Here is a 251050-nt window from a genome sequence, read left to right as displayed (position 1 = left end):
CAGTGTTCCAGTATTTGAGGGTCTGCCACAAAGAAGAGGGGGGTCAAATTATTTTCCAAAGCAGAAAGCAGGACAAGAAACAATAGTTGGAAACTAATGAAAGAGAGAAATAACCTGGAATTTAGGAGAAGCTTCCTAACAGTGAAGACAATTAACCAGTGGAACAGCTTGCCTTCAGAAATCTCCATCAATGGAGATTTGTAAGAAGAGGCTATACAGTCACTTTTCTGAAATGTGTAAGTTCTCCTGCTTGAGCAGGGGGCTCTGTTCTCCAGCTCTATTCTATTCCACCCCTTAAAGTGAAGTAAAGGACAACCATTTAAATATGAGCCAGCGGTGTGCAGCAGCTGCCAAAAAAGCCAACACAGTTCTAGGCTACATAAACAGAGGGATAGAATCAAGATCACGTGAAGTGTTAATACCACTTTATAATGCCTTGGTAAGGCCACACTTGGAATACTACATTCAGTTTTGGTCGTCGCGATGTAGATGTGGAGACTCTAGAAAGAGTGCAGAGAAGAGCAACAAAGATGATTAGGGGACTGGAGGCTAAAACATGAACGATTGCAGGAACTGGGTATGTCTAGTTTAATGAAAAGAAGGACTAGGGGAGACATGATGGCAGTGTTCTGATATCTCAGGGGTTGCCACAAAGAAGAGAGAGTCAAACTATTATCCAAAGCACCTGAGGGTAGAACAAGAAGCAATGGGTGGAAACTAATCAAGAAGAGAAGCAATTTAGAACTGAGGAGAAATTTCCCAACAGTTAGAACAATTAACCACCCTTCCGGCCTTCCGCAAAGCGACCAAGACCTGGCTGTTCCGGCAGGCCTGGGGCTGTTGAATCGTCCAGCCCCACCCTCAGTAGTGAATGTTGTGTTTTTTAATGTTGTCTTGTTTTTGTATGTCCCTCCCTCCCCCTTTTTTATTGTAAGCCGCCCTGAGTCTCTTTGAGAGTGGGCGGCATACAAATTAAATCAATCAATCAATCAAATCAATCAATAATCAGTGGAACAGTTTGCCTACAGAAGTTGTGAATGCTCCAACACTGGAAGTTTTTAAGAAGATGTTGGATAACCATTTGTCTGAAGTGGTGTAGGGTTTCCTGCCTAGGCAAGTGTTGGACTAGAAGACCTTCAAGGTCCCTTCCAACTCTGTTATTCTATTCTAAATTACAGCTCAAAAATTGTTTTCTCAGTAGTTTGACAAAGGAATCAATAAAGTGTTATGGAGGATAAAGGTTTTGCTATAATGGAGGATAAAGGTTTTGTTATAAGAATAACAAATAATTAAAGAGTTCAAAACTCAGGATGCTGGCAGAGTCTACATTTATGTTTCTACTCAGCCTTCAGTTGGGAATAATAGAATTACAGAGTTGAAAGGGACCATGTAGGTCATCTAGTCCAACTGCCTACCCAAGCAGAAGGCCCTACACCATTTCTGACAGATGGCAGTCCAATCTCTTATTGAAAGCTTCCAGTGATGAAGTTCCAGAACTTCTAAAGGCAAGTGTTCCATTGGTTGATTGTTCTCAATGTCAAAAAATTTCTCCTTATTTCTAGGTTGAATTTTTGAAAGTCGAATGAAACTTTGGTTTCATTGCCCTACAACATAGCATAAAGGAATAGAGTCGTCTGTATTACTTTCTTAAAAGAAGAGAGTCAAGTAAGAGAAGTATAATTTTTAATACAAATAACTTGAAAATACCTGTATATATACCTATGATATAATACAGTAACTTCCTCCATCCAGATGCCCTCCAAATATGCTGAGGTTTTAGTTCCCAGATTCCAAGCCAGCAGTTCCCATAAACTGTACTATATGGAAATTCTGAGCAAAGCAATTGTAACACATCAGTAGGGTGCCAGTTTGGGAAAGCTTTGAGTACAGCTACAAACCTGGTATTCCTAATTGCAGTTCTAGTTGCTGAAAGGAATGTAGCTAAAGGACTCATCAATTTGTCTATCTGCCTTTCACAAATACCAGCCACTAAGAGCTCTGAACCTGATTTAGTATCTTAGTACTATTGATATGTTGATACAAGCTGTGTGTTTTCCTACCAATTTAAAAGCAGCAAAATCCCTCTAAGTGAGAACTGGTTTGATATAGTGGTTAAAGCAGCAGGCTAAAAACTGGGACTTCTCGTCCCACATTAAACACAAAGATAGCTGGGTTACTTGACCCAGACTCTATCAATCCTAGGAAGAAAGTGGTGGCTAATCATGTCTGAAACTTTACTTGAAAACTGCAGGAATGTTTCCAGATATTCACCAGGAGTCAGTACTCATTTAAAGACACACATATAAGTATAGAACACCTCCAGGGGTGAAATTCAGCAGGTTCTAACAGGTTATGTAGGACGGGTAGTGGAAATTTTGAGTAGTTCAGGGATCCAGCAAATGCCACCTATGGCTGGCCCCAGAGTGGGGTGGGAATGGAGATTTTATAGTATCATTCCCCTGGAGTGGGGTGGGAATGGAGATTTTGCGGAAACTCTAAAGTCTTAGAACTCTAAAGCTTTCTCAAGAATAATTACTCTTGAGTAATCTAGGGAGATTTTCAAAGGAGTATTAAGGGAGGGACAAGATCTGAAAACAGTCTTTGTGAGAGGATGTGTTTTACAGGAGTGCTGGTTGCAAGGAAGGTGGCTGTGGAATTTGATAGTAGTTGCAAAGATGAAAAAGTAAAGTTAAGGGCTTCTGATCAATATTATTTCATTTTCTGAAGCTGATGACTGCTCTGTTATATCAGTTCTCAATATAAAAGGGAGTTGGTGTGTTCTTCCAGTAGCTGCCTATTGCTCCAGGGCAGGGGTTCTTTGTAAGAGAATAAAGTTTTTAATTGCAAAAGCTGTTTATTGTTCTAGTTGAAGTCATTTCTGAGGTAGGGTTTTATTTTCTTATCAATAAATGTGATCGCTGCCTTGTGTTCAAATAAGATTCCAAACAAAAACACAATGCAACTAATTTTTGTTTTCTTACTTTGTGCAGAAGCCAGGGGCTTGTAAAAACCACCCAGAAAAAAAACAACATGTATTTTTCACAGTTTCATTATGATATCAATGTACACTTACACACAAGTGACAATCTTTGCAAAAAACATATGCTGTATAGTTGGGAGACCTAGTTCTTCGGAAAAAACTCTTCAAATAATTCAAAATGCCACTTGAGTACCTATTAATCAATTGTTCTAAGAGGTCTATGCTCTCGAACTGAGCAAATTTCAGATGCAATAACTGAACTCCCAAAATTCCCAACTAGCATAACCGTAGTTATTGCTGAAAATTCTGGAAGTTGGTCCAAATATCTAGATGTTGTTCAGTTGGAAAATTCTGCGTTTATATTTCACAGACAGAAGGGCTGCCAATGCATGGGTAGAAGAATAAAAACCAATAAAAGTTTATGTGTAAACCATGTTCCTATTTCTAATCCTAACACACTCTCAGCTTTCATATTACCCAAAATATCCTGTAATGAAACAGGAATTGCCCTACCAAGGGGGGGAAAGTGGAAGCCAATTCTTCCACCATCCTCAAGTTTGTTATAAAATACATGTGCATTTATTTATTTCATAGTGTTTAAAATCCATTTCTGCATATTGCACTGTAGAAAGTCAGCACCCACCCTCCTAGAAGAATGAAATATTTTGAGACATATTTTTTAAAAAGGCAGCGTATTATATTTCCCCAAAGGGAGAAATAGAGAAATGCGTTTTTTTAGAGGCAGGAAGTAGACTCAGTCTTTCTTAATAGCCCCATGAGATAAGTGGTGGGTTCTGGATCCCGAAACGGGCCTGGTGTCATCCACATGGATGTGTGCAGCACACACATGCATCTTAGCACCTCTGCATGCCTCCACGATGCTCCAGCTACTCAGAAGAGCATCACACAGGCGCTGTACACAGCGTGCGTGGAAGCACCGAAGACTTAATAGCAATAGCAGTAGACTTATATACCGCTTCATAGGCCTTTCAGGCCTCTCTAAGCGGTTTACAAAGAGTCAGCATATTGCCCCCAACAATCTGGGTCCTCATTTTACCCACCTCGGAAGGATGGAAGGCTCAGTCAACCCTGAGCCGGTGAGATTTGAACCGCTGACCTGCTGATCTAGCAGTAGCCTGCAGTGCTGCATTTAACCACTGCGCCACCTTGGTAGACTGGTAAGGAGCTTGGGCGGGCTGGTGGGCCCTCTGGAGCACCACACCAGAACAGTATCCAGTGCTCCAGGCAGGCTCATGTATGCCCTTACTGGGGCATACCACCTGAAACCCACCACTGCACCAGATACTGGGGCAGTTTTTAGAAATGCAGATTTGGTAACTCATTCAAGACAGGATATTTTGAAACAAAGGCAGAATGGTAGGATTAGAAGCACCCATCACCCAAGATCCAACACAGGAAAAAGCCATTCAGCCACAATAGGAATTGCCCAATGCCCTTTCAGAACACAAGCCCCTTTGTTGCATCACCAGAAACTTCAACCAAACATAGCTCAAACATCTAGGACTTGTACTTTGCCTATAGAGCTAGTTACAGTGGTGTGTTCCTACCAGTTCGGACCAGTTTGGGGGAACTGGTAATGGTTTGGCAGCCTGGGTTGCTGGACCCAACAGCAACCCAGGCCTGCCATGTCCCCGAACCATTTCTCTGGGCAGCACCGTAGGTGTCGCTATCTTGTTTTTCACTTCTGCGCATACGCAGAACAATTTTTATTGCACTGTTTATGTGCATGCAGTGTGCACACATGCACAGCATGCATCAAATGCGTACACACACCTATGAGCAAACCCACAGTAGTGTCTGCTGGAACCCACCCTTAGCCAGTTATGACCCCTACATAATTCCTACATGGCCCATGGGAGTCTGATAAACAACCAATACAATACATGTTCTTGCATAGAAACAGGAAGCTCAAATACAAAACCCAGAGAAGGTATAAAAACCCACTGTTAGGTATATAATCTAACGGTTGGGTTGGCAATATATAAACCATGTAACAACGCTGTACCTGTTTCTTTAAATCATGCTGAAAATGTGATTGGTTGCTGTTTCCTCAATCGGCCATAAGATGGAGCCAGAATCACTGTTAGATGCTGATCTGATCTGATCTGATCTGGAAGCTGGCTGTTAGAAGTGCCGTATTGTGATCAGCGTGAGCTATTGTAAGTTTCACAACTGCTAGCAAACTTTGTGTACCAGACTGTTTGTATGATTCTGGACTATGTTATTTGGATTATCCCTTAACTGAAAGACGTTGATGACTGACTGTCTTGGACTTGACTTGGACTGTTTGATGGGCTACGATACCTCTATCTCCACGAAAGTAAAAGCCTATTGAAACTGCAGTGTCTCTGTATACTGGTTTGTGTGTTCTCCAACAACACTCTCACAACGCTTCTCTTAACGTACTCGCTCTCCCAATGGGGAGCTTACCTAACACCAACTCTCAACTCCATTTTGTCAGCTGCCCAGAATCACATGTGGTTCTGCTTTATCTATAAACCATCTTTTCAATCACTATCCATGTTTCCAGTGACTTTTTCCTTGCGTGGAATTGATCCAGGTGGATATTTCTTTCCCACAGCACTAAGATGCAATGTGGTTTATTTTTGACTTAGCAGCATAGGAACCCATCAACTATAGCTGAGCAGTTTGTGTGGATCATCCTCCTACGCCTGTTCAGAAAACCACAGCTTAATAGATGACTGTAGTGTGTGAATGCACCAATATATTCACTTGCCTTTCAGCTGCCTTCTCTTTTTCCCAGAGGAAAAGTTATCATTCCAAACACTTTTATTTGCTTTTTAATATAATCTCAGAATGTCTTTAAGATGTTGGCTATAAGGAAGACTATTTGTGAGAAGGATTTTCCATGCAGCACTCATCCTTCAAGGTAAATATCATTCAAGGTACCTTTCATTTTATTTTATTTTAAAATAAGAAATAGACTTCATATCACTGAAAAGTACATTGTTCACTCTTAACGCAAGGCTGTTCGTTCTGTACAATCTTGTTTCCTCTGCTTTCTGCAATTTTCCCTATGAAGGAACATCTCTTTATGAAGACGAAAACAGTGCTAGCTGTATCTGTTTGTTTTCATGAACAGATTCTGGTCTGAACAAAGGTCTACTTAACTCATTTATTTTGTGTCTGGTAATTACTTGGCTGGATGCATGGAAGCAGCTGGATACTTTTTCACTCAGCAAGTAATGTGCCCACTATATGCAAAAATAATCAATATAGGCTTAAGCATGAGAATTGCATTCTTGGGTAATCTGGAACAAGCCACAATAGAAGACATCTGGAGAATATTTAGACAGTAGGCCAAAGCAAAGCTTTAGAGTCTGCTTCGCATCAAATCTGTTAGCATACAAAATGTACAAATAAATGTATTTTCTTTGGCTGAAATCTATAGTTCACATTTTACATTATAACGAACATTATCCTGGGCTAATGGTTTTTTGTTTGTTTGTTTCAGCTTCCTTCCCATGTTCTGTATCACATTTTAGACTATAAAATTATTTGGGACAGGAGGATAGTTCTTGTTGTAATCATAATCTTCTTTATCATCATCATCATGATCATCATCCTTGTGTCACTGTAAATGGGAAAGCTTGGCAACTTTCCATGTAGAGTTGTCCCCTTTCACTCCAGCTTCTGAACATGCCCTGCAAAAAATAGCAATGCAATCTGATAGGATGTACGCCGTGTGAAAGAAAAGGTTTTGTTTAAAGCTCTCTGTTTATATCTTTGCTAAACACCTTGAGTTTGAGAATGAAAGGCGTGAATAAAAACCCTATGAATTGTAGCAGCAATAACTACATTCTTTCATACCAAACAATACTAACAGACAGCTTTTCCAGAACATTTCCGCAGTCAAAAGAAACCCAGAGAAATTTATGCTGCAGTTCGCTGCCCAGTTGCTGAGATGCAATCATATTAAATGAGACCTATCTTAGTTGACATGGGTAAGAGTTTAGAAATAAATTTCTATGATACCATTCCCCCCACCACAGAAATTCAAAACATCAAATTTTAAACTGCACATCCTTAATATCTCCATCCAATTATAACTGAGGCTCAGGCTAGTTGTTAGATTGTTTTCCACGCTCCATATATTCCCCTTCCCCACCTATCTTCTCTGTTCCCTGCAGCAGTGGTGGGATTCAATTTTTTTTACCTCTGGTTCTGTGAATGTGGCTTGGTGGGCGTGGTATAGCTTGGTGGGTGTGGCTTGGTTGACATGGAAAGGGAAGGATACTGCAAAATCCCCATTCCCTCCCTACTCCACAAACCTGCTTTCCAGCTCTGTTCTCCTGTGCAGGGCAACAAAAGAAGACTCAGCCGATCAGCTGGGACTCGGGAGGCAGCGAATAGATCAGGGGTGGGACCAATACCAGAGGTATTTGCTGGTTCTCTGAACTACTCAAAATTTCCACTATCAGTTCGTCATAACTAGTCAGAACCGGCTGAATACCACATCTAATCTGCACTTTTCTTACTGTATCAGGAAGCAGACTTCTAGATGTCCCACTATTCCATCCAACAAGAAGGTAAAATGACCCAACCAAAGAAAAACAAGACTGCTCATTCAATGGCAAGCACATGTCTTGCCTCATCTTAAAATCTAAGCAGTGTGAGGGGAGTATCCATCTGGATCATCTAGGACGCTAGATTAGATTGTGCAGTTGAAGAAGAATTCCAGGATAAAATAATGGCAAGCCACTTTCATATTACAGTATACTCAACGAAATCTCAGCGATGGTGTCTTTCAGGGGGAAAAAGTAATCTTAACAGGAGAATAACCATGAAAGGTTCAGGAGAACGTTTTAAACATTTCTTTTTATAGTGATTTCATAGCACCTTATTCAAAGGTAAGAGGAAAAAACTGGGTTTAGGCACAAAGAGAAACATCTAAAGATATAAAGATATACATTTCCTGGTAAAGCAATATCCTAATTTCTCTATAATTTTGCTTATATATTTTTTATTCATAATCCAATAGAAAAATTCTTCTGCAGCTTCTTTTGATATGATCTTAAGAAACATTTAAAGTGTTGGTGCAACCCAATGTTGGAATCTCCCAGTGCTTAATGTTATTTTTATTGTTTGCAAACTTCCTAGATGACCTCAACATATTCAAGTAACTTCCTAGTACATTATTCCAATTATTACAATAGCAGAGTTGGAAGGGACCTTGGAGGTCTTCTAGTCCAACCCTTGCCTAGGCAGGAAACCCTACACCACCTCAGACAAATGGCTATCCAACATCTTCTTAAAGACTTCCAGTGTTGGGGCATTCACAACTTCTGGAGGCAAGTTGTTCCACTGATTCATTGTTCTAACTGTCAGAAAATTTCTCCTCAGTTCTAAGTTGCTTCCCTCCTTGATTAGTTTCCACTCATTGCTTCTTGGAAATAAAATCTATAGGATTATTTATCACCACACATCAATTATTAAGTCCCAGAGTCAGTTTTGATTGTTGAGGACAAATAGATTCTGATCTATTTTCAGCTTGGATTTTCAAGTCTTTCCATGATATGTTCATTGCTTTTGTATTCAAATTGACCCATTTTGCTTCTGAGTGTTTTCTTTCCTGCCAATTTTCCTAGCATTATAGGAAAAGTAATCTATGAAACTATAAAAACTCTAGGTTCATGCCCAGACATGGAGATTGATTGATTGATTGATTCATTCATTCATTCATTCATTTCCCATTTTCTATTAAGTTTGAATACCAATAACCTAATAAAAATCTCTGAATCCTCTGAAAATGTCTACCTTTGCAGTAGGAAATATGTTTATAAGGTTATTTCAGATCTTTCCTTTTTATTCCTTGGTAACAAACTCTGAGGGATGTGCTGGCTCAGTGGCTAAGTCACTGAGCTTGTTGATCAGAAGGTTGGCAGTTCAGTGGTTCCAATCCCTAGCACTGGGTAATGAAGTGAGCTCCCGTTACTTGTCCCAGCTTCTGCCAACTTAGCAGTTTGAAAGCATGTAAAAATGCAAGTAGAAAAATAGGGACCATCTTTAGTGGGAAGGTAACAGTGGTCCGTGCACCTTCGGTGTTTAGTCATGCTGGCCACATGACCATGGAGACATCTTCGGATAGCGCTGGTTCTTTGGCTTAGAAACAGAGATGAACACCGCCCCCTAGAGTCGGGAACAAATAGCACGCATGTGCCAGGAAACCTTTACCTTTACCTTTAACAATCTCTGATCTGAATTGTGAAGTTAGGTTGTTTTGGAATCTGAATTGACTAAAGTATTCATGGTTCCCTTTTGGGAATTATAGTAACAAATTTATTGCAAAAAAGACAAATTTACAGTCAAAACAATAGCTTTGTAACTTTATGAAAGTAACTTTGTAAATTCACAGTTAATTATTCCCCTGATTCTGATAAGGATCCTGCAGGATAAGTATATATATCACAAAGTATATATCAATTTAGAATTTGATTATCTGATTGTCTGCTATTCCTCTCCTTCTTCCTGGGTAGTAGGACTCTGGATTTGTGCTTTAAGATCCAGGCCCTACCCCACTCCAGCCACCATTTTTTACATAATTGCAATCATATTTTATTATACTATTTGTATTACTGAAAACTTTGTATGCTGTTTTTTTTTCTTTCATAAGTGCATTTAGCAAAAGAAGAAAGACTTGAAATTCAGCTGAAATCCATTCGGTGGAGTTGTGCCATAACTTTTAAGTATTTTATCCTTTCTAGGTCTTGAAGTTGGCAAAATCCATTTTTTGTTTCTATGTTCAAAATCAAAATAATATGTTCAAAATCCCCGTGCAGTTTCAGAGACTATTTCTTACTAAGCTTACAACAGAAAAACTATGTTAACCAATCATGTACACAAACACAAAGAAGAGCAACAAAGATGATTAGGGAACTGGAGGTTAAAATATATGAAGAATGGTTGCAGGAATTGGGTACGACTCATTTAATGAAAAGAAGGACTAGGAATGACATAATAGCAGTGTTCCAATATTTAAGGGGCTGCCCCAAAGAAGAGGGGCTCAACCTCTTCTCCAAAACACCTTAATGCATAACTATAAGCAATGGATGAGAACTAATTTTATTCAAAGAGGAGAAAAAAAATCTTCATTTTTCACTTGGATATCACTTCTGGATTTTGTCCCTTTGATGGGGAAAAAAATGAAATTTTGACTTTGGTTTTGTTGATTAAGTAGATTTATCATTATAGAAATGGATATATACAAATGTGTAAAAGCAAAGTTGAGGCTGAAGTGTTTTTATCTTGTACTGTGCTAAAAAAGAGTCAAAAGTCAGCCCCTGTTTCCCCCCTTGTAACTCACATTTTCTTTTTCCCCCTTTCTTTTTCCTTTCCCTAATTTCTTATTTCTATTTTTCTTTGCATTTTATATATCAAATGAATCTATACAATTTAAAAAGGAACTACTTAAGAAGAGAAGCAATCTAGAACTAAGGAGAAGTTTCCTGACAGATAGAAACATTAATAAGTGGAACAACTTATTTCCAAAAGTTGTGGTGCTCCAACACAAGTGGTTTTGAAGAAGAGATTAGACAACCACTTGTCTGGAATGGTATAGGGTCTCCTGTTTGAGCAGGAAACCTCCAAGGTCCCTTCCAATTCTATTATTCTGTTATCTAGTAGTAGGTGAATCCATGCACATGACCAACCTTATTTGAATTGAGAAGCACATTAACATTGTTAATACTTTATGGAAGACCATCAGAAAACAACCGGGTTCAAGTCAGAAAACACATTGGAAGAAGATAATAGTATAATTAACCACTTGCCTGCTGTAAGCAAACATGCTGTAAGAATCAGAGGTGGTATTCAGCCAGTTCTGGCAGGTTCTGGAGAACCGGTAGCGGAAATTTTGAGTAGTCCAGAGAACCAGCAAATAGGTCGGTCCCACCCCCGCTGCCTCCTAGCCTCCCATCTGATCTTCTTTTGTTGCTCTGAACAGGAGAACAGAGCTGGAAAGCAAGTTAGTGGAGTGGGGAGGGAATGGGGATTTTGCAGTAACTTTCCCCCAGGAGTGAGGAGGGAATGGGGATTTTGCAGTATCCTTCCCCTGCCACGCCCACACAGCCATGCCACACCCAGCAAGCCATGCCCTCACAACCGGTAGTAAAAAAAAATTGAATCCTACCACTAATACGGATGTATTGCTGTGGTCATCGAAAACAGGGTTCATCTCACAGATGTTTTTTCTCATTTTATTCTAGTAAGATAAAGGGTTGGCTGTTATATAAAACTAGATAATATTTGTGTAGGCGACCATGAGAAAATACAAAGGTTGCAGACTGGTTTTTTTTCTTTTCAATTTTCCCTATCTTCCTGTCAACAGCCTCAACTTTTAAGATTTTTTTAAAAATTAATAAACTTGGGTGTCCTGAAAAAATGCCCCTTGAAGCCTATCAAAGATTTTGATAACTATGATTGTCTTTTAATGATCTCAGAAGGGAGCCAATGCAACATGACAGTAATGTGTTTATAATAGGAGTTGGGTTGGTTTGCATGAGGATTTTCATCCCTCAGGGGAACTGATTAGGGTAGACTGATTACTTTAGTTAGATTGTGCTGTGAGGAGAGGTAATGCTTCTGTTCTTTTTAAGAAAACCCATGATGATGAAAATTAGCAGATGAGATGGGAACAGGACACCATTGAAATGTTGTTAATCCTGCAAATTTCTCATTCTATAGGCTTCATAGGGTTTCTAGATATGCATAAACAATCATTGCGCCATAGGAATGTTATCGGTCTTCATGAAATTCCTTCCAAATTTTTGCATTTGATTGAAAACAGTCTTCTCCAGCATCATAGTTCAAAGACTCAATTCTTTGGTGCTCAGTCCTTCTTATGGTCCATCTTTCACAGGCATACATTGCAACTGGTAAAACCATAGCCTTCACTGTATGCACTTTTGTGGGTAGGGTGATGTCTCTGCTTTTTAGTATGCTGTCTAAATTTGCCCTAAGAGCAAGCATCTTTTAATTTCTTGGCTGCAGTCCCCAGCTGTGGTGATCTTGTAGCCCAGGAAAATAAAATCTGTCACTACCTCCATTTCTTCCCCATGACTAGCATACAGTGGCTTTTCTAAGTTTCGTCTTCTTAGTTGACCTGAATTTGATTGAAGCTTCCTACAATGGATTTAGCATCCATGGTTTGGACCACAATGCTGCCTTCCCCTATCTCACTCATGAGCACAGTTGTTAGAGTGCAGTACTGAGGATACCTCTGGTGACTGCCAGCTGACTGCAATTTAGCAGTTCAAATCTCACCAGGCTCAAGGTTGACTCAGCCTTCCATTCTTCCAAGGTTGGTAAAATGAGGACCCAAATTGTTGGGGGCAATAGGCTGACTCTGTAAACTTCTTAGAGAGGACTGTAAGGCACTGTGAAGCAGTATATAAGTCTAAGTGTTATTGCTATTGTTATTTTGGCTCTTCTCACCTCCCACACATACCCAGATGTTGCTGAAATCATTTCATTATACAGACAACTCATTACAAACAGTTGCTTGCCCTCTGACAGATATGGTTAAGTCTTCTTCTGGTATCTTCTTAAATTTAACCTTGGTTTTTTGCACCCTTTCCACCCAACAGAAAACCTTGCTTTGTGCTTCTCATACTTAGTTCTATGGGGTTAAGTACTTATTTACATTTTTGCCATTCCTATTCTGGGAAACAGTATCTCTCAACATTTCTTGCACCGCCTTCTCAGACAACACTGGAATAAGCATAAACAAGCCACAGCATCAGAGTTTATTCACAATCCAAAGTCAAATTAATGATATCATGGTTTAGCAGGAAATAAAAACCTGTCACAGCTGTTTGTAAATCATGGTTGAGGAACCCAGCCTATTATATTTTATTCAATTTGCTGAAATCAATGCATTGAAAAAGAAGGCGGCTTCCCATCATTGTTCTCAAGGATACAGGATAATCACCAGGTCCTTCATTTTCCCAGTTACTTCATTAGGGACCCCCCCCCCCCCCCACACACACAGTTACAGGCTTTGCAATGAAATGAATCACATTTTATTGTAGTCAGGAAAGGAAAATGTTCAGCTACTGAAATAATGGAGAGCTATGGACATGAATGCTGGCAGACAGCTATTTGGAAAATTATATGTTCAAGCACTGATGGATGTCAGACTTTGAAAGCTGTTCTGGCAGAGAGTAGTTAAGTCATCAAGCTTGCAAATGGAAGTATCGCTGCACCTCGTACTTACTGACCTGCTTGCAACCAGCAAACAGATGGCTGGCTCATATAACCATTTCACGCTGTCTGAAGGCAACACAAATGATCTCCATAATAGGGATCTGCATCCTATATTGAACCAACATGATGAAAAGCCATTTCGTTGTTGTTGTTTTTCAGTCAGGGGGAAGCCTCCTACAAGGGCATCCTTTCCTAAGTTGTCCTTGAAACTTCCTGCCTGACAGTTTATCTGCTTGTGGGATGTCATGTTTCATATTTGCTTTCTGCTGGCTTATCAATTGGGAACATTATGGGTGGTGGTGGTGGGGAGATTTCTGTTCATTGTAACAGCGGGACTTGGAGCAGTATCCCTTATCATATTCCTTGATATGGAACACAAAGTTCTATATACCAAACAAAGAACTATTTCAGAGATTATATATTAGATGATATACCTTAGCATTGATTGATTAGGGTTAGGGTTGTGCCCTCCTCTTGGTGTCATCTTTCAGCAACCACATAGATTTTGTTTGGGGTAATCTTTCACACCAAGATGGTCTTTCAGGTCTTTTCTATCCTACCTATGGACATGTTACGGGATGCAGTGGCTTAGTGGCTAAGACGCCCAGCTTGTCAATCAAAAAATACAGCAGTTCGGCAGTTCGAATCCCTAAATGGAGTGAACTCCCATTACTTGTCCCAGCTTCAGTCAACCTAGCAGTTTGAAAGCTTGTAAAAACGCAAGTAGAAAAATAGGAACCACCTTTGGAGAGAAGATAACAGTGATCCGTGTGCCTTCAGCATTTAGTCATGGCAGCCACATGACCATGGAGACGTCTTCGGACAGGGCTGGCTCTTTGGCTTTGAAACAGAGATGAGCACCGCCCCCTAGAGTCCAAAAAACTAGCACATATGTGCGAGGGGAAACTTTACCTTTATCTTATGGACATATTGTCATTAACAAATACTGATCCAAAGAACATAAAGATAGAAGATAGAAGCCACATAAAAGAGAAGTCTTACTCATCCACTTGGAATGGTCTATTCTAGAGGAGCTTAGTATTCTCAAGTTTATAGTCAAGTTTCTATAGATAGCTATGATCAATGCTACTGGTACTTAGGTGGAAGTACACATTTCCAGCACATGAGCTTCCTCTTAGCATTTACATGCTGAAACAATTTCTAGGTTAATTTGGGTTTTATCTAACAACTTCTGCAGCAGTCTATTTTTTATCTTCTCTTGTTTCATTCTAAGCGTTGTCCGATCTCCTGGAATCTATGACTCCTGATTGGATCTGACAACAAAACACCTAGCTTTCAACCTCAACTGTCAGTAAAGAAAGGTCTTGAGTTCTGGACTAGATAATTACAGCACATGTGCATAACCATTTTTTCATGAGGGTCTTGTAACATTGACACGGTGTTTCTCATTCTTGGCATCTTTATGATGGATGGACTTCAACTCCAAAATTTCCCCAGGCATCTCGATTGCAGAATTCTGGGAACTAAAGTCTGAAATCTCTATGAAAATAACTTTGACTTTGTGCAATTGTACCTAATACCCAAGTATTCTTTGTACTTTGTATCAAAGTGCATAATATATAAGGTCATCCTAACTATTTTACTGCAAAATATCTTACAATAGTTCCTTCTCCCCCTATATAATTACATTTTTGTTTCAAGTTTAACTCTTGCTGCCTTACAAGGACATAACTATGCAATTTTTAAAACTACAGATATGGTTTGCCAGTGTCTTCTTTCAATATTTTCTTCCCAGTTTATACCACGAGCCCAGATTTTTCTAACTGTCTCTTATCCACAGAGGGATCAAGGCTGACCCTGCTTAATGTTTTAGATTAGCCAAGGTTACCTTAATTTTTAAATATATGGTTGATATTTATTGTTGCAATGTTTTATATGTTAATTGCATAACTGTAAGCCGCCTAGTTGCCTCAGCCATGTGGGTGGCATAGAATTCTAATAAATATGGTTAGTTAGAGGCTGCCACTTACCAATAAAAAAGTATAACTAGAAAAAAAATATTTGTTTTTTTTTTCATTACAACTTACATCTAATGCTTGAGTCATATGCTTCCTACTCCTTGATAAGTCTTATTTTGCCTTATCTTTCAGTGAACATTTATACAGAATATCAATATCACTTATTTATAAAATTCTTAAAATACTTTCTTAGACTATCTCTGTTTGGCCTTCAACAATTCAGATGACCCTAGAGGGCAGCAAAGTGGTACAGAAAAATGTAGTGCTTCAATGATGTTTAGTGGTTGTCTGAATGTTACTTAAATCACTTATACATATGAGCTAACAGTGTGTGGCAGAAGCCAAAAAGCTAATGCATTCCTAGGCTGCATTAATAGAGGGATAGAATCAAGAGCATGTGAAGTTCTAGTACCACTTTGCAAAGCTTTAGTAAGGCCACACTTGGCCTTACTACATCCAGTGCTGGTCACCACAATATAAAAATATGTTGAGACTCTGGAAAGATGAAGAGAAGAGCAGCAAGAATAATTAAGGGGCTGGAGGCTAAAACAAATGAAGAACAGTTACAAGAATTGGGAGTGTCTACTCTAATGAAAAGAAAGACTAAGAGAGACATGATAGCAGTATTCCAATATTTGAGGGGCTCCTATAAGATGAGGGGGTTCAAACTATTTTCTAAAGCACCTAAAAGCAAGAAGAGAAACAATGGATAGAAATTAACCAAGGAAAGAAGCAATTTAGAATGAAGGAGAAATTTTCTAATGGTGAGAGCAATCAACAAATGAAATGGCTTACCTTCAGAAATTGTGAGTGCTCCATCACTGTATGCTTTCAAAAAAAAAAGGACTGGATAACCATTTATCTGAAATAATATAGGGTCTTCTCTTCAAGCAGGGAGTTGGACTAGAAGATCTCCAAGGTCCCTTCCAACTCTATTATTCTATGTTTTGAATTCACTCAAATTAAGTTTGTATTATGTAATCAAGTCAGAAACCTATGGAAAATGCTTAACAAGGTATTTTATATCATGACACTGGAGAAAGGAAAGAAATTTATGTGGTTTTTTTTACACAGAATTCTGGGGTTCCTAAGTACTTTTAAGATTTTCCAGCTTGGTTTGCAAACACAGATTTGAAAGAGCAAAATGATTATCTCCTGAAGCAAGATTATAACTCAAACACCCTGAAAGAGCTGCATTCACAGCAGTTGGTCATAAAATATTTCCTGTGCTGCAAGAGCTAAGATATTATATCTGCTCCTAAACATATCTTCCTTTTTTAAGAGTTATCCTTGCTTGGCATATACATGTGATAACTATCTATATTTTTGTACAGTTCTGTCTTATCTGAAAGAATTAAACATAAGGCTATCTGGAAATCAATTGGAGAAGAGGTGGCCTAATCAACATACAATGTTAAGTAACATTTCCTTTATGGCTTCCTATAAATTTCCCCTGCTGGGGTAGTTTAATTGTGTTTCATGATAAGGATTATAAAGTGTAGAAATAGAGCATTTGCTCAAAGCATTCACTTTTAACTGTAGATCCTTTGTTTAAAAAAAACCTCCTGCATTAAAACCAATGCTTCAAAAAATCCCACCACCTTCTTTTAATCTTCATTCATTATAAATGAACCTGTAAGTTATCTAGTATTCCTTTATTGGGGGGGAAAAATAAGGCAACCAAAATATTAAAGGGTGGAGAGTTATGTATCAAATAAATTCAACTAGGAAGGTTAAGAACTGAACTATTATAGCACATCCAACTTTAAGTACTAAAGATAAAACTTCTTAAGTGGATCTAGAAGTTTGTTGACTTCAATAATTTGTCAATGTAATTTTTATAGCAACAATATGGAGCTATTTTCCCTTGACCTCCTTTCAAGGTGTTTTTTTGACTTCCAAGTGAAGCTCTAAATCTGATTCATCCCTGCTAAAGATAAGTATATCCCTGCCAAACTTTTGAAAATCAATCAAGGTTAATTAGGTGCTGCCATCAACTTCCAGTGGAAGGGAATATATGCAGCATAGGGTTGAAATGTGGGGTCCTTGGTGCTCTCTGAGCCTGGTGGTTTTCTTGCAGTCATTTCATTACAAACAAGGTAACATCATCAGTGAATCACCTAGCACTGATGATGTTACGTAATTTGGTAATGAAATGTCTGCAGGAGAACCACCAAGCTCAGAGAGCACCAAGGACCCCACACCAACTTGATAGTTTAAGTTTTATTAAAATCTATAAAGAAAGGTGAACATAATACTTTTTAAAAAATCAAATCTTCCACAATATACATGTGGGCTCCTCACAGAAATAATCCACATCTATGTTTCACCCCCATTGCTTTTGCAATTATTTTTATCCCATGGAAATTATATCCTGGAATCCATATTACAGGAATTCAGGAGAAAAATATCTGAGTACTGTCTTTAAGAATCCCCCATTGTTCCTCACTTGAAAACCCAGCTGCTTCTTGCTTGTCGTTCTATTTAATTGCTTAGTTATGATTTATTGAAGAAACCACAATAACTGAATTCTCACACCAAGCCAAACTAAAAGCAAGCTAATCAGTCTAAGGACTTAGCCAATGATATTTCAAACCACAACAAGCCTTTGCACAACCCAGTGTCTTCCTTCCTGTACTGAACTCTTAAAGGTAAAGGTTCCCCTCGCACATACGTGCTAGTCATTCCTGACTGTAGGGAGTGGTGCTCATCTCAGTTTCTAAGCCAAAGAGCCAGCACTGTCCAAAGATGTCTCTGCAGTCATGTGGCTGGCATGACTAAATGCCAAAGGTGCATGAAGCGCTTCCCACCAACAGTGGTCCCTATTTTTCTACTTGCATTTTTACATGCTTTCAAACTGCTAGGTTGGCAGAAGCTGGGATAAGTAATGGGAGCTCACTCCGTTATGTAGCACTAGGGATTCGAACCACCGAACTGCCAACCTTTCTGATCGACAAGCTCAGCATCTTAGCCACTGAACCACTGCATCCCTGCAACTGAACCCTTGGTGATAAACAATTGTGGGAGTTAAATATCTCGATGGCTTCAGATTGGGAAAGGCCAAATTAATTTAGAGAAATTTGTTGATGATCTAATGTCGATGCATAAATAGGCTATTTATAGTAGGCTCTGTCGCAAGGCGAGTGAAACCAGAGAAACAATAATTCAAAGACAAAAAGAACAATTATATTAGAAAACAAAAATGTTCTTTACTGTCCCTCAAAGTTAGATGAATGATGTAACCTTCTTCACTGCTATAATCCCCCCCCCACTCCAAATTGGCCTCATAGTGCAACTTGCATTGGTCCAGCAGTAGACCTCTTTCCCCAGTCTTTCTCTGGAAGAAACTAGTGTTTTCTTCATCATATCCCAAATAACAGTGTTACATTCTCCTTTTGAAATATGCCCACTTTCTAATGTTAAGACTTTGTTTGTTTTGTTTTGTTTTGCCTTTATTTGTATGCCGCCCTTTTCCCTAAGGGGACTCAGGGAGGCTCACAATTCAAAAAGGGAGGGGGGAAAGACAGTTCACGTTTTCAAGCCTTCCAAGAGCAGCAAAAGAGACTAGGGCATCATGTTGTTATGTTATGGCTAGGGAATACACTCAAAATGGTAGAAATGGTAGATTTTAGGAGAAACCCTCCTATACTATCACCTATTGCAATACTAGACAACACAGTATCAACAGTAGAGATCTTCAAGTTTCTAGGTTTTATCATATCTAAAGACTTAAAATGGACACCTAAAATCGAAAATGGAAGGAAGGAGAGAAGAAAGGAGGGAAGGAAGGAGGGAAGGAAGGAGGGAATGTAGGACAGAAGGAAGGGGGGAAGGAAGGAGGAAAGGAAGGGGGAAAGGAAGGAGGAAAGGAGAAAAGAAAGGAGGGAAGGAAGGAAGGAGGGAAGGAAGGAGAGAAGGAGGGAAGGGGAAGGAGGGAGGGAAGGAAGGAGAGAAGGAGAGAAGAAAGGAGGGAATGAAAGAGGGAGGGAGGGAAGAAGAAGTAGGACCGTTGTAAGATAAGATGGATCTATGGGATGTTAAAAAAGCAATCTTCAAGTATATTGTCAACTGTAGGGAAAAATTGTTATAAATACATATTATTAATAACAGTTATGAGATCATATAATTGTGAATGTATATATGAAATTGATAAAATAAAAAAATTATAAAAAAATAAAATAAAATCGAAAATGTCATCAAAAAAGCACAATAAAGAATTTTCTTTCTGCGCACCAACTCAGAAAGTTCAAACTGCCCAAAGAGCTGCTGATTCTGTTCTACGGAGGAATTATTGAGTTTGTCATTTGCACCTCTATAATTGTCTGGTTTGGCTTTGTAATCAACAAGACAGACACAGACTTCAATGGATAATTAGAACTGCAGAAAAAACAATTGCTACCAACCTGCCTTCCATTGAAGACTTGTATACTGCATGAGTCAAAAAAGGGCTGTGAAAATAACTACAGACCCCTCACATCCTGGACATAAATTGTTTCAACTTCTACCCTCAAAATAATGCTATAAGCCACTGCACACCAGAACAACTAGACATGAGGACAGTTTTTTCCTTAATGCCATCACTCTGCTAAACAACTAATTGTCACAACACTGTAATATTACCTACTAAGATTGTATTACTATTATTCTTCTCTTCCTTCCTAATACCTATCTCTTCCCACTTATGACTATAACCATGTTGCTTGTATCTTTACAATTTATATTGTTTTGTTTCCTAGTATTATTTGATTGCTTATTAGCAATCTATGATTATCACTAAGAGTTGTTTCTTATGATTCTTGATGAATGTATTCTATTTTATTTTTCTTTATGTACAATGAGAGCATATGCACCAAAGACAAATTCTGTCTATGTCCAAACACACTTGGCCAATAAAGAATTCTACTCTATTCTATTCTGTTCTGTTCTGTTGTGAAAAGAAGAATTAATCAGTTCTTCCTTTTTTTAATGGAAGGTGTAGTTTTGAGCAGAGAACATGCTTTGGTTGCCTTGCACGATTTTTGTTATTTTACTTTTTAAAAAATAAAGTTTAAATTGCACTGGGAATCAAAGGCAATGATTAGTTTTGACACAGATCTTCCAGTTAGTGGAGCATGTACAAGGAATCTTTTTTGTTCTCTTCCTTTTGAAAAGAAAGAATTCTTACCTCCAGCCCAGGTACCGGTTAAGTGATGAACGCTGTCATGGAAAATAAAAAAGGAACTGTTTTATTTTTCCAATATCGGAAGAAATAACTCGATGTGACTTACATGTAACAAGCAGAATGGCAGATAGATATCATCCCTTGGTCTTGTGTTGCTAAGCTCCATCCAATGGGGATTTATTAGGTCACACATGGCTTTGAGTGGGTTTTCAAAGATTGCTTTTGGAAATGGAGACAAATGTGTCCAAGGTTATGAAGATAATCAGTGCAGTGAGCTATTAAGGAACACAATGTGCTTGATGAAAGCACTTGCATAATGTGCATCATATTATAGCACTGTGTATCAAAGAGAGATCAAGGGAGAGTTTAAGGGAATCGGTTCATCTTGAAAACGAAATGCAAATATTATTTGGACTTAGGAAAGAAGGAATATTTGAATGTCCATTTAAATTCACGGTGCTTCAAACAAAGTGTGGGCTATCCAGCATCAAATGCTAGGCTTGTCAAACAGCTATATACACTATAGCTGTTTTTTTCTAATGGACTCTGGGAAATAGGCAACTTTCTTTGGTCACCCTCACCAGCCCTGAGATGAAATAGGTGCAAAAATGGGCAACCATGCTGATTAGGATAAGCAATCCCCCATGGAGAAAGACTAAAAATGAGGACAGCAAAATAAATAAATAGATGGGATGATGTGATAGAGATACATGGGATAATAATAAACAATAAATAATCAAAAAGAAAGAATCTCTTTCTTTCTTTCTCTCTCTCTCTCTCTCTCTCTCTCTCTCTCTCTCTCTCTCTCTCTCTCTCTCTCTCTCTCACACACACACACACACACACACACACACACACACACACACGGAGGGAGGGAGGGAGGGAGGGAGGGAGGGATACAGAAAAGAGAGAGAGAGAGAAGAGAGAGAGAGAGAATATTAGAACTCAATATTCATTTAAACTAATGCAGGAAAATTCTGAGCCAATAAAAGGAAGTGCTTAGTTTTACAACGCATAATTAAAAACGTCAAATTTAATGGCTTTAAAGCAAGCAGTAGCTACCAGTTCAATCAATGATGAAAGGAGACTGGGTAAATTTCTGGAGGATAAAGCGATGAAGTCATCATACCTTCCAAAATGTAGGCATCATATATTAAATTGCAGGTTTTGGAAAGCAACAACAAAAGAGGGGCTATTGATCTCCTGTTCTTGTTTATGATCTTTCTGAATGCTTCTGGTTTGTCTTTGTGGAACACAATACCATTAAGTAGATTCAGCAGGGCTCTTTTAATCTTCTTATCCCACTTTCCCGGCTTCCTATGTTTCTTCTTCTTCTTTCTTCTTCAGCTGTCCACTGCTAATAAAAAAATATTAGTCCTCTTTCAGCTTTCAGAAGGAATATTCTTAGGGATTCCTCTCCAACATCGTTTTGTTACTTATATCTGAGTGTAATGGTACCTCATTCTTATCGCCCAGTAGACTATTTCTGGATCCACTGTACTTCTTCTTGTGGTTTTCTTTTGAGTTTCCTAGTACATGTAAAGAAAGACTTATTTGGAGAATGTGTTCTCGGAATAGTGACTGAAATGACAAGTCTTTCTGATATCAAACCCAAAAGAATTCATCCAATCACATCAGGGGTGGGATTCTACCAGTTCGGACTGGTTAAGGCAAATTGGTAGCTCCAACTATCAGCTGGGAGCGAACTGGTTCACTCTGACTTTCAGCTGGGCCCCCGCCCACCCGCCCCTGCGCTATACTGATCTATATTCCTTTCTCTGAAGCCCAGCTGATAGGCACAGAAGAGTGGATTGCTGCGCCTCAGCTGTTTTCCTCCCCAGCATAATGCAGAAGGTGATTTCTCCCTAAACTGTGCATGCGTGCACAGCACGCATCAGGCACACAACAGGCACCCATCAAACCAGTTGTTAAACCAGTAGGATCCCACCCCTGAATCATATATGCTATATGTTCCTAATGTGCATACACATTGTACAATAAATCATTTTTACATATATGGGTACTAATAAAACATAAGTTATTTTTCCTTTCCCAACTCAGTCCACTGAACTAACTAAAAACTGCTAAAATCATGTAGAGAAATAAAAATAAATCATAGTTAAAATAGTGCCAGACTAAAAGCAACATCGGGAGCCAAAAAAAAAAACAAAAAAAAAACCAGACTTCAAAATCTACAGAATCAAAACCTAAAAATAAATGAGATAAATTAAGCCATAACAGAACTAAAAGCACATTATAAAAATAAATGCTTCTGTCACTGGCAGAATGCAAATAGAGAACAAAACGATGGTATTTTCTTGGGGCAAGGAGTTCCATGTGCCAGCTGCATGAACAAAACTTTACATTTGTGTATATTTCCAGAACCTTTGGGGTCTCTATGCCTATGGATATTCTCAGTCATTCAGGTCATGGTTGCCCCAGCTGGACTTTCTTGTTGTTCTTCTTGTTTTTGGTTGTTCTTGTTGTTCTTGTTTTGCAGATGTTTTGCTTCTCATCCAAGAAACTTTTTTAGCTCTGACTGAGTAGTGAGGAAAGGAAGGATTTATATTCCTTGCAGACAGCTCAGGGGTGGGTTCCTGCCAGTTCTAACCTCTTCCATAGTCTGAGCTGGTAGCATTTCACCCCTGGTTGAGATACATGGTGTGGTCATGGGTTTGGGTTGCTTTTATTATTGTGAGTCTCATGTATTAGATAGGCAGTCATATACGTCTTTGAGTAGATAAATGAATAACCTTCACTTCCCCCTAAAAAGTTGTCAACTCTTTGTACAGAAGGAATGAATAATACCACTGCCTACACCATCTGCTAAGAATCACATAAATGATTGAGAGAACAAGTACTATATGTAGGTCAATATTAGGGTCCCAGGTTAGTGTATTTTTTTGTATCTTGGTGCTGTATCATTTGAAATGTTCTTCGATTTGGATTCACACTGTAACTTTCCTGAAAACTCTTTGGATGTCACTAGTAAATAGGTTATTTTGTGTGTGTGTGTTTTTTTTCAACTAACAGAATTATTGAATTGAAGTGGAAGAATCATTGACTCTGTCAAGTTTAATCCTGCTGAGTTCAGGGATCCAGTTTGAAGCGTTCCTAAAACTGTCTGTCCAACCTTTATATCAATATATCTTTTGAATTCATTCAGTTCCCTTGATGGTATGATTACTGTCAAACTGTCATTACCATTAAGAAAGGTATTCTGATGTTCAACTGAACATTGCATTTCTGAAATTAAAGACTACTATTTTGCATTTCACACTATTCAGTTATTGGTAAACATTGCCTCTTCTATGTGACAACCATTAACATTGAGGATAATTAACATTATCCTACTTTATACTAATTTTCTCAAGGATAACATGTGTATTTCTTTAAACGCTTATTGAAGGTCCTAATTATACGAAACAGAGACAGACTAGGGCTGAATAGTATAGCATTTGATAATCATGTTGTTTGGAAAATGTAGTCCTATTGAGAATTATATTTACCAATTTTTTCAGTCCAAATATATACTCCTAATCAGTTCAGAGATTCTTTTCTGATGAACTGTAGCAAGTTATTTTAACTGCTGCCAATTATTTTCCATTCCAGACTTGTGTGTTTCAGTTCCTTTCCAAAAAATATTTGCCATGAAACTTTCTTTTGTTATTCTCTCTTCTGACTGTATCAAGATGATTCTTAATTTTGTTTCCCGCAACTAAGATGTTATCTATTCTGTCAAATCTTATGACAACTTTCAAGTTAACAATTCCGCAGTTCACTTCCAAAACAACAACCTTGGGTGTTGTTGACCCAACCTTGCAAGAAAGAAGGAAGACATGCCAATAATACCATATTGATAATAAATATACCGAGAAAATGGGTAAACAACAAAAAAATGCATTGCAAATTCTTAGACGGCTTCTAACACATGCTGCCAGTCCATTTTTTCATGAAGTATCTTGTAATATATGAATCCAGAGATGCGAGAATGTGTTTACCAGCAGCAGATTATGAAGAAATATGTATAAATAGTAAGGTAATACATTGCTTAATGGTAATGATTATTTGGCAGATTAATGACAGACTTATTGAGCAAGTCACAGCCTGTAAATACTTACTGGTAGGCATCCACTTTCAATCATCTACTCACTGGCTCAATCAAGCAAAGGATCTTTTTATAAGTGGTCTCAAAGCATCCTTTGAAAATGTCAACATGGTAACAACTATGTGCCAACAGCTGTGAAATTATTCAAGGTTGAAGTATTCAAGGCTAAAGTACTAGTCTCAGTGCTACACGGTGTCCACATATATATATGTGTGTGTGTGTGTGTGTGTGTGTTTGTGTGTGTGTGTGTGTGTGTATGTGTGTGTGTGTGTGTATGTATGTATGTATGTATGTATGTTTGTTTACTTCATATAGAAGGTTGTTCACTTTGGTTTGAATTGGTGAAGTGTATATAGGGCAACAATTGATACATACAGCAGCATCCCCTATGAAAACCTTGCATATGTTTCAATAAAGTAAGGAAAATTTTTTTTACAGTGACGACAATCAGTGGAATGGCTTGCTTCTGGAAGTTGTAGCTACTCTGTCACTGGAGGTCTTCAAAAATAGACCAGACAACCATTTGACCAAGGTGGCATAAAGTCTTCTATATGGGCAGGTGCATTGGACTAGAAGACCTATGAGGTCCTTTCCAACCCTATCATTGTATGTTCTATGTGTTTCACTGCAACAGTGCCATCTATACAATAATTGAGGGAAAAAGTCATAAATAAATGCATGCACACACATCCATCCATCCATCCATCCATCCATCCATCCATCCATCTATCTATCTATCTGTCTATCTATCTATCTATCTCTATCATACAGAGAGCGGGGGAGAGAAAGGGAGAGAGAGAGAGAGAGAGAGGAGGCTGTTCATTTCCCCCCAGGTGTTGAAACTTGAGCTATTTCTAATCAAATATTTTTTTTAAATTACTAGTCTTGAAAAATATGTGCAAGCATACAGATGTATATACATATATCTTTGTTCCTCATCTTCCAGCTCAGGGATCAGTAGTCCATGGGCAGCACTAAAGAACTGTCTTTCTTTTTATCACAGCAACTTCAGGAACATATGATATTTCTTGTGTAAACTACTAACGTAGTGATATCATCTGATTCTTGAAACAGATAACACCATTACTAGTTATGCATTAGGATGAGAAAAGAGCTACTCTCCTTTCTATTGTATGGTTTCCTCCCAACCAAACGTCTTCTTCCTGCCAAATGTAATTAATTGCTTTCTTTTCATGCACATTCCTGCAAAACACTATTTAAGGACCTACATTATAACTAGATTTATTCATTCAGGAAAAAAAAGCCTATGTGATCACTTAAAAAGCCATCCATTCATTCATCATATGAATATGGGTTGCTCATCTTACAAAATGTGACTCTGGATAACATACAATAACAGCTATAAAACACTAATTTAAAAAACAAAAAAATATATTTAAAATTATGATTAAAAGGCAAAGAAAGAGCAATAGATATTAACAACCGTGGGACCATCTGAAAAACTTGCCATTCCCTTGAGATTACTAGGCTTGATGATATAACCAACTTTTGAAAGACTTACAAAAAGTTAACAAGGATAGAACCAACCTCACCTCAGGTCGCTGAACTGGTAGGCTGGCCACGCCCCTGAACTGGTTCCCCTGTCCCTGGTGCTATTGCCATCTTGTTTTTTAATCATTTTTTCATGTTCTGCACATGCACAGAACAATTTGCATTCAACTGTGCGTGCACGTTCATGAAGCGAACCGACAGCAATGCTGGCAGCAACCCACCCCTAGCTGGATGATATTTCATAAGGCCACTAACACAGCAAAAAAGGCCTTTCTTCAGGGTCTGGCTAGATCTAACTCCTAAGCAGACAGGACCGGCAACATATGTCTACCGTCAGATCTGATTGGATGGATGGATGGATGGATGGATGGATGGATGGGTGTAGTCAGGAAGAGGCAGTCCCTCAAATAACCCACCCCTATTCTCTGAAGGGCTTACAGGGCAAAATGGCACCTTGAATTGGATCCATAAACAAACTGGTAATCAATGCAGCTTGCAGGGCAGAGTTCATGTAATGTGCCATTCCAGGGGCATACTAAGTACCTGATTTTTGCACCTACTGAAGCTTTAATAGGAAGTACCCTGCAAAGAATTTCCCTTCACCAATGTACATTTCAAATTCTACGTATTGTAGAAGGCGTCTTCAAGGGCTTGCCGATTTACAGTGCATTACAGTAGTCCACCCAGAAGGTGACCAGGACATGAATCACTGTGAACAGAGCCTCCTGATCCAGGAAAGGACACAACTGGGGCATAACATGAAGGCTCTCCTGGCCACAAGTACTACTGTTCTTCAAGCAGGAGTTGCAAGTCTAGAAGAGCCCCTATGTTGTTCAATGAATCTTTTGGGGGACTTCTAGTCCAACCCTCTGCCCAAGGCAAGAGACCTTATACTATTTCAGACAAATGGTTGTTCAATCTGTTCTTGACAACTTCAAGCAATGGCCCACTCACAATTCAGGCAAGTTGTTCCACTGATTAAGTTGTTCTCATGCTCAGGAAATTTCTCCTTGGTTCCATGTTGGTTCTCTCTTTAACAAGCTTCCACTTATTAAGGTCTAGAAAGGACATTTAATATACTATCATTATTATTTTCCAAGGCATGAAAAGATTTTTTTGGATAGGATATTTCTATTTCTTATGCCAAATTAACTTGGCTGGGTAATGGTACTATGATTTTTGCTTTTGGTGAATTATTATTTTCTCACTTAATTCAAAGTGAATCCAGAGAACTTTCCTACTTAAGGTAAATATGGGGACTGTAAGCAAGTTTTATTACACCTTCCTAGACCTGGAAAGGATTACTTTTGAGCTTAGTACTATGTCCAGGCTAAAGAATAAGTAATATTTATGCAAACATAAGAGATTGGAAGGTGGAGGTGCACAAACTTCAAAGCATGCTAACCAAACTTAGCAGGGCACCTTTGAACTTTTAAATTTTTAAAATATTCAGCTGCTGTGATAAATAAGTGCAAGAGACTGCAGTTCAGTTGAAATGGGGCTAAGGGAGCATTAGAATGCCACGTTATATAATCTGTAACAGCAGTGCAATTTTTGTGTGTATGTGCCAACTCATCTGCTAAATAGTAGGTACCTTGCAAAGAATTTCTTTTTACCAGTGAACATGTCAATAGTAGAAAATACCATTTATATTAAATAGGGCCTTTAAATTAAAAAAGAAAGAAATATAAGCATGGATCTCTTATTAATGTACTCCAAAGAATTAGACTTTTTGTAACAACACACACACACACACACATGTTTGTGTGTGTTGCATTTGTGCTGATAAATAAATAAGGGAGACTAGTATAGATCTATTTCAAGCTATTTAGCTCTCATCAGCTAGCCATACCCTTACTGGGAATCAAACCTGGGCTGTATTACATATCAGGCAGTTATATTAGCCACAAAGCCACAGGCTCTCTTCCTTTATCAGCTAGGCCAGGGAAATAGGTATGTATTATGTCACAACCCCTGGTATGCCCAAATACTATATATAAAGCAAAATGTATATATATAAAGCAAAATGCATGCTACATCACAAAATCTCCAAAACCATGAAGTCTACAAACTTGAAATTTGGCATGTATGTTCCTCTTGGCTTCTAGGTGCTTGCTAAGAAAGGATTTTTTTGAAATGACCATCAGATCTTTAGTATTTCTTATATTATTATTAACACACTGTGATAGCTAGATGTTCTACTCCCCCGCCCAACCTGAAAATAACTCTGTTCCAACTGCTACTTGGGTGTGGCCAGCGCAGGACTCATATGGCCTGCAGGCTGGGAGTTTGGAAAGGAGCTTGAGGAAGAGAAGGGACCAGGACAGGAGAGGCTTCTGTGAGGCAAACCTGAGGGAGAGAAGGGGAGAGGAAAGGCTGATCATATCTACTCATTAATTTTCAAGCTGTAAGTGTCGATTTATCAAGCCCTATCACATAGTTTTGTAGCGGAGCATGGGTATTCAGCTAGTATTTAATAACAGGAAGCCTAAGTGAAGATTATTTTCTCTCATTATAGCTTGTTTAGTGTACAGGTTATCAGAGAAACGTCATTGTGTCTCCAAGATTTTTGGATTTTATATATATTTATAATCATTAGGAAAGTACACGGAACTGCAGATGGTGCTCGTTTGCTTGTCTTTATTCGGTTGAGCAAATGGCCGTTTAGCAGATTATGTGCAAAAATGCTGATCGCTGCAACTTGCTTGCCGGTTCAAAAAATAAATAAAAGTCTTCTCTTGTTTAGCCACTGCCATGACATGCCAAAAAGAGACGCGGCAGAATAGTATAGCACAGCCCTTTAAGAAGTCAGTCCCCAAGCAGTAGGACAGATTTCTTTAGACCTATGATGACCTGAACTCTTTGGAGAGCAATTTGTACAGCTTGGGCACATTTCTGCTTCTAACTTGGCTCAGTTAACAAACAATCAGCTACCAGACCAAGCGATATCAACATTGGGTTGCTTGTTGTAAAATAAAGGCTGTTTCTTCAGTCAAGCATTCCATGTAATGGTTGAAAGAGGGATGGTAAGTGCATTTTGGTTCATTAAGACCAACATCCTAAAAATGTGGAATTTAGAAAACTACTGTATATAATTCTCACTCCAACCAATGAATCCCAATGTCTTAGATGCAATCCTTTATAGCAGGGGTGATGGGCTGGATGCTAAAGCAAGGTCATGGCACACACTTGAAAGTAAATCAGGAAGACTGTAATTGGGATGTGTCTGTTTGTCCGGTAACAACAAAGAATGCTTATCAACAGGAAATAGGCATGTGTAAAACTTGTAGCAATTATGGGTAGTTAGAAAGTTGATAAAAGCAACAAGAATTAGACAACTTGCAGACCTCAGCTAAAAGTTAGGAATAGAGATGGCCAGCGGCAAATGAAATGTCTATTAGATAACTCCTGGAGCATTCATTAGCCAAGGCTTAGGAATGGGACAGCTATAGACCAATAGAGAAAATTGTAGAATTATTGCTATAATGTTTATTAGAGGATATTTCTAATTATTTCACCTTGACCTGACTTCTCCTTTAGTGAAAATGTATAAAGCTTTCTTAATCCTTTGTTCTTGGCTCTTGGTCTTTTGACCAGGAACCCCTTTCCTTGGAGTACTCCAATAAAAAGCAATCAGAAAACCTGCACCTCGTGTCTGGCGTCCATCATTGGCTTCGGCACCAGGGTCAGACCCAAATTGTGGACAACAGGGGTGTCAAACTCAAGGCCCGGGGACTGGATCTGGCCCATGGGGTGCTTAGATCTGGCCTTATGAGCTGACCTGGAAACAATGAAGGACCAGCCCATGGTGCCTCTGCCAGTGAAAACGGAGCTGCGTGTTGCCCTCCCAAGCTCCATTTTCACTGGCAGAGGGTTGCAAGAGACCATCACAGCTGAAAAAGGAGTTCAGGAGCCTGTTTTCACCTGGCAGAATGGTCAGGCCACCAAAGGTGCCCCCAACACAAGTGACATCAAGCGTGGCTTTCTGGACATGTGACTGGGTGGGCGTGGCCATTTTGTAAAATGTGGTGAAACTCACTTAACAATGCTCTTGCTTAGCAACCAAAATTTTGGCTCAGGAACTTTGGCATTGAAGTGTGCAAGTCTTAAAGCTGTCAAGTTACAAGACCCTTGCACCCCTAACCCTTTAGAAAAAAAAACCCAGGGGTGTTCTATCTTGACAGCTTTAAGACTTGTGGACTTCAACTCCCAGAATTCCTCCTCTTGCTCTTCATCTTGATGATGTGTGGATGGGCGGGGGAGGGAGCTGGAACCAGTTCTAAACAGCACTATAGATTTGTGGAACCTCTTTGATAGAAGAGGTTAGAACTGGCAGGAACCTACCCCTGGATCTGATGCTAGCAAGGCTTTCATTGATTATTACTATGTGTTCTGTCGTCATGAAATGTTAATCTGTGTGCAGCTCAACATGTAGCTAAAACCACATATCCTCCAATAAAACAGACTTTGTGCATAAATTTGAAAGAGGCTGATGCACAAAGAAGAATCCATCTTAATCTGTGGCACATGTTCATCCAAGGACATGTTTTATTGAAAGAACAGGATATGGTGAAACTGGGGAAAATAGGAATACATGCAATGAGAACCAAATACAAGATAGGCAGTGTTGAGTTCCTGCTGAAAATAACAGTTAATAAATACAAGTAATCTAAATCTCATCAGTGATGCTCTGTATGTGGGATGTGGGTTTGTCCTTGGATGAACATGTGCCACAGATTAAGATGGATTCTTCTTTGTGCTTCTGCTTCTTCCAAATGCTAAAGGAAAATGCAGTCTGGCTTCCCAGTGTGCACTTGTTTTGAGAGTGCAGGCTGATGGGTAAAGGGGTTGGATTCAAAACAATCCAAGCTTTGAATCCAAAGCTTCAAAACAATATAATTGGTATTTGTCCCTCTGGCCACTAGCTGGGGCTAGAGAGTAACAACAGTATATATAAAAATTTTATGCTGAGGCATGACCCTATGCTTTTGTGAAGACTATGATTACTGCTATTTTCATTTTCTGGAAAGGAGACCAAAGACCTGCAACAACTCCTACCCCCTCACCCCGCTTGTTTTTGGTTTTGCAAGAATGCAGGGATATAATGTGGATTATCACTAGTGACATCACCATCCAACAGATATGATGATTTTTATGGGTGAAACAACATGCATTAGGTTGTCGTCTTCTCTATTGCAGCTCTGGGGAAACAGCTGCAGTACATTGAAGCCCAGAGTCATAAAGACAGTGGTCCATCTGTTGCTTTTCCTTCCAATCCTGAGACGAATGCCACTGACATCAAATCCCGACTGCACGCCCTTCTCTACAATTATCCCTCTGTATTATTTTTTTAAACCGATTCCTGGATGCTCACCCGGAATAAAGAAACCTTCGAAACATTGGCCCCTGGAAACCCTTTTCAGAACTCTCCATCTGGGATGAAGGCTGAAGTGATCTCAAGCAAAGTTTCAAATTATCTTCCCATGTTTTGGAGGATGGGTAGGTGGCTAAAATATGAACGATACAGACTTTTATTATTATTTTTAAAAATCCTCAGAATATATGGATCAGGGTTCAATTGCTGCCGATTTTACTACTGGTTCGCAACCCCTGCGTGCCAGGCGCGTGCATGCACTGTTCAATGTAAATTGTTCTTACCACATTAGCAGAACAATTTATAGTGAAGTGCGCACATGCAGTCACTAAAAACCAAAATGGCAGTGGCGAGGGAGCTGGTTCAGGGATGTGACAGGCCTGGGTCGCTGCCGGTTCTGCAACCCAAGCCTGAATTACACTACCGGTTCGGCTGGTACCTCTGATATGGATGATTACTTTTTTTTAATCCGCTTGCAAGCAAACTGTAGTAACACATCGGCAGAAACAATCAATATTAAAGTATAATTGAAGTGAAAAGCACATAGCCCAAAAATGCCCATGACATTTGTTACTTTACATGTTTCAGGGACACTGGGTTATCTTGTAAGTCTTAATATGTTGTCTTTCTTTTCATGCATCCATTTTAGCGACTTCTTTAGGAAGCCTGGGGGGGATGGAGGCCCTTCAAAACGCAGAGAATGTTTTGTTTTTTTAATGTTAAGGCATGAAGAATAAGTGTATTCCAATTGCTTATTCTATTCTTTCATGTCTTTGAATACTAGAACAGGGGAAATGACTGGCAGCAGTATTACCAGAAAGCAGACTTCATTCTTTTATTCTGAAGCATATTTGCATTGCTTTTTTGACTGGATAGCAAGACTGGCCAATTTCAATTAAGTTGCATAAGTGCATTTGGCGCAGTACACAAAGAAGAAAACGTGAAAGTAGTTTTTATGGTTAATTAAGCTTTCTGCTGCATTTTTCTTATGGAGTCAGAGCTTTGTGTAGTCATTCTTTTACCAATTATTCTACCAAAACTGAAGGATCCATGTGCTATCCAGTTATCCTTGAGCTGGCAGTACCCATATACGTATGTGTTGTGTGTGTGTGTGTGTGTGTGTGTGTGTGTGTGTGTGTGTGTATGTATGTATGTATGTATGTATGTATGTATGTATGTATGTATATATAATCTAGAAAAAAATACTGTCGGGGTAAGTCACCCCTAACAGCCCTTGGGGTGTGTGTTCTATTAAGATACAGTCTGTTGTGCCTTAAATAGCTTCTACTGTACTGCTGTAAAATGGTTCTACTGTACAGTGCAGTGGACTTGCCAAGGTAACGGCTTCACAGTACTCCCCACAAGGGCTCCCTCTGGTAAGGGGGAAAATCCAACATTAGACATTACATTTGGTCTGGACATTTCCCCCCTTTAAATAAATACTTGGGCAATGCCGGGTTATCAATTAGTAAAAAATAAATAAACAAACTATGTTTTCATCTTGCCAATCAAATCTTGCATCTATTGTCTTTGTTTTGGCATGCCACTACATGATGGTGTCTTGATTTCAAGTAGACATGAAAAGCAGTTGGTCAAATCTTTTGTCGTTGCTGGCCTCCTCTTTTCTGTTACCAGTAGGTAAAGAATGAATCAGCTACTACTAGAGGATGGGGATTGGGGAGTTAGCAAGTTTTTAAAGCTGTCTAGACTAGTGTATGGAGTTGCCAGAGAGTGGGGGGAATACCGTGATCTGAACAGTTGTTGACTTGTTTTCAAAACAGGCCCAAACTCCCCTCAGTGCTAAAGCTGGCCGGACAGTTGACATAAAGGTAAAGGTAAAGATTCCTCTGCACACGAGTACTAGTTGTTTCCGGCTTTAGGGCGGTGCTCAAAGCCGAAGAGCCAGTTCTGTCCGAATACATCTCCGTGGTCATGTGGCCGGCATGACTAAACATTGAAGGCACACAGAGCACTGTTACCTTCCCACCAAGGTGGTCCCTAATTTTTTACTTGCATTTTTTTACCTGCTTTCGAACTGCTAGGTTGGCAGAAGCTGGGACAAGTAGTGGGAGCTCACTCCATTACACAGCACTAGGGATTCAAACCACTGAACTACCAACTTCTGATCGACAAGCTCAGCATCTTAGCCACTGAACCACCGTGTCCCTCAGATGGTTGATGTAGTGTTTCTCAAATCTGACAACTTGGACTTTGGCTGGGGAATTTTGGGAGTTGAAGTCAATGTGTTTTAAAGTTCCTAAATTTGAGAAACACCAGTCTAGACTTTCACTGACAGGAGAGCGGTCTTTCAAAATTCAGCACTGAACTTCTCTGGAGAGACATGGAGTTTTGAAAATGGATAAACCCACCGCTGGTGAAGCAGAAGAATATGTCTCTTTCAAAATCTGATTGTTCGGAGTTGAGTTACTTTACAAAGAAGACAGGTGTTACCCCCATCCTTTCAGGGGTTCAACTCATACTTTCCTGGCTTATCACAAGAAAGCAGTGTGCATCTCTTTCAAAACTTTGTCCCTTGGTAGTCCACATAAAAAAATAGGTTTGCAACTGTATCAAGTTCTATAGCAAAGAGAAAAAAAGAAAAAACTGTAGTGGTAGCTCACAGCCTTGATAATGCTTAGCCAGGATAATAAAAATTGTAGACTGACATCTCTGGAGTGGGTCGGCTTGGGGAATATTGATATACATGTGAACAATAAAGTGAACTAGCAAAGAGAGTTATAATGTTTTGTTTTGTTTTTCTGTAGTAAATTCTGCTCATCCTCAAGAGCCATTATTCCATTAGGCTGGCTTGTAACAGGGTGTTTTTTTTTATCAACACCTCTTAAAAACTGAGCTTTGGATAATCCTTGACTTATTCTTTTGATTTACATCTGAGAATATATTATAGGTCTGTAAGGTTTTTGAGTGAAGCTTGGAATCTGATAAATCCAATAAAACTCTGAACGTGAGGCAACTGATAATCAGTTTTATTTTTTTTCTGATCAGAAAGCAAAACTGGGCGACCTTTTTATCTCCCACCTTAAACAGAGCAGGCAGAGAGAGAAAAAGCAAGTACGTGCACTAACTAAAACATTTTTTTCTTTTTGTAGTCTATACATATTGCTTGAATAGATCGTCATTAGTTCATATCCAGGGTTCATGCAAACCTCATGATTTTCTCAGCGCTCTGAAAACAAAGGGCCTTAGAAGGGTAAAGGAATCAATATATCAACTTGCTTCCAGAAGTTGTGAATGCTCCAACACTGGATGTTTTTAAGAAGATGTTGGATATCCATTTGTCTGAAGTGATGTAGGGTTTACTGCCTAAGCAGGGGGTTGACCTTCAAGATCCCTTCCAACTCCGTTATTCTAAATACATTTTCTGGCATATATCCTTGAGCTTTGTTAGCATTATTATCTCTCATTACGTTACAGCAAACAGGCAGAATTCACATTTTGCATTTACACCAAGTTACTTTAGGAAGGCTACTTGGCTAAGTTTGGCAATTATCAGACCTGGAGGCTTTATCTTTGCAGTTGGCACATTAGGTTACAATGGAGCTCAGGTCAGCAGGGAATCAAAAGTTCAGTTAGATACACTCTGTGTATGCTCTAATCCTTTCAGGTCTATCAGTCTGCAATAAGCTTTCCTCTCATAGATTAACCATCGTCCTCCTGGACTAGAATTTCAGAACCTGAAAGCTGCATTATTGTTGTATTTCAATTGAGACACATTTTTTATTTCTTATATTTGGCTAAAGTGAGGAAATCCTTAATCTATGGTAGGTCTGCCATATTTTTGACATGAAGAATAATGTGTTGATAGAGGGGGTAGGTTTGGGGGCTACACATGAATTCTCAAACCAGTTCCAGAGTCACCTCAAAAGGATGTCCACAAATTTTATTTGTAAAGCATTAAAATCAAAATCCCAAGTTTAGATTTTCTAGCATTCTTCAGAGGAACCATCTTTAAGACAAGTCTTTGACTATGCTTAATACCTATACACCCCAAAATAAATCCATAGCTCTGAAATCTCTGATACAAAATTACCAGGTTTGGCTTATGGCTGCTTGCTCCATTCATGAATATAGCAATAGCAATAGCAGTTAGACTTATATACCTCTTCATACGGCTTTCAGCCCTCTCTAAGTGGTTTACAGAGTCAGCATATTGCCCCCCACAGTCTGGGTCCTCATTTCACCCACCTCGGAAGGATGGAAGGCTGAGTCAACCTTGAGCCGATGAGATTTGAACTGCCGAACTGCAGATAGCAGTCAGCTGAAGTGGCCTGCAGTACTTCACTCTAACCACTGCACCACCTTGGCTCTTATTCAATGAAGCCCATTGGGGAAGTTAATACAACAATACAATACAATACAATACAATACAATAGCAGAGTTGGAAGGAACCTTGGAGGTCTTCTAGTCCAACCCCCCCCCCCCGCCTAGGCAGGAAACCCTATACCATTTCAGACAAATGGCTATGCAACATCTTCTTAAAGACTTCCAGTGTTGGGGCATTCACAACTTCTGGAGGAAAGCTGTTCCACTGATTAATTGTTCTAAGTTCAGTCCTCCTTGTTCCTTCAGTCCTTGTTCCTTCAGTTCTTTCAGTCCTCCTTGTTCCCTATCCAGGGGTCCAGATACGTGCATCTAGGACATACAGAACACACAGCCGTGATTAATAATGGAGAAACACTTACGAATATGTGCAAATCAGTGCCAGGATTCCAAGTAACACCCCCAATGAAAGAAGACTCAGAGGCTTGAAGTTCCTCAAAGTTCCATTTTATTAGAGAAGTCATATTCGCACATCTGGGAAAACCTGAATCTGAAAGCTTCCAGGTTTTACCCACCCAAAAGAAAGTTCAAGTACCTATCAGCACTTACATATCCACCACATGCTTGAAACAAAGCACCATCCCAACTGGAGATGCCTCCAAGTCACATCCCTCCAGGTGCAGGGCAGAACATCCTTGACTCTTGGAGAAAGGAATATTATGATTATATATCTCCCCAGCTCCATAAAATCCCCCCCTCCAGTTTCCCACAAACTAAATATGGCCAGCCTGAAGATCCAATGCCCAAGATGGCTTCCAGGCCTGACAATCAGTTTCAATGGAACATTGAGACAATCGAGGTTCTGATTGAAAGTATAGAGACCTGCCAAATCTAAAGCTACAGCAAATTAAACTAGAAGTAGTCCTTGACTTACAAGTCACTTAAAGAGTATTTGAAGTTACAACAGACCTCCTTGGTGATACTTATGAACTCCTTGGTGATACCTATGAACTCCTTGGTGATACCTATGAACTCCTTGGTGATACTTACCAGTTCCAAAGTGCCAACATCTGAACACCCACCCTGAGGTCACATGAATGCATTGCAGATGCTCACCAAGTGGGCAAATTTATGGCTGTTTGCAGCACTTAGAGGTCTCTTGATCACTGGTTTGCTTATGGACCACTGCAAAAAAAGTCATAACTCATTTATGACCATCATAATTTAACAACTATGATAGGCGTTTTCCATTGTAGTTAGCCTTCAAGAACTACCGGTGTGAAATCGCTTCCTGTTCACATGCACACCCTAATTATCCAATCCTGCTGAGTGGGATAACCCGGCACTATCTACAGGAATGGAAACTGCCAAGTCTAGACCTCAAGAGTAGGTGGGCTTCAATACCCCTCTTTCCTTACCCATATTCTTGATCTGAAATCTGGTAGCGGTTAATGACATAAAGCAGTGGTTTTAACCCTTTGGGGGGTCGAACAATGTTTTCACAGGGGTCGCCTAAGACCATCGGAAAACACATATTTTTGAAAAAATACAGAAAACATAAAATAATTTTATGATTGGGGTCCACCACAACATGAGGAACTGTATTAAAGGGTCGCGGCATTAAGAAGGTTGAGACCCACCAAGATAAAGGATTCCTTGTGTCTTAATGACTTGATTCTTTTTCATCTATTTTCCAACATGATTTTTTACAATATTTATTTATTTATTAAATAAATTTGTATGGCCACCCAAATCATATTTGGTAACTGTAGGTGGCTTATAGCTTTAAAAACCCACAACATAAAATCCATAAACCTTGCGTCCCTTACAAGATTGCACCACATTGTCCTTTCAGGGTATGTGCTGAGTTTATTTTTTAGGATACAGCCACAAATGTCAATTTCAGCTTAGTCTTACATTTTATTACAGTATAAATAAATGTCAGAGAAATCCTGGGTCTTGAAAATGTTACCTGGCTTCTGTGTCTTTCATCATCAAATTTATCTAAGTGAGACTTTTAGTCACCAAAAGTTTCATCACTCTTCCTTACGGACATAACAAGATTGTTATGACATATATTTTCAAGGCTAAAATTCACTTGTGTAATCACAAATCCATAAACACACTGTTACAGAGCAAAAGTTAAATTTGCATATATGCATTTGTCAGGATAAAAGGATTTTTTCCTCCAGAAATATGCTACATAAAAGTAGATTGATACTCTTTGTCTCAGTGTAATGGAGAGTGATGAGCTTTTAAACCACAAAGTTCAGCATGAAGCTAGGGCTATCAAGGCTAAGGATAAAATAAATAGATGTGGATCTATTTTGAGGAGACAAGGAAATGGAAAATAAAAGGATATCATTAGCACGATTTAGCTAGGTTTTAATTAGATACTTGATATTTTGTAGACTTCTGCACAGTTTCTTTGAAGTCTGACAGCCTTGATAAATGTAATGAATAAATAGATAAAGCTTGATTGCTAGAAAAGAGGATAGAGACCTCAGTGTCAAATTGTTCACAAATATCTGGAAAAATACACTTGGGAGAGGTTTCTAGTTTCTTAGTTTGAGTTATTCAATCAAAGAGAAGGAAAGTACCTCAGGTGTTCAAGCATAATTGAACATCCCCAAAATTATTTGGATCTTGGGTCATTTATGTGAAGCATTTGTGCTGCTTCTAGATTAGTTCTATATCTTTATGACCCCATCCTATCCATCTTTGCCTGGCAGGAAATTAACTTCCATTCCAGGTACAATGCAAGAGGAACCAGGATGAAGTGGGTTGTCAGAAAAAAATGCTAGTGCACTGCGGAGATTTGAAGCTATTTATTTCGCCATTGTCTGAATGTTTGCCACATCCCAGCTTCTGAATTTTAACTGCCCCAGAGGTTCCACAAGGGGATACTAGCCGGACAACCTTGCATTTCCCTTTTGATGACCCAAGCAAAATGGGGAGAACATCTTCTTCCCATTTCCTGACTACAAAGCACCAGCTTACTTGAATGTTGTTTTAAGTTTATTTGTCTTTGCTATGTAGACAACATGAAAAGAGTGTTGTTATAAGACTTGAAGCAGCTTTGGGCAGATAATAATGTTTGGTTTTTGATCATAGCATTCAGAATTTGCAGAAGACAGTCATGAAGATTTCAAACCAGGAGCATCCACAGCAACCTGTATTGGCTTCAAAATTATTTCATATGTTTTATTCATCTTTATTATTTTTATAATAACCCAAGGCATCAAACATACCTAATGCTCCTGCCTCCCACAACAACGATCCTGTGAGATGAGTTGGATTGAGACAGAGTGACTTACTTAAGTTCACCCAGCTGGCTTTCATCCCTAAGGCAGCACTAGAACTCACAATCTCATGGCGACTGTCTACAATTACTCGTGCAGCTTTCATACCCAAAATGAGACATGAACTCTCCTAGTTATTGACCCAAAGTCACCCAGCTGGATTTCATACCTAAGGTGGGAGTAGAACTCTGCTTGGTGATTGACCCAAAGTCACCCAGATGGCTTTCATGCTTAAGGTGCAAATAGAATCTTCCTTGTTTCTAGCCTGCTATCTTCAACACTTAGTAAAACTGGTTCAGCACTTAGTAGAACTGGTTCTTATAAAACTGGTCAAACCCAACTGGGTGAGTGAAGCCATATTGGTAAAACCCAGAGGTGGTATTCAGCCGGTTTGCACCAGTTCACATGAATCGGTAGCTGAAATTTTCCTACCTTTTTCTGTGGGTGTGGCTTGGGAGGGTTCATGTGACTGAGTGGGCATGAGTGACATCAACCTAGCCCCCAGCCATGCTCACCAAACCAATAGCAAAAAATTTTGAAACCTACCACTGGTGAAACCATCCCTTTATACATCCATGCTATGTATATGGTGCATATTAAAAAGAGGCAGGGCTTTGATCATCCAATTATGCCTGCCATTTTGAAGCCAACAATTTTGTTGCAGCTGCCCCTGTTTCAAACTGCTTTTGAGAAATCAAGAAAGGGTAAAGGCTATGGGGTTTTTTTGTTTTCATGATGAAGAGAATCATATAGCTGAAACGGCTATTTAAAATGATATACAGATTCTGTTTTCTCCATTGCCACATTTCGCACTTCTACCTTGCTTGCATTCAGAGCAGAATGCTAATTTACTCTATTAAAATGTTATGCAAACATGGCTTTCTAACATTGTCTAGATTTTAAAAGGCAGATCTCGCCTTTGTCTCCTGGACCAGAATCTATGGAAAGTTACCATTTTATATGTACAAATATGAACTATTTCAGTCTTGAAGACTTCGTCCTTGTTGCTATAGTTTCTCCTTCCTAAACAACAACAAAAAAACTGAGGTTCCATACATGCTAGATAGTAAAATATATTTAAGGATTGTCAACAGTTAGAATCACTGTCTATGTATATGTACAAAGTAGAGCACAAAGCACGTAGTGCATATTGGCACGTAATTCTCCTCTCTGCAGTGTTACTGGAGGGTAATTGAAATAAAACTAGGAAAACTGAATCCACTATTATTAAACCACAGTTCCCAGCATCTTAGTCAGAATGGCTGGAGGTTGTAGGTCCCAATATTAGAGGTACCCCATTAAAATCTGTAGGGAGTCTCACAGAATAATTCATACATGGCCTGGACGTTGAGTTGTCTCAGTTACAGATATGCCATTCCATACTTGTCCTTATGTACCCACTGTATCACCATAAGAACTGTGGTGGCACAGTGCTTAGAATGCAGCACTGCTCACTCCAGGAGTTCAATTCTGAGCGGCTCAAGGTTGACTCAGCCATCCATCCTTCCGAAGCCAGTACAATGAGTACAATGAAGACTCAGATTGCTGGGGGCAATATGCTGACTCTGTAAACCAATTAGAGAGGGCTGTAAAGTACTGTGAAGCGGTAAATAAGTCTAAGTGTTATTGCTATTGCTACTGTACATGAATTAATACCTTCACATAAAGTGTCCAACACGTAATGAAATCATGATTGCACTAGGATTCTTATTTGCTCCACAATCTTGAATCATGATGCCTATTGGTTGAGTTGACATATCCTTCCCCTATTTATTGAATTAACCTTTAAAAACATTGCTCACCATATTATGATAAACTGACCTAACATGCCAAAACATGCACAACATGCCAAAACACACAAGAGACTAGTATAGATCTATTTCAAGCTATTTAGCTCTCATCAGCTAGCCATACCCTTACTGGGATTCGAACATATTAACATTAATCACACTGACCATTTTATGCAAATACAGATTCTTAGGTCTTTATCAACCTGGATAACTACATTGTGCTAACATTCATTGAGATATATTTATATAATAATTGTACATTGTAGTATCTTGACCATTAATTACTTAATCACAAAATGAGTAAAGATCCCACTTCTACCACATTGTATTCTGGTTCCTATGTTATTTAATTTCTGTAAATTTTAATATTGATATTTTAATGTTTCTTTCTCTGTTTTGATGGTATTGTAAATTGCCTACCCACCTAACCATGAGATTGGTAGTATGTCAATTTAATTAATAAATAATAAGAAAAAATTGACTGCATTTAAAAAGCTAAACTTACAAAGTTAGGGGGGGATATTGAAGAAGGATAGTTGAAAACTACTTTCATATTATTGTCATAAAAATATATATGCATGTATCAATGAAGTCATCAGAAGTTGAATTCAAAATGAAGGAGATTCTACTTTTTGGTTTTATTCTTCCTATTACTATATTAGCATGAGTGACTACTTAGAGATTCAGGCAGGGCAAAAAAGCCACAGAGAAGGAAGATAGGAAGGTGCTAGTATTGTACAGAGAAATCCTAACTTATCCCCTTTAGTGATACCACCCTCAACATTTCCCCTAATTTCTAAATGTGTCCACTGATCCCAAAAGATTGCCTGCTGTCAGATCCAGCCCAAGAATGACATAGAACAATCCAGCTAAAGTTCAGCTCTTCATTTTGCTCATACCAATAGACAGAATCTTGCCAGACTAAATATTCACTACTCTCACCCTAACAGATATATCCTGGAAGATTCTAGCGGGTGGCTATCGTAACTTTCTCCCTTTGCCTTCAATCAGTTCTGGGTTGTGTTGACTTTTGTCTCAGCCTCTTTCCTTCTTGAGAAATTTCTGATTCACTGTAATTCATCACATCATCTCTTCTTCTGTAGACATCATCCCTCATGCCTGACTTTGATTTAAGACAAATAAAGAAAAATGATTGAGCAATGATAAACAGTATAAGAATATAGAGCTGTGGTGGCACAGTGATTAGATTGCAGTATTTCAGCCTACTTCTGCTCACTGCCAGCTGCCAGCAGTTTGGCAATTCAAGTCCCACTGGCTCAAGTTTGACTCAGCCTTCTATCCTTCTGAGATCAGTAAAATGAGGACCTAGATTGTTGGGGCAATACACTGACATTGTAAACTGCTTAGTGAAGGCTGTAAACCACTGTGAAGTGATACATGTCTAAGTACTATTGCTATATATCTATATCTATATCTATATCATTTATCTATATCTATAGCATCTATCTATAGCATCTATAACTATTCATATCACTATATCACCTATATATCTATATATTAACTTTATCCTGTCTGTCTGTCTGTCTATCTATCTATCTATCTATCATCTATCATCTATCTATCTATCATCTATCAATATATCTATCATGCATCTATCATCTATCTATCTATCTATCTATCTATCTATCTATCTATCTATCTATCATCTATCTATCTATCTATCTATCTATCTATCTATCTATCTATCGTCTATCGTCTGTCTGTCTGTCTGTCTGTCTGTCTGTCTGTCTGTCTGTCTGTCTGTATGTATGTATGTATGTATGTATGTATGTATGTATGTATGTATGTATGTCTATCTGTGCTTATGTGTCTTTCCAATGCAACTGGACTCTGGCTTATATTCCAATTCTTTGCAATTGTCTTGTATCTGGGACTCCCAAAACCTGGTTCTAGGTAGCGTTATGCTATCCATTCTGGCTAGACTTCATATACCCATTCTTGTAAACTGATAAGTTGAAGGGAAGAATTCCACAGAAATTCCATTTCATGTTTTCATTTGAAAAGATGACACAAACATAGTCTTAATCCCTAGGCTCCAATTAAGGTTATCCAAAAACTTGGATAAAGTGCCCCTTCCATTATGTTATATTAACAGTAATTCAAGTGGAAATTTCTGAAAAGAAAAAAAAAGTACTGATCATGTAATTGGTAAAAAATCACAGTAATTTCCTCTCTTTATTGCTGTCACCATTATTTTCTTAAAATGAGCTGTCACTCATCTCTCATTCACAGTTTAATAAAGCAGCAGGGTACTTCAGATTGTTTGATGTTAACAGCTAGCATAAAGCAGCAAAGCAGATTTTTCTCCCTTAAGTTGAAGTTTTTAAATGTGATAGAGCTAATTTTTTTAAAAAAAAGGAATGGCAACCATATGGCTGCAACGTATGTTTATAGACCTTTAGCCCATCTTCTGTCTTTCTCTTCTCTTTCTTCATCTGGCATTTGTGGAAATTGTAAGTCTTCCTAAAAAGCCCTCCCTCAACACAGGGAGAAGAATACGACACCACCTATCTCTTGTTATGGGACATGGTGGCTCAGTGGCTAAGACGCTGAGCTTGTCGATCAGAAAGGTCAGCAGTTCAGCAGTTAGAATCCCTAGCACTGCATAACAGAGTGAGCTCCATTACTTGCCCCAGCTTCTGTCAACCTAGCAGTTTGCAAATGCAGGTGGAAAAATAGGAACCGCCTTTGGTGGGAAGGTATTCCGTGTGCCTTTGGCATTTAGTCATGCCGGCCACATGATCATGGAGATGTCTTCGGACAGCGCTGGCTCTTCAGCTCTTCAGACAGCGCTGGCTCTTCAGCTTTGAAATGGAGATGAGCACCACCCCCTAAAGTCAGGAATGACTAGCACATATGTGCAAGGGAAACCTTTATCTCTTGTTTACAATGCAGTCCTTTCAGCAGTCCGAGAAAATTCCACACCCGTTTGCCCTCTGATTCAGGTGACCCTGAGGGCACAGATAAACCCCCAAGTAGCCTCAATGTATCTCAGAAAATGCTAATGACCAGATGACTGCAAAGAAATATGTTTCTTCCATTCCCTGCTCCACCATCCTGTCACAACTAATCCTTCCATTCTTCCACCATCCAGTCAGAATTGATAAAGCTTCTTGGATGAGAAGTAAAATGTCTTCTTCCTCAAGGGGAAAAAAAACCCCACAGTCTGGTTGATTTTGAAAAAAGTACCTTTGAGTCTTCCCCAAAAGGAATACATTGAGAGCTCGTGCCTCAATACAGCTTTTCTAAAACACATGTATTCGTCAGAAGTGGTTTTAATATATTTGCTCAGATGCATAGGAAATAAATAGGAGAGTTTTGGAGGCTTGGTTAGAGGTTAAAAAACTGGGAAGTGCCAAAACACAGCAGAATTACTCAGCAGAAGAATAGCAATCTTGATTAGAATAGAATGGAATGGAATGGAATAAGAATAGAATAGAATAGAATAGAATAGAATAGAATAGAATAGAATAGAATAGAATAGAATAGAATTCTTCATTGGCCAAGTGTGATTGGGCACACAAGGAATTTGTCCTTCATGCATATGCTCTCAGTGTACATAAAAAGACAAGATACATTCATCAAGAATCATAAGGTACAACATTTAATGATAGTCATAGGGTACAAATAAGCAATCAGGAAATAATCAATATCAAAATAAATCATAAGGATGCAGGCAACAAAGTTACAGCCCTGCAGTCATAAGTGGGAGGAGATGGGTGTTAGAAACGATAAGAGGACTAATAGTAATAGTAATGCAGCCTTAGTGTATAGTTTGACAGTGGTGAGGGAATTATTTGTTTAGCAGAGTGATGGCATTCAGAAAAAAAAATTGTTCTTGTGTCTAGTTGTCTTGGTGTGCAGTGCTCTGTAGCATCGTTTTGAAGGTAGGAGCTGAAACAATTTATGTCCAGGATGTGAGGGGTCTTTAAATATTTCCATGGCCCTCTTTTTGACTCATGCAGTGTACAGGTCCTGAATGAAAAGCAGGTTGGTAGTCATTGTTTTTTCTGCAGTTCTAATTATCTGTTGAAATCTGCATTTGTCTGTCTTGTTGGGTTGCTGAGCCAAACCAGACAGTTATGGAGGTGCAGATGACAGACTCAATAATTCCTCTGTAGAATAGAGTAGGTTTTCTGACGGGGAGAAAATATATCACATAAAGAAAAGCAGTTTATTACACCATACGTTATTGGAAAGAAAAGATATGTATATGGCGTAATGCCATTCATTATAGGAGAGTGATATGAAGTTAACAGTAGTCTGTTACTTGACACTCACCTATTCAATTGACTTTTCTGATAAAGTACATACCGGTAATTGCAATACAGTATTAGCCAAAAAGGAATATGCAGACAAAGAAGGGCTAAGGGGAGCCAGTTTGGTCTCTTGGTTAAGGCACCAGATTAGCAACCAGGAGATCAAGAGTTCTAGTCCTGCCTTAGTCATGAAAGCCAGCTAGTCATTCACTCTCAGCCCAACTCACTTTCACAGGGTTGTTGTTATGGGGAAAATGGCAGGAGGAAGGTGTGTTGGGTATGTTCACCACCTTGAGTTATTTGCAAAAATAATAAAGGCAAGATATAAATAAAAATAAACAAGGTAGTACTAAGACCCTACTTAAAAAGGATAAGAGAGACCCAGCAGCTGCATAAAAGTTACTTAAATTCTTTGCAGCGTTTTTTTCCATCCCATCAACTTACTAAATAGTCTAATAACAAAATCTTTCATAATCTACTTTATTCAGCCAAAGCTCTACATCATTTTCATGGCCAAAAGGGACAGATAGTAAGACAAATGAACTTGTTACAGGGAAGCAATACTCCTTCCTCATAGATTTCCATAACTTAGATCAAATCAACATGTGTCATCAGTTCACCATAATGGATCGGATGCAGAAGAGAAACAGATGTTAAATGTCTCTTATTTTTCAGATCACCTGCAGTTCTAAACAAGCTCTTTAGCAAGTGGAAAATGATTTACAGCAGCCTTTTCCCATCCTTTGGTTACAATTCGTCAGAAGGCAACTGAATCATTTCTAGGAAATTCCTATTCATCACACTATTGTATTATAATAAAGCATTTTCTTTCAGGATTTAGCCAAAGCTATCAGAGATAATAACCTAGCAGAGATTGAGCTGAGATTGATGCACTGAACTGGAAAAGCTAAAATCACCATCTCCATTTTCAAACTTATTTGAAGGACATGTTTGTTGCATCATTTACTTCTAAGTATAGTTATTACCTTCCCTGCAGGCATTTGTGGAATCAGAACTTTTAAAATGGGGCATGCAATTGCAAAATATATTTAACAAGAATTACTTAACCCTGGAAATACAACTGTTTTTTTTAAAGTGTGATATTAGTGGGTTGTACCCTTAAAAGAACAGAAAATCAGGCTATCCATATTTCTATTAATAGGTTTGTATATTTATAATGTGATGCTACAAATTCCACTAAACATGATATATTGGTACATAACTATAGTGACATAAATGTCTTATGACAGGGTTTTGTTTTCTTTTGACCCCTGAAATAAGTACCTGGCCTTATTTTCAGGGTGTCTTATTATTTTTAAGGTGCAGGAGGTGGAAAACATGGTCACCTCATGGTTGCTGCTGTGTTGTAATGTTTTTGGGGAGGGCTTATTTTAGCACATGCGTTCAAAAGCCCAATTGGGCTTATTATCCGTGGGGGTCTTATTTTCAGGGAAACAGGGTATTTGTTCTTATTCTCTCAAGAAACATTATGCTCAGAGGAAAAAAGCCAGAACCAAAGTACATTCAGTTTTAGCGCTGGTTTGCTGATACATGCACATTTGAACCAAATCAAGTTATCCGTAGAAAAATGACACAGCAGGGGGATGTGGGGGGCATTGCAATGTCCCTGTGGTCACTTATATTTTATTCCAATTCCATTTTAAAGCATATTTTATTCCAATGTCATTTTAAATTGTATTTTATCAAATTCCATTTCAAATTGCTTTTATCAAATTTTAGTAACAATTTGTTTCTGAAACGTTGCACTTTGATATGGCCCCAGGGCTCATCAATAAAGACTCGATGTCAATGTCAACATAAGGGTCAATGACCGGCAACTGTAGCTGTCGTAACTTTGGGAGCAGGTTGTAAGTATAGTAGCTTTGGGAGCATCCTCCATAACATCATATGGCTATTAAGTGAATGGTCATTAAGCAAGGACACTCCCCTAGTGGTCAACAGATCTTGAGGTGTTGAAGATGAATGCTATTGGGACTAGACATCCAATATAACTTGCCAACTACTTTGTAATAGAAAAAAATCACTTCCAAAACATGCAGATGAAATTCTACACAGAAATGCACAGTCCAAAATGTTCAAGTTTTTTTGTGAAATTTATAAAAAGAAATTCTCAAAAAGATGCATAATGAAAAAAATGAGACCCTGAAAGAAGCTGAAATTGACCAATTAAGAGACCTTCTCTGCAGCCTAGGTGGCAGGATCAACTTTTAATTACAGAAACATTCTTCATTTTGTTTCTGAACCCACAGGCAAACTATTGAGTATGATTGCCCTTTTGTTCTGCTCTTAAAGTTCCCCAAAACTCCTATTAGACAGGAAATGAGATATTAGACAACACAAGAATTCTTGATTCAGACCAATGACCCATCTGTGTATTTTGGTAGCCAATCAGATGCATTCAGATAGTTCACAAATGTTGACAGTCCTCTTCAATTCTTACCAGTGTTTGAAGTACATTACCTTCAATTCAGAAATAGTAAACACCCTTTAGATACCCATTGGTATCCTCATCATCCATGAGTTTGTTCAGGGCATTTTAAGACTATCCAAACTCATAATCTATGGCAATGAAGTCAAACATTGAAATGTGTCCTGTTTTTTTTTTTTAAAAAAAACTTTTATTGGCAGCTTAATAGTTTCAGAGAGGAAACACATATTTTTCTATGCACATTTTTCATAACATTTTATATACCTCTATTATGTCTCCTTCTGCCAGCCTTTTTTGCAAGATAAAACCACCCAAAGCTGGACTCTTCCTGCATAGGAAAATAATAATAGTCACTGTACCATTTGGCATACTGTATACTAAACCTTGTAATACCCTTATTTTACAAACTATATATCTGGTATGGGCCATACAAGATGCCATTCAAGTGATGGGTTACCATTTTTTAACTACTGGCTTGATGTGTGATGCTTCTGCATATGTACACAAGTGGGATGTCGGGGTGGGGGTGGGACGGAGCCTCCTTCCACTGCCATTACTGGTTCGTCTGATCCGGGCTGAACCAAGAATAACCCATCTCTGGCCCATTCCTTATGTTAACACAATGAGTTAGGATATGTAACTATCTACGGTTATTCTACCAGTGTCCAATATCTTCTGGCAGCTGATCTTGACTTGGAGAACAGAGGCAACACGAATTTTTTAGCTTGGTAATTTATGAGAGCCAAAATATGGCTAGGCTCATGCTTTGGCTTGTATATTTTCCAATGAAACAGACTGAGACAGGAAGATCATTTTATTACTATTTCTTCAAAATGCTTTGATTAAAAAGCATTCCTCTTGGAGACCCATCTTACATTCCCTTTTAGAGTTAAGACATCAAAGAAAATTACAAGAGAAAAGTTGATTGGATAGAAAAGAATAGAATAGAATAGAATAGAATAGAATAGAATAGAATAGAATAGAATAGAATAACAGAGTTGGAAGGGACCCTGGAGGTCTTCTAGTTCAACCCCCTGCTTAGGCAGGAAATCCTACACCACTTCAGAAAAATGGTTATCCAACATTCCCTTAAAAACTTCAAGTGTTGGAGCATTCACAACTTCTGGAAGCAAGTTGTTCCATTGATTAATTGTTCTAACTGTCAGGAAATGTCACCTTAGTTCTAAGTTGCTTCTCTCCTTGATTAGTTTCCACCCATTGCTTCTTGTCCTGCCCTCAGGTGCTTTGGAGAATAGCTTGACTCCCTCTTTTTGGTGGCAGGATAGATGAGAAGTAACCTCCCCTTTTCCTAAGAAATCAGTTACACCTGTGTCCATTTAAATGAGGTCTGATGAAAGCAGGGACGTGAAATTTAAGAAGTTAATGAGGGGGGAAAGTTGTAAGGTTGTTTGGAGTTCAAAGACAAACCATGTATCAATATGCACCAATAAGCTTTCGCTCTCTTATCAGAAGACAAACTCCAGACATCCTATCAAAGCAAACATGGTCTCATCCTATCCGGGCCTGGAGAACAAAAACTGTTCTTATCTTTTCAGTTTAGGACTGTTAGAAGCTATTAATCAATCCATTGTACATTCCAGCCTGCAATAGTTTGATAAACGGTTAACATCATTTAAAAGAGGGAAAAATAAATCAAATTAAAATACAAAATAACTCTGTTAGTCAGCAAGTACAGCAACACTGAAAAGTCCACGTTGTTGGTTCTGCAAAGTCCATCTAGTGTGGCCATCATTTATTAACTTGGGAAGGAGACAATGAGCTGTTTGGAAGGAGCAGGACTCAGCCAGCAGAAATAGGGGCTCAACCAGCCTCTTGTTCCTTTTCTTCCATCTAAGCCCAGAGTCAATAGGCCTGTTTATCATCCTGGTGCACCCAAAGAAATAATCAGCTTTCATGCTATTTTATTCAGAGCATATAAAATACTGGCTTCTGCATATCATAAATAAATCGGCCAGCAACAGCTCAATATATCTTTGGGTGCCCTGATGCAGCTCCGGTTCATTTAAACTGGAAGGCAATAGATTGTGATATACTTCGAAGAAGAAAAAAAAAAGATGCTTCAATAAAACAAATTGAAAATTCAGCAAAATGGAACATTTCAGAAAAAAATCCTGTTCCTGTTTCCCTTTATAGTATTTTCTATATAAAGGTAGGCCTTGACTTATTATGACCAGTCATTAAGCAAGTATTCAAAGTTACAATGGCATTGAAAAAAGTCACTTATGACTGGCCCTCACATTTACAGCTATTACAATGTCCCCATGGTCATGTGATTAAAATCCAGTGGGGCCCAAGACCCTGGACAGCACCCCGGAGTTCGGGGAAGCCATGAGAGTTTTTAAAGAGGATTTGTCAGGGTTAATGTCAGGGTTTCCAAGGAACACCTCCAATGAAAGAAGACTCCAACGCTTGAAGTTCCTCAAAGTGCCACTTTATTACAGATGTCATTTGGCACATCTGGGAAAACCCGAATTTGAAAGTTTCCAGGTTTTCCCCACCCAATTGAAAGTTCAAGTCCCTGCCCAGCACTCACATATCCATTACATAGTCCAATCAGGCACCATCCCAACTGAAGATGCCTCCCAGTTAAATCACTCCAGGTGCATGGCAAGATGACCTTGACTCTCTGAGAAAGGAATCTTATTTTGACTATATCTCCATATAATCTCCCCCACCCATTTTTCCACAGTAGGAAAAGTGCCAGGTCTGAAGGCCCAATGTTAAAGATGACTTCCAGTCCTGACATTCAGACTGTTAGCAACCAGGATGTATTTATCCAGTATGCATTTTGGATAAAACTCCGCAGCACTTTTTTGTTGTGGCTGTTGATAAAAACAGGATCACCAACAGGATCTTTATCATCTGATGATAGATATGGCAGAAGAAGCAGGAGGAGGAGATGGTGGAGGAGGAGGAGAAGGATGAGAAGGAGGAGGAGGAGGAGAAGGAAGAGGAGGAGGAGAAGAGAGGAGGAGGAGAAAGAAGAAGAGGAGGAGGAGTAAGAAGAAGAAGGTATTTATAATGGCTGCAGCATCCTAGGGTCACATGCTTACCGTTGTGACTTCCCAAGGGCTTTCTGACAAGCAAACTCAATGGCTGAAGCTAAATTCACTTAACAACCATGCCAAAAAAAGACTGTAAAATTGGATGTGGCTTACTTAACCACTGCATTGCTTAACAACAACAGTACCAATCCCAATTATAGACAAGGACTTCCTGTATTCAGTTTTTTCCTACCCTGCACAAACAGTCCTGTACTTTTTTTGCCCAGTAAATATACTTTATATTGTTTGTATTTATGAGCACTTTGATTTCTGCTGGTAACTTCTTTTGTGTATATATGGATATGTCAGCTTTATCTATAAAAGGACCAGCAGGCAAACAACCACTAAGTATGTACTGTATATATACACACTATAAGATTTCTGCACAGTGTAAAAACCTGCTTCTACATACTGTATGTTTACTTTAAGAATAAAATTCACTACAATGACTGGGAATTACTTCAAGGGGAAGGTGAATTGGATTACAGCCTTAAGATGACATATTTTATATTGCTGGAGACTGTTGAGAAACATTAAATGTATTCCAATATGTCTGGATGAGAATAAGCCATTAATTATCGGAGTCATCAACTACTTAAAATCCTCTGGGCTTTAATTTTTAGAATCTCACACCTTGGAACAATGTGCTCTGCCTAAATAATCAATTGGCCAAGGACAAATGGAGGCTAAAGAAATAACCCAAAAAGAAGATCTCATCCTAACTGAAAACATGTCTTAAATTACATGGTGAGTTTCTCCCCCTTAAAATGGTACAAAATCCATTTTCCAAATATGCCCCAAAGTGATGACAAATTAATTATATTCAGATGGGGTAAAGGGAATAAATGATCTGTCTCTTGATCATTGGATTGTCATCCAAAGATATGAAAAAGTGAAACCAAAATTTGTAAAAAAAAAAAGTGCACATAGATTATTAATAGATTGTCAATAGCTTTGCATAATCAGACTCTCCAATAGTACATACTATCAAAAGATTACCATAGATTATACTGCATTTAGACTTTGTGGAGAATCCACGATTATAACAAGAACCATAATTTTCAGCAGTGATAGCAATTTTGAAGATAGTCTTTATATGCACAAACTATGATAGCCAATTGTAACCATCTAAAGTCATTGGGAGATTTATCATTAATTCCATAGATTGAATAAATACTTGGCTGTATTCTTCTTTGTAAATCTTGCAGCTTCATTTTCATCTTTGTAGATGGCAATGAAGACTTTTAAAATAGATTTAGAAATGTGCACATTAGATCTAAAATCATGAATAAAGAGTTGCCACATGACACTTTAGAAATATTAATGTATATTACTACCAGAGAATGAAATTCAAGATGGGTAACAATAAGATTACCTTCCTAAAACAAAAGATTAAATACATTAAAATATTACTTTAAAAAAAACAGCATCTACTCAGTTCAGTAGCTAAATCAGATGATAAGCCAGAATGGGAACCAAAGAATTAAAATATAATGATTTTTACCTTCACAGTTGTCATCTAAATATACATTTCCATTTCTTCCTATACACCTGCCCAATAAAGCCAATCTGTTGGGTTTAACTAAGATGTTGGGATGATCCCCCCCCCCCCAAGGCAGTGGTGTGATACGACCACTACGTCCCGGTATGGACATACCGGTGCCTGCTGGGAGCACCAGGTACCGTTCCAGTATGGTGCTCCGAAGGCCCCATCTTCCCGCCTGCTCTCCTTACCTCTATTTGAGCTGACCAGGGGATTTATGCATACGCACGGGACATACAGCGCCTGCATGACACTCCACCAAACACCTGGAGCATCACGGGCGGTGGGTATGCCTGTGCATGCTGCACACATGCACATGATGGACGCCGGCCCCGTTGCAGTGTACCAATTGCAATGGGAGCCGGAACCCACCACTGCCCCCAGGGCATGAGAGAATATCCGTAGTTCTCGACTTATAACCACAACTGGGACCAGAATTTTCATTGCTAAACAAGGTGGTTGTTAACTGAATCACATCTGATGTTATGAGTTTTTTTTGCCAAGGTTGTTAAGTGAATCAGGTGGTAGTTAAGCAAATCTTGCTTCTCCCATTATTCTGCTTGTCAGAAGCCCATTGGAAAAATTAGAAATGGAGGTCACATGTACCCAGGATGCGACAACCATCATAAATGTGTGCCTGTTGCCAAGTGCCTGAATTTAGATCACGCAACTGTTGGGATGCTGCAAACAGTTGTAAGTACAAGGACTGATTGTAAGTTACTATTTTTGGCGCCATTGTAACTTCGAACGGTTGCTTAACAGATGGTTGTAAGTTGAAGACAACCTTTATATATCCTGGGTCTTTTTTTCCGTGTGTTGGAAGCACCAAAGTGCTTCTGTGGTGAAACAATTTGCTGGTGACATCACTATTTCTTGGGGGACACCCAGTTGGAGGCTTCTTTTCCTGTCCCCATGAACTTGCCTGCCAACTTATCTACTCATGCTCACCCACTTTCAAACTGCTGGATGTGCAGGAGATGGACCATGTGATGGCAGCTTACCCTGCCCTGTGGCAGAAAAGGGTCTCAAACATGAGCCTGCTGACCATCAGCCCAGCATTCTAACCTTGTGAGCCACCGTGGTCATATTCTGATTCTGATAAAGCATATATTCTTGCTGTACACTCCCAACATTCTTTGCTCATTCCTCCCCGGAATACTTCCACAATAAGGTAACACAGCAGAACTGGAAAGACATATAAAAGGACTTAATTAAAATGTTGGAAAGCTAGCAGACTGCCAAATACTAGAAACATGGCTATACAATGAAAGATTCATTATTCACAGAGAGAGAGAGAGAGAGAGAGGGGGGGGGGAGGGAGGGAGGGAGGGAGGGAGGAATTTTGGCCATCCTGTAGCAAAGTAGGACTCCATTCCATTTCCTCAAAATGCCCCTGAAAAACATCTTTGACTTTCAAATAATTCTTAAAGCACATTTTCTTTCCCTGGTGCTAAGCTGGACTGCTATTTTAAGGCTATGCTCTGCGCTAATGAAATGTGAAGTATCTTCACTAGCCTTAGAGATGCTATTTTTACTTTTTGTTATTCCACAAAATCCTTCTGGATATTAATAGCATGTATGAGAAAGGACCTTTTTTTATTTGTCCTGGGTAGAGAATGTAAGAGTTAAATCCTCAGAATTTTTAAATCTTTTGCTTGTTTCTTTTTTTGTTTGTGTGTATGAGAGGGTGGCATGAAGAAAGTGTCTAGACTCAAGCAGTTTTGTTAGACCTCCAATAGATTTAATGGATCTATTGGATATTTTATTTTAATTAGCAAGAACTTTTCATAATTTGTCTGGCCATTTGTTACCAAGAATTAAAGTCTTGGGGATTAAAAACCCTGGTGGCACACCAGTTAAAGTGTAATATTGCAGATATATTGCAGTAATGGTGGGACATGGTGGCTCAATGACTAAGACACTGAGCTTGTAAATCAAAAAGGTCGGCAGTTCGGCAGTTTGAATACCTAGCACCAGATAATGGAGTGAGCTCCCATTACTTGTCCCAGCTTCTGCCAACCTAGCAGTTTGAAAGCATGTAAAAATACAAGTAAAAAAATAAGGACCACCTTTGGTGGGAAGGTAGCAGTGTTCCGTGTGTCTTCGGCATTTAGTCATGTTGGCCACATAACCACAGAGATGTCTTCAGACAACGCTGGCTCTTCCACTTTAAAACGGAGATGAGCACCGCCCTCTAGAGTTGGGGATAGCTAGTTTAGTTTAGTTTTAGTTTTATTATTATTTATAGGCCGCCCTTTTCCCTGAGGGGACTTAGGGCGGCTTACAAAATATAGGGAGGGGGGTACAAAACAGTAAACATAAAACAATACATAATTAAAAATAGTACACAACATTCATTCATCATTCGGGTGGGGACAGATTACGATCTTTATCCCCAGGCCTGACGGGATAGCCAGGTCTTGAGGGCTGTGCGGAAGGTCTGGACAGTGGTGAGGGTACGAATCTCCATGGGGAGATCGTTCCAAAGGGTCGGAGCTACTACTGAAAAGGCTCTCCTCCGTGTGGTTGCCAGTCGACACTGACTGGCGGATGGAACTCGGAGGAGGCCTAATCTATGCAATCTAATAGGTCGCAAGGAGGTAACTAGCACATATGTGTGAAGGAACCGTTACCTTTACCTTATTTCAGGAAAATTCTGCCCACAATTTGGAGTTTGATCTTGATGGGATTCAAGGTTGATTTAGCCTTCCATCCTTCTGAGGTCAGTAAAATGAGGATTCGGATTGTTGGGGGCAATATGTAAATAATGCTTACATTGTAAACTGTCCAGAGATTACTATAAGGTGTTACGGGGAGGTGTATAAGCCTAAATGTTATTTTTATTGCTATTATGGGGCTATGTGACTCATTCAGCTATAATTTGCCCAATTCTGATATAAGAGATTAGAACAATGTCTGCATGAAGACTATAGTAATTACATTAATTTAATATACTTTCATTAATATTTTCTCCATTGAATCATTTTGATTTCCACAAAGATTTCTCCAATCTTTCTCTTGAAGAAAATATCTTTATTGGATATGAAATTATATAGGAATGAAATATAATAAAGTTTAGACTCTGATTTTTTCCAGGAAGTATAACTGCTTCCTTGAAGTGCATTTCAAAATACTGAATTTCAGCTGATTATCCCCCCCTAACTGAATTTCACTTGAAGTCAAACCTGTTTGACTGTTTTGTTTTGAATGCAGTTCTTTGTTACGTATAGTACAGTTTGAATACAATAATGTTTGAGTATAGTGAAGAAGAACCTGAAGAATATACTTTTAAATATTTTAAAAATCAGGGTTTTTCTTTGTCCTTGAACAAATACCAGAACATTTCTCATTAAACGTACATTATTATAGCAGATGAAGAGGACTGAAAATAAACATTTTCACAATAGCAATAACAACATAATAAATCAAGCATCTGTTGTTCCCGAAAGGTCACATCCACTATTAAATATTTCAGTAACACTGAGCATCTGAAAAACATTTTTCAACTCTGCCATTTGCTCTGTTGTAAATCTGGAGAAACTGAATATAAGAATGAAAGTGAGAATCTTTTGCTATCAGGGTCTATATTTTTTCTGACTAATGTGGAGAATTGTATTTCAGTGATTATTGGCTTTATCCTTAAAATACCTTTTTTCTTCATTTCCGCCATTCATTATTGTTATTCTTCCCTCTCCTCCTCCTCCTCCTCCTCCTCCTCCTCCTCCTCCTCCTCCTCCTCCTCCTCCTCCTCCTCCTTCCTCCCTCCCTCCCTCCCTCCCTCTCTCTCTCTTTCCCCCATTCCCACTCTCTCCCTCCCTTTACTTATTACACATGTAAATCCATCATTTACAACCTTCTTAAATTAATCCAAAAACCTCAGGTTGTTCACTCCTGATATAAAATATGTACCCTACCAAAAAAAAAAAAAAAAAAAAAAAAAACCATGGGAAACAACCAAGTGAAACTTTTTTATTCCAGTGGAAAGGTTTTTCCCAGCTTGCTTTATATTTTCCTGTCAAAGATATACGTGCATTTCTATGACAAATGACATGAATCTGATCTAGTGTCACCAGGATAGAACTAAGGAGACTGAGAATTCCAGTCTTAGTTTAGAATGAAAGTTGGTTAGATGACTTTGGGTCTGTCACTTTCTGTCAGCCCAATCTATCCAGTCCTACTGATTTTTTTTTGCCCACCCATAGTCATTTTGCAAGAAAATATCTCTGAAACAGTGACCTAACAGGTTGCTTAATAATTATCGAATACTAAGCAAGTAGAATCTGGTCCACTCAATTCCTGGCAAATAGATGAGGAAGAAATGGAGGTAGTGACATATTTTATTTTCCTGGGCTCCAAGATTACCGCAGATGGGGACTGCAGCCAAGAAATTAAAAGATGCTTGCTCTTGGGGAGGAGACCAATGGCAAATCTAGACACCATACTAAAAAGCAGAGATATCACACTGCCAATAAAAGTTCATATAGTCAAAGTTATGGTTTTCCCAGATGCAATGGATGGCTGTGAAAGTTGGACCATAAGAAAGGCTGAGCGCCAAAGAATTGAGGCCTTTGAACTATGGTGCTGGAGAAGACTCCTTGGAGTCCCTTGTACTGTAAGATGATCAAACTGGTCAGTCCTAGAGGAAGTCAATCTCTTTAGAAGGCCAGATCCTGAAGCTGAAGCTCAAATATTTTGGCCACTTAATGAGAAGGACTCACTGGAGAAGAGCCTAATGCTGGGAAAGATTGAGGGCAAAAGAAGAAAGGGACAACAGAGAATGAGGTGGCTGGATGGAGTCACCGAAGCAGTAGGCATGAGCTTAAATGGACTCCGGGGGATGGTAGAGGACAGGAAGACCTGGAGGAACATTGTCCATGGGGTCGTGATGGGTCAGACATGACCCATGCACTCAATCCCGACAAGACTGATTGGCTATTGATGCTCCCTCCCAAGGAAGGGCCAGCTATTCCATCTCTTAGCCTGGGGGGGTGAAACTATATGCCCCTCAGAGAGGGTTTGCAATTTGGGAGTCCTCCTGGATCGGCAGCTAACGTTAGAACATCACTTGTCGGCTGTGACCAGGGGGGCCTTTGCCCAGGTTCGCCTGGTGCACCAGTTGCGACCCTATCTGGACCTGGAGGCCCTTCGGATCGTCACTCACGCCCTCATCACCTCAAGACTGGATTACTGTAACGCGCTCTACATGGGGCTGGATTACTGTAACACGCTCTACATGGGGCTGCCCTTGAAGAGTGTTCGAAGACTTCAGTTAGTCCAGAATGCAGCCGCGCGAGCGATAGTACACCCACGTTACACCTATCCTAGGTACACCCACATTACACCTATCCTCTGCAAGCTGCACTGGCTTCCCATTGGTCTCCGGACACGTTTCAAGGTGCTAGTCATTACTTTTAAAGCCCTACATGGTTTAGGACCTGGCTACTTGAGAGACCGTCTCCTGCCATTTACCTCCCAGAGACCTATAAGATCACACAGACTAGGCCTCCTCCGGATTCCATCTGCCAGTCAATGTTGGCTGGCGACTCCCCAGGGGAGGGCCTTCTCTGTAGCTGCTCCGGCCCTATGGAATGATCTCCCCGTGGAGATCCGGACCCTTACTACTCTTCCGGCCTTCCGCAAAGCGATTAAGACCTGGATGTTCTGGCAGGCCTGGGGCTGTTGATTTATCCAGCCCCACTCTAAGCTATATGAATGTTGTGAAATTTTAATGTCTGTTCTTTTTAATTTTATATGTTCCCCCTTCCTGGTTTTATCTTTAAGCCGCTCTGAGTCTCTCGAGAGTGGGCGGCATACAAATCCTAATAAACAGTAAACGGTAAACCATAAACTGACTTCGCAACTAACAACAATAAGAAGAAGCAAGTAAAATATTATTTTTGTGAAAGTCAAATTCCAGGCTTCTTTTTTGGGTCTATATGATTCCACTTCCTCCAACATGCACCACCTGCATTTGTTATTAGGTGCAATGACGATAACTTGAACTCAGTTTTCTCTGAGCGGCATGCTTGAGTCATACAGAGGGAAATAATCCAATATTCCTGAATGTTGTGCTTAAGGCATAGCTGCTAAAAGCAAGCGACAAAGGAAGAGGAAATGATTGGAATTACCATATTTTTCAGAGTATGAGACACACCAGAGTATAAGACGCACCCAAATTTTGAAGAGGTAAATTAAAGAAAAAAGTTTTTGCACTCTGCAGACCTCCCAAACTGTCTACATGTCTCATTTTTTTGAGAAAAACATGGCATACAGAGAGTTTGAGAGACCTGCAAAGTGCTCCTGGGGGCTGGGGGGATGCAAAAATGAGCAAAAAGGCTCATTTTTCATGAAATCTGGCCCAATTTTTGCCCTCAAAAAAGGCCATGCATAGCCTTTAGGAGGCTTGTAGAGTGCTCCTGGGGACTGCGGGGGAGAGCTGGGGGGGGTAAAAACAAGCAAAAAAACGGCCTATTTTTCACTTGTTTTTGTCCTCCTCAGTTCCCAGGAGCACTTTGCAGGCCTCCCAAACCCTCTGCATGTCTATTTTTGTGAAGGGGATGGCTTTCGTGAGGCCAAAAATGCTGTATTCAGTGCATAAGATGGACCCAGATTTTTCTTATACTCTGAAAAATATGTTAAATAAATTCTGACAATCACAGGGATAACAAACCACTGCTCACAGTAACCAGAATGTTCCAAAATATCTCTCTTGGGGCCTAAGATCTTGATTTTTGAAAAGTTTGATAAATAAATTATGAAACACGAAGTTGGTATATGACAAAAGGAGCAAAGAAGGTGACCAATGGACTCAACTAACATTGTGGCTTCCCCTCAGTTAGTGGTCCAAGTTATGTACATTTTTGCATTTGGGCAGTAAAAGTTTTAGGTTTTTATATCTAATTAATGTAATTAATGAATAATTAAACCAGGCTTTTATTAGTACACCTGCAATGAATGTTTCTACTTCTTCAATAGCCACATCTTCTGTGAGAAGTATCGGAACAAAAATGAATTCTTCTCCTTTTTATGGCAACTCTGAAACCTGGCAAGTCACATTATGATCAGGGGGAGAAATAAGGTCAGAAATAATTAATTCATTAACTAAGCAAAAATGGAAAGGAGAAGAACAAAAAGATTTAGCAGTCAAGGAGAAAAAGACAGTTTAGGATATGAACTGAAGTTACTGTCTTAGCTGTGATAACTATAGGTTCTTAATCCATAATGTGAATTGTCAAACCTAAGTGTATATATTCATTTTCCTAGCTTCTTATTATTTCAAGTTACAGAGAATTCTGCAGTAGTTACAATGCCTGATTAGGACTGAAAAAACATTGATTTATATCTCTACTCAGTCTTGCATCTCCATGAGGGGTGAAAGCTGCCAGCTCACACTTTTTTAAAATTCTAATTGTATCATAAATATGTGGATGAAAAGCTGGGATATTGGCGTAATAAAAAAAAGAGTTATTTTTCACCTGAAATCTTCTTAAAAGTGCTGAAAATACTGGAAAACCTTGCAGGTTCTATGTTTTACAGCAAGAAAATAAAACCCAGCATATCAGTGGTGTTCTGGTGTTATGCTTATACTATCCAATACATCCCATTAATGATACGTTTCTCTGATTCTTAATTTGTAAAAACCTTTTTCACCAAGCTGCCTCATAATCTTCCTTAATCACTAAATCAATATGTATGGGGTAAATCAATAAATGGAGTAGACAAAGGAATTGTACCAATCTTGGGAATTTTATACCACCAAGTAGCAATAGCAATAGCACTTCGACTTATATACTGTTTCACAGTGCTTTACAGCCCTCTCTAAGCAGTTTACAGAGTCAGCATATTGTCCCCCAACAATCTGGGTCCTGATTTTACCGACCTAGGAAGGATGGAAGGTTGAGTCAACCTTAAGCCTGGTGAGATTTGAACTACCAAACTACAGACAGCCGGTGAAGTAGCCTGCAGTACTGCACTCTAACTACTGCACCACCATGCCACTAGGACCTTACTGGTTCTAAATGTCATTTAATTTAACTGCATTGCTACACCATGAGCTTCTACAACCACATAAAAATGGATAAAGACAATGTCACCAGTTGCTTGACTGTACAAATTAGACATTGTTGGAGAAATTTAAGGCACACAGGATTCTTCTTACAGTTTTGCAAGAACTTCAGAAGACTGAGAGCCTTCTTAGCTAAACTAACAGTCCTATCTAAGAGACCATCTCACCAATTATGAAACTGCCTGGTCTTCCAAAGGTGCTTTTTTTCAAAAGGCAACTGGAGTTCCTTGTTTTGTTAGGAGATGTTTCATTTCTCATCCAGGAAGCTTCTTCAGTTCTGACTGAATGGTGGAGATGTATAGGATTTACATTCCCTCCATCTCCATCATTCAGTCAGAACAGAAGCTTCTTGAATGAGAAATGAAACATCTTCTAGCAAAACAAGAAATTGCAGTTGCCTTTTGAAAGAAAGCACCTTTGGGCAACCCTGAACTACATGACTGAGAACCTCCATAGACAAATTATCTGATGGTTAAGATTGGCAGGAGAAGATGTCCTTGCTATTAGATGATGTGGGAAGACGGCCATGTTAATTTATGGTAGCAAAAAAACTAGAAGAATTCTGGTAGGAACATTTCCTCCTGACACATTTTATTAAAGTCATAAGCTTTCATGAATTACTTCCTTCTGTCAGAGACACATCAGTCATCATAGAGGAGATGGCCTGCCCCTTTAAAATTTAGAAAATCCATAGAGATACAGCATTTAACTCATGCCTAAAGTTTGGTTACCCACCCTAACTGCTTGCCCAGCCATAAAGGAAGGTTATAAATCAAGTCAAATATGAACAAAATACATGATTTGGTACTTTTATTTTGCTAAGGAAAAGACATTGGTATGCTTTGAGTGTGATTAATTTAATATATCAGGTTAGATTCAGAGAAAGAAGAGAGAACAAACAAGCTGTGATTCTGACAATTGGAAATTATTTATTGTGTACTGGAACAGATAGTTTAATTGGAATGCTGTCATTCTGACTTACTATTTTGACAAAGGCGTCATTGATGCATTTTGCCACTTCTGTTTAAAACTATCTATATTTTAAAGAGAAAAAAACCACTCAAAGAAAAATGGATTTTAAATGTTACATTATCCAAAGGCTTCCATTCATTCTGGGAATTCACAGTTGGGAATAAATTGCTCTCAGAAGATTTAAAGAAATTGAATGGAAACCAGGAATTAGAAGAAAACATTTGTACAAGAAAATATGAGTCATTTGTCACAGGAATATATATTAAATGTCTAAGAACTTTTTTGGGGGGTGGGTCTTGGCAGATAAGTAAAACAAAATGCATCTCATGTTCACTATTGAAGAGTCAGTAAATATAACAAGGAGTATAACAGAAGAAAAAATGGGACACAAAGTTTGTATATGTGTCTGCTTTCAAGTCATATTGACTCCTGGCAAATCCCATTTTTGGCAAGCATTTTTGGAAGTAGTTTGCCATTGCCACCTTCCCAGGGCTGAGAGGGAGTGACTGGCGCAAGGTCACCCAGCTGGCTTTGTCCCTAAGGTGGGACTGGTGCTCACAATCCCCCAATTTCTAGTTCCAGATTTAATTATTATATCAATTGACTCTAAACAAAGAAATAAACTGCCTATAAACAAACAAAGCTATAACATGTAGTAATTGATTAGTATGCAAAAAATTAATTAATTAAATTAAATGTACTGGAAACTTTCCTTGTTATAAAGGAGCTGGTTATGCAATCCTACCAAATATAGACTGCAAAAACAAGAATTCGATAATCTTTTGCTACTGTTAATGAGCTTCCTGGATTTTTGCAGCCAAAATCTCATAGACTTAACGCTATGGAGAGGTTCTATATATGGATCCATATTATAGTGTCCGAGGTCAGATATGTAAAATAATATATGTACCTTTGATGGATTTTTAATCTATCTATACAATTCTAGATCATATATCAAGTAATGTACTATAACCTTTTATAGTCCAACTTGAAATGATGAGTGAGTATCAATAGTAGGATTATTTGAAAACAAAATTGCGATAGTATATTTGGTTAGTATATTTGTCCAGGCCAACACCAGGAGTCAAAATTGAGCTGAAGGTGCACGTGGAGAGGGGGGGGGATGTTTTCAACAATGTTCTCTCTATTATTTAATTGTCCCCTTTTGGGAAACTTGGTTCTTTTAACTGAGCATCTTCAGCTCCATTATTTGAATAAATGTCTCTAAAATGTGCCATGAGAATTTGATGATAAAGCACAATAATTTTGTTGAGTCACAGAATCAATAAACCAATACCAATCTGTATAAATATTGTCAGCTTGATCATTTTGTAGACTGCCTGAACTTAATTTCTTAGTTAATTTTCAGGCAATGCAGAAGTTCACATCTATTAATATCATAAATCTAATGTAAACTTTGAGACTGTTGTCCATTTTCTGTACTGTAACTTCTCTGACTGCTTTAAAGAGAAATGTTACCTATACCTTGTGCCTCGTTGCTCTAGCAATATTCCAAAAATCAATAACAAATATCAATTAATTTTGCCCATCCCATAAAATCTGACAGGGTGGGCATCTTTCCAGTCCTTTCAGTTAAAGATTTCCATCTTGTGGGACTTCAGATGTGTTCCTTCTCTGCCGCCACTCCTATCTTCTGGAACACCAATCTCCCAGAGGTTCTTCCAGATCCATTTTCTTCAATAGTTTAGAAAATCTAATTTTTCAACTAAGCCATGGATGTTGTGTGAGGTGTGCTGAATAATGAGACAGAACCAAACTAGAACTAAGGAGAAATTTCCTGACAGTGAGAACAATTAATCATTGGAAGAGCTTGCCTCCAGAAGTTGTGGGTGCCCCATCATTGGAGGTTTTCAAGAAGAGATTGGACAACCACTTGACTAAAATGTTATTGGGTCCCCTTACTTGAGCAACAGGGTTGAACTAGAAGACCTCGAAGATTCCTTCTACCTCTGCTCTTGTTATTCTATTTTGTTGTTCTGAGACTATTTTTATGTACTATTTAAGAAATAGTTTTCTATTTCTTAACTGTATATTCAATTGCATAAGCATAGGTACAAAGGATAAAAATAGCCATTTTAATGACAATTGCCTAAAGGCTTAGATAGTGCATTCAGGAAAAGCATTTTCTCAAAAGGTTGTCCTCTTTAAATATATGTCTCATATATATATATATATATATATATATATATATATATATATATATATATATATATATATATATATATATATATATATATATATATATATATATATATATATATATATATATATGTCTCTAGTTGTTCGGGTTTTCTCCCGCGTAGAATTGGATATGTCTTTGCGACGTTTCGACGAAGTCACATTCGTCATCTTCAGGCTGCTGCTGACTACTTCAGGTTTGGTGTTCCAGGAGTAGTGTTCACTACTCCTGGAACACCAAACCTGAAGTAGTCAGCAGCAGCCTGAAGATGACGAATGTGACTTCGTCGAAACGTCGCAAAGACATATCCAATTCTACGCGGGAGAAAACCCGAACAACTAGAGACCTACATAGTAACACCCGCGAAAACCTCAGAAAACATATATATATATATATATATATATATATATATATATATATATATATATATATATATATATATATATATATATATATATATATATATATATATATATATATATATGTTATATTTATGCTGATAAATAAATAAAGGGAGACTAGTATAGATCTATTTCAAGCTATTTAGCTCTCATCAGCTATATATATATTTGTTGTACAAGAATTAGAAGAATATTATTATGTGTGTGATTTCACGTAACAGGAAGAATAGAATAGAATAACACAGTTGGAAGGGGCCTTGGAAGTATTCTAGTCCACCCCTTGATTAGGCGGGAAACCCTACACCATTTCAGACAAATGGTTATCCAACATCTTCTTAAAAACTTCCAGTGTTGGAGCATTCATAACTTCTGGAGACAAGTTGTTCCACTGATTAATTGTTCTAACTGTCAGGAAATTTCTCCTCAGTTCTAAGTTGCTTCTCTCCTTGATTAGTTTCCATCCAAAGCTTCTTGTGCTACCCTCAGGTGCTTTGGAGAATAGTTTGACTCCCTCTTCTTTGTGGCAACCCCTGAGATATTGGAACACTGCTAGATATTGGAAGAAGAATATTGCCTAACATAGCAATAGCAATAGAACTTAAGACTTATATACTGCTTCTAAATGGTTTTCAGAGTCAACCTATTGCCCTCAACAATCTGGGTTCTCAATTTACTGACCTCAGAAGGATGGAAGGTTGAGCCAACCTTGAGCCAGTGAGAATTGAACTGCTGGCAGTCAGCAGAATTAGCCTACAAGTACTGCATTCTAACCACTGTGCCACCATGACTCTTCACTCTTTGCTGGTGAAATACATTCACCAGCAAAAATCTACTGTAGTGTGAGGCCAAGACCATTCTTTGTCCAAGATTTCTTATTTCATAATTCTATATAGAGCAAAATGGATAGGAAGACTTTAGGGGTTTTTTCTGAATTGCCAAGCATTGCTTGGTTCATAGAAGTTATCATTTTTTTTTAGAAATCTGTGCAGCATTAGAACAATAACATGGATAACATTGCTCATCAAGACCAAAGAGTTATAGCAAGCAGACTTAGGCATTATAGTCAAAATGTCATAGAAACTGATAGCAGCAAGGCAACCTCCCATAATTTCCTACTATGTGAAAATCAATTATTGCTGTGAGGATCCTGAATATCCTGCCTTCTCCTCCATAATGGCAAATCATCAGGAGTGCCTTGTCTAGACATCCCCAGCAAGCATTTTCAGGTTGCAGCAAACTGTAGGATCTTCAGAGTAAAGCACTGCACAATCATTCTGAAGAATCCTGGTAGTTAATTTCTGTTATGGCTGAAATAAAATGAAAGTAGTTGACAAAGGTAGGTGACAGAGCCAGAAGCATTTGAGGCTAGCTGTGGAAATATGGCTGATCCTGGGCTTCAACATACGGATACGAATAAATATGTGTTCCACCTATTGTTTCTGAGATCCGCAAGGCCAAAATATCATCCTTTATCTTAGAAGAATTTTCACTATCTTTGTTCTCAGACATTGGCATTTCCCTTGTTCACTTAAGACTACCCACAGCCATTTTTTGCCAATACAGAGTACGATGTCAGCACATTACACTGATATATGTGTAGTTGAGAAACAATGAAACATTCTAGGATTGGGGCATTTAGAAGGCGGATTGAAAAAAGCTTTAAAAAAAGCCAGAGGTGTGCTAAATTCCTGATTTATCTCAGCACAGGTTCCCCTTCATTCTCAAACTCTTGAATCACATTCTAGCTTAAACTTGACCCTGAACATTCCTAGATATAAAATAAAACTCCCTAATGGGTAGGGTTAGACAGCTTACATATATTTTCATCTTCTCTTTCAAACTACAATTCCAAAACATTGATGTCTTTACAACTTATAGGCATATTCATGTATGATAGGAGGTTTTGGGGGGGCAACAACATGAAGAATATGCAATTGGCTTCTTTCAGGACTATTTTTTTAACCTTCCAGTCTAGCCCTCAGTCCTAGGATTCCCAAAGGTCTCGCATTCAAGTATTAACTAGCCAATTATATTTAACTTCCAGCGTGCTGGCTGGGGAATTTTGAGAGTTGAAGTCCACATATTTTAAAATTGCTAAGATTAAGAAACACCTGGACAAGATGAATGTCTGCTTCCTTAATTGTTATTGTTTTCTTCTGAAGTATTCTAAAATGAAAATTCAAATGTGTATGGCCTATATATTTATTTCCATCTTGCAGAGAGGGAAAAGGGCCCTTAACCTTGTTTGGCTGAAACAATATGAATGACTGGCATTGTTAGGGATAAGAATGTGAACAAATTCTGGCAAGAATCTTGCTGGAAGTAGATTTTGGAAGTTGGTTCTGGAAGATCCCTGATAGAACAAATGATAACAGGAAGAAAGTCTAATAACTATTCACCATTATTTCAACATCTTGCATGTAATTTATCTTTTCAAAGTTTTGTTTTATCTCAAGGAGTTCAGGTAGAGCTCCTATTTACACCCCAGAAAGGTAAGGGAGTTAAGAAGTAATTCACCCAAATTCACTCACTCAGCTTCCATGGCTGAGGGTCAGGGGTGGGTTCCTGCCAGTTCTAACCTCTTCTATAGAAGAGGTTCTACAAATCTACAGTGCTATTTAGAACCAGTTCCATCTCCCTCCCCCCACCCATCCGCACATCATCAAGATGAAGAGCGAGAGGAGGAATCTGGGAGTTGAAGTCCACAAATCTTAAAGCTGTCAAGTTTGAACATCCCTGGGGTTTTTTTTCCAAAGGGTTAGGGGTGCAAGGGTCTTGTAACTTGACAGCTTTAAGACTTGCACACTTCAATGCCAGAGTTCCTGAACCAACATGACTGGAGGAGGAATTCTGGGAGTTGAAGTCCACAAGTCTTAAAGCTGTCAAGTTTGAACATCCCTGGGTTTTTTTTTCCAAAGGGTTAGGGGTGCAAGGGTCTTGTAACTTGACAGTTTTAAAAATTGCACACTTCAATGCCAGAGTTCCTGAGCCAACATGACTGGAGGAGGAATTCTGGGAGTTGAAGTCCACAAGTTTTAAAGCTATCAAGTTTGAACAGCCCTGGGGACTTTTTTAAAGGGTTAGGGGTGCAAGGGTCATGTAACTTGACAGATTTAAGACTTCAAATGCCAGAGTTTCTGAGCCAACATTTTGGTTGCTAAGCAAGAGCGTTGTTAAGTGAGTTTCACCACATTTTACAAGTTGACCATGCCCATCCAGTTACATGGCTGGCAAGCCACTCCCACCCAGTCACATGGCCGGCAAGTCACTCCCACCCAGTCACATGGCCGAGAGGTTCTAAAAAAATTTGAAACCCACCACTGCTAAGGGTGGACTTGAATCTGGGTACCTCCTCGGCCCTGTACCTTAACCATTATACCACACTGGATCTCAAAAGTCTGAAATTTTAGTTAGTTCCCATTTATTTTAGAAATTATTTCAAGGCATAAGAGAATTTTGAAAACTTTTCCATAAGGGGAATGGGAGGGCTTTATGATCTTCCACTAAGTTAATGATGATATTGACAAGAGAAATATGTGGGTGTTCTTTTGATGTTTCCTTCTGCCAGTTTCCCCAGATTGTTAAATCTAAAGGAAGACATTATGATGGAATGGTACTTGTTGAAGCACGAATACTCCCTGTTTCTTCAAATATGAGAACAATTTCTCTTTTCTCAGGAAGCGGTTAAAAACATCCTACATTTAATTACTATCCTCAGTTCTGAATATTGGTCATTTTCACTAGCTCTAATGGAACCTATCTCAAAAAATATGAGAGGCATATCATGTTTGTTTCCTTGCTGTCAAGTATCTCTTGAAAAATTCCAATTTAACATAGCAAAACAACAGAATATATAATTGTTAAACTGCCCCTCAGTCCTAAGATTTTCTTGTAAATAAGTCCTGTTAAAATTATTGTAGTTTCATTTCTTCAGTTTCAAATTACTGTAACTTCATTCTTCCCCCCTTCCCCTCTTCATTTTATTTTTGTTTTCTTGTGCTTTCTTTTGAGTTAGTGTAACCTTCTCAGACTTGTGATAGATTGGAGCAGCTTCTACATTTTATAAATAATAAACATATTTAGCACTTATATTTAAGTCCCAATTATAAGAGAGGGGGATTATATATCATAAGGTTGCAAGGGTGACTGAAATGAGAATTAAATGGGGTGAATTCCAGTTTATGCATTTTTGAGCAACCAGTCTGCTACTAAAACAAATATTTTTAAATCTTTCTGCAAGATAAAAGAGCTAGTATAATATTGGATGAAGAATGGATTTTATTCCTATTTTTACCTTGTATGTACTTGTATCTCTGTCACAACAATTTATTCTTTCATTAATGCATTTAAAAACCCCTTTTAATCTCCTGTTTCCATTGTTAACAACAGTTTGAAAACAGATCTCAAAATGCATGTGAGCCTATCTTTACCATGGAGATAAATGTTATCTGCTAATTCCTGAAGATCAGGCTACCCAAAGAGAAATTGAAACGTTGATGGTAAGTTAGCAAACTGCAGAATTAAATCATAGTCCTCACTATGCCAGGTAGGATAGAAAGAAAGCACGTCCAGGGCAATGTGCCTTACATCTGGATCTGTGGAAATGAAACTGATCTGAAATTACAACTCACTGATTCCGCTATTCCCCAAAAGAGCTTGAATACATGTTTCTATCTCAACTGGCATCACTGACCTTTCTTGAAGTTCTTTATTTTTAAGTTTGCAGGGGTATCACATTTCTTGACACACTTCCCAACTTCATCTTGCAATGCTGCTGTGGTTTAATGACATGCATAGCCAAACAAATGAACTCATCTTTTTAATGAATTTTAGTAGTGATTTATGCAGCTTTGGGAAATGGAGCATTTGCTTTTACCAGATTAAGCCTTTCCCTCTGTTATAGTCAGAATGAACAGATCTCTGGAAACATATTTTCTGGTACTCAAAGTATTTTTTTTTAAAAAAAACAACCTGAAATTTCTGAGAAACAAGACGAAAAAAATGTGTTTATCGATAAAAAACAGGCATACTTGTAGGTAGCCCTCACACCTTTAACAAGTGCACAAGAGAAAGAAAGAAAATCAATAGCTGAAGCTTTCCTCAGGTGCTTCCAGCCAATAATGAAAATGCCATTTTCTATCTGGTTAATGCTGTCATAGCACTAGCTCTCAAGGATGATTGCTCATTAGCTTGACCCCACACAATGCAGAAGACAGCCTTCTGAAAGGCAACCTGCATTCTCTAACATTTACTTAATTTCTTGTTACTGTGCAAGAAAAAGAGAGAGAGAGAGCAGTCTCCTTCTCCTTTGAAAAGCCACATGTCTAGCGAAGTGTCAGACCAGCTTCATTCTATAGGGAGGTGATAAGTTCATTAGATTTTTGACTGCATCTGCTTGAAAAGGGTAGAAAAACAAGGTGGAATTGACAGGTCTTCATCCGCCTTGTCAGATTTGTCAGGTTTACAGTTATTGGTCCTTTGTTTTGCCTTTAGCAGGAGCAGCAGCTGGATCAGTCTGGAAAGGCTGGGAGGATGAAGCCTTTCCAGCTACAGATCTTTCTGAAGGCATCCACTGGGATGGACAGAAGTCACCTGCCATTTCATATTTTTAATAGTTTCCCAGAACAATATTTTTTTGTAGCATCTTGGAAAATGTTAAGTAGTGAATGGCATTCAGTTTATTTGCCATTTATGTTCCAAATTATATTACTGGCAACATCCATTTCCAATCCTGCTTAGGAAAAGACCAACTTCGGTGGTATACAGAATCAGCTGAAGATATTTTCCTGTCCTCATAGACTCCCGTCTCATAAATAACAGAATAACAGAGTTGGAAGGGACCTTGGAAGAGCCAAGCTATAGTTCATTTGCATTTGAAAACATTGCTCTTCAATTACAAGGAATTTGGAAATTAAAATTGAAGCCATTTTTAAAACATCAATAGTTGTCTATCAACCATTCAACAGAGGCCAGGACATGAAATAGACACTGCAGAGATTCCTGGAATGCTATTTTACTGTTATAGGGCATAATAACAGAATCTTGAAAGCATGTCCAAGTTCTCTCTTTCCCTGTCTGCTGAAATTAAAGAAAATCAAGGCTGAAGAGGATTTGATTAATGTGAAATCATTGAGAGCATTTAAACTTTTTAGACTAAAATATTTTTATAGCAATAGCGAACCTCTTAGAAAGAAGAAATATAGCAAAAAACAGATGATAAGTTACCATGGCTTCTTTGGTATCAACTCAAATTTATTTTGGGACAACATAAATATTAGAGCTTCCCCAATATAATTTTACACTAATTTTGAGAATCTATTAGTTCATTGTTTAGAACAACCAAAAGGAACAGTCTCAAAAACATATAGGTATACTTCAGATAAGTATGTATGGAAGTTGAGTCATGGCAATTTGACTTCTTTTCTTATCATAGCTGTTAGGGTTCCGATGGATGCCGTAATTAAATCATGAGCCTTGAGCCAAGCTTTGAAAGAAATCCATTCATTTATTAGGAGCAATATGTTGGCATGCACCCAAGTGAAGCCAGCTCTGATCCCATGTAATTTATGGTCCCATTATGACCTGTTTTCCCCCATTCTCCAACAGAGCACTTTTGCAGGCTGTAGAGATTACGCCCATCTGGCTGTTGCAGGTAACCTGGGATACAGCCTTGAGAAAGGTATGCATGAAATGTGCTTCTGGTTATGGTTGCCATGCTGCTCCATCAGTTTCCCCCCACCCTCCTGCTTATGACAATTCAAAAGCAGGCCAGGGATGATTTGTGAGTTGACAATATCCCTGTATCCAAGGAAGAAGAGTTAGCACATACTCTTTTAATTTTAATTTTTAATTTTTCCCCTCTCAATTATTTTTTTGTTCTATCCACCTGTCCCAGCAACATCTTAATCCTCAGTATATCTGATAAATGAAAAAAAAAATGATGAATTTTATTTCCTCAAAAGCAATGTTAGATGATAGGAAGGCTGTGGAGAATTGCCTCAAAAATGGGAAGTTTGCAGGAACCAATGTAGCAATAATTGACTTTTTTTTCTGACCAATTCTCCCTTAGCTTGATGAAATTAAATTTGTCACTGTTTATTCCAAAGAACAAGAGAAGTTGTACTGGGTGTTATAGAAAGTTCCCATGATTTTCACTCTCTTTATGTAAATATACATTTAGCTGCCAAACTTGTGTTTTGAAGAAAACAAATTTAACTAGCAATTCCTATGAAGCAACCAAAAAGTAAAGAAGCTGAAGAGAGGGTGGATTGTTTTTAAAACCATCTGTTTTGTTTTTCTTCCCAAGTACTTATGGCCTTTGCAGAAGCTTTAGCGTGTTGGAAATTCACCAGCTTTCCAGCCGCCTGAAATAATTCCTGGTTGCTATGGAGATACTATTCTTTCATTATGAATCTTTCTTGAAGGTGGAGGGCATTGGCAAGATTAAATATAACTGCTTTTCTTTCTGAGTTGCAGAGAACAGGGTCCAGAGCTTCAAGAACACTTCACCTGAAGAAAATTAGCATTGAGAATTACCCATCTTCATTTGAGGAACCCAAACATGTAATAAAGTTCCTATGTGAGAGACATGTTTTCTTTTTTTCCAAATTGCCTGAAATTTCATCTTTTCCTATAAGCAAACTCTACCTATAAACGAGAATGTGGCATTGGTCTCTGAGCCATGACACAAATGTGGCTCATTTGGAAAAAAAATGAGGGATGTGCAAGGAAATGGTGAACTTTCTTCTCAGGAGGTTGACCTTGTTCTTACACATGAAAAGCCAAATGACGTTGGCTATAGCTTTGATAAACTGGATTATCTCATGTTTTAGATCTCTTAGTAAAATTCATTCTGAAGGCCAACCTTGTGAAATAAATAACTCTACTTAGATAGAGTTTGTAAGACAAGAAGTATTTGGTGGGACAGAAATGTCTGTTCCGGAAACTACCTTTGCAACCCTTATATTAACCTGTTGCTTTTCTGAGCAATGGAAGATGATGCCCCATTGTCAGTGTTGAATATCATTCTGTGGGTACAACATCATCTGGATTCCCAAGAGGGAGGGATTTCCTTCCAGAGGATAAAGAGACAGAGAAACTTAGCTAGTTTGGTCAGCAGGAAGAGGGTTAAAAGGCTCCTCCCTAGCAGTTCACAGAGCTACGGTTCTGCAGATAGTTGCTTTAGTCTGGCATGATTCTGTCTGTAGGTGAAGAACAATAAAGAAAACTACTTAGAAGTAACTCCTCATGTCATTTTTGGTTCTTGGGACTTGACAGTTTCATTTATTTCACCGGTCATTCTTTTTTATATGGAAGGGTTATGCTCTATCAGGAAAAAAAAATGTCTTGAGCTGATCTGTGTTACTATTGACTGATATCTCCTAAAAGAGATAGTGTATTACATTGCAAGGGACAAGCTAAGAGAATTTCCTGAAAAAAAAAGATGGAAAAAGACAATGCCAAAGGATCCAGCCTTCAAACAAGCTGTATAGGCATGTAATTGAGCTGAAGAATGTAACTAGGAAGGCCTTGCCTGTCTCAGGGACTGCAGAATTTACGTATCATTAAAAAAATAAAGAATGAAGGCATTAGAAAGAATGCATTCTTGGGAAAGAGGACTAAGCTAAGTCAAATTTGCATGTGCTAATATATATCATGTGAGCCAAACTAGTGCAATGATTAAGGCATCAGGATAGAAACCAAGAGACCATGCATTTTAATCTCAACTTAGTCACAAAGCCAGCTGGGTGACCCAAAGCCAGTCCTTCTCTCTTAGCTCTAAGGAGGCAATGGCAAACCACTTTTGAAACTTTGCTAAATACAGTAGAACCTCGGATCACGAATGCTTCTGACCACAACCAAATCAGGTGCCGACCAAACTTTTCGCAAATATTTTTGCATCTGGTCATGAATAAATACTCAGATGGCGACCAAACAAACACAGCCACAGTGATTTCCTCTGTTGCAGCAATTTCTTCTTCTGCACCATTTTTTTGTATGCGCATGCGCAATCGGTCTCGCTTCCAATCACGACCAAATTGGGTTGCGACCAAAGTCCTGGAATGGATTACGGTCATGACTGGAGGTTCCACTGTCATCTGCAGGGACTCATCAGATATTAACACTGACTTGAAGGCAAATAAGCAAACAAATACAAATAAATAAATATTAAATAATAGTATACTTATAATTAAAATGCACTCTACAATTACTGTAGGAAAGACCAAGTGGTTTCTGGTGTTTATTCAATCTGCTTCCATGTGGTCATTACCGATGGTCTGCTTCAGTGATACCAGTAGTAGTGACCATTAACAGGGCAGAAATGATACCAGTACCAAATTCTACCTTTCAAAACTGAGAATGTGCTGCACCTATTGGATGTTGATTACTAGTTAGTTTTGATGGATGATCAGTATTAGCCTTTAAACTCGGCAAGTTTAATATATCACAACTAACTAATGTGATTTGTTTGCTTTTATTGCCTAAATGGTGGTTTATGGATTAATGTTAATTACATAAACCATGGGTTATGCAAACTCTGAAAGTCTTCATTCCACATGGCATCTTCATCTAAAGTACCCGCATTAGGAACTATTGCCCGGGGTACATAGTTAAATGAAAGCTCTTAACATCACATTTCTATTGATAGGTAGAAAGGCAAAGCACACACAGATGCAAGAAATGAAAATACATTCATAAACAGATTATGTTGTTCAGTAAATATGCCTACAGATTGCCTTCCATATCACAGAGTATTAAATAGATAATAATTAGGAAATAGTGCTTTCATGTTTTCAGGGACTGAAGGAAATTGGGAAATCATCTATAAGTAGGATATGACTTTATGAGATTTCGAAAACACAGAAACATTTGCAAATTCGATTGCCACACTTAGAGTGCTTGATTAGATCCTATGTTTATCCTATTAGAGAAAGAACTAGGTTTGAATATTTAGGACCGGCCCTTACTATAATGTATGTTGTTAGTTGTGAAGTTGTGTCCAACAACTTGACCCCATGGACAACGTTCCTCCAGGCCTTCCTGTCCTCTACGATCCACGGAATCCATTTAAGCTCATGCCATCTGCTTCGGTGACTCCATCCAGCCACCTCATTCTCTGCCGTCCCCCTTCTTCTTTTGCCCTCAATCTTTCCCAGCATTAGGCTCTTTTCCAGTGAGTCCTTCCTTCTCATTAGGTGGCCAAAGTATTTGAGTTTCATCTTCAGGATCTGGCCTTTGAAAGAGCATTCAGGGTTGATCTCCTCTTGGACTGACCAATTTGATCACCTTGCAGTCCAAGAGACTCGCAGGAATCTTTCCAGCACCAGAGTTCAAATGCTTCTATTCTATAATATATATTCCTCTTCTAATATGCTTTTCATTTGCCACATTTAAGCATTGGGAAAAAGTTTCTGTTTAAGGTATTATAAAATTAAAAAATCAAATGTGTAAAAGGTTCTGAACACTTTCAATGAAGCCATTCAAATGCAGAACAGCGAGAGGAATGAATTCTGGTTAACTCTCACATGTTTAGGAAGAATACAAGAGCAATTCTATGTATGCTTTTGAGCTGAAAGTCTAATTGCATTCACTGGAGCAGATTACTAAATAAATATACATAGGTCTGCAGCCTAAGAGTTCTTTCATATCTCTATCAGAAATCCAAGTTGCAAAACTGAGAAAATGTTGGAAAGACATGCTTGAAGTTGGACATAGCTGTATCATTTTAGAAAAGTATCTTTAGCTACTGCAAACAAAATAATAATCTAGTAACAGAACATCCCACCCCTCAAAAAGACTGACCATCTTCTTATAAAAGAAAGACAAAATTATCAGGCCTTTCACCCAGATGCAAAACCTACATTCTCCAGATAACTCATCCATCATTCCCTACCAATTGGTTTTGCTGTCTAGTAATTAAATGGTTTGTAGGTCAACGCAGCTGGAAGGCACCGATTAGCACAAGCTACTGATAATTGCTTTTATAATTAAGAATCATTAACAATTTTAGCATAACATTCAAAAAATACCTCCCTTCATCTGAGTTAATTCATTATATCTAGTCCCACTCTTCTGGGCAGTGGAGAAAAATGAATATATGCACTCTTTCAGGAAATTCAACATTTATTTCCTCTTCCTTTTTGTATTCTGGTCTCCAAGATGAACACTCAACATTCTTCTACCCAACTCATATCCTATTCTTTTATCTTACCTATGTGTTGCTCAAAATTAGGCCCAAATTCCAAGGATATATGTAAAATCATGAAGCTATTTGGAACCCCTGGATCTATTAATCTGATCTATGCGTCAGGGCTCCGACCATGACCTAATTAGTTGATATACTACCCTCTTGGCTCTCCATACAGAAGTGAGCAGAAGTCCTTTACTTCTCTTATATGCGTTTTGGATTAGCGATGTGCTGGAAAATCAATGCTACCACTGAATGATATAGAGATAAGGAAAGGGTATAAAACCCACAGATTTGCATAAAGGGGTCAATAATAATGAACATTGTATTCGAATAAAATTGAAGAATGTCACCCTCTGGTGAATGGAAGTGAGAAATTTCATAGTAGGGAACAGATTTTTTCTGCCTAAGGAATTGAGCAAAATAATTATATGATACTGCACAGAAGAATGTAGGTGAAGCTTGTAGTAAGACTTAAAAATATCCAAGTTGGTAAATTCTCTATTTTAAATAGAGAATGGCAATTCTTTTTTTTTTACCATCTTATCAATGTTTTTTTGGAGCATATTCTTCCTATTACAAAGATTACAATTGAAAGCCCAGAAACCAAAGAACCTTTCCATGTGTCCATGTGTCCATGTGTCCATGTGTCCATGTGTCCATGTGTCCATGCACCCACACACCCATGCGCCCATGCATCCTTGTGCTCATGCGCTCATGTGCCCATGCACGGGCATGCGCCCATGCACCCATGCACCCATATGGTAAATTCTCTATTTTAAATAGAGAATGGCAATTCTTTTTTTTACCATCTTATCAATGTTTTTGGAGCATATTCTTCCTATTACAAAGATTATAATTGAAAGCCCAGAAACCAAAGAACCTTTCCATGTGTCCATGTGTCCATGTGTCCATGTGTCCATGCGCTCATGCGCCCATGCGCCCATGCGCTCATGTGCCCATGCACGGGCATGCGTCAATGCGCCAATGTGCCAATGCGCCCATGCGGGTATGCAGGCGTGTGCGCATGCGCCCATATGGGCATGCGTCCATGCGCCCATATGGGCATGCGCGCATGCGCACATACATTCTTATCATTTATAGACCTACCCATCTCAATGTTGTAGCCCACTAGTGGCCAGCGAGCTGGCAGCAGATTTGGACATGAGGAGGTTGGGGAGGAACATGGGCCAGTCCTGGAGTCTGGGAAGCCTCTGATGAGAGATTCATGTCGGAGGCAGTGAGTGGGGACAGAGTCATATGCCAGTTACCTGAGTTGCCAGACGAAGAGAATAGCTAAAGAACAGTGGTCAACTTGGGAGTAAGGCCACAGATGGATGATGAATAGCCCCTCCCAGAGGAAATAAAAGAGGAGCAAAAGGGGAATGGAATTTTCAGGAGACAATTAGTCCACTTAATTGGTTCATGACTCTCCAAACCTCCTTGCCAAGTTTTGCAGATATCAACCTGTCAGCACTCCAATCCAGATAAGGTCTGTGACTGTAAATCCTCCCTTGAAAGACTTTGCTGGATGTGAATGAGCAGAATTTACAGTAAATTAATAAAAGGTTTTTTTTGTTGGGACAAGGAGTTTGCTTCACGCTCTCGGAAAGCCTCGTTACAATACTTATATGTAAAATTGTGGATGCATATGGTACCTGAAATCACCTGTGAAAAATTGGTAGTGCAGGCTACTCATCACTATCACCCACCTTGCCATTTGATGCAGGAAACATATAAACACAAAACATAAACAGTTACATCATTGTAAAATAAAGAGAAATAATTTATACTGCAAAAACTATAGGAATATAGGAAACATCTTATTCACTCCTATGTATACCAAGATCCTGCTACTTTTTATTACAGCATATACTGTTCTAAGCCATAACACAGTTTCTTTGACTCTAGGTTAGTATGGCGAATCAACATAACTGGTTGTAACTTCTTTAACAAATCCCAGTTAAATAAGTCATGGAATAAAACAATGTTTGAAGTTGGCCTATATATCTAAGCAGGGATGTCATGAAGCTCATACAGAGATGAACATGGGTTAAGCTGTTCACCAAACAAAGCAAAAGGAATATAATTAATTCATTTCCATGAATAATAGACTAGACTGCTGGCTAAAATAGCATTATCTCTTAAGATAGACTTCAGCTAAAGGAAAACTTTGACCATGCTTAAATGGCTGACCTTGTCAATCATCCTCTCCTACAGCTGATTCATTCTCTTGTATGTGCCAGCAACGCAGGATCCAGAAGAACTGGATCAATCATCTCTCAGACATTTTCGAGTTCTCCAAGCTATGAAGTATGCTGTCACTTCCTTTCTTGTTCCTGGGATTCAGGAGCTTCTGCCAGAAAGTAAAATAAAAGAAATCTGTGCTATCCAAATTAGGTGGGTGAAATTGCTGCAGACAAAAGAAGGGAGTTATCCCTCCTCCTTTTTTGCCCTTTTTAATTTTGCTATAGGGTGACAGGTGATGAAAGGACTAAGGAGACAGTCTTTGGCTGAGACAGAATGGAAAATCTAAGCTGTTTGAATAATAGTATACTGAGCTGGGAAGGCTATTTTTCTCCTCAAAAGCCTTTGGCTTTTTAGGGATAAAAGTAACACCTCAGCATTATTGACTCAATTACTTGATTTATTAGGAAGTAATATATTGTATTAACCCCGTAATCTAGTTAACCTAGCCTATTATCATTAGGGGCTTTATCATCTGAATGCATCGTGATTATGTTCACATAAGCATACTTAATGAGGCATTTGAAAAGTGAAGGAAAAGCACTTGTATTTTACATTGCTAAGTTTGCTTAGTGTTGAACATAATTAGTGTGTGTGTGTGTGTGTGTGTGTGTGCGCGCGCGCGCTTTGTATGTTCTGCAGACACAGCCTGTGTGGTTGATTCAGTAGATTCTATGAATCCAGAAAATGTAGTAGTCAAACTAACTATGTTGTATAAATGGTTCACCGACAAATGCGCGCTCGACAAAAGCGCGCCAAAAAAACCGCGGGGGAGAAAACTGCAAATTTGAAATTGCGCTGACGAATGAGCACAGAAGCGCGCCAACAACAGCGCTCCGGCAGAAGTGTGCTCTAACCCTAACCCTAACCCTAACCCTAATCCTTACCTTAACCATAATCGTGCTTCTGTTGGCGCTCTTTTCTCGGCGCGCCTTTGTGGGCGCGCTGTCGACATTGCGGTTTTATCGTCACGGTTTTGGCGGTGCGCTGTTGTCGGGCGCACATTTGTTGGGTCACGGTATAAATTCAACCTAGGAAAGCGTCCTATTTTTAAGTATGCTACTTTATTATATTCCTTCAAGCTCTGCTATAAAATGGATTTATTGACTTGGCCATAAAAGCTATTGACCACAATTTCTGGAATGACTTCATTATGAGTGGACATCAAAATTTTCCCACCTTAAGAGTAAGCAAAGTAATCTTTTTATTGCAGAATGTTGCTTTTTAACAAGAAAGCCTTAAATCTCACCCTATTAATAGATCATAAATATCCTTTAAAAATTCTTGTTCCTTGAACTTGATCATTCCTGGTTGCAAATGATTTTGGAAATGTCAGGAAAGCAGATCCAAAGTAGAAATATAGATTGCCACGATGGGCATCTGCAGTGTGCAGGCAAATAACAACAGGTGCACAGGGACATCAAGTCTTTCATCACCAGATTGAAGGACATAATGGTAGGATTTATGTGATGACATCATAGTCCACGTATTGCCATTTTGACAATAAGTGGCTCGCCCTGTCGGTGTTAATAGGAGTTCTTGGTTGTTTGATTAGGCTGTTGTTTAACGTTTATTTTTTAAAAAATTGGTAGTTCCTTGATTAGGGTATTGTTTGAATTGAATTGAATTGAATTTATTAAATTTCTATGCCGCCCAATCCTGAAGGACTCCGGGCGGCTTACAGAAATGAAAAGGAAATTAAAGGAACTTAAAAACAATAGGACACACGAAGTTAAAAAAGGAACGCAACAAACACCCAATCAGAAGGCCTGCCGGAAAAGCCAGGTTTTAATGGCTTTGCGAAAGGCCATGAGAGTGGGGAGAGCCCGGATCTCTGGGGGCAGCTCATTCCATATGGCCAGAGCGGCAACAGAGAAGGCCCTACTCCTAGGCACCGCCAGCCGGCATTGTCCCGCTGAAGGCACCCGGAGAAGGCCCATCCTGTGCGATCTTATTGGTCTAAGGGAGGTATGTGGCAGAAGACGGTCTCGTAGGTATAGATTAACACCAGACCAACAATCAAGCAGTAAACAATACCCCAGTCAAAAATTTAACTACTTTATATAAACCACTTGTACACAAACAGACAGCAAACCCCACTCTCTTCTGATTATCTAGTTGGGTAATAAAATAACTGTAAGAAAGCAAGCCCAAAGTTCAATGAGAAATTGCTTAGACATGCATCTCACTGGGTTTCATGGGAATATCCATGGAAGTGTACCATAGTCATATCTTCATGACAGTTCATTCACTAAAATAGTATTTTTTCATAGAAAGCTAATTTGGCTAATAGGTAAAGGTAAGGGTAAAGGTTCCCCTCACACATATGTGCTAGTAGTTCTTGACTCTAGGGGACAGTGCTTATCTCCATTTCAAAGCCGAAGAGCCAGCGCTGTCCGAAGATGTCTCAGTGATCATGTGGCTGGCATGACTAAATGCTGAAGGGGAACAGAACACTGTTACCTTCCCACCAAAGGTGGTCCTTAGTTTTTTACTTGTATTTTTACATGCTTTCAAACTGCTAGGTTGGCAGAAGCTGGGATAAGTAAGGGGAGCTCACACCATTACATGGTGCTAGGGATTCAAACCGTTGAACTGCTGACCTTTCTGATTGACAGAGCTTAGACACTGAGCCACCGCATCCCTAATTTTGGTAATTGATAATAATTGTCTGGTTTTAAAAATAAATCTTACTATTTTGCTTATATGACAGCCAGGCGAGAAATAGCTAATCTCTGTTTAAAGCTGTTTCTTTGGAAGTTGTGGAAGAGAATATGAGGCCAAGAAGAGAAATTAACCTCCTCAGCACAATGACAAAAAATAGTGTGGGAAGAATTTATAAATTTAGATAACTGTGTTAGAAATATTGTATAGGGAATCATATGTTAACTAACTCGGGTCTAACAAGTTACTGATTAACAGCCTCCAAAATTTGTCAAACTTATACAAACATAAGAATTAAATTAAACACTTATTTCAGATAGTAAATGCATAAGAATAAACATACAAAACTCAATTAACACAATGTAAACATAATTATAACACTCACAGTTCAAACACAGACAGCCAAACCACATTACTCGATTTAATCAAGCCCCTCTGTAGGGTCAACACGTACACATACTGTATTTTTTGGAATATAAGATGCACCTTTTTCCCTCAAAAAAGAGGCTGAAAATCTGGGTGTGTCTTATACACTGAATACATATTTTTTTTGCCTCCTAAAACCCTGCCTCCTTCACCAAAATGGCCATGCATAGCCTTATGAAGGCTTTCAGAGAGCTCCTGAGGGCTGGGGAAGGCAGAAATGAGTGAAAAACGGGCCGTTTTTGGCTCAATTTTGCTCCCCCAGCCTCCAGGAGCAGTCTATAAGCCTCCATAAAGCTACCCATGCCCTCTTTTTTGACAAAAATGGGCCTGTTTTTGCAAAAAAAATGGGCTTTTATTGCTCATTTGGGGGAGCACCCCCAAAAGCACTCTGTAAGCCCCCTAAAGGCTATTCATGCCCTTTGTGGGGGAAAAAGAGGCCCGTTTTTGCCATTTTGGGGAGGTTTGCAGAGTGCAAATACTTTTTTTTTAATTTGCCTCTTCAAAACCTTGGTGCGTCTTATACTCCGGTGCATTTTATACTCTGAAAAATACGGTACTCTAGAATCAGCACCTAGACACTTCCACACCCAGGACAAGCTCCCCTATAAAACAATCTCTCTGTGCCCTATTTTCTCTGCAGCTGTCTCTGTAATCAAACCTCTTTGCTTTTGAGATTAAATAATTCTCCTTTCTTCACAGCTCTCTGGATTTCATTTTTATTTATTCTTGTGCAATCCCCAGTTTGAGTTGGAACCCCAAATTATTCTTATGACAAAAGAATTAAGTCAAATTTGTTCACAAAGTAGACCTGGCCCTATCTGTAATTTAGGACCCAATTATCAGAAGGATCATCTCTTTGTCAGGCCTGCAGCCGGTTTCTTTTGGGATCTTTGGCCTGCCACACTAATATTGTATTCTACTGTGCTGTTTCATTAGTGCAGAATTGGGAGGGGGAATAGTAAGGACTAGAATGTGATGTTTCCAAAATAAAATTCCTTCCTAGAATCCAAGGTCATAATTTGTCTCTACACCTTTGCATCTGACCGGAACTGGATGGGTCTAACTGCCAGCATGGCAATGGATGATTGGACCATGTGATGGACTTGTGAGTGTGGGGGCAAGATCATGAACTCTCAACTGGGTGGGGGAAACCCAGGAAGCTCAGATTCAGCCAACATGACTTTTAATAAATTGGAACTTAGAGCAATATTTTGCCTTGGACTCCGATTTAATTTTGGATGTTATTTGGAACCCTGACACTCTTCTTGTAAGTATTCGTTATTATGTGATAGCCATCAAGAGGAGGGTGAAAAATGTATGCAAAAAATGTGGGAGCACCTGTCAGTAATAGACTAAATTATTATTGCGCAGGTGTGCTGCATCTATAATGCAATGCACGACCCCCCCAGCACTCCCCCCACTTATGGCACGGGAGCCAAAAAAGGTCTGCCATCACTGGTATAGACTCTTGAAAAGGAAGAGTCTTTCAAAAGGAACCTTTTATTGAAAGCAAGTCAAAATTCAAAGTAGTAGAAATCTGCTGTCCTACTTAGGCATGTTTTTGAGGCAGGGCACATGCGTGAAGTGAGCTGGTGCACGCGGGGCAAACCGGTGGTAGCAAAATGTGAAACTCACTGCTGTTCGGGATGTCTACAACAGACTTTTTCAGCTACAGAATCTGTTCCTTAAAAAAATAATTCCTTGCACCCTTGCCCAAGAGGTGAAATTCTGGTAATCGAATATTGACTGTGTTCAAGTGAAACCTTTAATTTTTCACGGAATCCTATAAAATCCTATCAAATTTTCTGGAACCTTAGTTTGAAAAATCCTATCTATAACACTGGGCACCAGGTAAATCAACTGTTGGAATTATCAATTTTTCTGTGGTCCTCTGAAACTCTGTGTTTTTCATCTTTAAAGCAGAATTTTAGTAACAAAAGAGGAATGAATCATCCCATCAATCAAGATTTGCACTTAATATGCAGGGCTGCTTTGTTCAACATCCAGCAATCTCTTGCCCTTGTTTTTCTTTAAATCTATAGGAGTGACATTCTTTTTAATAGAAAAACTGCAACAGCATCGAGCCAATTACGACATCATCACTAGAGCCCGTAATTACACGCACTACACAGATATCTGAAAAGCTTCCTTTATGTCTATGACTGACAGCAAGACATCTGGTGAAATTTAGAGGCAAGAGAGTCTCTCCTCAAATGAATTTGCTAAAGCGGAGGGCAAAAATTGAACCGCGCTGAAATAGTAGGCAATCATCTCCTTGAATGAGTAGATTTACATCATTTTCAAAAGCTCTAAAAAATGCACTGTAAATATCTTCATCTGTCTTTTGGATTTGTTCTTGCTGCTTGGAAGTGAAAGGGCTTTGGGTTTTTGGTTTTGGTTTTGAAAAAGCAAATATTTCAATATAGCAGTCTATACAGTAAGTGATGTCAAATGTATTCTCTGCACACTTGGCTTGATTTGTAAATTGCATTTTGTTCAGCTTGCGTGTGAAAAACAATCAATTATATCAATTTAATACATTTTCTTAGAGCTGTTGAAAGCAGCCTTCAATTATCACCTGTTTTAGCTGCATAGAAGGCCACATTAATTTTCTTTGCCTTATTTTTCTGATGCTTTTTCTCAAATGAAACCAAGCAATCATGTTTCCAACCAACCAAAAATAATGGGCTGGATTCCTTATTATGCATATTGTTCTTAGGTGATTGTTGTTGTTGTTGTTTTAAAAAAACCCTATAAACTTGTGTTAACTAAAAGATTCTTGCAGAATCATTGGCATTTGAAATAACTAATACAAAGGTGAAAGGAAGTTCAGTGGTTGGATTTGCCCATTCTGACCTATGGTGCAATTCAAAGGTGAGTTGCTGGGGGTTTGGATGGGTTTGGGCGATCCTCTATCTAGGATTCTTCCAGTTTGGCGAATCCCCAAATGCCACCCCTGAATGGCCATGTCCACCCCACCATACCCTGTCCCTCCCAGGAGCCCATTCATCATGCCAGGTAAGTGCACGCCTGTGTGGAGGCTCAGGGAGAATGGGCCTACTGGAGGTTTCAGAAGTCTGGAAATGGGCCTGTTTCTGGCCTCCAGAGGGCCTTGAAGCCTGAGGGAAGCAGTTTTTCCTCTCCTGGAGGCTCATGGAAACCCTCCAGAGCCTGGGGAGGGTGAAAAACATCCCCTTGTGATGCAGGAGGCCGGCTAGGTCATGTCCACCATGCCCATGCCCACCCAGCAATAAGACAGCAAACCCATTGCTGCAATTTTTGAAGTCCACCCCTGGTACAATTCCTTCAGTTCCGGCCCATTACCGTTAGTAAACTCAACCAACGTAATTTTTAAAGCATATTTTATATCAGTGTGATATGCAAATTCAGTCTCTAAATATTTCTTCAAGTGGAACCATTAAAAAGGTGAGAAAATCTCAGCATTTTCAGCAATAAAAGAGCAAACCTTAGAGGAAAATCCGAAGGGTAGGATCAGAGGTGGGTTTCTACCAGTTCGCACCAGTTCGGTAGAACCAGTTTGTCAAATCTACCGAACCGGTTAGAAGAGGTTCCATCAGTGGACCCGGAAAGCAGGCCACACCTACAGAAGAGGTTCTAAAAAAATTTGAAACCCACCACTGACACATACACACACACACACACACACACACACAGAGAGAGAGAGAGAGAGAGAGAGAGAGAGAGAGAGAGAGAGAGAGAGAGAGAAAGGAAGAAATAAATAAATAAAGAAAAAAAAGAAAAAAGAAAGAAAAAGTGAGAGAGAGATGAAAGAAAAAAAGGAAAAAGGGACAGAGAGACAAAAGAAAGGAGAGAGAGAGAGAGAGAGAGAGAGAGAGAGAGAACACATGGCTGGCAAGCCACTCCCACACCAAGTCACATGGCCTGCAAGCCACTCCCACAAAGGAGGCCACACCCACAGAGTAGGTTCGAAAAATTTTTGAAACCCACCACTGGGTAGGATCCAGAAAGCAACCAAGGATTACACATATTGGTGAAGACAATGCTGTCTGACTGTGATAGGACTACCAGATCTGAAAGTTCAAAGACCAGAATCCAGCAAGGGGTTGGTTTATTCTGTTTGTCCTAGCTGCTCTCTAATGATTGTTTGGATTGTTACTGATGAAATTTGGTAGCTTCAAACTGAGGGAAGAGAAGATAGAATGAAATAAACATGTAAGAAAATTGAACAAAAAAATATACTATAACATTTTGTTGGAGGTCACACACATATATATGTAGGTATTCCTCACCATGAAACCAATTTTATATGCTTCTTTGTTTTAAGACAGTTTTAAAGAGTCATCATTTTTTTAAAGATTTGAAGACTGTTTATCAGAACAATTGTTGAGCTTTCTATCCACAAAATTGAATATATAAGCATTCTATTTAAGATCTCCAACTTGATTTCACCACATTTTGAAAATAAGAGGACAGATTTTTCTGTGATCTCAACTAAATTATGGCCTTTTGTCTTTTCTTTTCTCATAGTAGTTAGATTTCCAAAGGTAGCTTTTAATTAATCCCCAGTGTCTTCCTTGGGATATATTCCTGGATTAGAATGCATTGAATTACATCTGAAGAGTGCTAGTGAATAATTATTGTGCAATCCTATGCAAAATTCATCAGAAAAGCACTCAACAGTATTTACTTTGGAGACTGCATTGCTATATATCATTCTTCCTCCGCATGTGTTGAAATAGCAATTTCCAGAATTCACAGCAGGATTTAACCTTCAGAGTGAACATCATTAAAGTAATTGGGATTATTCATTGAACTGCACTATTAGATATTACTTTCAATGCTATTTTTGTGTATTTTAATTCTTGTTCCAATTTTCCCAAACCCTTTTAAATTATTTGTGGCTTCAATATTATTGTGGAACTCTTTGCATGACATGATATTTAAAAATATACTAGGAATATCAATATTTTAAATTAGCAGCTAACAATAAAGTCCAAGAATATTCACTGTCATTTCCATGAAAATCCAAACTTTCTCAGATCCTACGTTATGCTTTCCATTTGCTCCTAGATATAGCAAGAACCAATGAAACTCCAAGAGCTGAAAGATAACATTTTCACATTTTTTAAGGTATGGAAACAACTTGAAACAAATCTACTGTAAAGTATGTGATATCAAAAGCTGTTGGGTTGAAGTATGCCTTCTTAATAGATAAATTCCAAAAATGGTAATGAAAAACACTAGGCAATAAAACCGTCTTCATGATGTCTTAATGACAATTATTCAGCAGATACTTGGCACTGTTGCATTATAAAGTGACCTTTCCAATAATTCATCATCATACTGCATAAAAGTTCAATTGCATTAATTCTCTGAATAGCAATTATTTCTACCCAAAGAGTTTTGAAATACTTGCTGAATTAATGTCCCAAAGAATCTTACCTCATTGTCACTCATAGATCATTATAGTTGCTTTAGATGCAACTCACTGCATTACTTATAGAGGACATATTCTTCTTCATTTTTGGCTTGATTCTATATCTATAGATGTCTCATCTTTCTTCTTTAACACTAATATGGTGAATAACTATAACACCTTATGAGTTGTCCTTGTTTCTTTCTTAATAAATCTTTTAATGTCATTTTTGTTGTTATTATTGTTGTTTTTCTTGTTTTTTCTTTCTTGTTTCTTTTTTTATTTCTAAAACTTACCAAGATATAATATGTGCAGTGTTGAATTTATGAAACTACCAGGGAAAGTGGCATCAGTTCTAACATTTCCAACACAGTATTCATCTTCTGCCTAATTATTTTTATTTCAGATTCTGTTGTACTCTTTTAGCAATGGCAGATCACATGCCTCCAAATTAATTAGAATTTTTAAAGAAAAATCTAACTAAGAACATATATTGATGCCAATTTAGATGGTAGCATCTAACCAACCTTGGTCAATTTCCAAAAGTTAAGAAGTGTTTACATCAGCAGAAATCTCAGACCTTCAAGCAGAATGAGGAAGTCATAAAAGTTTCCTGGAAGAAGGTAATGGCCTTCTATGTGGTACCCTGTTTTCCCGAAAATAAGACAGGGTCTTATTTTCTTTTGACCCCTGAAATAAGCGCTTGATCTTATTTTCAGGCAGGTTTTATTATTTTTGAGGTTCAGGGGTGGCGAGCATGGTCACCTCATGGCTGCTGATGTGTTGCAATATTTTCAGGCAGGGCTTATTTTCGGAGGAGGACTTGTTTTAGAAGCAGGTTACCAAGAACTCAAAGTAGACATATTTATAAAGTCATTTAGAGTCAAGGTTGACTCAAAGAGATTTCATTATATATCCAGCTGGCAAGACTGAATAGAAAAGCAATGCTATGGTCATGGCATATGGAGCAATAAAAATATTGATTTAGAATGCAATGACTGTATTAAAAAAGACAAATTCAGTGTTAAACACCATTAGAAAAGAAATGGACAAAATAATAGAACAATGCCTTTGAACAAATCTATAAAGCAATCGAACATGGAATAAATATAGGTTTGCAGCACCTAAAATTCTAGTTTCTGTTTAAAAAAAGTCTTAGGAAAAGTGCAATAAAGGGCAAGCAGAATTCTCAGGGACTGGGGTGGGGGATTCCTGTTTAGACAAAAAGGCAAAAAAAGGTTTTCTAGCTAAGTAAAAAGATAAATATGAAAGGACATGATGAAGGTCTACAAATTTATGCACAATGAGGATTTATTTTTCGGTGTGGTGCTGAATCACAAGCCAAACAGTTTCCAGTAAACCAACAATAACTTTTCACCATCTAATGTTTGGATCTGGACATGTATTTCTTTATTCAGTATCCCCAGTTAGGACATTAATGACCATTACATTGATGTTAAAATTGTTCTTAATTGTTTCATGACTGTACTCAATTGCAATAACTAGGCAAAACAGCAGAAGTAATGATTTATATACTTCATAAGTTTCTTAGAAACATTTATAGAAACTTCTTTATTGTTCTTCTACTTGTTTCCTAGTTTTATCTAATTCTTGTTAATTTTAATGCATTTATATTGGTGTTTTTATTGCATAGTTTCTTGACTCTAGTCAATACTTACTTCCAATAAACCCATATCTTTTTTGCACCCATAAATTAGTGACCTCCTCAAAAGGACAAATTTATAACTTCTAGGCAGTGTTAATATTGACTTAATCATGTCCTAATATATGCAATCAAGACCATCAATGATATTTATTTTGTTTAATACACCCTCAACCTATTTTAATTTCCCACATTCGAAATAAGTTTCAGTAATTATACCAATTGAGGCCTTCTATTTATAGAACAATTTAATTAAAATATGATCTCCAAAGTTACTTTGGTGCTTTGGATTTTCCTACATATTTAAATTTATCAGCAACTGACTTTAATGGATAAAAAAATTGAAGAAAAATATTACATGACATGATAGATGACAAATATGAGGTTCCGTTCAAATTATTAAAAAGTCTCTAGGTCAGCATCTCTAGCATACCAAACTAGGAACATTAATTTATATATTGAAGTTATTTATTCAATCTTTAAGAATTGCCGATATTTGAGTCCCGTTATTTTTATTTTTTTATTTATTAAATTTGTTTGGCTGCCCATCTTGCTGCGATGAACATGGGATATTTGAAAACAATTTGTCAGTTATTTAGAAACTGACTCTTGTAAACTCTTCAGAATTAGTATGACTTTTCTTGTACACCAAATATAAAAAACATTTTTTTAAAAAAAAACCTATGAATATGCAGACTGGAAAGTCAATACTTTTGGATTAAAAGCTAGTTTGTTGCTATATTTTTTCCATTAACTTTGATTGATTGATTTTTTTAAAAACACAAATAATACAAACAGTACATATACAACTGAATACAAAAAAGACAAAAGAAAGACAAAAGAAAAAATAAAAGGGGAAAACACATCATTTACAGTGCACCTGAATCCCCTGGAGACCTTCACCCCCACTTATGTTTCTTAGATATACAATATATTCCAATGGTGCCCTTATACTAGAGGTGGGTTCCTACCAGTTCGCACCGATTCAGTAGAACCAGTTCGTCAAATCTACCGAACCGGTTAGAAGAGATTCCACCAGTGGATCTGGAAAGCAGGCCACACCTACAGAAGAGGTTCCAAAATTTTTTGGAATATCATGCTCATATTTATAAAACTCAGTGCCTCTGTGAAAGGTAAGGATGACTACTGCGTTTGTGGTGCAATCAGAACATTGCGTGTGTTGAAGTTGTTTTAACGCAAACCAAAGATGCCTTTTAAAAAACAAGTTTGCCTCATATTCTTATGCATGCCAGTGCTGTTGTGAGGTAATTTAAGGTGGTTCTGACAAGTGTCGTCGGCATCTTCATATCCGGTCACATGGGCAGCAAGCCACTCCCACAAAGGAGGCCACACTCACAGAGTAGGTTCGAACAATTTTTGAAACCCACCACTGCCTTATACCCTCCAGAACAAAATATATTCTTGAGTAGGTTGTTTCTCTTTGCCTTCCACAAACATTGATTTTCTAAAATCCCCCCATATTTCATTATAATTATCTACTTTAATCATCCCTTTTTAAAGTTTAATTTCTGTTGTTTATCATTTTTGCCATATTCCAAATTTCAGTATACCTCTCATTTCTTTGAATGGTATAATAATAGTATAGTATATAAATTGAGTGATTGATTGATTATGTGACATCAGGTAATTGTCAACTCCTAATAATTTCATGAATAGACATTCCCCATTATGATCTATCTCCAACCAGACAATTAAAGACTTCCAATGATACATTATCATTACTGTAACTAAGTTCATTCATCTTGTGATGGCATTTCCTTCATCTTTCCCTCTTTCCATCATCATTATGGAATACTCAAGGGAGCTGCAATTTTGAAAACTGTGTCTCAAATATGATAACTTTGAGTCTCTCCATTTGTTTGTTTTTTAATTGTCCTTGATATTCTCAAGATATTTTTCCTATTTCAAGTTCAAAGCATTAATAGTCAACATTAATTCACCTTTTTCAAAATCCAACTTTCATTTCCATAGGTAAAAGTAATGGTACCCCTTGCACATATGTGCTAGTTGTTCCTGACTCTAGGGGTCAGTGCTCATCTCCATTTCAAAGCTGAAGAGCCAGCCCTGTCCAAAAATGTCCTTGTGGTCATTCGTGGGCATGACTAAATACTGAACGTACATGGAATGCTTCCCACCAAAGGTGATTCCTAATTTTCTACTTGCATTTTTTGAATGTGCTTTCGAACTGCTGGCAGAAGCTGGGACAAGTAATGGGAGCTCACTCTGTTATGCAGCACTAGGGATTCGAACTGACAAACTGCTGACCTTTCCGTTTGACAAGCTCAGCATTTTAGCCACTGAGCCACTGTGTCCCCCATATAAAAAAAATCATTGCCTGTATCATTCTAAGCTGTATAGGTATAGACACCTCATGGTATCTGAATATTTTCCCCAAAATTTCATTGCTACTTTACCACATGCTAGTCTTGTGCATTTCTTGACTGCTAGATCCTTTCAGTTGAGAATTGATCCTAAAAGGTAGAAGCTATCCACAACTTCCAATACCATCATTGTCAATTCTAAAGCTTGTTGCTTTACTTGTGATCATTAATTCTTTCTATTTAACCTTAATTCTGTGCTTCTTGACTTTCATTAGTAGAGCTTCCAAACTTTCATTTATCAGAGTAATGTCATCAGCACAGCACAAGTAAGACCTTAAAAAGACACACACACACACACACACACACACACACACACACAGAGTCCTTTGTTCAGTCAGTCTGTGCATCCAACACATATTATTGTGGAATGAAGAGGACCAGTAGAAAGTCAAGGGTATTTGAAAAGCAACATTTATCACAGAAAACCGGTTGATTAATGAAGCAGATACAGAACAGGTGGCTATCTGAAAAACTGCATTGTTTTAAGTGTGGCCCTGATAGATAAACCATGTTGTCTTTAGTAATCGGAGGCTCTATTGGTAGGTCACTCTAAGATTTTAGTTGGATGTAAAGGATTATAAATTGCAAGACTTGAGCTATAAAGTATTTTCTAATTTGTTATTATTAATTCGGGATGTTTATTGAAATATGAATGCCACTCAAAGTGGATATTGGGATGGTAAGTAACTGACTTTGTTGTTTAAAATGCTACTAGTGGTTAACACTGAATGCCTTTAGCAGCAGAGCAAACTATAATAGCCAGAAACAAGGACAGGTTATTAGGAATCTAGTTACTGTATCAGCTAGAGCAGGAGTGTCAAATTCGATTTCATTGAGGGCCACATCAGGATTGTGTTTAGCCTCAGGTGGGTGTGACTGGGGTGGGCGTGGCCAACATGACATCACTTGTGATGTCAGGGGGTGCCAGGGGTGGTTTCTGGCAGGCACTACTGCCAGTTCACTTGTGTGCGCACTACACACACAATTAAAATTGTTCTGTGCATGTGCAGAACTGAAAAACAAGATGGTGGCCCCTATGGCACCACCCAGAAAACTAGTTCAGGAATGTGGCAGGCTTGGGTCGCTGCTGGTTCCAGCGACTCAAGCCGACAAACCACTACTGATTTGACCAAACCGGTCCAAACCGGTAGGAACCCACCACTGGGGGGTGGGTACCTGTGGCCCTAGTGCTCACCAGTGAAAATAGGCTCCTGAGCTCCATTTTCGGCTGCAAAGGCCTCCTGCAATCTTCTGCCAGCAAAATCAGAGTTTGAGAGAGCTGCGTGCGACCCTTGCAAGCTCCGTTTTCACTGGAGGCACTGTGGGCTGGTCCTTTGCTGTTTCCAGGACAGCCTCACAGGCCAGATCTAAGAACCCCCCAGGCCTTGAGTTTGACACCCCTGAGCTAGAGCCTTCAGAACTTTCTTGAACTAAATTTTAGCCCTAGTAACTATTTTTACTAAGAGATTGATTGAGTCATTTCGATCAATTCATTTTCAGCACAAGGTGCTCTAGGTTAATCCAAACAAAATCAGAAAATGGTAAAAAGATGATAAATAGTGGTCCCTTGACCACAAGGATGTTGCAACCGGTTGTAAATGCAAACTAGTTGCCAAGCATCCAAAATGTGATCGTGAGACCACAGGAATGGTGATGTTGCAGCTGCTGTAGCTTCAAGGATGGGTTAAAGCTTTTTTGAAGTCCATCGTAACTTTGGTTATAAGTCGAGGACTGCTTGCATTGGAGGAGTCCTGAATCCATGGCATATATTCCCATTCTTGTCCATGGAGAGATCTGATCTGTGTGCATTTTATAAGGGCATTTTATACACAGGTGAACCCATCAAATTATGTGATTGTTTGTTTGTAACTGGGGTAGGAGAGAAAGTGGGAGAACAAAGTACCAGCTTTTAGAAAATTAAGTACAGAGAGATCTGGAAAAAATATTGCAAGTGCTGATAGAGATAAAATCATCTCTTGCTTTATATTCCAGGTGCTGGTCATTACTCATCTAACCTAATCTAACCTAATCTCAGTATATTATGGCCTAATCATAGGAAACCTCCATTAAGTCTTTACATTTCCATAGCAAGATCAAGATAGATTTTGTCCCTAAACATAGGAAATTTGGAAATCACACACTAGACAGTACTTTCCCTCTCATAAGGAATAAATTGTGTCTGCAACTCAGGGCATTTAGAATCCTAGAAGTGTCTCTGAAAATGCCTTAGGTGAAAAAATATGAATTCAGTCATATATAAGTAGTAGTCAAGCATTTGGCAAAGTTCATAATCATGCGGGTTCTGTGAGGTTATATACACACTTCTGATTTTAGTGTGTTTAGCAAAAATAGGTAATCATGGTTAAATTTCACCAGAATGTATGAAATTAAGAATAGAAGGAATTCCTGGTAGAATTCAGTAGTATAATTTGTGGCTTTTGTGTGCATAATCTTGCAATCCTCTATACAGTTGTGCATCTTTGCATTCAGATACAGTATCTAGTTAAGATTGCAGAGAAAGTTTGCAATTTTTATCCCTTATATTTCCAGACTAGTTAAATATTTATTACTTGGGAGAAGTGCATAATATTTTTATAGGATTTTTTTTTTAATAAAGACAAGTTGTTCAGTTTTAGTAAAAGGGCTTATGCATGTTTTCTCAATACATAAACAAGACACAAGTATATGGCAGATTAACATAATTATATGTATGTAAACCTGCTGTGTTGACATCCTTCCTATTAACCTGCTGGTGGATCAAATGTTCAGCATAATTTTCATTTTACAGCAAAGGAATCTTTAATCTATAATAAATTTAAAGGATTGAAGTTATATTCTATTATAAGACAAAATGTGCACTTGCCAACTTTTCTAATTCAGTTTTGAAAGCTCCCCATGTTCTTTGCCTATGCTGGTTGATTAAAATATTATTTTTAATTGGTTGGTTGCTTTTATCACCACTCTGCAAAATCTCACTGTAGAAAATCAAATGAAGTTATATAGATAATTGATTTATGATAGATATGAGTAACCATTGTTCTCTGAGTGCAGACAAAATGGCTGTATTCACAAAACAAATTTAACCGCACCAAATAAAAACTTGGCAGATTAATTTGCACAAGATGGTATGCTTGGTGTTAAGCTTGGTTAATAGGTGTGTCATCTCAACCTGTTTGGTTAATTTGTGGTCTAACGTATGATATGAACACGGAAAAATGAATTAATGTAATAACCTGATTAAGTGTGTTGCCTGAAGGGAGCAAGGAACTATTGCAATTAATTAGAATAAAGGTTTGATTTCAGGTGTAGCTTGCAGACATGCCAATGGCATGTAATGACATGTAAAATGGTAGTATGTAAATGCCTAAGGCTCTCAACTGCTTGTTCCTATTATGGTAAAATAAATTTTTATCATGGGTTACATTTATAAAATATTCTTCATCTAATAATAAAAATAACTCTTATTTTGGGTACACAGAATGCATTAAACCCCAAACTCACTATTTGCACAAATGTCTTAGCTACCCACCAAAAAAACACCAACCCCAAACAAACAAGGTTAGGATGAACCAGTTTGATCATGTTACAATATGTAGATAAATCTAGTGTGTCCTAAGTATGTTCTAGAAATACATATTTACAGAAGGTTTAAGGGGCTTAAACTAGACATCAACAATCACTTATGAAGAAATCAATGATTATGAATTCATTTATCTCAGCAACTTCTTAGAAATGATGGAGACCCATCTAATATGAAGGTAACTTCAAACCTTGATGAAACCTATCTTGAGGTGAAGCAAAATGTGTTCTGCAGAGGCATGCCAAAACTATATAAATTCACATAGAAGAAAACAAATCAGAAAGGATTCAAAAATTAATTCCAAGATCCATCTATCGTTAATACTTTATTTAGTTTGCTTAAAAAAAATAGTCAAGAAAGCTGGAAAATCTGGGTCAGCAATCTTCTTCCATTTGCGAGACAGATACAAAGATATTGTAAAAACAATTGCAAGATATTATAACAGGATGTAGTATCAACGCATTCGAATTTAGATTATATACAATATATTATTTATTAGATACAGCAGACAAAGTTCTTTTAAAGAGAGAACAAAATACCCAAGTGAATACCCCAAAAACAACCAATAGTCTCCTAGGAAGGGGCCATATATTGTATATACTAGTTAATGTAAGATGGCTGGAGTCCATCTGAATCATCATCAGGTGGGGATAGAGTTATTGTCAAGTAACATAGTTTGCCAAAATATTAACATAAATGTTTCACCTCTCACTAAATATCCTATTTCAGGCAGACTTTCCCTGCTTCAAGAGGAAACACCATGAGATAAATCTTCCTTCCTTTTTTTTCCCTTTCAGTTCCCACACTATCCTCATTATTAATAATGAATTCTTCTTCCTGAAAAAGTCAGAGACACTCTCTGTTTAATTTTCCTGTCTATAAATATGGTAGAGAATTTTGAGAAACCATTTGGGTCCAGCTCTAGTAAAATGTTTTGGAATAAATATAATCCCAATTAAAATAAAGGTGGTGGGTTCTTAAATCCCCCTAATCTTTGTTTTAGAATCACAAACAAATGGGTTGAGCAAAAACCCTCTTGACTACATGGAAACATTTATTCTTTCTTAACAATATGGAAAAATGCAAGAAGTTTTTTTATGCAAAAATATGCAAGATTTTTTTAAAAAACCTTCCCAGTCTAGTCTATACACTTTGGAGTCTCTGGAGATTTCCCATTCAAATACTAATCAGGCTGAGCCATACTTAGCTTCTGAGCAAAGGCAAGATCAGCCAGATGTGACAGCTAAAAATAAAAGAGCAAGCAATTCACACTCAACTAGAGCTAAATGCATGGTGATTGCTTTTGTACAATAACTCAAAAAATGTTGGAAAGCCCAAGAGCATTTTATCACAAACGGTGTTTTGTGTTGTTGTCAAAGGATGAAGAGAGCCCACGAGGTATTCTGAATCTGGTGCAGATTTCTTTTTTTAAAAAAAATACCACAACCAAGCTGTATATTTTGTTTTGTTTTGTTATCAAAGAGCAGGGCATAAAATGTTATGCCTTGGAGTAAATCAGATTCCGTACACAAAGGGTTTTTAATAGTCCCTAGATGAGTCATTCAAAAGAAATATGAATAAAATGCTAGCCCATTATATGTACTAAGTGATTTTGAATGGAGAAACAGAAAAAGCACAAATGCTAATTTACATACCACATAGTTAAAAAAGAAAAAAAAGGTGGGGGGTTATTCGCTTCAGAGTCTGCCCTCAAAAATATACATGTGCCAAGATATAACTTTGTGTGCAAATGTGTGTGTAGCCAAATCTGGTCTTTTAACCAGGGTTCCTACATGAAACCCAGACTTGTTAACAACCTTATACTTTGTATCTTCAGGTGCATATTTAATACATCTTCAACATACGTTCTGCCAAAAAAATTGATGGGCAAATATGAACTTATTAGATACATTTCCTAATTTATTACATCCAAGAATGAATTCAGAGGACAAAGCTGATAACAATTAGCACTATTCTGGGTCCCAAGAGAATTTTTTTCACCATGATGACTGTAAATGTCAAAGGGAATGAAATAGAACCAGAGGCAAAGAAACTGAGATACTTAGGTGTCAGGCTACCTATCTCAGGCCATCTTTACATTGGCCTTTAAATTTACATTGGCCTTTACATTGGAGGCCATCTTTACATTGGCCTTTAAAACCTGTCACATTTTCTATTGTGGGAAAATGGGAGGGGGGATTGTATGGAGCATGGGAGTTTCGTAGTAAAAAAGCATACTTTCTCAGAGAGTCAAGGTCATCTTCCCCGACACCTTGAGAGGTGTTAATCAGAGAAATGTTCTTTTGGGACAGTGACTTTGGACCATGTGATGGACATATGGGTACTGGGGCAGAGTCTTGAAATTTTAACTGAGTGGGGAAAACCTGGAAGCTTTCAGATTTGGATTTTCCCAGATGTGCCAACATGGCTGTTCTAATAAATTGAAGTTTTGAGGAATCTCTAGCCTTGGACTCTTATTTCATGGAAAAAGCTATTTGGAACCTTGATAATAGGATTTCTCCAAGTTTGGGAACTTTCTTAGTTGAACATAAACATATTGTCCTAATCCTGCAATTTTACCATGTAGATTCCAAAAATTCTTATATGAGTACTGCTATAACAATAAAGGAGAATATTTATAGTTCAGGTTTGAAATGAAGGGGTCCTTGGTGCTTTCTGCGGTTGGTTGTTTTCTTGCTGATTGATGATGAGCTGATGAACACTGATGATGCTATGTAGTTGGGTAATGATCTCTCACTTCTTTAAAAGCAATGAGAATTTATTGACAAAACTTTACTATTTCTTTTTTAATTAGCAGAATCTCACATATCAGCTCTCAGGTTATTTTAGCAGAAAGCTGTGCCTACTTCTTCATCTTATGGAGATCAATAGTCCAGCTGAGCTCTAAAGTTGTCTGATGTTTTATTTTCTCTAAATTGATTTATGCTTTACTTGGTTTCCTGGGAGAATTTTCTAGAGGAAAAACAAAGTTGTGTTTCTAAAACTCTTTTTTTTTTAAAAAAAAGATATTCATGGAAAAAGGCATACCGAAAGATTGCCCTCTGAACCAATGAACTGGGCAAGGAAGGATCCAAATTTTAAGTCTGTTGAACCTTGGATGCAGGGCAAATAAACTTTGTAAGGTTTCTCCTTTTTTATGTCAACTCTCATACACTCATCACAAAATAAGTTTACTTGGAAAAGAATAGACTCAAAATAAGCTTTATATTTATGTTAACTATTTGGTGGACATCTAGAGCAGAGGTGGGTTCCTACCAGTTCGCACCTATTCGGTAGAACCGGTTCGTCAAATCTACCGAACCGGTTAGAAGAGGTTCCACCAATGGACCCGGAAAGCAGGCCACACCTACAGAAGAGTTTCCAAAAAATTTTGAAACCCACCACTGGTCCTTGGATATGATTATTCTACACTATCATGCTCATATTTATAAAACTCAGTGCCTCTGTGAAAGGTAAGGATGACTACTGCGTTTGTGGTGCAATCAGAACATTGCGTGTGTTGAAGTTGTTTTAACGCAAACCAAAGATGCCTTTTAAAGAACAAATTTACATCATATTCTTATGCATGCCAGTGCTGTGTGTGAGGTAATTTAAGGTGGTTCTGACAAGTGTCGTCGGCATCTTCATATCCAGTCACATGGGCGGCAAGCCACTCCCATCCGGTCACATGGGCAGCAAGCCACTCCCACAAAGGAGGCCACACCCACAGAGTAGGTTCGAACAATTTTTGAAAGCCACCACTGATCTAGAGGCATAAATTATGCACAAATGCTCACTTATTTCCTCTTTCCTTGTGATGAATATTTCCTCTGGTAATGACATATGAATTGCCAACTCATGTATGAATTGATTATGTGCCCTCAAGCTTCGATTAGTGACCACATACATTGATTATCTCCCAGCCTGCTCTTTCAGGTATTCCAACAATGCATTCATTATCAATGTAAATTCATCCACTTCACTGCTGGTTGTCCACTTCTTCTCTTCCCTTCCATTTCCCCCAAAATTAGAACTTTCTCCAGAGGACTAGACCTTTGCATAACATGTCCAAACTAGAATAATTTGATCTTGGTTATTTGTGCTTTGAGTAAGACTTTGGCTTGAGTTGTACAATGGTCCATTTGTTAATTTTCTGCATCCCTTTTTAATTCCTCGTAATCTTCCCCAAACCAAAATTCAAAAGTGTCAATTCTGTTTCTATCTTGGTTCTTCAAAATCCAACTTTTATTTCCATAAAATCTCATAGGAAATATCATTGTGTATACAATACTGATCTTTGTAGGTATAAATACAACACAGCGTGCAAGTATCTTTTCCAAGGCCTTCATAACTACTCTATCGTGCTTTTGTGGTGTATTTCTTAACTGCATGTTTCTTTATTCTAGTCAGTTGATCCTAAATGGCAGAAACTACCTACACCTTAGTATCTTCATTGTCAGCTCCAAGGCTGGCTCATGCATCTGTTGCCATTAGCTTGATCTTCTTTACATTTAATCTTAGCCCCATTTTTTTTCATTGTGCTCTCTGATTTTTATTACTAAAACTTGCAAATCCTCTGCATTTTCAGCTCTCAGAACAGTGTTATCAATGTAGCAGAGTTATTTATCTTTCTTCCTCTAATTTTAAAACTGCACTCATCACCATGTCCCTACACATAAATCTCCTAGCCTACACAATGCCTTCAGACAAAATTCAAGAAGTATATTTCACAATCTTCTTTTCTAGGATGTCTTTATTTAATCATTTATTAAATTTGCCATCTCATTTTAAAAAGTCACTCTGTGAGGCTTACAGTGAATTTCAATGCCTCTAAAATGTATTCTGGTCTTCATTTAAAGTTGCACTGACTTTTTAAGCTCTTGTTTTACTTTGTTTTATGGCTATTACAATACAATTACAATACATTTTCCCTTTATATGTATTTCAAGCAACAATATTTTTTTAGTGTTGAAATGTAATGGATACTTCAAATTCGTTTATGACTTCCTTTCTTCTCAGTTATATTTAATAAAAGTTGACATATATGAGGTGCAAAGACTTAATGGTTGATCACTAAATAGCAATAAAAAATACAGAAAACGTTACACCATTAGACCTTAAAAACCAGACAAGGTAGTTCCAATAATAATAATAAACATAAATGTTCTGGCAAATAGTTGTAATTTTCTTAGAATTTTTAAAATGCATTGTTTATTTTGGACTTTATGAGATTTATTCACTGGTTTAATATGTATAGCTCTGAACTCTTACAGCTCTGAATATCCATATATATAAATAAATGTCATACTTAACATTAAAAAAAAATCTTGTTTTCATTCTTGAATACTTCTAAAGACATAAGGATCTCTTTGGATTTCCAATAACCTACAATGTAACACTAATATTAGCAATGCTAGAACATCATCTGAGCATCCACAAAACCTAAAATTATATGAGTACACAAAGGTACATTAAATAGTTCTTAAAATTTACTTGAACTTCTTCCAAATTCGGTTCCAGGGAAAATAAGGTTCCTTTGAAGCTTATTAGTGTTTCTACATATACATATTAATATCGATGAACAAAGGAACAAGAGTCCTAGTTTGCATATTACGGTGTTAATGATGTAATTATTAGTATCATTATAGATCAGTAAAATAGGAAACTATTTTATATTGAGTCAAATTAGTGGCCCATGTTCAGGGATAAAATTCAGCAGGTTCTGACATGTTCTGGAGAACCGGCAGCAGAAATTTTGAGTAGTTTGGAGAAACAGCAAATACCACCTCTGACTAGCCCCAGAGTGGGGTGGGAATGGAGATTTTGCAGTAGCCTTGCCCCTGCCATGCCCACCAAGCCATGCCCACAGGACCAGTAGGGAAAAAAATGAAATTCACCACGGCCCATGTTACTGTTCTCTGCATTATTATGAGAAATATATGTTCTGTGGATTCAATCTAACCCATTTTTCTGCCAGTTTTAAAACCATAAAGTTGGAAAGAGATGTTTTGTTCACTCTGCCTGGTGCAGGATACCAAATTAAGGATCTCTTGACAGATGTCTGTCTGACTTCTGTTTGAAGATATCCAGTGAGGAGAAGACCAAAGCAGAATGAAGTGGATTTTTTACTTCCTAGAAGTTAGAAACTCTTTCCTTTCAACCTTTTTCTGTAAGTTTTCATTTCTAATTTTTAGTTCCGTTTTACAGGATATCATCTTCTAAAATAGATATTCTATTGACTACGCAGTCACTTCACTGTTTCAATCAAGTCATAAATAAAAACATTGATGAGTAGAAAGCCCAAGACGGAAGCTGGAGGCATCCAATTAAACACCTAACTCCATTTTGATGAAAAACTATTGATGACATTCTTTGAGTGTGGTATTTCATGCCAAGTATATATATCCACTTGTCATGCCACCAGCACACATTTAATTACCTTCCTAATCAAAACGTCATGCAATCTATTTTTGTTAAACCTAGATGCAACATTTTATCAATCAATGAAGCTATCTTACCAAAGACACTGAGATAAGATTAAGTGGATATCAGGTGTCACTCAACAGGCAGGAATGAACCATTTAGGCAAGTTCACCAATGCCCAGCACTACAGATAAGGAAGATTTGTTGAAAACATTAGGAAGTCTTGCCAAATAATCACAGGTGCTGTAATCAGTACCAGACTGATTTGAAGTGTTAGTACCACTTTATAAGGTCTAAGTAAGACCACACTTGAAATATTGCAAGCAGTTTTGGTCACCACTCTATCAAAAAGATGTTGAGATTCTGGAAAGAGTGCAGAAAAGAGCAACAAAGATGCTTAAGGACTGGAGCTAAAATATATGAAGAACAGTTGCTTGAATTGGGTAGGTCTACCCTAGTGAAAAGAAGGACCAGCAGTGATATACCAGTGTTCCAATATTTGAGGGGTTATCACAAAGATGAAGGGGTCAATCTATTTTCCAAAGCACCAGAAAGCAGGACAAAAAGCAATGGATGAAAATTAATCGAGAGAAGCAAACTGGAAATAAGGAGAACTTTCTTGATAATTAGAACAATAAACCAGTGGAAAGGTTGCCTTTAGAAGTTGTGGATACTCTTATTACTGGATGCTTTTAAAAAGAGACGGGAAAGGTGATTCATCTGAAACGGTATAGGGTCTGCTGCAGTGCTGGGTTTCAAAAATTGTTCGAACCTACTCTGTGGGTGTGGCCTCCTTTGTGGGAGTGGCTTGCCACCCATGTGACTGGATGGGAGTGGCTTGCCACCCATGTGACTGGATATGAAATTATGAATTAGTACTTAGGTAGGTCCAAGTAGCTATTCAGAAAGGCATTTCTGGCATTGAAGCATGCAAGTCTTAAAGCTGTCAAGTTACAAGATCCTTGCACCCCTAACCCTTTAGAAAAAAAACTAGGGGTCTTCAAACCTGACAGTTTTAAGACTTGTGGACTTCAACTCCCAGAATTCCTCCTCCAGTCACGTTGGCTCAGGAACTCTGGCATTGAAGCATGCAAGTCTTAAAGCTGTCAAGTTACAAGATTCTTGCACCCCTAACCCTTTAGCAGTGGTGGGTTTGGAACCTCTTCTGTAAGTGTGGCCTGCTTTCTGGGTCCACTGGTGGAACCTCTTCTAACCGGTCCGGTAGATTTGATTTGAACCAGTTCTACTGAATAGGTGCAAACTGGTAGGAACCCACCTCTGGTCTGCTGCTTGGGCAGGGGGTTGGAATAGAAGACCTCCAAGGTCCCTTCCAACTCTGTTACTGACTGGTCTGCAGTTCCATGGATCGTCTTTATGATTACAATACATTTTTTTAATTCATCCAGTCATCCAGTTTGTTGACAGTTCTGTTGGATAAAAGTTCAGCCATTTCCCTCAGAACACTACAGTGAAATCCATCTGATCTTGGAAAGTTAAATGTATTCAAAGAAGAATTATTCTCTGATCCTTCTAATTTAAACTTCTTCAATCCCATTCTTCAACATTTCTTGGTGGAGCATATCCTTTTTTGTTGAAAAAGACAACATTGTCTATCCAGTGGCATCTGTAGCGGGGTTGGGGGGGGGGTAGAGGCAGGAGAGAAGGGAAAGATTGAAACTTATCTGCTGGCAATCACAGCAACACAATTAAAGCTCTGTCTCTTTTTTCTACATGTTTCACTGTTACACATACCTACAAAGAGGCAGCACGTTTTTGTGACACTAATTGCCATTTTCACTGTTTTTGTCTCCGCTTTTAAAAACCAGATAAAGAAAGCAAAGATAATTATAATGCAAGTACATAGTAACACTATGCATTGAAAGTATTCAAAGATGAGAAAAGATAGCAGGAAAAAAGAAAAGAAACAGGGCATAAATATATCATTACAGCAATTTACAGTTACAATTCTGTGCATACTTATCTATAGGTAGTCCTAAACTTAATGTCAAAATTGAGCCCAAAATTTAAAGTTACTGAGTGAGTTGTTAAGTGAGTTTTGCCCCATTTTATGACCTTTCTTGACACAGTTGTTAAGTGAATCAGGCTTTCCCATTGAATTGCTTGTCAGAAGGTTGCAAAAGGTGATCACATGCAACCATCATAAATAAGAAGCAATTGCCAAGCACCTAAATTTTGTTCACATGACCCTGGATATGTGGCAACGGTCATAAGTGTGAAAAATGGTCATAAGTCAATTATTTCAGTGTTGAATGGTCACTAAATGAACCAGAAGTTGAAGGTCATCTGCATATATAAATATTATTCATAGATAGATAGATAGATAGATAGATAGATAGATAGATAGATAGATAGATAGATAGATAGATAGATAGATAGATAGAGATAGATAGATAGATAGATAGATAGATAGATAGATAGATAGATAGATAGATAGATACATAGATAGATAGATAGATAGATAGATAGATAGATAGATAGATAGATAGATAGATAGATAGATATAGATATAGATATAGATATAGATATAGATATAGATATAGATATAGATATAGATATAGATATAGATATAGATATAGATATAGATATAGATGATATAGATATAGATATAGATATAGATATAGATAGATATATAGATATATAGATATATAGATATATAGATATATAGATATATAGATATATAGATATATAGATATATAGATATATAGATATATAATATATATAATACATTTTCTAGCTACAGTTCTTTTTAACCTACTGTATTTTATATTTTAAAAAATTATATAAGAAGGGACACGGTGGCTCAGTGGCTAAGACGCTGAGCTTGTTGGAGTGAGCTCCAGTTACTGTCCCTGCTTCTACCAACCTAGCAGTTTGAAAGCATGTACAAATGCAAGTAAAAAAATAGGTACCATCTTTGGTGGGAAGAGGTGGTATTCAGCAGGTTCTGACCAGTTCTGGAGAACTGGTAGCAGGAATTTTGAGTAGTTCAGAGAACCAGTAAATACCAGCTGGCCCCATCCCCATCTATTCTCTGCCTCCTGAGTCCAGGCTGATCAGGAGGAATTGGGGATTTTGCAGTATCCTTCCCCTGAAGTGGGGTGGGAATTTTACAGTATCCTTCCCCTGCCACGCCCACCAAGCCAATCCCACCACTGATGGGGAAGTAACAGCATTCCGTGCGCCTTCAGCATTTAGTCATGCCGGGCACATGGTCACGGAGACATCTTCGGACAGTGCTGGCTCTTCGGCTTTGAACATCGCCCCCTAGAGTTGGGAATTACTAGCACATAGGTGCAAGGAGAACCTTTACCTTATTTTATGTAATGATTCCATGTTTTATTATACTTTTCTGTTCTGACCTCCCTCTTCATACACCAAAGCATGCCGAGACAAAGATACTTCAAGGATTTATTAACATACAGAATAGACCTTGGCAGCAATCCAGCACAGACTGACTTTGGCAGCAATCCAGCCTGCCACGATAGCTTCTCCAGCTCTAGTAAATACGTTGATTCCTGCGACGAGCTTGTGGAAAGCCATTCCTTTTATAGTCTTGAGAGGAGCCTAATTACCACCAGCTGAGTCCAATTATCTCCTGTAACTGCGTAACTGTTCTTTACGCCTATTAGCCCTCCATTACCGAGCATCCAGGATCAACTCCCTTGTGTCCTCCCCACTGCTCCAAGGCTTGACTTCGGGAGCACGCTCCCTTTGGCTCTCACCGCTACTCCTGGCCTCAGGTGCCACCTGGTGGCCAACCAGCCTCTCTGCACCCTGCTTGGAGTCGGAACCCTGTCCAGGGTCCTCCACATCTTCCAGAGCCAACTCATAGGGCTCCTCGCTGTTGGAGTCTGGTGGCAGCTCCAACAGCTCCTGCTAGGCCACTACACTTTTCCATATAAAAAATTACATTTATAGACATTTGGTTCATAGGTGTCAAGTATAGTCAGGTTTGTATTCCCTTGCAGATGGCACTGTTTCCATCTTCATTGACTGTTTTTCTCTTCCTTTTAATTTGTATCTAGAGAAACTCTTTTCGTATTCATCAACACCTTTCACCAACCTTACTAAGCATTCTGAGCTTTCGTTTTTCTGACACTATATCGACATTTTTTTTCCTCTTCTCATTAGTTTCTCATTTAATGTTATCCTATTTATCAGGAGTACACTGGAGTTCTCTATGCTGTCCTACTTCTCCTCCTGTGCTATCTGACTTATCATGAACAGATGCTGGAGTTCATTAATACCTTCTTTTTTGAAGTCCAAGATACGCATTTGACTGCATGCTGCTTTAGTTTTCATTATAATTAAACAAGTCAGCATTGCGCTATCATTTTCCCACCAATCTACTTGTTACTTCTCATTCCTCATCTTAATTTCCGTATTGGGAACACTCAAGAATAGAAGGTCTTCTAAACCTTCCTTGCCCTTTAATAAGACATCTGTCAGCAAGGCAAGTCAGGACTTTCCTAGAAAGATTTGGCAGAGTTCATTTCTCAATATCAATATTTACAAGTGAGGGGAAAATTTTTTCTCAAAGAATTTTTTATTTTTTTACTCTCTTAACATTTTAAGTATACATTCACATGAATGTTATTCTTCTTTACATTTATCATTTTTATACATTTATTGTTTCATTTAATAAGTTAAAATGTACATTTTGGGTTGCTTTATTTACCATCCCTTCCTCCTTTTGCAACACCTCCTTGTTTTCCCTTTCTTTTCTCCCTTCTCTACTTTCTTCCTTCCTCCTCTCCTTCCCCTTCCTTCTTCCCTTACCTTTTTCCTACTCCTGCTCTTCTTCTTCCTACCCTCTCTCCTCCTTTTTCTCTCTCTTTCATCCTCCTCTCCAGTGTGGGATTCAAATAATTTAACAACTGGTTCTCCGTCCTAATGACCAAGTGGGTAGGCAGGGCTTAGTGGTCATGTGACTGTGTGGGTGTGGCCAACTCAACATTACTCAGGTCAATGAGCACTTTGCCTTAGCTGTTACAGTGTAATAAGGGTTAACCAGAGAGGCAGTTTCTGTAAGCAGGGCAATAAAGATTAAGCTAGAAACAACACCAGAATGTTTCCTTCCTGCCTTCCTTACAGGATTAGCCCTGTAAAGCGGAAAAAAACCAAAAGAACATTTCTTCCAACAACCAGTTCTCTGGACCTCTTAGAAAGTTAAGAACCGGTTCTCCCGAATAGGTGCGGACTGGCTGAATCCCACCACTGCTCCTCTCCTTACCAAGTGAGGAAAATTTTATAGCTCTACTATTTCATGCATATTTGAAAGATCCAGTTTTCCTTCAGAATGCATCATTCACAGCTTCTCCTTGGATAATGGGGGAAAAAATAGACATGGAGAAGTGTATTGGTTTTATTTGTTTGTCTGCTTATTTTAATCCACTGTTTTGCCAATTTCTTTATTTGGGTTTCTGAGAAGGAATGGATATTATGCAATCTATTCCCCCATCTATTGCTTCTGTTCCTTCTGAACTAATTGTATGAGTCAACTATTGTATTTCAATCCAGAGTCTCATCTCACCAAATATCTATCATACTTCTTAAATGATATTTTCCTCACTGTACTGACTTGTTTACTTCTCATGCTCTGAGAATTAATGTATATAGAATTAAGGTCATTCATGCTAAACCATTTCCTTTCTGATTTTCATCGAGTGGTTTAATAAATTTCATTTTAGCGATACTCCTGCTTTTTCTATACTGAAGAAATGGTTTTCAATGGTAACGAACTATAATGAAAGGCACTAGATTATAGATATTAAAGTTTGTGATTCAAACCCACCATACTTCTATCGCATATAACATTATTAGTTTTCTTTTTAAATGCTGCAAACCATCTCATGTAAATAATGTAAAAAGAGTGCAGAGAAGAGCAACAAAGATGATTAGGGGACTGGAGACTAAAATATATGAAGAACGGTTGCAGGAACTGGGTATGTCTAGTTTAATAGAAAGAAGGACTAGGGGAGACATGATAGCAGTGTTCCAATATCTCAGGGGTTACCACAAAGAAGAGGGAGTCAAACGATTTTCCAAGGCACCTGAGGGTAGAACAAGAAACAATGGGTGGAAACTAATCAAGGAGAGAAGCAACTTAGAACTGAGGAGAAATTTCCTAACAGCTAGAACAATTAATCAGTGGAACATCTTGCCTCCAGGAGTTGTAAATGCTCCAACACTGGAAGTTTTTAAGATGTTGGATAACCATTTGTCTGAAATGGTATAGGGTTTCCTGCCTAGGCAGGGGGTTGGACTAGAAGACCTCCAAGGTCCCTTCCAACTCTGCTATTGTATTGTATCATTCCAAGAGAACATCTTCTAGATAACTCAGATTATGATCCTCTAAACCAGGGGTGTCAAACTCAAGGCCCAGGAGCTGGTGCTGGCCTGTGGGGTTTGCCAGCAAAAATGGAACTTGGGAGAGGGCCATATGCGGCTCTTCTGGGCTTCTTTTTTCCTGGCAAAGGGTTTCAGGAAGTTATCTCAGCCGGAGATAATGGAGCTTGGAAGCCTGTTTTTGCTGGCAGAGCACTAGGGCCACCAAAGACACCCAGACCCGAGTGACATTAAGCTGACCATTCCCACCCTGGCCACGCCCACCCGGCCTCTCAACATCAAACACAACCCTGATGCGGCCTTCAATCAAATTGAGTTTGACACCCTTGCTCTCCATCAGCATAATTTGAACTTTAAATGACTGATTTTTGGTATTTCTCTTTCCCTTTCCATGAATTCCGTGAGAGCACCACCTCTTTGAAATGGTCAAAGTCTGTGGTAATATAGTTATCCTGTACTGTACAATTCTATTTCTCCATACATGCATTAGCAGGTAGAGGTAATTATCAACCTGTGTTATTTGTGAGGGCTTGAAAACTGTTTCAGAGTTCTAATAGTTCAGAATAGCTCATCCACTGGACTTGCTTGTATGTTTGATTGTCTTTTTATGGAGAATTTTTCCACTGTCAGATTCGTTTGTATTGCCTTCTTCCTTCGAACTGAAATCTTTAACCTCTCTTTCATCAGTTGAAATGGGACCATTTGCAACATCCCTCCTTTGACTTTTCCCTTCGAGGACTGCTACAAGCTTGCATTTCCCAACAGATTGGAAGAGACTCCATAGAACATACAAACTATTACACAATGTCCTTAATATTACAAGCTAAGAAAATCATGCATAGGACTCTGCGAGGCAGATAGGAGCCCGGTATGGAACAAAAGATGCTAGATGCTCAAGATGGCTTTAGAAAAGCCAGAGGAACTTGAGACATTATTTCTGATGCATGCTGAATAATTAGGAAAGTTAAAAAATACCAAAAAGAAGTCAGTATGTGCTTCATTGGTTATAGAAAGGCCTTGAATTGTGACAATATTAAACTCTAGAACAGTGATGGTGAACCTTTTTGTAAAAGCGTGCCAAAATTGTGCGTGTGTGCATGATAGTGGGCACGTGCGTGGCCCACATCCACAATTCAATGCGCACCACCAACCTGTGCATGCACACACACAACACCACGCATGCACGCATGACCCTTTCCATGCGGCTCATGCGTTAATTTCCTCCTGTTGGCCTGTTGAGCCCATTTTTCACCCTCCCCAGGTTTTCCTGAAGCCTGGGGAGAGTGGAAATGACCTCCTCTGGCCCTTGGGAGACCCTCCGGAAGCTGGAAATGGATCATTTCCAAACTTCCAGTTGGCCATCGGGCCCTTTTTTGCCCTCCCCGGGTTCTGGTGGCTTTTCTGGAGTCTGGGGAGGGCAAAAACGACCTCCCCCCGGCCTCCGGAAGGCCAAAAAATTAGCTGGCAAGCATGCACATGCGCACTGGAGCAGATGGCAGGCTGGCAGATATGGCTCCGCATGCCACCAGTGGCACACGTGCCATAGGTTTGCCATCACGGCTCTAGAATATGTTTAGAAAAGAGGAATACCCCCCCCATCTTATTGTCCTCAAAGAGAAAAAAAACCTACACCCAAGTTGGGAACTACATAATGAAAAAGACTGGCTCCAAGTTGGCAAAGGATTGAGACAAGGCTGTATTTTATCCTCTTATTTATTCAAGCTGTATGTTGAATATTTATTAAGGAAAGCTGGTTTGGAAGAAAATAAGCATAGTTTTAAAACTGGAGGAAAGGACTGCAATAATTTGTGGAATGTTGATGACACTAACAGCTGAAAATGCCAAGGATCTGCAAACTCAAGTAACAAAAGTCAAGGAGCATAATGAAAAAAAATTGGGGATAAGTATAAGGAAGGTTACTTAATGACAACAGATCCAATAACCTGCCCTAGAATTGATAATGAAGACATTAAAATGGGTAGGATCAACCTTCATCAATAAATGAATAAAGGGACAAACAAGCAAGTGAACAAGCAAGCCATCCACTACAGATTAGCACTTGGTAGAGCTGCCATGAAGGCCTTGGAAAAGATATTCATATGTCATGATCGGTGATGGGATTCAAAAATTTTTACTACCAGTTCTGTGGACGTGGTTTGGTGGACATGGCAGGGGAAAGATACTGTAAAATCTCCATTTCCTCCCCACTCCAGGGAAAGGTTACTGGAAAATCCACATTTCCTCCTGATCATCTGGAACTTGGGAGGCAGAGAATAGATGGAGGCAGGGCCAGGTCAGAAGTGGTGTTTACCGGTTCTCCAGAACTGGTCAGAATCTGCTGAATACCACCTCTGGTTGTGATGCATCTAACACAAGCAATGATATTCATTGCAACAATCTATGGAAGCAAATAATGGAGTTTGAAAAGGTGGGATTGAAAAAGTATTGACACTTTTGAACGTTGGTATTGGAGAAGACTTCTGAGAATGCCATGGACAGCCAAGAAAACGAAGCAAAACAAAAAAAATGCATCAGCAATCAACACAGTAAAGGGATAAAGGAATGGCTTGAATTACTCTACTATGTTAGAGTATGTCTAGATATCTTATGTGGAAATCAAGATTCCTGGAGAAGGATCTTCTAATACTGGGGAAGGGGGAAGGAAGGAAAACAGAATGACCAGCAGGAAACTGTATAGATTTTGTTACAGTGGCAATAGAAGAGTGAAAAACCAGGTTAGGGTCAGATTGTCCTTAAGAGATTCTATATACGTGGCACTAAGAGTTTAAATTATTTGATGACACTTTATTAAGATACACAGTCAGGGGTGGGCTTCAAAAATGTTAGCAACGGGTTCTCTGCCCAGTTGCTGGGTGGGTGTGGTCATGATGGATGTGGCCTACTCGGGCTCCTGTACCACAGAGGGGAGACTGTTTTCGCCTTTCCCAGTCTTTCTTCGAGCCTCTGGGAGGGTGAAAACTATCTTCCCTGGGCTTGGAGGCTGTCTGAAAACAGGCCCATTTCCAGCCTTCCAGAACTTCCAGGAGGCCTGTTTTTCCCCCTCCTTGAACCTCCGCATGGTCCCTGCACTTACCTCACATCCAAAATGGGCCACATGGAGACGCCTGGGAGGAGTGGGAGAGAGGAGTGGGGTGGGCAGGGACAGCCAGGGGTGGGATTGGGAGATTCTCTGAACTGGCCATATGGGTTCTCCCAAACCTGGTGAACCCATAGCAGCCCACCTCCATACATAGTGTGATCTTCTTAGTGTCCAATTTCAGTCTTTTCCAACTGGCTGATGCCTAAGATGTCAATTTTTTGTTGATTCATTTCATCGTTCACCAAGTTGAGCTTCCCTGTGTTCAGGTTTATTTTGTTCCACATTTCAACTGTTATTCTGTCTTTGCAGCTCTGGATTTATTTTCCTCCATGGCAACATCAGCAACTACGTAAATGGGCTGAAGGCTTTAATCTAGCTATATCATAAACACCATTAGTATTATATTTAAAAAAAATTCCTCAGTTCATCCTCAAGGGAAAAGGCACAGTTATTCTTTCTTAATACCTTTTAAGCATGATTGATTAACATGCATGGTCATCTGGCCCTACTTCATTCATTGACATCATGTTCTTGGGGCAGTTCCAAAGTGGAAAGAATCCATTTTAAACATAGAAAAGCTAAATCGTTTATTATGTTTTCATGCTTTTTTTAATAGAAACCTTGCATGTTTTACATCTTTTTCATATCTTTTTTTTTTATTTTTTTATTTTTTGAATAAACACAAACACCTTAAAATCATCTTCCATTACAAATTATAGAAAGTGTGTCAATTGGTTACAAAAAGCTTTCGTGCATCCCTTCCACAGTCATCACCTATGATTCATATCAAGTTATATATTTTACATCAAATATATTTATATATATTGTTATCATCATGCCTCATATAGTCACATGACTATAGTTGTTTTAATGTCCCTTTATAACAAACATTCCAAAATTTAAAACAAAACCACATAATGGCATTCCCATATCTATTTTCAATATCATCCAACCACATTATACCTTTATAACACATTCAAAATAAGAATTAATTATGTTTAATAACAAAAATTTTAGACCTCTTTTCTTAATCATTGTTTACAATTTATATCCAATTTCCCTTTTATCATGTCAATACAAATTATTACATTATTATCATTATCAGTCATTTATTTAACAAGAGTTTGACTAAATTTAACTTACTTTTTCCCCTTTTTTCACCATTTAAAATTTATACCAAATTTCCTCTTATCAAACCAATACATGTGTATACATTATTATCATTATCAATTATTTATCTAACTTTATCCATTATCACTACATTTTTAACATAATGCCCTATTTTTTTTTCTTTTTCATATCTTGATTATATTTGCAAGTGTGGCCACCATGTTGGGTCTACCCCTTGATTTTGCCATTCCTGTTTCAGTTCCCCTTTCTCATTTAAAGTATCTTTATACATTACAATTTTTTTTCCAAATTTACCACATTTGGATGTATCAGGGCTTCCATTGTAGAAAGCCAGACTGGTATTTTCATGTAATTTTTTTGCTTTAACTTTTTCCCATATTAGGAGTAGAACATTTGTTGCATACTTTAATTCCGGACAATAAAACATTAGAGAGGGTCCAGAAGTATTTTACAAGAAGAGTACTCAACTCCTCTGCTCGCAATAAAATTCCTTATACCATCAGGCTTGAAATTTTATGCCTGGATAACCATCTACATTCTGACCTAAGCTTAGGACACAAAATTATCTGCCATAACGTCCTACCTGTTAGTGACTACTTTAACTTCAGCCGCAATAACACAAGGGCTATCAATAGATACAAACTAAATGTAATCCGTTCTAATCTTGATTGCAGGAAATACGACCACAGCAATATAGTAGTAAATGTCTGGAACACTGATCCTGTTGTTAGTTCCTCTAACCCCCATACCTTTTACCTTAAGCTGTCTACTGTGGACCTTATAGATTTCTTAAGAGGCCCCTAAGGGGGCACGCATAAGCACACCAGCGTGACTACCATCCAGTGCTGGGTTTCAAAAATTGTTTGAACCTACTCTGTGGGTGTGGCCTCCTTTGTGGGAGTGGCTTGCCACCCATGTGACTGGATGGGAGTGGCTTGCCACCCATGTGACCGGATATGAAGATGCCGATGACACTTGTCAGAACCACCTTAAATTACCTCACACACAGCACTGGCATGCATAAGAATATGATGTAAACTTCTTTTTTAAAAGGCATCTTTGGTTTGCGTTAAAACAACTTCAACACACGGAATGTTCTGATTGCACCACAAACGCAGTAGTCATCCTTACCTTTCACAGAGGCACTGAGTTTTATAAATATGAGCATGATAGTGTAGAATAATCATATCCAAGGACCAATGGTGGGTTTCAAAAAATTTTGGAACCTCTTCTGTAGGTGTGGCCTGCTTTCCAGGTCCACTGATGGAACCTCTTCTAACCGGTTTGGTAGATTTGACAAACCGGTTCTACCGAATAGGTGCAAACTGGTAGGAACCCACCTCTGCTACCGTCCCTGTCCCACTGTCCCCATTTATATGTACTCATTTTAGGTGTTTATGGCTATGTTTTGCTTATTTATATTCAGTTATTTGTGCCATTTTTTTCATGTGTTTTTCCTACTTATTTCCTTGTACTTGTTGACAAATAGAAAGAAAGAAAGAAAGAAAGAAAGAAAGAAAGAAAGAAAGAAAGAAAGAAAGAAAGAAAGAAAGTCAGTCAGTCAGTCAGTCTTTGGAAGTATCTATGTATTTGATTTTTATCATACCACAGAAAGGCATGCCACCCCAGACCATGTCCCTCCAACAGTAACAATCTTCTATTTCTAATAGAGTTGCAGCTCTTACATTGTCTAGGCTCGTATCCTCCATTCTTACCTTCCTTTGGAAGTCATGAATGATTCATTTTCGTTTATCCATTCTTCTATCCAAATTAGTGCCGAGGCCTGATAACAGAGCTCCCAATCCCACAAACCAAAGCCCCCATTGTGTTTACCTTTTCAGTCTTATTCTCACTCTTTTTCCTTGCCAAACATATTTCAAAATGAGTGCATTTAGTTCATCAAAATATATTTTCTCATGTTTTCTTTTTAGAAAAGAATGTACCTTTTTCTCATTTTAGCATCTTCTCCATCCTATTGTTGTGGCCCGCCGGAGGCCAGTGGAGCTGGCAGCAGTTTTGGACAGTGAGGAGGTTGGGGAGGAACATGGGCCAGTCCTGGGGGCTGAGGAAAGCTCAGAGGAGGGCTCTGCATCAGAGGCAGAGAGGGAGCTAGACAGCAGTGAGGCAGAGGAACAGCTGAAGCCTGTTCCCAGTGTGCACATGCGCAGAACTGCCAGAAGACAAGAACAACTAAGAAAGCAGGGTCGACTTAGTAGTAAAGCCACACCTTGGAGGTGATTTCCTCCCATAGAAAACGAAAGAGGAGTGAACAGGGAGTGGGGCTTTTGCAGGAAACAATTCATTCCTTCAGTCATTTCAAGAGTGGAAAGTTCTGTTTATGACTATAAGAGACTCTGTGCCAAGCCTTGCCCTGCATTTGGAAACTAGTTATCTGGCAACTCTCCGAGCAAGATAAGGTTCATATTGATAAATATTCTTCTGAAATACTGTTTGCCAAGACTTGCTGACTGTGAATGAAAGGAATTCACAGTCGTGTAAATAAAAGAGGTTTTGCCGGGAGCAAGACTCTGCTTCATGCTTTTTAAGGAATCCTGGGTCAGAAGACCTATGTCTCTCTGAATGGAAGGAAACAAAAGTTGCAGCTCTTATATTGTCTAGGCTCGTATCCTCCATTCTTACCTTCCTTTGGAAGTCATGAATGATTCATTTTCGTTTCACCTTCCCTTGCTTTCTCTCACTTGTTATCCTATCTTTGGGACGCATTTCTTCCTGCAACTGTCTTGACCATTTTTCACGGTCCAGAATTTCTTTGGGGAATAAGTTCTTTTCATTGAATGCAGCTTTCAGAGCTATCAGACCAAATGAAACAAAGTCCTTATTTCAACAAATATGTACTTTAATAAATATAAATGCACAAATAAATATGCAATAAATATGTTAGCGAGAAATCTTATTTTCCAATTGGCCATTTATCTATCCTACATAACTATTAATTTTTCAACATTTTTTGCTTTATTTTGCCAAGCCTGTGACTGGCAGAAGAAGGTAATGGTGATGCAGTTGTTAGAATGCAGTATTGCAGGTTAATTCTGCTGACTGCAGACTGCCAGCAGTTTTTCAGTTCAAGTCTGGTCAAGTCTCAAGGTTGACTCAGCCCTCCATCCTTCTTAGATTGGTAAAATGAGGACCCAAGTTGTTAGGGACAATATGCTGACTCTGTAAACCACTTACAGAGGGCTAAAAGCAACGTGAAGCAGTATATAAGTCTGTGTGGTGGCTAATTATGGCAGCTGATCACAAAGCATCTCATAGTGGCTTATAAAGTCTATAACTGGGGCGCCTTATTTCAAAATGCATTTTAAACCAGCAGTAGGAAACATTGACTCCCATAAACAATAATATACCATATAAAAAATAAAGAAGAGGGGGTCAACCTATTTACCAAAACACACAAAAGCAAGAGCCGAGGTGGCACAGTGGTTAGAGTGCAGTACTGCAGCCACTTCAGCTGACTGTTAGCTGCAGTTCAGTGGTTCAAATCTCACTGGTTCAGGGTTGACTCAGCCTTCCATCCATCCGAGGTGGGTAAAATGAGGACCCAGACTGTGGGGGCGATATGCTGGCTCTGTAAACCGCTCAGAGAGGGCTGAAAGCCCTATGAAGCGGTATATAAGTCTAACTGCTATTGCTAAAACAAGAAACAATGGATGGAAACTAATCAAAAAGAGATCCAAACTAGAACTAAGGAGAAATTTCTTGACCATGTGAACAAACACCAGTGGAACAGCTCCCCTTCAGAGGTTTGGGTGTTTCATCACTGGAGGTTTTTTAAGATGACACTGGACAGCAACCTGTCTGAAATGGTATAGGATCTCCTGCTTGAGCAGGGGACTGGACTATAAGACCTTCACGGTTCCTTTCAACTTTATGCCCCTTTATGCCTCCTCTGAATCTTGGTAATATCACTGTATTGCTTTTGTGGCAAATCCATGAGAAGCCTTGGGAAATAATACTTATGTCAATCAACTTAACCCAACTTATATGTTGAGTTCTTATATAGTGTAACAATCTCATACCAGAAAGTCAAAATTCAAGTCAAATCTTGACTGTGTGACATTAGGAAATCACAGCATTTTTCCTTTTCCCTAGCTGGTGGTTGATTTAGCTTGTGCATTTCCAAGGGGAATTGGTGAAAGAAAGAAACACATAACAATACAACTATGTCAGCAAGATCTGTCAAATATTGTCTCTTTTTATTTTTTTTATTTTTACCGTTATATTAAATTAGTTACCCTTCTGTGCAAAATAATGCTTGCAAATTTCTCAAACCAACGAGTTAACACTAAAGCTTACCTCATTTTGGCTTTTCTCCATTGTCTAAAAATAGGATTTTTTTTTCAAGGATTAATGGGAGAATTCTGAAGTGCTTCATATAAATTTAAGAATAGTATTTTATATCGAAAGCTCCAGGGAAACAGGAGAAATTCAACTGTCTGGCAAGATTAATAACAGTCTGGAAAATCAGTATTTTGCCAACTGAGATCATATGCCTAGCTACAGTAATCAAGAAGCTGTTTAGAAATTGATTTGACTTCCAAAAAGTTATTTTTTAATTTGAAAAATTTGTTTTTGGAGCTGAGCAGAATCTTTTTCTTGGTTTATGCTGAATCATCAACTTAACTCCAGTTTCACTCTTTTTGTTTTTCAGTTACTTTCCATTTAATTCCCAGTTGCCTCTTAATACGCAGCTTGAAGAGGCAACAGCTTGTTTTCTTCTACCATCAAAAGTAGTGATATTGATATGTGAAAGTAGTCTTATTGCTAATCCTATTCCATTCACATTGGCAATCTATGAATGATCTCAGATCTTGGCAAGAATGCTGCCTTTTTGATAAAGGTTCTCTATTCTGATATTTGATGTGGGTATTTTTGGCTCAAGTATCCTCCAAAGACACTATTTGGACAGCAAAGGAAAAATTAGAAATCATATTGCATTTGTACAGTCCCAAACAATACTTCTTTTATCTGATTAAACCCTCTCTTCATTTGTTGAAAGATATCAAGGTGAATGTTAGCAAATAAACATGTCTTCATCAATTATGGAATGCTGGAAATGAAAAAACATTATGGAATGGTTTAGAACAAAGCAGGCAGTGAAGGAGAAATCTGTTCACATCACTTCTGAAACTCCCAAAGTCACATATTAATCACTATGTTTGCAAAACTATCACCAGCTAAGACTCATCCTTCCCTCTTCTTTCCATGGTAACTGATGTAGAGGGAAGAGAAAAGAACTTAAATCAGATCCTTTGGCATCAACCATTCTAGAAGACTATTAGACCAGTTATCTTGATTCCAGCTCTTATGGGAGACCAATAAACACATGCCAAAACAATCTCCACCCAGCTCCTTCAAAGCCACTATCCCGGCTGATAGTGGTTAAAGGACCACATTCTCCAAGCATCCATCCACAAACTTTCCTTATCATCCTTTGGGACCCTAATTCACCGACAAACCCTCTATAGCAGTGGCCTCCAACCTGGGACATGTTTTGTGCAAGACAATCTTTCCATGGACCTTGGGGCGGAGGAAGAATGTGCAACTAGATCCTATGCATGCGCAGTTTCTCTCAGCTGCTGTTCACCTCCAGTTTATGACCCTAACAGGCCACAAAGAGTCCATAGCCTGGGGATTGCCCCCCCCCCCTGTTCTATAGCTAAAGAAAAAAATAAAATAAATACTCACTTTCAATAAGGCTGCCAATTTCTATCCAGGGGAAAGCAAGATGTAAATGTAATAAAAAATAAATTACATGGAGGGTAGCAACACCAAATGGAAAGGATAAAGCCAGCAAGCATTAGCCCAATCTTCTTCTAATGTAGTTATAAATGTGCAGAGTTTAATATCCATTAGAGTTTTCAAAAGTGCCTGAGCTGTCTGACTTTGGTACATGCCAAACATCATTTACAACTTTGGATCACAGATTTTCTGAGTCTCCCAGCTTTCTTAATTCCTGAAAGGGCTCCCACAGGCCAGACAATAAATCCAAGACCTCCTCATTACCTTCCTCTCTTCTTAAAAGAGATAAGCTAGGGGTATTAATTTTTGCCTCTTGCCTGTGAGACTCAGTGTAATGAGAATATAATGAATATCTACTTACTTGCTGAAAAAGTAGGTAGTTTTAAATCTTTAGAAGACTTCTCTGCTAACTTCTCTCCAGAGTATTTGTCAGGGTGCAAAAATAATTTGAGATCATTCGTATCTGTTATCTCCTTCAGGGCTTCAATCTTCAGTGACCTAAATACAACTGGTCCGGAACCAAAAGATCATTCCAAAAGCAAATTTCAGGTGAAGTAAAATCATCTAATCACATTAAAGCCATTTGTGTGGCTAAAAATGTTCAGCCATAAGTTAAATAAAAAGACTTCGAACACCAATCCTCAGACCAATTGCTCTAGAAATACCCCCTAATTTTAATTAAATGGCAATTTTTCCAAGAAAGCTGTATAAAACCCATCTTTGGCCTGAAGTCCAATTTGACACAAAATTTGCTTCTGACACATCCAGTCGCCTTCCACTCAGAGACTCCAAATTCTTAGCTAACTCAAGGCCAGACATTGTGTCCATAAACATCTTCCCTATGTCCCTCAGAACCTCTTGTGACTATGTCAATCATACACAAGCTTGCATGGTAGGGTTTCTCCCCAAGGTAGAAAGCACACAAAAAATCAACATAAATCCCTAAAATAGGTTTAAAGTGACATTTTACATAAGAAGAGGGAGAAGAAGAGAAAAAGAAGAGAAACAGCTACATTAGAGAAGAAAAAGTATTGGAAATCCCAATCCCATTCTATCTGTTTTCTGACTCTGTTCATTGCATGTCATCATTTCACTCATTGCAATCCTCAAAAATTGGGTGCCTAGGTCACAAATTTAGAGCCATTAATAGGGGTGGCCATGATGAATTATGGTAGGACTTTACTAAAACAAAGCAGCAAGAATCCAAATCTGGGCCTTCGAAGGTCCTAGCCTGATTTATCAAGCACGATAATTCTGAATAATAAGGATATATAAGGATATATAATAAGATAATAATACCTCCTATTGCTTCTCCAATATTTTCCACAGTTTGCTCTATGAACTTTCTTTTAGCTATAGACTAGATGTATTCCCCCAAATTAAGGGTCGGCAACCTTAAGCACTCAAAGAGCCATAAAAGTCTTAATTGGAAGCCCCCCTCCCATACAATTCTGGAGCTGACCGGAAGTCTGGTTCCCCCTCCATAGAGTCTCCTCCTAGCACAGCATCCTTATTCCTCTACCTGTCCTAACTGAAAGCTCTATCAATTATGGAGCCGACCAATGACAGGGAGCTACAGCAGAAGGATGAAAGAGCCATATGCAGCTTCAGAGCTGCGGGTTGCTGACCCCTGTCCCAAATCAATGAAGACAGCACAGTACATCTACAATGGTAAGGTATATACAGTATATGAAACTACATAATAATACTTACATGTTCTTAACAATGAATGTAGCATACCTGTTGGTTTTATTCCAGTCATTCTAGTGCTGAGACTGTATTTCTTTCCTTTGTCATTTTGTCTCTCTTGGAATTTCTTCCCCAGTATTGTGTTCTCCCATATATTATTTTCCCTAGATGGATAGAAATAGGAAAGAACATGAAGTATTTTTGACATGATCTTGCTTTGTTTCAATTGCTCTTTTTTGTACAAAGGAGTAAGAGTTTGGAAGATGTGCCTACTATTGACAGTTAACAAGACAAGATAGCAGAATGATTGGACCACAGGGCAAAAGAAAACTTTGCTCTGAAATGAACCTTGCTATCCATTCTCCTTGGTTGGCTCAATATAGCTGAATGAATCAAATGAGTGTCCCAAAGGAAACGGCAAAATAAACTGTTCCATGGTGCCAACTCTGAGATGTTTATAATAGTCCATCAGAGGCCTTCAAGATGAGAAGTTGAATTTGGAATGGGCCACCTTTCATTTCAAAGTCAAATGCAAGGTAGGAAAAATCAAAGAATTTTCAAGAGAGATTCATAAAAGAGTTTGCTATTTTATTTATGTGTATACAAACACGCGCAAGAAAAGCCTAGCCATAAATAGAAAATGTATTTGAAAGTTAAACAAACATTCATTTCTATGGTATTGGTTTTTTTTCTGGATAAATGTGCAAAAAGTTGTAATAATGTAAGTTAATACATCTTTTGTTATTGTGCCTCAAGGCAATTTTTAATTGGAAGATTGCGTGAGTTTATTTCTGTTTGTTTTAAAAACAGTTCTTTTGTTTAAAATCCACACATCACAGTAGCTGAGCAAAAAAAACATCCATTTATTTCCATCTTACAAGGACTCAGCCATTGAAAAATACTCAAGGAATAACATTCTGTTATTTGAAATACGAGAGATGACTTTTGCTTATTCATTTGTCAAATGGTTTTGGGCAACCTTCAATCACAGCAAAAGAACGAAATAAAAAAAAACTGAACTGGATGTTTTGCAGATCAGTTTCCAATCAGTTAAAAGTAGAGTAAATTATACAATAGAAGAACAGGGTGTCTGTTTTTTTTAATGAAAGGGTATATCTGGAGGGACAGGGTTGGAGGGCACCGTTTTTAACCTTATTGCCAACTTGCTGCATTGCTGTTCCAAATAGCTCCCCAAGTGAATTATCTGCCTGTTGAATTTGAAACACACGTTTGCCCTTTGAACACATTTTTTTCAGAACCCAGAAAGACGAAAAATCATAAAAAGGGCCAATTAAAATAAAGAAAAAAATATGGGGGGAAGATGAATCACTGTCCCATATTTTCTCATCTCATTGTAGATTAGATTTAGATTTTAGATTGCTTTTATTTATAGGCCGCCCTTTTCCCTGAGGGGACTCAGGGCGGCTTACAACCTATAGGGAGGGGATACACGTAATGACATATACAGACAATACATAATTAAAAATAGAAGCAACATTCATTCATCATTCGGGTGGGGACGGATCCCAATCTTTAACCCCAGGCCTGGCCGGATAGCCAGATCTTAAGGGCTGTGCGGAAGGTCTGGAGGGTGGTGAGGGTACGAATCTCCACGGGGAGATCGTTCCAAAGGGTCGGAGCTACTACTGAAAAGGCTTGTAGGCTTGTATCCTGGAAGCCTAAACAGTTGTTTATCCTATCAATAAAAGAGCTGTTAGTCTGGTTGATTATGATGTGTAGTTTTGTTAGGAATTACAATTTTCATATGATTACACTAAGGATATTCTTTTTTTTAAAAAAATGGTTCTCAAAATCTCTCCGTGTTCAGCTTCAAGATAAAACAGTTGCTTGATTGCATGCATGAAGGAGTCTACTCCCACTGTAACACAAGAAGCCCTGTTCCACAAGGTATTTCAGTGGGTTGATGTGAATACAAATCTATTGTGAGACCATGTGAGTTAAATGAATTAATGAGTTAATCATTAATCTATCTTGAGAGCTAGTTTGTGGTAGTGGTTAAGAAACCAGCAGACCGTATTCCACTCTGGCTCAAACCAAGACATATTGTAGTGCAAAAAGTAGGAGAAAAGGGAATATTAGGTATGTTAGTCACCTTGAGTTATTTACCCAAAAATTAAAAGTGGGATTAAATACATATGTACACACGCGCACGCGCGCACACACACACACACACCAAAAACTGACAAATTGATTCAGTCACTTAATTCTCATCGAATTGAATTATGTCTCAAAACTCTCAGGGATGAACAGCAGAGGTGGGTTGCTCTTGGTTTTGGGCGAAGGAGTAGTAGCAGCAGCAGGAGGCTCCGCCCACCCACCTGGACACTTCTGCACATGTGCAGAAGCGTTAAGCACGCCCGAGCGAACCAGTAGTAAAAAAAATGGAGCCCACCATTGATGAACAGGTTAAATTAACTCCATCCAAAAAGTTGTGTTGGTGGGACACAAACTAGATTAGTGCTATTGTTTTGGCATTCCTAATCTTGCAGGAAGAAAAACTGAAGGGAAAGAATGGTTCAGAAACTTATTTACAGAAGTCAGTGTCAGGGCCTGGCCTGTACAATGTACTATATTGATTAACTACAGTGACCAAGCCATGTCTTCTGTCTTTTAGACCAATGGAGAAAGAGCAAATGATGTTTTGAAGCCTTGCCAGTTCTTTCCTGGTGCAAGAGCTCATGGGAAAAGCTCCTGAATTGGTAGCTGATTGGGTTTAGCATGTTGTGTAGTAATTTGCCTCACAGACTACTTTCAAATGTACACCTAAATAAATTGAATAAATACACCATTTTTTTTAGCTTAGAACAAAAATCTGTATCAGAATCTGCATAATTTGAAATAGAAAGTTACATAGTTAGATAGTTAAAATGCTAGATTAGGAATTGGGAAGCTCAGCTTCAAGTCTAACCTCATTTCTGGATGACTTTGAGTCAGTTCAAGATTGTCTAACTATCTATGTGTGTTTGTGTGCGCGTGCATGCATGCTTGTGTGTGTGTGTGTGTGTGTGTGTGTGTGTGTGTGTGTATTCCCTTTAATATTTCCCATGTTATGACATTTCGTAAGTCCCAGTTAATCAATACCAAAAGCTGGCTTGCATTTTCGCTTCAATTTACAATATTTAATCCCCTCTTAGTGTCCAATTTCTAAAATTATAAATTTGCTCATCTTTGTTATGAACCAAGGCAGCCAATATATCTCTGGTTCCCATGAGAAGCTATTTATTTTTCATAATTAATTCTAAAATCTCTTAGTAAAAGCCAATGCTCAATATTTATCTGGACTCTAAATCCAGATAAATTTTTTAGAACAAAATCTTAATTAGTTTTTTGCACTTATTTCAAATTCTTTACTGCTTTAAGTTTATACGTTTGTAATTATTTCTTGTTGTGGTTCAGAGTTGAAGTTAAACTCACTTGGCAACTTTTCAAACTTGTCATTCTAACGGTTTCTAGTAGTTTTAAGATGGTTAATAGGCAATTTCCAAATTTGAAAGTGAGTGTCCTTTAAAAGGACCACCATGGTTGTTAGCAAGATGGCTGATTTTGTTGTCTCCTAGGCTGAAATTGAGTGAAGGCTCCTGTTCTGTGTTTCTCTTACGAGGAGTAGTCTTCCAGACCACATGTGGGTGATCTCCTATCTTCTGCTTACAGTATTTGGAGAGGTTCTAAAGAAATGGATTGCTCACTGGTTCTTTAGTAATTGTCAACTCCACTTTTCTGAAGACAACTTCAACTTGCTAGGCCTCCCTCAAAAGTAAAATAAAAAATAAAAATAGCACTGTTTACAAAGAAGAAACATCAATCATCGTTCATGACATTTGGTAGCAGTAAAGTTGGCATTGGAGCACTGCTCCCTTGTGCAAGCTGAATTTATTCTGCATGAATAATGAACTATCATAAAACCCTGTGGGTAATGCAGTGTATTTTCATAGCACGGGCAACCATTATGGAAAACTGGACTTGTGTTTTGAGGGAACTAACCTAGTGAATGATTATGCTCCAACACTTTTGTAATCAGGAGGGTAGATTGAGTTGGTGGCCCACAATTATTGATCTAGAGTGGAGCTTGGGGCTCCACTCCTAAAAGAATTGATAGAACCAGGATGAAAGCTAAATGTGGTTGCATTACATTCACACTTAAACTTATTGGAAATTAAATATAGTTTGAAAAATTGTGTTCCAGCTGTGTATGTAATAAATTTGCCCTTTTGAATACCACCTTGGAGACTGCCTTTGAGAAGCTGAATTAAACTCCTTTGGAGCTTCTGTTTTGCACAACTCCCACCTCATATGTCCCATACTTCATTTAAATATTGATCAGCAATGTCTGAAGGAGCCATCTCTCTACATCTCCTGGATGTAGACCTCCTCTGCACTAATGAATAGCTGATTATTCAGGTTTCCTAACTTTGTATGGAGTTCTATTTACATCCATGCAAATACAAATAGGAACATGTTTTTCATAAAAGCAAGAATGATGAAGCCATCATATGTCATTAAGATCAGTTTTCCATTCATGCTGTTAGCTATCTTGTGTGCACATCTGCATGCAATTTATATTTGTTTACTTGGAAAACAGAAAAATGAAAGCCACTAGTTTCATAATTGTGCCCAGTAGCAATATAATTTGCAGCATGATATACAGAGGTCTTGGAAATGACTTAGTACATTAAAAAAGCAGATGCCAGGGCTTAAATCTCAGACTTTCTGGCTTCAAAGCAAATTATTACTTAGAGATGGTTTTCCCTCTTAAAAAAAAACAGAGTTCAATTATGAGTCTTCCATCTGGTTCCAAATGGATAGGATTCAAGCACATTTGTCACTACTACAGATTCATTAGAGGTGTAGAGGTATAGTTTCATTTAGTCTATAAATTCCATTTAGTCTATAAGTTCCAGAACCTAGATTTTCCATTTTAGACAAGACAGCTGAGCTTTCTCTGCTTTGCATTTTAGAACCTCTCTTCAAGTTCTAGCTCCGGTAATAACCATTAGGGAAATTGATCTGGACACAAAAATCTTCAAATTCAGTTTGAGTATGGCTACTTACAGCTCTATCTTAACAAAACAATTAAATTGTTAGAACAATTAGTTAGAACAATTAATAAGTAGAGCATCTTTCCTCCAGAAGTTGTGAATGCTCCAACACTGGAAGTTTTGAAAAAGAGATTGGACAACCATTTGTCTGAAATGGTATAGGGGGTTGGAGTAAAAGGGTTCTAAGGTCCATTCCAACTCTGTTATACTATTCTAAAATTAAATTATGAGCCACCTGGAGTTATTGATTTTAACAGGAGGCCACTGACATTTTGAATGAACAAACAAACAGAATATTCTCCAATCTTCATAAATTCTCGTATAGATTGGATACACATATTTATCCATTGGTACAAATGCTTTTTTGTTTGAAAGGGGTGCAGAATTCTAGAGAAATTTGTAACAGTCCACATGCCAGCACAAAAGGAAAAAAGGAAGGAAGGAAGGAAGGAATGAAGGAAGGAAGGAAGGAAGGAAGGAAGGAAGGAAGGAAGGAAGGAAGGAAGGAAGGAAGACTTTGTAGACTTTGTAATGAAAACTGTATTATTTTACAATTCCCAATCCAAATATTGATTCCCGTGTACTCCATCCATCTTCTTCTACCTTATCTGAATCTTCAGTCACTAAATTTAATCTGAACACATTGAAAATTGGCAAAAACTGAAAAACCCATGCACCATGGGATGATTAACCGCAGCTGAAATGTAATTTGACAGGAGTCATAACTCAATTAAATAGCCTTTGCTTTGTACACAGAAGATTCCAAATTCATTTCTTGGTATTTCCAGTTAAAATGATCAGGTAGTGAAGAAGAGCCTTTGCTTGAGATTCATGAATGATATTGCCAGTCAATGCAGACAATGTATGTATCCTTGGCATCTGTGTTGTTAACCCAACCATTGGATGAGATAAGGTCTACATATCAAACATGCCCTGTTTTTGGATGCATTTGGTTGGCTTCCATAGGAAATACAATGAAGCATAAACTATTTATTCTTTGATTCGACCTAGCACGTTTATTTTATATGTTTTTTTAAAAAATCTGTTCCTCCAGAGCCCTATTCAGTGGTCTTTTAATATTTTCCATTATTCCAGAGACACATGGGAGATGAATGGCATAAGCCACAATTTAAATACATACATAAGCCAACCAACCAACTTCCTCTAGTTGTATTGCAGTTGCAATTTTCAAATTTCCCATTTGAATGGATAAAAGAATTCTGGGAATTACAACTTCAACAGATCTAGACATTTATGGATGGCTTCCCTTCAGCTATGAGGGGGAAAAAAGAAAAACCTTTGATTATTTCCCTCCATAAAATGTGGTCTGGTTCATTTTGAATTTGAAAATATCAGAATTCTAATTGTACTTTCAATCATACATGTCCAGTTGGGTGGAGATGGCAATGTATCTTTTGGCAACGTTTTCCAGCCTTGTAACACTGCAATTGTATTTTATTATTTATTGCTGTATTTAGCTTTGCATTGGTCCAGTTCATGAAGGTTACTTTGTTTTGCCCAAGGTTATTAGCATGTTTAATAATGCAGAAGTTAAATTATGTTATAGCAAAGAAGTTAAAATGAGGAAGCAGTTAGCCAGAGTTTAACGTGCTATTTTTATGTTTTCATATTTTTACAAAGTTCCATGAATGATTTATGCATTTTGCCATATATGAACTCACTCAAAATCAAATTCTTGCACATCTAACTTCTTAGCATCAGAAATACAAAGTTATATCAGTTACTTATTCAGTGTATTTTTATATACTAGGATAAGGGGGGGGGACCCATAAATTGTGTTTCTAAAACACAACACAATGAGCTGCCACAGAAAATCTACAAATACGTTAGTCCCCTTTCTCCCAAAACTGTGCTCCTGAATTTTTAACAACTTGGAGTAAAGATGCATTTGTTCAGGTGATCCATTTCTTGGTACTAGATTATTTTTGGTACTAGACTGCTATAAAACAATGCAAGAAACCATTGAATAATTTGTTGTATTCCTTCGTCAATATTTTGAGCCCTATTTATATATTATTATTATTATTATTTTTAAAAACCTCATAAGGCAGAGTATTTTAATGTTAGTAAGTATGTAAAAAGCTTTTAAAGGTTTCTTCAGTTAGAAGGATCTTAGATTGAATTACTTCCTCAAACTTATTTCTGGAATGTATCACTTTGAATTGCTTTAGAGACATTCGAATGTGATTTGTGGTTTGATGGGCTGGGAGGATTTTAAAAGTGTACAGATACAAACACACACATGCATGTGAATATGAATTCATAAATATATACCAGACACACTGTTTGTGCATTTATAGGACTGGCAGGATAGCGGAATGTCAGGGTTGGAAGTGGAAGACCAAGATTTGAATCTTTAATGCAGGGGTGTACAAACTTGGGAACCTTAAGACTTGTGGACTTCAACTTCCAGAATTCCCCAGCCAGCTAGTCCACAAGTCTTAAAGTTCCCAAGTTTGGACACCCCTGCTATAATGCTTCATCTAACTACTTTAGATATGAGAGTGGCATGAACTAAAGACTCATACCAGTTTAGTAATCTCTCATAAAAGAAACCAGTCACCATTACATTAGCAGATATCCAACAGTGAGAAGACCTGTTTAGCACCTGACAACTACACACTAAAGAACTTAACAGTACTCCATGAATGCTTAGAATGAATGAACTAGCTACTAGCATCAGGCTCCCACCCAGACTAACACAAGGACAGTACTGATCATGAAAGACCTCTATAAGCAAACAGTACCATCTATCTATCAGCCAGTTACCTGCCTCCCCGCAAGATGGAAAGTCCTATAAAGCATCATAGCCACCCAGTTATACAACCCTATGTATATTAGCATGGTTCAGAAGCATTGGAAACAACACCGGGAATCACAAAACACCAGTTGTCCATAGATAGAGTACTGATACAAGATTCAAGGTGTAGACAGACCAATCTGAGCAGTCTGAACTGACTGAACTGAAAGCCTGTGACTGAATGCCAAATGCATGTATCTGTGAATGCCTGATCCTATACAAAGTCAACAGAACATTAAGGACCTTCCTCAAGAATTCAATGGGACTGTGGATTGCAACACTGGAAGTCAACTCAAGACAGCTTACACAAGTGGCCATCAACTGTAGCATATACCAAGTGATGCAGTGCTGTTGTTCTATATAGGTTTGAGCCCCCTCAGCCAAATAATTACAAGGATTAGATATGGATACAAGTTCAGGAGTAGAACTACCACCAACCAACACTTCGGCATGGATGACATCAAGCTGGTGCTCAGGGTGAATTGAGACATTCACTTCCTGATCCACCTGACATGGATCTACAGGATGTACGATAATTCACACTGGAGATGTGTGGCTGGAAGCTAGTGAAGAGAGACTGATGGGGTGGAAGTGGAACTATCAACAAGTGACATAGCAAACCAGCTACAAGTATCTTGGCATCACACAGTCATATGGGAACCACAATGAGGAAGCAAGGAAGGCTTTTCAAGTACCAACAAAGAATCAGACAAGTCCTGAAGAACTAACTCAATAGGAAAATAAATCCATGCCATCAACATTAGGCTCTATTAGTTCTCAGATATCCTGCCAATATAATGAGCTGGCCAAAGGAAGACATGAAGGATGTCCATGTGAAGGTCCTCACAATGTAGAGATGTTTCCATCCCAGTTCCAATACCCAAAACTGCAGCAGCTGGGCTGGGTCTGGTGAATGTTCAAACCATGGTCCTGGAGGAAATTTAGTTTATCCAGTGATTTGTCTTGTCAACAAACCCTACGAATCAAAGGATCACTAGATCCTTTGCTGTTGGGTTTATTCTTCTGTTAGAACATATCCCAAACAGATTCAGGAGGAAGTACTGAGAAAAATTATTATATAGCTCCTAGTTCTCAAACTATTTGACAATGACCTCTACTATAACCCCTGTTATTTGATAGGTTGTCCCATATTAATATTAACATATTAAAAACAGGCCCTCTGTTTTCCCCATCATTTGCCTTTTAATGAATTATCAATGTATTCACAATCATACTTGTTGTGTGAGCAGATCTAAAATAAGTGTTGGTAGACTATTGCAATATCACATACAATTACATGAAATCACTGTACATTATAATGACAATACTGATAAAACAGACAGTCTCAAAATATTTTTAGGTTGTATCATTGAGGTGCGGGGGCCTAGAGGTGGTGCTCTCGCCTCACAATTAGGAGACTGTGAGTTTGATCCTAGGTAGAGGCAGGTATTTCTCTCTCTGGGCACAATGAGAATAAATGAACAAATCTCTGCATTGGCATCAGGAAGGGCATCCGGCAGGTAAACACTCTGCTAGCTCCATTCAGTTGCCCAGACTCCACCCCACAAGGAATTATGGGGTCATTAAAGGAAGATGATAAGATACATCATTGAAAAAATAATCTTGAAGACCAGAAATTCTAACAACCTAGAAGGTTAAGGTACCAAAGGGTGATGGATTTGTCAATCTCTAGCAACGGATTACAGTAAGGTAGAGCAGAGAAGACTAGAATAAGAGTACCATGACCCGACAAATGCGCGCCGACAAAACCGCCGCAACAAAATGGCGAAGTCGAAAGCATGCCTATTAAAGTGCGCCCATAAAAGCGCGATTAGGGTTTTTAGGTTAGGGTTAGGGTTAGGGTTAGGGTTAGGGTTAGGATAAGGGTTAGGGTTAGGGTTAGGGTTAGGGTTAGGGTTAGGGTTAGGGTTAGGGTTAGGATAAGGGTTAGGGTTAGGGTTAGGGTTGTTAACGTTGTTACCGTGGTTTTCGCGTTGTTTTCGATGGCGTGCTTTTGTCAGCGTGCATTTGTCAACACGCTTTAGTAGGTGCGCTTTCGACTTCGCCGTTTTGTTGCGGCGGTTTTGTCAGCGCGCATTTGTTGGGGGGGGGCATTTGTCGGTGAACCTAAGAGTACATATATGTAGATCTGTAGTAGCAGAGTAGGATATTTTTTTGAATTGGTTCAGCATAACTATAGGCTATTTTTTAAATCTCTTGAGGGATGCTGTGCTCTTTTCTACCCCTTCCTATCTTTGCCCTTAGAAAGGTAGCAGGGAATATTTCAGGAATTTATTTTAGTGAAATCTTGGAAGGAATCTAAATGAACAGTTAATAACCTTGAAAGAATATACCCTATCTACTATTTTCATCAATTTTGCAAAAGACAAAAAAAAAGGTACTGGGCAGAGAAACCTCTTCAGGCAGTTTGATGCTTATATCTGGAGTTTAATCTATTATTGAAGCCCTCCTCCTTTGCCCTCAGTAGCTTTCAGGTATTAGATCCAGACAGTGGTTAACTAATTGATGGATTTCCCTGCTTCTTTTTTACTCACATGACTGTTGGGGAAACAAGTACTAACTACTTTCTATTCTGTGGATATCTCTTTTGAGGACAGATTTTTTTAAAAAAGAAAAAGACCAAAAGTTCATGTTGTCATTTGGGCTAAAAGAAAAAAAAATGGGAAAGAAAGAGAAAGACAAAAAGGTCAAACTATTGCCAAAGCACCAGAAGGTAAGACAAGAAACAATAGGTAGAAACTAAGGTGAGAAGTAACCTGGAACCAAGGAGAAATTTCCCAACGGTGAGAGCCATCAACCAATGAAATAGCTTGCCTTCTGAAGTTGTGGGTGCTCCATCATTGGAGTTTTCAGAAAGAGATTGGACAACCATTTGTCCAAAATGGTATAGGGCAGTGGTGAAATTCAATTTTTTTTAACGTTCTATGAGTGTGTCTTGGTGGGCATGGCAGGGGACGTATATTTCAAAATCTCCATTCCCATCCCATTCTGGGGCCAGCCAGAGGTGATATTTGCAAACCACTCAAAATTTCTGCAACCAGTTCTCCAGAACCCGTCAGAACCTGCTGAATTTCACCCCTGGTATAGGGTCGCCTTCTCAAACAGGGGTTAGACTAGAAGACTTCTAAGGTCCTTTCCAATTCTGTTATTCTATGTTCTGAGAGAGAGAGAGACAAAGAGAGAGGGGGGGAGAGGGAGGGACGGAGGGTGAGAGGGAGAGAAGGAGGAAGGTGGGGGAGATCACTATTCTTCTACTGGATCTGCTTGTTCAAAAAAATTGAGGGTGTGCACACCCACACATTCATGTGCCAGAAACCCAGAAGAACAGCCACCCAGTGCGCATGTGTGCACTGGGAAGATGATCTTCCGCTTTCCGGTGTACTCATTTGCACCAGTCAGCCAGTCTTTGCATGTGCATGCACACTAGAAACCGGAAGACCAGCTGGCTGGTGTACCGAAACCCAGAAGACCAACTGGTGATAGCTCGCGTGCCTGGAGAGATGGCTCTGCATGTCACTTCTAGCACACGTGCCATAGGTTCGCCATCATAGGTCTAGCCTTTCTTCAGAGAATTCCCATTAGCCTGTACAAAACCAACTAGCAAAGACTATAGTAGTTAAAAGCCCAAGTCTTCCAGAACACAAACCAAGCAACTGGAATAGAAACGTCTAAGTAAGATGGAATGCATCATGGCAACTGACTTTGAACTGGTCTGCAGTTTCTCAGTTTCCTGAGAAAAAAAGCTCCTGATAATGGAACACTTTGACTCTCTCTTAATGGCTTAGTCTCTCAAAAATATGTCATTTTACATCAGCTTCCAGATACATTACATACATGAATGTACAGTCATCTTGATCCCCTGGAATAGGTTGAATTTGTTCCAACGTAGTAGGGGGAGCATTGTCTTCAACCAATTGTACAGGGTTGTTCTTTATGACATTTTTCTCTGTTTCTTTTTGGGTATCATTTTCTCCTTTGGACAAGGATGGCACATGATTTCCAATTCTCCAGTGCTCCTCCTGAAAACAGATCATAGGATAAAGGATATATGAGAAAGATATCATCTCTGAGCTTTAGAAGGTAGCCCTGGCTCACTCTTTCATTTTCTCCTTTGGAGTCTTAACATGGAAAGAAAGGAAACCTAGCATCTATCCTGTGGTATTATCTTTCTAAAGATCTTATATTGACCCCCCTCCTTGATAATCTTTTGAAGGTCTTCTATAACAAGAGATTTTTTGTTCTTACGTGTTATCTTTTAAGGAGAAAAATGTCAAATCTAAAGGACAAGGTGAGCCTTTAGTACTTTCAGTAAATACAGGAAAGATGAAGAAAGAATTTAGGGGATAAGCCCCAAAATGTTAAGAAAAGGATATAAAGCCATTTTTTAAAGGTGGAGCGGGCAATGTTTGGAGGCCTTGTTGCCATAGGATCAATCTTTTCAAGGTTGACAGTGAATGATGTGGCCAAAGCAAAATGATGATGAAGCCACAGTTAAACAGATGCTACTATTAATACTTTCTGACATTCTTTTTCCCCCAAATATTTCATCTTTCTCTTCCCCGGATCCAGTTGTGGGTTTCAAAAATTGTTCAAACCTACTCTGTGGGTGTGGCCTCCTTTGTGGGAGTGGCTTTCTGCCCATGTGACCGGATGGGAGTGGCTTGCCGCCCATGTGACCAGATATGAAGATACCGACGACACTTGTCAGAACCACCTTAAATTACCTCACACACAGCACTGGCATGCATAAGAATATGATGTAAACTTCTTTTTTAAAAGGCATCTTTGGTTTGCATTAAAACAACTTCAACACACGCAATGTTCTGATTGCACCACAAATGCAGTAGTCATCCTTACCTTTCACAGAGGCACTGAGTTTTATAAATATGAGCATGATAGTGTAGAATAATCATATCCAAGGACCAGTGGTGGGTTTCAAAAAAATGTGGAACCTCTTCTGTAGGTGTGGCCTGCTTTCCAGGTCCACTGGTGGAACCTCTTTTAACCAGTTCGGTAGATTTGACAAACCGGTTCCACTGAATAGGTGCGAACTGATAGGAACCCACCTCTGCCCGGATCATAGAGTTCTCCACTGTAACTTACTCTGTTATAGAATAGAATAACAGAATTGGAAGGGACCTTGGAGGTCTTCTAGTCCAAGCGCCTGCTTAGGCAAGAAACCCTACACCACAACAGACAAATGGTTATCCAACGTCTTCTTAAAAACTCCACAGTTGGAGCATTCACAACATCTGAGGCAAGTTGTTCCACTGAGTAATTGTTCTAACTGCCAGGAAATTTCTTCTTAGTTCTAAGTTGCTTCTCTCCTTTCCACCCATTGCATCTTCTTCTACCCTCAGATGCTTTGGAGAATAGCTTGACACCCTCCTCTTTGTGGCAGCCCCTGAGATATTGGAACACTGCTATCATGTCTCTCCTAGTTCCTCTTTTCATTAAACTAGACATACCCAGTTTCTGCAACCGTTCTTCATATGTTTTAGCCTCCGGTACCTTAATTATTTTTGTTGCTCTTCTCTGCACTCTTTCTAGAGTCTCAACATCTTTTTTACATTGTGGCAACCAAAACTGAATGCAGTATTCTAAGTGTGGCCTAACCAAGGCATTATAAAGTGGTATTAACACTTCACATGATCTTGATTCTATCCCTCTGTTTATGCAGTCTAGAACTGTGTTGACTTTTTTGACAGCTGCTGCTCCCCCTCTTCCTCTCTCTCTTTCAGAAATATTTTTCTCTTTCTGGTTCCCTCCCCACTTCTTACTTTTTAAATGCTTATTCCCCCTCAGGATGCAAAAAATAGCTGTATGATGGTGCAACTAGGATTGATACTACAAAAATGCTTATTTTTAGTTTCATATGACTGCTAAAATAGGCATTGAAAGCAAAAGTGGTAGTGTCTCAGGCATGGATGCTGCAAGGGATTAATCCTCAGGCAAAAAGTTTAGATTAAAATAGTTGAGTTAGTTAATCAAAGTTAGTTTAGGGGAAGCTAGTTTATAACTGAAAACCAGTTTTTGTTGCTGTGGATATAAACACACTTTCTATGCTAGAAAGTGGGAAAACATGAATTCTACGCCTCCTTTAGGGATAAAACTATTGGGTTACTTTGAGGTAGTCCTTCTTTCTTAGCCCTAGGAAGAAGAAGGCAATGGCAAACCATTTCAAAAAATGCTGTCAAGAAAACTGCATGGACTTGGGTCATCACCAAGAATTCATAACAACTTGAAGGCAGCCAAGAGGGGAAATAACCTTAAACACCTAGTTTAATCAGGATTAAATGCCTGATTCTACAAGCTGAGACTTAGGAATTGCATTGCAGAACCCTCCTGTATCACTCAGTTAAATCATGGCTTCTATAGGGTCAATCCTGCACCAAAGTTGGATTACATTTCCAAACTCACTGCGGGATGTTTCAACCAGATATTCTGCCCTTGTTCCAATCTTGTTAGCATTCATAAGACAAGCTTCTTCTTCTTCTTCTTCTTCTTCTTCTTCTTCTTCTTCTTCTTCTTCTTCTTCTTCTTCTTCTTCTTCTTCTTCTTCTTCTTCTTCTTCTCTTCCTCCTTCTCCTCCTCCTCCTCCTCCTCTTCCTCCTCCTCCTTCTTCTTATCAGCTAACAGAACTTAAAATGTTAAATTTACAGGCGTTCCTAAAATTCCGTTTTCACTTTGTCATTATGGGGTGAATGAAGAAAACATGAATTTCAACAACGGAGAACCAGGCTGCAGCATAAACAAAATTGACAAAAGTGAAGGGGGTCTGTTTATATTCAGAATGCACTGTGTGGTCAGAAGTCACAAGACTGAGGTATTTGGGGATTATTATTTTTTTCATTTTAATTTTACTTCCATTTTTTGATATTTTAAACTTCTTAGCCCATGTCTGAAATATGGACAGATCCTGAACTGGAGGTGGAGTGGTAAAAGGCAAGGGCAGGGTCAAACACATCATCAGTTTAGAGTTTTTATGCCCCTGTGAGAGACTTACATCTAGCCCCCTTTGAAGTCAATTGACTCTTAGCTGGTGCCAATCTACCTTGACCGTTAGAATATAAGCATATATATTGTATATAAGCAGCATGAAATAAACTTGTAGTACTTTTTGAACGCTATCCTCCTTCCTGACTTCTTGCACAGATCCACTATGGATGCTCTACAATCAATTATTTCACCTGTGGTGGATGAAGATGATGCAGTAGATACCACACTGTGCACTGCATTGCTTGTTGTATTGCACCCCAATTCCTATGAAATTTCCATTTCTCCTTCCTTCTGGACCAAATGCAGCTGGTAGAATAAAGATGCTTTTAACACATGCTCCGCTTTGGGACATTTCAAGGGAATGTTATGAATAACCTTTATCTCCAATTTGTCAGTGATACATTTTATCTCCTGTTTCATTGGAGGAAGTGCTAAAATAGGCCAGCTATTAAGTTTTCCAAGCAAGGGAATTTGAAACAATTCAGTAATAAAACTGATCCAAATGGATCTAAATCAGCAAGTGTAAGCTCCTCATCTCAACATTTGGCTGGTCTTTAATGGTCTAAAGACAGGTTATCAAACAATGAAAGTTATTAAAGATAAGGTCAAGAATGTAAATCAGCCTTCATCTCACCTTCAGAATATGGTATCTTCATAGGTCCATCACTTTTTTTTAGACAAATTACTGCTCATCCAATTATTTTTTGAGTTATCTGAGTTCCAAGAAAAGCTTTTAGCTCCTTGAAATGTCAAGTGTCACCTTCAGCTTATTTAAAAAGGATACATACCAAATCCTGGAGTCTTATCACTATATATATAGTGGTACGTATGTCACACACACACACACACACACACAGACACCACAGGTAAGGAGGAGGAGGAAGAAGAAAAAGAGGAGAGAGCAGGGGCATTGTAGATTATTTATGTACATTTGTTTTACTGATTTGCTTTATGCTCAAGGTAGCTTTGATATTAGTATAAAAAAGTGGGAGCTTGTGAGTTCTAGTCCTCCCTTAGATATGAAAGCTAGCTGGGTGACTGTGGGCCAGGTATTCTGTCACAGGCTAATCCACCCCACAAGGTTTATGTTGTGGGGGAAATAGAAGGAGGAAGCATTAGATCTGCCTCCTTGAGATATTCAAAATGCAAGTGGGATATATAAATGTAATGAATCAAGCACAGATAAAATATAACTATGGAGATTATCAGTCATGGTTGTCCCAAAGATGCTTTTTCAAGAGGCAACTGGACTTTCTTGTTTTTTTCTTTGAAGACATTTCACTTCTCATCCAAGAAACTTCTTCCGCTCAGACTGGATGGCAGGGAATGGAAGGATTTATATACTCCTTGCAGACAGCTAGTCATTTGCATTCTTTTAGAGAGCTGTGGAGGCTACTTGGATGCTGGTCTGTGTCTTCAGGGTCACCCGAGTCGTGCAAATTGGATGTGGAGCCTTCTTAGAACTTCTGAAAGGACTCTGTTATAGAACTGGGATTTCTGCAGGATGTTTCCTGCCCTGTCTCCCTTCACTTTTGAAGACAAACACAGGCTGTTGGGAATCAGTCTATGCTGCCTATCTCTCAAACTGAAGTGTAAATGGTTCCCGTAGTCTGCAATTTTTCTGGAAATCCATTTATGCTCCCGTACTGTCTTCAAAGAAGAACAAGAAAGCCCAGTTGCCTTTTGAAAAAGCACCTTTGGGACCAGACAAAATATAAAAAAATGAAACTATAAAGTAGATGCTAATAATTATAGGACTAGTGGAACCAAGTGCATTTATACATTTTTTTTTCAAACGCTAAGTCAGCTGGGATCAAACACAACTCTTCTCAGAGCTCATTCTCCCCCTCAGGAATAGTTCAGAAGATGCCTCATTCCCCAGTCCAGAAACATGGGCTTCTGACAGCGAGAATATACAAATGTATAGCTTTGTACCTCTCTCTTTCTTTCCTTTCCCCAGTGAGCGACAGAGGGATATATATTCTCCTACAGAATGCTTTCATCACAGTTCTGGGCAACATCTTATACTTAAATGATAATAATGACTTACCATATTTTTCAGTGTATAAGACTCACCAGAGTATAAGACGCAGCAAGGTTTTGAAGAGGATTTTTTTTTAAAAAAAAGGTTTTGCACTCTGCAAATCTCCCCAAAACAGGCCCATCCTCCCCCACAAAAGGCATGAATAGCCTTTAGGGAGCTTGCAGAGTGCTCGGGGGGGGGGGGGGGGATGAGCAAAAAATGGTTTGTTTTTCGGGGGGAAAGGGCATGGATAGCCTTTAGGAAACTTATAGAGTGCTCTGGGGGCTGGGTGGGGTAAACTTTCTGCCCTCCCCAGCCCCCAGGAGCTCTCTAAAAACTTCCTACAAGATATGCAAGGCCATTTTGGTGAAGGGGGAGGGGTTTTGGGAGGCAAAAATGCTGTATTCAGTATATAAGATGCACCCAGATTTTCAGCCTCTTTTTTGAGGGGAAAAAGGTACATCTTATACTCCGAAAAATATGGTATTGGACTGTATGTTGTCTCCACAGTGCGTTTTTATTGCTTGTAAGCCACCTAGAGCTGCTATGAGTGAGTAGGCATCTATATAAATTTTCTAAATGTATAAATGAAATAAAAATAATTCATGCAATGCTGAGAAAGAATGGTAAATGTTCACATTTCTACCTGTCCGAATATCCCAATCAGAATGCCAGAAATGTCCATGAGAACAATGCTACGGTCCATTGAAGAAGTCACAATAAAAAGACAGTTGTTTTGCCAACAAGACTCCAGGCAAGTGATGCAATCTTCATGTGCCTGAAATGATCTTAATAGAGCGGGTGGTTGTGTTACAATGTTTTCCCCAAGAGCAAGGCAGTAGTCCTGATGGAAAGCAAGTAGGGTGGGGGGGGAGAAATAGAGGAAACATAAGTATATCTATAGCTTTAGGTTTAATTTTTAACCGTATTGTCAATTTAAAATAGGCTAAGAAGGTTCATGTAACATGTGGGCAATATATGGAAATGGTAAGACTACATAAATATATGCTGTTCATTTTGGCAGTCTTCAGATATACCAAAGTGGGATTCACATAGTCCTTATATTGATTTAAATAATTAAGAGCCAAGGTGGCGCAGTGGTTAAATGCAGCACTGCAGGCTACTGCTAGATCAGCAGTTCAGCGGTTCAAATCCCACCGGCTCAGGGTTGACTCAGCCTTCCATCCTTCCGAGGTGGGTAAAATGAGGACCCAGATTGTTGGGGGCAATATGCTGACTCTCTGTAAACCGCTTAGAGAGGGCTGAAAGCCCTATGAAGCGGTATATAAGTCTACTGCTATTGCTACTGCTATTACACGGTCCGATATCCTAACAGCTTATGTATGAATAGAGTAGCCTGTATTGTAGCTATGGCGATTGGCAAACATGATTGATCACTGAACTCCTGGAAGAGCAGCAACTGAATGGAAAGATCTATGCTATCAGCTATGCTGTATGCAAAAGAGCATGAGAATAAATCAATAGGATCAGAACGGGTGTTTGGTTCAGCATCCTTTTCCATTAGTGTCCAGGTGAATCTAAGAAACCCCAAACTAAGACATTTCTTTTGCCTCTTTGCTTTGTTTCTACTTGGAAACCATTTCTGGTTATTTAATAGTCAACTTCTGCAGAACAAGGAGGTTCCATAATTCATAATTACTCAGAAATACTTTCCCCATGAATGTATACCCCATTTTTATTGCTTTGGTAAAAAAACAAAACCTTGAATCTAATTCTGCTTCTTTCTCTTATTCTATCCCCAACAACAATTTTAACAACTACATTTCAAACTCAATAAAAAGTATATAACTTAGCATTCACATAAAGTAGAAATATGCCTTTGTGCATACAACTGTATACATCAATTTGTCTTCATAGTTATGATTTGACATGCAAAATACACAGTTGTACGGTAGAGATATGCACGGAAGGGAGGCATGTGTGATGTGTGTATAAGTGTAAAGAGAGAGGCTATATAGTGTGCGAGATATTTGTTGTGGGCTTGCTCACCTTTTGGACCTGATCATAAGTATAATGCCCAAATAGGATTCATGTCATGTTATGTTGTAAATGCTTGGCCTGGTTTTATCTTAGTATGGTATGTGACTCCCAGATATATTGGTTTCGAAACCATGGGATATGATTTAATATGGCACATAATTTCAGCTTGTAGATTAATCAGTAAACCAGCGGTGGGTTTCAAATTTTTTTAGAACCTAGGTGTGGCCTGCTTTGTGGGAGTGGCTTGCCAGCCATGTGACCTGGTGGGAGTGGCTTGCCAGCCATGTGACCTGGTGGGAGTGGCTTGCCAGCCATGTGACCTGGTGGGCATGGCCAACTTATAAAATGTGGTGAAACTCACTTAACAACGCTCTTGGTTAGCAACCAAAATGTTGGCTCAGAAACTCTGGCATTTGAAGCATGCAAGTCTTAAAGCTGTCAAGTTACAAGACCCTTGCACCCCTAACCCTTTAGAAAAAAACCCCAGGGGTGTTCAAACTTGACAGCTTTAAGACTTGTGGACTTCAACTTCCAGAATTCCTCCTCTCGCTCTTCATCTTGATGATGTGCAGACAGGCGGGGGGAGGAAGCTGGAACCGGTTCTAAGTGGCACTGTAGATTTGTGGAACCTCTTCTATAGAAGAGGTTAGAACTGGCAGGAACCCACCCCTGCAGTAAACTAATGGGTAAACAGGAATTGGGTAGCACAGGTCTAAGATTAAAATATCTTTAAGGATGGGTACATATTTGCAAAGTATGAAAACATGCACAGCTTATCTGAATCAGGTCTTCCTTCCAGAAATGGTACCAATGCTGGACTGTGCCAGATAAGGGAAGTGTCAGGGTTCTGAGTAACAGACCCAAAGCAATCAAAACTCTGAGGCCTAGAGTTTCCCCAAAGTATGAATTTATTAGGAATGTCATATTGGCATGGCTGGTGAAAGCCCGACTCTGAAAGGCCCGGAGATTTTCCCCACCCAAATCAAAACCCAGGTTCTTGCCTCCAGGTGACAAGTCCATCACATGGCCCACTCAGGTCACAGTCTCAGCTTTAGCAGGCTTTGGTCCACACCTTTCCAACACCTGGTGTAGCATCTTTGACTCCCATGGGAAAGAATGGTATCTTGGCTATACATCCCCCTCAGCTATCTCTATCTCCCCCCTCACAGCTTGGCTGTGGCAACCCTGAAGATGCTCCCAAAATGGCTTCAGGGCTGACATGAAGCTTGTTGTAATGACTAGTAGTGGAATTTTGGTCAAATGCCATGATCAAGAACTGAAACAAATAGAAATGTATATCCCATTAAGATATTTTTAAAAAAAATCTTGGCAAATTGTATTATAATCTGTAGAATTGATCTTAAAACTATATGTTCCACATAAGGAACATTATGTATATGTGTTTGCTTGCTTTACCTCCATCAAATCAATGCAGAAATCCTTCCTCTTACCTCTATGTCCCATATTTTTAGCCATCCAACTAGATCGGCTGTGATGAGGTACTGGTTTCGTTTTTCAGTTGTCATAATAATAGACCCTACTCCACTGTGAGCTTCAAATTCTGCTAGTAGCTTGCTTCTTCCTGTATTCCAAAACCGGACCCAACCAGCACCTCCACAAGAGACCAGGTTGGCTCCACCTAAAATAGGAAGATAAGGAAGTGTAAAGAAGATGGGTCTAATCTCATACTATGAGGCTTGGCTCAAATACATGCATAAAAAATAGATTATTTGAGTAGCCCAAGAGATCATGGGCTGCATGGATCTCTGTTTTGTGTATCTCTCAAACAATCTTGGAGGACAATTACTGTGTAGACTGATAAAGTAATTGGGAGGGAGGGAGAGGGAGGGAGGGAGGGAGGGAGGGAGAGGGAGAGGGAGAGGGAGAGAGAGAGAGAGAGAAAGAGAGAAAGGGGGGAGAGGGAGGTACGGAGGGTGAGAGGGAGAGAGGGAGGAAGGTGGGGGAGATCACTATTCTTCTACTGGATCTGTTGCTCAAAAAAATTGAGGGTGTGCACACCCACAGATTCATGTGCCAGAAACCAGAAGAACAGCCACCCAGTGCGCATGTGTGGGGAGGGAGAGGGAGAGGGAGAGGGAGGGAGGGAGAGAGAGAGAGAGAGAGAGAGAGAGAGAGAGAGAGAACATGAATGTACCGTATTCTATTTTGTGCAAATATTTATAAGATTAAAGCCTTAATCTTGAAGTCTTCCCTTACATCAGGGGTGTCCAAACTTGGGAACCTTAAGACTTGTGGAGTTGAAGTCCACAAGTCTTAAAGTTCCCAACTTTGGACATTCCTAACTTACATGTTCTTTTTGAGAATAGTAAAATAGAAACGGACATTTGGTTTAACTTTCTAAATACAGTAATTTTTTTTCCCCATCATGAGCCATTTTTTACTGCAAGTGAAGCTTGCTAGATGGGTGTTATGTGGCTTTTAGTCTTCATTTTAATACTGCAGCTTTCTACCAGCAGTGAAATATGCAGCATTCTCACACCGGGAGAAGCTATCACAATAAGAAATTAAGCTTTAGAAACCTATTTCCCAGACTTTTTTTTATTTTCTATTTGCAAAACTTGTACACGGCACTGTAAATCTTCATATAACTGGTTTTTACTTTGGCAAAGTAAAGTTCCTCTTGTCAGTTTTATGTAGTTTATGGGCACCAAAGAATCCTAAATAATCTTAAAGCAACAGATTTCTTAAATCATTGGACATAAATCTGCAAAAAGATTCCAATTTACCTTAGAGGGAAACAATGATATTTTCATTCAAGAAACATCTGTGGGGGGGGAGGGGCTGAGAAATTACTTTATTTTCTGAAGATTAGTTGCAGCAAAGCTCTCAACTGGACCCAAAATTCCATCATCATCTTGCAATGCTATTCCAACTTACAGAGGCATAAATCAATATTTATTTACTTAAGACACTCTCTGGGTAACCAGCCTTTCATCATGGATTAGGTCATTTGGAATGTACCTTCAATACCAAACTCAATTTAGTTCTGATTCAAATAAAAAGAAAGCAAATGAGCAACTTCCGAGAGCCGAGGTGGCGCAGTGGTTAGAGTGCTCTCCTGCAGCCACTTCAGCTGACTGTTATCTGCAGTTCAGCGGTTCTAATCTCACCGGCTCAAGGTTGACTCAGCCTTCCATCCTTCCGAGGTGGGTGAAATGAGGACCCAGACTGTGGGGGCGATATGCTGACTCTGTAAACCGCTTAGAGAGGGCTGAAAGCCCTATGAAGCGGTATATAAGTCGAACTGCTATTGTTATTGCTAACCTGCTTAGAAATATTTATATATTTTGGGAAGTGATGACATTAATTTGGGGAGAATGTTAATTCATTAATTATCAAAATGAATGGATTGATTATGTTTGGGCAGATGTGAGACAAAGTAAGGAGGTTTCAATATTACTTAAATATCTTTTGGGATGAAAAGTATAGGAATTGTGAGGAAGATATTTGATTATTTAAAAATATTACAACTTCATTGTATAAATTCACAAGGACTGAATCATAAATCAAAACTGAAGAAAAAAGTTCAGATATGCCGAAAGACAAGAAAAAGTGAGCTAGTTCATCTTTTTCATCATCGAAATCCTTCATTCATTGGTCTGAAACCTCTGCTGTCCTCATTAATCTGCCCTCTTTTTAAAATTTCAGTTGGGCAATGTATCGCCTTACTCTGAAGAGGTTTATATTAGCCGATAAACAGAGTTGGAAGGGATCTTATAGGTCATCTAGTCCAACCCCACCCCCCCACCCCCGCTCAAGCAGGAGACCCAACTCCGTTTCTGACAAATGGCAGTCCAATCTCTTCTTGAAAGTCTCAAGTGATGAAGTCCCCACAACTTTTGAAGGCAATGCCTCAGAAAAATGAAGGAAGGGATTATAGGTAACCCTTGCCTTACGATTACAATTGGGACCAGATTTTCCATTGCTAAGCAAGCAGGTGTTTATTAAGTGCCTGATTTTAATTTTAGTTTAGTTTAAAGTTTATTTATAGGCCGCCCTTTTCCCTGGGGGGACTCAGGGCGGCTTACAACTCATAGGGAAGGGGGTACAAACAATAACACATAAGAACAATACATAATTAAAATAGAACACAACATTCATACCATTCGGGTGGGGGTGAGTTACAACTTTAACCCCAGGCCTGACGGGATAGCCAGGTTTTAAGGGCTGCGCGGAAGGTCTGGAGGGTGGTGAGGGTACGAATCTCCATGGGGAGATCGTTCCAAAGGGTCAGAGCTACTACCGAGAAGGCTCTCCTCCGCGTAGTTGCCAGTCTACACTGACTGGCGGATGGAACTCGGAGGAGGCCTAGTCTATGTGATCTAATTGGTCGCGAGGAGGTAATTGGCAGGAGGCAGTCTCTCAAGTATCCAGATCCACTACCATGGAGGGCTTTATTTTTGCCACAGTCTTTAAGTAAATCACTGTAATTGTTAAATGAATCACAAAGTCATTAAGCAAATCCAGCTTCCCCCCCTGCCCCCCAATTGACATTGCTGGAAGCTAGTTGGGAAGATTGCTTATGCCAGTCATATGACCCCAAGAGACTGCAACTATTTTAAATACATGCCAATGCCAAGCAATTGCAATAGCACTTAGATTTATATACAGCTTTATAGTGCTTTACAGGCCTCTCTAAGCGGTTTACAGAGTCAGCCTATTGCCCCCAACAATCTGGGTCCTCATTTTACCCACCTGGGAAGGATGGAAGGCTGAGTCAACCTTGAGCCTGGTGAGATTTGAACTGCCAAATTGCAGGCAGTTGGCAGTCAGTACTGCACTCAGCCCACAGTACTGCACTCTAAACACTGTGCCACCATGGCTCATAGCACACAAATTTTGATCACACAACCATTGGGATGCTACAGTGGTTTGAAATGCAATGACCAGTCCATAAGTCACTTCAGTGTCATTGTAACTTCAAAAGTTTGCTAAACAAATTGTTGTAAATTGGGGACAGCCTTGATTCTGTAAACCGCTTAGAGAGGTCTGTAAAGCACTGTGAAGCAGTATATAAGTCTAAGTGCTATTGCTATAGTTTACCTGTGGTTGAGGTATTTCTACTCTCCAAGAAGACAAGTCTAGTTATAGCATTGCAGTTTTCAGCTTCAGGATTAGCTGCAGACTTCATATGTTTGTCAGATGTTTTGTTCTGTAGCATTTGAGAACCTGTGGGTAATAATAATTTAAAAAACTGGTTAGTGTATATGATTTGGAGGGTGTTGCGGCCCACCAGCAGAGTTGGACAGTGAGGAGGTTCAGGAGGAACATGGGCCAGTCCTGGAAGCTGGGGAAGGTTCAGACGAGGGCTCAGAGGCAGAGATGGGCGAAGGCCGTCTGGCAGTGCTCAGCTGCCTTCGGAACTAGACAGCAGTGAGGCAGAAGAACAGCTGGAGCTTGTTCCCAGTGTGCACATGCCAGGAGAAAAGAACAGCTAAGAAATCAGGGTTGACTTGGTAGTAAAGCCACAGGTGGGCAGTGAATGGCCCCTCCCTAGGAAATAAAAGAGAAGAGAAACAGGAGTAGGCTTTTGCAGGAAACAATTCATTCGTTCCTTTGTTGATTCATTTCAGGAGTGTGAAGATCTGTCCGTGAATCTCAGAGACTCTGTGCCAAGTCTGTCCTTGCACAGCACTGCATTTGAAAATATTTACATGGCAGCTTTCCAAGTTAGATAAGGTCTGTGGTCATAAATTCACCTTGGAAAGACTGTTTACCAGGTCTTTGCTGAATGTGAATGAGAGCAATTCACATTTGTTTAATAAAAAGGGTTTTGTTGAGACCAGAAATCTGTCTCATGCTTTTTGGGGAAGCCTAGGTCAGAACAGAGGGGAAGCCAGATTTCACAGTGCCAACAATGACCATGATCCCACATACAAAAGATGTATTTCTGCTCCCAATTTAATATATACAATAGCAATAGCAATAGAACTTAGATTTATATATCACTCCACAGCCTTCTCTAAGTGGTTTACAGAATCGGCATATTGCCCCCAACAATCTGGGTCCTCATTTTACCGACCTCAAAAGGATGGAAGGCTGAGTCAACCTTGAACCAATGAGACTCGAACTCCTGAACTGCTGGCAGCCAGCAGTCAGAAGAATTAGCTTGCATGCATGTCAATCAGTTTTGAAGAGCTATTTGGACAGATTAATATGAGAACTGTTGATAGACTTCCATGAAAAAAAAAACAGAAGTCTCATTGGTAATTTTCCTTTCTATAATTCTAAACCAACTAGCTTTGCTAAACGCTTTAAAATATTTTAAAAAGATGACATAGGAACTGAATTCTCAAGATCACAACATTTATGCTAAGTTGCACAATTATACCAGGTTCACATGATACATTAGAAGCTGGGAAAATGGAATTTGATGGTTTGTTGTGGGAATCAAACCTTGGCACTTAGGATAAATTGTTTTTTCTCTTGACCTTCAGTATGGTTTATTTGTTGGGGCACAAAATTGTGTTAGGTCCTAAATTCTGGTTTTAGGATTTAGCCTGCCCAAATGCAGTGTGTATGTATCACCGAATTCATAGAGAAATACAGCTGGTATGCAATTTGGAGTCATGACTTCTGACTCTTGCTGTGGCCAGTGGGAGCTTTTGCATAGATTCATGAACCAATAATGCCCCTTTCCTGGTCTAGAAAGCCTTTCTCATGGTCACTCATACCTTGGTCATTTCCCATTTGGGTTATTGAGCTGCCTTTGAAAACCACCCAGAAGTTATAACTGGTCGAGAATTCAGTGGTATACACAGTGATGATGGATCCCCCTAAATTTGGCCACATTATACCTCTCCTACATAATCTGAATTGGTCCCAGTTTCTTCCAAGTGCAATTCAAGGTGCTGGTCAGTAGTGGATTCCGGATCCTGCTGCAACTAGTATGGTGCAACGGGGTCGGGCGTCCACCACATGCATCCGCGCAGCACGCAGCGCACGAATGCGTACTTACTACCCGTGATGCTCTAGTTGCTTGGCAGAGCATTGCACATGCGCCGTATGCTCCATGCACGTAATCCCCGATCAGTTCAAATACAGGTAAGGAGGCCGGGCTGGCCGTCCAGAGCACCATATCGGAATGGTACCTGGTGCTCCCAGCAGGCACCGGTACGCCTGTACTGGGGCGTACCAGTCATATCCCACAACTGGTGTTGGTTATTATCTTTAAAGCCCTATATGGAACAAGATCAGGTTACTGTTGAACCAGCTCTGTTTAAGAATATCTGCTTGTCTGACCAGATTCAGTAGAGTATATGAATTCCTAGTCCCCTCTTTTAAATGCTGCCACCATCTGGGACCTAGAAAGTATGTCTTCTCCATGGCAGCCTCTGCCCTTTGGGACACCCTTCCTATCGAAATCTGGAAGTCCCCTGCCCTTTTTTAACTTTTCAAAATACTCTGACTTTTCCCCCAGGCACTAGATAGGGTGAAATTGCGAAATGTACTTGCTATGGGCTAGGTCTTTGGATTGCAATTGTTTTGAATTTCATATTTTTTATTGCAAATAGATGTTGTCTTATCTCTTGGTTCTGTTTGGGACAAGATGGGTAGCTCTATACATGCTTGAAATAAGTAAATAAAATCAACTTGTCGTGTCATTTAAAATTAGGACTACCTGTTCAAGACTGCAAACAATCTGAATCACTGCCAGATGGAAATAGAGACTTACAGTTTCTGTAGCTCTGCGCCACCTTCTAGCTCTATCCAAATTCAATTGGCTACGTTAACCCTGTCTATAGTTTGCTAGGAACATGCCGATATTATTAAATAGTTATGAAAGTAACTAGATTTTGCACAATGAAGTTGACATATGAATCTATAGTTCAGGTGCATATGTCATATTATACTAACGATTTTCATAAAACAAAAATAATGAACGCTTCTACTTAATGTCTCATAACTAGGTTATTTAAGGGAAGTGAAAGTGAGAAAAGAAAAAGTAAATCAGTAATCAGATTTCAATATTACATGCAATAGTCTTGTTTCTATCTTCATTCAGATTTGGTATAACTCATAGGTTAAAATAATAATAATTGAATATTATGTCCACATGGTGATATCCAGGGTGGGGTGGGGAACTGTCTGTGTTGTGCTACATAGAAACATCGTTGTTGTTAGTTGAGAAATCATGTCCGAGCTAGCACGACCCCATGGACAATGTTCCTCCAGGCCTTCCTGTCCTCTACCATCCTCTGGAGTCCATTTAAGCTCACACATTTGGGACTTTTAAAAAGCAGTCTGATTAGGTTTATAAAACTTTAAAACTGGCTCTAAAATAATATGATCTTACCTGTTGGCTTTTGACCTAACTTGGACAGCGTGTTGCTTTAATTACATTTCGATCTAGTTGAGTAAAAACTGTGGCTCCTTATAATGCTACGTTTCAGTATTTTACCATGGCCAACATCCACACGGCTTATTTTTTAATATATATGAGAATTTTGGTGCTCTCAGAGGGATTTTCTGTTCATTTTTTCAGCTTTCAAACACTATAGCTTTGTGATCCATGGAGAGCTGATCTTTAAGCCTGTTTCAAAGGATATGGACAGGCAACATGGGAATGGAGTAAGAATGCTGGAAGAGAAGTGAAATCCCCAAATTATTCTGGGTGTAAAAACAATTTATGTGGGTTTTTGGTTCCTAGTCTACAAGAGATATCAGCACAAGTAAATATGCTTATACTGTTGAGATAAAGTAGTATCTTAATTAGTCCCTTAGCTTAGCTGCTGGGGTTTTTTTTAAGGGAAAAGTACTCAGCTACTTTAGCTTTCTTGTTTCTGTACAAGGAGGGAAGCTGAAAATTATAATTTAAAGGCTGACAAAGTTCCTAGTGTTATACTAGAAATTTAAAATGCTATTTGTGGGGTATCCTCCCATCCTACTAGGTTTGATAGAATGGGTGTGTTATGTAATTATTTGATAGAACCAGTGTGGGATTCAATTTTTTTTTACTACCGATTCTGTGGGTGTGGCTTGGTGGGCGTGGCAAGGGAAGAATAGTGCAAAATCCCCATTCCCTCCCCCCTCCAGGGGAAGGATACTGTACAAATCTCCATTTCCACCCTACTCCAGGGGAAGTAAAATTCCCTCCCCATCCCACTAACCTGCTTTCCAGCTCTGTTCTCCTGTGCAGGGCAACAGAAGAAGACCCAGCCAATCGGCTGGGACTCTGACATCTGGGACTCAGGAGGCAGCAAACAGAGTGGGAGGAGCCAGCCAGAGGTGGTATTTGCTGGTTATCTGAACTAATCAAAATTTCCACTACCAGTTCTCCAGAACTGGTCAGAACTGGCTGAATACCATCTCTGGATGGGACCTTGGAGGTCTGCCTTCTTGATGGGCCACCTCAGTTCTTTGAAATAGTGAGACCCAAGGAATCCCTACTCTTTCAGCTTTCTGGAAGGCTGTGAAGACCTGGTCTTCCCCCAAGCATTGAGTTACGATAGGAGTTGAACTATGAGAGTGATTGGCCTGGTGTGTGGGAGAAGGAATTTCGTTTTTAACTATGATTTTTATGGATTGTTGTGAGACATCTTGAGTCATCATGTGAGATAAGTGGTCACCAAAGTCTGATAAATAAATAAATTTGAATGATTCATTTTGTAGGCAATTCCACAGAGTAATGCCACCTACATAATATAGCATTTTTCCTCAATAAGCAGTCCTACCAGTATTGTTTCCTTAGAAATAGGAATATGAAATCTGAATTACTTAGTTAGTTACTTAGTTAGTTAGTATTACCAAGTGTCAGATGTCAGAAGAGGCTACGGAGTTACAATTACTTCCCATACATTTCTTCACATAATTCAGAAATGAGCTGATTCTGGTGTCCAAATGTTACTCTGAATGTAGCCTTCTCCAAATGTCTTCAAACATAAAGGGACGTATGATGTAATTGGATTTACAGAAACATGAAGGGATGAATCTTACCTACTAGTAGAATACCTTGTTTTGGAAGAACATGTAATACAAGAGAGGAGGGAGTGTTATAACAGGAATGAACATGCATGTACAGAGGTCCATTGGACTGATATTAATAATAATGTTGAATTGTTAAGATAAAATGACTAGCTAATAGAATGGGTATTTTGCTAAGAGTATAGGAAAAGAATAAACAGAGGTAGGGGGAAGAGTTAAGCATATCATCAGTTTAGTGTTGTTGCATTCCCACAAGCACTCTGAGTCCAAGCCCTCCTGAATTCCATTGACCCTTATGTGGTTCCAATTTAGCATTGAACTTGAGTTGACCAGATTAATGTTGGGTGCAAATATTTTGGACCTTTTATAAGGTTGCAGCATAGCTTATTCAAGACAATGCAAAGAATCTGGTCAATTCAAGTCCAGCACTAAATTGGTGCCAGAACAGGGGTTAATAGAATTGAGAAGAGTTGGACTAGGAGTGCTTGTGGGAACACAATGAATCTAAGCTGATGGCGCACTTAACGCTGAAGCTCTGCCTACTATTCCCCTACAGGCACAAAACCAATCAGAGGACATAGGTGAAGATTTATTAAAGCAGATAACTGAAATATCAGAAAAACAGAAAACAGCTACAATGGAAGATTTCACATACCTGGACATCTGTTTAGATAATGAATGTTGCCAAACACAAGGTATTGAATATTATTTTTACTCAAGTTGGCAATCATTTTGCCTTTGTTAAAACTGAGATGCATACTAGGGGATCTGCTAGCTCGGATTTGATCCTTAGTAACAGGAAGAATTAATTGAAGATATTAAAATAATAGAAACTTTGGATGCATTGACCACACATTATTAGAACTAGGTTTTAATAACAAAACAAAAAGGCAACCATGGATTTTATTAACTGACTCCTAGTTGAACCATGATTAGCTGATTTTATTAAACTAAGAGAAGTAGTAAAGGAGATGCTATGAGAAGAAAAAAATTAATTGAAAAGATGGCACAGCTGGCTGAGACTTCTTGAAAAGGAAATTAAGGATTGCACAAAGAATACCAGTGAGAAATAAAGCATTATTTCAAAGAGATGAAATTGGATGCTTATTGGAAATAGAAAGATGGTTTAACAACCAAGGAAGTCAACAAAGCTTCAGGTCAGAAGTAAAGAATGAAATCTGGAAGGCAAAAACAGGCTAATCAGCTAGGACTAGCAGAATCCAGCAGGAAGGATTTTAAAAAAATCTATGGAGGAAGACAAAGGCACCATTATCTTTAAATTTGTTGCTTAATCCAAATGGAGAGATTGATTGATTGATTGATTTTATTATACTTATATGCCGCCCTTTCCCCCCGAAGGGGACTCAGGGCGGCTCACAATTCAAATCAGGGAAGGGGGGTACAGACAAAAAATAAAAGATGAAACATAACAATACATAATTTAAAAACACACAACAGTCATACCATTCGAGACGGGGGCAACAGCTCTTTAGCCCCAGGCCTGTCGGAACAGCCAGGTTTTAACGGCTTTGCAGAAGGCCTGGAGGGTGGTGAGAGTTCGAATCTCCACGGGGAGTTCATTCCAGAGGATCAGAGCAGCCACAGAGAAGGCTCTCCTCCGGGTAGTCGCCAGTCGGCACTGGCCGGCGGATGGAATTCAGAGGAGGCCTAATCTGTGGGATCTAATCAGTCTAGTGGAAGTGATTGGCAGCAGGCGGTCTCTCAAGTACCCAGGTCCAATACCATGAAGGGCTTTATAAGTGACAACTAGCGCTTTGAAGCGTATCCGGAGACCAATAGGCAGCCAGTGCAGCTCGCGTAGGATAGGTGTTACGTGGGTGAACCGAGTTCTTAAGAGATGATCAAGAAAAGATCAATAATTATTATTTTGCATCCGAAATAAGTGGTGATTTGAGTCACATCAAGAGTCTCTAGTTTATTCAAGTGAAATCACTGCTTCTTTTCTCTTGGTCATCATCCTTACTGAATTTTGCTAGCCTTAGATAATTTTCTGCTTTTGCCTTTCAGACCTCATTCCTTTTACTGCTGACCCTTTGAGACAAGAGGGGAGGATGAAAAGTCCAGAGTGATATAACAAATGAACTTCTAATTTAAAGGTGTTCAATTCCTCAAGCCCTGATGGAATATACTGAAGGAGAAGACTGAAGGAATTTGCTGAAGAATTTTATCAATTAACTTTCAGAGCTTCTGGCAACTGGGGAGGTGCCAGAGGTCTGGAGAAGAACAAGGAAAGGGGAAGAAAGATCTTAGTAATTATTAACAGGTGAACCTACAATCAATAGCTGGAAAGATGTTAGAGCAGGTTATAAGGCAGACTATTTGCAAGCATTGAGGACACAATGCTGTAATTCCAGCCAACAGTCAATATAGGTTTATCAAAAATAGCTCACATGAAACAAATGTCATCACCTTCTTTGACAAGGCAAATTACTTTAAGGGACCATGGAAATACTATAGATATAAATTAATTTCAACAAAGCTATCGGAAAGGTTTCATACAATGCAACATTCTTATTGACAAGCTGGCTTGGATGATCCTACCTGAAGATGAATCCACAACTAGCTGATTAATTCATGCTCAGAGACTCAGCATGAATGGTTCCATATTGAGTTGGACAACAACAGCCAGTGGATTTGGTATTCTTCAACATTTTTATTAACCATCTGAATAACAAGGTTGATGGGTTGTTGGTAAAATTTGTGGATGTCACAGCATTGAGCGCTATGGCCAATACTTTGGAAGACAGAACAAGGTAGCAATCTAATCAACAGAGGATGGGACACAGAAGTGATAGAAACAAGATATCCTTCAACAAAGAAAAATATAATTTATTTAGGGAAGAAAATATGTAAGAAGTAGGATGTCAGGCTTCCAAATAACACTCCCAACGAAAGAAGACTTCCAGGGTTGAGTTCCTCAAAGTTCCACTTTATTACAGATGTCATATTGGCACATCTGGGAAAACGCGAATCTGAAAGTTTCCAGGTTTTCCCCACCCAAGTGAAAGTTCAAGTCCTGGCCCAGCACCCACATTTCCACCATATGGTCCAATCAGACACTGTCCTAACTGGAGATGCCTCCCAGTCACACCAATCACACCACTCCAGGTGCAGGGCAAGATGTCATTGATTCTCTGAGAAAGGAATGTAATTTAGACTATATATCTCCCATACTCCATACCCCATAGTCTCCCATACTCTATATATTATTTAGACTATATATCTCCCATACGCCATACTCCCACAGTAGAAAATGTGGCAGGCCTGAAGGCCCAATGTAAAAGGTGGCTTCCAGACTTGACATAGGATTCATGACTTAGAAGCACTATATGAGAGAAAGACTTGAGTGTGGCCATTGACTACAACCTAAAGATGTATCATTAATGTGGGACACTTGTTGGAAGGACTAACACAGTTCAGGCCTTTATTGGAAGAAACTCTATATCTAAGAATAAAATGTGAAAGCTTTGCTCCTTTTGACTCTCCACTGTTGAGACCATGCTTGGAATTTTGTATATCCTAAGACCCCATTTCTAGAAGGATATTGACAAGTTGGAATGGGTTCAGAGGGCAACAAAGATTCAAGGTGTTAAGAGCATGCCCTGTGAGGATAGGCTGAAGCAACCTCCATACTGTTCAGTATGAAGGGAAAAATGCAGAGAAGATACAAGAACATAGTCTGGATATAAGAACATGGCCAAGAATTGTTCTTCATGGCCAATTGGCCACAGAAACTAGGACCAGGCATAAGTTTCAGCTACCTAGATTTGCTTTAAATATATGCAAAACCAATCTTCCTATAGAGGTTGTAGGTTCTCCACCTGTCAGGGTTCCAAATAACAGACCCAATGCAATCAAAACTCTGAGGCTAAATTGTTCCTCCAAGTCCAAAGTCCAATATGAAGCATGTCATATTGGCACATCTCATGAAAACCTGACTCTGAAGGTCCTGAGGTTTTCCCCATCCAAATTAAACTTTAAAGTTCCTTGCCCCAGTCTTTATGTCCATCACATGGTCCAACCAGATCACAATCCCAACTCCAGTTGGCTTCAGTCCATGCCTCGCCAGCATATGGTGGGAATGTCCTTGATTCCAAGGATAAATGTCAGAGTTTGTTGCAGAAAAATCAAATCCAGAAAGCACACACAGATAACTGATTCATCTGGATTCATTAACTTCTTTATATACATAAAAACAGATGAATAAATGCACAATACCAATAGAAGATTCTTTCAGCGTAGTAGAAGTTACAAGCAGAACACAAGCAGGAGAGAACAGTTTTATTTCAGAGCAGACAGAAATTCATTTCCAGCACAGAGATTAATACCAACCAGACTAGTTTCAGTTTCAGTTCTCCGCATACATTCAGAGCTGTTTAAGCTCCCATTGGCTGACTTATTTGCTATGCCTATTCATTGGCTGACCTTGTTACCATGTCTCTCCCAGTCATGAATATTCTAACAAGAAAGAATTTTATTTTGGTTACAAGTCCCCAGCTATTTCTACTCCCCCTGCCCATTCCCACAGCTCCAACCAGCCTTGTTGTGGCAGCCCTGAAGATGCTCCAAAATGGCTTCAGAGTTGACACCACCTCTGAAGATGTTAAGACACCTGCAATCTCTCCAAAATGTTTTAATTGGTTGTTTTCATGCTCATTGCAGAGGGTTGGACAAGATGGTCCTTGTAGTCTCATCAAGGTGCACACTTTTATGATCCTATAATTCTGACTTTTAAAAATGGCAGCAACCAGAAAGCAACACTACTTTGGAATACCAGACTATAAAGAAAAGAATCAGGAAATAGAATAAGCTATTTCATTGCTTTTTTTTTTCATTTTGATCCTTAACTACAAAAAAAGTCAAATAATCTCCCTGATCATGTTGTGCCTCTATATGGGTATTAATTAGATTGGAACCGATCGTTGCTGAAATATGTATCACAAACCTACCTAATGGCAGGATAAAAATAAATGACTCTTTAATTCAGCTTAACCCTAGACTGTCAGAATATTCAAGAACCAGCAGAGACATGGTAAGAAGGTCAACCAATGAATAGGCATGGTAACAGGTCAGCCAATGGGACTTGTTTGGAAAACAGAAGCTTGAGTTTGGAGTCTGGGCATGGCTTAACTGCAGCTCTGAGTGCTGTACAAAAGGAAAGAGAAACTAATCTAGTCTGGACTTGTCTGTTCTGAATTGAAACAATCTCTCCTCTCTACCACGTTGGAAGAATCTGCTGTTGGTATTGTACATTTATTCATGTTTTATTATGTATATAAAGAAGTTAATGAATCTTTAGTTATCTGTGTGTGCTTCCTGGATTTGATTTTTGCAACAAACTCTGACATAGACATGTCCATGTAGTTTTCTTGGCAGCAATTTGGAAGTATTTTGCCATTATTTTATCCCATGACTGTTTTTGTTCTCATTTTACCAGATATAGCCTTGTGATTTCCTGGTGGTCTCCCATTCACTTTATGCTAGATTTTTGTTTAATTTTTTCAAGGTAGTTCAAATATAGAATATTTATTCCTATATTCACAGCAACACCCAGGTACCAGACAAGTTTCAAAGTTAATTTTTATGCCGCATAATTATTAAGTAACAGATGCTGAATGTTGCATTTCCCCCCCATGTTTTTCTCCTTATTCTTGTTTTCTTCTGATCCCTTCATACTCCCCGGGATCTTAAAAAATAAAGTTTTATGTTTTGAGGCTATAAAAAATCTCTTTAAGCTCTGGCTATGACACTAGGATCCTAGCAATGTTACTGCCAAGCACCTATTTAAATGGGACAGAAGGGGAAAATATTAAATATGCAGGAATCAACTTATTAGGCATTTTATATATAATGTATGACGTTTTATTCTGGCATTCGGCAATTTGGATATGTTGCATTTGGTATCTCTTCCAAGACAAAACTTGGCTCTATCTGTCTCTCAAACATATACTGCAGTATATTTTCAGTCCTCTCTCCTTCTTAATATGGCAAGAAATTTGCAGATAATATAACACCGATTTAATGGGCTTCTGCATAACAAATATACTGAAATGATCCCAGGCTAGACATGAAGTGGCAGAGGTGATTTCAAATTAGGAATACTCTACAGCCACAAAATTGCTTTCTTGGTTCATTACAGTCTTCATACACATCTTAGGGCCTTAAGGGCTTAGACATCTTCTTCCAACATCATTATTTCAGCTCTATTCATAACAAAATCATTTTCCGACATATCTAGATGAAGGGATTATTTATCTAGTGAAGATTAGATATCCTCCAATTGGTGTTTTTTTTTAAAGAAAGAAAGAAAGAAAAGCTTCTCTTCTTGCAAGCGACACAAGTGCAGAAGATCAAAAGTCTCTTTTTCTTACCCTTCTGCCTTGTGTGTTATAGGCTATCCTGACAGCAAGATGTTGATGAGATTAAAATTTATATCGCTGGCCCTTTTTAAAATTGCCATGCAATTTAAGGAAAGAGCAGAACAGGGATGTGCCAAGCCATTCCGTAACGTTAGTCGAAGATACATTTCTGTCTCTACTATAACAAACTCTTCTCACCTCGCTATCTTATATATGCGAGTTATTCTTCCATAATGGAAGCTACGATTTGTAGAACGGGGAGCAATTATGAATTGCCTGCTGGCATGTTGGTTAATATATGATAACCATTAGTGTGTGAAGACTCAGCCAAATGAAATTTCTCAGGTTATGAACAGCCTCGAGGGGAGGATGAGTTGCAAGGGAGCCCCCTGAAATTATTTATCATCTTGCACTTAAACAAAGCAGAAATTAAGGAAAATACTCCCTGCTGAAGAGGGTAACACAAAAATTGCTGACATAGATCTGAGACAATAAACAGGAACAATCATTTTCGGTGTGATGGGGAATTAGCAAGCAAACTACAAGGAACAGCCTGGTTGCTCCTGACTTTTGTCACTCTGACAAGCAAAGGAATAAACAGTCTCCTAGCTGGAACTCATTATTATTAATTCCAGAGATCAAAGTTTCCCTGGCCTGCTTGATCCCATAGAATGAGATAATTGCAATGTTGCTAGATTAAAAACAGATGATAATTTACCAAGCAGCAATATGATAGGAGATACATAGGAGGGTAACTGTACATATATAGCAGCTGCCCCTATTTCAATAGAGAAGCTAGCATTTCTTTATGTTCTGTGGCTCCTGATCCAAGTCTAAATGCTTGGTGAACTTACCTTTATCCTACATAAGAACATGACAGCCTAGTGTACCTATAATTATATGGTTAGTGCTGCTAGGTAATTGATTATCTAGTGTTATGTATCCCCAGCATGGATTGCTCCACAGCTGAATTGAATCTCACACATCTGGAGAGCACTCAAGTTGGGGATAGCTGATTTATGTACATCAGTGTACATCTCATGCCAACATGGACATTTACAGGTATCAGTCACATGTCCTGAATAGCATGGTTCCAATTTCTACCACTCTTGACCATTACGATATGACCATCCATTATGTAGCTCACAAGTACGTCAATTCAACTAACATAATTCAGCACCATCATTCAATGGACAGTTCCCCAAATTATGTGTGGATTTCAGTTTGGACTACTCCTTGCAGGCACCAATCTGCAGATGGAAAAGTTCAATGCAATGAAAGATATAGGCATTTGTTGTTTCCCTTCCTATACAAAATAACAGTTACTAAGTCTAAAAAAACTAATGTCTCATTATGATGCTTACTAACCTGAGTTGGACCTCAATGATCTTCCAGGATTGTAGGAAAGCTTCATGATGGCATTTTCAGTACTATTATTCCATACAACTATCTCACCATCAGAACTGCCTGATTCAAATCATAAAAATAAATGCATTATCAAAAATAGCATGCAAAAAATGAATCAAATGTGAGGATTGAGAAGTGCTGAATGCTTCATGTTTTGGTGTGTAGAAAGATTATGCTCAAGGTTGTTAGAATGGCTGCAGTTTTCTATAAGAAATGGTACAGAGGGTTGCAGATAACACACTTACCCTAGTTGCTGAAAACTCATTTACTGGATTCAGGCAATCTAATGAACCCTAAACTGACCTTACAATTGGGTTCATACAACTAAACACAAGAAAACTAACAATATTATAAATAGCCAAAGTTAATATGCTGTGAAATGCAGGATCTACATCTTTACCAATCAAGTTAAGAATGCATATGTCCATATTGGCTTTCCCATTAAACTTAACCATTAACCATGGTTAATGACTTAACCATTAAACCATGATCTATGCATTGCTTCATGCAGTCTTATTACTGCATCTAATTTTTGTTCTAGTTTTTTTTGTTTTCCTTATGTCTGTCTGTCTGTCTCTCTCTCTCTCCCCCCTCCCCCTCCATCTCCCTCTATCTCCCTCCCTCTTCTCTCTTTCTCTCCCTTTCTCTCTCACACACATATTTTATTTAGGATCCCATGACATGTACTTATCTGTTTCTCCAGAATGCATTCTGTTTGCAAAATAACCAAACAATGCAATGCAAAATATTAAATTGATGCAAAGGTTAATAAGAAAACATTTCATAAATTTCTATTTAAATACAAATCAGATGAACAGGTGAATAAAAAAAGACTTAAGTTAACTTAAGTGGTCCCTGACATCTTCCTTTGTCCCAGCAATTCAGGTTTAAGTTTGCATGTAGTGGCATCAAACCATTGATGGATGGGATCCAGCAGTAAAAAAATAGATCCTGATTCTCAATTTTGTTTTGTCAAATCCACGCTGGTGTGAAAAGAACCCGTGACAAGTGAAAGTCCACTCTGCAACCTTGCACGAAGTCTTTGCATTAGAATGGGGTAATTGTGGATCCCGCAAAAGAAAACTGAGCCAGTAGCAGAAAGCCAATATGGACAATGACGACTTTATCAACATGTAAAAGATGTAAGTAACTCCCTCCCTCTTCCCCCATAACCTACATCAGGTTTTTTGTGTAGGTAAAGATTATGCTGTTGTTAATTATGGGTAATTAATTTGATTAAACATTTGAACAAATTTGTGCTATGATATTAGATTACCCCAGAGACTCCTCAGAACTTTCAAGTAATAATATATATATATAGCAGCCCACTTGTTAACTAGTGTTCATTGCATATTACATCTGTCTAGTGGACTTTTCATTTGCTTCCAACGCTTACCAGGGGCAGTTCAAAATGCTAAGCCTCATACATCTTGATAAATTGACTTTAGTAGGAGTCCTCTTGCAACCAGAACCTACCCATCACGTCCACAGCTGTTGAGTCAAGTGGGATTGATACCCAGAGATGCCATAGTTCAGTAGTGGAGTTTATCCAAAAGCCACTGTCTAGAATTTAAATTGGCTCCTTCTTTTGTTTTTCCTTCTGAAAGCTAATGCCTTATTGCTTGCTTATGGCTGCTTCATTTTTAATCCTTATTTAATTTAACTTGCTACGGACATTTTAATTAGTGCTATGCTAGTAAACCATAGGGAATTCTTGAAGATGTTGACAGGATACAAAATGACTATTGAAATAAATAAAGTAAAGTAAAATAACCATCCAATATTAAAGTGCTGTTAATTCAACTTCATAATAACTGTCAAGAATCAAACTCAGACGGAAGCAACAGGAACAAATAACAGTCTCAACAGTCTTGTGGTGACCATGGGGGAAAATCAAGTAAGACCTAATAGCTCAGTTCACACAATATTTTTGTCAAAAGAAATAGAGCCATAGAGCTACAGAGTCAGAAGAATCCTCTGCTTATTTAATGAAATCAACCCTAAGTGTATCCGGACCACATTTGGGAGTAACCCTATAAAAATGTACTGAAGAATATTTTAACTGATGTTAATTAATACTGATAAGAGGAGTCTATAGGGATTCTCAGTCATCCAGGTCATGGTTGTCCCAAAGGTGCTTTTTCAGGAAGCAACTGGACTTTTTTGTTTTTTCTTTGAAGATGTTTCACATCTCATCCAAGCTTCTTCAGCTCCGACAGGATAATGGGGAATGGAAGGATTTAGGGTCAGTGAAGCACTTCGAGGTTTATCTGTATCCTCAGGGTCTATTGGATCGGAGCCTCCTTGTTCCTGTAGTCTGAGTTTTTTCTCTGAAAAATGCATTCCTCCCACACCATTCAAGGGGTGTTCATCCCAAATTTTAAAGCTAAATGTCTATAGAGATTCTCACTCATCCAAGTCATGGTTGTCCCAAAGATGCTTTTTTCAGGGGACAATTGGACTATCTCATTTTTTCTTTGAAGACGTTTCGCTTCTTCTCCAAGAAGCTTCTAAACCTCCAAGTAGTTCAATGACCCTCTAAAAGGATGCAAATGGCCAGCTGTCTGCAAGGAATATAAATCCTTTCATTCCCCACTATCTTGTCAGAGCTGAAGAAGCTTTTTGGAGGAGAAGTGAAACATCTTCAAGGAAAAAACAAGGAAGTCCAGTTGCCTCCTGAAAAAAGCACCCTTGAGATTGATAAGAGGAGTTGAATGGGAAGAGGTTGAGACTCTGGTGTAGAACATATGCTTTCCATCTGGATAGATAACTAAGATTTAAAAATGTATGATTTTATACAATAATATCCATTCTCATGTTTCTTAAGACTCATTTCTTTTACTTTTCCTAGTGTAGGAGCATCTAGAAAGAAATTTCACAGTTCCCAGATTTCTCTAAGTTAGAAGTTGAAGAGCATAATAGAAAAAAAAGGGAAGGTTCAGACCCATAATTGTCTTATTGCATGATTTCATTTCTTCCTTCTATGTTTCAGAAGCGATTAAATTCTACAAAATATAATATATAACTTAGCTCTGATAGCAGATCTAGTTCTGCACTGAAGCACCATTAGTTCAATCATTAAGTATTTCTCTACCTGTGACAAGAGTCTGCGGAGGTAAAAATGCTGCAGATAAAATGTCATCCTTATGCTGAGCTCCTCCTTTCCATTCCGAAGGCTGAACCAGATACTGAGTCAAATTATTTAGGCGGAAAACTGTGATCACCCTAAAGATACAAAGAAGCACAAATGAAACCAATGAATTGACCTTCTTGTTCCCCAACTTTTTACCCCTTGGCTAAGGAGTAATAAATATAGAATAAATATACATCACACATCTATCTGACAGTATGCAGAGGAGACAAAAATGGTGGTAGAAGGGAAGATTTTCCATGGGCAAGCATCAGTCCTAGGAACCAAGTTTGAATGGTGAATTTGCTTATGCCAGTCACCAGCTCCCTTCTAAACTAACTTCTTTTGATACTGTGGGTTATTATAAGGAAAGATGCTGAGGATTCAACAGTCCCCTTTAATAATCTCTGTCTCTCTCTGTCTCTGTCTGTCTCTCTGTCTCTGTCTCTGCCTCTCTCTCTCTCTGTCAGAATAGGAACAGGAAAATAATATTCTGAGATGTACCTTCTCTGCTAATTTGGTGACTATGCTACTGAAGAATATAAAGACTTCTTTGGGTTGTGTCTTTTCATCCTTCTTGGGTCTCTCTCTCTCTCTTTCTTTCTCTCTCTCTTTCTCTCTGTGCACGTGTGTATGGAAATGGATATATGGTAATATTTGATATATCAGGATGCAAATCCACAACCCAAGGAAGACGTTATATTCTTCAGCAACACAGGCACCAAGTGAGCAGACAAGGTACACCTCAGAATATTATTTCCCTATTCAGATGTTACATCTTTCCTCTCCTGCACTACAGAGTAGAGAGTTAGTCTCTGACAGAAAGCCACTTGAAGAGATTAAAAGCATTTGAAGTGTGGGATTACAGGCAGCTGTTATGTATAAACTGGGTTGACAAAATCAGAAATGAGGAGGTGATAAGGTGCCTGGGTAAGCAAAGGGAAATCATCAAAGCCATTAAAAAGTGAAAGTTAGAATATTTTGGACATATGATGCTACACCTGGAAAAATATGGCATCCTTCACTTAATCTTCCAGGAAAAGAATGAAGGTAAATGAGGTCTAGGCAGAAGAAGAACATCATGGCTTTCAAATCTAAGGGACTGATTTGGACAAAACTCAGCAGCACTTTTTCGTGCGGCTTTGATAAAAATAAGATCACCAACATGATCGTCAACATCCGATGATGGATATGGCACAAGAAGAAGATTCATCCTCTTGGATTTTCTCTTCTTCTGTCTCCATAGTTGCAAACCATTCCATCTACTATTGTTACAAATTATTTTCAGCTGATATATGAATGAAATGCTACATTTTTGGAATTGAATTCATAATCAAAAAGCAGTCTGATCTGCAAGAAATGATAATGTTTTATTAACAGGTACCCTTGCAACATTAAATTTGATGTTTTCATGTTTTAATTTTCTCCTCTCTTCTGCACTTTTGTTGCAGAAATTGTATGTTGCAAACCTCATTCTATATTTCTAAAAAAAAAATCTATTGTTCAGTTACATTTCTTACTGCCAAATCATAATGGAATATCTGTCTCCAGTGCACCATGCATTGTTTCTAACCATAATAGTTGATGACAAAGATAATTACTGCCCTAACCAATTCACAGCTTTGTTAAAATCTGCTATAAAATTGATTAACTTAAAGGAAAAAGAAAACGCTTTATTTGAAAATAATAATACGGAAAATGTGGGGTCCTTAAAAAAACCAATACTTTGGATATATTCCTGAAAAAAATGGTACAGTTTGTCGCTGAGGAACCAAATGATTGTATTTACCCTTCAACTCCATTGTATATATATTTTAGGCAACAGAGAAAAGGAGAGAATGAATTATCTTTGAATTAAAACTCATCTAGGCTCAATTCACAGAAGATCCTAAATTATTACCTAGTGTATCTGGATTTGTCTTGGAAACTCAGCTATTGGGGTTTCCAAACAATGGTTTATGACTTAAATTGCTATATAAATCCAGCCACTTGTGGCATATTTTATAAACCAAGGTTTATCATACCAGATTTAATCCTGAGGTTAAAGAATTAGCTTTATTATTGTTATAAAGGCAACACATTCTGTTGTAGCAGCTCAAAGGCTAACAAATAACAAACTGTCTTTATTTTCAGTGTTATAAAATACTATATAAAAAGAAAATGTTTAGGTCTTATACTCCCCCCTAAAAAATAAGTTGAAATGATATGAAAATTTAGAAGTGAATGAGAAAATTGTGCGACTGAATTTTTGGCAGCTTACATCAACAATATGTGGGAATTAATTCTTACATCATCACTAAGATGCATGATAAGAGCAAATCTGACCATTGCAAAACAAAAGAGCAGTGGAAGCTGGCCATCCTGGTCAAATCTGGCCAGTTGAGGGAACCAGCATTGTCCAAAGACATTTCTGTGGTCATGTGGCCAGCATAATATATGCTGAGGTGCATGGAACATGTTACTTTCCCACCAAAGTGGTACCTATTTATCTATTTGCAATTAAATGCTTTCGAACTGCTAGGTTGGCAGGAGGTGGGGTAAATAATAGGAGCTCATCCCATTGTTCTGCACTCAGGGCTCAAACCTGGGCTGTCATCTTTCTAGTTAATAAGAGCAGATTCTTTAACCGCTGAGCAATCGTGCCCCATCCTCTTTTTATGTTCAGGGTTTATTCTTGAATTGAAACAAGTACAACCATTTTTTTTTGCTTATGACTTCCTAATTTTCTTTAGTAAATGTTAGTTTTCATAAGTGCTTGTCTTTCTTATGAACTTGCCCGAGTAATGCTAGTCCTGCCTGTTACCAGAAGATTCCAGAATGCTCCAGAACTTGGTCTGTACCTGGCTATGTATTATTCACAGAACTTTGAATATAAAGCCACATTCTGCATAGATGCTGACCATTTCCCAGGTTCAGTAGCAGAGTTCATACTAGTCAAGTAACCACAGTAGGTTCTGTGACTTGGTCATTAAGTGAAGCAGTTGCTAACTGAAAATCATGTAACCTTGACTGTGCTTACCATTTCACTCCAACTTTCCTTTGCTTTACAGTGTCATACCCTAATCCTAACCCATCAAAAGGATATGGCCCCAAACAATCAGGGAAACTTAAAAAGAGTGAAGATTTCCAGAACTTGATCCACAGGGAAGCCAAGAAAAAGAGCAAATTTTATAGTCTCTTATCTCTCTTCCCTTTTTGGACTGCTCACCCTGGCTCTGGGATAATGAGCAAGAACAGTGCTGATGTTTGTATTTACATTATTGGAGAGGAAGGGATTACAAGAGAGTAAACAGACACACAATGGGGAATACAGATTGAAAGGAATGTACTTGTGCTGCTATTTGCCTAGAGCATTTCTGCTGTGAGCAAAACTAAAGTACAGGTGAAACTCAAAAAATTAGAATATTGTGCAAATGTTCATTTATTTCAGTAATGCAACTTAAAAGGTAAAACTAATATATGAGATAAGACTCATTACATGCAAAGCAAGATAGTTCAAGCTGTGATTTGTCATAATTGTGATGATTATGGCGTACAGCTCATGAAAACCCCAAATCCACCATCTCAGAAAATTAGAATATTACATGAAATTAATAAAACAAGGATTGTAAATAGAACAATATCCGACCTCTGAAAAGTATAAGTAGAGACCAAACAATGCAGAAGAGCTGAAGGCTGCTATTGAAGCATCCTGGTCTTCCATAACACCTCAGCAGTGCCACAGGCTGATAGCTTCCATGCCACACCGCATTGAGGCAGTAATTGCTGCAAAAGGGGCCCAAACCAAGTACATATGCTTATATTTTTCAGAGGCCAATATTGTTCTATGTACAATCCTTGTTTTATTGATTGCATGTAATATTCTAATTTTCTGAGATGGTGGATTTGGGGTTTTCATGAGCTGTAAGCCATAATCATCACAATTATGACAAATCACAGCTTGAACTATCTTGCTTTGCATGTAATGAGTCTTATCTCATATATTAGTTTCACCTTTTAAGTTGCATTACTGAAATAAATGAACTTTTGCACGATATTCTAATTTTTCGAGTTTCACCTGTATTTAGTGTGAAACGGATTATGGTCTTGCCAGGCAGCAGAGACAGCTGGCCATAACACTCCAATCATCTAATTAAGGTCACAGAGCTGAACTTATTAACTTGCAGTCAGCACTTTCTAGAAGGTGCTTCAGAGAAAAGCAGCTCAGGAAGAGATGGCTTGTTCAGGCAATCTGTCCATTCCTGCGATGAGGTAGATGAATTACATATTTGGGTTTCAATTTCTTCAGTTTGCTTACAGGGAAACATGGGGCAGGCATTCAGAACAGGTTTCCTGTTGCATACCTAGAATCCCTGGCTGATACACTTTAGATGGATGCAACTAGATTTTATCTCAGTTTCAAAAAACAGAAAGAGATTAACAAACCGAGTTATTTTCTATACCCCAAAGCCTACATTTTGAAATGCACACTTTGAATCTTCAAAGTTATCTCAGCTGAGAAGTTTATCCTGAAATAAGGCAATGACCGACCATATCCAGGAGTTGGATTCTACCGGTTCGGACAGCTTCGGAAAAATTGGTAGCTCTGACGATCAGCTGGGAGCAAAGTGGTTCGCTCTGACAATCAGCTGGGCCCGCTGCACTATACTGACCTATATCATCTCAGCTGATTCGCGCAGCAGAGATTTCCGCACCTCAGCTGCATTACTCCCTAGCAGTAACACGGAAGGTAAGGATTCTTAAAACTCTGAATGCTGCAGGGTGTGTGTGATTGCACAAAGTGTGCGATCACTGAACTGATTGTTAAACAGGCAGGATCCCAACACTGACCACGCCCAAATTGCCACCAAGAAAACTACATGGATGTGCCCATGATGTCACCAGAACTGAATTCAATTTGAGGGAGATAAATTGGCCTTCATCACCACTAGTTTTTTTTTTCTGTACTCTATTCTGCAGTTGAGTCAGTTCAATGTGTAGTACTTTCCATGCTCTCTATAACCCAAATCTACATTTCCCCCCATTCTTTCTTTGGTTATGCCAGAATCAAATGAAGAATAGGAGTTTTTGTAGAAAAAGAACACCATCTGTTTTATGAGACATGCTGAGAAAATAGAGATTTTCAAACATAGACTGAGATGCCTTAATCCTGTCTAATCTACAGTTTATAAACACATAACACTTATCCCTGGCTAAAGCAGGCTTTGTACAGCATGCAGCACAGATACATTTATTCTGCTTAAATGTATTTACATTGATTTTCTATTTCCTTTGCCAATAACATTTGTTCAGTAGAAAAGCTAAAAAGCTGCTGAGTGCAGATCAGCCAAACTCAAACTTTAGAGAAAGAGACTCAGATTTGGTTATAACAATTACTATCTTGTTAAGACTCTTTTAAAGCACAAATACGATGCCACTGATTTACAGACTGCAAGTTTCTAAGCCCATTAAAAGCGGATGTGCAATTTATTATTGCTTTTCATGGTGAAGAGCATCTTTCTAGGGCAAGGATGTCAGTTTAATTATCAACATGAGGACTGATGTTAAAAGACCTTTGAGATCTCTAGAAGGACATTTTTGTAAATTACCAGACCGAAAGGCATCAGGTCACTAACAAAGCAAATTTATTCCTGGATTGCATTGAGTTCTTGAAAGTTGCTAATGGTGTAGAATATCTTTCCCAAATTTAACACTCTAAACACTTCAAATTTCTAGGTTCTATCATGTCTCAAGACCTAAAATGGACACCTAACATCAAAAACGTCATCAAAAAAGCACAACAAAGAATGTTTTTTCTGCACCAACTCAGGAAGCTCAAAACTGCCCAAGGAGCTGCTGATACAATTCTACAGATTGAGATTATTGAGTCTGTCATCTGCACCTCTATAACTATCTGGTTTGGTTCTGAAACTCAACAAGACAGACACAGACTTCAGAGGATGATTAGAACTGGGGGGGGGGGGGAACAATTACTACCAACCTGCCTTTCATTGAGGACCTGTATACTGCATGAGTCAAAATGAGGGCTGTGAAAATATTTACAGACCCCTCACATCCTGGACATAAATTATTTCAACTCCTACCCTCAAAATGATGCTATAGAGCACTGCACACCAAGACAACTAGACACAAGAATGGTTTTTTTCCTGAACGCCATCACTCTGCTAAACAAACAATTCCCTCAACGCTGTCAAACTGTTTACTAAGTCTGCATTACTATTAATCTTCTCATCATTCCTATCACCCATCTCCTCCCACTTATGACTGTATAACTGTAACTTTGTTGCTTGTATGCTTATAATTTATATTGATTGTTTCCTAGTATTTTTTGATTACTTATTTGTACTCTATCACTATCATTAAATGTTGTACCTTATGATTCATTATGAATGCATCCTTTCTTTTATGTACACTGAGAGCATTTGCACCAAAGACAAATTCCTTGTGTGTCCAATCACACTTGGCCAATAAATTATTCTATTCTATTCTATTCTATTCTATTCTATTCTAAAGACATGATGGACTGGACTTCTCTAAATTCCCAAGCCAGTGTTTCTCAGTATTGATAACTTTGAGATGGGTGGGACTGCAACTCCCAGAATTCCCCAGACGGCAAGTCCACCCATCTTAACATTTGCAAGGTTGATAAACAGCACCATAGGCAATGCAGTGAAAGACATATAGCCTGGGACCTCTGAGAGTTTTAGTCCCTTATATAGTGAGGATATCAGATTTAGAAAGATGGTTGTAGGCAATACTACATACTGTATATTGTGATTGTGCAAAGCCTTAATAATGATTTGTCACTAAGAACATTTTGTGATCCAAGTCTTCTGAACATATGCAGCCCATCCATGTGTCTATGTTCTGGATAAATGGGCAGATTATTGTGCAACTAAGTGGTGACTAATTATGTATCACACAGAAATGTCTTGTTTTATTGTTAAAATAAGTCTCCCCATTTTTGTTATCCATTGCATTCCTATTTTGTAGTCATTATTGTTTCAAGCTTTACATCTGTACCAATAGTGGAGAACATAAATATTCAGAGAACAAATTCCATTCCCTTCTAGAACTGATGATGTTACCTAGGTGGGTAATGAAACCTCTGCGAGAAAACAACCAAGCTCAAAAAATACCAAGGACTTCATAGTTTACGTACAAGTGCCTTGCACTGTCAGTGTTCTTGGCGGCTCCTTGATAGCTGTTGCTTATTGAGTTGGTAGTTTCCCCGATTATCTGGGTATTGATTGCAGGCAAGGAGGTGTTGTGGCCTTTTAACTTTTTGATTGTCTGTTTTGAATGAAATTCACAGGTTGTTTATCTTATCTATCTTTACTTTATAGTATTCAAAAGAGGCCATCAAAAGGCTAAAAGAACCCAATATACTGTATAAACAGAAAGCAAACCCCACAATCTTCTTGCACTGATGATGTTACCCAGTTGGGTAATGAAATGTCTGCAAGAGAACAACCATGCTCAGGGAACACCAAGGACTCACACTTTAGAACAGTGTTTCTCAACTTTGGCAACTTTTAGAGGTGTGGATTCCAATTGGTTGAGGAATTTGGGAATTGAAACCTTACATCCTAAACTTGCTAAGGTTGGAAATATGATTTAGAGTAAGGAAGGTATTTATTTTCCTTGTCAAGATATGTTTTTGCAATGATTTTACCTTCAGTTTTGACTTTCTTAATTGGAATTATTTCACTACTGTACTGCTGTTTTACACATAACTCTATGTGTACACCCAGAGAGATGGATTAATAAGACAAAAAAATGGGATGCTAAAGCTGGCTAAATAATTTCATTGGCTAAATTGAGATTACCATTAAAAATACATTGAAGGTAGTTTTAATTTACCTGATAAGTTTACCGTATCACATCTTAGAAATCTTGAAAGTTTTATAGTTCAAGCAGTGGTGGGATTCAAATAATTTAACAACTGGTTCTCTACCCTAATGACCAGCTGCGTAGGTGGGGCTTGGTGGTCATATGACTGGGTGGGCATGGCCAACTCAACGTCACTCACGTTGACGGGCACTTTACCTTAGCTGTTACAATGTAATAAAGGTTATCAGAGAGGCAGTTTCTGTAAGCAGGGCAATACAGATTAGGCTAGAAACAATACCAGAATGTTTCCTTCCTGCCTTCCTTACAGGATTAGCCTTGTAAAGTGGAAAAAAACCAAAATGAGATTTCTTCCAACAACCGGTTCTCTGAACTGCTTAGAAAGTTAACAACCGGTTCTCCCAAATAGGTGTTGGCTGGCTGAATCCCACCACTGGTTTCAAGCATATAAATGAGAGGATATATTTTCTCATCCTGAATATATTGTTATTCATAGCTAAGTGGTTATATTTGATCCCAAATTATACAAAAATATGATTAGAATAGAACAACCCTAATTTGAAAATTAGGGGGAAGATGCTTTACTGGAATGATTTGGCCAAACATGGGATCAATACTTTGAATCAGTTGATTTCTAATGGCTGTTTCAAAGACTTCAGGACATTGTGTTCTCCATATGATTTGCCTACAATATACATTTGACAATGCTTACAACTGAAACAGCACTAACTTAACATTATAGTCTGAAAATGTAAAATAAATTTATTATCAGCGTTTGTTGCAGAAAAATCAAATCCAGAAAGCATACACAGGTAACTGATTCGTCTGGATTCATTAACTTCGTTATATACATAATAACAGATGAATACATGTACAATACCAATAGTAGATTCTTTCAACGTAGTAGTAGTTACAAGCAAACACAGGCAGCAGTGCAGCAGAGAGGAGTTTTTAGTTCAGAGCAGACAGAGTCCAGACTAGTTTTGTTTCTCAGCACAGACTGAGTTGGCTAAGCTACGCCCAAACTTCTTCCTCAAGTTTCTGTTTCCCCAAAAAAAACTCATTGACTGAGTCTGTTACCATGCCTATTCATTGGCTGACCTTGTTACCATGTCTCTGCCAGTCATGAATATTCTGACATTTATGTTTAAGAATAAAATTACTGTATGAATAATATGCGTGTACTTTTGGGTCCTTCGTAAAATGTTTGAAGAATGTTGATGAGATACACAGATCGTGTCAAAGCAAAATTCAAACATTTTGGAGCAGCATTTTGTGTTATATCTCACTTGTATTAGGAAGCTGAAGGAGCATTTTGGTTTACATGGTTTGGACACTGGGCTGATAGTCGGCAGGCTCACGTTCAAGACCCGGTTGCTGTCAAGATAGATGAGCTCCAGTCTCATGCTTTAGCTCCTGCCAATCCAGCAGTTCAAAAGCAGGCAACCATGAGTAAAGAAATGGGTAACATTTAACAAGGACATGAAAGGAACCCCCAGCTGGATGTGTTATGTCCCCCACACACACACACACAGGCAATGGTGATGTCACTCTTCAATCTTTTCAACCTGGAAGAGTTTCAGCTCTTGACATGACTATAATAGAAGGAGGAGGAAGTTTCCCTAACAACTGAAATATCTTTTCAGGTGGCATTGAGAGCTCTCTGTCGAAAGGAAGAATACCTTTGTTTATACGTCTGCAGATTCAAATTATTGTTTTCTCTTGTAAATTTTGAGAATTGTCTTGAGAAGGCACAACTATATTCCCACATGCTGAATGATGGCATAGTTGGTTGGTTAATTCAATTTTGATTTCAGTGTATATGTTTTTGAGCCTATGAAATAAACAGCTCTTAACTCAAAGGAGGCTTATACCCTAAAATCAAATTATTTCATCCAAATCTCCAGATGTGCAGCCTAATTTTGAAATGATTATTATAGAGGAAGTACTTGTATGTGTTATTGCAACGTTCAAGTATATTGACAGAAGTGTTTCTAATTAAAGCCTAACATGATTTTTTTTTCTTTAGCATCTGCAAAGCTCGTGGGTGTAGAAGCTAAGGATTTATAAAAACAAGCAATATTCTGAGAGAGGGAAAAAGAGAGAAAGTAAACCAGAAAATTGCCATGTATTATTGCATGCACCCTATAATGATAGATAGATAGATAGATAGATAGATAGATAGATAGATAGATAGATAGATAGATAGATAGATAGATAGATGATAGACAGACAGAGATAGAGATAGATAGATAGATAAATAGATAGATAGATGGATGGATGGATGGATGGATGGATGGATGGATGGATGATAGATAGATAGATATAGCAAACTTGTTTTAATCTCATCTGTTTTTCTTCTCCACAGAAATCAACAAAGGCTATGGGAGAAGTTATTATAGCTATCAGTGGCAACCTGCAGTAGAATAGAGAGTACAGAATGATATTTTAGGATATGGCATATGATTTGGACATATTCAATACAGGTAGCCCTTGACTTGTATTTGTATTTTATTATTTGTATGCCGCCCTTCTCCGGGAGGACTCAGGGCGGCGAACAATTCAAGGGGGGAAAAGGGGAACATAAAAAGACAAAATAAAAATAATAAAAGTAGACAACAGTCGCACAACCATACATGTCGAGAGGGGAGGGAACTCATCCAAGGTGGCGCAGTGGTTAAATGCAGCACTGCAGGCTACTGCTAGATCAGCAGGTCAGCGGTTCAAATCTCACCGGCTCAGGGTTGACTCAGCCTTCCATCCTTCCGAGGTGGGTAAAATGAGGACCCAGATTGTTGGGGGCAATATGCTGACTCTCTGTAAACTGCTTAGAGAGGCCTGAAAGGCCTATGAAGCGGTATATAAGTCTACTGCTATTGCTATTGCTATCACCCCCAGGCCTGCCGGCAAAGCCAGGTTTTGACGGCTTTTTGGAAGGCCTGGAGAGAGGTGAGGGTCCGAATCCCTGTACGGAGTTCATTCCAGAGGGCCGGAGCTGCCACAGAGAAGGCCCTCCCCCGGGTAATAGCCAGGTGGCATTGGCTGGTAGATGGCACCCGGAGGAGGCCAACCCTGTGAGATCTAATGGGTCTTTGGGAGGTAATTGGCAGCAGGCGGTCTCTCAAGTACCCAGATCAACTTCATGAGTCACAGTGGTGCAGTGGTTAGAGTGCAGTACTGCAGGCTACTTCTACTGGTTGCCTGCAATTTGGCAATTCAAATCTCACCAAGTTCAAGGTTAATTCGTCCTTCCATCCTTGCAAGGTTGGTAAAATGACAACCCAAATGGTTGGGGGCAATACGCTGACTCTGTAAACTGCTTAGAGAAGGCTGCAAAAGCACTATGAAGCAGTTTATAAGTCTAAGTGCTATTACTATTGACTTTTGACCACAATTCGGATCAGAATTTACATTGTTAAGGCAACTGTTAAGTGAATTGCATCCAATTTTATGACCTTTTTTATTACACTTGTTGGGTGAATCACTGAAGTTTTTAAGTGAATTAGGATGTCATTCAGCAAATCTGGCTTAACCCATTGACTTTATCTACTGGAAGACAGTTGGGAAGGTCACAGATGGTGGTCACATGATTGCAACTGCTGTAAATACCTGTTCATTGCCAAGTGTCCAGATTTTGATCACATGACTATGGGGTTGCTTCAATGGTTGAAAATGTGAAGACTTGGGATTGTAATCATAAATTTCTAAGAGATCACTAGGGGTCAGCCCTACTAAGTAGATCAGACCATGAAATCAACTTGATTGTAAGTCAATTTCTGTCAGTGTCATTGTAACTTTAAACAGTCACTAAACAAATGGTTGTTAATCAAGGACCAACTGTATCTTCTTTTGGGGTCCCCTATGCTCTGAGTCATCGCGTTCTAATTCTCATCGAATAAATAATATTAGCAAGTAGGACGCAGGAAGTGGGTCTTCTCTGTCATGTCATCTGCTGTCTGAAACAACATGATCTCTGAGATTTACATGTCCCCCACCCTCACCCTGTTTAAATTAGCCTTTAAAACGTCCTCGAAGACCTGGGTTAAAATGGTGAGTGACCGTGAGTTGTTTTTAAGTTATGTATTTGTTTTTGTTGATGTGCTTATGTGTTTAAAATAATAAAATATTTTTAAAAAATGGTGAATGACCCTTTGGTCTATTATTAGATGATGCTTTTTTTTCCCCTCTGCATTTCATGCTCATGTTTTTGATGATGCATATTCTCCATTTTATTGTCTTATTTTGTAAGCTTCTCAGAGCTGTGATACCCTGGGTGGCCTAAAAATGTCGTAAATAGATAAATAAATCTCTATTACAGTACCTACGGAGAGATCTAAAATGTTCTGTATGTATACCAGAGGTGGTATTCAGTCAGTTCTCTCCGGTTTGGGTGAACCGGTAGCAGCGGCTCCGGGAGACTCCACCCACCCACCTTGATGTAATGTATGGACACTGTGTATCTGCAGAAGGTGGTGTGCATCAGAGGTGGGTTCCTACCAGTTCGCACCTATTCGGTAGAACCGTTCGTCAAATCTACTGAACCGGTTAGAAGAGGTTCCACCAGTGGACCCAGAAAGCAGGCCACACCTACAGAAGAGGTTCCAAATTTTTTTGAAACCCACCACTGGTCCTTGGATATGATTATTCTACACTATCATGCTCATATTTATAAAACTCAGTGCTTCTGTGAAAGGTAAGGATGACTACTGCGTTTGTGGTGCAATCAGAACCTTGCCTGTGTTGAAGTTGTTTTAACGCAAACCAAAGATGCCTTTTAAAAAGCAAGTTTACATCATATTCTTATGCATGCCAGTGCTGTGTGTGAGGTAATTTAAGGTGGTTCTGACAAGTGTTGTCGGCATCTTCATATCCGGTCACATGGGCAGCTAGCCACTCCCATCTGGTCACATAGGCGGCAAGCCACTCTCACAAAGGAGGCCACACCCACAAAGTAGGTTCGAACAATTTTTGAAACCCACCACTGGTGTGCATGCACAGATGCGGCATGTGCACCCACATTTGTGAACCTGTAGGAAAGGTAAGTGAATCCCACTGTTAATGTATACCTGAGGGTAGCAGACAAACATGAGGATTATCTTAAATCAAACAACTTTATGTTATCATTTCCATCCTGGCCTTGTGTAGAGTAGAAAGAAAGTGACCTTGAGAGAAATTGGCAGGAATTATTTTCTATTTATTTAAAAGATTTATATGGCCACTCATCTTAGGCAATTCTTGGTTTCCAACATTATTATCGGGTAAAAGAGGCTGAAACACTTTTTAATGTTTTTTTTTAATTGACCTGTCTCAATAACAGTATTTTAACCTTCCTGAAGAGTCAGTTTCATGGTCTAGTCCAGAGATGGTATTCAGCACATTCTGACCACTCCTGGAAAACCAGTAGTGGAAATTTTGAGTAGTTCAGAGAATCAGTAAATACCACCTCTGACTGGCCCTGCCCCAGTGGTGGGTTCCGGATCCCATTGCAACCGGTACGGTGCAACGGGGCCGGGCATCCACCACATGAACGCGCTCAGCATGCCCGCATACAGCCACAGCACGTGCATGTGTACTTACCACCTGTGATGCTCCAGCTGCTCAGCAGACATCGTGCAGGCGCCATACAGTCCGTGCAAATGCGAGGAAGCCCCAAACAGCTCAAATACAGGTAAGGAGCGTGGGCGGGCGGGTGGGTCCTCCGGAGCACCATACCGGAATGGTACCTGGTGCTCCCAGCAGGCACCTGTATGCTTGTACTGGGGAGTACCAGTCGTATACCACCCCTGCCCTGCCCCCATCTAGTCTCTGCCTCCCAAGTCCCAGCTGACTGGGAAGAAATGGGGATTTTGCAGTATCCTTCCCTTGCCACACCCGCCAAGCCACACCCACAGAACTGGTAGTAAAAAAAATGCAATCCTGCCCCTGGTCTAGTCTACTTAGTAGGGCTAACACCTAGTAATCTCTAAGTGGTTTATGATTACAACCCCAAGAATTCACTAGAAATGTTGGAAGCTGTGACTCCATCATAACAGGAATGGAATCCATGGAATCACTTCTGCTCTGAGCAGCTTGAATGTTTAGCCTTAGCAAACAAAGGAGGGTGTTGTACATGAATTTTAAGTGGTCCTACAATACGCTTCAGCATAGGATTCAAATCATTGCATTTAAATAAAGAATATGTCTCTGTCTATGTGTGTACACAAACACACTCTTTTTCATCTCGCCAAAGGTTTTAAGAGATTGAAGGAAAAATGTAAACTCAAGAAATCCTTTCATAATGCATTCCTTTGTTTTGAAAGCCTAGCCTATCTTGAATACACTCTGGGGTATTATTGTTATTATTATTTGTTCTTGCAAAAACCTTGAGAAGAAACTCGCTGAACTTCCTGTTGAAAACTGAAATTCTTTATTTGATCAAGACAGATGAGAGCTTGTTCTACTACGCTGTGCCAGTGAATGCATCTTTTCTTGATTTCCATTGTCAAGCAGTTCTTGAATTACTGGGGCAGATTGTTATCCCCCATTAATGGAAGCAAAAAGTGCACTAGTATAGTTTTCTACATTTACACTGACTTATATATCATTTCACAGTGCTTTATAGTCCTCTCTAACTGGTTTACAGAGTCAGCATATTGCCATCAACAATCTGGATCCCCATTTTACCCACCTCGGGAGGATGGTAGGCTGAGTCAATCTTGAGCCTGGTGAGATTCGAACGGTGAAATTGCAGGCAGTCAGCAGTCAGCAGAAGTAGCCTGCAATACTGCATTCTAACCACTGCACCACCATGGGTGTTTATAGGCTTATATTTACAGTTCCTTTAAAGTAGAATACTCTTCACAGTACCTGTCCCATCCTACGACCAATATAGTCCAGCTTAGCACCAAAATCTGAGAAATTTCAACTGTTTGGTCCCTTCCAGCATTGAGCTTATGGTGACAGTATCCATTAAAGTCCCAGACCTGAAAATTTGGAAAAAATCAGGATATCTGATTTATATTATTTTTTAAAAAATAATAATACTGAAAAATAGCAATAAGTAATAATAGGATGGAGACTTTAATATTAAGTTTTACATTTCCCATATTAAAAAAAATTCAGTGCACTTTACAATGTCTTATCAATATTATCAACAGTACAACATAAGCAGCTCTATGTTCAAACGTATATTACAAATCATATTTAACACTTTTTTATTTTGAAATTTTTAATTTACTTTAATCACCATAGGGTTATCATCCTCTAGCTTTTATTCCATAGGTAACATGGTACACAATTTTAATTTGTATTCTATGATTTATTGTTTTCAATGATGACAATAACAATTAAATTGGAAAATGGAAAAAATAGTACATCAAAACCATAGAGCAAAATGTTTCTTAGTAACTTCAAAAATAATGTTAAAAATCTTAAGGCTACATAATCCATGTGTTGGGGAGGAAAAACATGATTGATGGGGAACCAATGACATATAAACCTTCTTAAACATTAAAGATCTTACAATTGCAGCTAATTTACTGTACAATATCAACATAATATTATATTAACCCAGAAAAGCTTAAGTAAAGCACGTTTCCATCTACTGCTTTGTTAATCATTTGGACATTTTTGGGAAAATTCAAACTAATAAACCCATTCTTCATTCTTGATTACATCAGAAGACAAAGCCTGAAATATTTAAGATGTTTATCTGTAGCATCAACCAGAAACTTGCCATAAATGTGAAATGTAGTATTTTTTTCATCTGACTTGAGAGACATACTCATCTACTCACTGATTTTGGGCTCATGCAAATGAATTAAAATTACTCCTCCCTTTACAAACCTACTATCATGTCCAAAAGTGTTTTATCCTCCTCTGTGAGTATATTTATACAGCACAATTTTGCTCCTTCTTTTATGGTTTCTTTTATTTCTTCCTTAGAATTCTCTCTTACTGCTCTACTTGTTAACCCGGAAATCTTGTTTGCTATGCATCTCTGAATTCACAATTCCTCTGGGCTTAAGTTCAACTCCTGCTATGTTTCTTTGCTGTTCCAAACATAGCACAGAAGCTAAATTTGGCAGAGAAAATTTGAAGGCAAATGTGCAGTTGCCAGGTACCAGTTACAGGTGTATATTATGGGAATAGAATTAAACCATTAATACTCTGTTTCCTCAAAAATAAGACCTACCTCAAAATAAGCCCTAGCCTGATTTTTAGCATGCTCCTAATATAAGCCTTACCCCCAAAATAAGCTATAGTTAAGATCATCAGTGGAGGAATGTGGCCAGAGGCAGTGAGGGCACAGGGGCCAACATTGTCTAGCAGCAGCTGCAGCCTGTGCAGTGCAAGTGAGTTGATTATATGCCAAGCAGCAGACAGAGGCAGAGGTGCAGGGAAAAAGGCAGGTGAGCCCAATGCACCACATAGGTTGCGGGAAAACCGAGAGGTGCAAAGAGAATCCTCCCATGGCTGCCCTCTCACTCTGTCCCACTGACTCTCTGCCTGTTCCCTTGCAGCCACAAGCACGCAGAAGTGGGCCAGTGGCCATGCAGGGTCCTGCTGGATGGGGCTGCCAGAGTCACCACCGTGAAGTGGGCAGGTGTCAGGGTGTGGATGGTGTGGCTACGGGGGCCCTGAAATAAGCCTGTGTGGGTAGAATGGGGCAGCTACACCCCTCCTGTCTCATGGTGGCAGCACTGGGGTGCTATGTGGCCTCCTGCCCCATTGCAGCTATGAGCAAGCAGAAGTTGTTTCCCTGTACATGCAAAAAAATAAGACATCCTCAAAAATAAGGCCAAGTGCTTATTTTGGAGCCCAAAAATATATATAAGACCCGGTCCTATTTTCAGGGAAATATAGGTAGTATCTAAGTCGTGATCTTAATGTCCAAAAGAATATGTTATCATTTATTATATATAAATATATAAATAATGACTTTCATACTGAAAGTCCCTGTAATGGGGGGAGGAAAGTAAGAAGGAAACAAGTATTCTATACGTAAAGGAGAGTATTTAAAATCTTTTAATCAGAGATAAGAAAAGCAGAGGCCCAAAGAGAGGTGCTATTATTTGTTATTTCTATGCCCAATGTCCCTAGGGGGTCAATAAAATAAAATTTTAAATAATGGAACTGAAGCTGCAGATGATGGGATTCATTCATGGTGCTAAATTATGAGTAGGCCAGTTCAGTTGCGGAGTAGCAGACTATATGGATCTGTTTATTGTAGTTTGTATATTATGACTTAAAACACAACATGAGTGAGCTCAATGAACTTTCACTTCTTCAAGAAATCATAAGGGTAAAGGCAAAAGTTCCCCTTGCACATATGTGCTAGTCATTCCCGACTCTTCAAGGTCCACTAATGAAATTTCTTATTGGTAGATGCTCAAACTACACCTCTGAAAATATGAAATGGTTCAGCCCATTTCATTTCGTCCCTTTTTAAAAAATACATATAGTGTGTACCTTGACTGCTCCATCTGTGCCCCCGGTGAAAAGCCGGGTCTCAGTCCCGTCAAGAGCCATAGTGCTGATCTCTGCATTGCCATGACAACCAGTAAACTCTTTGATTTTCTGCCCAGTGTCAATCAACCAGAAGATAACTGTAGATCCAGTATCTGAGCTGATTACCTGAAGAAGAGGAGAGAAAAGTCACTCAACTTAAAACCTTGCTGACATGCTCAGCTTCCAAACACCTGTATTATAATAAACTAATACATATGCCGTCTCCTATCAATTTGAAATGCAAATCAGTGCTGATTTTCTCACCTTTCTTCCAAATCATAAAGTTTGTAGGTTGATTTTGATCCTATGCTAAATACCTTTCTTCACAGCAAGCTTTATTTAACTGATGAGTAATGATGTAGTTATCATTCAACAGAGAAAAGATATGACTTATTCTTATGGCAGATACTATTTTAATCCAGACAGGGACAATGAATCTTTTAGCAATGAAAATTGCAATCTTTTCCAAACAAAATAAAATAAATCTAAGGTTGCAGTAGACAAAGAGGAAAAAGCTTTGTAATATACAGATAATAAATACCAGCCTTCCTTATGTCAGCAAACTGCTCCATATATAAAGCATTAAGGGAATGTCTCTGAATGCATTAGCTTGCAACATTAGTATTATGCATTTATTTTTAACACCATATTGGCGTTTATTTTTACTGTACATTGGAGGAAGGGCCATTTGGATAAATCATGACATATGACACTTGCCCCCTTTCAAAAAAAAAAACCTTGGTAAAATGTGTGTTGTGATTTCAGAATGCAACCCCATTTTTTTTAATAAGTCACCCAGCCATTCTCATGTCTACCAATAGATTAATATTTATGAAAGATGTACATGCAGGTAAAACCTACTAGTTATGCTCTTAGTAAAATATAACTCTCTCTTGCCTATTATAATTTTGTGTGCATGGTTTTTTTCCCCCCACACTGCCCAATCACTTTCCTGGGGAAGCCAGACCAATTAGATTAGTGCTCTTCATTTGTGTTCCTCAGCATACGCCTTCCAAATCTGCATATAATTTATATTCATTATGTTTGCTAGCCATTGCTCTGGCTTCCATAGTTACATTCTGTGAATATATCCAATCCCCTTTGAAAATAATCCAAGTTCAAGAAGTATGTCAAGAAAATGACATACCTAGTCAATGTTAGCTAATCTTAAAAAAGCTGAGCAGGCTTAGACCTGGTTAGTAATTGAATAGGAGTGTCAGGACTGTCATCCTGTTACGCTATGCACTGCCTGATGCCAGTCTGCCATACTTGATGGGAAGGGGAGTTGTGGGGTGGGAAAAGGGGAGCGGTAGGATGAGAGCATCAAAACTAAGCTTCAGAGCATCTCGTGAGAGCTGTCAGCCGTTCCATGCAGTGGAATGAAGAACTATGCAGCTCACGAAAACAGGGAATGTTACCCAAACAATATGTTAGCACCTAATTGGACTCTCACTGACAACCCGGGGGAGGTGGGAGGAGTCAGGAACAAGAGAAAAGTTAACCATATGCTTTGGGCACAAAAACCTCAGATCCAGCTTTGCTTCCTCTGTAACCACTTGGCTTTAGTAAAGTATTGTTCTGACCTAGCTTCCCAAGACAAACCCTCTGAAATGAACTCCAAAGATTCCTTTATTAGGAGCACCGGCAGCCCCAGCAAAAAGTTTCTCTCTCAATGCAGGCTAACAAGTTTGGCTGGGCCAGAAGATGAATAGTTGTCTGCCACATCTATTGACCTCCGCCCGCTGCCTTTTATCCCCAGAGTTAGGGGCCTTGCTAGCAGTGGTGGCTCTTCCTTCCCAAGGATTAGCCCATGGATTTCCACTGCTCTCCTCTTCTCCTCCTTCTGTGCATTTGTGTGTCAGGCACTGGACCCAGCTGTTCTCCTCTTCCTCATCAGCCACCTCCAGATTTGGGGTTGTTGACTCTCCATCTGAGGGCTGATGGATTCTCCTCTCTCTCTCTCTCTCTCTCTCTCTCTCTCTCTCTCTCTCTCTCTCTCTCTCTCCCTCCCTCCCTCCCTCCCTCCCTCTCTCTCTCTCTCTCTCTCTCTCTCTCTCTCTCTCTCTCTCTCTCTTCACCCTCAGAGCTCTCAGGTTGCCTTGAGCTGGCCCTGACTCCCACACCTCCTCCACCTCTGATTCCGCTGCTGGAGGGGCCAGTGGCCGACAAGTTTACTTTTGGCTAACCATGGGCTTGAAAGTCTTTCTTTTCTAACTGAACCAGTTGTGACAACTGATAGGAAACTCCTGGGGTGGTATTCTACTGGTTTGAGTGAACCGGTAGCTCCGACGATCAGCTGTGAGCAAACCGGTTCACTCCGATGATCAAGTGGGCCAGCCCGCACCTGTGCTTTACTGACCTTTATCTTCTCAATTGAGTCGTGTAGCAGAGCGGATTGCCATGCATCAGCTGTTTTCTTCCCTAGCGGAAGGTAAGTTTTCTCAAAATTGTGCCTGCTCTCAAAGCAAGTTATCACCGAACCGGTTGTTAAGCTGGTAGGATACCATCACTGGATACTCCCAGTATGTCTTTTGTGAGAGTTTCCTAATAAAGACTGAGGATTACCTCACAGTTCTCCAAGAAGTTGAAGGAGTTCAGTTCCTCTTAAATGGCTTGGCTTGGACAGAAAGGAATCTGTATTGCAGACAAGTGTGAAGCTCCTTGAAACAAGTGATTGCTCAGTGTGAGTGAGAAAGTGCAGATGACTGTTACATCCCTGGTGATTTACATCTATTGCTTCTTTTTCTCACCTTTTCTAAAAATGAATATTGATATGGACGAATGTCTCAAAGCTGCAGTAGCTGCAATTTCTAGCCTGACACTCAGCAAATTGCTCCATATTTATGGCATGAAGGGATTCACACTCTCAATCCTCACAATGCAGGTAGTCCTCAACTTACAACAGTTCATTTGGTTACAATAGTGCTGAAAAAAGAGACTTGTGACCATTTTTCACACTTATCACACCATGGTTACATGACCAAAATCCAGACATTTGGCAACTGACTCATTTTTATGATGGTCCCAGGGTCACACAATCATCTTCTGACAAGCAAATTCAAGCCAAGTGCACTTAAAAATAATGTTTCTAACTTAACAACTGCAGTGATTGTCCCAAAAGTGCTTTTTTCAAGAGGCAACTGGACTTTCTGGTTTTTCTTTGAAGACATTTCGCTTCTCATCCAAGAAGCTTCGCTGAAGAGCTGAAGAAGAAGCTTCCTGGATGAGAATCGAAAGGTCTTCAAAGAAAAACCAGAAAGTCCAGTTGCCTCTTGAAAAAGCACCTTAGGGACAGAATGACTGACAATCTCCATAGACAACTGCAGTGATTCACTTAACAACTGTGGCAAGGAAGTTTGTAAAATGGGACAAAACTCACTTAACAATTGTGTCATTTAGCCACAGAAATTTGGCCTCAATTGTGGTTTGTAAATTGCGGACCAGAGGTGGGTTCCTACCAGTTCGCATCAGTTCGGTAGAACCAGTCCGTCAAATCGACCGAACCGGTTAGAAGAGGTTCCACCAGTGGACCCAGAAAGCAGGCCACACCTACAGAAGAGGTTCCAAAAATTTTTGAAACCCACCACTGTTGAGGACTACCTATAATTTCAGCTGAGAAGTTTTACAAACATTCTGACATAAAACAATGACAGATAACTTGGAAATTGCAACCGAGAAAACTCCATGGATGGGCTTGTGATATCATCAAACCTGAATTCAATTTGAGGGAGATAAATTGACCTCCATTATCATTATTTTTTTCCTGTAGTCTGCTGCTGAACCAGTTCAATATGGAATACTTTCCATTAAAATATGACAATGAAATCATGCCAGGCTGTTTTTTTTAATAATAATCATGCCAATGACTTACGGCTTACCAGAAAAGACAGAGAGCATTTCTTCTATAGATAGGTTTTATTCATCCTTACTTCTGAATAGATTTCAAGTGAATTAGTCCCCCTATTTTATTTAAAGTTCATCTCGCTTAATATAAATACCATCCACCAAACAGCATCCCAAGCATTTCTTCATTTTGTTTGGTAGACAGATTGTATTGGGTAGATGTGTATAGCTATAAACTTGGTGCAATAATATAATACCTTTATTATTTTCACTAGGAAGATATACTGTTTATATTTGATGTATTTATTGATGCTGTAACATTCTGTAACCAGGTACATCTGGGTTGAATTAGTAAATCAAAGGTCAGAATGAAGCTATTTACCTGTAAGTGAAGTAAGTTTGCTGCTTTTCAATATTAATAATTAAACAGAATTTACTTGTAAAGAAATGAGAAGTTGCAAACATATTTGTGTTAAATTGTGTTCTTCTAAAATCCTGGAAGCCTAATTATGAATGGCACCCATGAAGAATTTTAATTGCTATCCAATATGCTTTTAATAACAGACGTATCATTCCTAGCCTATTAAAAATTCTCCTCCAAAAAACCTGGATGATAACACCTGTTATTTCAAGAAAGCAAATGCACTGTAAAGAAGCTTTTCTCTCTCTCTTGGCAAAAGGTAAAAAAAAAATAACAAAACCAGCTAAAAGCCTTCTTTTGGCTGTACAAGTCAAACAGATGGGAGTTCTTAGGCTAGTTTTAATAGCTTCATCCATTTCCTTACTTTGATCAGAGTAGAACAGAACTTCCATAGCTTATGTCTGTTAAAGACATGGGGAGTCCTTGAATTAAATAGGCTTTGTGAAAGCAAATAGCATGCAGTCGTTCCATAGCCATGAAGAAGAAGAAGAATCAGCCAACAAACTCAACAGGCCTAAGGAAAATACCCCCCCCCCCAATAGCTTTATACTTTCCTTAAGAAAGACTTGTAAAAAGAGGCATTAAGTAGAGTTAATACAATATTTTTGGGAGGGAAAAACAACCATTCTTTCTTATATTTGTTAGGAAACAAATAGATAGGGGCCATGCCATTCTACTCTACAAATTCAGAAAACTTGAATGCACAACAGAAACTCAAAATAGCAGCTCAGCGTAGCTCGAATTCCCAATCTCTCCAAGCTGATGTGGAAATTTAGCAAGGAAAGTCAGTGGAACATAAGTTGCATGATTTTGTATGATTGGAAAGTATGTACAGTAGAATTCTTATTTACCCAAAGTACTTTGTCCAGGTTGAACTGAATGTGGATATAGTATTTGTAGATCATTATCAATACAAGGAAGCTGGAACATACTTTAGTCACTTCTCAGTTGAGAAAAAAAATATTGAAATAAGGTCTAAATAGACCTACTCTTAAAGAATGATCAGACATTCTTTAGACATCAGACATCAGCTCAGGTTGCTAGATCCCAACACGTATGTGTTCTGATTGGAAATAAATGTATAGGTGCCTTGGCTACATTGTAATGCTGCTTATAGGATATTGTGTAATTTTATTGTAATGTGAACTACCTGGAATCACAACCTTGAAATGGGCAGCTATACTGTATAAGTTCTACATAAACTCCCATTTCTTTCCTATACTTCGAATTTTTTAATTCCTCCGTGCAGTTAATGGACAGCCTATGAGACTGGAGAGCACATGGAAAACCATGCCGAGCCAGCAATTTCTTACCACATAACCACATGTTCATGGAAAGCTCAAAATGAGAACATAAATAGAAATGTGTTCTCCAGCTCAGGGTCCTAGCAAATGATACTGAAGGCCACAATTGCTCCAATACTAGAATTAATTTCTAGTCAGGGTGAATGGTAGATATGACAAGGGGTGGGCTTCAAAATTTTTAGCAATGGGTTCTCTGCCAAGTTGCTGGGTGGGTGTGGCCATGGTGGGCATGGCATAGTCGGCTTCCCGCACCAGAGGCCTGTTTTTCACCCTACCCGGGCTCCAGAGGCTTTCTTCGAGCCTCCAGGAGGACAAAATCGGCCTTCCCCGGGTCCAGAGGCTCCCTGAAGGCCAGAAACAGGCCCATTTCCAGCTTCCCTGAGCCTCCGCAAAGGCCCTGCACTTATCTGACGTCCAAAACGGGCCATGTGGAGACTTCTGGGAGGGGTGGGGTGAGCAGGGCCAGCCAAGAGTGGGATTTAGGGGTTTGCCAAACCTCTTCGCTAGAGGATTGCTCGGACCCAAGCAAACCCAGATAGCCCCTCCCCCTTGCTTATGAGATTACCTAGTCCTCTTTTAAAGCCTTCCAAGTAATCCCAGTTTGGACAGCCAAAGCAATGCACATAGAACTTAGTTCAGAATTTTTTACCTCATCTATGCTTCTCAAATCAGATAGCAGCTTGCTTAAGTCTGAATTAAGAAAAGTGTGGGAATGCTACTAAACCACCCGACTTCTTGTTCTGTTTTGCTGAATTTTTCTGTATTGCTTACACTAAAATATGTGGATAAGTAATGGAAAGTGAATAGAAATGGATATTCCGTAAGGGTATTTTTACTTATTTTTATTTATTTGTGGCCAGAACTGAATAATGCATCCAGTTCTGTTCATCACAATATTAAAAAAAAATATTGAGACTCTGGAAAGAGTGCAGAGAAGAGCAACCAGGAAGGTGGAAGCTAAATCATACAAAGAACAGTTGCAGGAACTGGAACTGTGTATGTTTAGTCTAGTGAAAAGGAGAAATTGGGAGACATGATAGCAGTAATCCAATATTTGAGGAGCTCCCACAAAGATTGGAGTGGGGAGGTCAAACTATTTCCCAAAGCACCAAGACAATAAACAATGTATGGAAACTAACCAAGGACTAAGGAGACCAATCGAGAGCAAGTGAGAAATTTCCTAAAAGTGAGAGCAATCAACCAATAGAATAGTTTGTCTTCAGAAGTTGTAGGTGTTCCATGACTGGAAGCTTTTAAAAAGAAACTGGACAGCCATTTGTCTGAAATGGTATCAGATGTCCTGCTCAAGCAGGGGGTTGAACTAGAAAACATCCAAGGTCCCTTCCAATTCTATTCTTCTGTTCTGTTCTGTTCTGTTCCATTCTACTCCACTCTACTCCACTCCACTCCGTTCTATTCTAATTCCCCCCCCCTTTCTGTCTTTTGTATCAATAACATTTCCAGGGAACATAGAAAACCCCCTAATGTATATGTATTAATTTGTAATTTTCTTCCATATTCTCTTCCTGCTAGGCACTTGCACACTTCCACCTTCTCTTCTGGCTGGGTACTTCCCGTTAATCATCATCTTTATCCTTCTAAATTATTCCATGTTATCAATTGCTGCTTTGTCCAGTTATGCAACCTGTAGGATACTGCGAAGCTGCCTTAGCTGCAACTAATTAGTATATTTATCCATCTAGCCCAGTACATTATTATTATTATTTGCTATCAATCCTTTTTAACTGCAGATGCCAGGAAACAGCCTGTAAAATTTTCTGCATACAGATCATGTGGTGTACCTCCACTCCTACACAATGGCCTTCTCTCCATATGCTTCATTTCGTGTTTTCAAATTTTCCATGTTCCTTCTCATTCTCTGGCAGGAACTTCATTATTGATACCTGTATCTGTCTCTGTATATTTATTTCTATCAGGGGGTACTTCCATTTTTTTAAAAAAAATAGTACTTGTTGCACTGGACAGCTGGTACAAAATATGTTAATCGGCTGAACATGTTTATGTTTGCATTGGAAGTCTAAAGAACTATGTATTTATTTATTTAGAAGCAGTGTTTTTTTTTTACAGAGCCCTCCTTTTATTTTTACAATGCTAACTGTATGTCCAGCAGTACTGCCAAAATAATCAATATATCAATTCGGCAGTCAAGCTAAAACAAAGACAAATGACTCCTTCTCCAGTGCCTTAGAAATGCCCCATGGTCCTTTAGGTCTGATTTAAATAACTTCTTCACATTGCTGAAAAAAATTCTACTGGACAAATATACAAAGCTGGAATGGAAGCAGAGAGATGCGGCAGCTTCACTGTCAGTGCTGTTATAAGGAAAGCACAGTTACATCACCATGGAGAAGGACATACTAGAAGCAGTCTCAGTGTGACATTTGTGCTATCCCGAGTTTTAGAATTATTCTGCCTCAGGGGTCCAGAGAGCTGTTGAAGCTTGGCAACGCCAGAACGAGTGTTCAGAAGTGAAACCGCCAAGATGAGAATCTCAACAGGAGCAGCGAGCTTTTCTCCTGAATTAGAATGGCTGACATGCACAGTAGTATGCAGAAAATGAGATTTCAAGAGAAAGCAAAGCAATGGAAAAAGGAAGCATATTCACCCAGATAGCCATTTTCTCATTTATCATGTGATTTCTAAAGAATTAAAGAGATCCCAAAATCCTTGTACGTAATAGCAATAGCACTTAGACTTATTTACTGCTCATAGTGGCAGGATTCAAAGAATTTTACTAGCTGTTCTGTGGGCGTGCTTTGTGGGCATGGCAGGGGAAGGATACTGCAAAATCCCCTTCCCTCCCCTCCCCACTAACCTGTTTTCCAGCTCCATTCCCCTCTTCAGGGCATCAAAAGAAGATCAGCTGGGAAGCTGGGAGGAGCAGGGGCGGGGCCAGCCTATTTGCCAGTTCTCCGAACTACTCAAAATTTCCACTACCAGTTCGTCAGAACTGGTAAGAACTGGCTGAATACCACCTCTGGCTTTGCAGCGCTTTAGAGACCTATGTAGTTTACAGAGTCAGCCTATAGCCCCCCAAAAATCTGGGTCCTCATTTTACCCACCTCGGAAGGATGGAAGGCTGAGTCAACCTTGAGCCTGGTGGGATTTGGACTGCCAAATTGCAGGCAGTCAGCAGAAGTAGCCTGCAGTATGACTATACACCCACTTTCCCCAGAGCAAACAATATTTTAAGGGCAAAAAAACGCTGATGTGTGTGTGCATGTGTATTTATGTGAGTAAATCAGTGGTGGGTTGCAGGCGGTACTTCCCAGTACGGGCGTACTGGTGCCTGCCGGGAACACCATGTACCGTTATGGTACGGTGCTCCGGAGGGCCCATCCACCTGCCTGAGCTCCTTACCTGTATTTGAGCTCTTTGGAGCTTCTACATATGCGCATGGAGCGTATGGTGCCTGCACGACGCTCCGCAGAGCAGCTGGAGCATCGCAGAGGTGTCGCAGGAGGTAAGGATGCATGCGCATCCTGTGCATGTGCGCACATGCGCACAGCATGCGCACATGAGCACAGCATGCAAACATGCACACTATATAACTTCAAGTTATGATCAGAATTGGAACCAGAATTTGAGTCATGCCTAATTTTATAAAAATTAGCATCCCCATGGTCACATGATCAAAATTTGGGTGCTTGCCAACCAGCAGGTTCATATGATCACTGTTTGTGACCTTCCCAGCTGGCTTCTAACAAGTAACAAGTCAGTGGGAAAAACCTGATTTGCTTAACTACTACATAATTTACTTAACAACTGCAGTGATTCACTTAACTGTGGCAATTTTTTTTATAAAATTAGGCATGACTCACTTAATAACCTAATTAAATTATTAAGCTAGCAATGGAAATTCTGGTCCCAATTCTGATCATAACTTGAAGTTATATAGTTAACTACTACTATACTGTAATTAGTCATGAAGGAAGGGGGAAGACATTTCATCATGAATACATGGAAATTAATGGCTTGGTTTGTTTTATTTTACCACAATTCATTCCCTCTCTCTCTCCCTCTCCCCTCTCTCTCTGCTGCCTTTATTATTTTTACAAATAACTCAAGGGAGTGCATATATCCAACACATGTTCCTCTTCTTATATTCTGTGTGGTGAGTTGCGCTGAGAGAGACTGGACCAAGATCACCATTTGGTTTTCATGGTTAAGGCATAGTGGTGGGTTTCACATTTTTTAGAACCTCTTCTGTAGATGTGGCCTGCCTTGTGGGAGTGGCTTGCCAGCCATGTGACTGGGTGGGAGTGGCTTGCCAACCATGTGACTGGGTGAGCATGGCCAACTTGTAAAATGTGATGTAACTCACTTAACAATGCTCTTGCTTAGCAACCAAAATGTTGGCTCAGAAACTCTGGCATTTGAAACACGGACGGTTAAGTTACAAGACACTTGCACCCCTAATCCTTTAGAAAAAAATCCCCAGGGGTGTTCAAACTTGACAGCTTTAAGACTTGTGGACTTCAACTCCCAGAATTCCTCCTCTCGCTCTTCATCTTGATGATGTGCAAACAAGCGGGAGGAGGGAGCTGGAACCAGTGCTAAATGGCACTGTAGATTTGTGGAACCTCTTCTATAGAAGAGGTTAGAACTGACAGGAACCCACCCCTGTTAAGGCAGGACTTGAACTCACAGTCTCCTGCTTTTTAGCCTGGTAGCTTAACCATTAAACCAAACTGTTCTGGGTCTCTCCTTCCCTTGGATCTTTCCTGATTGTTTCTTCCTTGTGAGTAAATATTCCAATCTAACCCATTTTTATTACTCTGATGACTGAGTCTTCTCTTTTAGTTTAAACAATAAAACAAAGCAATAGTTTTATAAGCAATAGCACTTAGACTTATATGCTGCTTTACAGTGCTTTACTGCCGCCTCTAAGCAGTTTACAGCGGTTTGCAGAGTCAGCATATGGCCCCCCACAATCTGGGTCCTCATTTTACCAACCTTGTGAGGATGGATGGCTGAGTCAGCCTTGAGCCTGGTAAGATTCAATCTGCCAAACTGCTAGCAGCTGATGATCAGCAGAAGTAGCCTACAGGACTACACTCTAACACTGTGCCACCATGGCTCACATATACACACCATATTTTTCAGAGTATAAGACGCACTGGAGTATAAGATGCAGCAAGGTTTTGAAGAGGAAAAAGTTTTTTAAAAAGTTTTTGCACTCTGCAAACCTCCCAAAAAGGCCCATTTTGGTGAAAATGGGCCATTTTTTTTTTCAAAAAAGGGCATGAATAACCCTTAGGCAGCTTGTAGAGTGTTCCTGGGAGGAGTGGGGGGGGCAACGTTTTTTGGCCCCAAAAAGGGCTTGAATAGCCTTTAGGAAGCTACAGAGTGCTGCTGGGGGCTAGGGGGCAAAAACGGGCTGTTTTTTGCTCATTTCTGCCCTCCCCAGCCTCCAGGAGCCCTCTGAAAGCCTTCTAAAAGCTCTGCATGGCCATTTTGGTGAAGGGGGAGGAGTTTCAGGAGGCAAAAAAAATGCTTTATTCAGTTTATAAGACGCACCCAGATTTTCAGCATCTTTTTTGAGGGAAAAAGATGCGGCTTATACTCCGAAAAACATGGTAGGTACGTACGTACATACATACATACATACATACATACATACATACATACATACATACATACATACATACCCATTATAATCTGGTTATAGGTTTATTTATTTATAAGATTTATGGATGCATATATTCCCACTATAACCCATTATAGATTTATAGGCTGATAATTCCAGATACACATAACAGGTGTTCAGTCAGAATTTTCACTCTGGACAGGCACCTTGTGGGAATTTTCAAAATTGAAAGGCAGATGGTTCCTCATGATTTTTCTGAATTTGTAAAAATTTCAAACTGGAGTGATGGGTATACACACTGACTTCACTTGCAGCAATTCCATGTGCGTCTATCACCTCATCTTTGACTTTTGTCACACAGAGCCGCAAAATCAGAGAAGTTCACTCAGCATATCATTAGGATGTAAAGGCACACAGGTTTTGCAATTCGGATCCTCATGAATACTAATATATAGCTGAAGAGATTTTCTGAGATTACAAAAGCCAAAATATTGTGATTAATAGACCTTTTCTAGGGAAATGTCATTTTCTTATGGATTATATAAGCCTTCAAAACATTGAGAATCACCGGCATTGATCTTTAATACAAAACACTTTTAGAAAATGGGGTGTACACCCTGATTAGGTGTGATGTTAACTCAGAAGTATCTCCTTCTTGAATTCTTACTGCTTAATTTCAGTTCCCTGTGCATTTGAGTGTAGGCAAACTTCATGTTAAATATAAAAACAAGGGACAAGGGAACCAAGCAGTGGTGGATTTCAAAAATTGTTCGAACCTATTCTGTGGGTGTGGCCTCCTTTGTGGGTGTGGCTTGCCACCCATGGGACTGGATGGGAGTGGCTTGCCACCCATGTGACCGGATATGAAATTATGAATTAGTACTTAGGTCGGTCCAAGTAGCTATTCAGAAACTCTGGCATTGAAGCATGCAAGTCTTAAAGTTGTCAAGTTACAAGATCCTTGCACCCCTAACCCTTTAGCAGTGGTGGGTTTCAAAAAATTTTGGAACCTCTTCTGTAGGTGTGGCCTGCTTTCCGGGTCCACTGGTGGAACCTCTTCTAACCGGTCCGGTAGATTTGACGAACCGGTTCTACCGAATAGGTGCGAACTGGTAGGAACCCACCTCTGGAACCAAGGAATAAAAGGCTTCACTGGTTAAAACAGCATAACCCAGATGAGTGGGGATGGATATTTCTGATCTTTCGGTTTGGAGGGTGGACCCACAGACATATTTCCTCTTTATGGAAAAAAAGATGTTGCTAATTTTCTTTTTCAACTCTTACTCTCAAAACGACACTATAGAGCACTGCATACCAAGACAACTAGACAGTTTTTCCCCCAAACGGCATCACTCCGCTAAACAAATAATTCCCTCAACACTGTCAAACTATTCACTAAGGCTCCATTACTATTAGTCTTCTCATCGTTCCTATCACCCTCCTACATATGACTGCATGATTGTAACTTGTTGCTTGTATCCTTACGATTTATATTGATATTGTTTCCTGATTGCTTATTTGTACCCTAGGACTATTATTTGTGTATGCCAAGGTCCTTGGTTTCACCTATATCTATTCTATATCTATCTATTCTGTATACTGCACAATTCAAAAATAGGGTTGTGAAAATATTTACAGACCCCTCACATCCTGGACATAAATTGCTTCAACTCCTACCCTCAAAACGATGCTATAGAGCACTGCACACCAGAGCAACTAGACACAAGGACAGTTTTTCCCCAAACGCCATTACTGTGCTAAACAAATAATTCCCTCAACACTGTCAAACTATTCACTAAGGCTGCACTACTATTACCATAATCTTCTCATCATTCCTATCACCCATCTCCTCCCACTTATGATTGTATGGCTGTAACTGTTACTTGTATCCTTATGATTTATATTGATTGTTTCCTAGTATGATTTGGTTGCTTATTTGTACCCTATGACTATCATTAAGAGTTGTACATTATGATTTGTGATGAATATACCTTTTCTTTTATGTACACTGAGAGCATATGCACCAAAGACAAATTCCTTGTGTGTCCAATCACACTTGGCCAATAAAGAATTCTATTCTATTCTATTCTATTCTATTCTATTCTATTCTATTCTATTCTATTCTATTCTATTCTATTCTATTCTATTCTATTCAGCACTTATTCTTTAATTTTCCCATAGTCCCATTAATATGACAGACACTACATCCCTGATTTTGTCATCTATGCCATCAAATTTAGGCATGCAGTCCAAGAATATTCAGTGGGGGAACCAAAGAGGCTGAAGAACTCATATTAAGCTGCCCCCCACCCCAGATTATTCATTCTTCTCATAGCACTTGTGATAGTAAATAATTTCTTTTTGCTGCTTGGTTTTAAACCTTGAACAAAAGAGATCCATATTGTTTCAGAAAAGAGGGAAAGGGGAAAATAATGGCAATTTGCCCAGAGATTAATTTCATCGCATTGTGTATTATGACGACTGGGGTTCCTGAATCTCAGGCGAGATGTAGGTAAATCTCTGTTTATAAGAGCTGCAGTGCTGCAAAGAGAATGAACATCCAACTTGCATACCAAGTGGCTGTGTGTTTAATTCATTTCTTTTATAATATCAAAGATATAACTATGATCCATGCCCGTTATGTTATGAATTTCTGTTGGAAAAATTGCATAAGGCAAAACACAGATCTCAGCTAAGTGCACTGTTTGCACATTTTATAGCTAACATGGGCCATAAGGTGATTTCATATGAATGTTTCAAAAGGAAGTTCATTTGCAACAGGAAGCAAGATGCTTTTGAAATATGATTCTCAGCCCCAGTTCTTAAGCTTCTTTCTTTTTTACTGAGGACCAGGGTGGAGATGACAATTATAGCTCTTTTTTTTAAAGGGACAAAAATAGTTGATCCACATTAATCTATTATGGTAAAACTAGATGATTCAAAGTAAGGGTGTGGTAAGTCTTTCCATGCATTCTCCACATACAAAATTGTGCAGGAGTTGGGTTTTCTGTGCCCAATATTCTCTAACCTAGAGTTCCTGGCTGAGGAATTCTGTGAGTTGAAGTCCACAAGTTGTAAAGTTACCACTATTGGAAACCCCTCCTCTAATCCTTATACCCATTGAGTAGGATGTCTGCATAAAAATGACTAGGTTCAGTTGGGCTCCATGCAATCTTTAGAAAGTCCTCATGTTAGCAAATTCTGGTCCCCAAAGGAATAGTTGGCCTCTGTCACACATTTTCACAAGAACATAAGAAACTCCAAGCATCTTTTAGTCCAATGTCTTGCTTCTCATAGGTAGCTAACCAAATTGTTTATCAGAAATCATAAAGCAGAACATGAAGGCGGAAGCTGTTTCCTTCTCTAAATCCCCAGAGATGTGCTTCATACACCTGTCACAATTGGTAGCCATTGATGATAGTCCTGTCTTAATATTAACTCACCCATGCAGCCATCCAATTAATGGCAATCAATACCCCTGAGAAAGCAAAATAGTTTAAAAGTATATTACTGTATTTTTTAGGAGATGCTCCAGACTATAAGACACACCTAGCTTTTGGGGAGGAAAATAAGAAAAAAAATCTGCCTCTGCCTCCCAGCATCCATTTGGTATTCATCTGGCCCATTTGGAACTGTCCATTCACCACCACCTATTTGCCACTGCCATTGCAGCCCATTTGCTGCTGCTGTGGCCCATTTTCTGCCACTGCGGCCCATTTGCTGCCGCCACAGCCTATTTGCCACCACTGTGGCTCATTCATTCATCACCACTGCCGCGGCCTGTTTACCACCACAGCACATTCGCTGTGGCCAATTCTAGAACAGCTGGTCAGTGCCACACCAACCCCTCCCCCCAGGCCGCAATATTCACTGTATAAGACACACAGACTTTCCACCCACTTTTTTTACGGGTGGGAGAATGTGCCTTATACTCTGAAAAATACAATATATAAAGAAGTGTTTTGATTTGTCTTACATTTTCCACTAATATTCTTTACTAGGTGGTACAGAAAAAAGTTCTTAGTTGAGCGTCTCTAAAACCATCAATAATATAAATTTCCTTTATTTATTTACAGTATTTTGCTTTTCAATCAGTGCTAACTCCTGGTGACTCCCTCAACAAGTGCCTGTAGTTTGCTGCAGAGATTTCAGAAGTGGTTTGCCATTGCCTCCTTCCTAGGGCTGAGAGAGAATGACTGGCTCAAGGTCATCCAGCTGGCTTTGTACCTAAGATGAGAACATTGCTCATGTTGTCTCAATTTTTGGCCTGTTGTTTTAATGACTACCCCAGACCGGCTCTCATTTTAATCCATAACTTCTATTAATTCATTTTAAAAAATAAGAGTCCAAATATTATAACTTTCCTTTATATATTTGTTTCCCTGATTCCTCTTATTATTTTGCTCATCTTCTGCATTTTACTGGCTGACAATGTTTTTGGAGTAGCAATCACAAACATACAATGTATTCCAACTAGGCTAATTATGTGTATTTCATTGAAGGATATTTCATTTCTTGTTCTTAAAAACACATACAGTGCATTCATAGGTATGGCTCAGAGAATTAAATATATACATGAGTGTGTAGAATCTTTTCACACTGACTCTTCTCCCCAACATTATATACCCACGCATTTAACCGAAACTCTGAAATAACCTATGAAAGTACTGTAGGTAAGTTCTTAACTTACAACTGGTCATTTAGCAACCATTTGAAGGTATGACATATCCCTCCCCCCTCAAAAAAAGCTACTTATGACCAAGATTTGAAGTTCTAGGGGCTGCTTCCATGTGGTGATCTAACAACATTTTTGAAACACAGAAACTGACCCATGTTTATGACTGTTTGCAATGTCCCACAGTCCTGTGACCACAATTTAGGACATTTTGTTAGAAATTGACATTTATTTCCAGTTTCTGGCAAAGAAAGACTCCATAGTAACCAATGAGTTTGTTAAAGATGATGGTATTCACTTAATGACTATTGAAATAAGATAAAAAGATCCCATTTGGCCATGTGGTTACTCACTTAACAACCATCATGACTTAGCAATAGCACTTAGACTTATATACCACTTCAAAGAGCTTTACAGCCCTCTCTAAGAGGTTTACAGAATCAGAATATTGCCCCCAACAATCTGGATCCATCATCTGTCCATCCATCCATCTGTCCGTCATCTATTTATTTATTTAAAGTTAAAAGAAAGAGTAAGGCTCTATTTGACTCTGTAGAAGAAATTTGAACTGCATTAAACTAAATGGAACCATAATTAAGGTCTCTTGAAGTTTTCACTCAATGTGGTGAAAGAGAATTTGCTGTTAGAAGAAAACAGAATTTCCTGTTTATAGGTTAAGAGTACTTTCTCCTACTTATTTAATAATATGGTGCCAAGAGTGTGTATAAATATCCTTCCTTTCCTTGGAGAAACATCTTTTCAACTGTCTGCACCATTCCTGATTTCCTGTACCTCAATTATATCCCAAAAGAAGAATGTGACAAAACCTCGCACACAACCTTTTCAGATGGAAAAGTGGAGGCAGGCATAGAAATTCCAAGTGAAGAACAAGTGCACAAAAGAAAATAGTGGCACCATATTATTATTCCATGAATAAAGTCAGTTCAAAAATGCCACCAGCAGAAATTAAAAAGGAAACTCTTGCACATCCTGAGAATAATGCAGAAAAGCAGAGGAAGCAGCAGAAGAAAAGAAAGCTTTTGACAAAATGCTTCAGCACAGTGTTAATTAAGCTATAGAAAATTGGGTGACCTCCAGTCCTGAAATAAAATTCTAGAGAAGGCAAAATGCCTGTGTCTTAAAGGAAAGCCAGAAAAATACAATTACTGCATCGCAGCACAGAGGAAATTCCTTTGTAAATGCCTCTTGTGCTTCAATTTTTACTTGCTGAAAAGAACATCCAGAAAACAGCGAATATGAATTTCAAATAGCTTCTCAGACAATTACCAAAAGAATCCTTTTCTTGTATGTTTTACCTGTTGGAGCATGGAATTATACAGGAGGCAAGTCACAGCTTTCTTGTGACTTGCCACTCTCCTTTTCCCTAATTCGTGTTCCATTTCCAATACCATCAGTTGGTTGTTCATTGAGATGAATAGGAGACCTTGTGATTCATGGAAAAAAAGGGTGGAGTGAAAGTCCACACTTTTGGGGAAGGATCCGGCAATCCTTTGCACGCAAAGTTGATGCTGAATGTCCCAAAGCCTTAATATCTGCATAGAAGAAGAGAGGAATAGAAATAAATTAGAATTGAAAATTTAAAACCCAACATCCCAAAGTCTTCTCCACCTTTCCTCAAAAAGTCAGACCAAAATGTTTGATCCTAATGTAGAATAGAATATAGAATAACAGAGTTGGAAGGGACCTTGGAGATCTTCTAGTCCAACCCCCTGCTTAGGCAGGAAACTCTACACCACAACAGACAAATGGTTATCCAACATCTTCTTAAAAACTTCCAGTGTTGTAGCATTCACAACTTCTGGAGGCAAGTTGTTCCACTGATTAATTGATCTATCCTCTGGTGCCTTTGACTCCCCCTTCTTTGTGGCAACCCCTGAGATATTGGAACACTGCTATCATGTCTCCACTAGACCTTCTTTCTATTAAACTAGACATACCCAGTTCCTGCAACCGTTCTTCATATGTTTTAGCCTCCATTCCCCTAATCATCTTTGTTGCTCTTTTCTGCACTCTTTCCAGAGTCTCAACATCTTTTTTACATCATAGCCACCACAACTGAATGCAGTATTCCAAGTGTGGCCTTACCAAGGCATTATAAAGTGGTGTTAACACTTCATGTGATCTTGATTCTATCCCTCTGTTATGCAGCCTATGGCTATGTTGAATTTTTTTGGCAGGTGCTGCACACTGCTGGTTCCTATTTAAATGGTTGTCCACTAGGACTCAAAGATCCATCTCACATTTTCTACTTTGTAAATCATCAAATACTTTGATGATTCATGGCATCACTAACTTCCCAGCAATACACAAAGATAAAACATGGAATCTCAGGCCAAAAATATTGCATACTATAGATATCTATATCTATCTATAGATAGCTTAAGGAAACTTAGCACATGGTTAGTCTTAAGAAGAAAGACTGATAAAGATATAATTCCTCAATTTTCAGAAAGAAGACCAAGACTTGTTGTCCATTGTCCAGGAGTACAGGGTGCAAAATTATGATCTTAAGTTATAGTAAAGAAAATACTGGTTGAATGATAGAAAGTTCCCCTTCAATAGGTCTGTTCAAGAAGAGACTAGACAGACTTGCTCTCCACTCAACGAACAACAAGCCATCTGTTAGGGACACTTTGATTTCTACCCTGAAGTTATTTTCCAACAGTCCAACAGTCATTAATGGTATCATCACCCAGCCAGCTATCATTAAAACCTGTCCATGCATGTCATTCTTATTTTGGCCCAATGATATTTGGAAGTCTCCAGAATAAGCTATACATTGCTAGCAGAGAAAGGGGAATTTGAATAATGAAGATTCCTAAGTGGTTTCTTCCACCTCTCTGATTCTTAAAAAAAAAGTCTTGGAGTTGTTCTTATTCCATGGGAAGCACAAACCAATGTTAAGCTGTTCATCATTGTCATTTTCTTCTCTGAGCTGTCAGATCAAGTCTTTATGGAAAGGAAGCCTTTTTTTATCTTCTTTTATTCTGCCATTTGTCCTACACAGGATTGTGATGTTTAATTTGGATTCCTGGCAGTCAATAAGAGATTGCTTAAGCAGAGCAGAAGGCTTTGTATGTAAATAGCTACCATTGCTGATGCCCATTCATCCATCAAAGTGAAACAGATTTATGCTAATGCCAGAAACAACACAAGATTGCTTGTAAAATAATGGCTGAACAACAAGGGGAAGACAGAGTTAGCCAACTGTTAAGATACTTATTGAAACTTAATAACTTAATATTTTTTTCTTCAATCTTTCAATCTGAGCACATTCTGTATTCTCTATATCCAGGTTCCAATCTCATGTCTTCTTCAGAGATGTTATTAATGGAAGAAATTAGATTAGAGTTCCAACTTCAGCTTGTGTCTATGGCATTTATCTCTCACGGAATTAACAAATGTTTTTCCCAATATAGAGATGCCTTTTCAGGGCACAGTTAATCTTTGATCTACTGAAAATGTGGCACTTTTATTAAGAGCTGTGCTTTTTGTAACCTTGGCAGTTTTCAGATGTGTGGACTCCAATTCCCAGTATTCCCCAATCAGACTTAACAGTTGGGAAATTCTGGGAGTTGGAGTCCATACTTTTGAAGCTGCCATGGTAAAGAAACACTGGTCTAGAGTTTTCACATGACTATTTGTTGTTGTTAGTTGTGAAGTCATGTCCAACCCATCACAAACCCATGGACAATGTTTTTCCTGGCCTGCCTGTCCTCTACCATCTTCCGGTAGAGGACAGGCAGGCCATTTAAGCTCACATCTACTGTTTCAGTGACTCCATCCAGTCATCTCATTCTCTGTCATCCCCTTCTTCTTTTGCCCTCAAGTGTTCCCAGCATTAGGCTCTTCTCCAATGAGTCCTTCCTTCTCATTAGGTGGCCAAAACACTTGAGTTTCCTCTTCAGGATCTGGCTTTCTAAGGAGCAGTCAGGGTTGATCTCCTCTAGAACTGACCGGTTTGATCCCTTTGCAGTCCAAGGGACTCACAGGAGTCTTCTCCAGTACCATAGTTCAAAGGCTTCAATTCTTTGGCACTCAGCCTTTCTTATGGTCCAGCTTTCACAGCCATACATTGCAACCTGGAAAACCATAGCCTTGACTATACACACTTTTGTTGGCAGGGTGATGTCTCTGTTTTTTTAGACTTGCCATAGCTTTCCTCCTCAGGAGCAAATGTCTTTTAATTGTGATTATAGAAGTGGTTTAATCCCTTTAGAAATCCAATAGATATCCCCAGAAGAAAACTTTGAAATCAGCTAGAAGGAGGTACACTTCTATTTTAGCCTGGCTGTCACATTTGTGTCTGATATGGATAACTAAAAGGTTCTGTCTTCCCATGTGAAAAAAGTCTCTTTCCTTCCAGCTTGTGAAGACCTACAAAGTGATTTTTTAATATTCTAATGGAATAGATAGATGCAAATGAGAAGAGAGTCCCCATGTCATGAAGGGTTTGATGGCTCAATACCAGCACCTTGAATTGAACCCAGAAGCACACTGGTAATCATGCACTGAATTAATTAAGGCCATAACTGCCCTTGTAGCTTCATTTGGATCAGCTGAAGCTTTTGGACACACATCAAAGGAAACCCCATGTGCTGCAGATTGCAATAGTTTAATCTTCCAAGCAGGACTGAATGACCATGAGTTGAGCCTCTTGGTCAAGAATGGGCTCAATGGGTGCATAACATGTAGCTGTGTAAAGACCCTCCGAGCCACCGTTGCCACCTGCTCTTTGGGAATGAGTCCAAGTGGAACTTCAGAGATGAAGCCAGACATTCCCCATACATTCCCCCACATTCTCCAAATGAGTCAAGTGCTTCACAGAATCACTCAGGTGGCCAAGATTGTAGACATAAAGCTGGTATAATAAGCACACTGATGATACCTCTTCCTGAACTATAGGATGGTCACTAGAGGTCATCTAGAAGTGTGACCAATACTATCTTGGTCTCACACCAGGATCTGAATCTTGACTGGAAAGTAGACAGATAATTCATTTATTCCAGACTGGAGCTACCATGCAATTTCCTTCTCCAAAACCTTCATCCCAAAGGGAAAGTTGGATGAAAATTGTATTAAATAGTTAGGGCCAGATGAGACAGATTATCTCTTTTTCAAACCACCCCTCTCTCAAAGACGAATTCCCTACCACCTAAATACAACCACATGTCATCTCCTGGGAAGCCTTAGCCTAACCAGGAGAGACATGGATGCAACTCTGAACTATTTGTGAAGTTACAAATCTCTGAATTGAGGAGAGCAGCTAATCTTTACTTCTGGAGACTTCCTGGACACATCAATGATGCTTTCTTGGATACCCTCGATGTAGTCTGTGATTGACTTCTACTGAGATATTTTTAAAATAGCAATAGCTATTTAAAAACTTCATAGTGTAACCCAGGGGTGTCAAACTCGTGGCCCACAGGCAGGATGCAGCACACGCTGGCCACAGCCACCCCCAGTTTAGTGAGGGTGGAAAACTTGTGATATGTCATGTGACAACAACGGAACATTGCGAGTTTGACACCCTTGGTGTAACCTAAGCTCTGGGACTTCCTGATAGCGTCTTATTCCATGGAATAACTTTTTCTACTTCTTAGTTTTGTTTTTTTAATTCAGCTAAGGTCAGTTAGACTCAGACATCAGTACTATGTACTATGAAGAAGAGAAGGAAGAATTAGGGCAAATAAAGTTCAATATATATGTGGCAAAATAGTTTAAAGGAGATTTCTAAACAAGTCTAATATTAATGTTACCAAGTGGCAGAGTGAGTTTAGATTTTTATACCCAAGACTTGTGTAGTATAATGAGCTATGTTTGACAGGCTCTTTCAACACTCACCTTATCCTTGGCAAAGCTGAAGAGCAGTTTGCGCTCAGTAATGAACTGGACAGCTATTACGCTGTCTGAATGGCCTGTCAGGATTCCAGCAGGTTTTGATGTGACATAAGGATTCCAAAGGCAGACGGAGCAATTAATTCCTGCAGTTGCTGTTCAGAGTCATAAAGTTGAAATACGGGGTTTTACAAAACGGTTCCAAGGTGTAACTAATGAGTATTATCAGTGTACAAATATCTGATCCAGAGATTCAAGCGAGCTGTGATTTGATCAAATCTCCCAATTAAATTGACTTTCTTACCTGAATTGTCACATTGATTCAAATGTTGAACTGATGCCGCCGAATAGATTTAGTGATCTAACACTTTGTAATGCATGCCGTGTCTTTTCCCCTCCTAATTGATTATATGATTCAGCTCTGTTCAGTTTGACAGTTGGTGCCTTTGGCATATTGGTAAGAAGATAGACACATTCTGATTCTAGTAATTTCCCCAATCTGCTATGCATTCCAGGGGACAAGGTTGGGAAAAGCTGCCTTTTATCTCTTTTCTGCTTTCTTTCCAGTTATTTCCTTTTATAACATTAATAACCTGCTAGCCCAGAGTAAAATTCTCCCCCACTCCCTCCTCTCCCTCTCCCTCCTGCCCCCTCTCTCTCACACACACCTCTTCCAAAAACCTCTTGAGCATTCTTTAAGCCAGTGTTGGTGAACCTTTTTGGCACTGAGTGCCGAAACGGGAGCAATAGCAATAGTTAGGCTTATATACCGCTTCATAGGGCTTTCAGCCCTCTCTAAGTGGTTTACAGAGTCAGCATATTGCCCCCAACAACAATCTGGGTCCTCATTTTACCCACCTCGGAAGGATGGAAGGCTGAGTCAACCTTGAGCCTGGTGGGATTTGAACAGCCAAACTGCTGAACTGCAGTGCTGAATTTAACCACTGCGCCACCTCGGCTCGGGAGTGTGCCCGCACACACGAGCGAGTGCTGGAAACCGGAAGAGCAGCTTCCTGCCAGTATGCACGGGAGCACCAGAAACTGGAAGAGCAGTTCCCTGAAGCTGAGCTTCCAGTTTCTGGCATGCATGCCTGTACGAAGACCAGCTGGCTCAGCTTCCTGGCATATGCATGCTCTTCCAGTTTCCAGCACTTCCACATATGCAAAGACCAGCCAGCTGGAACGCAGAAGAGCAACAGGTAACAGCTGGCATGCCTGGAGAGATGGCTCTGTATGCCACTTCTGGCACATGTGCCATAGGTTTGCCATCACAGCTTTAGGCCATTGGCTTTATAATGTCCACCTAGTCTTTCCATCTAGCCCAGTGGTTCCCAAACTTGGCAACTTTAAGACTTGTGGACTTCAACTCCCAGAGCTGGCTGGAGAATTCTGGGAGTTGAAGTCCAGAAGTCTTAAAGTTGCCAAGTTTGGGAACTACTGATCTAGCCCATAGGTTCTCAAGCAAGAACCTGCCACACCACACACAACACTCACTTTTTTTAGTGTCACCTTTTCTATTCTCTTGCAACAGAAAGAAAACACCTTTCTCTCTATGAAGGATATCAGGATCCCTTTCCTTCCTTCAGAATGAATCTAGGAGTAGAAGCAATCTCTAAACAGGAGAAGGACTATTGACCAATATACACATATTGGTCCCTTGGCATGCATCACCTTAATAAGATGCTAATCTATGGCAATAAAATTTATGACTAGATTCTTAGAAAATAAATCAACCTTGAATGATCCATCCATATGCCACTGGCAAACCACCAGAACAAGTAATCTAGCAATGGAGAAATACTTGCCAAATATTTTTCTTCCTGTTAGAGCACAATTACACAATACCACCAAAATAAACTGGTTCAACCATTAGTTTTTCATCTACTAGGGAACTGAAGCTTTTCCAAAAAGTGTTTGGTTCCTCTAGCCAATTTTCCTCCCATTCATGACAGACTGCCATTTGAAATTCTTATACTCATTAAACCAGTTCAAACATGAAATAATACAGGATACATCTACCTTTGTGACTTTAATAACTTTGATAAAGAGGAAATATTTCCACTAGCAGCAAGGGTGTCTACAATATTGCTATCTTACAAAGGTCTTTTCAGGCCCGTCTGAACTCTATTCTACAATTGGATTATTCTAGTATTTCAGGCTTTGTTTCCATCTAGCTTTTCTGTCAGTTATAACTTGATCAGAACACGCTTTATTCTAGTTTGATTCTTCTTCACCCTGCCCAGCCTCCTTGCTAGTTCTTTGTGGTGTTTTCTTCATTGGTTTTCACCTCAATCCAATTCATGTCAAGTTCCCTTTATTTCACTTTGTGTACCCGTACTGCTCTGTATCCAGAGCTCAATTCTGTATGACTTTTTTTTAAGTGTCAAGCTTAAAATGTCTTCTCTCTGTATATGAACTTTTCAGTATATTCCTTTAAAAAAAAATATCTGAGTACTGAGGCAAAAACAGAAAAGCTATGGATCACAGAAGTGATAGTGGGACATCTGTACAAGAAGGGTTGATATATTATTTTTACAGGAAGTGCAGCCATCTTTATAAAGAGATTAGGAAGAAATTGTTGGGCGAAATGTCCATCTGGGTTCAGTTTCAAACGGGGAGAAAGACACTGGAAACATGGAAGCTGTTTGGAAAAATGTTTTAATGATGGACAGGACCACATGGTTTGGGCAATCAAAGCACACTTTGTGTGCTTTGCAATTTGACTATAAATTGCAGAACATGAAAAAATTACTAAGAAACACTGGGAAACCAGTTCAGGGGCATGGCCAGCCTGGGTTGCTGCTGGTTCTGCAACCCAGGCCAAAATACCGCTACCGGTTCACCTGAACTGGTGCAAACCAGTAGCAACCCACCTCTGGTGAGGGTATTTGCTTATGAGTAGACCTAGCTATCTCTTTATGTCTTAAGTGCTGACATGTCAGAGGTGGGTTCTTACCAGTTTGCACCTATTTGGTAGAACCGGTTCGTCAAATCTACCGAACCGGTTAGAAGAGGTTCCACCAGTGGACCCAGAAAGCAGGCCACACCTACAGAAGAGGTTCCAAAAAATTTTGAAACCCACCACTGGACCTTGGATATGATTATTCTATACTAACATGCTCATATTTATAAAACTCAGTGCCTCTGTGAAAGGTAAGGATGACTACTGCATTTGTGGTGCAATCAGAACATTGCGTGTGTTGAAGTTGTTTTAATGCAAACCAAAGATGCCTTTTAAAAAACAAATTTACATCATATTCTTATGCATGCCAGTGTTGTGTGTGAGGTAATTTAAGGTGGTTCTGACAAGTGTCGTCGGCATCTTCATATCCGGTCACATGGGTGGCAAGCCACTCCCATCCAGTCACATGGACGGCAAGCCACTCCCACAAAGGAGGCCACACCCACAGAGTAGGTTCGAACAATTTTTGAAACCCACCACTGTGACATGCGCTGTGGGCTATTGGGGAGGGTAGGGGCTATTAAGAGTGAGTCTGCTTCCTGCCTTAAAAAAAACATGTTTGTCCAGGGAGGCATAATATTCTTTTTTCTGCCTTTTTAACATTTCCTAGAATATTTCATTCTTATAGGAGAGGGGTGGGTGCTAACTTCCTACAGCAGAATTCCAAAAGCTCCCACAGAAACTTGGTTTGCCGAATTCTTCAGCAATCTTGAATATACTGTATTTATATTCTATCTTGAATATATTTATTTAGGATTTTTTTTGCATTTGTCATACAAAAGGCCAGAGATATATAACTCTAAGAAGCAACCATCGCTCAGTAAACGTCATGTTTTACAACTTCACAGAGATTTATTGAACTTTTCTGAGTGGAATCCAAACCCAGGAAATGAGTGAATGATTTTATACTGCTTTCCATATATGATAAACACAAATAATGTTGCCACCATTAGCAGAGCTAGAGATTTTAGGAAGGCAGATGAATTTTAGACAGCTCTGTCTTACTTGGGAAGGAGCACACTTTTGTTGTGGAAATGAATAGTGATTTTAAATGGTTTTAAAAATATAATTAACATTTGGCGTTAGCACTGTGCCAACACTTGACTTGTAGCTTAATAGAGATTTTCTTCCTACCAGCAGAGACATCCTCAACAGAGGTGGTGATGACCAAAAGCTTCAAGATTTTGAAGTACCACAATCCAAGCCTTGGTTTTGTACATGCATGTAATATTAAAGCACATACAAAATAATTGGGCCTTAAATCATGACCATCTTGGGAATTTTGATTCCTTCTGCAGAGACCACTGTCTAGCAAAACATGTTGTTCTTGAGAGATTATAAACTCAAAATGGTCCAGAATTTCCTTGCTGGTGTGTTGAGCTAACTAGATAGCTGGAAGTTACTTCTAACTTGAAACAGTCCAATGGGAAGAGATTCCCAAGAATGTCTTCCATTGGGATTTAACTACAACAAGGACAACCAGGAAGAAAGCAGATCATCGGAGAAGTAGCTGCATAGTGAAAGACTGTTTAACTCAAGCCATCTCATTTCTTTTTTTCTTTTTTCTCTTACTTTATTTATTTATTTATTTGTCCGTCCATCCATCCATCCATCCATCCATCCATCCATCCATCCATCCATCCATCCATCCATCCATCCATCCATCTATCTATCTATCTATCTATCTATCTATCTATCTATCTATCTATCTATCTCCTATGCCTCCGATCTTGCCAAGAAATTCTAGGCGGCTTACAGTCATATGATTAAAATATGATGTAAAATGTTAAACAATAAATAAAAGTCATACATTTAAAAATTCAGTTAACCAAGATGGGAGTGCTTGAACCTCAGATTCCATCCAAGAAAATTTCTCTGGAATTTTTTTTCTCCTTTGATATAAGCTTCAAAAGCAAATTTTCATTCATGAAACAGAATGGCAGCTAATAGAAAAAAATGCAGGTTTTTTTCCTAAGTGTCAGTCTTTATGTATGTACTGTCAGGCCTGCACCGGTTCCTTTAAGAATCTTTGGTCTGCCACACTCTTATTAAGGGGGGGGGGGGATTAGCAAAGGGTAGAATGTGTTGTTTTCAAAATAAGAAATTCTTTCCTAGAAGTTCAAGGTCATCTTTTGTCTTCCAAACCTGAACACCTGAACGGAAGCAGTTAGGTGTGGGCGCCAGCGTGGAAGAAGAAGATTGGACCATGTGATGGATTGTGGGTGTGGGGGCAAGATCATGAACTTTTAACTAGGTGGGATTCTGATTAACTTCCAGAGTCGGAATCGCATAGCTCTATGCCAACATGTCTGCTTTATTAAATTGGAACTTTAAGCATAGTTTTGGCTTCGACTCTGATTTAATTTTACATGGTATTTGGAAAGCTTACATGTACACAATTGACTGTTTCCTATAAAATCTTCTTTTTTAAAGGAGGAACCGAAGGCAACCAAGGTCAAGATCAATGGGACCCAACATGCTCTTGTCAATGCAGATCCCAACCAGAGTATAACTGAACTTTTCTATCTACTGTCATGCCCTGAATTTTTATATTTCACCCTTTTCTATTATTTTAATTGATCCATTACATTTTATAACAATGTTGAAATCAGGAGGAATATACATACCTATTAAATTAAGCCTGGAATGAAAGTCAAAAGTATTGACCCCTTGGTCAATATGGAAAGCTGTCATTGTTAGGCAAGGACTTAATTTTTCCCTCCAGGCCAGTGCCAAAGTCTTTGAGCTACTGGTGGTAACAGACAAGAATGCATCTAAAGATGAGCTGTACAAAACTGAAATAGGACAGAGGGGACATTAGAATTAAGTTCTGCCAAAGCAACAGTTCTTACCTTGAGCTGAGTCAGTTGTGGTCACTCAACTATTGCTGGTTTACTTAGTATTGGATGCTTGAGACATTAGGGCATTTTTAACTTTTAGATGAGTTCCTTCATAAATCCATCCATCCCATTCATTTCCATATTCATATGTAGATTTCTGTAAGAAGCCTTGTACACTTAGCAATACCTTGTATGCAGATATATATTTAAGTTGAGATGTAGAGGGGAGGGTATGGCTAGATCTATGAATGTGTTTATGCAGGTGTGGATGTATTTCAATTTCCATGGCAGCTCACTTATAAGTAATTCTTTCAAAATATGTAAATGCAATATTACATTTTTAAAAGCATTTTGAACATATTTCTAAAAGCATTTTATTTTAAAATGTGCACTTGAGGCACAGCACTCAGAAAAAACATTATTTTCCCAAGTATACAGCACTATAGTCAAAGAGCTAAAATCAAGGAAACTGTTTAGAACATTAGTTACTGATGTAGGAGGCCTGGATCCTTGTAAACAACATGACATTTAAAAGGTAGGTGGATGTTATCCTAAAAAATTACTCCCTCCTTGAAAGGCAGTAATTTTGTACCATTTTTGATGACCCAATTGCTTATGTCAGTTCTGGATTCTTATTCCATATACAATATGGTTATTATTGCTTTTTATCAGACTTTGAAAATATATTTAGGCATAATAAAGTTCAAGACTAGTGAAGAACTTAATGTCACCTTCTTGAATAAATACTTCAGTTGTTATTCCTTTTTCACTGAATGGGTAGCTTTGTTTCTTGAATAAGAATTCCCAATTATCTCTTTCTTGGTTAATATACAGTAAAAACTCTAAATGAACAACATATTTAACTTGATTACTGAATTAACCTATCTTCCCAATTTGTGAAATAGAATAGAATAGAATTCTTTAATGGCCAAGTGTGATTGGACACACAAGGAATTTGTCTTTAGTGCATATGTTCTCAGTGTACATAAAAGAAAAGATACATTCATCAAGAATCATAGGGTACCACACTTCATGATAGTCATAGGGTACGAATAAATCAAATCATATTAGGAAACCATCAGTATAAATCGTAAGGATACAAGCAACAGTTACAGTCATAGGTAGGAGGAGTTGGGTGATAGGAATGATGAGAATATTAATAGTAGTGCAGACTTCGTAAATATTTTCATTCATTTCATTCATTTTTCATTTACTTTATTTGTATGCCGCCCTTTTCCCTGAGGGGACTCAGGGCGGCTCACAATTCGGGGGGAGGGAAGGACAAAACACGTTACATACATGAAAACAATACATCGTTAAAAAATGCAACAGTCATACTATTCGGGTGGGGTTGAAGTCTTTAGCCCCAGGCCTGTCGGGACAGCCAGGTTTTAAGGGCTACGCGGAAGGTCTGGAGGGTGGTGAGGGTACGAATCTCCACGGGGAGTTCGTTCCAGAGGGTCAGAGCAGCCACCGAGAAGGCTCTCCTCCGGGTAGTTGCCAGTCGACATTGACCGGCTGATGAAATTCGGAGGAGGCCTAATCTATGGGATCTTATTGGCCTAGTGGAGGTAATTGGCAGTAGGCGGTCTCTCAAATAGTTTGACAGTGTTGAGGGAAATATTTGTTTAGCATTTAAAATAATGCTCTAATGAAATGAGAGGTTGTCAACTCTCGAAATGATTCTAGCTGAAGCCATATTTTCCCTGCTTAGTTTCTTAGTTGCTATACTTATGGGGAGGGAGAGGAATGTAAAACATTTTCCTTCAAAGTGCAAGACATAACAATGATAAGGCTCCTGAGAAGGGAGGCCAGATCAACATGCCCTAGCAACTGGCAGGAGGGAGTGCTGAGAAGTTCATCACCGTTGGCTAATGTAACCTGGGTACAAGGTAAAGACATAGCTCCATTCTTTTTACCCCCTATGTTTATTCTCGAATGAAAGGAAGTCTTGGTAGGTCCAAATTGTTTTTTTTTCTTTCAGAGCTGCAAGCTCTTCCAGAAATCTTGGCATAACCTTTTTGAGAATGGTAAGGTAAAAATATTCTTGTTGAACTTAATTCCTGGGCCATTGCATTCATGCTGTTTTCTAGCAATTATGATTGCTATCACTTATTTGGGGGATTTTATTCCTTATGTTTAATTTTTTAAACAGGTCAACAGCCCTGCTTAACCTGCAAGATCAGCAAAGATCAGCTAGATGCTGCCACCTGGTGTGACTTAGTGAAGATCAACAACTGGCTTCACACCAGCTATTTATTACTTGATCATGAAGGCTATGAAGCAGAGATGCACCATCCTGCTTTCTGATTAATAAGGTTTATTGTATATTCTAAATATTAGAAAAATTGTTACTACAGCAGAAAAGCAACAATCGCCAATTACAAGCACACATGTATAAACACACATACAGGTGGAATTAGCCAGTTTCCTCTTTCTCTCATCTCTTCTCAGGAACAAAACTTCCATTTCCTTTTCAAAGAGCCGAGGTGGTGCAGTGGTTAAATGCAGCACTGCAGGCTACTTCAGCTGACTGCAGTTCTGCAGTTCGGCTGTTCAAATCTCACCGGCTCAGGGTTGACTCAGCCTTCCATCCTTCCGAGGTGGGTAAAATGAGAACTCGGATTGTTGTTGGGGGCAATATGCTGACTCTGTAAACCGCTTAGAGAGGGCTGAAAGTCCTATGAAGCGGTATATAAGTCTAACTGCTATTGCTATTGCTATTGCTAAACCAGTATGTCCTAACAGTCTAATAGCCAGGAATAGCCAATACTCCAGAAGATACTGAAGGATTTTCACAGACTTGAACATTGGGCACTATCTAACAAAATGAAATTCAATGATGAAAAAAGTAAGGTTCTACATTTAGGCAAGAAAAAAAAATGCACAGGTACAGTATAGGTGGTCAATAGTAGTAACTGTGAGAGGGATCTTGGAGTCCTAGTGGACAACCATTTAAATATGAGCCAGCTGTGTGCAGCAGCTGCCAAAAAAGCCAATACAATTCTAGGCTGCATAAAGGGATAGAATCAAGATCACATGAAGTGTTAATACTGCTTTATATTGCCTTGGTAAGGCCACACTTGAAATACTTTATCTAATTTTGGTCTCCACGATGTAAAAAAGATGTGGAGACTCTAGAAAGAGTGCAGAGAAGAGCAACAAAGATGATTAGGGGACTGGAGGCTAAAACATATGAAGAACAGTTGCACGAACTGGGTATGTCTAGTTTAATTAAAAGAAGGACTAGGAGAGACATGATAGCAGTCTTCCAATATCTCAGGAGCTGCCACAAAGAAGAGGGAGTCAAGCTATTCTCCAAAGCACCTGAGGGTAGGACAAGAAGCAATGGGTGGAAACTAACAAAACTAACCAACTTAGATAGAACTAAGGAGAAATTTCCTCACAGATAGAACAATTAATCAGTGGAACATCTTGCCTCCAGGAGTTGTAAATGCTCCAACACTAGAAGTTTTTAAGAAGATGTTGGATAACCATTTGTCTGAAGAGGTGTAGGGTTTCCTGCCTAAGCAGGGAGTTGGACTAGAAGACCTCCAAGGTCCCTTCCAACTCTGTTATCCCACTCTAAGGATTGATCATCTCTCTGTTTGAGAGGTGGTTGATATCTGTGCATTGTTCTTATAATGGTCTCAGGCCATCTGTGCCCTCACAGGACCCATATACATCTCCACATTCAATGCATAATTTATCAGGCTTTTAACATTCTAATGCTAATACAGATTTTTAAAATGCTTTGTAGCAAGTCTACAAAAGGACAGGCAAAACCAGTTTGTAAGTATCCTGTGATGAATCTAGCTTCTGCTCCCACTGGAGTCAATGAAAGATATGTTAGAGCAGCCAGATAAAATCTTCATGAACATGAATGCTAGACAAACCTTGCCTACAAATTAGCCTGTTGGTGAATGAAAAGTACAGACATCCTTCTGCTGAGGACGGTTAGTAGCCAATTTGAAATGAATTTCCTCAACTCCTTGGATGTACCTTGGAGTTTTAAGATTTAAAAAATGTTCCATGTTTTTTTCCACAACATTTGTCATTTTTCATCTGAAATATCTGAATATATACAGTATGTATGTATGTATGTATGTATGTATGTATGTATGTATGTATGTATGTATATGTATATGTATATGTATATGTATATGTATATGTATATGTATATGTATATGTATATGTATATGTATATGTATATGTATATGTATATGTATATGTATATGTATATGTATATGTATATGTATATGTAGAGATAGAGACAGAGACAGAGACAGAGACAGAGACAGAGACAGAGACAGATAGATAGATAGATAGATAGATAGATAGATAGATAGATAGATAGATAGATAGAGAGATAGAGATAGAGATAGAGATAGAGATAGAGAGAGAGAGAGAGAGAGAGATAGAGAGATAGAGAGATAGAGAGATTAGATGATATAGATATAGATATAGATATAGATATAGATATAGAGATAGAGATAGAGAAAGATAGAGATAGAGATAGAGATAGAGATAGAGATAGAGATAGAGATAGAGATAGAGATAGAGATAGAGATAGAGATAGAGATATAGATATAGATATAGATATAGATATAGATATAGATATAGATATAGATATAGATATAGATATAGATAGATATAGATATAGATATAGATATAGATATAGATATAGATATAGATATAGATATAGATATAGATATAGATATAGATATAGATATAGATATAGATATAGATATAGATATAGATATAGATATAGATATAGATATAGATATAGATGATATAGATATAGATATAGATGTTTTTGTAGATTTTCACGGGTATAGGTATGCTGGTGTTGTTGTTGCTTTAGTCCGGAAACAGCAGCCTGAAGATGGTGAGTGAGACCTCACTGAAACTTTGCCAAGACAATGTCAATCTTACATGGGAAAAGACCCGAATACAACAAGACCATACACAACACACACACACACACACACACACATATTATACACAGTATATCACAGAAGTGAGTACATCCCCTCACATTTTGTAAATATTTATATCTTTTCATGTGACAACACTGAAGAAATGACACTTGGCTACAATGTAAAGTAGTGAGTATACAGCTTGTATCACAGTGTGAATGTGCTGTCCCCTCAAAATAATGATAATTTCATTATTATAATTTCAGCAATCTGAGAAACGCATAGGTGGTATGTTCATATATTGCATTTTTTATGTGCTCAAAGGCAAACAATTGAAGGCCATCCTTAAAAAGCCTACTAGGTTGAAAGGTTCCAAATAAATCTCTGAAATTCAAAGTTGTTATACCTCTGCAAGAATGAAACATTAAAATAAACATATTTGCTACCAGAAAATGTAAGTATTTGGGAAATAGATTTGTAATATGCTTCTAAAATGTTTGCTTGGCAATTTATGTGGTGAAATAGAATTTCTTTTTTAAAAAAATTAAGGGAATACTTTAGCAATACAGGAGGCCTTGAGGACTTTTATGAGAATAAAATATATGTTATGAGCCAACTAATCTTTACAATTCTACTTGTTGCTGACTAAATTAAGCTGTAAATCAACCTCCTTGGATGATGTCTGAGTAGGAAAGGTGATGTCGGAGCAATTTTTGCATCAAGAGCAAGCATGATAAATTAAAATGCTCTGCTGCCTGAAGAAAAGATGAACAAATTAAACAGCAGAAAAGTATGTTCTTAAAGAATGATAAAATCAGAATTGGAAATAGATGTGAAGGTTATTAATTGAACGAATTTGAGTGGAGAAAATGCATAACTAGGTAATTCATAAGATACGAATATCTACCTCCAGCAATGGAGACCTCTTCCTTGTAATAGCTAGCATATAAAATAACAATAGCACTTAGATTATATACCGCTTCATAGTGCTTTACAGCCCTCTGTAAGTGGTTTACATAGTCAGCATATTTCCCCCAACAATCTGGGTCCTCAGTTTACTGACCTTAGAAGGAAGGAAGGCTGAGCCTGGGGAGATTTGAACTGGCAAATTGCAAGCAACCAGCAGTCAGCAGAAATACCCTGCAGTACTACACTCTAACCACTGTGCCAGCACAGTTCTTAAAAATGTTATTTTTTTAAAGAATTCTTTAAAATTCCTCCAGGCGTCAAAGGTATCTTGAAACAGATCTGGATCATAGAAGGAAAAGGACACAGGCACTTGTCCTCCCAATTTTGTTGATAGCCCATCCTATTGTGGGAAAAATGTCCACTTTCAATGGGGAGCAAAAGCAATAGACTAGACTAGACTAGACTAGACTAGACTAGACTAGAATAGAATAGAATAGAATAGAATAGAATAGAATAACAGAGTTGGAAGGATCATGGAGGTCTTCTAGTTCAACCTCCTGCTTAGGCAAGAAACACTACATCACTTCAGACAAATGGTTATCCAACATCTTCTTAAAGACTTCCAGTGTTGGAGCATTCACAACTTCTGGAGGCAAGCTGTTCCACTGATTAATTGTATTTTGTATTTGTATTCGTATTTTATTAAGATTTATAGGCCGCCCTTTTCCCTGAGGGGACTCAGGGTGGCTTACAATCATTAGGGAGGGGGTGCAGTTCAAAATAAACAATATGTGAACAAAATAAAGTAATAAAAACACAACTTGCATTCAACATTCAACTCTCGGGTGGGGCAAATTAAAGACTTATTCCCAGGCCTGTTGGGAGAGCCAGGTCTTGAGGGCTGCGCGGAAGGCCTGGACGGTGGTGAGGGTGCGTATCTCGACGGGGAGATCGTTCCACAGGGTCGGAGCTGCAACAGAAAAGGCTCTCCTCCGTGTAGTCGCCAGTCGACATTGACTGGCAGATGGGATTCGGAGGAGGCCCAGTCTGTGGGATCTTATCGGTCGGAGGGAGGTAATCGGCAGAAGGCGGTCTCTCAAGTACTCAGATCCACTACCATGAAGGGCTTTAAAGATGGTCAACAGCACCCTGAAGCGCACCCGGAGATCAACAGGTAGCCAGTGCAGCTCGCGGAGGATGGGTGTTATGTGGGCGCACCGTGGTGCGCCCACTATCACTCGCACGGCCGCATTCTGAACTAACTGCAGTCGCCGGATGCACTTCAAGGGCAGCCCCATGTAGAGCACATTGCAGTATTCCAGCCTAGAGATCACAAGGGCTCGAGTGACTGTTGTGAGAGCCTCCCGATTCAGGTAGGGTCGTAACTGGCGGACCAGGCGAACCTGGGCAAATGCCCCCCTGGTCACAGCCGACAGATGATGATCGAGAGTCAGCTGTGGATCCAGGAGGACTCCTAAGTTACGAACCCTATCTGAGGGGTATAAAATTTGACCCCCCCAGCCTGATAGATGGAACATTAGCCAAATTGTTGGGAGGGAAACACAACAGCCGCTCAGTCTTGTCCGGGTTGAGTACCAGTTTGTTAGTGCTCATCCAGTTCTTAACGGCCTCCAGACCCTGGTTCATCACGTTCACCGCTTCATTGAGTTGGCACGGGGCGGACAGATACAATTGCGTATCGTCCGCATATTGATGGTATTTTATCCCGTGCCTCCGAATGATCTCGCCCAGCGGTTTCATGTATATGTTAAATAGTAGGGGGGATAAGACCGAACCCTGCGGCACCCCATATTTTAGGGGCCTCAGGGACAATCTCTGCCCCCCCACCAACACCGACTGCGACCTGTCCGAGAGGTAGAAGGAGAACCACTGCAAAACAGTGCCTCCCACCCCCACCTCCCGCAGTCGTCGCAGAAGGATACCATGGTCGATGGTATCGAAAGCCGCCGAGAGGTCAAGGAGAACCAGGATGGACGCATGGCCTCCATCTCTGGCCCTCCAGAGATCATCAGTCAATGCGACCAAAGCGGTTTCTGTGCTGTAACCGGGTCTGAAGCCGGACTGGAAGGGGTCAAGGTAGCTAGCTTCATCCAAGGCCCGTTGAAGCTGGAAGGCCACCACCTTCTCAACAACCTTCCCAACAAAAAGAAGGTTGGAGACAGGACAGTAGTTATTTAAAATGGCTGGATCCAAGGATGGTTTCTTCAGGAGGGGTCTCACCACCGCCGTTTTAAGTGCGGCGGGGAAGTGCCCCTCCCGAAGGGAGGCGGTTATGACTGCCTGGATCCAGCCACGTGTCACCTCACTGCTGTTGGCAACCAGCCAGGAGGGACACGGGTCCAGAATACAGGTGGAGGCACTCACAGCTCGAATGGCCTTGTCCACATCCCCAGAGGCAACATCCTGAAACTCAACCCAGAGATGGTTTGCCAAGTGATCCTCTTGTGTCCCGGCTGGATCTGCAGCGGTGGAGTCCAAGTCCGACCGAAACCGAGCAACTTTGTCCACTAAGAATTGGGCATAATCCTCAGCTCTACCCTGCAAGGGTTCCCCCGTATCCCTCCTATTTAGGAGGGAACGGGTTATCCTAAACAGGGCGGCTGGGCGGGACTCAGCGGACGCAACCAAGGTGGCAATATGAGATCTTTTTGCTGCCCTAAGTGCCCTGATGTAATCCTTGGTGCAAGTTGTTAATAGTGCTCGGTTCGACTCGGACGTATCGGACCTCCACAAGTGCTCTAGGCGTCTCCTCCAGCGCTTCTTCTCCCGGAGCTCCTCGGTGAACCAAGGGGGTCTCTGGGATCCGCTGACCCGGAGGGGATGTAGTGGCGCAATCCGGTCAAGAGACTCCGATGCCGCCGAGTACCAGGCAGCAGCCAGAGTCTCCGCCGAACTGTGGGCGAGAGTATCAGGAATAACCCCAAGCTCCGTCTGGAACCTCAAGGGGTCCATCAGTCGCCTGGGGCGGAACCACCTGGTCGGTTCCTCCTCCCTACGGTGGGGGTTTGGCCTCCGGAAGTCAAGCCTCAGTAGGCAGTGGTCTGACCACGACAGGGGTATGGTCTCATTTCCCCTCAGACCAAGATCACACATCCACTGCTCCGAGAGAAATACGAGGTCGAGCATGTGACCCGCCGAGTGGGTTGGGCCCCGAATTACCTGGGTCAAGCCCATGGCTGTCATGGAAGCCATGAACTCCTGCGCCCCATCAGAGTGTTCACCGAGCGATGGCAAATTGAAGTCCCCCAGAACCATAAGCCTGGGGAACTCAATTGCCAGCTCGGCTACTGACTCGAGGAGCGAGGGGAGGGCTGCTGCAACGCAGTTGGGAGGCAGGTACGTTAGCAGCAGACCCACTTGACCCTTGAGGTCCAACTTCACCAGCAGAGTCTCACACCTGACAAGCTCCGGAGCAGGGACCCTACGAGGTACTAGAGACTCCCGGATAACAATAGCCACACCGCCACCCCTTCCCTGGGCTCTCGGCTGATGAAGCACCTGAAATACTTCTGGGCACATCTCTACAAGGGGGACTCCTCCTTCTGTGCCCAGCCAGGTTTCAGTAATACATGCCAGGTCTGCCCTCTCGTCAGAAATTAAGTCCCGGACGAGGGGAGCCTTGTGTTCTAACTCTCAGGAAATTTCTCCTTAGTTCTAAGTTGCTTCTCTCCTTGATTAGTTTCCACCCATTGCTTCTTGACCTGCTCTCGGGTGTTTGGTCTCTGACATTTCAGTGGAAGTTCACAGGGGAATTCTATCTGGGATAAGAAGATACAAGGGCACAACAAGGAAGAGGGGAAAATAGGAGTTGCAGCAGTGAAGGTCAAGATGAGACTGGGGTGTTCTTGTTGTTCTTGTTTAATATGACTGTTTTTATACTATTTTAAGAGCTGAAATGGCACAGTAGTTAGAATGCAGTATTGCAGGCTCTGTTCACTGCCAGCAGTTCAATCCTGACTAGCTCAAGGTTGATACAAACTTCCATCCTTCCCAGATCGATAAATTGGGGGCCCAGATTATTGGGGGCAATATGTGTAAATTGCTTAGAGAGAGTCATTTAGTAAAATAGAATAGATATATATATAGAATAGATATAGATGAAACCAAGGATATTGGTATGCATAAACTTCAGTGGTCACTGGACTCCTCACCTAAGGACTGCAGAAGAGCCCCAAGCAAATCAAGGTTACAGTTGATATATGTTTGTGTCAAGATACTGAGGATTTAATTGCTGCTTCATTGCAGCTATGGTATAACTCTTTTAAGACTCTGATGGGAGGTCCACACATGTCTATATATATAGGTGGTCATTAGAGGGTGTTTCTCCTTCTCGTAGTGTATTTTCATTTCTCTCCTTGTGTTCATAGTTGTGTGGTAAGGGATTTTAATCTCCATGTGTATGTTTGTATATATTTTGTATATAAACCACTATTAGGCTTTGTGTGCTTTGTGCTGTGTTTTGCTCCTGGGTTTATCTCATAATAATAGTCACCCTGCCAAAATTCTGACAGTTTGAGTTGTTGCACTATTTTCCCATTGTGATGGAACTACAGTCAGGGGTGGGATTGAGTCAATTTGCAAAACTTTGGGAGAATCGGTTGTTAAGTTTTCAAGCAGTTTGGTGACCTGGTTGTTGGAAGAAATCATCAGGGCAGAGAACCAGCTGTTAAATTATTTGAATCCCACCACTGACTACAGTTCTCAGAATGCAAATGAAACCTCCACTTTTGTTCATTTGAAATATTTAAGAGTAGAATAAGGTGGCCAGGTTCCAACCTGGAGATCTCTCACTGAAGTATTTGATGGCACATGAATCCAGGTGGTGGTTGTGGACCTATTTTCGCCCACTCAGTCCCACTTCTCTGCTTATTACAACACCTGGAATGAGAATCTAAGTGTGCCATAACAAGCAGGTAAGGGAAATGAGTAGCAGGACAGAGCAGAACAGATGCTGTGGTTGTCTTTTCTTAAACTGTACTATGGGATTTGAAAGATCCAACAGATGTCTCCAGGTTGCAACTTGACAAGCTAACGTTGAAATGAAAGTTTGAAATTTTGCATTAATGGGGACACTTTTATGGCAGAAAGGGGAGTGATTCCTCTCTGTGGACTAGACATTTATTAATTATTCAGATCTGAATAATTTATGTCATTTATAGAAAATGCTTTATTGTTTTAGAATTTAAAGAGCTTCTTCATACTATGAAGTATTTCAGAGACCATTGTTATCATCTTCAAGTTTTGGTTTAAAAGTGAGCAAGTGCTGGAGTTTAAAAAGAATAAGAAAGAAAGAAAGAAAGAAAGAAAGAAAGAAAGAAAGAAAGAAAGAAAGAAAGAAAGAAAGAAAGAAAGAAAGAAAGAAAGAAAGAAAAAGAATATAAGGTAAAGGTTCCCCTCTCACATATATGCTAGTCGTTCCTGACTCTAGGGAGTGGTGCTCATCTCCATTTCTAAGCCGAGGAGCCAGCACTGTCCGAAGATGTCTCCATGGTCATGTGGCTGGAATGACTAAACACCGAAGGCATACGGAACGCTGTTACCTTCCCACCAAAGGTAGTCCCTACTTTTCTACATGCATTTTTACATGCTTTCGAACTGCTAGGTTGGCAGAAGCTGGGACAAGTAACAGGAGCTCACTCTGTTACATGCTCTAGGAATTCAAACTGCAAAACTGCCGACCTTTCTGATCAACAAGCTCAGTGTCTTAGCCATTGAGGCACCGCATCCACTAAAAAAGAATATAAGACTACTGAAAAAAAAAGAAGTAGTCAAGTTTGATGGTACACCTTCATTCTGGAGGTGGAATCCTCCTTTTCTCTAACTTTAAGTTATTTCCACCTTTGATTTGAAATTCTGAAGGATATGATGATAATTGATACATGGGGCAAAAAGCTTTAAATGTTTATAAAAGACAGGTCCTTCATAGCACTCCACCTCAGAGAAAACAATTGTTAAATTTTCCCTCTGCTTCCCAAATCTATCACCTTTCCTCCACCCTCAAAAGGCATCACACAAAAAAGGCAGGACTTGGAGTACAATTCTATCTCTGTCACCTTCTGTATGTTGACCTGCCCTGTGGAGATCAAAGTCCCAGAAGGCTTCAAATGAAAGGCCAATATCTCTTTATCCAGGTAAGTCTGGAATGTCTCTTTGTCCTTCATTTCTGGCAGTTTTCTTTTCTTTTCTTTTTTATAATTTTTTATTTTTATTACACAGACAACACATACAGACAACAATAAAAAAACCAAAACAAACAAAAAACAAAAAAGCATCATCACATACAGCATGTCGTTTGGTTACAGGTGTTTTAACATCCATATTCTCGAATAACATTTACCATCACAGATTTTTCATCTAGTATAACTAAATACCTCACTTTCATTGTACAGTATATGTACAATTACGATTAGTATTATTTTTTTCCCAATAGGTCATAGCTCCCTTACATTCTTGATTATCTATTTGATAACAGTATACCTTTATATAATCCCCATGTGAAAGAAATTTTTTTTACCAACCATTTATATTTCTATATCGCTATTTTCCATTATACATAATTCCACCAATCAACTATCAGGTATGCTTATGTTCATTGTTATCCTTGTGCCTCATACCTTCAAACATAAATCTTATTCCTTCATTTTTCAACAAACTATTCTAAATAGTCTCTCTCTCTCTCCCTCTCTCTCTCTCTCTCTCTCTCTCTCTCTCTCTCTCTCTCTCTATCTATCTATCTATCTATTTATCTATCTATATATTAGTGTCACAACCCCTGGTAAGCCCCAATTATGGGAGGAAGCTAACTGCTTCCAACATCTGTCAATCGGCTCGTCACAAGAGTCCATCATGACAGAAACCCAATATTTTTACTGTTGCCTTTTGTTATATTTGTGTTATTATTTGTGCTGATAAATAAATAAAGGGAGACTAGTATAGATCTATTTCAAGCTATTTAGCTCTCATCAGCTAGCCACAACCCTTACTGGGTTGTGACACTAATATATACCTTCTTCCCTGGCTTCAGCTGATAAGGAGGAGACCTGTGGCTTGATGGCTAAGACGTTTGCCTAAGATGCAATACAGCACAGGTTCGAATCCCAGTAAGGGTGTGGCTATCTGATGAGAGCTAAATAGCTTGAAATAGATCTATACTAGTCTCCCTTTATTTATTTATCAGCACAAATAATCTCTCACACACACACACACACACACACACACACACACACACACACACACACACACACACACACACACACACACACACACACACACACACACACACACACACACACACACATATATATATATATATATATATATATATATATATATATATATATAATGTTATATTTGTGCTGATAAATAAATAAAGGGAGACTAGTATAGATCTATTTCAAGCTATTTAGCTCTCATCAGCTAGCATACCCTTGCTGGGAATCGAACCTGTGCTCTATTGTTAACCATTGATATATATATATATATTGATATATATATATATATATATATATATATATATATATATATATATATATATATGTGTGTGTGTGTGTGTGTGTGTGTGTGTGTGTGTGTGTGTGTGTGTGTGTGTGTGTGTGTGTGTGTGTGTGTACATACATACATACATACATTTTTAATTATATCATTGTAATATGTTCTTAAGGTTATATATTATATCACCAATCCTCTATCAAGTATACATAAAATCGTTGTTATCCTTATCCTTTTTAAAGCAAAAAATTCTAAAGCATTCAATTCATAGATGTATCAGTTTTTCATTATATCGTTGTTACTCTATTTCACAGCATGATTGTGTTATCATTTAACTCCTTCAATTAAAACATGAGTAAAACATTTTTCATTTCCAAGTTTTTTCCTCCAGCCACTGATAAAACAAGTCTGGCAGTTTTCTTATAGTCTTCCGTTTAAGACCTTCCTGTAGCACTTTCTGAGAAAGTATAGCTCAGATTTACTTTAAAAGTAAACCTAGCTCCTTGCAAACTTTATGTAGATTCATAAGCTTTGCAAAGTCACTGTCATTGTTCCGAGTAACGGGAAGTCAGGACTCTGACAATTTGTTCAGGTTCAAGAAACCCTTTATTGAGTACATCATATCAGCACTTAGAAAGGTGAAGCCATCTCTAAGCTATTCCTGGCCACAGGACCTCCCCACCTCCCTATGTCTCTCAGGTCACATGGACCAATCAGTCCAGGTTCACACTCAACTTTGACAGGTGTCCATTGACATGACCTTGGTTCTCATGCTGGCTGGCCAGCTGAGACACCACATTCCTGAGTCCTCACCATATTCTATCCCCGCCCCCTTCTACTTCAACCAAGAGATGAAGTAGAAGTCAGCATGGCTTCAACTGAAGTCATTTTTTAGATTGACAGTCAAACCTAGCTATTGCTCAGCTGGGTAGTACCAGAACATCCCAAGGTTGTAATCTAAGTTTGAAAAGCTTACCCTCTAAGGCCATGTTGGTGAACCTATGGCATGCATGCCACAGATAGCACACAGAGCCCTCTGCAGGCACATGAGACCTCACCCAGCTGAGCTCCACTACACATGTGCACATCCCTCCCACCAGCCAGTTGATTTTCGGGTCTCTGCTGTGCATGCAGGAGATACACTTGCATGATGGGGGGGGGGAGTCAGGGAATCGGGGGGGTCAGGAGGTCAGTCCATTTTTGGTCCCAGGAGGCTTCAGGGAAGCGTGCTAGGCCAAACCTGAGCACAGAGGGGGGTGCAGCACCCACCCCCAGCAGTCTGTGTTTGGTCCCAGGAAGCTTCAGGGAGGCCTGCTAGGTCTAAAATGGAGCATGGGGGTGGTGTGCATGCACGGGGGGGTCATGGGGGGTCATACAGAGGAAAGCAGGGGGCATGCAGGCATGCACAGGAGAGGTGGGTCACAATGCATTGTGGGTGGGGGGCAACTATGCAATTTCAGCACATGAGGACAAAAAGGTTAGCCATCACTGCTCTAAGGTAAGATCCCCCCTCCTATTCTTCTGCAACAGCCTGAAAACCTGGCTCTTCTGGTTAGCCTGGGGACCAAATGGGGGGGGGGGGGAGATTCCAAACTGGAGGGAGTTGCTAGATTGATAGCAGATTCCACCTCCCCTCTCCCTTGCTCTCTGCTCTCCACCCATCCACCTTTTTGGTTAGCATATTGATATATTTATTCTAATTGTGTTCCTTTGTCATTGTTTATTTATTCTTTTATAATATTATTTCTGTTTCGTTTACACACACCTTTCATTTTTCTCCCTTTTTGTTATTGTAAGCCACCTAGAAAAGCCATGGGATGAGACAAATTTAAATTTGTCAAATAAATAAATTTAACAAATAAATAAAACATATGCGAAGGCAATGACAAATCACTTCTCCACTGTAACCCAGGAAACTGCATTGATGGATAGGTTGCCCTTGACTTGAGGACATGGCTTATATTTAATAGGGCTTAGGAGATATAGATATATTTGCCATTTAAAAGCAGGTTTTCATCAATTCGATATTCATTCTAACGTCACAAAATATGAGAAAGCTAATACACAGGATTAAAAGAAAACATTCTTTTATTACTCTTCAAATATGTACCTTGCTTAATCCATTCTTTATTATGGATTTTGTGTCTTAAGGTGTGGCAGCATGTGTGATATCCAGAAATCAACTCCTGCCAATTAATTGTCACTGTCACATTTTCATCTTCAAGAGAACTTGGAGGCCGTTCAAACAATGAAATTAGGGCTGCATTGAAGACAATTGCTTGGACCTATACAAAAAGAATTGATTCAATTTTTAAACCATTTCTAAACATTTCAATGCAACCCATTACCAATGTCACACAAATACCTTTCTTTTGCTAGAAATTCATAATTGGTAGGCATTTAAATTTCATCACCATAGCTATGACTAGTTTATTGTTATAGTAGTTATTATTATTATAAGGGACATGGTGGGTCAGTGGCTAAGACGCTGAGCTTATCGATCAGAAAGGTTGGCAGTTCAAATCCCTAGTGCCATATAACGGAGTGAGCTCCGGTTACTTGTCCCAGCTTCTGCCAACCTAGCAGATCGAAAGCATGTAAAATGCAAGTAGAAAAATAGGGACTATCTTTGGTGGCAAGGTAACAGTGTTCCATGTGCCTTCGGCGTTGAGTCATGCCAGCCACACAACCACAGAGACATCTTTTGGACAGTGCTGATTCTTCAGAGTCAGCACTGCCCCCTACAGTTGGAAACAACTAGCACATATGTGCAAGAGGAACTACTTTAATACTGTCTACTTTAACAAGAGCCTGAATATGGAAGTTGACCCAATTTTGTCAAAGAATGTCAGCAAATACTTGGGAAACTCAAATTAAATTTTTGCAGCTCAAGAGCAGGAGTAATAAGAAACAATTGAGTTGAATGTGCATTTGGTTTGGAAAAGAAGAACCCCTAAACAATAAAATTGTGAAGGAACTATTTCAAAATATGTATGAGGCCCTCAAGAGGTGACATCCAACCTCTGCTTAAAAATCTCTAAGGCAAGAAAGCCTATATTATAGCTCACTGGAAGATCGAATGGGTTGCATGCAAACATACTTCAGTTCAGTTTCTAGTTTCTCCAGGTAGGACGAGATGGAGCATAGATCTAGAGAAATTTAGAGAGATCTAGGGAGCTATTATGGTTTATGACAGTGTTTCTCAACCTTGGCGACTTTAAGTCCTGTGGACTTCAACTCCCAGAATTCCCCAGCCAGCTGTGCTGGCTGGGGGATTCTGGGAGTTGAAGTCCACAGGACTTAAAGTTGCCAAGGTTGAGAAACACTGGTTTATGATTTAAAGTGTTGAACTATGGCTGACCATATCCAAGTTCAAATCCATGTTCAACCGTGGAACTCACTGAGCCCATATCACGAGGTCACCTCAAATCTTCAGTTGGATCCACCAAGTTTGGTTAGCTTCATACCTTCCAAGCCAAGGGTGTCAAACTCGATTTCATTGAGGGCCGCATCACAGAGTTGTGTTTGATCTCAGGGGGCTGGAATGGGTGTGGCCAGGGTGGGCATGGCCAACTTGATGTCACTCATGTTGGGGGTGCCTATAGCCCAAGTGCTCTGCCAGTGAAAACAGAGCTCCTGAGCTCCATTTTCAGCTGGGATGGCCTCCTGCATCCCTCTGCCAGCTAAAACAGAGCCCATGCAAGCTCTGTTTTTGCTGGCAGAGGCACTGCAGGCCGGACTGTTGCTGTTTCCAGGGAGGTCCCCTGGGCCAGATCTAAGTGGCCTGCAGACCAGATCTGCCCCGCAGGCCTTACGTTTGACACACCTGTTCAAAACAATCTTGTTTCCAGGCTTTTCTTATATCAAACCCTACTGCAACGTGCTCTACATGGGGCAGCCCTTGAAGAGCATTCGGAGACTTCAGCTTGTCCAGAATGCAGCCACGCGAGCGATCGTGGGTGCACCTCGGTACACCCACGTCACACCTATCCTCCGCGAGTTGCACTGGCTGCCTATTGGTCTTCGGATACGCTTCAAGGTGCTAGTCGTCACTTATAAAGCCCTTCATGGTATTGGACCTGGGTACTTGAGAGACCGCTTGCTGCCAATTACCTCCAACAGACCGATTAGATCCCACAGATTAGGCCTCCTCCGAATTCCATCCACTGGCCAATGCCGATTGGCTACCACCCGGAGGAGGGCCTTCTCTGTGGCTGCTCCGGCCCTCTGGAACGAGCTCCCTGTGGAGATTCGGACCCTCACCACCCTCCAGGCTTTCCGCAAAGCCCTTAAAACCTGGCTGTTCCGACAGGCCTGGGGCTGATGAGTTCTTGTCCCCGCTCAAATGGTGTGGCTGTTGACTGTTTTTAAATTGTGGTATTGTTTTGTCCGTGTCTTTTTTTCCTGTTTGTATCCCCCCCCCCCCCGACTTGGTTTGTGAGCCGCCCTGAGTCCCTCTGGGAATAGGGCGGCATAGAAATACAATAAATTCAATTCAATTCAAAGGGAGTTTTGTCTGGTTTGTACAATGAAACTGTTAGCACTGAATGTGTAGCATTACAAGATTACATTTCACAACATAATTCTACATGTTATGCCATACTTGCCTGTCCACAGACATCTCCCAGGGTCAGAATAGCTTCATTTCCATCATGAGGGTTATACCAATAGTGCATGCAAGTCACTGTTCCCTCAAAGCCTTGAAGCCTGTATTGACACGAGAACCCTTTTTTGAAATTTAACTCTGCAAAAAGGATCTCTTTGTTTGTAAATGCAACAGCTACCTAAAGGGTGAGAGAAGGAGTGGGGGACAGGAAAAAGGAGGGGAAAAAAAGAATATTCCTTGAGAACCACCATTCTTGGATCACCAGTCAGTTATTTTTATTATTATATTATTCACCGCCCCCTCAAAAAATTGTGCTTCATTTCCATCCGTTCATCAACCTACCTTGTTAACGTTTGGTAAGGCAACCAGAGAGGTCACCCAGAGGTCTTTGGGTTTCACAGCTTCTGTGGTGATTTGCACCATCTTTTGTAACTTTAAACTTTCTCCCCAGACACCAAGCAATCCATTTCTGCTCACAGTCAAGTATTTGCTGGGGTGTTTGAAACATATCACATTCTGAATGACATCTTTATGTATGGTTGGGAGAAAACGGAGATCTTTCCATTGGGGAACAACCGACATCTTGGTTCGTTCATCTCTTTCATATAGCTCAAGAAGCACAAAGGAAGTCAATTTATCCCAATCGATAAGGCCATCCCGGATCAAATCTATCTTATCAAAAAGCTCACCGTATTCCTCCTTAGTGCCTTGCTTAATTGTTGCAGACATTGTATTGACAAATGATTCTCGAGACATCAGACCCCTGTTTCCACTGGATTCTGAGGACTTGTAAGAAGTAAGAAACAGAGTTTAAAGTTTGATACATTTTGTTTAAAAATCAGTAACTCGGCAATTTTTTACTGGACAATTTTCATAAGTCTTCATTGAAAGCCGCCATGTATTTATAGGGACATCAAGCAATATGAAAATTGTATATGAACATACTCCAGACTGGAACAGCTTCAGGGACTGGCACAACTAAGAGGCTACTGTTGACCCACTATAGCTGGTCTTACTGTTAGGTGGAATGAAGTAATCATTCTGATAAATTGAGCGAAAGACATGGGAGCAATATTTTATTTAGGTATTTATTTAAAAAAATGTATACGAGGGATGACCATCTTCTGTACCATAATTCTGGGTTGTGCACAACTTGATTGGTTCAGTGCTTCTGAAGCTAGCCTGTTACTTCAAATTTAGTGCCAAATGTTTTCCTAGAGGCAGTGTTGAAAAATGGTTATTGCCCATTCAACTGGCATGTGTATTCAAAATGTCACATGTGCGGGTCAATCTTGCAATGCAGACTACAGAGGAAGCAAAGCCTGATACACCATTTTTAATTTATTGTAAGGTTACAATTTTAAAAACCTTCTAAGTCTTCTAAGCACATTTTACCCTCTCCCCCATTGTCGTTACAGCTCAAGAAAGTAGGGAGAGTACCTTCTGAGCCGCTTGTCTCTCCCACATTCCTGCAGTGAGCTAAGTTGTCTGATCATTCCCTTGGCTACCATCCTTCTCCATCTCTGAAGATCCATCCCACATGTTAAGTGAGTCCAGCTATATGGTTGCACAATTTAATATTTTGAGTACTTTGGCTGCACAGTATTAACATTGCATTAACATTGCTATGGTAATTATTTGAGTTTTTGGATTAGATCATTATACTATTAATTATTGTTGGTTACTCAGAGGTCAAAAGTAGAGGTAAGTAGTTATATTAAATCAAATAAATAAATAGAAATAATAGATTTGGTTGAATATTTTTAAGGCATGGGCACCATATCCTGGAAGATGATCCTCTACAATATGTATTGACTCAGAAATAAGTTCTGCTTAGTTCTATGGAGATTCTCAGTCATCCAGATGACTGCAAGGAATATAAATCCTTCCATTCTCTACTATTCATTTAGAACTGAAGAAGCTTCTTGGATGAGAAGCGAAATGTCTTCAAGCAAAAACAAAGAAAGTCCAATTCCCTTTTGAAAAATCACCTTCAGGATAATTCTGCTAAACTCAGCATATCTGATTTTTTCCAACAAGGAAAGGAATGATTTTTGACAGTAGATTTTCTACTTAGTATGGAAATAACCTCATACTATATGAATGATTAGGAACAACTCCAAGCTCAGCTTTGCAGCTACATAAAAATAATTGTTGACTTGGCAAAATAAGTTATGTAGCTCAGTTTATTTTCCTTATGAAAGAGTTATGTTTAATACTCCAAGTACCTAAGGCCTCAAACTCATTTGATATGCTAAAAAGCTATCAAAATAATCATTTGAAATCACTCAGGAGGAAATCTCTTTATGCTATTTAATAATCACCCAATCCAATCTTCCCTAAAGACACATTAAAAAAAACCCTTCCCTGAGTTTTCTCATATCCATAGATAGAAATATAATAGCAAGAGCAGAAGAAATGCTGTTTTAGATTGTTTTAAAAATCTTCTCTGTTCATTCCAATGAATTAACTGAGCAGAAAACAACAAGAACAAGAATAAAAATCAACCCAATTTTTATACATAGAGAAAGAAGCCACTATTTGAAGCCTAGTCCCAAGAGAAATTTGAGGAAAATCAAGTTTAATTAATTATAGTGCTAGTACTTCAGTGCTACTGATTTCATTGGTCTTCCATCTAGGACATTAATGGAGCAATGTTTTAGAAGTTACCGTAAATTAAATTCCGCTTGCCCTCTCAAGTACTCTGCATATTTTCTAAAAGTAGACAGAACTTGGACTGAATCAGCCTGTGTTCAGCTTTGTCTGAAGTAAGGTTTACAGGGTGTTGTTGTTGTTGTTGTTGTTTTTTAGCAAAGCAGCAGCATCATTATCAGTGACTGTGTTTGGTGTATGTTTGTTTGTGGTTGAGTTAATATAAAGGGTATGTTTTGCAGGATGTATTGAGGGATGGAAGCAGCCATTCCTGCACAGACTTGTGAGGAAAGAGAAAAGGCCTTTGGTGAGGACTGGTGCTTCATCCAAGATTTGACAAACCGCAGCAACATCTGTGGGAAGGCAGGACAGGATCAGAATGATCAAAGCAGCCTTGCAACATCACACCTGAGTTCCACCCACCTGAAACCCTGTTGTACATGCCTTAAAATGTCACACACACATACAAAAGTTCTGTTGCTTGCTGTGCGATGCCACAGAGATAATTTGGAAATAGCTAACATCCTTCTAGGGTCCAGGTTCACATACTACATCAATGATAATGCCAGATAACTCTCCAAATCATCTTCTGTGGCCCACAAGAATACTTGGTAGGTATTGAGGTCATTGGTACAACACTACTATACAGCAATATTGTAGCCTCCCACATTTTTCAGCAGGTATCTCCTCAACATCAGAGCGTATATACTTGGCACAACAATGCCTGTTGCAACCCAGCTGTGTTGCCTACTCTCTTACAGGGTGAAAGGTCCTCTGTCAGGTGCAAAAGATCAGGTCCATGTGTAAAGATCCAATTAAACTAATTTATTGCTAATCAGGACCATGCACAAGAACCTTCTCAACTAATGGTCAACACCAATGGTGGGATTCAAAAGTTTTTACTACTGGTTATGTGGGTGTGGCTTGGTGGGTGTCAGCCTCTGCTTTGCTGCTGTTTCGGCTGCCATTGTAACGGGGAGTGGGGGCATGGTATTTGGGAGGGGAATCATGATGTGCTGGAGGAAGATTCTAGACGCTGACCTGACCATCTTACTGCGCATGTGGAGGAAGGGAGTTTCCCGCCAAGGTTAACTGTCCGGCATTCCATCTTGGTGATGTCTTTTGAAGTTATCTCCCATCTGACAGTTGGGTGCATTATAATTGGACTATGGACTGGGGTGCCAAGGGGAAGGGATTGAATTATACATGATATTCTTTGCTTTCGCGCCTAATTAACCAGATTCAGCTTAGCTTTGCTACTGTTCGTTTATAATTAGTAAAAGTACACTTGATTTCAAACAAATAGAGTTGAGTGGTTTCTTTCCTGATTATTAAATGAAGTCGCAGCTCACAGTGGGTGTGGCAGGGGAAGGATACTGTAAAATCTCCATTCCCTCCCCACTCTAGTGGAAGGAGGGGTTTAATTCAGCAGGTTCTGACAGATTCTGGAGAATCAGTAGCAGAAATTTTGAGTAGTTTGAAGAACCGGCAAATACCACCTCTGGCTAGATGCCAGAGTGGGTGGGAATGGAGATTTTGCATTAGAGCCAAGGTGGCGCAGTGGTTAAATGCAGCACTGCAGGCTACTGCTAGATCAGCAGGTCAGCGGTTCAAATCTCACCGGCTCAGGGTTGACTCAGCCTTCCATCCCTCCGAGGTGGGTAAAATGAAGACCCAGATTGTTGGGGGCAATATGCTGACTCTCTGTAAACCGCTTAGAGAGGCCTGAAAGGCCTATGAAGCGGTATATAAGTCTACTGCTATTGCTATTGCTATTGCTATTATCCTTGCCCTGCCTTGCCCACCAAGCCACGCCCATAGAACCAGTAGTAAAAAAAATTGAATTTCACCACTGAGGGAAAGGTTACTGCAAAATCCCGATTTCCTCCTGACCAGCTGTGACTCGGGAGGCAGAGAATAGATGAGGATGGGGCCAGTCAAATGTGGTGTTTACCAGTTCTCCAAATTACTCAAAATTTCCGCTACCAGTTTTCCAGAACTGGTCAGAACCTGCTGAATACCACCTCTGATCAACACCTGATTAGAGTTAGATAAGGGCCAACAGCATTTAAGGGACTTAGTTCTCCTGTAGCTACGTAGAGATTCTAGGCTAATCTCTCTTTTCACTCCACCCCTAGGTTCTGCCATTCCTTCTCCTACATTCTCCTGAAACTAAGACTTTCTGGGCAAAAACAGTAGGTGAAGCGGATGGGAAGGCTTGGCTTGTCCCCAGAAGACAGCCCAGGAGTTGCAGACTAAGACCAGGAAAGAGCAGGGCAAGGGAGAAGTAAAAGAGCAAACAAGTAAGATCCCTCTGCTAAACAGCAGCAGGAAGGTTGAGAGAAAAGTTTGTACGAGGAAAACAAGTATCTGTTCCAGAAGGAGAGAGAAGAAAAAGAAAAAAACACAACTAGGGCACTTTGAATGGAGTGGCCTTGCTAGATTCATCTTGAGGAAAATATCTATTAACCCAATAATAAAACCAAATATCAGTGTTCTGCTTAATGAAAAATTCTGCCGGCTTAATGGCCAAAACCAAATTACTTTGTTTTGCAAGAAGCCTTGTTCTGCAGCAAAGCTTTTGCTTATTAATACATTTATATTTAATAGCATGTAGATTTCGGTACATATTGTACATTCTCTACATTTTCGTCCACGTTTTCAAAGGTTGGAATTCATCCGTGGTGGCCCCCTGACTGATAAGCTCATCCTCATCAGTCATCTTCATGTCATCTTCATCAGTTCATCCTCATGCAATCATCCTCATCAGCCCTTGTGACAATTTAGATTAGAAAGCTCTGGACTAGATCAACCAGCCTGGCAGGCTAAGTTAGCTCAGAACTTTCCCATCTCATTTAAACTGAAGCTGCATTTGCACAGGAGGACTGAATAGGAGAGGAGAGCAAAACCTAAATTTAGCCTTTCAGATCTCGTGACCCATCAAAACCGCGTTCCACAAAAGTGCGGTCGACGAAAGCGTGTATGTGACGTCATCACAGCGCGACGAAAAAGATCAAAAAATTGAAATAAAAATTAAATTACAGTAAGCCGATTCACATAAAGGTAAGGGTTAGGTTTAGGGTTAGGGTTAGGGTTAGGTTAAGGGTTAGGGTTAGGTTTAGAGCGTTAGCGTTACGTTTAGCGTTAGGTTAAGGGTTAGCGTTAGGTTTTTCGTTAGGTTAAGGGTTAGGTTTAGGGTTAGGTTAAGGGTTAGGTTTAGGGTTAGGTTTAGGGTTAGGTTTGGGGGGGTTAGGGTAAGGTTTTCGCTTTATTTTTACATTTTTCGATCTTTTTCGTCGCGCTGTGATGACGTCACATACGCGCTTTCGTCGACTGCGATTTTGTCGTCCGTGGTTTTGTGGTGGAACCTTCAGATCTAACATCTATTAAACCGTTCCATTAGAAAGTTGTGCCAACGAACAAGCAAGTTAAAAAGAAAAAGACTACTTTTTGAGCAAAAGTGTCTCCTGCAAGTAAGTAAGGACAATCTCACATTTATAGCAGCAATAGCAATAGCAGTTAGACTTATATACCGCTTCATAGAGCTTTCAGCCCTCTCTAAGCGGTTTACAGAGTCAGCATATCGCCCCCACAGTCTGGGTCCTCATTTCACCCACCTCGGAAGGATGGAAGGCTGAGTCAACCTTGAGCCGGTGAGATTTGAACCGCTGAACTGCAGATAACAGTCAGCTGAAGTGGCTGCAGTACAGCACTCTAATCACTGTGCCACCTCGGCTCTAATTTATATGGGGAAGGTACAGTGGGGGGTTCCTACCGGTTCAGACCGGTTCGGCTAAGTTGGTAGTAACTCAGCTGGCCACGCCCCCAAACCCAGTGGTGGGATTCAAATAATTTAACAACTGGTTCTCTGCCCTAATGATTATCTGGGTAGGTGGGGCTCTGTGGTCATGTGACCGTCTGGGCATGGATAACTCAATGTCACTCAGGTCGATGGGCATTTCACCTTAGCTGTTACAATGTAATAAGGGTTAACCGGAGAGGCAGTTTCTGTAAGCAGGTCAATAAAGATTAGGCTAGAAACAACACCAGAATGTTTCCTTCCTGCCTTCCTTACAGGATTAGCCCTGTAAAGTGGTGGTGGGGGAGGAGATTTCTTCCAACAATCGGTTCTCTGAACTACTTAGAAAGTTACTAACTGGTTCTCTGAATAGGTACGAACTGGCTGAATCCCACCACTGCCCGAACCAGATCTATCGGAGGTGCTGCAGGCACCGCCATCTTGCTTTTTGCTTCTGCACATGTGCAGAAGCATTTTTTTTTAACCTACTGTGCAGGGACCCAAAGCGCATTCCTGAGTAGAAGAAGCCAGAACCCACCCCTGGTAAAGTTGTTGTGGTGATAAAGATTACCTCCAGAGGTAATACTGGGAGAAGCACCATGGGCCAGTCCTTTGATGTTTCTAGGGTGGCCCCGTGGGCAGATCTAAGCACCTGGATCTGTCCCGGGGACCTTGAGTTTGACACCCCTGTATTATAGCATCCATATACATCTCAAATGGATGCAACCATACATACCCCTGAAGAAAAATGTAGATCTGAGTGGAAGTTTATGGAGGTGAAAAAACAAACCAAAAAAACAACTGTTACTAAGCTTAGTTCCATAATTAATAAATGATAAATGAATTGAGCAGTAGCCCCGGGGGCTCTCTTGCACTGCATGGACTTTAGAAACTGAAAAATGTGATGTTATTCAAAGGCAATTAAAAAAATGGAATCATCCCTTCAATATATAACTAGTATGAAATTCCTAAGGATCACCAAGTGGAGATGTAAATCTCACTGCTGTTTACATACATTTTCAAAACCTCAGAAAGTCACATACTTGTCTTGTGCCAATTTTTTCCCCAGTTTAGTATTCTATTCCATGTTGGACTTAATAGAAATCAGGGACTAAAAACATCTGGCTAGGAATTATCCATTTGATAGAAGGTAACAAATAGCAGAGACTATTGCATAGATGGAAAAAGCTTGAGATGAGACTATATAAAGGACTATATAAAGGCTACCACAGATAATCAGCTGTAAGAGAAAATTGTATCAGAGTCTCTATGCTAGCAAAACATTGTGAAAAGTCCTTTTGCTTTCAAGAATGCTTCATCTTAAAACCTACTTCTCGGTGACTTTTCAGATCAGGTATATATGTTAGATAATATTATTTTGCCATACCATAATCTAAGGGTTTCTCGCAGGGGAGCACCCTGACATCTATTGGATGGAGGATCCTATCTTCCCTATGTTCATTCATCCACTCCTGGAAAAACCAAAGGCCCAATGAACACAAAAGAAAATATATGTTATGAACTAGATGAAGAATTCCTTTTCATGATGAACAGAAAACTTAGTTCAAAGGGTTTTAGAAAGACTCCTAAACGTCATTGCTGGAAGTTAAGGAACAACACTCATAAGCAAAATAAATAAGCAGAACCTGCTGGTTTGTTTTATCTTCTGAACACTTTGTGACTAAGAAGGGAACATTATGAAAGTTATTGGCTGAAATGCAGTCATAGAGAATGAGTAATGAATATCTTTTAGCAGAGAATCTCTTTTCAATAAATTACTGAGCCAAGTCCAAATCAATCTAGCATTTAAAACTGAGCATGACAAAGGAAGTTAATGTAGTATTTCACCATATATTGTGCAATGATCAGCTTCAAAGAACACGATCATAATACCTGGAATTGTAAGAGATATGCAAAGTGCTTCCAAGATACGATTGGCATCCTAAGAATTTTATAAATTCTTGATTGCTGGGGAAGTCCAAGATTAAATAGTTTGGGGAAACTCAGAGACACATTTTTAATTCATTTAAACCAGTAAGAGTTTGGCTTTGGACAGAATGGGCACTGATGATTTGGCCTGTTTTGAGAAACCTAGATGTCAGAGCTGGAAGCCATCTGGTACATTGGGCGTTCAGGCCTGCCACATTTTCTACTGTGGGGAAATGGGAGGGGGGATTATATTGTGCATGGGTAAGATATAGTCAAATAACATTCTTTTCCCAGAGAGTCAAGGACATCTTGTCCTGCAGCTGCAATGAGGTGACTGGGAGGTATCTCCAGTTTTGGACGGTGCCTGATTGGATCATATGATGGACATGTGGGTGCTGGGCAGGGACTTGAATTTTTGTTTGGTGGGAAAGAACCAGATTCAAGTTTTCCCAGATGTGCCAACATGACATCTCTAATAAAATGGAATTTTGAGGAAACTCAAGCATTGGAGTTTTCTTTTGTTGGGGGTGTTATTTGGAACCCTGACAGAAGGTTTTGTGCTATTGGTGGATGATAGGCATGAAGAATGAATGGGGAAAATGAATTTACTCCATCTCAGAATATTAAGTTCATTCAACAAAAAGCTGGATATTAAATTAGAGGTTAAGGTATTAAAAGGATTGTCATTCCTTTCTTTGCTTTGAAAGGCACATTGACAAGGAAAATATTTGACAATATTCTCTTTGAGCAACAGCCAATAGAGACTCATGGATGCTCCTTCAGAAGTTCAACTAATTTCCAGAGATTGCGGTAGGGATAGAAACCCTTGAGAGGTAAACCAAGACAGATTTTAGGTAGTCTATTGGTTTTTGGTCAAGGCTCCTGAATTTGGGTATGGCTAGTCTAAAGAAAAGAAGAACTAGGGGTGTCCCAATAGGGGTGACATGATAGGTGTATTCCAGTATTTGAGAGACTTCCCCAAAGAAGAGGGGGAGTCAATTTATTTTCCAAAGCACCAGAGGGCAGGACAAGAAACAATGGATGGAAACTAATCAAGGAGAGAACAAACTGGAATTAAGGAGAAACTTTCTAACAATGAGAACAATTAGCCAGTGAAACAGCTGGCCTTCAGAAGTTGAAGGTGCTTCATCACTGGAGGTTTTAAGAGGAGACTGGACAGCTACCTGTCTGAAATGGTATAGGGTTTCCTGCTTGAGTAGGGAATTAGACTAGAAGACCTCCAAGTTACTTTCTGGCTCTATTCTGACTCTTTCAAAGACCAGAAACATTTAAGGAAAAGGTTTCCATCACTCTGTGTTGTTCAGTGTCTATGAAATAGCAAGTTGTGCTTGCTAGCGTTATTTGAAAGTGTTCATGGAATCTACCATCTTTAAGCTTTTTGCTGGATAGATACTGTACTGTAGAACCAGGCATTTTTCAAGGCCTCTATGATCCAGCTTAGCTATACGTGAAGAATTCAAGTCTAATTCAGACAATACATGGATTGTGCATTTTCCTGTGTCTGATGCCATTTACTTAACTAGCAGCACTTGGTGCCGTGGATTATGTCAGGGCCTGGGAGAAAAGTGCTATGATTCCCCAGTCCCTTTATCTAAATAATGTTTTAGGCATTTGATTTTTTTAAAAAATTACATTATGCCAGAAAAGCCTCTCAATTTATACCATGACATTTAAAAATTAAATAATAAAGGGGATCACCGAAGAAAGAATGGCTGACTTTAGCAGAGTCTTTTCCAGAGACAGCTCCTGTGTTGGGTAGAGGGTGAGACCCTATCCTACTAATTTTGGGAAGTTAAAGATATTTCAGTGGTTTGGACTGAATTTCCCACTCCCTGAATTTCTTTTATTAAGGTGTACTGGAACACACAGCAGTAAATCAAACCAGCTAAAGGAACATTTGCAATGTGTCCTCCGCCCTGCCTTTGCTGGCAGCTGCTGGAATTAGCAAGTAACCTACTTTTACAGCTACCTACGTCTCAACAGTGGGTGTTCTTCATTCTGCCAATAGGACAGTCTATTATACTCTGAAGTCATAGAATTTGGCTGCCCGAGAGTTCATTCTCAAGAGGACAGCAGTAAAGCTCTTGATGGAATAAACAAATGTAGGTTGTACAAGCCGAAGCTGAGAATGGGGATCGGAAAATAGCTTTTAGCAGAAGAACCCCTAGGAGAAATCTGGGGAAGAGACTATGTCCTTTTTTGTAAGAAAGTGTGGGAAGTTATCATGCAGCCCTCTCCCAGAAAAATGAAATATCCTAGGAATATATAGAAAAGGCAGAATATTTCTCTGGATGTGAAAAGAAAGAAACATGTTTTAAAGGACAGAATAGTTGCCTGTAGCTTCCTGCCCATCCCCACTGTTAATGGGCCATTAAGACAGCCAGGCTAGTCCACTTTACATAATAAAGACTTCACCAGCAGCTACAGGAAAGCATGATAATATTGGCCCTTTACTCAACTGACCACATGGCATCTGAGAACTCATCCATACCTGGATTCAAAACACAGCCTAGAGAGTAACCCCTGCATGGCCCCATAGGAGTCTGACAACCAATCAGAATACATTTCTTACACAGGAACAGGAAACAGAGAGGTGGGACTAAACAGGTTATAAAAAGCCTAGCAAGCCCCTCCTTCAGCCCTTCTCTTCTTCTCCACCAACATTGAAGCATGTGATCACCTTTTCTGTTCAGCGCTCAAGCCATGTGGCCCTGTCCAACAATAAACCATCTTTCCAAGCAGCCTCCATGTCTCCAGAGTTTTTTTCCCTACTTGGAGCCAAACCCAGAAGGACATTTCTTTCATCAAAAGCTTCCATGTTTTCCCTCAAGCTAGTTACATCAAGAAGAGAAGGAGAAAAAGAGAAAGATGCTACTAGGAAAGAGCATAGCAAAAGGACTATTTTCATACTATTATTTTACAGGGAATACTTAGATGTTTTTCTTGTCTTGTACCGGTAATTGTCACGGAAACTAATGCACTCACAAGCCCAATTCCCATCATAACTAGTTGTGATTATGCATCAGAATGAGCTGTTTTCATAACCTGTAGCAAAGCTGTGCATTTAATGGTTTCATGTCAGCAAATCCCCTCAGTCTGCTCATTTCAGCTCTTGCCCCATTGAAAAGTTGACAATCACAGAAATATTCGAAGTGGATCCCCGCAGGGGCTTTTTAACTGAGAATCCTGCAGGCAATCTGAAATTTAAAAAAACCTTACGGATGATTGGAAGTCAGTTGGTGATCAAGGAAACATTTGCTCTCTCTCTCCTTTTCTTTTCTTTTAAAAATAACCGCTCACCTCCAGCTCTCAGTGAAGACTTATGACTTGCAAAGAGAGGAAGAGCCTCTCTTTGCAAGCTGAAAGAAACAACACAACTTGAAAAATGACACTGGCAGAAAAGGGCTGCTCACCTCCTCAGCCTTCTTTGCGAAAGGAAATCATACTCTGCCCCCTAAGAAGCCAGCCACGTTCCTACAGTTTCCTGCCAAACAACACTACAATATAGATGAGAGCTGCCAGCTCCCATTAGCTGAGCAGCTCACACAGGGGAAAGGGCAGGATCTGAAAGAGAAAGCTATTGTAATTGCAGTGACCTCAATTAGACCCAATTTAAACCAGAAGTCTAACCATCTGCAGTAATTAGAGATCAAAAGCTCGGCTTGGCCTGCTGGTGCTGGCCCTTCCATCTCTCTTTCCAAGGGGGTGGTTGAATATGAGAGGTCTTGCCATCATACTCTGTCTGCTCTGTGGATGCAGACAAGGCCAGATCACACACCAGACACTTTCCTTTTCATGCACAATCACTGACCCCCTTGAACTACTTAATAACATTGAAAGGAAAGCAACAGGAGTCTGTAAAAGGAAGAGGCACCTGGCTGAATAGAAGAAGAGATAGGGCTGATATTCCATGGACACTACTGCACACCCGTGGAATTAAAGCAAGTTTATAAAAGAGAATGAACTTCGTCTTGGATTCCGCTAACCTCCCCATTTTAGCCAACTCTTGTGAATGGGATTAACAGATGGAATTGTAGGATGTTAGCACCCACCCCTTCCTCTCCTAGGAAAATGAAATACTTTAGGAAATATTAAAGAGGCGGAATATTCTATTTCCCTGGATGAGAAAAGGAGAAACATGTTTTTAAAGACAAAGCAGCTCCCTGCAGCTTCTTGCCCCCCTTTCCAGAGCCAGTCTATTCTGCATAACAAAGGTAGGATTAGCCCTCTTCTCATCTCACCACATGGCACCTGGGAAGAATACATCAGCCAGCAAGGCTCAAACAAGCTTAGGTCTCAAGACAGCCTACAAAGTTTGCTAAGACACCCCCCCCCCGGGAGTCTGACAACCAAACAGAATACATTTCTTACACAGGAACAGGAAGTTCTAAGGCGGGGCCCAGGGGAGGGTATAAAACTCAGGCACTCACAGAATTTCGCTCTCTTTTTCTTCTTCACCCAACATCTTGAAGCATGTGATCACCTTTTTCCCCAGGACCTTAAACCATGTGGTCCTGTCCACCATTAAAACCATCTTTCCAAGCAGCCTCCATGTTTCCAGTGGCTTTCCCCCCACTTGGAACTGAACCCAGAAGGACATTTCTCCCAACAGAATCTTTCTGGCTATAAGTGGCCAGCCTTCTGGCTGTTTGGCCCTGCCAAATTTGAGCATCTCTAGGAACTTCCTATAACTACAAGAAGAGAACAGGGCCTGAAAAAATGGGGTAGAGGGAGCCTAGCTTTCCAACTTTATTAGTCCATTAGCCCTGAACATAAATATACAAATAGATATTTCTCCTCCTTCCCGCTTCCTGGAAAGTTAAAACAAAAAGAAGATATGGCGTAGCCTCAAATTACATTTAGCTTTTTACATAGAAGTTCATTTCCTTTTTGAACAGGGAATTTGCAGGTCATCGATTAGTAGAATTTTTTCCCTGGCTATGAGCAGACTGGGTCCAATGTATCACATGCATATGTATCCTCATCCATAGAATACTGAGGTTACAACATTTACACAACTTCGTTCAGGGCAATTGTCTTCTATAGACAAAGCTGCTTCTCTCCTGAACTATTCCCAGCTCTTCCTGAAGCCAACTTCAGAAATTCAAGTCTAGATGCAGTGGGTTGCCAATGGGATAGGAATGAGGCCACCCCAAAAGCTGGTTGATTGTTCTTCTGCTTTTGATCCTTCTCATCCATGCAGCAAGTCGAGTCACTTTGGCTGGTTCCCACGTAGATCAGTCTATCCATGTGCCTTATCCTTTTAGGGATTGTTCCCTTCTCAGTTTCTTTGCTTTCCCAGATGTCCGCACATATCTTCACTCCGCATCCACTTCCCAAATTAACCCTTTCGAGGCTTCTATTTCTTCTGTTGTTTCAACAAAGAGGAAACCCCTCCCTTCTTCTGTAGTCCAAGGAAATGTGGTAGGAAGGGAAAAACCACTGAAAGATTTTTAAAGGAGGGTGGGAGAGGGAGGATGAGAAGAGAAGCTTTGCAGTATTATGAGCAAGGAATGGAAAAACAAGGGGGATGTGTTTCATTCAGCCTGGAAGAGGTAAGGGTTGAATAAAACATGAGCTTTGGGTTGTGAGAATAGTTCATTTGACTTTAGGGGCATTATTAGATCATCTGCAAGATATTTTTTTTAAACTGTTGAGAACGTAGTTTCTTGAGCAGCCCAGGGCCAAATAAGCTGCATGAGGCAGCAACCAGCTGCTTGAGTGGAGAAATAGTACCCATCAGGAGCTATCACTGTATCAAAATGAAGTTCCGGAGACCATCTTTGGACAGAAAAGAGTGGTTATCAATCAGAGCAGGACAGCATCGGCCTGGGATGCATTTGCAAGGAGGAGGCTGACAACATCTGTTCCTACACCCAGGAAGCAGTGAGTGACCTTTGCTGGTGAAGGACCAAACAAAGCATAAATTTATTTTTGTTGTTTTTACAGTACAAACAGTTCTCTGGAAAGCCTGTAGGTCAGTAACAAAGAACACAAAACATGTATACAAAATGTTACAGTTGGGTTCGATCCTTGGCAATGCCAGGGGATTAGTAAGGACAAGTGGCTGACCTTGGGCCCTTTTTTTTAAATCTAGGGCTGGTGCAAACCTTCCAAAGACTGAAGGCTTCAGTCGAAGTCCAAATAAAGTGTCTCTTCAAAAATCCTTCATCAAAGGACCATGGCACCTCCCATGACTTTTAAGTGCAGAGCAGTCGCAGGCTTTCATCATGCAAAAGTGGCTTCCATGAACATGCAAAAGTGACTTTCTTTGGAATCAGGTTGGCCAACTGAAGCAGATGACAGGATCTTTATGTTTCACACAGGCAGACTATCTTGGCTTTGTAAAGCATTGTACTGGATGGAGGCAGAGCAAGGAGATCTAAACAGGGAAATGAGGCCATGAGGCCTGGTGGGTGGGCCACAGGGCCTTTATTGTTTTGTTAAGTCCTCTCCTCAAAAATACAGTTCTTGAGATTCAATTTATTCTTAAAATCTAGAAACCTATATGTGCAATGTATTAGCTACAATTTTGAGGACAACTTTATAGTTTAGATCACATTTTCTCCTTTCTAAGAATTTCTCTGAGTGACAATGTTTAATTCACATGATGAACTGAACATATTTCCTTTCCCAAATCAGGTAACTATGAAATACTGCAAATATTAAGATAGGTTTGGTATATAATGCTTTCTGCTTGGAATTTGCTGCAGTTTTGTTTCTACTTAGAATATAAATGAATATAGAATACCCCCTCCTTTTATGCTTCTGCAAACCTTTAGTTTTTAAACCCTATTTTTCTTTTCATTCTGTTTTTCTTTTATGGAAAAATTTGTTCTGCCCTTGCTTAGCCTCTCTATGTTTTACAGAAGTTTTATGCCACCCACTCAAATGACCTTGGGCAGTCTGCATCAGAAATTTAAGTTGCATGATATAATTTACACAATCTGGTCAAGTTGTATGTTTCAGTGAATATGTAAGTGAACAGGAGGTGATGCAGGAGTTCAAAAACAGCGAATATAGCAAGTGCAGACATTTGGACATTTTGTTCTTTATAACATTTCGTTGGGCAGAATCAACAGCATCCAACTTTTTTTCTGGTAGCCAGCTAAGAGTTTTTCCATTCTTGTTTTTTGGATTGTTTTTCTTACTCATATTTCAGTTCAGAGCACCACGTTTCCATCCAGGCTATCCCCTCTCCCATTGACCTTCATCAGGGCAATCTCTGCAGCTCACTCTGTGTTCTAGCATAGCCCATCCCTGCTGTTTCTCACGCTGCCACTGCCATTCTACAGCTGCCCAATCTGTAATGTTAGCCACTGTGATGCGATTTCATTCTCCAACAACCAACAATCCAAATTATTTCCACTTTCTCCTCTTGTCATTTTCTCACTGCCTCTGCTTCTGTATGTGAGCAAAAAAACCACAACTCTGATGCCAAGTTTGATCCAGTCTGTTTCTAAACCTCCTCCTGTTTGTTCCCAGCCTTGATCTCCCCTCCTTTAATCTGTCAAGTCCCTTCAATCCCCCAACAACCCATTCCTTCTTGGTTGTTTTCTTCTCTATTCCATTCTTAATTCACACATAGTTGCCTAACCTAACTTGCCTACTTGCTTCACAAAAAGAAGCGTATCTGAAGGACCATCTATCTAATAGTTTATGCAAACTCTCAAGATTAAGATTCATCCCACCAATTTCGACTTAACTGTGAATCTTAAAAGCATTCCCCCTCTCTCTCTTCATCCAGCAGAGAACCTGGGCTTATAAATAAAACAAACATTAGAGAAAACACACACAGCTCTGCTCCCATCATTTCCATCATTTGCACTTGGCTTGTTCGTGGATCATTACAGAATGATAGCAAAAAAAAAAAGCTGTAAGAATGTTAGTTTTGGACCAGTTTCATTGTGAGATGACTACTCCTTTCTCCATAAACATCTACCACTCTGCAGTAAGCTATAATATTAGCTCCAGGGCACATTTCAGATTTTTATTCCAAATCTTTCCCCTTCTCTGCTTTTTCAGCATTTTAAAATAAATGCAGCCATTTATTTTTATAGGTTCAGTGGTTGAGCTCCGAGTTTCGGTGTGCACTTTGATTACAAATGAGTATCTCCTTTCTCCTTTCATGGTTCTGCCGTGCTCTTCTTCACACTCTTAAAACCTGAGCACTTCCTCAATTAAAATTAACAAATCCAGCCTGCTGCAGAAGATCTAGCCTTCTGGAAATTTATGCAGAGTTTATTCAAGGTGCTAAACGGGGTGGGTGGGGAGGATATGTTTTGCGGTTAAAAATATCATTCAGATTGAATAATTTTATATTGGAATTGTAGATTCTCAATGATATATTGAACCACAATTTGACCAAGTGGGCTTGGTTTGCAGAGCCCACAGAGTCGCAAGCATACAAAACAAAGGTTACCATGATGGACAAAAGGAAGTTACAAGTAGCTGTCTGAGCTAGTTAAACGTGTCATGTGAATACAATCAAGTTACTACATAACTTGCTTGCTTACTGGCTTTGATTTTTCTCTCCCTTTTAATTTTTCTTCATTTTTCCATTTTTGGGTTCTGTTAACACTCAACTTCAGTGAAAAGCATACATAACTAGACATTTTTAATTCTTCCTTCAGATACAGCTTGCATTTTTGGTTTTTGTATTCAATGCTATGGGTTTTTATGTGTGTATTTGGTATTCTTATATTCTCTCTTTTTATCTGTTGTTGTGTACCACCCAAAGTCAATTTGGTGAGATGGGTGGTTATATAAATTTGATCAATCAATCAATCAAATAACCCATGATGTTTTTCTCTGTTTTTGACAAGATATGCAACATTATGTACAGCACATAAACAATGTGAGGTCTAAGACACATGCCAGTTTATGGCAAGCCCAAGTATACATCATTGGTTCATCCTCTAACTGGAAAGGAGTACCGAATTGGTTTATCACAAAAGTAAGGGGCAATTGCAGTACTTAGTGCAATGGAAGGGGTAGCTACTCTCTGAAGCTACTTGAGTCAAGAGCTGTGATGTGAAGGCAGATAGGTTGATCAAACAGTTTCATGACATGTGTGAGGGTTGGAAATTCAGCCCTCTGTTTGATGAGGGGGTTGAATTGTGGTTTTTCCTTGGAGTATACCTTATGATTAAGAGCAATAAACCCGAGGTATATTCTAAGACACATTTTTATTATAAAATAAATAATAAACAAACTTACTGGCTAATAACTACATTCTGGTAATGTTCCTAGCCTACCTTCTCGTGGCAGGCAAAACAGAAACAGAAATAGAAAAGGAGAAGGCAAAAGAGACATGCATAGTAGGCTTACAGGGAAGAATCAGTCTACCGTATGTCTTAGAATATAAGCACAGCTGGCAAAACAAAAAGAAAAACGTGGCAACATGTACCCCCAGAAACTTAAAGGGCCCCCGGGGGAGGGAGAGGAGGTTAGACTAAGGTGACCAGACGTCCCGCTTTTGGCGGGACACACCCGCCTTCCAACGCATTTTCCCGCGTCCCGCCCGCCTTTTTAAAAGGCACGCTTTTTTTGGCGCTCGCAGCTCCCGCCCATCAGCTGCTGGGCTGGCTCATCGTTCTGTTCTATGCTACCTACAAATTTAAGCCAGCCCAGCCTGCCGCTCATTGATTTAATTGGCCTGGACTCCAGCCAATCAGTGAGCTGGCTAGGATGGAAAACTTTAAGCACGCACGAGGGTGCTTAAAATTTTCCATCCCAGCCAGCTCACTGATTGGCTGGAGTCCGCTTAAGCACGCCGCGCAAGTTGTGACTCTCACGAGTCTCCATTTCATTTCGCCTCCGCTGTTTGTTTTTGCTGCACTGCCCTGGTGAGTAACTCCGGTGCCGGTGGGAATCGGGAGGCTTCGCCGCTTCGGGTGGGCGGCGGTGGCCTTTAGCAAGGGAAGGGAAGGCCTTCCCTTGCGAGCTACTCATGAGAGGAACTGGGGGGGGAACCGGGCAACCTGAGAGAGGGGAAGAAGATCGTCCCTCCCCGCAACTCCCCAGATTTTGGAAGCCGGGTGTGTGTGGAAGGCGGGGTTTTTGAGGAAAGCGCTTGGCCATCCCTGTTAGCCGCAGCCCCAGACGGAGGAGTGAAGCCCGAGCTTTCATTGCCGTTCCCGCCAGTCGCAGCGGGGAAGCCGGCATCGGTGACTCCGAGGTGCGCTAACTGAAATGCGGTCTTCCTTTAGTCTCTGCTTGCAGTCTCTGGGATGATCGTTGGCGGGTGGGGGAAGCGAGGGCGTAGCTGAGCCGGGGAGGCAGAGATGAGAAGTGAGGGCTAAAAATGCAAAGCGCGCCGAAGAGAGCAAGCGAAGGATCCCCAAAGCGAAGGACGGGCGGGTAGCGCTTGACCAGCATGTGAGAAGGCAGGCTGGAAGTGGCCGCGGAAGGGAAAAGAGGCGGCCACGTGTATCGGTTCTCCTTGTGGAGGTTCGTAGCAAGGGTCCGCTGGCAGGTAGGTTTGGGCGGGGCGAAGGCCTCAGTCAAGGGAGTGAAAATGGGTGGGGAGGAAATGGAGCCGAGCCCGGGGAAAGCAGGGAGACTAGCCACGAGGAAGCCACGGTGCCTGCCCTCCAGCTCAATGGATACCTGGCCGGTAAACTCATGGTACGGGCGAGGGTTGGCCGGCTGGGGGTGGGGGTGGCTGCTGCCGAGGCCTCCAGCCTTGCAATCCTGGGCGGGAAGGCGAAGGTTAGCTCCGGAGCTGCGGAAGACCGTTGCACCGGGAGGCCTCCGCCCTGGGGATCCCCTGCTCCACCCATTCAGATTAGCCCCAAACCCAAAGGAGCCTGGGCGCAGGGGTGCAGGCCAGGGATGACGGGGTTTGGGCGCTCGGAAAAGGAAGGGGTGATCTCCCCCTCCATTCGTCTGTCCCGCTGCAGAGCTCCTCCCAGGGGAGGGGGAGGCAGCGAGTGCGCTGATCCCCGTTTGCAAGGGAAGCGCCGCTGCCCACCCAAAGCCTCCCAATTCCCACCGCCGGAGTTACTCACTTACGTGAAGCTGCCCGCCCTTCCCTTTTTCTTTAAACGAGCTTCAGTTTCCAAGGGGGGAAAAAAGCTTTATGTGCCACCATTATTGCGTTCCTCATCAATTGAGATCCGCCCACGATCAACTGAGGCACCTGCAAAGCAAAGGCATCACATCGCCACCACCCATGTTCACGAGGCGCCAGGCATCGCAGGGCACAGAGGAACTCAGCAGACAGACGGGAGACCGGGGGGTGGGGGAGGAAGAGATCCCGTCCAGGGTAGGCTCTCCGCTTTTCCCTCTTTTCACCCTGGATGGGATCTCTTCCTTCCCCCCTCCCCCGGTCTCCGTCTCTCTGCTGGGTTCCTCTGCGCCCCCCAACTGGCAACGATCAATTCCAGACCCTCTAACTGGTAAATAGACCTGAGGCCATAAGTGGAATTGGGGTCCATGGGGTCCGTGCAGGGAGGAGAAGAGAGATTCCTCCCAGCACGAACTCCACTGACTAAAGAGCTTTCACATGGAGGGAGGAATCTCCTGTCCCCCCAGCTCCCTTTCGCCCGCAGCAGAGATCAGGCGGGCCAGAGGAAGCACTTTATTCAGTGGATGCATGCAGGGAGGAGGGGATATATTCGTTCCTGCGCATAGTCCACTGATTAAGGTACTTGCTTTTGCTCGCCCGAGCTCTGATGCCGGCAAAAGAAAAGTCCTTTCCTTCACCTGAATCCCGCCCGAGCTCTGATGCAGGCACCATGGGGTCCGTGCAGGAAGGAGAAGAGAGATTCCTCCCAGCACACACTCCACTGACTAAAGGGCTTTCACGTGGAGAAAGAATAAACTGACAGTTGGTCGGAGGGAAGGTGGGGGTGGGGGTGGAGGCTGAGTGTCCAAGGAAGCCAACCCAGACAGGCATCGCAGGGCGCAGAGGAATCCAGCAGACAGACGGGAGACCGGGGGGGGGGGAGAGGGAGGAAAAGATCCCATCCAGGGTAGGCTCTCCGCTTTTCCCTCTTTTCACCCTGGACGGGATCTCTTCCCTCCCCAAGTCTCCCCTCTGTCTGCTGGCTTCCTCTACGCCCCCCAACTGGCAACGATCAATTCCAGACCCTCTAACTGGTAAATAGACCTGAGGCCATAAGTGGAATTGGGGTCCGTGCAGGGAGGAGAAGAAAGATTCCTCCCAGCACGAACTCCACTGACTAAAGAGCTTTCACATGGAGGGAGGAATCTCCTGTCCCCCCAGCTCCCTTTCGCCCGCAGCAGAGATCAGGCGGGCCAGAGGAAGCACTTTATTCAGTGGATGCATGCAGGGAGGAGGGGATATATTCGTTCCTGCGCATAGTCCACTGATTAAGGTACTTGCTTTTGCTCGCCCGAGCTCTGATGCCGGCAAAAGAAAAGTCCTTTCCTTCACCTGAATCCCGCCCGAGCTCTGATGCAGGCACCGTGGGGTCCGTGCAGGGAGGAGAAGAGAGATTCCTCCCAGCACACACTCCACTGACTAAAGGGCTTTCACGTGCAGAAAGAATAAACTGACAGTTGGTCGGAGGGAAGGTGGGGGTGGGATGGCAGCTGAGTGTCCAAGGAAGCCAACCCAGACAGGCATCGCAGGGCGCAGAGGAATCCAGCAGACAGACGGGAGACCGGGGGGGGGAGGGGAGAGGGAGGAAAAGATCCCATCCAGGGTAGGCTCTCCGCTTTTCCCTCTTTTCACCCTGGACGGGATCTCTTCCTTCCCCCCTCCCCAAGTCTCCCCTCTGTCTGCTGGCTTCCTCTGTGCCCTGCAATGCCCGGCGCCTCGTGAACATGGGTAGCGGCGATGTGATGCCTTTGCATCCGTATTGAGGTTGGCATGTTTCCGGTGGTGCTCTGGGAGGAGGGGGAATGATGGAGGGGAGGACGGCGGCGCGGCGGCCCGTGCCTAGAGCGGAGCCAAAAGAGGTCCGTGACGGTGGCTCGGAGCAGAACGGGAAGAAAAGGCGCTGCAGGCCTGGGGAGTGGGGGAGCGGGAGGAGCGCTGGTGGTTTGTTTTTGGGGTGGGGGGGCGTGACGGGGAAGGGGGTGACTGCGCGGAGAGGCTCAGAGGCAGACCGCGCAAGCTTCCTTTCCCAGCGCACGCCCCTCTCAGCACCGTCCCCATCGACTGCCAGGCGTATCCGCCTCTGAGCCTCTCCGTTTTGTTCCGAGAACGGGCTGCTTGGTGAGAGGAAAGGGAGCTCCCTGGGAAGCGAGAGCAGCGAAGAGGTGATGCAGTTGCAGAATTCCCCGACACTCGCTTTTTTTAAAAACCCAGCCTACCTCGTAGGGTTGTTGTTACGGGGCTAGACTAGGAAAGGCAGCCTCTCTCCCGTTTTCGAGAAAAAGTAAGGATGTCCATCTGGTAGAACAACCACCTGTGCAATTTGGTGGCGATCCGCGAACGTTCAAGCCATGTAATGCGTGGGAAGGCATAGAATAAAGTTAGCATACTTGAAGTGAAATAGGCTTTGGTTATGTTTAGGTTGCATTAGCTAAAATGTGCCAATACCGTCCTTGTTGGTAAGAATTGTTGTCATGTTAGAAGAATGACTAAGGCTGACAGCCTAATCTACTCTGTATTAAATAAATAAATGGATGGAAGGAAATGAAAGAATACAGAAAAGGTTGGTGAGGCATTTAGTGGCCTATGGATGAGAATGGTGGCTGTTTAGTAAGAAAATCTGTTTGGAATGTGCATATATATTCATATGTGGCCATAGCAAAATAATAAATAGAAATAAAAAAGCATGAGTGATTTTTACTGTTTTTGATGAAAGTGAGAGGATTAGAGAAGGCTTGGTGCAGCAAGGATCCCACTATCTTACCATTTTATTTTTCTTTATGTACACTGAGAGCATATTCACCAAAGACAAATTCCTTGTGTGTCCAATCACACTTGGCTAATAAACTATTCTATTCTATTTTACTCTACTCTATTCATTTCTATTTCAATTCTAACAAGGAGTTTAGCTTCTCTCTCTTGAAAATGTAAGCTGGCATAAGGCATTATAATGCAAGTCTCAAACAGTTCATTTAGTGACCAAAGTTACAATGGCATTGAAAAAAGTGTCTGATCACCATTTTCACACTTAGCGACCATTTTCACACTTAGCGACCGTTGCAGCATCCTCATGGTCACGTGATCAAAATTTTGATGTTTGCAACAGATTCGTATTTATGATGGTTTCAGTGTCCTGGGGTCATGTTTGACAAAATATAAAATTTTTAATCAAGCCCCCCCCCCCCCCCCCGGTCAATGGTGTCCCTCTTTACCAATCTGAAAATCTGGTCACCTTAGGTTAGACTGAACCTTAAATAACCTCTTTGCAATTTCTTTTCTTTGCAGGAAGTCCTTTTAAATTAAGGGGGGCCGCCTGTCAACCTGAAGCTGACCTGACCAAAGCCATTTTGAGGCTTCTGGAGTTGAGGTATAGGGAGGGGGGAAGTAGAGATAGTTGAGGCTTGTAGCAAAAACAAAATACTTTCTCCTGGGTACCAAGGACATTCCCACAGGTAGTCGGAGTGAGGAAGAGTGAAGTTATCAGGCAATTGGGTGACACTGTGATTAGACCATGTGATTGATTGATTGTGGAAGGGGGAAAACTTTTACTTTTAATTAGGTGAAAGCCACGGGAACATTCAGAGTTGGTTTTTACCAGCCTGTGCCAATATAATATACCAAATAAACCTGCTAATTGATGAATTCACATGCCTCAAAGTTCTGTTTGCTATGGGGTCTATTACTTGGAATCCTGACAACCAGGTTATCAGCTGGATGCTTTTAAGGTTTACAGCTAATTTGAAATTGGTGGGATAAATAGTTCAAAATCATCTTGAGAGGTTGCATAAATGGATAGGAACTAATCGAACACAATCTAAAAGAGACAAGGGCAAAGGAAACATAAATCAAAGCCATAGCTATAGAATGAGGGATATTGCCTTGGTACTAATATATGGTACCACTACTTGAAAAAATATATTTTGACACAGTAATTGATCGCCAACAGTATGATGTGGCTGCAGAGAAGGCACACAGTATGTAATTTTAAGCTGCATCAGCAGAACTATAAATTCTAAACCATAGAAAATAATCATTCCGCTCTATTAGTCTCTCATCAGATCCTACTTGAAATTTGTGTCCAGTCCTGACCACCAAACTTTAAAAAAGAGTGAAACAAATTCAGAGATAGGCAACAAAGATAATTCAAATAACTTCAAAGGATGTCATGCAGAAAAAGGTCAAGACCTATTATTTCTTATTCAAGAGTTCAGGATATAAAATAATGGATTTAAGATTCCCCCCCCACCTTCCTTTCAACTTTGTTTGATTCTCAGAGACTGTCTGATCAAGTCCCTGCAGTTTCCTAGGCAATAATTTTTCAAGAGTGGTTTGTCATTACTCCTTCTTAGGGCTGAGAGAAAGCGACTGGCCCAAGGTCACCCAACTGGCTTCCATCTCTAAAATGGGACTAGAACTCATGATCCCCTTGTTTCTAAGACAATTCCAAAGAATTGTTTTAAAAAGAAGAGAAAATCCTGCATAATAGTAATAACTGTTTGATAGTAGAATCAATTAACTCAGAGAGGTGGAAGGTTATCTTCAGTAGATGTGATCAGGTGGAGATAGCCGTCTGTTCTGATCCCTTCCTCTGTCCAGTAACGAAAGCTGAGACAAGCTTAACTGGAATGTCCTTTAATAGCACGACACCAAAACCTCGGTGGCTGAAAGCCAAGCAAAACAAACAGATAAGGACCTTGGCAGCAACTCAGACAAACTCAGGCAGCAATAAACACAAATAAGGCTTGGCAGCAATCCAGCCTGCCAAGCTCCCAGTACTGTCCTCCAATCCCGCGTTGATGTCTGCAAAAAGGACGGTGTGCACAAGTAGCTTTTTATAGTCTGGAGAGGAGCCTAATGACCACCAGCTGAGTACAATCACCTCCTGTAATTGTGTAATTGTTCCTGACACCTAGTAGCTCTTTGATGGCATGCATCCAGGAACAACTCACTAGTGGTCTCCAGTTCACTCTCCCTTGTCTCCTCCCCACTGGTCCAAGGCTCAGGTGCCTCCTAGTGGCCAACCAGCCTCCCTGCACCCTGCTCGGAGTCGGAACCCTGTCCAGGGTCCTCCACATCCTCCAGAGCCAACTCAGAGGGCCCTTTGCTGTCAGAGTCTGGTGGCAGCTACAACGGCACCTGCTGGGCCACAACAGCTGTCTATCTGAGATGCTTTACTTTGTTTAACATCTAAATTATGCGAAGTATTAAATTGTATTCTGTTTTAGTCAGACCCCCCATCTCAGGTATTATGCCGAGTACCAAGAACCACATAAAAGAATTCAGAGTAATCATCATAGTTCAGAGAACAAAAAAATAATTGGAGGATTAGATACTAGTATAAATTAACTGAAGAGCTGAGCAGTGATCTGAGCTTTGGAGAGAGAGAGAAATGGCTCATAGTGGTGATATCTATTTGAGTACTGATAGATACTCAAATACATGCAAGGATGCCAGATAGAAGGTCAAGACTTATGATCTCTTTTGTGGAATGTAGGTTGGGGAAAAGGGATTGCAAGTGAATGTTAAAAAAACATCCTACCTATAAGAACTGTACAATAGTGAACACAACTACTCATAGATACTGTGGTCTCCATTCATTGCATGGATTCAAGTAAGTTGGACAGTTTCTGTATATAATACTCTGACTGGAGGTCGGATTTGATCTGCCTCCCTGATTTATTGATGGTGGCTTTGACCATAAGACTGGATTTCTGCTTGTGGCAACTAGCACAGTTCAGGAAACCAATTTTTCTTGACATCTAATTAATTACACAGTGTAAGTCCTATATCGCTTTCCTGGAAATGTCACATTTCACTTATTGGGGCACACTTCTGAAAAGTTACGTGCAGGGCGACCATCAACTAAAAAAAATGATACTCATATATTGCAACCCATTTTAATTCAGAGCAGAGTAACTTCTCCTATGTCAATCCCACATGAAAAAAAACAACTTTCCGTAAAGGTCTTTGTCAGAAGTATCAGACCTGCATGTGTAAAATGCAGCAAAATAATCTAGAAAAGAGATCAAAGTTACTTGCACTGAACCGTCTCATTCATGTTATGCTATGCATTTCATCGTTCTATGTTAAACAGACACATGCATTTTCTATCACAGCAGCAGATAAGAGGATCTTGAACTTGAACTTCAGGTTGGACTAGAAGACTTCCAAGATCCCTTCCAGCTCTAGTCTGATTGATTGAACTTTTTAAACAGTCTCACCTGAAAATTTGCTCACCTGAAAAAGTTGCTGCATTTTCATAAAATCATGAATAGTTAACCTGTTTTCAAGGTGTTCCTTTTTGGGGGGAGTTCCACAATCCATAGCTTGTTTTTCAGCACTGGCCTTTGTGGCTTTTGTCATCTTATATGGTTTGTTATTCATGCTAATTAATTTTGTACAAATTAATACTTAGGTGGAATTCCTTGCAGCTTCCAAGCCCTTCTGGAACTGAATTTTATTCACTAAGAATAATTTTGGATAATTCAGTTAAGAAGTCTTGTTTCTAGAAAGTTTTCTTGGAAAAAAACATAAAGAAAATGAGGTTTTAAAAGAGGGGGAAAATTAAAAAATATAATCAGACTTTTCGTTATTACTTCTGACATCAGTTTACATAGGAATACCGTATGTAAACCAGAAAAAAGACATAAAAATGTCTATTGAATTCCATGCCGAACAGAATTAACAAAATTGTAATCATTCAGTTTTGTTGAAAATGTTATAGCACCTGTTCACAAAGAAGAAATTAGTTTTGCTTACTTACCTTGTGATTACCATGTCATTTTTTAAATAAAAAATTCATTATTTCTTCCAAACAGAGTTGATTAGCTTCAGCATTTCATTTGAGTATGTACTTTATTGAAGCCGCAAACATTTGGGAGGCTGTTTGAAATAGCTAGATCCCCTTTTCTTTGAACTTACAAGTGTTTCTTAGCAACAATTGCACAACACAAACTAACCTTCACTGCTCCACAGAAAAGAAAGGGGGGGGGGAATCCTGTTTAGTTGTTCTGAGCAAGGACTTTCAAAGCAAGTCACAACAATGATCAGTGTGTGTTTTTTTTTAAGAAAAAAAAAACTTAAAAGAATTGGCCAGAATGAAGTGTCTGCTTTTTGTATACTTATTAATGTGTGATGCACTTAATAAGAATGTTCACATTAATGCACCTGTTTGCAATACAGTACATCCATAGATCAAGAGTATTGTATTGTATTGTATTGTATTATTTGTATGCCGCCCTTCTCCGGGAGGACTCAGGTCAGCGAACAATTCAAGGGGGAAAAAGGGGAACATAAAAAGACAAAATACAAATAATAAAAGTAGACAACAGTCGCACAACCATACATGTCGAGAGGGGAGGGAACTCATCACCCCAGGCCTGCCGGCAAAGCCAGGTTTTGACGGCTTTTCGGAAGGCCTGGAGAGAGGTGAGGGTCTGAATCCCTGCGGGGAGTTCATTCCAAAGGGCCGGAGCTGCCACAGAGAAGGCCCTCCCCCAGGTAATAGCCAGGTGGCATTGGCTGGTAGATGGCACCCGGAGGAGGCCAACCCTGTGAGATCTAATGGGTCTGTGGGAGGTAATTGGCAGCAGGCGGTCTCTCAATGCAAGAGTGTGGATGCAATGAAAACCTTAAGATTATCTTTGCATCAAGTGTTAATCTGGAACGTGCTTTCTATCAGAACCAAAAGCTGGAGTTGGGAGAAGTCCGAAACATACATTGCAACTAAATGTAATCAATATTAGACGTCCAAGAAGCACAAAAACTAGACACCAATGATGAACTTCAAAGCAGTCCAGGATTCTGGAAGGGGAACACCCAGGATTTCACTCAGGAAAATGAAAGGGCTCCTAAATTATTAAAATTAAAACTCATAGGGAAAAAATATCCTTCCCACAAAAGACTGACTCACTAAACTTAATACATTTTTAAAAGTTACGTTTTCCTTAAACAGCAATTTGCTTTGAAATGTTGCTATTGAATTAAATAAGCTTCAGAGGAATTCCGAGACTGAACAAAGGCATGGAGGCATGTATATAGCCCCAGGTGCTTACTCCTGAAATAATAAGATGTACGCACTGCAGAATTTAAAGTGGTCTAACACAACTAAAAAGCACAGCCTCCCTCTAATAAATATATTGATAGAATCCAAAAGTATCTACGGGCAGCACTAGTTCAAATTCCTCCTCTCCCCCAGATGCTTGGTATAAGAACATTCCTTATCCTGTTCATTTCGTTTTCTGCATTTTATTTCAGAACTAGTTAACTGTGCTACTACTGTGTACTGTAGTACTGTGTACTACTACTACTACTACTACTACTACTACTACTACTACTACTACTACTACTAGCAGGGGAGGCACTCTTTGCATTTCAATAGAATCCACAAGTCTAACATGTTTTCCCCAAAATAAGACCCAACTAGAAAATAAACCCTAGCATTTTTCAGGTTGCTTGTAATATAAGCCTTATCCCAAAAATAAGCCCGTTAAGATTGTCAGCATTTTATACTGTATTTCCCCCCAAATAAAACCTAACTGGAGCGAAAAATTAATATAAGATCCAGTCTTATTTTCGGGTATAATGGTATTATATGTCTTAGCAATTAAAGTGCCAGGACACTCAACCTTTCCTTTTCCCTAAATACAAAAAAATCAAGATGGTTGAGGATCAAAAAGGAGAAAGATTAACATATGTTTAATTTGAGTCCTTTGTTATAAACAAAATGAATCATCAGACTAATATTAAGACATTTAAGAAAAACAACACTGTTTATTGTTGTATGAAACTTTATTTTATATTACAACAGTTTGCAAGTATGAAGTTATTTTCTATCTCTTCCCTACTATGTGCATTCATGTGCATGTGTATTACCCTTCATAGTTTATGTAAAATAACTGTCTTATAAAACATTTAAGATCACAATCTAAATATTTAATATAAAGAGGTAACATATAAACCTATAATAATTTCCAGGCAGCAAAAACTCAAATAGCAGAAATAAAATCAATTAAAACACTGCACTGCAGCAAAACCTAGGGAGAATGACCACCACGTTCTCGTCAGGACACTTACTGTTAGAAACTGGCGGAATGATCAGGGTGGGCCCTCCAGCGTTGCTCGTGCGGCCAATCCAGTGGAGTGGCGAACCCAGCACTCCTCCTTTTTCGGCGGTGGCCACACCTTTAATGAGATCACAGCGCATGCACAGACGCCCCAAGTACCTTCGCGCCTACATGTGCTCAGTCCAGGGGAAAGGGGTGTTGTGTCCTGGCCAGCAGATGGCGCTGTGTAAGTCACCTCTGATTGGCCAGGACGTGCCTGCCAGCTGGTGGGAGAAACCTGGGTTTCTCATTGGTTCCCCGTCTGACAGCTCCAAGTATAAATAGCTGTCAGACGGGGGTTTGCTTGTCTTTGCCTGTTCTAGTTCTGTTAATAAAGGTTCCTGTTATTGCTAACCGGTCTCTTCAGTCTGTATCCCTCAGAACTTAAAAGCCTGAGGCCTAGCCGCTTTATTTTTCTCCTTGCGCCCAGCGGCCCTATTTGCAGCCAAACATGACGCGCCTGCCCTGGTTCTGCAGGAGGCCCTGGTGACAGTCCTCCCAACCCTATCGCTGGCCCTGGACTGATTGGATGGCAATGAGGGGGAGGTTTCTGCCCCAGAGTTGTTCCCAGTCACCACGCGATCTGCCATTATTACTGTTAGAAAGCTCACTCAGATAAACAAGCCGAATTGAGAAGCGAAGATTCGTTCTATCAGGCTTTCACAATAGACTGCACCATGTAAGGAGAGCATGAGCCATTGAACTGCACCGGACGGATCCTCATGCGCAATGGCGTCTGGCAATAAGAGGCAGTTAACTCCGCCCTCAGGTGATCTTGCATCACACTACTTGGCAGGAAGAATCCGGCAGCCGTTTCTGTTGGCTCTGAAAGGCGTGAAATTCAAATGCTTCCAAAATGGTCACTGTTTCAAACTCCGTTGGAGGCAATGGCAGCTCCAATGCTGCTTTCCCTCACAGCGGCAAGTCGTGGCGGTAGCAGTAGCACTGGCGGCCAAACGCCGAATGTACCCTTTAAGCGGATCGTGCCTAAACCGTCAAGTCAATCACACTTGAGCAGGCAAGCCCAGCAGCAAACTATTTCAGCGAAGAGGAGACTGATTACACTTAATGAGCGGATCGCGCCTACTGTAGCCAACACAAGAGTGGCACACCAGCTCTCAGCTGCGGCAATCGGTAGGCAAGAGCAGTCAATCGCCACCAGTTCCAGCTGATTTAGGCATAAGAGGCACCAATATTGCTCTGAGAAACAGCCAGGCGAAGCAGACCGCCGGAAGAGAACAGCCTGCCCTTTACAATCTGTAGTCACCTAGAGGAAAAAAGGAGCATGCTACAAGAAAAAAATACTTACCTTAATAAGAGTTAATTTGTCTATTATCCTAGAGAAAATTATATAACTCTTCAGGCTGGACTGAGTTAAAAAAGCTTTCCAGTCAGAGGAGGCGTGGTCAACATTTTCATAACTCAGTCTCTAGGTTAATGGACAAAGTTAACCCATGCTTGGATTCTCCAAGCAGCTCACAGAATAAAACATTTGCTTAAAGCACAATAAAGGTGTGCCAACGAAGGTTTTTCAGTGTTTAGGGTTCCCATTTGGTAAGATCACTCCGGACAGCTACCTAATATGCTTCAGCAGCAAAATAATCCCATAATGTTGCTTCAATTTTAAGGTTAATTTTCTCAACTAACTTGGTTAGTGGTTAAGGCATCAGGCTAGAAACTGGGAGACTGTGAATTCTAGTCCCACCTTAGGCACAAAACCAGCTGGGTGACCTTGGACCAATCACTTTTTCTCATCTCTAAGGAGGAGGAAACAGAAATTCACTTCTGAAAAACCTTCAAGAAAACTGCAAGAACTTGTCAGACATCATTTGAGTTAAAAATATTCTTACCGAATGTATCCTAAACAAGTGTTTCTCAATCTTAGCAAGTCTAGGATAAGTGCAATTCAACTCCCAGAATTCCTCAGCCAACATGGCTGGGGAATCTTGGGTGTTGAAATCCACATATTTTAAGATTGAGAAACAGTCCTAAGCAGGATTTAGGCCCGTGTGCACGCACACACGCACAATTTCTGTAGAGTTAAATTTTAAATTAGCTGGATTACAGCTCTAAGACATGTAATTGTTGATCAAAGGCAAATTTTTCACCAGATTTTTAATCAAAACCAAAGACATAATACTCTTTAGT

General features: G+C 39.7%; 1 protein-coding gene across 1 annotated transcript; it reads right to left on the bottom strand.

Annotated features, from left to right (window-relative positions):
- Positions 1-97661: 97661 nt before the first annotated feature.
- On the bottom strand, positions 97662-246659 carry WDR49 (WD repeat domain 49). Its single transcript, XM_087725297.1, has 20 exons — positions 246562-246659; positions 246036-246315; positions 220672-221115; positions 220331-220507; positions 217834-218008; positions 202174-202341; positions 196591-196739; positions 192042-192278; positions 174833-174997; positions 172229-172344; positions 157496-157626; positions 154363-154461; positions 141734-141859; positions 138121-138308; positions 135315-135512; positions 129481-129665; positions 117799-117911; positions 116420-116566; positions 112939-113108; positions 97662-101322 (listed from the first exon to the last, which is right to left on the bottom strand). The coding sequence occupies exons 2-19, from the start codon at positions 246180-246182 to the stop codon at positions 112963-112965; spliced, it is 3111 nt and encodes a 1036-aa protein (XP_087581423.1). The 5' UTR covers positions 246183-246315; positions 246562-246659; the 3' UTR covers positions 97662-101322; positions 112939-112962.
- Positions 246660-251050: the final 4391 nt, after the last annotated feature.

This window comes from Thamnophis sirtalis, unplaced genomic scaffold (assembly GCF_051295495.1).
Source record: "Thamnophis sirtalis isolate CommonGarterSnake01/CBP01778 unplaced genomic scaffold, rThaSir2_p1.2 scaffold_11, whole genome shotgun sequence".
NCBI classification, from domain to species: Eukaryota; Metazoa; Chordata; class Lepidosauria; order Squamata; family Natricidae; genus Thamnophis; species Thamnophis sirtalis.
Note: the sequence above shows the minus strand (reverse complement) of the source record. Positions and strands in the feature narration are given on the sequence as shown.

Excerpts from the sequence above, each read along its gene's own strand:
- WDR49 (XM_087725297.1), bottom strand. The coding sequence starts at position 246,182 with ATGAATAACAAACCATATAAGATGACAAAAGCCACAAAGGCCAGTGCT. Across the intron at positions 202,342-217,833 it reads TAAAGAATGGATTAAGCAAG|TTTTGTACAGCTCATCTTTA; the intron begins GTACATATTTGA and ends GTCCTATTTCAG. Across the intron at positions 157,627-172,228 it reads TTGGTCGTAGGATGGGACAG|GGTGATCACAGTTTTCCGCC; the intron begins GTACTGTGAAGA and ends TTGTATCTTTAG.